This window comes from the organism of the source record quoted next, unplaced genomic scaffold (assembly GCF_019419815.1).
Source record: "Pyrus x bretschneideri cultivar Hongxiangsu unplaced genomic scaffold, Pyrus_bretschneideri_v1 Contig21, whole genome shotgun sequence".
Classification (NCBI taxonomy): domain Eukaryota; kingdom Viridiplantae; phylum Streptophyta; class Magnoliopsida; order Rosales; family Rosaceae; genus Pyrus; species Pyrus x bretschneideri.
This window is the reverse complement of record NW_025999513.1, coordinates 3,085,185-3,364,696: the sequence shown is the minus strand read 5'-3', so window position 1 is coordinate 3,364,696 and position 279,512 is coordinate 3,085,185. Positions and strand designations below refer to the sequence as shown.

The 279,512-nt window shown below is 37.9% G+C and overlaps 27 protein-coding genes and 4 long non-coding RNA genes across 37 annotated transcripts; 13 read left to right on the top strand and 18 right to left on the bottom strand.

Annotated features, from left to right (window-relative positions):
• Positions 1-7,919: 7,919 nt before the first annotated feature.
• On the bottom strand, positions 7,920-11,289 carry LOC103956630. Its single transcript, XM_009368654.3, has 7 exons — positions 10,953-11,289; positions 10,658-10,775; positions 10,264-10,352; positions 10,125-10,171; positions 9,912-10,000; positions 9,290-9,423; positions 7,920-8,859 (listed from the first exon to the last, which is right to left on the bottom strand). The coding sequence occupies exons 1-7, from the start codon at positions 11,058-11,060 to the stop codon at positions 8,149-8,151; spliced, it is 1,296 nt and encodes a 431-aa protein (XP_009366929.1). The 5' UTR covers positions 11,061-11,289; the 3' UTR covers positions 7,920-8,148.
• Positions 11,290-31,936: 20,647 nt separating this feature from the next.
• LOC125477362 lies at positions 31,937-32,884 on the top strand. The gene is made up of 2 exons (XR_007258479.1): positions 31,937-32,293; positions 32,537-32,884. It is a non-coding gene; the product is annotated as an uncharacterized LOC125477362 (long non-coding RNA).
• An 8,576-nt stretch (positions 32,885-41,460) lies between these two features.
• LOC103956631 (5'-nucleotidase SurE-like) lies at positions 41,461-45,764 on the bottom strand. 2 transcript variants are annotated; one of them, XM_048584382.1, is made up of 10 exons: positions 45,526-45,764; positions 45,304-45,398; positions 45,117-45,181; positions 44,968-45,011; positions 44,437-44,514; positions 44,037-44,190; positions 43,346-43,513; positions 42,189-42,248; positions 41,965-42,105; positions 41,461-41,688 (listed from the first exon to the last, which is right to left on the bottom strand). In XM_048584382.1, the coding sequence occupies exons 1-10, from the start codon at positions 45,669-45,671 to the stop codon at positions 41,662-41,664; spliced, it is 978 nt and encodes a 325-aa protein (XP_048440339.1). In that variant the 5' UTR covers positions 45,672-45,764; the 3' UTR covers positions 41,461-41,661. The 2 variants fall into 2 exon arrangements, with proteins under 2 accessions (XP_048440339.1, XP_048440340.1); XM_048584383.1 differs by having other exon boundaries at positions 41,977-42,105.
• A 16,467-nt stretch (positions 45,765-62,231) lies between these two features.
• LOC103956633 (probable serine/threonine-protein kinase WNK9) lies at positions 62,232-65,761 on the top strand. The gene is made up of 7 exons (XM_009368661.3): positions 62,232-62,611; positions 62,732-62,769; positions 63,020-63,247; positions 63,345-63,565; positions 63,720-63,877; positions 63,961-64,399; positions 64,497-65,761. The coding sequence occupies exons 1-7, from the start codon at positions 62,537-62,539 to the stop codon at positions 65,552-65,554; spliced, it is 2,217 nt and encodes a 738-aa protein (XP_009366936.2). The 5' UTR covers positions 62,232-62,536; the 3' UTR covers positions 65,555-65,761.
• Positions 65,762-69,875: 4,114 nt separating this feature from the next.
• On the bottom strand, positions 69,876-71,076 carry LOC125477363. The gene is made up of 2 exons (XR_007258480.1): positions 70,529-71,076; positions 69,876-70,127 (listed from the first exon to the last, which is right to left on the bottom strand). It is a non-coding gene; the product is annotated as an uncharacterized LOC125477363 (long non-coding RNA).
• Positions 71,077-84,434: 13,358 nt separating this feature from the next.
• LOC125477364 lies at positions 84,435-85,702 on the top strand. Its single transcript, XR_007258481.1, has 3 exons — positions 84,435-84,697; positions 85,191-85,247; positions 85,361-85,702. It is a non-coding gene; the product is annotated as an uncharacterized LOC125477364 (long non-coding RNA).
• Positions 85,703-94,683: 8,981 nt separating this feature from the next.
• On the top strand, positions 94,684-103,935 carry LOC103959219. Its single transcript, XM_009371562.3, has 8 exons — positions 94,684-97,254; positions 97,970-98,102; positions 98,217-98,305; positions 99,541-99,764; positions 100,092-100,178; positions 101,058-101,157; positions 101,299-101,509; positions 101,612-103,935. The coding sequence occupies exons 1-8, from the start codon at positions 95,092-95,094 to the stop codon at positions 102,997-102,999; spliced, it is 4,395 nt and encodes a 1,464-aa protein (XP_009369837.2). The 5' UTR covers positions 94,684-95,091; the 3' UTR covers positions 103,000-103,935.
• A 9,427-nt stretch (positions 103,936-113,362) lies between these two features.
• On the top strand, positions 113,363-115,930 carry LOC103959220 (imidazoleglycerol-phosphate dehydratase 1, chloroplastic). Its single transcript, XM_009371564.3, has 8 exons — positions 113,363-113,669; positions 113,758-113,882; positions 114,004-114,108; positions 114,240-114,332; positions 114,745-114,819; positions 115,009-115,071; positions 115,363-115,472; positions 115,675-115,930. Exons 1-8 carry the CDS (start codon positions 113,405-113,407, stop codon positions 115,700-115,702), a joined length of 864 nt encoding a protein of 287 aa, XP_009369839.2. The 5' UTR covers positions 113,363-113,404; the 3' UTR covers positions 115,703-115,930.
• Positions 115,931-117,077: 1,147 nt separating this feature from the next.
• Positions 117,078-120,654, bottom strand: LOC103959256 (pentatricopeptide repeat-containing protein At5g65560-like). 2 transcript variants are annotated; one of them, XM_048584379.1, is made up of 3 exons: positions 120,442-120,654; positions 118,487-119,660; positions 117,078-118,278 (listed from the first exon to the last, which is right to left on the bottom strand). In XM_048584379.1, exons 2-3 carry the CDS (start codon positions 119,640-119,642, stop codon positions 117,266-117,268), a joined length of 2,169 nt encoding a protein of 722 aa, XP_048440336.1. In that variant the 5' UTR covers positions 119,643-119,660; positions 120,442-120,654; the 3' UTR covers positions 117,078-117,265. The 2 variants fall into 2 exon arrangements, with proteins under 2 accessions (XP_048440336.1, XP_048440337.1); XM_048584380.1 differs by having other exon boundaries at positions 118,487-119,644.
• A 1,487-nt stretch (positions 120,655-122,141) lies between these two features.
• On the bottom strand, positions 122,142-123,519 carry LOC103959221 (photosystem II D1 precursor processing protein PSB27-H2, chloroplastic). The gene is made up of 3 exons (XM_009371566.3): positions 123,307-123,519; positions 122,561-122,964; positions 122,142-122,449 (listed from the first exon to the last, which is right to left on the bottom strand). The coding sequence occupies exons 1-3, from the start codon at positions 123,386-123,388 to the stop codon at positions 122,312-122,314; spliced, it is 624 nt and encodes a 207-aa protein (XP_009369841.2). The 5' UTR covers positions 123,389-123,519; the 3' UTR covers positions 122,142-122,311.
• A 2,507-nt stretch (positions 123,520-126,026) lies between these two features.
• LOC103959222 (40S ribosomal protein S18) lies at positions 126,027-128,225 on the top strand. Its single transcript, XM_009371567.3, has 4 exons — positions 126,027-126,184; positions 126,284-126,444; positions 126,963-127,151; positions 127,908-128,225. Exons 1-4 carry the CDS (start codon positions 126,182-126,184, stop codon positions 128,011-128,013), a joined length of 459 nt encoding a protein of 152 aa, XP_009369842.1. The 5' UTR covers positions 126,027-126,181; the 3' UTR covers positions 128,014-128,225.
• Positions 128,226-133,076: 4,851 nt separating this feature from the next.
• Positions 133,077-137,612, top strand: LOC125477293 (pentatricopeptide repeat-containing protein At1g19720-like). Its single transcript, XM_048584248.1, has 2 exons — positions 133,077-133,174; positions 137,159-137,612. The coding sequence occupies exons 1-2, from the start codon at positions 133,077-133,079 to the stop codon at positions 137,610-137,612; spliced, it is 552 nt and encodes a 183-aa protein (XP_048440205.1).
• A 552-nt stretch (positions 137,613-138,164) lies between these two features.
• Positions 138,165-147,395, top strand: LOC103959257. Its single transcript, XM_009371610.2, has 4 exons — positions 138,165-139,121; positions 143,774-144,081; positions 146,616-146,993; positions 147,087-147,395. The coding sequence occupies exons 1-3, from the start codon at positions 138,199-138,201 to the stop codon at positions 146,972-146,974; spliced, it is 1,590 nt and encodes a 529-aa protein (XP_009369885.2). The 5' UTR covers positions 138,165-138,198; the 3' UTR covers positions 146,975-146,993; positions 147,087-147,395.
• A 2,854-nt stretch (positions 147,396-150,249) lies between these two features.
• Positions 150,250-154,034, top strand: LOC103959223 (FRIGIDA-like protein 4a). Its single transcript, XM_009371569.3, has 3 exons — positions 150,250-151,240; positions 151,993-152,168; positions 153,253-154,034. Exons 1-3 carry the CDS (start codon positions 150,340-150,342, stop codon positions 153,739-153,741), a joined length of 1,566 nt encoding a protein of 521 aa, XP_009369844.2. The 5' UTR covers positions 150,250-150,339; the 3' UTR covers positions 153,742-154,034.
• A 616-nt stretch (positions 154,035-154,650) lies between these two features.
• Positions 154,651-156,270, top strand: LOC125477447. Its single transcript, XM_048584574.1, has one exon. It carries the CDS (start codon positions 155,057-155,059, stop codon positions 156,095-156,097), a length of 1,041 nt encoding a protein of 346 aa, XP_048440531.1. The 5' UTR covers positions 154,651-155,056; the 3' UTR covers positions 156,098-156,270.
• A 10,944-nt stretch (positions 156,271-167,214) lies between these two features.
• LOC103959224 (ferredoxin C 1, chloroplastic) lies at positions 167,215-168,032 on the bottom strand. The gene has a single exon (XM_009371570.3). It carries the CDS (start codon positions 167,960-167,962, stop codon positions 167,393-167,395), a length of 570 nt encoding a protein of 189 aa, XP_009369845.2. The 5' UTR covers positions 167,963-168,032; the 3' UTR covers positions 167,215-167,392.
• A 2,202-nt stretch (positions 168,033-170,234) lies between these two features.
• LOC103959225 (cysteine synthase) lies at positions 170,235-174,228 on the top strand. Of its 2 annotated transcripts, XM_009371571.2 has the most exons (11): positions 170,238-170,379; positions 170,985-171,046; positions 171,149-171,258; positions 171,401-171,458; positions 171,881-172,144; positions 172,247-172,384; positions 172,542-172,593; positions 173,121-173,200; positions 173,501-173,560; positions 173,655-173,735; positions 173,819-174,228. In XM_009371571.2, exons 2-11 carry the CDS (start codon positions 171,005-171,007, stop codon positions 173,909-173,911), a joined length of 978 nt encoding a protein of 325 aa, XP_009369846.1. In that variant the 5' UTR covers positions 170,238-170,379; positions 170,985-171,004; the 3' UTR covers positions 173,912-174,228. The 2 variants fall into 2 exon arrangements, with proteins under 2 accessions (XP_048440594.1, XP_009369846.1); XM_048584637.1 differs by lacking the exons at positions 173,655-173,735; positions 173,819-174,228 and having other exon boundaries at positions 170,235-170,379; positions 173,321-173,544.
• A 63-nt stretch (positions 174,229-174,291) lies between these two features.
• Positions 174,292-182,273, bottom strand: LOC103959226 (SART-1 family protein DOT2). The gene is made up of 14 exons (XM_048584636.1): positions 181,894-182,273; positions 180,761-181,614; positions 179,666-179,807; positions 179,528-179,582; positions 178,922-179,035; positions 178,716-178,812; positions 178,479-178,545; positions 178,293-178,352; positions 177,419-178,043; positions 176,578-177,050; positions 175,963-176,183; positions 175,530-175,614; positions 175,070-175,311; positions 174,292-174,981 (listed from the first exon to the last, which is right to left on the bottom strand). The coding sequence occupies exons 2-13, from the start codon at positions 181,594-181,596 to the stop codon at positions 175,237-175,239; spliced, it is 2,850 nt and encodes a 949-aa protein (XP_048440593.1). The 5' UTR covers positions 181,597-181,614; positions 181,894-182,273; the 3' UTR covers positions 174,292-174,981; positions 175,070-175,236.
• A 4,430-nt stretch (positions 182,274-186,703) lies between these two features.
• Positions 186,704-189,281, top strand: LOC103937659 (probable prefoldin subunit 2). Of its 2 annotated transcripts, XM_018645083.2 has the most exons (3): positions 186,716-186,860; positions 187,122-187,232; positions 188,608-189,281. In XM_018645083.2, exon 3 carries the CDS (start codon positions 188,614-188,616, stop codon positions 189,061-189,063), a length of 450 nt encoding a protein of 149 aa, XP_018500599.2. In that variant the 5' UTR covers positions 186,716-186,860; positions 187,122-187,232; positions 188,608-188,613; the 3' UTR covers positions 189,064-189,281. The 2 variants fall into 2 exon arrangements, with proteins under 2 accessions (XP_009345884.2, XP_018500599.2); XM_009347609.3 differs by lacking the exon at positions 187,122-187,232 and having other exon boundaries at positions 186,704-186,860.
• Positions 189,282-189,569: 288 nt separating this feature from the next.
• Positions 189,570-190,433, bottom strand: LOC103937658 (preprotein translocase subunit SECE1-like). Its single transcript, XM_009347608.3, has one exon. It carries the CDS (start codon positions 190,260-190,262, stop codon positions 189,717-189,719), a length of 546 nt encoding a protein of 181 aa, XP_009345883.2. The 5' UTR covers positions 190,263-190,433; the 3' UTR covers positions 189,570-189,716.
• Positions 190,434-196,339: 5,906 nt separating this feature from the next.
• Positions 196,340-197,437, bottom strand: LOC103959260 (transcription repressor OFP12). The gene is given in 2 exon segments (XM_009371613.3): positions 196,340-196,610; positions 196,612-197,437. Coding segments are annotated over 2 exon segments (807 nt in total). The 5' UTR covers positions 197,334-197,437; the 3' UTR covers positions 196,340-196,525.
• Positions 197,438-213,972: 16,535 nt separating this feature from the next.
• On the bottom strand, positions 213,973-216,123 carry LOC125477278. The gene is made up of 3 exons (XR_007258438.1): positions 215,706-216,123; positions 214,541-214,619; positions 213,973-214,326 (listed from the first exon to the last, which is right to left on the bottom strand). It is a non-coding gene; the product is annotated as an uncharacterized LOC125477278 (long non-coding RNA).
• A 1,006-nt stretch (positions 216,124-217,129) lies between these two features.
• Positions 217,130-221,757, bottom strand: LOC103962781. 2 transcript variants are annotated; one of them, XM_048584547.1, is made up of 9 exons: positions 221,484-221,757; positions 220,258-220,338; positions 219,804-219,853; positions 218,967-219,247; positions 218,500-218,738; positions 218,158-218,373; positions 217,946-218,044; positions 217,778-217,858; positions 217,130-217,676 (listed from the first exon to the last, which is right to left on the bottom strand). In XM_048584547.1, the coding sequence occupies exons 4-9, from the start codon at positions 219,238-219,240 to the stop codon at positions 217,236-217,238; spliced, it is 1,350 nt and encodes a 449-aa protein (XP_048440504.1). In that variant the 5' UTR covers positions 219,241-219,247; positions 219,804-219,853; positions 220,258-220,338; positions 221,484-221,757; the 3' UTR covers positions 217,130-217,235. The 2 variants fall into 2 exon arrangements, with proteins under 2 accessions (XP_048440504.1, XP_048440506.1); XM_048584549.1 differs by having other exon boundaries at positions 218,967-219,240.
• Positions 221,758-224,785: 3,028 nt separating this feature from the next.
• Positions 224,786-229,916, bottom strand: LOC125477292 (probable aldehyde dehydrogenase). The gene is made up of 16 exons (XM_048584247.1): positions 229,559-229,916; positions 229,297-229,394; positions 229,066-229,178; positions 227,831-227,989; positions 227,509-227,591; positions 227,142-227,245; positions 226,983-227,050; positions 226,740-226,797; positions 226,494-226,607; positions 226,199-226,282; positions 225,978-226,082; positions 225,725-225,838; positions 225,435-225,566; positions 225,249-225,338; positions 225,016-225,137; positions 224,786-224,927 (listed from the first exon to the last, which is right to left on the bottom strand). Exons 1-15 carry the CDS (start codon positions 229,914-229,916, stop codon positions 225,096-225,098), a joined length of 1,722 nt encoding a protein of 573 aa, XP_048440204.1. The 3' UTR covers positions 224,786-224,927; positions 225,016-225,095.
• A 734-nt stretch (positions 229,917-230,650) lies between these two features.
• On the bottom strand, positions 230,651-234,032 carry LOC125477291. Its single transcript, XM_048584246.1, has 3 exons — positions 231,994-234,032; positions 231,511-231,907; positions 230,651-231,406 (listed from the first exon to the last, which is right to left on the bottom strand). The coding sequence occupies exons 1-3, from the start codon at positions 234,030-234,032 to the stop codon at positions 230,651-230,653; spliced, it is 3,192 nt and encodes a 1,063-aa protein (XP_048440203.1).
• A 7,699-nt stretch (positions 234,033-241,731) lies between these two features.
• Positions 241,732-243,464, bottom strand: LOC103959229 (pentatricopeptide repeat-containing protein At4g14850). Its single transcript, XM_009371576.2, is given in 6 exon segments — positions 241,732-242,194; positions 242,297-242,349; positions 242,352-242,436; positions 242,438-242,527; positions 242,529-242,584; positions 242,586-243,464. Coding segments are annotated over 6 exon segments (1,626 nt in total).
• A 7,506-nt stretch (positions 243,465-250,970) lies between these two features.
• On the bottom strand, positions 250,971-252,061 carry LOC103959230. Its single transcript, XM_009371577.3, has one exon. The coding sequence runs from the start codon at positions 251,861-251,863 to the stop codon at positions 251,135-251,137; it is 729 nt and encodes a 242-aa protein (XP_009369852.2). The 5' UTR covers positions 251,864-252,061; the 3' UTR covers positions 250,971-251,134.
• A 9,436-nt stretch (positions 252,062-261,497) lies between these two features.
• LOC103937656 lies at positions 261,498-265,255 on the bottom strand. The gene is made up of 6 exons (XM_009347605.3): positions 265,104-265,255; positions 264,854-264,959; positions 263,731-263,775; positions 263,487-263,595; positions 262,665-262,953; positions 261,498-261,958 (listed from the first exon to the last, which is right to left on the bottom strand). Exons 1-6 carry the CDS (start codon positions 265,149-265,151, stop codon positions 261,782-261,784), a joined length of 774 nt encoding a protein of 257 aa, XP_009345880.2. The 5' UTR covers positions 265,152-265,255; the 3' UTR covers positions 261,498-261,781.
• A 930-nt stretch (positions 265,256-266,185) lies between these two features.
• Positions 266,186-268,677, top strand: LOC103959232 (pentatricopeptide repeat-containing protein At4g14820). Its single transcript, XM_009371580.3, is given in 3 exon segments — positions 266,186-266,772; positions 266,950-267,629; positions 267,632-268,677. Coding segments are annotated over 3 exon segments (2,184 nt in total). The 3' UTR covers positions 268,549-268,677.
• Positions 268,678-268,833: 156 nt separating this feature from the next.
• LOC103928042 lies at positions 268,834-270,818 on the bottom strand. 2 transcript variants are annotated; one of them, XR_007258436.1, is made up of 3 exons: positions 269,807-270,818; positions 269,549-269,722; positions 268,834-269,440 (listed from the first exon to the last, which is right to left on the bottom strand). XR_007258436.1 is itself a non-coding variant. In XM_009337051.3 (3 exons), exons 1-3 carry the CDS (start codon positions 269,873-269,875, stop codon positions 269,147-269,149), a joined length of 513 nt encoding a protein of 170 aa, XP_009335326.3. In that variant the 5' UTR covers positions 269,876-270,803; the 3' UTR covers positions 268,834-269,146. The 2 variants fall into 2 exon arrangements, 1 of the variants encoding a protein (XP_009335326.3); XM_009337051.3 differs by having other exon boundaries at positions 269,549-269,698; positions 269,807-270,803.
• Positions 270,819-273,658: 2,840 nt separating this feature from the next.
• On the bottom strand, positions 273,659-274,667 carry LOC103959234. The gene has a single exon (XM_009371582.3). The coding sequence runs from the start codon at positions 274,462-274,464 to the stop codon at positions 273,886-273,888; it is 579 nt and encodes a 192-aa protein (XP_009369857.2). The 5' UTR covers positions 274,465-274,667; the 3' UTR covers positions 273,659-273,885.
• Between the last annotated feature and the right edge of the window lie 4,845 nt (positions 274,668-279,512).

Here is a 279,512-nt window from a genome sequence, read left to right as displayed (position 1 = left end):
AGAACTCTTGTGAAGAGTGTTACAATAGTCAACGATTTCCTACCAAATTGGATTGTCTGATATCCATGAATCAAGGAAGAAATTTACTTACCTATTGTATATTTGATTTGATAGCTCAATTAAAGGAGTGATTGTTTCATTGGCGATGGCAGATACCCAAAGCCCACCAATGACTCCAGCGAGTCAAAGACCGAGCGATCACAAATCTTCCAGTGATCCCTCTAGTCCTTCCTTTGTTCATCATTCCTATCACCCAGGGATGATACCTTTTGCCCTCACCGGTGAGCAGTTTCAACAGCTTCTGACCATGGTGGGAGCTAAAATCCCGACTGAATCCCAAGCTAATGCAGCAGCAGCAGGTGGGATTCGTCGTCATACTCAAGAGTGGATCATCGATAGTGGTGCTACAGATCACATCACTGCCCTTCCACTCTCACAATCAGTTCCAAACAGGTCTTTTCCACCACTAAAATTACCAACTGGTGAAAGGGTTTCAATTAGTAATATTGGCAATTTTAATTTTGATTCCAAGCTTTCCTTAACTAACGTTTTACGGATTGCTTCCTCCTTCGTTAATCTCATTTCCGTTAGCAGATTAACTAAATCACTTCGTTGTTCCATAACCTTTTTCCCTGATTTTTGTATCCTACAAGACCTGGAGACGAGAACGCTGATTGGATAAACAACGCAATGGACTTTACCGCATTACCAACCCCACAACTCCTCCACCCACATGTCCTCGTGCCTTTTCTGTCTTCTGGCATCAACGCCTCGGACATCCATCTCCTCAAAGACTCCATTTGTTAGCTAAGCAATCTTCAGAGGTTAATTTCCATCCCAATAAATCTTGTGATGTTTGTCCATTGGCTAAGCAAACAAGAATGCCTTTTCCTTCTAGTAATATCAGCAGTACGCACAGCTTTGCACTCATTCGTTGTGACATTTAGGGGCCACACAAAATTGCATCTTATACCGGTGCTCGTTACTTCTTGACTATTGTTGATAATTACTCTCGCGCCATACCTCATGAAAAATAAATCAAAAACTCAATTTTTATTACGCTCCTTTTTTGCTTATGTTCAAACACAATTTCACCACAAAGTTCAAAAAATTCGTACTGATAATGGGAGTGAGTTCTTGTTGTTACATGATTTGTATTGAGAGAATGGTGTGGTTTTTCAACGTTCATGCACTTATACTCCACAACAAAATGGAGTTGTAGAGAGAAAACATTGACATATTTTACAAGTAGCTAGAGCGCTTCGCTTTCAAAGCCAAGTGCCTCTACGTTTATGGGGGGATTGTGTTCTTACTGCTGTTTACCTTATTAATAGGTTGCCCACTCCTCTTTTGTCTAATCAAACACCATACGAGAAACTTTTCCATCACCCACCTTCATATCAACACTTACGAACCTTTGGTTGTTTAGTTTATGCCACCAATGTTCATCCCTCACACAAATTTGATATGAGAGCTCGTAGATGTGTGTTTCTCGGTTACCCTTTCAGACAAAAGGCATATAAATTATACGATCTTACCACCAAGAAAATTTTCACTAGTCGAGATGTCGTATCCATGAATCCGTATTTCCCTTTATCACCAATTCTAATGAACCCGCCAACATCACCCCTGATGGTCCACCTGTTCCCATTGCAGCACCACATATTCTCATTGCATCTAGTCAACCCGTTCTTGTCCCTGTACCTTCGCCTGTCACAAACTCATCCTTGCCTTCTGAAACTGACAATCACAACAACCTTTCCGCTGGTTGAGCAACCTATTGATTCTCCTACGGTTGAGCCCATTCCTCCACCTACATCGCAGCCACCTTTGCGAAAATCCACCAGAACCAAACAGCCACCTGCTTATCTACAAGATTATGTTTGCTTGGCTGTTGCGTTACCCCATCCACAAGCTTCATCGTTGTCTTCACCAGGTTCTTCTTCAGGAACTCTACACCCACTATGTAATTATATGTCTTATCGTATCTCTCTCTACCATATCAATCTTTTATTGCGAACCTAACACTTATGCAGAAGCTACCAAAGACCCCAAGAGCAGAATTTGAAGTTATTACCGGATGAGGGTGATTTGCTTCATGATCCTTCAAAGTATCGACGATTGGTAGGCAGACTAATTTATCTCACCATCACTAGGCCTGACATCACCTTTTCTGTGCACACTTTGAGTCGATTTATGCAACAACCACGCAAGCCACATTATGATGCAGCTCTATGTGTTCTACGATATCTAAACAGTACCCCAGGCCAAGGCATTTTATTCTCTTCACACAGTTCTTTACGGTTGAATGCTTATTGTGACTCCTATTGGGCAGGTTGTCCAATAACTCGAAGATCTACAACGGGGTATTGTGTTTTTCTTGGGAATTCATTGATATCATGGAAGAGTAAAAAGTAGAAAACCGTTTCTTTGTCTTCCGCAGAAGACGAATACCGCTCCATGGCAGCTACTTGCTGTGACTTGACTTGGTTGCAAAGCCTTTTTCGAGATTTACATGTAGGTGACATGGGTCCAGCAGTGTTGTATTGTGATAATCAAGCAGCCCTACATATTGCAGCTAACCCAGTGTTTCATGAAAGGACACGGCATATAGAGATAGTGTTACAATGGTCAACGATTTTCTACCAAATTGGATTGTCTGATATCCATGAATCAAGGAATAAATTTACTTACCTATTGTATATTTGATTTGATAGCTCAACTAGAGGAGTGATTGTTTCATTGGTTGTAAATATAAACCCCTGTATAATTTCTTTTCAATACATATAATTATACACTATCATCTTTATTTAGAAAGAGAAATATCATTAGACTGTAATATTAGTTAGTAATCCTTGACATTTATTTGTTAGATAGTGACAGCCCTAAGACTAAAAATTAGTTGTGTATATTTCCTATTTTGGGCCTTTGCAATGACAAATCGATTAATTTGGGAGTAGTGTTATTTGTATCATCTTTCTAATAGAAATAGGGCCCACCAACAATGTGAGTCTCATCTCGATTAGAATGATGATACAAAAATAACATTTATGTTAATTTTGTGTCCTAAAATCCTTGTAACTCATATTTGTTGGAGGATATAAATCAAGAACGCGACCCTTGCCTTTTAGAGATAGAGGCGCAACAAAAAGTCTTCAATAAAAGCGATGATGCACTCCATGTTCATTCACTTATGTAATTGGAATTCTTCATATCTATCTGAAGAAAAAAAAAAGATGAGTATGATTGGAACAAAAGTGCATTTAGATGACCAAATTTTGACACCATTTTTTGGTGTTTTTTGGATTTGAAACGAAAATTTCACCTACAAAATCACCAATGTTTTTCTCGTGAAATCGCATTTAGACATTTACTCTAACATCCCATTTTAAGTATATGCATCACAGAAAACAGAAATTAATTTCAACAACATTGCTTCTCATGGCATTGCATATCCAACTCAATACGAGAGGAATCATCCGCTTCGAAAGATAAAACGCGTACAATTAAGTTGAAACTTTTTAATGTCGAAAGAGTCACATAGCGTAAGTACACTATCAACAGCCATCGAAAGTCTTTGACAACGATCTGCATCGTCTATGTCTATGTTGAGAACACAAGTCCACAAGGTTTTCCATACTAGTAGTTCTGGTTAGCCCACTTGCCCGAGCACACTCTCAACTTGTAAATGCGCCAATCCCGCTTCCCCCACGAGAACTAACTTGACCTCCTGGTTGACCTTTAATTTTCGTCATTGCTGCGTCTATATGTTTTTCTCTTGTTTCCTTCTTGTTTCTGTAAATACCTTACGGTGAATGAAGGCTAGGACCTTAGGGTTTCATCCGGCACTTTGCTTGGCCCATCAACTTAGATATTGGGCTTCTTATCATGCCCACGTTTGACATTTATTGGCCCAAACTCAGGTGTACTCGGTCGAAGTTGTACAATGATGCATACACAACCACTAAAGCACGCCCAATAAATCTACAGTTTTGTTTCGGCTAATACTTTGCTAAGTCTAACTGTATTATAATTTCACTTTATCTCCTAAAACTCAAATTGTGTAACCTTACTCTGTGCGATCCAATTTTCGTTTATAAATCAGTTGAGCACTTTGACATGGCATGATTGGGTCCACTTGCTTTGCCACATCATTGCCACATTATTTAAAACAATTAATATTTTTTAAAAAATCAATTGAAAAAGAAAACTTTTTTTTTTTAACAAATGATATTATCTACACTCAGGGGGTGGAGGAGTAGGCTAAGTCTCACAATGGGCGTACAATAATGTGGTTCAAATTCACCTTTAGCGAGAATTGAATCTGAGACCTCTTAATTATAAGTAAAGAGGAAAACATTTAAACCATAATACTAAGTAGCAAGAAAAAAAACAAAGAACAAGCAGCATTTTGCGAAATGGCAAAGGGGATTGAATATGGATGGAAATGAGCGTCTACTCACGTTTCGTCACTTCCTTCACTTTCACGCAATCAATTGTTTTTTGTAAGCAGAGGAATATTATGAATTACTAACTAATATAAATTGCAGAGAAAGAATTGAACTTGTGTGGATGGGTAGAGTACATCAATCATAAGCCAATATGATTTTTTCGTTTCACTTAGAGTACTTGGTCCTACCGATAGTTTATTTAGGTCGCAAATATTTTACATCAAGTCACACCTTCGTTAAAAATAAGTTCGATGGATTTAGCAAAATTAAATAGCATTGCGCCCTCCCGTTTGCACCTAACTTCGATTCCATCTTCTCGTAATTCAAGCTAGTTAAGAATAGGTTATCGCTTGGATCAAATAATGCCAGCACTTAACATCCAAACTCAAATTGTCCTAAAGAAAGTGAGTGTGACAAACTGCACATGACAAGTATGGCTACATTCATCCAAAATACTCACAAAAACAAATGAAAGGGACACACTCAAACTCCAAAAAAACTGCATAGAATAAACTCCAAACCTGCAAGCAGCAGTACCAATTTGCCTTCACATAATAAATTCAAATATAAAACAATGATTGACAGATGTCAAACTCCTAAAATATATCAGAAAATAATTCACCGAAAACTGAATGAGGATCCTGCTGAAACTTTTTGTGAGATCCGAAAATCCTTTAATTATGTTCATTCATCGTACATACGATCAGAAATCATTTAAAATTTTATTTAAAATTAAACATAAATATTACTTAATGAAAGCTAACCGTACAATTTACGATAAACGGATATAATTAAAGAATCATTTGGTTCCTCACAAAGAGAATCTAAGAGAAGATCCTCATTCAAAACCTAACCCCTTTAGTTTATATTATTCGCATATTGTACTTGTAGCTATAGAAGTAAATCCATATGAAATCAAGTGTGAACCAACCAGCAAATCTCAGTCGTGGGAAACCGATCTCAGCAAAAATACAGAGCACGGATTAGAGGGAACTGTAAAAATCCACAAGTTCCAAACAGATGACTCCGGCTCTCAACGTCAGCTCCTGCGGAGCTGAACCCCAGTACACCCTCAAGACAATTGGTAGGCGACAAAACCGCACCCCCAAACCAAACATACAAATCAAACTAGTTGTAACTTTTTTTATCATATTAATTATTTTAAATACTAAATGATTTTAATATTTGTTTCAAAAGTCATGGCTACTATAGTAATGTTACTTTAATTTAGGGGTATTTTCATCCATATTCAAAAAATTGAGTTGTTGGATTCAATCTAGTGTTCCTATTTTTTCCTTTAATTACATTTCTACATTTATGCATCGTTACTCAAATTTTTTATTTTGAATATTCTTTTTAGTACAATTTGAATATTTAAATACGAAAATCTAACCACTTTTATGGAAAATAACTAAAAGAAAATTTATATGTCATCATATATGATACTTATACCATAGGTTGATAAAATACATCTAACCTAGGATAGAGGTATCTATGAGGAAAAAAAAAAAAGTCTACCTATCGTCCATGAAAATAGTTCAAACAAATTTCATCGTTTATACATTTATGAATCCATACTAGTATATTTGTTGATAGGTATAGTACCTACAACATAGATTAGTTAACACAATACTGACAGAGGTAGAAGAAAAAATTGAGATACAAATCAAGAACATAAAAAATGAGAAACAATATTTAATTTTTATATTTAATCTTAAAATTGCTTAAAAGATAAACCTATAAATAAAGGATGACAAATATCAACTTTAATTCTATCAAAAAAAATTTAATCACAACCTAATAAAAATTAAAAAAAAAAAAAACATGTGAATAATCAATGAATGGACCTAACCCAATAAAATTGACTAAAGCCACGTACAAAGTTGAACTTACATCAAGTTTACTCTTAATTTTATCCCATTTTCTCTGCCCACTCCTACTTTTTCATTTTGTTATTTACTACAATAATTCCTTTTATTGTAACCGAAAAATTAGTAGAAAAAATATATCCTCTTAACAACAGGCATATCATGTGTTAAGAATTTGTACCTCTCTCTAGTATGGAGTCAGTAACAACTTAGTCCCTATTTTAAACTTAAACACTTTACTATCCTAAACTTTCAGATCTCTACACGATTCGCTTCTTTTAAAAAAAAAAAAAAAAAAAGTTATGTACCCTAAATGAAGCCATTCTAGTCAATCCATAACGAATTTCGATCATAATTAAGCTCGAAGTTCTGTGGATAGATCAAAGAGGTATTTTAAGAAAGAGTTCATCCTCAATCCTTAGGAGCCAAGTCTTTCTCTTTAGATTCATATTCTTATGTTTTGGATGTCTCTCAACATAACTGGAAAAGTTGACGGAGTTAGAAAACTGACTACTGATGCAACAAATGACATAATTTGAGGACAGGAGAAATAATTAATGGAGTTTAGTGATGAAACTAAACTCGTGGCATAGATCAGGAACCTTCACTACAATTTAGCATTTTTTTTTAGTTTATTTCATATTTATTTAAAAATACCCTAAATTCAAGCTAAAATTGACATATGACATTTTTTGAATGGAATAATGCACAAATCACATGACATTTCCAATACATCCAAGAATTTCTTCAAAACTTCACTCACTTTCTCTGCACTCACATCACCACTTGTATACAAACATACATGATAAAAAATATAAAAAAATAAAAAAATAAAAAAAAAGGTACGACTTTGCTTGAACAAAAATAAAAAACAAATGTTGGTATGTACCCACACTTTGACTTCTTAAACAACAAAACCCGACACATATTCCTACCAATTCTGCTCACGTTAAATATAAAGAGTTGAGACCCCAAAAACAAAAAAAATATAAATATTAAGACCCAAATCATACAAGAACAAGACTCCAAAATTAATACAAGCTTTCAAAGAGTTGAGACCCCAAAAACAAAACGCATTGAAATATTTAGACCCAAATCATACAAGAACAAGACTCCAAAATTAATACAAGCTTTCAAACCATGGTCCTTTTTAAAAGATTCCACAGCACGAAAAAATACATGTATGTATATCTATATATATATATATATATATATCAAAGTTTAAACTGAAATTAAAAAAGTTTTTTTTTTCCTAATAAAAAAATCATAGCATATACGCATGTGACATGCATCTATGGTATGATTTTCTTCGCTAATACACGTTTCTTATTATCTATGCTATGGTTTTTTTTCTAATATAAAACAAGAATGTCACGTGCATCTATGCTCTGATTTCTCTAAATAAAATATATAAATGTATATTCATATATATGAAAGTTAAATTGAAATTAACAAAGGTGCTTTTTTTCCCTAATCACTTCATGGCTGCTTCCTTTTTTTCCTTCCTTGTTTTACAGCATATGAGTTCCAATGCAATTTTCACCGTGTCGACCACGCTATCTTTTTCCCAAGCTTTGTTGCTCTTCGAAACCCCAAAAACTTAGACTTTGTGAAAAATTAAAATAAAAATTAAAACCCTACACATTTCAAAATTAGACAATGGTGCACAGCCTCTCACACCTTGCCTAGTACGTCGTCGTCTCGGTAATTTAATGCCCGAGGAGAGTTGGACTTTGCAAAATAATTAATCAATTATTACTGCTCTCGTCAAAAGGACTCATTTGTCAATTTAACAATTTCTATGTACTTCTCTTTTTCTTTTTCTGGGTTCAGAACCGTTGCGATACCGACACGTGGCGGCGCCTGAGTTGGGGAGAGACGATGGAGATGAGTCCGCCCAGTGGGGGCCGCATCTTTGACCTGTAGATCATCTCGTCGTACGGCCTCCTGTAGAACTTCAAGAAGGGCGCGAAGGACTCCCGGGACTTCTCCGTCCTGCTAACGTGGCTCTCCCTGCGGAAGAACGTGGCCGGAGATTGGAGGAACGAGGGACGTGGGGTCCGCGGCGGCTGGCGGTGGTGAGGAGTCCGGCTGGCCTCGATGCCTGGGCACCGTTGGGGGAGTGGGGTCGACGGGAACAGGCTCTTTCTCATGGCAGCGGAGTTGCCGTAGCCATGGATTGTTCCACGTGCCGTTCTGGCGGCGGGGGATGCGAAGGAGAAGGACCGGGCGTTTAGCGGAGAGATGAGCGCGGGTCCCAGCGGGGAGGGTGTGGTGGGCCCTACTTTGGATGCTGACGTGTCTGTGAGGCTGAGGTACCAAGGCTTGAGGGAGTCGAACTGATGCTGAGCGACAGTGAAGGAGAAGCGGGAGGATGAGCAGGAGCCGATCTTGGGCGTTGATTTGATTGAGGAGGGGTCGAATCGAAGGGACGAGGCTCGCGGGTAGTTCGAGAAGTCACTGAAATCCAACGACTCCTCAAAGTCTAGCGACGACACCATCATCGTGGCCGTTGAAAGCTCAACGAACGGTCGAACACCCTATAATTTGTATAAAATATTTTCGACAATTAAATATATATATCAATGCGGAAAGAATGTAGGTATTGAATAAGATGAGTGTCTTTTAATGGTTGATAGCTATCTTATATCCAAACAAGCAATAATTGTGGCATAATTTGAACCCAAGCAACCAATCAAGAGCTCATGACCCCCACCAAATATCGACCTGCTATTTTGAACTCTGCGAAACCCAGCACAAGGATGTGACTTAAGCTTGAAAAGTAAGAAATATAGGTGGGTTTTTGGTTTTGTACCCAAAAGCACCACAGATACTGCACAAGTGGTCAAAACAAATACAGTAACACCAGCAGGCAGCAGCAGCAAGATCAACAGTACCCTTGGACTTTTTCACCACCAACCCAATGAGATGGATAATTTTAAAATTTTAAAATTTTAATTAAATTCTTACCTTCCAAAGATACGAGAACATCGTGGGGGGGTCAATTACAAACGCTTTGAAGAGCCGTCCTGGGTAGTACTCTGCCACAATTTTCAGTGCTGCCACCAACAAGTTCATAAAAGCAGAAGCTGACCTGAAAAAGCCTGCAAATTATATATCCCATTAAAAATTTAATTAATTTCCAAATTATGTATATTAATTAGTGATTAGATGAATAAAACTTGATTAGTGTCTGGCAAGCCAGAAAAGTAGAATCCTGGGAACTTCTGCGGCTCTGCCACAGGATCAAAAATATTTAAGGAAGAGAGCTGTGTTGGCATTGACCAATTCAAGGAAGTACTCCAATTCCCTAGAATACCCCTACATTCCTGGATCACTGATGGGGGATTGACCGTGACACGTGAGGGGCACTCCGGACAATTTCTGGTGATATCTCAGTCCCCTGAAAGAAACACAGTGCAGCTTCTCCGACATAGCTGCGTGCCTGGTCTCTCATTAACTAAGCTGTTTCAACTATATCGTGCAGTTTCCAAGTACATTGGTGTTGAATGACTAAATTAACCTTAGAGGTGAGGGTGCGTTTGCTGGTCTTGTGAAGGTTAAGATTGGGAGTTTGGAGTAGGGGGCTTACTTGCGTCGAAAAGGAGGACGAACTGCTCGACGTTTTTGAGCATGGACTCAATCGCCACCTCCAGCGTGAATACCAACAAGCGAGTGAACCTTAAAAATTTACAAAAACCGAAATTTAATTTTAGAAATAAAAAAATGCTTGAAAATTAATAATTGGAGGAAAATAGAAGATGGAAATATTGATTTAAAGGATTTCTGGGTTTTGTTTACTCACAGTTTTTGTGAATGGAACTTCTGGTAATCTTGTTTAATCCGGAAAATCTGTGAAAAAATTAAGAAAAAAAATGTTAGGTTAAATAAAAAACCAAAAAATTAAAAAGGAAAAAAAAAGAGAGGAGTGAAATGGCAAGTACCACAACAGGTCTGGATTCTTCATCATGTCCAGACGTGTAGGCAACGCCTTCAGCGAGTTCAGCTGAGAACTCATCTGCTATCAAGTTCTCTGTGTGATCAACAACATGAAAAATTAAAATAAATAATCAAAACAGATTTGAATTTTATTTTTTTCTCCTTTTTTGTGGTTTGAAAAAAAATAAAGTAAAAAAAAATTGGGAAAGAAGTGAGTTTAATCATTAGTGGGAGTTGGGTTTACACTTTAACGCTTAATTCAAAGTTGTGGAAAAAGCAAGATTCTTTGGCTAACCACAAAACAAAAAAAGAAACCAATATGCACTTAAAAAAAGAATAACTAGCAGAAGGAGAGAGAGAGAGGAACAAAATTGAAAACTTGGATTTTTGTTAGTTTACCAGTTCCAACACTCTGTCGCCATGAAAGGCAAGCCCTAAGTTGCTTGGCTGCCTTCTTAACACTATCTCCTTTTGCTTTCAAAAACCTCTCAACACAAGCAGTGTTGCAGAACTTCTCCTGCAAAAACAAAAATGGCAGCACACAAAAAAAGAGACGTAAATTCCATGAAAAATGATAAAAGACGACCCATTGAAAAGATTATAAATTTAAGAAAACCCAATAAAAATATTGAATATTTAAGAAAACCTATAAGGTTAAAAATGGAGATCTGAAAGTTGGTGTGAGGATCCAAACCTGTTTGACTGTGAGTGGAGCTTGTCTTCTCAGAAGCTGAAGAACTGCTTCCACTCTTGCATTTTCTTTGCACTGTTCATCTCTCTGCTGCTGGTCTTTCTTTCCCATTTCGAGATTTCCAACCAGTGATGAAATAAAAAAACCAAAAAAATTCCAACAAAACACTCAGACGTTTATACCACTCTTCAAATTTACGCAACCATTAAAATGTTTCACTCAGCACAGAGAGAGAGAGAGAGAAATATGAGAGGGAAAAGATCGTTGTTGAAACTTGAAAACTGAGAGGGTTATATATAGCAAAACGACAGCTCATAACGCCGTTACAATGGCAGAGCACACTGGCGCATGCAAATGTAATCCCAAACGTTATTTATTAAACTATGGAGGCTTCTTTAAATTAAACTAAAGTTCTATCTACGTCAACCGCTTGGTTTTTGGTCAATGCCATTGTAATAATATTTATTTTTTTGCAATGATGGAAAGCGATTCGTAACGGAAAGCGTCGGCTGGTCCAAGCCCAAGCCCATCGCGACCAGCTACCTTTTAATTACTTTTATTACTTTCCCATTTTACCCTGATCATCTCTAACCTTTCTCTGTTTTTTTTTTTTTTTTTGGAAACTCTCTATAACCTTTAACCTTTCTCTGTTTGTCCTTGTGTTTCTTTATCAGAAAAGTATTGATTTTCTTATTTGGTGGTTTCCTAGAATACATGGTTGCCTACTTGTTGGCCAAGGCTCAAGAGTTGACTGTTTATAGAGGCAGTTTTAATGGTATATCTCTCATTAATGTGTGTGATTTGGACATTCACATGTTGCTTGATGATCACTCATTTATGAGATGTCATTATATATTCTAATGTTAAGATTAAGAAGTTTGTTTCCATCAGGTATATACGTGGGATCTGTTACTGAACCAACAGTAATAATTGTGTGCTTAGCGTAAACAATCAATGATAACAACGACTGACAATCACTTTTGCGTAATTAGTGTGCATGAGAGACAGATGACAGCATTTTACCTTTCCGTTTAATGTATAATTCAAAATTATTGTTGTTTTGTTTCTAATTTAACTTTTTCCCTTTTTAAAGGGAAACATCACTCACAGCATGTGTTTCAGTATGTGAAATACCAATCAACTAGCAAAATTCATTCATGGAAAGAGGTGGCTTTACCATTCGAGGTCAACAGTAACAATGATTGACAATCACTTTTGTGTACTTAGCGTGTATGAGAGACAAATGTTAGCATTTTACCCTTCCGTTATATATAATTTCAAAATTTTTGTTCTTTTGTTCCTACTTTTAACAATTTCTCCTTTTTAAAAGAAAAAAGCACTTGCATATCACGTGTCTTAGATGTATAGTAACAACCAACTAATAAGATTCATTCTTGAAAAGGGGGAGGATTTAAACCGTAGAGTGTAAACAAATTGAAATTGGTTTTTGATCCAACCAGCTTGTTAGGTTATAAGGAAGAGGATCCTCTCCTAAGCTCAGGATAAGGATCCTCCTGATCAGTTCATCTGGACCGTTCAAATTTAATCCAACGGCTTCAAACAGGGAGTCCTTTAAAAGTTATAATAATTGCAACCGTTTGATTAAATTTGAATGGCCTAAATGGGCTGGTCAGGAGGATCCCCATCCTGAGCTCAGGAGAGGATACTCTTCCAGGATATAATACTTGCACATTCCCTTTTTGGGAGGATGAACTCATTCTCCCACTTGCAACGTATCGTCACCATAGAAATTTTATAATCAGAATGGTTTAATTTCTTAATGTTCATTTGAAGATCATGTTTCCAAGTGGAAGAATAAGCTCATTCCATTCTATTTTAAATGCACATAAACATCCTTGTACAACATTTTTACTTTATATTATATGTTAATACATAGTCCTCTCCGACTTCAACTTAGTTATAGGCTGCATGATTATCTTTACATTTTGTAATCATGATAGGACTTGTATTAGATGTTATACAGTCCTTGTAGGACTCTCTGTAAAGTCAGCATATCTTGTATATTTATACCTGATTATGAGCAGTGGAAAAACATAACTTCCATCAATATTATTATTCTATACTTACTGTGTTCTTCCTCTTATTATATATTTCAACATGGTATCATCTTTTTCCTCTGCTTAACCACCCTCTTTGATCCTGCTTTTCTTCATGTCTTCTTCCTCCTCGTTTCCTGGCCCTGATGTGGCGCAATTTCTTAAACTCAATGATTCTAACTATCTCACCTGGCTTCACCAAATCAAGCCCTTTCACATTGGCCATGACTTATGGAAATTTGTTGATGGCTCCCACCACCTCCGGCGGCTACCCTCACCGTCACTGTCTATCCTACCATTGTTGCTTCTGAATCCGACAGCTCCTCGACTGTCACTGCTTCCACCACTCCCAACCCTGCTTTCGCCCAATGGTCGTCAACTACATCACCGCCACCTTGACGGAGCCTGTTCTTGCTTTCACCATTGGCCATGACTCAGCCCACACTGTCTAGGCATTTCTCCAAAGACGCTTTGCTCACGACTCTGTCACCAACTCCACTACCCTGCGTTATCAACTTCTTGATCTCTCCAAATACTCTAAGCCTGTTAATGAATACCTCTAACATGCCAAATCCCTCGCTGACAAACTTGTAGCCATTGGTCATCCTGTCGACCCCGAGGACTTCATCACTGCCATTCTCCGTGGCCTTGGTTCTGACTACCTTACCCTCACCATTGCCATCATCAACGTCACTCCTCTTCATACCTTTGAAGAGCTGCAATCCAAAATTGAAGCCTTTGATCTTCAAAACCCTTACCTTTCCCTAACTTCTGCCGCTACCCAAACTGCACTCATCACAACCCATCAACCTCGTGCTTCATCTCAGCCTTCTAGTACTTGCAGTGGCACTTGGACCAATTGCTCCCAACGCAACTCCAGTGGTCAGCAACGCGGCTGGCGTCTTGGTCGTAATCAGTAATCCCGCAATTCCCAACCTTGGAATGGACCTCCTCATCATTCTCAGCAATCCTGGCCTGGGCCGCCTGCTCAACACCATTGGCCCGCCCCCCGTGGCCTCTCTAGCCGTCCCACCTCAGGCTTATTGGGCCCCGGCCCGTGGTGCCCTACTTGCTCCACCTCGCAGCACAGCGCTACCCACTGTACACACCGCTATGAAGGCCCAGATTCATTTCCTCATTTTGCAGGCTCTCAGGTGGCTTACTACCAGGATCCCAATACTTGGTTTCCTGACACCGACGCTACCCACCACATGACGGGCCATCCCAACGCTCTTCTCTATCCTCAACTTCATCGTGGTCCTAATTCCGTTCAATTGGGTAATGGTGATTCTCTTAACATTACATCCACTCGTACTATTCCTATTTCTCTTAACTCTATTCCGTTTACTCTTCATCATATTTTTCTTGTTCCGTCTCTCCGTAAAAACCTTTTGTTTGTTGCTCGCTTTACACATGAAAACAATGTTGCTATTTGTTTCTTTCCTTTCTTTTATCATATTTATGATTTACGCACTGGTTCCTTATTGTTTCAGGGCCCATGTAGAGATGGCCTTTATCCATTGTCGCTTCCATCACCCCAAGCCCTTGTTGCGTCATCCTCCATACTCTGGCACCAACGTCTCGGTTATCCTTCGTCCTCGGTTTTGTCTCGTCTTAGCTCTAGTTTAGGTTCTAAGTCGCTTTCTTCTAAGTATTTTTGTACAAGTTGTGCTTTAGGCAAGTCCACACAACTTCCTTTTCCATTGAATAATACAAGGACTACTTCTCCCTTTTTTATTATACATTCTAATGTTTAGATGTCCACTACTACCTCCCCTTCTGGTTTTCGTTACTATGTCTTGTTCACTGACGATTATTCTCGCTATTCTTGGATATATTCCATGAAAAATAAGTCTGAAGTTTTCACCCATTTTCAAACATTTGTTGCAATGGCTCAAAACCTGTTTAACGCTTCCATTAAATATTTTCAAAGTGATGGCGGCACTGAGTATGTTAATCACTCATTCTCTATTTTTCTTCGCCAATTAGGTATCCAACACTATCTTTCTTGCCCACACACACTTCAACAAAATGGACTTGCTAAGCGCAAGCATCGTCATATTGCTGATATGACTCGCACACTGCTTACCGCAGCTTCTGCCCCGCTCACCTTGTGGGTTGAAGCTGCGCTCACCTCTGTCCACCTCATCAATCTTCTTCCCATATTTACCTTTCAATGGTTCACTCCCTACACTCTTTTCCTTGGTCGCCCACCCATCTACTCCCACTTACATACCTTTAGATGTATGTTTTCCATACCTTGGGCTTTATGTTCATGATAAATTAACGCCACGTTTTATTGAGTGTGTTTTTGTGGGTTACAGTGCTTCTCATAAAGGTTACAGGTGCCTTGATCGTGCCACTGGTTGTGTCTATATTTCTCGTTATGTGGTGTTCAACAAAGAGGCTTTCCCCTTTGCCACTCCTCTCGGCCAACACCCAAACGCATATGTGGAGCTTGACATTCATCCCGTCGTTACTCCCTTGCCAAGTAACCCACTGCCCGTTCCTACCATTATTAACCCCGTGGGCTCTCCCATTTCTGCAGGCCCGTCCACGCCCCACGACACTGGGCCTAGTCATCCACCTCCTGCAACCCAGTCTCCAGTGCAGCCTCTCACTGCCCAGTCATAGCCATCGCCACCTATGCTTCCCTCCCATCCCATGGTCACCCGATCCAAAGACGACACGCGGAAACCCAAGACTTGGAATGATGGCTCCATTTGGTATCCTCTCCCTCATGCTCTTTCCGTATCGCTTCTTACTGATGAACTTACATGTTTTACACAGGCTAATCGCAAACCCGAATGACAGGCTGCCATGGCAGAAGAAATTAATGCCCTTCTTAAGAACAACACTTGGGTTCTTGTTCCCTCATCCCCAACCCAAAACAAAGTCGGTTGTAAATGGGTTTAACGCATCAAACGCAACACTGATGGAAGCATCGAACGTTACAAAGCACGCTTGGTGGCCAATGGCTCATCAACAACTGGGAATTAACTATGGTGAAACTTTCAGCCCTGTCGTAAATCTGGCAACTATACGCACTGGTCTTAGTCTTGCTGTTTCCAACCATTGGTTCGTTTGTCAATTTAATGTGAAGAATGTCTTTCTGCATGGTCACTTACAGGAAGAGGTGTATATGTCTCAACCCCGGGGTTTTGTTGATCCCCAACGGCCCAATCATGTTTGTTGTCTCACCAAGGTGCTCTATGATCTTAAGCAGGCTCCCCGAGCTTGGTTCCACCGTTTTAGCTCTTATCTTTTTTAGTATGGCTTTCTTCAAAGTAAAGCAGACAGCTCCCTCTTCATTTATCACAGTGGTTCTTCTCGTATGTGGTTATTACTGTATGTTGATGACATTGTCCTGACTGGTAACAACCCTTCTCTATCGCAACATTTTATCACGGCATTAGGACATGTCTTTGAATTAAAGGATCTCGGACCCCTTCACTATTTCTTGGGTCTTCAAGTCAACACCATTGCACTCGGCATGCACCTCACTCAGGCCAAATATGCTTATGATTTATTAACCAAGGCCAACATGTTGGAGTGCAAGCCGTGTTCCACTCCTGTTGCTGCCAAACTATCCTTATCTGTCCATAATGGTGTCCCCTTATCATCCCAACTGAGTATCGCATGTTAGTGGGCTATCTGCAATACCTTACACTAACACGTCCGGACATCTCCTTTGTTGTCCATAATGTTGCTCAATACATGAATAACCCCCTTTCAACTCACCTGATGGTCGTCAAACACATTTTATGTTATGTCAAAAGCACCATTACTCAAGGCTTATTACTCCGCCCCTAGCCCACCTCCTCTCGCATCTCCTCATTTTCAGACGCGGATTGGGCCGGGTGTACTACTGGTTACCTGATCTATCATGGGGCAAACTTAGTGTCCTGGTGTTCCAAGAAGCAACCAACTGTATCGCGTTCCAACGCCAAATCTAAATATCGGGCCTTGTCTCATGCCTATGTAAAAACCATCTGGCTCACCTACTTGCTCCATGAGCTTGGCGTTACCACTCAATTCCCTGTCTATCTTCATTGTGATAATCTCAGTACGACGTACATGGTTGCCAACCCTGTTTTCCATGCTCGTACCCGTCACATCGAACTTGACTATCATTTCGTATGTGAAAAGGTTGCTCTCAGAAGCCACGAGGTTCGCTTCGTCCCCTCTGTTGATCAACCTGCCGACCTGTTGACGAAAGGGTTGCTCAAAGCACGCCACATCTTGTTACGATCCAAACTTGTTCATCCTGGGATGCCCAGTTTGCGGCGGGGTGTTAATACAGAGTTCTCTCCAACTTCAACTTAGTTATAGGCTACATGATTATCTTTACATTTTGTAATCATGATAGGACTTGTACTAGATGTTATACAGTCCTTGTAGGACTCTCTGTAACGTCATCATATCTTGTATATTTATACCTGATTATGAGCAGTGAAAAAACATAACTTCCATCAATATTATTATTCTATACTTACTGTGTTTTTCCTCTTATTATATATTTCTACATTATATATCCATTTCTCTCGTTATATGTTAGCTTCATCACATTGTGATGGCGAAAAAGCAAGTGCGTAATTTGATGCAATAGATAATATGGAGGATCAGAAGACTCCATCCCTTGTATCATAATACTTATTCTATGGTAGAGAATTTAGGACCATCAACCATGCATGCATGATTCAGATGCAATCACACTGAATGTGATGATTCACACAGTGACTTTGGTGGCTTTGTATGGTGAAAAAAAAGGCTGCATGCAGGTCGTACTGGATGTAATTATTGCCCGACGAAACAAGTTTTGTTCTGGTAAATTGAAGGAGGGTTTGTAATGATGATACTCTCGTTGAGAAATGTGGAATGGGCGGTCTAGGTTTTGATGATGGAAGCAAAAAACTTCAACACGTGAACGGATACTGCGGGATATATAATAAAACAACAATTTACAACAACAATAAAGTTCAAAGGCAAATCTAATTTACTGTGTTTTTCCCAGTTTTACATGCGTGATGAAACATTGAGTTAGCTTTCCTTTTTCTTTACCAAAATCGATCATAGTACGTTTGTTGCTGCTGGATTACACTAATTGGGTAAAAAAGAATATCAGATCTTATCCAATAAAGTGACTCCAACATCATCATGGCAATGGATGGTGGGTTTACGTGCATTTCTGATGTGGGATACTTACTTTTTAACCGCGTTTGCAGGTGGATAGCTTGTTTTAATACCTGCTACGAATTAAAGTAATCAACCAAAAAGGAATGCATGGATGTATGTATGAGAAATGTTCTTTGATTACAAGGTGACGAAGGAATGCATGTTACTCATGATTGGATTTGATATTATCTGTTGAAAATAAATTAATGTATTTTTTGTGTTCTAATATGTTCTAATTCTACTTTGATATCAAATATGTAGAAGGGTGGGTCATGACCATGAATTTTGATCACCAAGAGAACGGGACTTTATTATATTAAATTATATGGATTAGTAATGATCTCTATGTTAAAGAGTTTGACATGCTATGTCATTGACTTATTTGAATAGCTTAAACTCTTAAACCGAAATATTCTATTTTGTACATAAGCACAAATTTTATCATATATTTGGCCTGAATCCATAAAACTGATTACGACTTATAGGCTGATTGGTAATTGTTAACAATATATACATGGAAAAAGAGAGATTATAACTCAAAATCAACAATCATGCATACATATATAATTAAGTAACATAACATATAATACTGTTTAGCAATATATATTTGATTTTGTTGATCACAATTTGTTCTTAATTATGTCTAAATTAATTTATGCTATTGCTACGAGTAGATCGATGCATGGGAACCATGTTCCTTCCATGAACCATGATAGTACATATGCTGGTTTACACCACAATTTCCAGGGACAATGTTTGTGAGCAAACAAAGAACATAAATATGCACATATTAACACAAAACACTTAGTCCCTGGAAGTCAAAACCTTGATACTTGGTGTCAATAAATATCATACAACGCAAGTCACAATCCAAGTCCAAGTCCGTTGTTGTTACGGCGGAGACCTTTTCCCTTCACACTTGGCAAATTGGCAAATGCATTATGCATATATAGAGACCCACATTGTCGCTGACATTCTTCACGTGTCCAAGTCCTTAATCACACTTCATTAAAAACACCATCCCTTAATCACTTTTAATAATTAATTCTTCATTTGTACTCTCCCCTTAGTTTTAAATTGTGTTGTACTTTGTTTCTTTTATGCAGATTTGGCAAGCTTCGATCTCCTCTAGTTAAAGTAGTGGTGAGTGACTACTAAGTTAGCCGCTTGCCCAGTTTCGAATGAAAGAAGTCGAAAGGAGCTTAAAAAATTGTTGCTATATGCCTCCTTATTCCACGTCTAATTATAACTTTTCTCACTAATGTTTTTCACAAGAAATATAGGCTAGGAAACATATTACACTTCTCTTCTTTTTTATATGGCAATCTAATATGTTGTGTTGTTAAATAATAACTGTTTGATTAGGTCAAATACAAATAAAATCATATATCCAACAAAAAATCTAGTATATTATGCATGAAGACGAGGTCTCAATCCAAACCTAATTAGCAATAATGGGGAGAATAAACCCATTCCTTATAAGTCTTGCAAAATTTCTTTAACTTTTCAATGTGAAACATTTCTTCTCGTACTTGCATATTATATTGTCAGAGACTTGAAAAGCATTGCATATTGAGTAGATGATTCTTCTTAATCAACGATCTTTAATCATGATATTAGCAGCATAACATGTCAACTATTTAAAATAGTATCATTTCTTCATGTTCACAAAAGTAAAAATCCATGTAAATTGTAATAATGGACCAAATTTTGGCTAACACGCGCCCAAAGAGAGAAGGTATCCTTGGGCTCCATAAGTAAAACCCACTGCTCGTCGCTTAACTAAAAGAAAGTACAAACTTAGGGTTGGGAAATTACAAATAATAAGTTTAGTTAAAGCTAAATCAAGCGTAGTTTAGGCTGGTAATTTGGGGTTTCTAAAGATAGAGTTGTAAGTTTTATAGTGATAATTAAAATAATGTAACAAAGCTGGTATTTAGTGAAAGATTTGTTTCGTTTGTCCACAATTAAATACGTGAGAGATTATTTTCACACACTTAACTAACTCTCTTTTTCCTTTTTATTTCTAATTTTTTAATTTATTTTCATTTAATCTCTCAAAAAAGATAAACAATATATTGTATACATGCTTATGAGTTATGATGGTGATACTTGTTATAGTTTGGGAATGATATAATGACGGTGGGGATCAAAGGAATATGATGTTGTTGCTTCAAATCCCTCCCACGTTGCCCTAGTTTACTAAAGTGGTTTCCTAGTATATTCTCTATTCCATTTCACCTAACCCTTTTTTGTGATTCAAATTTTGAAACACCACCCTCTCTTATCGACATTATTTCCTCCTAAGAAAAACTAAAAGACTGTACCCAATGTGCAATAGAATGCACTCAAAGTTGAAATATCTCACATTGATCGTGTCTGTGAAAAATGAAGAATTTAAATATCATAAACCTCACTTCAACTAATACTGAGCTTTTTGTGGTAAAACCCCACACTTGTAGGATTGTGCTAATGGTAATTAACAGGTTGGGGACAATATCAGGATTGTTGGAAGTGGACATTTGGCCCGTCTCTCTAATAATTTCGACATGGTATCAAAGCCAGGTTGTCCCATGTGTAAAGTCGAACAAGTACATGTGCTTCATGTCAACTTTCTTCATATTGTAAATTGGTTTTATGATGAAACTTCAACTTTCTTCATCCTCAAGTCCTTAAACCGGAGGTCCAAAACATTATGATATAAATTAATCATCATTACATTTTTAAATTCAAAAAATAAAATAAAATCATATTGCTTTCCTCTCTGGCTCGTACTCTCTCCCTAAACATTCATGTAAAAGAAATGGGTAAAAGGTATAAAGTTTGTTTGCAAGGAAGGAAGAGCATGGGCGGTTTGCCAAACATCGACGGGTGGGGGTAGGACCTTGTTTGTTTGTCCTAACTTTTCTAACTTATTAGGGTAGAAGTTGCAGCAGCTTTTGTCTCGACGAAACTCGACCAAGTCTCCAGTATAGATAGCAATCTGCATGAACAAAACAATTTAATCTTTTTCAGACGGATATCCGGGTACGGATGTCAACTGTTCATTACAAGTATACATACCCAAGCTTGAAAAAAAATTATTGAGTCATCGACCATATATCTGTAGACTGTACTTGCGTATTTTTATGTTTATTATATTCTTGTAATTTGATTTTTTTTTTTTTTCTTCTCAAGTTGGGTTATCGATCTTCCAAATAGCTTACTCAAAGTTGTAAAAGGAAACTCAATGTAATTAGTCTAATAAATATACTTATATATGTTATCGATTTATTGTCTAATAGCTAACTCTTAATTTCACCAACATAAATGGCAAGTGGTGAATTGCTTGGTAGTTTAAAATATATATTCGGATCATCAAATGTAACTTGTCGATCCATATTGGATAAATATCGAATTCAGATCATATCATATTATTATCTTGTCTAATTTAAGACCTAAAAGGATTAAAATAGCAGTAGTCACTTTATCCCTTAATAAGATATTTTAAAGAATTTTTCATGTTGTAAAATAAGAAAATATAATGTGCAATTGTATTTTGAATGCATAATGAACTTAAACTACTGCCACACACAAGAAAAAATATATATAAATTAATATAAAAATAAAATAATATGTTATAGAAAGTCAGGTTAGTTATTATCACATCAGATCAACCTTAATTCATATAGGAATTCATTTATATATAATCGGATTATTATATTCAAATTATCAAATTAGAAATCTTGATCCATATCAAGTTAATTACATCAGATTCAAATTGGATTCGAATCAAAATTCAATCCATTGACAGAACTAGGTGATTGGTACCCAACGGTTGTCAGTTGAAGTTAATTATGCTTCATTTCGCAGAAACACTTTGAGCAGTATTGCGTGTACTAACTATTATCTCATCTTTTTAGTATAATCAATGACACTTGCTTACGCTTGCTAATAATTAGATGAAGATTGTTGCAGTTGTCCAAAATAAAACAAATAAATTGTTACCGTAGCAAATGAGATTAAAAAAGTCGGCCGGGTATGAATTGTCGCTCCTAGGATTGTAAACTTTGTGATTTGTCATCCCCATTAATCAAATAAATCTAATAAACTCTTGGTGAAACCAATATACCAAATCTTACATAAAAGCTGCATGCTAGCTAGCTCCAACAAATTAAAGTAATTATAATTTTTTGAGGCATTACATGGACCACGCATGCTTGCAAGATACTCTGACATCACTTATAATGTTTTCTTCTTTTGTGTTTTTGGCTAAACTTAATTGAACTGTGAGACCTTCTTTATGAATAATGGTAAAGAATTTTCTGAACTTTGCAAGAAACGAGTGGAGAAGAAGATATGTGCATGTGCAGCAAAACCCTGGTTTTAGAGAGTTTAAAAACACAACTACGTAGCTCGCTAGCTTTGGAGTTTCGATATAAGCGTACGTATTATATATATACAGTTTAACTGCATGCATGTGCAAAGTAATCTCCATTTGCCATTTGTGTTGCTAATTTCTCTCTCAAATAGAAACCACGCCGCTCTAACCTGATTAAATTAGGTTGCACAGTTGTGCATACATTAAAGCATGAATGCATAAACAGTTTCACTAATCACTGCATCTGCAGATCTCTCTACAGTATACTGTTTCCAGAAATGTGAACAAGACAGCCTGTCCGTGTCTATGTTCATCTTAGTAGGGTTTCTGGTTTTTTCCCTCACAAATTCAAAACAATTATTATTGTTTACTACTTTTAAGCAAAGTTTAAAAGTTGTTCTAGAGGGTGACTTGTGTTCTTTTATGAACGTTGTAAATTTAAAAGGGAAGATGATGAGGTAAGTGGTATGGCCAATGCAAAGATGATGTATCATATCGGATTAGACTTTGGTGACACAACTTAACGACTTTTTTGACTTGAAATGTTTGAAAGGAACCGTTGCAAAAGAATAATGCACAAAATTTTCTATCATGATTTCTGCAGCCATTGGCGATTTGTGGGTACCTAGCTCAGCTGCTATTTTAATTGTTGACCACAAACACATTCATAGATATCATATCATGGACTCTCTGCAGCAATCTCACATGGTGGTTGGGACCCTTTGTCCTAATTTGTGACTTCATCGAAATGACTCTTCCATTGGAAAACAAAACTTTTTTTGGTAACAATACCGCCTAATTTGTCACGACACCTTTGTTTCTATACAACATCTTTCTGGAGATTTGATCGTACCCAAAAAAATAAATGAATTTAAGAGAAGTCGATCAGAACCCTCTAGTATTAACTGCGAAGATCAATGCTGGGTGCAATAAGCTTCTTCTGTATGTAATTTATAGTGACTATGTAATACTATTTAGGTGACGACTGAAGCATTTATATACAAAATTAGAAATTGTTTATTTCTTTCTAAAAATCCAACTAAGTTTTGGTTTATGTGTGAGTGCAGCTTGCTTGCTGGTATGCATTGTGTTCCATAATAGTCGATATGGTTTTCCGACTCCTAAGGGTTCTAAGAACCTCTTCATCCATTTTTTATGGAGCAAGATTCTAGAGTCATACTATTCAGTGAAGTCTTCACATAACATTCGAATTTAACAATGTTGTAAGTGAACCAATTTACTACTGAATTTTTTATACTATTTAGTGAAGAAATTAATGGCCTGTTTGGTATCGTATTAAAAAAAATTCAGAATTTTAAAAGCATTTCTTAAAAAAATATTTTAAAAACAATTTTCTTTAGCAAAAACTTGTTTGGTATGATATTTAAAATTGTCTTTAAATTTTAATAATTAAAAAGAAAAGAAAAAACACCCTACAACACAACTCCCAATGAATTCGAAAACAACTACCAAATTCAATTGGACAGACAAAAAGATCCAATGAGAGGGTTAGAGGAGAGGCAGAGGAGAGGGAAATAGGAGACAGAGATTCTGAAGGGAGGAGACAGAAAGATAGGATATAGATAGAGAGCTAGGAGGGAAAGATTGAAAGTGAGAGGGGAGGAAAGAAAGTAGTGGTTTGGAGTTTTAAAAACTCTAAAAGCTTACTTCTTGTGTTTTCTAGAAGTTGGCTAATTTTTAGGTTAGTTTTGAGTTTAGTTTTTTCAAACAGTCCAACCAAACAAGTATTCAAGGTGTAACTTAAAAGGGTTTTTTAGTCTAAAAACTTGAATTTAAATAAAGTACCAAACATGCTCTAATTATGTACAATGTCACCTCGAATGTCACATATATATTCGATAGTCTATTCAATATAAGAAGTTTAATACACATATATGAAAAATTTATCTTTTTTCTTTTAGATGGTATATGAACAATTACCTTAAACACACTTTGTATTATAATTGAACAGGCCAATAATTTTTTTTTAATACAACGATTTAATTTATCAAACGACAGAGAATGGGCAACCAAAACAGGTCAACAATAATATTATGGGTTTGAATTCCTTATTCATAAGATTCAAACTTAAAATCTCTCACCTATAAGTGAAAAAGAATATATGTAGAATCCATTGGCTGATGTCTTATTCATGCTGAAAACTCAAATTTTCATTTCAGCAAGCATTCTCTCGCATGGTATCATGTTCTTTAGTATCCATTGGCTAAAGTGTAGTTGAATTGACATGGAGGATAGTAAAGTTACCGTTAAATTCAAATCGTGTAGGGATATGGTTGAATGAGACAACTATATATTTAAGTAAAAGTGAATTTGGTAATGATAGTAAGTTAACTTATTAACCTTGTCATTTGGGCTGGTTAATCGGTGTGATTACAAAAAATGGAACCACTTGTAACATTTAACTGATTTGACCCCAATCTAAATCTCTCTTTTTGTTGTTGTGTGTGCGCCTATTTACAACTGGTGTGAGAAGGAGGGAATGAATACATGCATTTGGTTCAAAGGTAAACTAATAATATTATGACATATTTACTTAACATGAATCAGAAAAGTAAAGGATCGAAAATATTTTGAATAAAAGAAGTGGAGAAAGAAAATCGGATTAACTAGTTCAACTAGTTGTTTTATTCTAGATTTTTAAGTATTAGTGCACAAATTTTAAGAAAAAATCTACAACTTTCCAGATACCATATTTGATAATAAACACATAAAAAGTTAAGAATTAAAATAATTTTAGTAATCTTATTTCAATAAATGCAAAAAACTCAAATGTTATAATCTTTCAATTTTATTCGCATAAGTAAATACACCATTAACTACTTCACCTACAAGCTCTTTTACTTGTGTTTCTATTATTTTTTTTATTTTGCATATTCCATAATGAATCAGGTATGCATTATAGTAAGGCTTAGTTGGATGAATAGTCCCCCTAGTGATTCGTTAGTTGGAAGAATCCGTCTAGTAAAACAAATTAGGATTTAAACTATTGTGGTGACAAGGAGGATCCTCGCCAGATCCTCTTTGTAAGGATTTTGAGGATCCTCCAATCACATATGTTCTTCGTACATCATGTAATAAGAAATTATTGTAAATTTTTTAATTTAAAATTGAATATAAACAGTTGGAAGAGATTTTACCACCTGTAAAAATAGGGATAAAAACACTTTAAAATACTTGCAAGAGAAGCAATATCATTTTCCGCAAGGATTGAATGAATAATTTATGTAAATACCAAATCTTAATTAATTATTTACAAACAAAGGTTGCAAGAGGTTGATTTTACGACCTAAAATATTAAAAACGAATTTAATTAAAAAACAATTAAATAACTTGACAAAGTAAAGAAAACAAAAGAAAATAGTTTTGAAAACCAAATTGTAAAAAACCTAGGGTTCCGTCGTCCCCTTAACAATCCTACGTAGATTTACCAATTACTTATGAATTACCCATGCAACTTTGAAAGTTAGGTTTTCCTTATGCATATTCTACTTGTGGCCTTCAAGCTAGAACGTATATCAAACATGCAATCTGTCTGTGGCATTCAAATCAAATATAAACATGCATGACTCATTACGCTTTGTGAAAACCCTTTGAAAAACCATGCAACCCCTAAGACGTGGCATTCGCCCTAGGTGAAATTACAACTATCAATCACAAGAAGCAATACTCAATTCCTTGGTGACATTCCAACCGAATTGCATCCGATTACTTATCTAAACATCCTAATGGTAGCTAAGCATTAAGATACAGAGACAGTTTAAAACACAGTGATTAATAATTCAAAGTATGCATGCATAATCATAAGCAATTAAATAAAAATTACATTTTCATACTTAGGCTCAAGGCATCGCCCTAGCAAACGAAAATTAGTTACAAACAATCATAAAACACAAGGAATCATATTGAAATAGAAAAAGGATAGAAAACACCTTGAAAATACAAAGCGTGAAAGCCTAGCTAAATTCTCCACGTACGTTCCCCCTCTTCTAATGGCTAAAAAATCTTATTTATACTACTAGAAAATAAAACCCTATCTAGAAAAAGGTCTTAGAATAAAACTAGGAAACATAATAAAATAATAAAACAGAAAATAAAAGGTTTCCTATTTAAACTAAAATTCGGATTTCTTAGAAAATTACACTTTTGATTGACCAAATCAACTCCGATTTAGTCCCAAAAGGTCTATTTTGAAAGCTGAAGACGTCCCCTACAAATCCTCAGAAGGAATCTTCCTCAAAATACGCCATCTTGACCTCCAAAATACCTAAAAACGTCCAGAAACATCGATCTGGGAAAGTTGCGCGCTGGGCCTTAATTTCATCGCCACGGTCAAACGGCCTAGTAGAAAAATCTGGAATTTTGGCACAATCATCTTGAAAGGCACACAAACATCTTCCAATTGGAATCACTCCAAAATTCATCCATTTGATTACTTTTTGCTTCAGAGGAAGTCGAATGACCTACATTGAAAATATAATTCAAAGTATCAAATTTCTATCAAAATAACTAATAAATTAATACTAAGATTAGGGTAAAAATATATGATATAGTATGGACTCATTAACAGTACCTGACAAAAATTAGCCGCACAATGTACGATGAAATGATGTGACTAGAGGATCCCCGGGATCCTCACAAAGAGGATCCGGCGATGATCCTCTCTCTTGTGGTGAAGTATATTATGATTTAGGCCCAAAAAACTAAAGGTTATGTCAAAATTCTGTTAACTTTATCTGTTTAACGTCACATATAATTCTCACATGCTAACAATTAACAGAGAGTTGGCGAACCTTTTAATTTGGGATCTAAATCCTAATGAACTTTACCACAAAGGTTTAGCATTTAGATCTTAATTTTTTTTGTCTCAATGGCTATCTTTACATGAACTAATAATCTAATAGGCTTATATAGTAAATATGGGAGATCATTTCAAGACACATCAAGTGCAATGCACGTGCCTTGCCAATGAGAGACCTGCATCACTAAATGGTAAAAATGAGTTGCATCATCTTGTAACCTGTATGATATATGGAGTGGGGACTGGGCAGGTCAAACTTTCGGAGTGGAGATGGAGATGGATCATCTTTACTTTTGGGCTTGAATGACATCCTTATGTGAAAATCAATAATTATGCGAATTCCTTGTACTGTAGACGATGTCACAGTCACTGAGTCACAGATCGGTTTGATCAGCTGAGCTTCTGGGCCAGAGGATCTCGTTTATTGGACTGATGAGATTTCTAGGACATTATTTGGACGGTAGGTCCGTGTGTAAGTCCAATATTGTGGACAGGTGTCATGGGTCAGACTCCAGATTAGGCAGGGACCTCACGGTGCGTGTTACTGCTGCGCTTGCGCTGTAACTTGTCCTTTACAATTTGTCCTTGTCAATTTGACAAAACAGCAATGGATGGCTGGCCCGCTGGGTGGATCAACTGTACCAGTGGTTCAACTCCGGTCCAGGCAGCCCCGATCTATCCAATACTACTCGGTTTCAAACAACCCCATTGGTAGGTTAGGTTTGGGACCAAGGTCACCAAACTATTTTATTAAGGATTTTTATCGTTGGCAAATGTTATTGGCATTTCAAAAATCTCATTCTAGATTCCTTATAAGTGTAATTTTCTTTCCTAATAAACAAATTTTGAAGTATAGAATGAAATTTTTGAAATGCTAATAACAATCCCCTTATCCCATCAAGATAGTCCTTGAAATTGAAAATCGATCAATATAATATCTGAAATTTACCACCAAACATCAATGTCGTTCTTGCCGTTTAATTCTGTCAATTTTTCTATTAGTGTGCTAACTCGGCACACATGTAAATCTAACATCCAATGAGATGATGCCACGTGGATTTAACAAAAGAAATTTTCCTTTTGTTAAATATTATTATAAGAATTAAAAACAATTTTTCTTTTTGTATACTTTAAAACTAAAAAATGCAAAAAAATAAATAAAGAATATGAACTGTTCATCTTCTTCTTGCCCTCCCACCCCAGTCACTCCCAGCCCAGTTGTTCATCTTCTTGTTCTTTTTTTCCATTTTTTATTTTTCAAGTTTTAATTATATAAAAACAATCGAGATGGACGAATCGATCTCGCGTTTCAGATGTTTTATAGCGACTCGTATATAGAGACAAAAATCAAAACCCGGAAGCTTTATCTCTCGTCTTCGCTCCCGGGTTTGCAGAAATAGGAAGTCAATCGGAAATCATGGAAGCTACGCAAGCTCTGGTGACGAATCTGATTTCAGAATCACCTACCTCTAACCCCAATAATTGTTGTGCCAATACAGGAGAGAAAATCGCAGAGAGAGATGAAAAGAGAATGAAAGATCATGGGCTGGGTTCTTCTTTAGAAGCAAAAGAATAAAGTAAAAGTGAAGATGACAATAAATGATTAGAGGGAAAGTGACGATGACAACGTAAGAAGCGACACGAATGCTTTCAAAGTGTATAAATGGACGGCTGCTTGGGGTTGGGGATGGCGGACATCGCATAGGGAGTGGGGAAATGCGGCTGGGTACATTCTTCTTGGCCCGTTTTTTAATAAATTTTAAAACACTTTTAAAACTTTCTTTTGTTAAATCCACGTGTCTTCATATCATTGGATAGTGAGCTTACACGTGTGTCAAGTCAGCACACTAACAAAAAAATTGAGGCAAGAACGACAGTGATGTTTAGTGACAAATTTCAGAGATTATATTGATCGATTTTCAATTTCAGGGATCATCTTGATGGGATATGTCAATTTTAAAGATCATTTATGATAAAAAAAAAAAAAAAAACCTTTTTATTAATATAAAGAGATTATTAGTATATTAAGGAACCAACATTCTAAGTAAGGTAATGTTGAGAAAATTAAATTTGTAAATTAAATAACATGAAAGTTAATGATTGAATATTATTAAGTTCTTTTTTGTCAAAATATTGTTTAAGTATTGATTAACATACTTATTTCTTATTAATAACACATTATTTATTTTCTAAATTTAATATGTAGATTTAGTCCCCACCTCAAAGTGTGCAACTGAGATTTTAACAAGCACAAATAGTTGCCTGCAAATTAAATAGAAACTGTAAGGTTGGGGGTAAGAATGCATTAAGGAGTGTCGCGCTTTCTGTAACCCTTATTATAGGGCCCAGTTTAGTGACTACCGGCTTCAGACCCAAACTCTGATAATATAAAAAAGCCCAATGAAACAGCTGGGAACTGTTTTGGACTTGTTAGACCATCTCCAAATCTAACGAGCAAACCATGGATTCGTTCAGCTACTTAATACTACGGTGTAGTACTTCTTTTCACTTATAAGTGAAAAGTCTTAGGTTCGATTCTTGTCAAAAACGAATTTGAATAACATTATTGCTAGCCCATTGAGGCTTAGCCCAATCTTCCACCCGTTACTGTAGATAATATCATTTATTAAAAAAAAATAGCCTTGTTCATATTATAACTCTACAATAAATGATGTCAAGTCATATTCATATTCATCTCCGGTCGGATGGACTAAACATTGCCCTTCAATAATCTATTATTACAAAGTTTATTTCTTAAATTTATTGATTAATTTACTTTTTTTTTTTAATAAACGATATTATCTACACTAACAGGGAGGGGTTAGGTTTAAACTCGCAATGGGCTAGCAATAATATGGTTTAAACTCGTCTTTTACGAGAACCAAACTTAAGATCTCTCACTTATAAGTCAAGAGAACTACTATTAGACCATAATATTAAGTGGCTTGATTAATTTGATTAAACTAGCGTATTAAAATAAAGTTATTCGGAAATCAACATCTTATTTATGAGATCTCTAATTTTCTCCTTGTACTGCAATTCTGTTCTCCTTTAATTGTTGTTTCACTCTGATTTGGATCTACGATGCTTATGTGCTTTGAATTTTGTTTGTCTGCTGGGGAAATCCTAGAAAATAAGTGAAAACCTAAATTCAAATACTTGGAATTTAGTTATTGTTTGTATTGCAAAATCATAAATTTGAATGTGATCTCTAATTTTAGCATCTGCGCACAGAATCTGGGGATTGTGTTGTATTGGGATTGATTGATTGATTGATCATAGATTAGCTTCAGACGCTGCAATTTCACCTAGAATTTAAGGTCCCCTTTCAGATTTTTTTCATTCACTTCCAGCCCTCCTCTAGTCACTCCTCGGAGATATCCTAATCCTAGCACACGAAGACTAGGCCCCGGCAAACGGGCTGGGCATCTAGCCAAGGTTGGCCAGCCCGATGCTCCTTTAACCATGCCTTGGCCGGTCCGATGCCCTCTTAAGCTAAGGTCGGCCAGTCATGTTCAAGCCATATTTTGGGAATAATACTTAGGTACCTAAAAGATAAGTAGGAGCTCCTACTTGAAATTTTTAGTGTTTGAATCACAGAGCTTTGTGCTTATAATTAGAACTGTTCATATTATGAATTACATTGTAAAGATCATCTATGCAAAAATTGAATTAAAACTAAGGTCGTTAATTGAGTCAATTTATTCTAGCAAATATATAGACGGCTCGTAATGCTTTAACCAATTCAGTTTATTTGTTTTTATACGGTTGTATGACTAAATGACCTTAGTTTTAATTGATTTTTTGCAAAGGCGATCTTTATAGGGTGATTTATAATATGAACGATTCTGATTATAAAAGCGAAATTATAAATTGGCAACAATTGAGTAGCCAAGTATTGTTCATTTTTTCAGCCCTTTAACCCTCTCCATTAGAAATGGTCTTAATTTTGTGATTGGGACAGACTGTCTAATCATAAACATATGTGATTAAGATGGTAAAAGGGGTTAATCCTCAAAAACCTGGCAGCACAAAAGGCCATTTCTCACATACGAGAGGAGGAGATTGTGTTTTCTTCATCTTATCAATCATACGATGAATGTTCTTTCAATCATGAAGGTCACTTTCCTAATTAGAGAATTAGGACTAATCAAATGCAAATTAAGAATGGTGTGGAACCGAAGGGTTGATGAATCAGCTAGGAAACCATGGTCTGAGACACACTTCTAAGGCAACCAAATTGGAGTATGGGAAAAGGTGGAGGCATTGAAGACACAGGCCTTGTACAAGACTCCAATGAGAAGCTTGGGGATTTACTTAACACAAAAAGTGACCTAAAATGGTAAAAGAAACAAGGGAAGTAATTTCCGCACACTCATTTTCTTTTCTGCATACCTCTATTTAGTTCTAACCTTTAAATTTATTAAATCAGATAAGAATTTCGAGACAATAATAAACAAAGCATTCAGAAAGTGAAAGCAAAAAAAAGTAAGCAGAAATCAGAAAATGTTGCTTGAGGCATAAGGAACACGAGAGAGGGAGACAACGTTTTTTTTTGTTAAGAAGTGTATGAAAAAGCAAATGTGATTGGTGGGGTGGCTCCTTGTGCTATAAGATATAAAAGGGTGTGTGTGTGTGTGACAAGGACATGGCACCAAGAGCAAAATGTGATACATGATAGGCCTGCACTGCAAAGGGAATGGAAGTGAACACATTGTCATAGAAAACAGTGACTTTAAAAACTTCACCCTTTCTCTAAGCAATACCTACATTTCATCTTCCATTCCATTCCTTTCTCTTACTGTTTATTTCTTCTCTCATTTGGTTTCACCTACATGAGCGCCACATCCTCTTCTCCAAATGGGGTGGCTGCACTCCATCTTCTCTCCTCTTAAGAAGATGTGGTTTCGCTTCCATTCCGCTCCGAAGAAAAGTAAGTTCTCATAACTCTCTCCAACCCTTACATTCTCTCCATACTTCTGCACACGCAATTACACATTCTAGTTCCATGTTCATGCATACAACCTGCATTTCCCACCACTTTCGAGCCTTCCGCACAATATCAACCTCTTCTTTCGGAAACTGTGTCGCGCGCGCACACAAACACTCATGTTTAATATCTACAATCTACTGCAACTACTAATATCTAGGATCTTTTTGTGGTTGTTTGTAGCAGGAAGAGGGATTTACATTCTGTATGAGGATGTAAAATCCTGCCCCGATGAGGATGTGCATGTTCTGTGGTCAATACTAGTGGAGGCCCATGCACATACACGTACTACACCTTCTTTGCCTTTGCCACCATCAAAACCATGAATTCATATATGAAGGCTCCAATGTTCTTCATAGCATATGAGTGAGCGAGATTTCCTGCTGCCAAGTATATACACTATTTAAATACACACACACACACACACACACACACATATATATACTTTATTTTGATACTGGGTGTACATGTAAAAAGGTTTTTCCTCAGTTTCCGTTCCAGTAAATTTAATATTGAAATATGCCTTTCTTGTGATTTGGGAGTTTTTTGAATGGCTTCAAAGCTGAATGAATCTTTCTTTTACATATTCAGATACGATTTATGGTTCTTTAAAAAGAATCGCCGACGTATTTCATTCATGAAGGCAGCAAAAGAATACGATCAGACATGTAGTTTATGCACAAATTAATCAGAGGGCAGTTGGTTTTAGTTGTTTTCTGTTTCTTCCATGCGTGTTTCTTTTCGTTGTTTAGTCTATTTGCAGTGGTTGAGGTGGTTCTCTTTGTTTCTTCAGTTTGTGGATCAAAGAATGGATGGGACACCCTCCATGATTTACATGTCTAAAATAAATATAAAAAATCATATCATTAAAGTAGTTTATGATTGCACAAAAATGTCAAGCAATCTAAAATAATGTGATTTATTGACTTTGACTCTAGAAAGAGTAGTGACGAAATTTTTATGTGTAGTTTTATATTTGAAATTTGGGATGCCGTGGACAATCCCTTTACAATGTGATCGACAAGACAAATAATAGAATATAAGAATTAAAGACTTTGATCAATAAAGAAGACATCTTTAGGAATCGTTTTGTTTCATACCATTTTGTTTTTATTTTATTTTTTTAACTGAAAATTAAAAACTAAAACGTAAAATCTACTTTTTGAGTTTTTAAATTCGGTTTTTATAAAAGATAAAACTTGGAAACTGAAAGTATTTCAAAACGAATTATCAATTTTAAAAAAAAAAAAATTAAAACGAAATGACTATTCAAACAACATGTTAGTTAGTACAACAATTATAAAATGCCAAAATGAGTTAGAATTGACTGTTGATAAATATAACAATTCAAATTCTCTGCGTATACAAAAAGAATTTGTAACTCAATTAATTAAAAGTGTTTCACCATCCAAATGAAAAAGAGGGAATGTGTTGTTGATACTTCATTGGAGATTATTCTTCACGACGTATGGTACTTTGCAAACAAATTTTCTCTGATTGATTTTTGTTATGTTTCGCGGGATGGGAACCTTGCTGCTCATGCAAGGGCGGCGCGTGTTGGTTCCTTCTTGTGGGATTCATTAAGGTCTAAGTTTTTGTTTAACATATTAGCTGAGGATGTAAATGTTTCTATTCGATTATGATTTAAATAAAAAGAAAACTAATTAAAAGGGCTTGAAAACTTTGAGTTTTAATGATAAGGACAAAATAAAGGGTAAAGTGAATAGTACTATGATTGATTTTTTAGTGTAAAAATATGATTTTTTTGTTAAAATGAACAGTACCGGGAGCTTTTCGTTAAAGTTCCCTTAAATAAATTCTACCTTTGGAAAAGAAAAAAAAATTAATTAAAAGTGTTTACTTGTATTACAATATTATTTGTGAGAGCATTTTTGCTCACCACCCTATTAATCACCATTAGATGAGTTTGAATTTTAAGATTCGTGTAGTAGATAAGCACAAATCTCAAGATTCAAACTCATCTAAAGGTGATAAATAGGATGATGAGCATACACCACATTAAATGGTGGTGAGCAAAAATGCACTCTATTATTTGTATGGATTTTTCTTTTTTCAAATTTTTATCTTCAGAATGCTGTTATGTATTCCTTTGATGGAAACCAAATTTGTAAACTAATTGATGTGTCACTAATAAAAAATAAACACGTTAATCAACACTTGAGTAATAATCCAATTGTCGATAACCACATTATTTGATTTATAAAATTTTGTTAAAAATTTGACTAATGCTAGGGAGACTAAATTTATAGACTAAATATTGTAAACTAAATGACATGCAAGTTGGTGATTGGATTATTACTTAATTGTTGATAAACTTGCTATTTTTCTATTAGAGACACCTAATTTGATTTGCTAATTTAATCTACAAATTTAATCTTTCTTGCATTACTTTAAATTCCTTTAGCATAGTAGAAAACGTATTGAATCTCGGTGTCCTCCGACCTAGTCCATGGATGAATAAAAAAGCAATAATCAAAAATGTCTTTAGGTCATTACTTTATGTCTTTCAGGAAATGGATCATCTTTGGATCCCTTCCACTAAATCCTTTTCATTAAATAATTCGAATCCTTGAAATTTGATTCAACGACTAAAGTTATTATAACTTTTAAAGTGGATTCCTGTTTATAGCGGTTGGATCAAATTTCAAGGGCTCGAATTAGTTAATGAGCAGAACTTGGTGGATCCCTTCCATATCATTTATGTCATTTTCTTATGTGTGACTCGAAAGTTTGATGACCAATTTTGGATGAAGTGGCATTGAGACGTTATTTTTTTTTATCCTTTTCTTTTGTTGTTTAATTTAAGTATGCGTTGGAAGCAAGACACCTGGGCTTATGTAACTACACCACGTCATAAGTGAGATTTAAGTGAGGTTTACCTTAAGGAATTTTAACGAAAAACTTCCGATACTATTCACTTTAATGAAAAACCATATTGTTACACTAAAAAGTCAATCATGATACTATTCACTTTACCATTTATTTTGTCTTTATCTTTAAAACTCAAAGTTTTTAAATTATTTTCATTAGTTTTTCTTTAATCTTAATATTTTGGGATGTGATATCCACACAACCCATTTTATTTTTCATACATTCTTCTAATTTTCGATTGTCGGATCGGATAAATTGAAGAAAATCAACGGACAAAAATTAACTAAAAGTGTGTAAAATAAAACGGAATGTGTGAATAATTCACCCCAATATTTTTCACTCTATTTTTAGATATTTTATAGGGTATGACAAGTCTCCGAAAGTGCATATCCTCTCCACACCCCAAATATTTTTCACTAGATTTTTAGATATTTTATAGGGTATGACTTCCAAAGGGACAAAAGTTGTCTGGCCTCCCATTTTCGATGCCTTTCCGTGCTCTTCTGTTTATATGGTCACGGTTAAGCTACGTCAACATTTTATATTACTATTCATTTTTGTCGTATTATCTTTATAAAAAAATAATATAAAATGTTGACGTGACTTAACTGTGATTACACAAAACAGGAGGGTACGGGAGGGCATCGGAAATAGGAGGGTAGACAATCCTTGTCCTTCCGAAAGTGCATATCCTCAATATTATTACAACAAAAGAAAAAAAATGGCAAAACTCAGATTTTAATTACCTAGTGCAATTTATGTCACACATATACTATCACGTGGATAAAATAAAGATATTTAGAAGGAAAAAACAAAAACCCTATTTACGAGTTGCCTAGCCGTAGATCTAGGATCTATTCAAACTAGAATTATGGTAAACTTTCACCCTGAAGACTCGCAATATGGAAAGAAATGATTCACGCACTCCTTTTTTCCTTATCAACACCCCTATTTGTTTATAACTGTTAATTTTCTTTTTATTTTATTCAATCAAAATACCAAAAATCGGCAGGAGTGTATGATGAGAAAATGTACGTGCCAAAATCACTTCCCTTCCAAAATGGTGTTAATTAGGTTGCTTATTTCTAGTAATAAACTAACAGTAGGAGTTTCAAGTTTTTGGCACCAATCTCATTTAGTTTCGTTGCTGACTTTGTTCTTAGCAACTTAGTTGAGCTGAGAAAGTTTTGTAAAGTTCTAGTGAATGACAATGAGTGTTTGATATTGCTTGGATAACAAGTAACTTGTTTTACGAGTTATTTGATGTACAAGTGATACAGTTGGTCTCTACTCCATAAGGATTATGGAGTCTTATCCATGCAACTAACTTAAACAAATCCTGATAAGGGTTTAATGCAAAGATGTTGAATCATGATAGGACTCTAATAAGGGTATACAATCGTTGATAGGCCAGTGGTGTAACCCTAACTGATATATATATATATATATATATATATATATATATCAAGTCGTAGTCTCTGCTCCCATACGAGAAAAACCCTAATAGACTATTGAGACCTATTCACACAGAAAGGGAATTATTGAGTAGTGCGAGTAGAAGACTACCTTGCAACTTAGACATGGCATCGAACACAGGTAAGTGTTCATATGATTACTTTATGGTAAACACTGTATTATACTTGGGGAAGGAATTGTCATGTAATCCTAGTACCTAGTTGATAGTTCTGGCTTATAGGTTTTGTTAAATAGCTTACAAGTTTCAGAGGCAATTTTAACAAAAGCTAAAATGTCCCCATTCCTTACAAAAATTAAATTAAAGGGCGGTCATGAGGAGACTTGCTACCAAATTAATTCACAGAATGGCATTAATTTTGTATAAAATGGGGGTTCCCAACTGTCAATATAATAACAAGTTCATATAATCATTATTGACATTTTGAAAACAACTAGTGCTTAATACCTGCGCGTTGCCACAGGTTTGAAGTTAAAAAGTTAAAAATGAAAAAATTCGGTTACAAAATAGGAACAACGATAGCAACAATGAATTTGGAATAACGTTAACTGGAAAAGGTTAAATTTAGATAATATAAAGATACAAATTATAGTTATCCATTATATTGTAGCAGTTATATGTATTTCTAGATTAGGAGGATTACATTCAGTTACAAAAAATAGAAATTCCCGGTATAAAGATACAAAAAACATTATAATAACTGAATTTCCTCTAATAACCCCATCTAATATAGTGTATTCCAGCTTTTGCATACAAAAAATGAGGAGATGTTGTATGGGGATGCAAAAAATATTGTTGAGTTTTGGGCAAACAAAGATATGTACAGGTTTTTAAACATGTTAAACATGATTTAATATAGATAAACAAAACACGGTAAACATTCTTGATCAGAGTAGTGAAAGGTGTCTTCAGCCCTTGTTGTCATGGATAAAACAACTTGAACAAAGAGGAATAGAACAGAACATATTTAGATAGGATTTAGTATCACATTTAAATGGTAATGGAGGAAAAGATAAAACAACTTGAAAGCATACTAACCTAATCATTGTTTCCAGTGCTGCTTGCTGTGTGGCTTTGCCTGAGTAGGAGGTGATTTTTTTTTTTTTTTTAATAACTTGATCGGAACCTCATCATATTCTCTTGGATCAACTTTTGAAATTTCTTCAGATTCACTGAGTTGAATGATTATGCAACATTGATATAGTTTTTCACAGAAAGAAGAAAAGATGATTTTTTTTTTTTTTATAATTATTGAAAATGTTTGATATGTAAATTTTAAGAAAGTTGAAGTGAACACATGGAAATTTTTTAAAACATGATGTAAAAATATAAACATCATATTTGAGAATAGTATGAAATTAGATATCAAACCTTTGTTCACCAGGAATGAAAAGCGCTCTTCTCACAGATTCTCTTTTTCGTTTATAAGATTGATCACTTGATTCAAGTGTTGAGAACGATTCAAAAACAAAAGAACAGGACTGGCAAGAGCGGGAGAAGCAAACAAAGACAACGAAGAAAGCAAACGATTGCCAAAAGCAGGAGAAGCAAAGAAAAACAACAAAGAAAAATTCAAAAGAAAACGGAAGAAAGAAGAACAAAGGTAGAGATACTACCTTGTGGTGATGATTGACACGTGAACGGGTATAAATTTTTATTGTTTGTTGTGCCACAAATCATGTGGCCCAATTTTAATCACATTTTTTTAATATTTTTTTTCTTCCCATCAGAAATACATGAGTTTAAAAAATTAAGAAGGTATAAAAATGTTATTGTTTGTTATCATAGAAAAATTTTAAAAAATGTACAATGATAAATTATACATATATTAAAACTCAGTTAGGTAGCACAATAAAGACCAAAGAAAAAGTCACTTATTATAAATCACCTACTTTGCTTTTGTTTGAGCAGCTCTGGGAATCGATGGTTTTCATATCCTGTAAATTTGGACTCTTAACTTCGCTAGCTTTATATACGATTGTAATTTATTGATAGGAGTTGGAGCTATATTTTTCATTTTCCCTGGTCAAACAAAGCATAAATTTTTTAATTTCTCTTTCGTTCTTTATTTATTATTTCCTATTTTCTCTACTCTAATTTAAACATCAAATTCATCCAAAAACGGAATTTTTTAATAATTATTTTGTGACATCCCACATCGCCCAGGGATGATCCTTATATGTATATCCTATCCCTACCTAGCACGAGGCCTTTTGGGAGCTCACTGGCTTCGGGTTCCGTAGGAACTCCGAAGTTAAGCGAGTAGCGCGCGAGAGCATTCCCAGGATGGGTGACCCATCGGGAAGTTCTCGTGTGAGTTCCCAGAAACAAAACCGTGAGGGCGTGGTCGGGGCCCAAAGCGGACAATATCGTGCTACGGTAGTGGATCGGGCCCGGGTTGTGGTGGGGGCCCGGGCCGGGATGTGACAATTTGGTATCAGAGCTTGGTGGCTACGAGGAATCCAACGGTGTTCTGACAGAATGGACAAAAATTAGGACTCACTTTTGGGTGTTTCATCTTAGAAATTGTATCTTTAAAGCTTCCGTACTGTGTAAATGGTTACGTCACTCTCACGTGACGGCCAGCATGCCCTCCTTCGGGACGGGGTGTGTCAATTGGTATCAGAGCTTAGTTTCAATCTTGGACATCTTGAGAAGTTCTAGTGAATTCTGTCAGAAAACTGACACACCCCGTCCCGAAGGAGGGCATGCTGGCCGTCACGTGAGAGTGATGTAACCATTTACACAGTACGGAAGCTTTAAAGATACAATTTCTAAGATGAAACACCCAAAAGTGAGTCCTAATTTTTGTCCATTCTGTCAGAACACCGTTGGATTCCTCGTAGCCACCAAGCTCTGATATCTTAAACCTGGAGGGGCGGGGTGTGACAATTTGGTATCAGAGCCTAACCCTGGCCGCGTGTGTGCCGACGAAGACGTCGGGCCCCTAAGGGGGGTGGATTGTGACATCCCACATCGCCCAGGGGTGATCCTTATATGTATATCCTATCCCTACCTAGCACGAGGCCTTTTGGGAGCTCACTGGCTTCGGGTTCCGTAGGAACTCCGAAGTTAAGCGAGTAGCGCGCGAGAGCATTCCTAGGATGGGTGACCCATCGGGAAGTTCTCGTGTGAGTTCCCAGAAACAAAACCATGAGGGCGTGGTCGGGGCCCAAAGCGGACAATATCGTGCTACGGTAGTGGATCGGGGCCGGGTTGTGGTGGGGGCCCGGGCCGGGATGTGACATATTTCCTATTTTTGTGCTCTAAATTAAACACCAAATTTACCCAAGAACATAAAATAAGCAAAAATAAGTGGGAAAAAAAAATAAAAAGAAAAGAAGAACAACATACCTGAAGTAGAACCCGCGCGAAAATGGCAACACAACACCTGGGAAAAATGAACAACATCGTTTCCTGAAAATACAAAATAGAACCAAATCATGCACCCATAATAACAATGACGACACACAAACAAAAAAAAGACGAAGCACCGTTTGCTAAAACGCAAAAGAAAGAAGCAGAAAAAGCAAAGGAAAAATTAAGGAAAGAAAGAGATAAAAATGAAAGATAAAGGGAGAAGCCCTCTCAGCAGAAAATCCCTGATGATCAACACGTGGAAGACAAAAACAGAGCAAAACCAAATAATAAAATAACCAAAAGTGTTGATGCACAAAATCGGCAAAGACTTTGGTACAACAGAAAGTGTCAAGTTTGTGACCTTCGCTAGATTGCTCTGGTCATTAGTGTGGATAAGTATGTAAATGAATAGAGACAGGGAAGCAAACAACACAAGATGTACGTGATTCACCCAGATTGGTTACGTCCACGGAGTAGAGGAGTTCTTATTAGTTGTGAAGGGTTTACACAAATACATAGGTTCAAACTCTCTTTTAGTGAGTTCTAGTGAATAGTTTAGTACAAATGACATTAAAGATTATTGTGGGAGAATGATCCCCTTTTATAGAAGAGAGTTTCTAGCTTTGTTCTGACATTGACACGTGTCGTGTTGTGATTGGCCTCTGATATCGACACGTGTCGCGCTGTGATTAACTTCTGATACTGACATGTGTCGTGTTGTGATTGGCCTCCTGGTTGGAGGAAAAGTCTTGTGGGTCCTTGACGGTATGTTGTTGACTGGTGCTTAATAGTTTCAGGATTGGTCAAGTATGGTACAAACAAAAGGCAAGGTGGAAGACAGCGGGGCTTCTCACAATTTTTAATATTTGGTTTCCATGCATTCAAAATTTTTTATAATTTTTTGTTGTGTTATGTGCCATAAACCTGTATTAACTCATTTTTTTAAATATTTGTTGTCAGTTTTTTTTGTTATTATTTTATCTTTCTTTGTGCCCACACTCTACAGGGGACTTTGCATTCAAATGTTTTTATAATATTTTATTATGTTCTGTGCCACAAATCGTGTTCCGTGCCACCTACTGCAGGAGACTCAGTGTGGAAGGCAAAAAGCCGAGCAAAATCAAAAAATAAAATAATCAAAAGGCAAAGCAATGGGGACAGGTGGGTTTCTCACATTTTTTAATAATTATTTTGTCCATGCATTCAATATTTTTATAATTTTTTATTGTGTTGTGCGCCACAAACCATGTGGCCTGATTTAAGTCATATTTTTAAAATAATTTTTTGTCAATTTTTAATTAATTATTTTATCTTTCTTTGTGCCACAACTCAACGATCATAGACACGCAACCTGGGAGGACAAAGGATGATCAACACGTGGCAATCATGGGCAATACAGGTATTTTATTGTGTGAAGTAGGCAGCATAATGGTAATGGACCCAAAAAATCAGGAGCATTTCCGCTCTTTTACTATTGCTGAAGAGTGCTAAAACTCAACTGAGTTTTAGTATATATAATGTCAAGAGTCAAACTGAAAACCCTGTTCAGAGTAGCACTCATCCAGAAATTTGCTGGATCCGTACGTTAGCGTGAAAATTCCCTCCAGAAATCCTGCACATACGAGTATTTCCTTTCAATAACAGTAAAATACTACGTCGCAATGACTCTCGTGATCACTAAAACGAAACCTGTGGAACTTTGCAAGCGTTTTAGTGACAGGAAGGCTTAATTGGCAACGAATTAAGTTCAAGTACTCAATGTATAGAACGCTTTCATACTAATTAGTAAAACGGTTGCAAGACCGCGTGTGATCACACAAATACATAAGATTTCAAGGTTGTTCAAAATTAACAATACATAAACGAAAAACAACTTAGGAAGACTTACTGTTATACTAACCAGGTGCTTTAATAGCTTTATAAAGCTGATGGAGAGGGAACGCTCCACCACTTTTGGAAGCCACTCTTTTAAGTAGGTGTGGCAGTCTATCTCAGCATTTGTTATGGCACCAAGAGGAGTGACAGTAATCTGATGAATCGTGAGTACTGTGTTAGTGTATGGTCATGCAAACTACAAAGATACATTTGCAGAAACTAAAACGACACACGCACATATCCTTCTTGAAGAAAGCAGTGGTCATTATCATCCTCATCAACTTGGGCACCCCTTACCTACAAAATTGGAAACAAGAGTTACCCCGAAATGACGCAAGCAAACCAGGAAAATATTCCTTTTAATTTTGGCTGTTCTAAACAGCTCAGATTTGTACTACTCATTCACCCAAGTCAACCACAATCAAAAGAACGAGAAAGAAAGGAAACCAACACATGAAAATATCTCAGAAAGTATTGCACGTTGCTGAATGCAGAATATTAAAGAAAGCAAGTTTTATCATCCTTACTTCCATCATCTAAAATATTAGTTAACCTTAAACTGAATGTTGTTTGAACCTTATACATGATTACCATCATTTCCCTCCCTACTATCCTTGTGGCAACAACTGCAACTAATATCGGTATCGCCACCATCGTTACCACCTCATGTTCAGACATAACCAAATTGAGTCAGTTCTCAATTTACAGCACTTTAAACTTCGGCATGGATAACCCGGCATTTAGCGCTAACCAGTTTTAAAGATACAACTTTAGCACTACAAATTTATCATTCAATGCTTAAATATGAGTTTTGTAAATAAGGCCCCTGACCACCCTTCTCCCCCTAAATTTGCTGGTATTTGAAGATACCTCGATTCAAGAATTGCAACTCGTTTCAAAGGAAGAACAGAAGAATCGAACGTGTCCCTCAACAACCCCATGTTGATGTACTCCAAAAAGGATCAGATTAAAAGAAAGTTGTTTCAACCAGATGCACAGTTAGAAGAGCCCCTTGGGCAATTTTTAAAACTCTCAGCTGCTAAAGTGCAAGGTAACTTTTTCAGAGAAATGTTAGTGACGGAGTAAACTCAGAAATTCTAGGTGGAGTGTTTCTAGACCAGTTTCTAAAGAACTTAGACTAGCACCAACAGAGAGACACCAAAGACTGCACCCTTTGGTTACCTGATTCCTTCATCAGTTTGGATTCAAGATTTCTCAATCAATTACCTAACCAAGAGAACTAACAACAAGCCAATTATTGTGCTTATACGGAAGAAATGACAAGGAGGTAAATAACTAATCCAGTTTTATTTAAAACAAAACAACAAAAAATGGAAAAGGGGAGCAGCCTAGAATACAGTATATAAAGCAGAAAGATAGAGAAAAGGACCCACTTCTCTGGCGAAGTAAAGATTTTCAGCTGGCGTGGTTGATGTATCACTTTCAGCTGATGCAGTTGAATTTACCATTGTTGACAACATTTTTCCGCCTTCCGTGTCCGAAGTAACTTGCCTCCACCCCATTTTTATCATACTTTTGCCTTGCTTAGTCAGCTTATACCCCTATGAAGGCACAAGAGAAGAACAGAACAATATTGCAACGCCACATGTTAATATCAATGCTTAATAGAAAGACTAATTCTCTTGTCATAAAACTGGAAGCGGGATCCATTTCACTATAAGAAAACCAAAGTTAATGTGCAATTGAGTAATGCTCATTAAAGCATATAACATTAAACAAACTGCCTACTGTACAAATCTTGCATTGAAAGGAAGTCGGAGGAAAAGAAAACGAAAGCCGAATAAGGAAAGGAAAGAAAGAAAAGCTAGTGATACAAATTACTTCTGCAGTGCAATAGCCTGGATGAAACACATTCGAAAAGAGATATCACTTTGCCTATCGTTGAGCTTTGTCTAGTGCAGTATAGTCAGTTTTAAATTGACTCGCTACAAGCACATTAGAAAAGAGATATGACAGAGAAGTAGGCGTGCAAGTTGGCAAATGTAGATGTTAAGGAGAAACTGCATTGGACGAAGGTCGCTAACCTGAATAATACAGAACACAGCATGTATCCCCGGAATTTACCTTATGATTAGCAACGTTACATGGAAGATCTACATTCAAGAAACATCTTTGAGGATAGGTTTTGTTTCTTAATTCCACCAGTACTCCATTTATGATCGGTAAGCAAGCCTCCGCAGCAAGTGTGAAGTCATTAATGTTGCTCTTACCTCTAACCCTGTACGGCCAGTACTCAATGTAGTCATATAGGAGATTAAAAATAGGTAAAGAAAACAAGAATTTACTTTTTCTCATGGTAAAAAAAAAAAAAAAGAAAAGAAAGGAAAAATAAAATTACAAGAGGAACTAAATACTGACCCTAACAATTTGAAATGTTCATAATTCCATAAGATCCATTAGTCATACATGGGCAGAGGAAATATTGTTCATCAAGCAAATGTAATCATCAAACCTGTATACTTACCAATCATATGATATAGAGATAGCAGGTACACCGTTAAGAAAGGCCTCACGGGCACCAGCCACCGTTCCAGAGTAAACGCTACAGTTGCAATAAAGAACTCTGTCAATATTGTTACGGGCTGAAAGAAGCAAGAGTAGTAAAACTAGCACTTTGAATTTTTAGGAACAACTGGATTCGTAAGCGACTCTTGAGAACAAAACTTAGTAGCTGTGTTTTCTAGATTTCATGAAAATGTTAGATCTTCTCAAAATTTTGGGAAAAGATTGCCTCTTTGTGAGGAGTTGTGTTTGGAATAAAAATCATTCTAGTTTCCTCACCCTACCATCTTTTGGAAACCTAAACCTTTTCAAAAGCAAATAGTTAGTGTAAAACTATATTGGGTTTCAACAATTAAAAGATAATCATTTCAGTTTCACTGGTCAAAGCTGGTGCAAATACACATCTTTATGTTTTATTGTGAGAATTTTGAGGCAAAATCTTAAATCAAGATAACAAATTATGTAAGGAAACAGAAAGCAGAAGATTACTAACATGTGATAACCGCAGTTGCTGCCCTGGTTTATGCCACTGATTACCTGTATGTATAAACAGTAAAACATGTAATTACTAATTACCAATCAGCAAAACCCCAGATAAGAAATGTGATCAAAGGAAAGAGTGCAGAAGTCAGAAATATCTACCAGGTCAGGAATTGAAGGAAAAAGCGTTTTGGAAACACCCAAAGAAGCACAATCAGCTGGAGATCCTGCAAACAAAGTTGATCAAGAACAAAGCTTTTTTACTTTTTAACTTTCTGGGGGAACATGGTAGTAATGATTTTGTATAAAAATTGGAAAAAAACATTCTGGGGTTTTGAAACTTCCATACCAGAAACAGCAAACACTGTTGCCCCATTGATACGCACTTTCTTGGCAGCAATCGGATGGAGCCATGTGATGCAGTGACTCACTGCCGACTTCTCCCTGCAAATGCATACGAATTATGTATTAGAAAAAAAATAAAGGATTGTATTTTGTATGGGGGAAGTGAAGAGTATTTAAATGTTTAATTTTCTTCTTCTTCTTCTTCTGTTTTTTTTTTTTTACGTACGAGTCGGGCGCACAGACGAGGACATTGTAGCGATGGGTGGATACGAGGACTTGGACGAGAGCGAGAATGCCAGGGCCTTCGATTCCGTCGTCGTTTGTGACCATCACGGTGGGCTTGTCGCCGGAGATGACAGTGGTGTTTTCCATTTCCTTGTCTGTCTGTATTTTGGTTTCGTTAAGTTCGGAATTTTGGAGGAGAAGACAGAGAGGGAGTAAGAGTTAAAAATGAACTACGAAATTGTCACGGCGTCAGGCACATCATATATAAGTTCTTGTTTTTTACTTTTAATTTTATCCTTTGACGAAGAGTAAATAAAATTCCAACTTGAATATTTCAATAATGATGTTTTAAGATACTGTAATTTAGAATTCATTTGTAATTTAAAATGATTAAAAACATTTTTAGTAAAAACATTTTTGGATTCCTCTGCAATTTTTTACGTTGGGAGGAAATATTTCTTACATGCATATAGAAAAATGACAGACCAAATGTAAACATGCCACGATTATTTTATAATTTATTTTGTGTGTGACATTCATTGGGATAATTTATAAGATAAGGAAAAATTAGTATTCGGTTTCTAGTTATTAATGTTCATTGACTGAAATCTTATTAGTTTTGAAATTTTGATCAAAATTCATAGCATTAATGTAATAATAAATTTACATGCTAGTTACATAATTTTTTTTTTAAAATAAAAATTAATAATTGATTTAGGATTCTAATACTCATACCTTTATTAAACTCCTAACTTGTCACATCCTAACTCGGGCCCCCACCACATTCCGGGCTCAACTCCACCATAGCAAGATATTGTCCGCTTTGGGCCTCGACCACGCCCTCACGGTTTTGTTTATGGGAACTCACACGAGAACATCCCAGTAACCAAAATCAAGACGTGCTGGCCGTCACGCCTTGATTTTGATCAAGGTGTGTCATAACTAATTTTTAATTCAAAACATTTTCAAAATAAATAAAAAAATTATTTTTATCGTATATGCACCCATTCATGTAATTTTTTTCAATTTTTAATCTTAAAATGTACTCATTCTTAAATATACCAATTTGTTATATGTTAAATGTATCCTTTTTTTTTATAAATATAATCTATTCATTTTTTTTTTCTAACCATTTTTAAAATTATATGGGTACATTCTTTTCTTTTCATTTGAGAATGCATTCATATCAAGTTTAATCGAAAAAATTACTAATGTTATTAAGCCTAATATTTATTACTTTTTCTGTGTGGTTTTGAAGAATGTACCCATGTTTTGGTACAATAATTTTTTTGTTAATTTTGATGAATGTACCCATGTTTATATATACATGCACACAATAGTTTAATTTATATTTTAATATTTTTAATCCCATAAATTATGGGTTTTTATTTAAAATCTCATAATATAAACAACTATAAATTTCAAATTTTAATTTACAAAATAAAGTAAGATACATAGAAATAAAGTATTACATTAATTTCGAGAATTTTGATCAAAATTTCAAAACTAACAAGGCTTAGGTCAAAGAATATTAATAGTTAGAGACTGCATTCAAAGTCTATTTAAAATAAAATATTGAAAAGAGAAATGTTAGGAGACTCTTCCAAAAGTAAAACTCTCCACGAACTTTCTATCACTGGATAATTTTTGTACAATATTTTATGTTGACATAAAATGTGACATCCCACATCGCCCAGGGGAGTGATCCTTAAATGTATATTCCATCCCTACTTAGCACGAGGCCTTTTGGGAGCTCACTGGCTTCGGGTTCCATGGGAACTCTGAAGTTAAGCGAGTAGCGCACAAAAGCACTCCCAGGATGGGTGACCCTCTGGGAAGTTGCTCGTGAGTTCTCAAAAACAAAACCGTGAGGGAATGGTAAGCCCAAAGCGGACAATATCGTGCTACGGTGGTGGAGCGGGCCCGGGAAGTGGCCCATCCCCGGCCAGGATGTGACAATTTGGTATCAGAGCCTAACCCTGGTCGCGTGTGTGCTGACGAGGGCGTCGGGCCCCTAAGGGGGGTGGATTGTGACATCCACATCGCCCAGGGGAGTGATCCTTAAATGTATATTCCCATCCCTACTTAGTACGAGGCCTTTTGGGAGCTCACTGGCTTCGGGTTCCATGGGAACTCTGAAGTTAAGCAAGTAGCGCACAAGAGCACTCCTAGGATGGGTGACCCTCTGGGAAGTTGCTCGTGAGTTCCCAAAAACAAAACCGTGAGGGAATGGTAAGCCCAAAGCGGACAATATCGTGCTACGGTGGTGGAGCGTGCCCGGGAAGTGGCCCATCCTGGACCGGGATGTGATATAAAAATTAATATTAAATTGTAAAGTAACATAGAATCTCTATAAAAGCACTTAAGATAATCACATCAGCATTTCTTCACTAAAAAAGCAGAAAAAGAAAAAGACAAAAGAGTCGCTCGCGGCTGCGTCCTGTGCAAGCGGACCAGTCAACGTAAATGCCGGTTTGGTATATTGCATCCGCTTCCCACCGTAATCACATGCATGCATTACCTAAATTCTATTTTTGGAGCCATTTTTCTTACACATTTTTTAACTTTTCATACTCTTTTTAATTTTTAGATAAATAAATAAAAACAACTGAATACAATATGTTAGAAGTTATAAGTGATGGGGAGGCTGAAATGCCTCTATAAGTTTGATAACCGTGGATTGCCATCAATTGTCCTTATTTTAAAAAAATACATATTTATCATAACGTTACGTTTATTTTTATATTATTTTTTCTTCAATTATTATTACTAATTATTATTTTTTTGAGTATATCGATATTTTTATACTAAGGGAGGGGAGTTCAGCTAAGTCACACAATGGGCAGCCTAATTTGGTATCAAATTCGTCATCCACGAGATTTGAACCTAAGATCTCTCATTTCCAAGTAAAGAGGAATACTATCAAACTGTAGTACTAAGTGACTACTAATAATAAGTATTATTAAAAGAACTGTTATTACTTATTAGTACTAAAATCGATCATGTCCACTTTAAATTATACAAATACAAGAAAAGAGTGCATGTGAAAGATTATTACTATGTAGTACCATACTGATTGCACCATAAGGGCTATGCCAAACTTACTCTCTTATTAACTTTCACCGTCTAAAAGTATTCATTTTCACTTGTAAATTAAAGATTTTTAATTCTAATAATTTGAACGACGAGTTTAATACTTAAATATTCTCGATACACTTTGTAGTTCAGCCTAATTTCCCTACTCTCAATATGAAAAATAAATACTTCTAGATTTGTCATACACTCAAAGATTTATTTTTATTTTTTGGACCAGCTCCCACAACAACGGCGTACGCCTCCTTTTTTGGGTTGTTTGATAAATTATTGTAGCTCGGCTGACCAATGACCACTGACTGCTACTTCAAAAAAGGCTGCTTAGGGCGGCTTGTGGCCCAATTTATTTATGGATATAAATAAATGTATCCAACTTGTTTCATTTTTTTTAATTGTTTAGAATTTAACTAGTTGATTAAAATAAATAAATGAAAAAGTTAACTAGTTGATGGTATGTACTTCAAAATTTCTTTAATAGATTAGACTACTTGTCGAGAAATAAATAATCATGATTGAATTGAGAAAATATTATTTTTACTTATTTGTTAATCTAATGAAAATAAAATCGGACAACTTTAAGACTATTGAAGACTTACCCTAATTACTCTCAACATCCAATCATCTAAAGGAGTGGTGGTTGTGTGTTAAATTAAAAGTTGGAATAAATTATGAAATTAGGGTATTAATATGATTAAATTAATGGTATTTTTGTTGATCCATTATTTCATATTGTTGAACAACTTAACATGGACCTTGTTTTTTTATGGGCTCACATTGTACTATAATATGTATGGGCCCAAGGCCTTTACAATTTCTTGTTGAGGAATTGACTTGTTTAAAATTGTGAGCCAGGTATTTAAGCCCAGCTTTTCCCTAAACTCCATGGGTTAAATATGGATGACTACACAACTTTTAAGAGTGATTTTTGTTCCTAACTTTTCACAATATTTCAAATAACAATTTAACGTTTTAAAAACTAAACATACGTTAGATCACTAGCGTTAAGTGATTTAGAGCTTCATAAATGACGAATCAATGAAAATCAATTTTTAGCATTTGTCCACGTCATCAGTTAACATTATTGACTTCATCACTTAATGATGGCAACCTAAAGAATGTCCAATTTTCAAAACATAATGTTTTGAAAGATTGTGAATAATTTAGAATCACTTCTAGAGGTTGGGTAATTATCCATACTTCTTTTTATTTTTTTTGTCAAAAACTAAGCTTATGACTTGAGTCACACCTCTTGTTGAACGATATTAAGCTGCTACATTAGCATGTAGTATCTACCTGTATTAGAAAGGGTATCAACACCACTTAGCACTACTGACTATCAAGTGGTATTCCTCTTTTTACATAAAATGTTTTAAGTTTGATTTTTGCTGTGCAAGTTTGAAAATGAATTGTTATGCGAACCCATTGTGTAACTTAGCTTAAGTCTCTCGTCCATTAGTGTAAATCTATAAAAAAGTGTATCAACTAGTGTCAAGTTTGTGTGAATAAATAGTTTATTGCTTTCATTCTAAGTGAGATAATAACCATATTCCTTTTAACATGTGAGATAATATGAGGAACCATAACTTATAAAGAATGATATTGTAAAATACTATGTACTTGTTTGGATCCAAAATTACATCATCAGCCCGTGCAATCAAGGTCGTTGGGTGGGCATAGCTCCCAACCGTCAGATGAAAAGTTAATTATAGATATTTTTAATAAATTTCACGATAATTATTCTGATATCAAGATGTTATCCATCAAAGTGATTATCTTGGAGTTTATGTTAAAATATTTTTACATCAACAAATAGACTTTTTCTCCAACATGATTATAGTTATATTTCATCTTATCATGTGGTCTACTGCAGTTAGAGGTCTAATTTCACTAATGATGGACTCGATGGGTTTCAACTTGAGGATGCATCTGTAATATTTTCACTTGGCCGGTCAAATGGGAATATGCCACGTGAGTTATATCATGCATGGGATGAGCAGGAGATAAGGATGGCATACCATGAATTATTGGAATTGTTTCCTAGAGTCATTATCATGCATGCACGTGGTCAAGTATTTGAAAGTTGAGCCTGGCTATCACCGATTCAGGTTGTGATAATTATTAGTAAGGGATTGGCTTATCAAGAGTTAAAATGTGGCATTGATATCGCGTATTAGCATGGGGAAGAGGTGGTAGAGTTGCAATTGGAGTCCACAAAATTATCAACCGCGTACTTATCCCTATAAATACAGGTCACTGTGCAACATTTCGGATCCCCTCCAATTCAACACACAAAACTACCCTGCGCTAACCCTCGCTCTACATGAAACCTCTCAAACACCTTGAGATTTTTAGTTTCTTTTTCCGCCAGCACATCTTTAGTTTGGATAAACATCATTGTGAAGGCAATCGACGACATCTTCAGTTTGGATAAATAACATTGGAGTCGTAGAATCAACCGACCGATGAGCACCTTCAGTTTGGATAAACAGCACTGCTTCGAGACCGACTGGTTATTTATCCAAGTCTCGGTCGACAAGGATTTTCGAGTCCTTGTTGGTAGAGGTCATCTCATTAGTTTTCTCGGTGACGTGAGATGTTATTAAGTTACTATATTCGGCACATTGAAAGTTGAATTTGTTATTGAACTTCGCAAAACTAGCAGCCTTGTCTTTAGGCTCAGAAGCCGAAGGCTAAGATGTATTCCTTCCTCGGTCGCAGTCACAAGATCAAGAAGTCAGCAACGCGCTTAACACACACCAACATATTTTACTCCCCGACTGAGCTCAGCCGACGAGTTGGCACGCCCCGCACACAACCAAAGGATGTAGTTAGCTTATTAATTACTCGGCCTGCATGCCATGTAGGCTTGATAGTTTTTAGGGTCAAAAGTACCCTAAAAAGAAAAGTATAACTATAATTAGCTACCATTAATAACACAACACCAAGATGACATCTTAAGACGGAGAAGATCTTATGCATCACCAATGTATATCTTATTGATTGACCAAAAAAAAGAAGAATATTTTATTATGTTTACAAACTTGTATTACATGAAGGTAAATTGACATGTTTCATGTCACACGATGGGCTGTTGTAGACATGCAGGATATAACCTTATCATTGCGTAGGTTCCCACCCAAAGGTGACTTACCCAGTTGTGGTGTCCCTTGGTTCTACAACATCAGCAAAGATGGCAAACTACAGGCCTTAATTTGTTTAATTAGTGACGAGTCTTATATATGACATAGCCAGAATGATTCGTTTCCACCAAAAAACCAAAACAAAAACCAGCATGACTCACGATTGTTTTGGTAGTTAATCAATTAAGAATTATACTCTCTACTCAATCTAGTGATGAAAGAAGACAAAACATCTCTAGGTCCAAGGTTTTATATAATTTAATCACAAATCACTATCCTCGTTGAGAATCAAAACAAAGCTAATCATAAAGGGAGTAGAAAACCCTAATTTTTTTCATATATCACTGTCCTTGGCTGATCTTGTCGCGGTCTCATTTGATCCATCGTATGAGGTTATTCTAGATTATGATAGTGTTCTTGAAAAGACACAGTCGCCTCCCGAGAATTAAGATTGCGGTCCATTATGCTAACTTGGATGCGGTTTGGAATCAGAATGATGTATTTGCATTTGCAGTAGCTACTTCGATTCTGATCAGCGATGACATCGAATATTGTTCCGTTGATGAATGTCAACATAGAACTGATTGGCCAAAATGGAAGGATGCAATCTAGGTTGAACTTGTTTCCTCAATGAAATGTAAAGTGTTTGGACCTGCATTTCCAACGCCACTTAATGTGAAGCATGTTGGCTGCAAGTGATTGTTCGTAATGAGAAGAATAAAAGAATGCATTACAAAGCACACCTAGTGGCGCAAGACTTATCTCAATGCCCTGGAATTGACTACGAGGAGAGTTATTCCCTTGTAATAGACATCATAATGTTCCGCTACCTTATCAGTTTAGTGGCTTTCGAAAGAATGAATATGCAGCTCGTGGACGTGGCCATAAAATATCTTTGTAGAGACCTAGATACATATATCTATATGAAAATTCCTGAATGACTTGCAATACTAGTTCAAATAGTTCCCAACTATGTAACACTCTCTACCAGATAGAGACATTCACTTTATAGATTAAAGTAATACGGACATATGTGGTACAATTGCCTTAGCGAATATCTAATCAATCTAGGATATGTGAATAACAAGTTATTCCATTTCCTGTTCATTAAGAAGCCATATTTTGGATTTGCAATTTTTACAATCTATGTTGATGACATGAATCTTATTTGGACTTCGGAGGAGCTTGAGAAAACTGCCTCGCACCTAAAGTCGGAATTTGATGTGAAAGATCTTGGGAAAAATCAATACTGCATTGGCCTGGAGATAGAGCATTGTTCAAATGGTATTATGGTTCACCAATTGAACTACATCCACGACATGTTACGCCCCCTTTAACGAGGATAAAGCGAAGCCTTCGAGTATTCCCATGGTCGTCTGAACTCTGGATGCAAAACAAGATCGATTTCATTCTAAAGATAAGGATGAAGAGGTTTTGGAACCTGAAGTTCCTCACCTAATTGCAATCATTACTTTATTGTACTTGGCTCAATGCACTAGATCAGACATCTCATTCCTTGTGAATCTTTTGGCAAGATATAACAATGCGCTTACAAGCAGACACTAGACAGGTGTTACCTTAAAGGTACAGTAGATGTGGGCTTATTCTATCCTACACATTTTCAAGCGGATCCAATCCCCATAATCCTTAGAATGATGTTTGCCTTGTTGGTTATGCTGTCGCTGGTTAAATATCTAAACCGCACAAGGTGTGGTCTCATTATATCTTTATCGTTAGAGATATTGCAATATCTTGGAGATGAACCAAACAAGAGTTGGTTGTTACATCTTCAAATCACGCTAAGATTCTAGCTCTACACGAAGCATCGCCTGAATGCTTCTGGTTGAGGGCATGATTAATCACATAAACCTCATGTGGATTTTCTTCCATTGCTGATGTTCCAACAACAATTCATAAAGATAACTTAGAGTCTTTGTATTACTTGTAAGGCAACAAAACTCATCATAATTAATATAAATAAAGATACAAAATCAAGAGATGAACACACAATTTCTCATGCACTTGAGCACTTCTCTCTCTCATTCCCTCTCTTTCACCCACTTTCATAATTAATATAAATATAGATAGCAGTACCCCACGTTTGGAGGTTCCTATCGTTTCTAACCAAATTTTCATGGACTGTTTTCAACACTGCCGGTCTTGAGGAGTGGAGAAGGATCTCTAATATATCTAGTACCAAGAAGGGTCAAGAGGTTTCTTTTTTAATTACTTAAAATTTGGAACAAGTTTGCAGATATTTTGTTACATTTGATCTCGAAATATTTATCCAATTCACTAAAGTAGGAAAGAAAACAAATTTCTCAAAATACTGAACTCGAGTCCAAATATGTATGCAAATCGAATATGGAAAAAGCAGAAATCAAAGATTGTGTGGATATTTAAATGCATGCAAAGTAGATTTGGGTTTGGATTGCGTTTAGAATTTTTTAGTATATATCGTGTATTATATGCTAAAATTCATATTTATTCGATACATACAATGCACCAGAGTCTATATAGTGGAGTTTTCGTTGCGTCCAAATCTACCTGACAATTTGTTTTAGTTGCTATAGATCATAGTGCAGTTGGCCGGTGGAAATTGGATATATTCCAAGCCATAAGATGTGGCTCCAATTTATTTTTTCTGGTTTGTGTTGTGGGATATTTGGACCATTTGGTTCCAGTTCGTCCTGCAATGTTCAAATGGAGGGGACCGGCCGAATGGAAAAACCCAAAAATATGCAAACCAAAATATTTTAGGCCTTCCCGTCCTCATAATTTTATATGCTTCTTTTTCACTTATTCATGTTTATATAATGAGGGAAGAAAAAAACTTATATAGCACCAAGTACATCGTGGAATGATCATTTTTGTTAATAAAATAAGGATATGCATGTGTACATCTTTATTTCATTAGAATGGATGTCATCATAATGATGTATCTGTGTCAAATAAGTTATTTTTCATGGCGAGGGACCGCAGAATCTCAACACAAAAACAGTTTTAAGCCATAGATTTTTGCTAGCATGTTCTCAGAAGGGTAATACAAGGGAAACCAACTATTAGACTAAATTTGTAAACCATATGACGTAATTGTTAATAATTGAATTATTACTTATATATTAATTAATATGTTTATCTTCTATTAATGACACATCACAGATTGTTTAGTGGAAAACTAAGAAGGGTTTGACAACTATTATGACCTATATCGTCCCTATCCAAATATCAAATTTAACGTGAACTTTAGTAATATATATTGATAAAATAAATTAATAAATAATAAGATCGTATTAGCAACATAATGCAGACTCGATCGATTGAAAAAAACCACAAATTAGCGTATAACCCTAACACAAAAAGCTCAAATATTAGGTTAAGTCTCTAGTAATACACAATCTCCTAACTCAGATTTCACTTTTCAATTTCATATTTGAAAATAATTTGAGCTTTTTCTTTGTACAAACGATATTAGACTAGGAGTAAACATACTATTCTAACCAACTTAGCTAAACTAATTTAGGAGAGTATGCATAATTTCTGAGTTGAAAACTTCACAATCTACCAAACGATAATAATATGAAAACCCAAATTCCAAATTCATTGACAGGCTAAAACACCAAAACCAAATATGATTACAAGTTTACAACACAAAAGCAAAGCCATAATTAAACCTAACTTATAGCCTTGAACTTGGTTGAACATGTAGCATGACTCTTTAGTCTGAAAGCCATTAAACTTAACTTATAGCCTTGAACTTGGTTAAACATGTGGTATGCCTCTTAAGTCCTTGCTCTCTTGCCGGCAGCAGCTCATGCATGGCATGTATACTCAATTACATGCATTCTGTGGTTAGGTTTTAGTTTAGACGTATTTCTTGCGAACTCGCTACCGCTAGATGGTATCACGCACCTAACAGTATTGGGCATTGCATGGGGACCATATTCACTGCAGGCTTTCACACAAAAGTAGACGCATCGACTTTTGATCATAAATCACAGGCTATGCAATCTATTCATTTTGAGATTTTCTACGCGCTTCTCGAGAATGAACTTTAATTGTTAAATTTTTAATTCGATACTAAATTAGATTGCTTATTGTGTGGTTTAGTCGAATTTTTTTTTCTTAATATAAAATATATCATTGTACTAAAAACAAAGTAAAAGATACAAAAATAAAGATATAACTGTAAGATCCCACATTAACCAACAAAGAGGAGGTGATGTTCCTTATATGTACATGCTCCCCTCCCTATAGCACAAGGCTTTTTAGGAACTCACTGGCTTCGGGTTCCATCGGAACTCCGAAGTTAAGCGAGTTTGGGCTAGAGCAATCCCAAGATGGGTGACCCACTAGGAAGTTGCTCCTGAGTTCCCAAAAACAAAACTGTGAGGGCGTGGTCGGGACCCAAAGCAGACAATATCGTGCTACGGCGGAGTCGAGCCTAGGATGTGACAAAATGGTATCAGAGCCACTCTGCCGTTTGGTACGGATGTGCCGGTGAGGACGCTTGGTTTCCCTTAAGTAGGGTGGATTGTAAGATCCACATCGACCAACAGAGAGGGGATGATGTGCCTTATATGTACATGTTCTCCTCCCTATAGCACGAGGCCTTATATGTACATGCTCCCCTTCCTATAGCACAAGGCATTTTGGAAACTCATTGGCTTTGGATTCCATCGGAACTTAGAAGTTAAGCGAGTTTGGGTTAGAGCAATCCCATGATGAGTGACCCACTAAGAAGTTACTCGTGAGTTTCCAGAAACAAAATTGTGAGGGCGTGGTCGGGGGCCAAAACAGACAATATCGTGTTACAATGGAGTCGAGTCTGGGATATGACAATAACACTTGAAAAGTCCAAAATATTTATATTCCACAGAAACAGTTTTTTTTTTTTTTTACTTAGTTGTTAATTTGATTCTTTTAGAGCACCATCAATATGTTCTTTGCACCTTCTATAATATTATAATTTTTTTATCTTCACAAAACTTCAGTTTGGACAGCTGCCCCCAGTGGGCTTTAGCTGTCTCTGTTGGTGGTTCGAACCTATTCAAATTTAACAACCAATATGATGGACAAGTTGGAAAGAGCTCTACAATTAACCGTAGATAGAATCCATATCCTTACAAAAGAAAAGGAAAATAAATACATCACGATTACACGAAAGATACAACAACTTCAAGAGATAAGAGAGGCGACTGTTTTTTCATTCCATGCCTAACCTTTGATTTCCAAATCGAGCCTAATATACATGGCCTGTTTGACAATACTTTTGTAAGAAATACTTTTGTTTTTAAGTGTTTTTTCATAAGCGGTATTAAAATTACAACAAAATCATTATGAGAAATCAACATGATTTCTAAAAGTACTTTAAATCACAGATATTTTTATTATTCTTAAATATTGTCAAGTAAAACAACAATCAAATAGAACAAGCTACTATCTGGACAAGAAAAAGGAAGAAAGCATAGTATGAAGTTTCATGTAGGCCCAGAGTCGAGTCCTCACCACACCACCATTTTCCAACTCCGAAGTCTTCACAAGATTTGCGTGATTTAAATATAAAATTTTACCCCAAATGAAAAGGTTCCACAGTCTCATTTTTACCACAAAATCATAAAATATCACATTTACATAATTATGAATTAAATGTATAAATAATAATGCTAGAAAAACCACATTAATATACTATATTAGTGTATTCACATGATGTGACAAGTGATTTATTTAATTAACAGAGTGCATTTTTACTCATCACCCTCAAGTAGTGGTAAGGATCACCTGTATGTATCATTGTTAGATAAGCTTTAATTTGAAGATTTGTGTCTATCTACAACATGAATTTTAGTGGTAAGGATCACCTGTATGTATCATTGTTAGATAAGCGTTAATTTGAAGATTTGTGTCTATCTACAACATGAATTTCGAAATTCAAACTCATCTGACGATGATAAATTGCGTGGCGAGCATACACCATAATTTACAGTGGTGAGCGAAAATACTCCCAAATCAATAATTAATCAGATAAATCATTAAGTGCCTTGGAGACTACATAGTATTTTGTATTCTAGAGGGGATGAAGATTATGAAGAACTGAGTTGAAAATTGAGTATAGTTTGCCAGAGTTTTCCCATTCTTGTTCTTGTTCTATCAACTTGAATATTCCAACGAAATTAACGAGGTATAGACACCCTGTCATCATTAGCCATTCTCATGCAAAGAATTAACAACGTTCGTGTGTTAAATTTCTTGGCATTCTTGGTGAGTCCACAAGAGGTTTAGGACTTGTGAAATTCGGTATTGTCATTGACAATCAACAAATTTGCAAGGAAAAGTTATGAAGTTCGTTTGTTTTTGTTCTACTATCCATTCTTCATTGAAGATTAGTATCCGGATTTATTAATCAATCTATTCACGTTTTGTTCGCTGCATCAATTAGTATCAAAGCGTCAGCTCGATCCAAGGTGACGCTATATCAAGAAAAGAAACACCAACATGTCGCAACTCTCAATAAATGGAGGTTTTTCAATCTAAATCTTCCTCCAATATTTGATCATTGTTGTGCGAGAGATGTGAAATCTGTGATGCAATTCCAAGTTGATGTGACCTTGGAAAAGGTGAAGGCTACAGTTTCAAGTTTTTCTATGAAAATATGGAATTCGAGTCCCATGGCTTTTTTCCCACATTGGATGGTTCTGAATTTGTCGATTTGATTGGGGTTGAAAGTTTCAAATTTATTCCAAGCATTTGGTTGATATTGTAAGCAAGATGAAGACAAATATGAAGAAATTATGCATTGCAAGATTGACCATGTAGTGTGAGCTTTGCGGTTCAAGAATATTCAGGATTTCTGAATAGGATAATGCTAGGTAGATTAAATATGAAAACTAAATGATGTGTCATCAATAGAAATAAACACGTTAATCAACGCTTAAGTAATAATCAAATCATCAACTTCCATTTCATTTGGTTTACAAGATCTAGTTTACAAATTTAGTCTCCTTAGCATTACCCTTCTGAATATTTGTTTGATTGGAGCAGAAAACCTCAGTTTTAACGAGGATAATGGAAGTTGAAACATTATTCTTGGAAGATTTCACCAGTGAGAAAGATGCAGGATGACTCAATACTCTAGTAGTGATGCATGTATTATTCTTGGCATTCTTGGTGAATCAATAAGAGGTTTAGGACTTGTGAAATTAGATATTGTCCTTGACAATTAGCGAATTCACAATAAAAGTTACAAAGTTCGTGTGTTTTTTATTTAACTTCCACTCATCATTCGAGAATCGGTGTTCGGACTTATTAATCATCCAACTTGTGTTTTGTCCACTGCATTAGAGACTTTCACACACTATTTATCTCTTCTTGTACACTTTTATTTATTTTTGGCCAAAAAGGTTATTTAAAAACAAAATCGACACTTATTAATGCAGGTAAAATCAATACACAATGATGAAGCTCAACTTTATAGTGTGTCAATTTTGTGGTGAGTAACTACTCACCATATTTTGTCGCTGCATTAAGTATTAACTATCGTTGGATGAGTATTACTTTTGAGATTTGTGTAGCACATAGATTAAATCACACTCATCAAAACAATACATATACTCTCAATTTTGTATGTCCAAATAGTTTCATTGATTTCTAGCTTTTACATTTAATAAAAAAAGGGTGTGTCTTCAACAATATGTGACATTCCCTCGAAATTAGTGGATAACCGTAGCTTACAACCAGTTGTCCCCTTTTAAAAAAAGTAATAATATGTAACATTCAGTGCTATAGATTTTAACTGTTAGATTTAAATTTCATAAACATCTTTTATTTTCAATCTCAGCCATTCATTTTTCATACCATTTAATACTACCTATTATTAAAGGAAAAAAAGAGACAAAAATAAATAGAGGTAAGCAAAATAAGAATGTGTTGACATCGCTTCCATAACAAATGTTAAAAAAATATATTAATTTGTAGGTTCGCCCCAAAAAACTCAATTTCAATCTCACTTGACTCTTTGTAACTCAAAAGTCGTGACTTTACTCCATGAGACACAAGGTTTGCTTCTCCTTATTGCCTAGAACCCGATTTAAACTCATTTTGCTCTAAAACTTGAAAGTAAAGTCGTCTTTATAAAACTCAAAATTCACCTCACCGTGCCTTAGATATGTTAATTTCTTATGTGAGTTTGATTTGGGTGTGCCAAGCTAATCAATTTATATTTTAATTTTTTCATCTCTTCAATTTTTGTTAAACTTAATATTATCTGATTATTGAATGTTATCACATAATAAAGATTTGTAATCAAATTTAGTACACGTATGACATAATCTTATTGGATGTTGGATCTCACATTTGTTTTAGAAGGTGACCTATAAATTTCAAAGGGAGAAGAGAATCCATGAGTCAATGTGGAACAAATTTTGACTTTTAAAAAGTAAGGTGATAAATTTTAAGTTACATGAACAAATAAGGTTAAAATAAAGTGTAAAAACGTAGCAAAAAATAAGCCTAAAATATATAAACAAAAGGTTGCGAAGTTTGGTTGGTTGGTCCATGTCCTGCGAGTAGTTAGTTTAAAAGTTTTAACAACAGCTCGTGAAGAGAGAGAGAGAGAGAGAGAGGAAGGTGAAAGCGATGGGGATTTGTTTTCTTTTGTAAGGTTTTGTTTTTATTTTTGGTGTATGTGCTCACCATCTTTTAAGTGTTGTTTACTTATTCTTATGAAATAAGCCTAAATTTTAAAATTTATGTTTATTCTCTGCACAAATTTTAAAATTTAAAATTATTTTACAGAAATAAATAAGATAATGAACATCCCTCTTCATTTGAGTCGGTGATACAAACGTTACCCTTCTTGGGAAGTCGAATTGAACGGTGAAAATATTTGCCTTATTGTTTGTGGAGGGTAGGGGTGCAATTCGTGCGGATTAGAAGGTCAACCCAATTCTAACCTAACTTTTATAATTCGGGCAGGTTGGGTTGCATTTGGGTTCATTTGGGCTCAGGTTTACTTGGGTTGGGTTCAAATTATTCAACTTTTTCAAGTATAATCTTGTAACAACTTAGTTTCTAAGAATTCCTAAAAAAATTAAGCCAAGTAGCATCAAAGCTAGATAACTTTAATTTCACAAATCAATCTGCTATAAAGTTTTAGGATTTAGAGACTACAAATATGAGGTGATTAATCAAATCATCTTATTCCCTAAAAGCTTAAGTAATTATAACGGGTAATTTATTAAAAAATATTAGAAGGGGCGTTGGTTTTGGACTTGGCTCATTGGGTTTTGTATGAGCATTAATTGATATGGGCTACAATTTGGTTAGATTGGGTTTGGTTAGTTGGGTTGGATTGGGTTGGGATGGACGAGAGAAAATTAGAATTAGATGCCTTATTTTATACTTTTGTAGACTAAACATTTATGATTTTTAAGTTTTTGATTAAGCTTTTGAAACATTTGATTAAGATACTCAGACTTGAACTACTTCAAATTAATTGAAATTAATTTACATTTAAATATCTGCTATATATTTTAAATAAATTCAACTATATTTAACTCTAAAAATTTAAAATTTTCAAATCTAAATGTACATCCATGCCAAATGGAAACATACCAACATTAAATGAAAACGTACCAACGTCAAACGAAAATGTACTAACCCCAAATTAAAATGTACCCAATTATAAACTACATACACAATGCTCTAGATAGTCTTGTTTTTTGGTAGATAAGTCTCTCGAACAACTTTTAGTTGATCGGAGATAAATCCTTATTATTGTAGATAATGCTAAATAATAACGATAAATCATATAACTTTGAATTAACAAAAAGGCTATTGTCCGTTGATTAATGACTCTTTCTATAAAAAAAAAAAAATTAATTGAAGTAATTTAAACTTTTACATTGTTAACGACTCTTTCTATATATATAAAAAAAAAATAATTAAAGTAATTCCTTATTGTTAGGACAAAAAACAATAAAACTTATGTTTTGAAAACAAACGTACCAAAAATTCAAATGTATCAAAAACTAAATGTACCAAAATTCAAATGTATCAAGTAACTAAATATACCATTATAATCAAATGTACTGATATAACCAAACGTAGCTAACAACGAGTTTTGTTGCATTCTATTTAATTTACTAAAATAAATATTTTAATAAAAAATCTTAAATCATCATAATAAGAGATGCATAAAAATAGGAAGAAAAAATGGAATGCTAAAGTGAATAGATTTCTAATAAAATAAAATTAAAGTACCAAAATTGTAGAGAAAATGTTTAATCAAATTTGCAAAAGAAATAAATATTTAGTCAATGACATTTAAAAACGAGACGTCTATATCAAAACATCCCTACAAAAGACTTACTTATTCGGGTTTAAAATTGAATTAAATATGAACGGGTTCGGATTGGCCTGGCTCAAATTGCACCCTAATGAAGGGTAGTTGCTGTTGTCGATTAACTTTGTCCTCCTCCTGATGGACTCTCCAAGGCTCTTTGCTTTCCTCTTTTTCCCTCCACAATAAACAACAACAATTATTCCAATTTCTTTCCTCCATCATTTTATTATTAATATTCATCACCATTTCAGTCTCCATTAGCATTGGATGACTCATCTTCTTCTCCTCTCTCTCTCTCTCTCTCTCTCTCTCTCTCTCTCTATGTATGTATATCTGTGACTCTGTGTTGATTGAGATAACAAGAAACATTTGATATGCATGGTGTGAAGAAGTAATTTAACATAGAGAAATTAATAGCTAAAAGTAGAAAAAGGGGAATGAATAGTGTTACTGCTTCTGAAGAGGATCTCTCTGAGTTTGTAGAGGTTGATCCTACTGGAAGATATGGAAGAGTAAGCTCCTGTTCTCATTTCCACTCATTTATTTTCATTTTTGTTTAGAAATTAGAATTTTGTTATTTGGGTACGTTTAGAGTTCAGTTTTTGACTCCAAGTTTGCTGCTTTTTCTGCAGTACAATGAAGTTCTAGGCAAAGGAGCTTCAAAAACAGTGTATGGTTTCAATACCCTTTTCATATTACTGCACAACATTGAATTTTTAAGTGGTTTAATCAAAACCCTTTTCAGATTAATGCCCAACTTGTGTTTTTATGTGGTTTAATCTGAAAGTCTTCACAATATATTTCCCAAATTTGAATTTTTATGTGGTTAAACTCAAAACCCTTTTCAAATTAATGCCCAGGTTTGAATTTTTATGCAGAAATATGTTTTTCTGTTCATGTTTATGTGTTGGTTTTTGCAGTTACAGGGCCTTTGATGAGTATGAAGGGATTGAAGTGGCATGGAATCAAGTAAAGCTTTATGATTTTCTGAGAAACCCTGAGGATCTCGAAAGGCTATACCGCGAAATTCATCTGCTCAAAACCTTGAAACACAGCAATATCATGAAATTTTACTCTTCCTGGGTTGATACTGCCAATAGAAACATTAACTTTGTTACTGAGATGTTTACTTCTGGTACTCTCAGACAGTAAGTTTCAATTTTAGCCTTCTTTTTTGTCTGAGTCTATAAATTTTTTGTTGATTATTCCATGTGGGTAATTTTTTTGGATTGTTTTTGTGTGTAGGTATAGGTTAAAACACAAGAGAGTTAACATAAGAGCAGTGAAGCATTGGTGTAAGCAGATTTTGAAAGGGCTTCTCTATCTTCACAGCCATGACCCTCCTGTGATTCACAGAGATCTCAAGTGTGACAACATTTTCATCAATGGGAACCAAGGTGAGGTCAAGATTGGCGATCTTGGCCTCGCCGCTGTCCTTCGTAAATCCCACGCTGATCGTTGTGTTGGTAAGTTATTTCTATTTGGCTTAAAGTCTTTTTAGTGATTAGAATATATAGAATTGCTTGACAATTTGAGGTGGTTGGGAGTTTTTACACTTTCAGATCAACTCATCTTTGTTTTGTTTCTCTCTTTTTCTTTGCTTTCTTTCCGCATGCTCAGGAACACCGGAGTTCATGGCTCCAGAGGTTTACGAAGAGGAATACAATGAGTTAGTTGACATTTATTCTCTTGGGATGTGCATCTTGGAGATGGTTACCTTTGAATATCCATACAGTGAATGCACTCATCCTGCTCAAATCTATAAGAAAGTTATCACTGTAGGACTCAAAACTCTCAAGTTACTTTTCCAGATTGGTTTTTGTTTCTTTCAAGTGATTTATGTATTTAATTTTCGATATAGGGGAAAAAACCAGAAGCCCTATTCAAAGTAAAGGATCCTGAGGTGCGGTGTTTTGTTGAGAAATGCCTAGTGACCGTGTCTCGTAGGCTTTCTGCGAGGGAGCTTTTGAGAGATCCTTTTCTCCAGGTTGATGAGTACGGATACGATTTAAGGCCAATAGAGTATCAAAGGGATATGTATGAAATAGGGCCTCTCTTAAGGCAACCTCACTCTGCACTTCACCAAAGTAACAGCTCTTTGAGCAACGGGTATGGAAATTATCTTGGTTACGAAACTGAAAATGATTTGGATTACAATCCGGTTGATTACAGATTGAGCGAAATTGATCTCTTAGCTTGTCAAGAGGACGAGCATTTGGGAGATGTTGACCTCACAATCAAAGGGAGGCGGAGAGAAGACGATGGCATCTTTTTAAGGCTCAGAATTGCAGATAAAGAAGGTGAAAGTTTCAGTCTAACTTCTCAATTATTCTAAATATCATCTCTGTGGTTTGCTGTAAATTTTGAAATGAAACTAAAGGTTCCTTTTCTCTGCAGGCCGCATCCGAAACATCTACTTCCCTTTTGATACTGAGAATGACACGGCATTGAGTGTTGCTAGAGAGATGGTTTCTGAGCTTGATATCACAGACCAAGATGTTACAAAAATAGCAGAGATGATTGATGGTGAAATTGCTAGCTTGGTACCGGAATGGATTGGGGGACATGGCATGGAAGAAATTCCCCATTGCAATAATGCAAGTTTTTGCCAAAATTGTGCTTCATATGGTTCCATTTTGGATTATGCATCATCAGATATTCCAGGCGTCAATCACCTCCAAGTTCTTCAGTGCTCAAAACATGGATCAGCTGCTGTCCATGGACGTTTCGAAGAAATCACCTACCAAGTTGAAGGCTCAGAGCAAAGTCTTACAGAAGGTGCACCTAGAACATCAAACCATTCTGATGGCTTGCACTATGCCGATATCTGGGCTCAAAGAGAAGGACCGGAATTAAGCTCACAAGGTTCAGGAGATTCGAGAGACATCCCATGCGATGAAAATCATGAAACATTGGATGCAACAAACTTTGGAAAGGAAGAGAGAATCATAACCATGGACAATCAGAGCAGTTCGAAAGCAAGAAATTCTATCTCAGAGAAACTTTCAGCCACTAATGATCCGTTAGATGATTATGAGAATGAGCTTCGTCAAGAACTAAGATGGCTCAAAGCAACGTATCAAATGCAGTTGAGGGAGATTAGGGATCAACAGCTTGGAGCTAAACCGAAAGCTTCAAGCCTAAGTCCAAATTCAGACCACTCAGAGCACAGGGAAACAAATGGAGCTTCAATCTCCTTGGCATCGCCCCAGCGGACCAAAGAAAACAAAAAACCTTCCTTGAAACCGTTTTGCTCCGGGAAGCATTTTACATATTTTCCAGTGGATGCCGAAAAGAAACATTTAGCAAACCCTGGTGCCCAAAATCATGAGGCATTTGATGGGGCTTATAGTCCTGAACAAATCGTCACTGCAAAGAGTTTCTACGCTAGTGCGTTGCTTCCGCACTCTCTTCACCGTGCAACTTCTCTGCCGGTTGATGCTACAGATGTTTAAGCCCTGCCAACTTCTCTAATTCTGTCATCAGGTTCACACCACAACCTCAAATAATACCAGCAGCTGTCTCTTTTCACCGATACGAAAAAACGCGTTGTGATTGATATTATTTGTACAAGCAGAGATGTAATTTACAGCTTGTAGGTTTTGTTCTCAGATGGAAACAATGCTCAGATAAAAATAAATAAAAAAAGTTGAATTTATGTACAGTACTCTCTAACATGAAAGTAACAAAGCTAGATTCCATGAATTTCTGTCTCATGTCTCTCAGAAGGAAGGAGATAAAGAGTTAAAGGAGGAGGATTCTGTGATTTATGATGACTGCAGATGGCAGTGCATCAATGATGGTGTGTTATAATGACTTGCCAGCCAAAATTATTCTTTCCATGATGTATTTGCATATGTGATGGGAGTAAACTACTTGATACATTTCTTTCTGGTCCATAGAATGCCTTTAAAATGAATATGCCTCGTAACATGCAAGTTCTTCTCGTCAATAAGGCAAGCTTCCTAATAATTATTCCTAATACTTACTCCAAGTACCCACAAGAGCTTAAGCTGTTTGGGGAGGTGTCAACAATGTATATAGATCACAAGGGCTTGAACCGTCTGAGAATGTACCAACAACGTATACAGATCACAAAAGCTTAAAACTTAAGGGAATGGTCCGGCAATGTAAATAGTTTACTTAGCACCTTGACAAATTGTAATCTGCTTCTCACTCATTATGATGGTATTGGATTACAAAAGCTTAAGCCGCTTGAGAATGAGTTAGCAATGTATATGTAACTTAGAATACTAGGTCAGTGTACCAACAGGCAACAACTACAATTTGGTGTGTTATTCATGATCTACTTCCTTTTTCTCAACCCAGCCTCCCTTTTCTTTTTCTTCTTTACATAAGGTAAAAGCTCCTAAAAAATACCACTTTGAGCGGCTTTGGGGGATTTGGATCCTATCCGGATCCAAATTGTGGGGATCTTATCCGGGAATATCTTAGCCATTTATTGTGTATCATGCGGTCAGAAATCATTTGATTTTTTTATTTAAAATTAAACATAAATAGTACCTGACGAAAATTATCTATAAGATATACGATGAACAGCTAAGATGCCCTACGAACCCCACAAAGTGGATCTATAGAGTATCCTCTTCCGGCTTTGGGATGGTTGGTGGTTTTACAGAACAAAAGTAGAATGGTCCAGCTGAGAGTCTACTATAGCTCGCCTGGTTTAAATACCATGGACGTCACTGCAGTGCCATGTGAATTTTGGCCTCACCAAGTTGTCAACTTCTACTATGATAATTGACAACAAGGATTTCCTTCAAATCGGGTATCATTACACCAAATGATTATTGGTTGTAAGTATATTCAAGGACCATTTCAAAGTTACGTTGAGGTTGAATATAAAAAATAATAACAACTCTCTATGTGCGATTCTAGTATTCAGTGGCGGATGTAGACTAGGTTAGGACAAGTGAAAGCTATTGCCCATTGATAGGTGCATTATTTATCACATTTTCATATCATTTATCCCTTTGTCTTGTTAAGGAATTGATTATGAAAGAGCCTTATTACTTTCCTTTTCTCAGTTTCAGCTAATCTGCGCATGCTGGACGTTTTTGGTGATAGTTCGACTTTCAGGAGGAGTTTTGATGCAAGGCCAAGTGGAGAAGGAAGCTAAGAGGCTGAACATCGTTGCGTCCAAATTTCATAATTTTCCATGAAGCCAAATGTTCCAGTTTTCAAAGTTAATCCCACAGAAGTAGTTTTCCCGTCAGAACTGCGCAGCTGTAGGAGAATGAAGATTTGGAGGCTTTCCCGATTTTTTCTAGTGGTGTGCAATATATGCTTGGAAAGATAAGAGACAAAGCTATGTTTCTCATATTTTTACAGAATTTTCCAGAAGATAAATTGACCCCAAAATGGGCGTGCAAGACAGAAGACGTGTTTCCCAAGTCGAGAAGGATTCTTTCCTAGTTTGTGTCATTAACTATTTAGGAGTTTGTTTTCTTTTAGGATAGTTTTTATCAGACTTTTGAGGGTTTTACTAGAATAAATAGAGGGCCTTAGGCTATCTAAAGGGAGAACAGGAATACAAAGGAATCTTCGAAAGTGAAGGAGAAAAGCTTATCGTGGTCTTACTATTCTTTTCTGGGTTTTATCTTTTCCATGACTTCTTTTGTGATTTTTATTATGACTATGTGTAACTAAACTACTTTTCTAAGGTTTATGATGAAGCCATGACATTATTATTCCCGAAGTATCTTGTTGATTATTATCTGATTACATGCCATGTTTAGTTCTTAATCTTTGTGCTTAATCTATTCTAGTTTCGAATGTTCTTGTGACTGGCCATCATTGGGAACTTGTTTCTAGATAATTAGGAAAACTAATGAAAATAACTTGAAAATAGATGACCAATCAATTAGGTTTATTGGAACTAAGATTAAGAAGAGTAGACAAACTAGTGAGGATGACCAATATCAAACTAGTCCTACTTGGTTGATATAATTCTTCAGTGCAGAATGGGTTTTTATGTGTTTAACTGTATGCCTAACCAATAGGATATAGTTGTCACGTATAGACACACGAGTTGATGTCTGACCACAAATTAATTTATACCTTAGAAAGAACAACCTTAAATATTGGCATGGTAATTGGATAGTAATAGGCTTGAAGAAAAGGGAATAGGATTGTTATTGGTGGATTGATGACCTTAGGCTTTCATCACATTAATTCTTTTTAGACTATCATTCGTTGTGTGTTTTTGTTATTCACATTCCTGGTTTAATTTTAAGTTGAAGTTCTAATTATTTTTTGTAATCAATTAGTTGAATTGGTATTAAAAGCAATCTTTGTGGGATCGACCTCGTATTTGCATTTATTTCTACAATTGATTCGTGCGCTTGTGAGTTTAATTTGGTTTAAGTTAATATATTATTTAGGTTAGTTTAAATAAACATCAAGTTTTTAGCGCCGTTGCCTGTGATCGAACCCGGGTCACCCGCGTGTCAGGCGGGAATACTTACCACTATACTACAACGACTATGTCAAGACAAGTGAAAGCTATTGCCCATGTTGGCCATTTTTTAGTATCCCTATCCTTAAAGTTGTGTCACATTACATTAATGTACTCTGTGAGGATATGTCATTAGGGCAAGGTGTTCGACAAAATACCTATTGGGCTAGAATTATTTTAGAGGTTAGATATTATGGTAGTAAAAAACTTACGGCCTTGTCTTGAAAATCAATGTTTGAACGTCTCTAATCTTGTCTCAATACGAAAAAATCCTGAATTTGCCATTGCCAACACAAATGGAAGATCTATATAAGCAAACAATAATTTACATCATAATATGCATTATGCAAAATCAAGTGCATCAACCTTTCTTTTCAGTTTGGTAACCAATGTATGCATGGTTGCATCCATCCGGACCATCCCCTCGCGTGCAAGATGAAAACGGCTTTTTGTCTTACGAGTTATAGAAAAAGTGCTTGTACAGTCAGCACTTTCACACGTAGACAGATTCCATTTCTGATCAGTCTCTTTTAAAAGTGCTTCACATAGCAAGCTTTCCCATGTTGAGTGGGTCAAGTATCATCAGTTCAGCCGATCAGAAAAATCATGAAAAGTATAGGTAACCGTACAGAAAGGAAAGAGCAACGCATGATCATTAAGACCATCTTCAATCCAGGATCAAAGTAAAGGACTCGTGGGCCTCAATGGACAAAAAAAGGTCCAAGGGTCAACCAGTCGGCCCAAAACAGCCAGCTAGCTGTTATTTTTGAATATTTTTTTTACAAAATTTTTAAATTCTATTTTTTTTCTTTAACTTCCTAAGCCTTTAAACAACACAAGCATTTCTGCATGCGCTCAGGCACCTGTGAAAGGTATTTTTTCAATCACAGAGCGTTACGCGCGACTTACACATTTTAGATGCATTTATATGTGATGATTAGTTCAATGTATAAAAACATAAAATAAAGGCGATTATCATCTTTAATAATACAAGTAGGAATTAAAAGTATTTTACATAGAATATGTAAAAAAAAAAAAGTAATAAATAACAGAGAAGATCCTTATAATGTAGTTGCAACTAAAAGCTAAATAAAAAGTGTAAAAACAATCCAAGAACTTCAATTGACCTTGATTACTTGACAGCAAAACATATTATGAACTCATATCGTTTCGTCCTGTTGAAAATTTAATGTTTTTGGTTAAAATCAAATATTAGCATTATTTGTATATTATTTAGACATGCAAATTGTGCAGTTTTATTTTATTTTTTTATGAACGTACGTTGGAAGTTTTCGAAATTGGTCATAGAACTTTTTGCCATATAAGGCTATTGAATCTTTTCCAACTTACACGAATTCAAAATAATTTTTCACCCTCCTAAGGATACACATCTACTATGCTGCATATGTTACCGAAGTCATGATACTAGCTTATTTATTTACACTGTAGTCTGTACCCCAAAAGCTAGTGCGTGATCGTTTTTCAACTATTTGCAAGCAAAACCCCATATATGGTTCCGCAAAATCTTGTCGTGATTGATGTCCAACGTTCTGCAAAAGAAGAAAAAGATTTTCAAATGGATTATGGAACTAAAACAACGCACCATTCCACCAATTTTGATTCAAAACTTTGAGCAACTCATTGGGAGAAATATGATGAAAACAATATACTATTGAGAAATCTTTTTGGGACGATTCAAAAGTGAATAGCATAAAAAAGATAATTTAATTTTTAATCTTATACCATAATATTTTAGAGGTGAATCCATGTAGTCAATCCGTCTATCATAATCCTCTTTCTCCTTTACATTTGGCAGTAGTGTAGATTTGCATCTCTAATCAATTTTTTCTTCTGTTGTACTTTGTTTGTTGACAAAGTATTTTGCAAAAAGAAAATAAGCATTGGTGACAAAGAGTAAATGAAATACATACTATCAAACTGAAATACATACCTTAGAACGATTATTCCCACCACCACAGCCTTGTTGGTTCGATATATGTTTAGAAATTTTATCATCACAATAGAACACTCAAACATGGTAAACCTCATCTTACTATTTACAGCAGAATAAGTAAATCCTTTCCTTGAAGTTGAATGCTCTCCAAATGGAGAAGAGCTTGTTCTTGGTCTTTTAGAATTCCTCTGGACTCATGTAGAAAATCTCAGCTTAAGCCCTTCAACCATCCTTAGAATTAGTTAGTCTCTTCCTAATTTCTTCCTTCATCCCAGACATATGCTTTCTAAAAACTACAAACTCAATGAACACACCTTCCTCATGAATACGATTTCTCGCAATATGCTCCTTAAACAAATAATATTGAACACTCAAAAATGTCAGGATAGTTCTATAGTATGCAAGGAGTAATATTTCTAGTCTTACCTATTGGGAGAATAATGTAAATTCGTGAGGACAAATCATAGAGACAAAAGATCGAGACAAATGGCTTACTGATTGAGTCGATTCCCATCTGAAACAAGGGAAGCATGCCAACAGGCAACATACCTGAAAAAGCAAACGTTAAATAAGAAGAAATATTGGAGAATCTATATACACGAAATATTCAGGATTTAAAAAACATAATCTTCAAAAGCGAACAAAGACAAAATCTATAGAAATTATAGCTTTAATTTGTGATGTATATTTCATGAATTGCAATGTACAATGGTTCGGGTATATATAGGAAGAAGACTAAGAAAAAACAAAAAAACATTCCCCTTAAAACAAGGAATAAAACATTCCTTAAAACATGGAATAAAACATTCCTTAAAACATTCCTTAAAACAAGGAATAAAACATTCCTTAAAACAAGGAACTCATTATTTTCAACACTCCCCCTCAAGCTGGATCGAGGAGGTTCACTGAGCCAAGCTTGCCCAATAACCGATGAAACTGAGATGATGCTAGTGCCTTTGTAAAAAGATCTGCTAGTTGATCATGGCTTCGTGTGAACATGGTCCGGATGATTTGCGTTTGAACTTGAGCTCTGATGAAATGACAATCCACTTCAATATGTTTGGTTCTTTCATGGAACACAGGATTGGCAGCAATGTGCATGGCTGCCTGATTATCACACATAAGCGTCATAGGAGTAGAACTAGGAAACCCTAAGTCTGAAAGAAGCCCTTTAAGCCAAATGAGTTCACAAGCAGTGGCTGCCATGGCTCGATACTCAGCCTCTGCGCTGGAACGAGCAATTACCTGTTGCTTCTTACTCTTCCATGTGACAAGGTTTCCACCAACAAATGTGCAATAGCCTGTGATTGATTTCCTATCAATTGCATTACCTGCCCAGTCTGCATCTGTGTAGCCACTAATGACAGTGGACTGATTGTTATGCATTGTAATTCCTTGCCCAATTGAACCCTTAAGATAACGAAGGATTCTCTTAACAAGGTTAAGGTGATCAACAGTGGGAGAGTGCATGAACTGACTAGCCAAGCTCACTGCATATGTGATATCTGGACGAGTGATAGTGAGGTATATGAGCTTACCTACTAATCGTTGATAGTAGCTTACATCATGCATGGCTTCTCCATCTATGCTGAGCTTCAGTTTACAATCAACAGGAGTGATAGCAGGCTTGCAGTCAAGCATTTTTGCTTCTTGAAGGAGGTCCAATACATATTTCCGTTGATGTAGAAACAGTCCTTTTGAAGATGTTGCCATTTCGATCCCCAAAAAATACTTTAACCTTCCCAAATCCTTGATAGCGAAAACTTGATGTAGTGAGAGTTTTAGTGCCTCAATCTCCACGGTATTATCTCCAGTGATGATAAGATCATCAACATAGATGAGGACCACCAACTTCCCTTTGGTGCCAGTTCTTACAAATAGCGAAGAATCAGCATTACTTCGCATGAATCCAGCCTTTTCCAGAACAGAACTGAGCTTGGCATACCAAGCTCTTGGTGATTGTTTCAATCCGTATATTGCCTTGTGCAATTTACAAACCATGTTGCCTTTAATACCATCATAGCCTGGAGGAGGTTGCATATACACTTCTTCCTGCAGCTCGCCGTGAAGGAAAGCATTCTTCACGTCCATTTGGTAGAGTGACCACCCACAATTGATTGCAACTGACAGTAAAACCCTGACTGAGTTCATCTTGGCCACCGGTGCAAATGTTTCCTTATAATCTACACCAAAGGTTTGGGTGAAACCTCGAGCAACAAGTCTAGCCTTGTGTCTCTCGATAGATCCATCAGCTTTGAATTTAGTCTTGTAAATCCAACGACTTCCAACAGCCTTCTTTCCTGGTGGTAGTTGAACTAGGCTCCAGGTGCAATTCTCTTCCAGTGCACGAAGCTCTTCTTTCATGGCTTGGTTCCATTGTGGGAGAAGAAAAGCTTCTTGAAAGCTTCTTGGTTCATAGTGCTTATCAATTTCACTGAGAAATGTAGCATGAGATGTTGAGAACTTACTAAAGCTGATACATTCATTGATTGGATGTCGTGAGGCATATGTAACATAGTCCTGCAACCTAACTGGAGGTTTTCTGATTCGAGGAGGATTTCTTTTAATCACCTGAGACTCTGTAGAGGGCGGAGAATGATCAGAGTAGGGCTCGTCTTCACTCTCACCGGCAGTAATTTGGTCAGTTTGAACTTCTTCACAATCTGGACTTACACTGACTGATCTATTTTCCAACATCGGATAATTAAAGTTTTGAGGAAGTGGGAACATGTCAACTAAATCCTCCCCCTGACTTGTAAAATAGGGATAGTCTTCTTCGAACTTCACATCTCTTGAAACTATGCACTTCTTAGTGACTGGATTGAAGCACTTGTATCCCTTTTGAGTGGTCGAGTATCCCATAAACACACACTTGGCTGCCCTGGCATCTAGTTTGTCACGGTTCAAGGTTTGGATGTGAACAAAACACACACAACCAAACACCTTGAGATGTGTCAAATCTATTTTCCTCCCCTTAAGAACTTCATATGGAGATTTAAACCCTAGCACACGACTTGGAAGTCGATTGATGAGATAAGTGGCAGTAAGGATGGCAAACGACCAAAATTTCTTTGGAACGTGCATGTGAACCATGAGAGCACGAGTTTTTTCCAAGAGATCTCTATTTTTCCTCTCGGCTACTCCATTTTGTTGGGGAGTCCCCACACAGCTGGTTTGATGTATGATACCCTGAGAACTTATGTATTGAAGCATATTGTTGGATAGAAATTCAGTGCCATTATCTGACCTTAAAACCTTAATGTTTGATTGAAATTGCGTTTTAACATGCATGTGAAAGTCTTTGAAAATGGTAGGGACTTCACTTTTTGATTTCATAAGATATAGAAAACTTGTTCGAGAGAAATCATCAACAAATAGAACAAAATATTTAAAACCTTCCATTGATTCAGTTGCAGGTCCCCATACATCGGTGTGTACCATTTCAAAAGGTTTACTTGTCCTAGACATTGAATTACCAAAAGGTAGCCTAGTAAACTTAGAAAATTGACAAGTATCACAAGTAGGATAAGGGTTACAAAAATTTGGAAACAGTTTCGACAAGACAAGTTCAGAGGGATGAGCTAATCTCCTATGCCAAAGTTGGTTTTCATCTATGGACTTTGATTGAGCTTGAAGAGCCTGAGTGAAACATGCATTCTTGCACAGGTAGTAAAGGCCATTTATGAAGACCCCTTCACCAATCATCTTCATGGTGAGAACATCCTGAAACATCACTTTATTTGGTGAGAAAATAGCACGGCAGTTTAGGGTGTTGGTGATCTTTCCAATTGACAAAAGTTGAAAAGGAAAGGTTGGTACATAGAGGGCAGTGGAAGGTGTTTTTTGAGAGAGTAAGTTTATTTCTCCTTTTCCCAAAACTAAGACATTTTTTCCATTTGCAACAGACACATGTGAGGGGCTTGAAAATTTTTTAAAATGATGTAAATTTGTAACTTTGTTTGTCATATGATCTGTGGCGCCTGAATCAATTATCCAACAATCAGTTTCAGTACTAGTTAATAGGGCAGTAGTAAAGGCTTTGAGTATACCTGATGCTTCTCCCTTTGGAACTTTCTCATTTCCAGCAAGAAATCCGGCAAATTGTCCCAACATAGCTGTGTGACTACCCTCTTCATTGCCTTGACCATGTGAGCCTCCTCCGTGCCCCTTACTTTGTAGGTAAGCTGCAAATTCATTGATCAATGACAATGGATTGGCAGTGAACTCCATGGATCCTTGTGAGATAGTAGGAGCTTGAGCATTAGCAAGTTTTGCCTTGAAATGAGGTTGAAATTGTTGTGAGGACCTTGGTATCATCCTTCCATCTTTGCTGAACTTAGGCTTGAGTTCAGGATGAAGTTCCCAACACTTGTCTTCCTCATGACCAACACCATTGCAATATTTGCATTTTAGATGTGTGTTTCTTCCCTTGTATACCTTGGCTTCTGAGTTCTTGTAATTTGATGCATATGCCCGAGTCTCCGTTAATCTAGGATTGTGATCAACATTCATAACCTTCTTCCTTGCTTCTTCTCGTTGGATAGTTGCACAAACATTGTTGAAGGTAGGTAGATCTTGACTCATCAAGATGTGACTCCTTAGGTCCTCGTACTCAGAGCTCAGACTCCCTAACAGCTGATAAATTTTGTCTTCCTCAGCTCGTTTTAGGAGAATGGTAGGATCTGTGGTATGAGGGAGATATACATCCAACTCATTCCACATGGCTTTGAGACTCCCAAGGTGTTGAACAAATGCTTTCCCTTCTTGTTGAGCACTGGCAATGTCCTTCTTTAATTGGAAGACCCGTGCATAGTTGTTTTGATTTCCATACATATCCTGCAAAGCTTTCCAAAGATCATGGGCGGAATTGGAGTAGCTAAAAATTTCAGCAACATGTTTCTCCATGGTGTTGAGCAGCAAGGACATGACAAGTTGATCTTTGCAGAGCCATGCATTGTATGTAGAGGAAGAACGATCTGGAGCTTCCACGCTTCCATTTACAAACCCTAACTTCCCTTTGCCTCCGAGAGCTAGTGAAACAGCTCGGGACCAAGGAAGATAATTGAACTCATTCAAGAGAACTGAACATAAACGTTGATTGGTGTTAACCTCAACGTCTGAGGAGTTTGGAGAGAGATTGTGCCGGGTTTCCTTATCATGGTTGACAGAACTTTCTTCAGTCATGGCTTAGACTTTGAAAGAAAGAAAAAATCGCAGCAGCAAGAATTGTAGAGACAGGTTACAAATGAACCTGCTCTGATACCATATAGAAATTATAGCTTTAATTTGTGATGTATATTTCATGAATTGCAATGTACAATGGTTCGGGTATATATAGGAAGAAGACTAAGAAAAAACAAAAAAACATTCCCCTTAAAACAAGGAATAAAACATTCCTTAAAACATGGAATAAAACATTCCTTAAAACATTCCTTAAAACAAGGAATAAAACATTCCTTAAAACAAGGAACTCATTATTTTCAACAAAATCACATACAATGATTCAGAAGAACCTGAATCACGTGATGTACCTTGTCCTTTCTGATGAGGCTGCATCCTGAAAGAGGACCAACACTGATGGCTTGAGCAAGAAGCTTATCACCCATTCAAAATTAATTAGAAACAAAATGAAATTTGAGCAATTGATCGTTTGCAAGGCTGACATGCATACAATTCAGAGACGATGGTTTACCTTTTTGTTTATAGAAGTGGAAAACATAATCTTGAGAGACGATAGGATATTTTTGCAAGTATTTTTCCATTAATTAGAAACATAACCTTTTTGTTTATCACCCATCATATATTTTTGCACAAGCCCTTCTTAACCTATTTGGATCCTCTTGGTCGTCATCAAACTCTCCATCAATATACACATCTCGCTCATCCTCCACAATCATGTTGTGTAATATGATGTAAGACATCATGACGGAGTCCAAATTTTCTCGACTCCACCCTCTTGTTGGTTCCTTGATGATCTTCTACCGTGCTTGTAGAATACCAAAAGCTCTCTCAACATCTTTTCGGTATGCCTCTTAGTGTAAGGTAAAACACTTTTCGGCGCCATTTTTAGGGTTTGGAATTGCTTGGACAAGTGTTGCCCGCTTTGGGGAGATACCGTTGCCAAGTAATACCCCATATTGTATTGACGACTGTTGATGTAGTAGTCAAGTTAAGGTGATTTACCTTCCGTCAGGTTATTGAAGAGGGTGAGTGCCCAAGAATTGTAATGTCATTTTGGGATCCAGGGACTCCAAAGAAAGCATGCCAGATCCATGTGTCATACGAGGCAACCGCCTCTAACACAATATTTGGCTTTCTCGACCTTCCGCTAAAGCCTCATTGCCATCATGTGGGATAGTTCTTCCAATTCCAATGCATGCAATCTAATGACCCTATCATGCCAGTAAACCCACGGTCTTCAGCTTTTCGAAGAAGCTGATCCAGATCTTTTTGATTTGGCTCGCCAAGGTACTCCTCTTTGTAAAGCTAAACAATTGTGTTATAGAATTCAGCAAGAGTATCAAGGCATGTAGACTCAGACATACCATGGGTTTCATCCATCAAATTTGCTGGGGAGCCATAGGCCATCATTCATAGTGTAATAGTAACCTTCTAATGAGATGAGAAACCAGGGTGGCTTGCTTTGTCCAGCTTCTGTTGAAAGTATGGATTGACCTGCTGGACATCATAAAGTAAACACTCGAAGACATGACGCCTCATCGAGAAACGACGTTTGAAATCATCTTCTGTGTACACCGAGTTGGGGTTGAAGTAGTTGTTTATTAGATTGGCATGTGTCATCGCTCTGTCTCTTGGTTTGTAAGAGTGACTAACAACAGAGTCATGATAGGAGCATATTTAGGCGACTTACTTAGCTTGTTTTCGTGCATCTATGTTGTTAATTCATAGTTATTTTAGTAGTTTAAGCCATTTTCGTGTGTTTTTAGGTTCATATGGCTAAGGAAGCAAAAAGATGCATTTTGGAGCATTTTGGAGCAAAATTGGGCTTGGAATGGATAGCATATGATTGGAGCCAAAGTGTTGGACGAATTTGAAGGCCTTGTATTCATTTTGGACATAAAACAAAGGGCCTAGCCCATTCTCTCTTAAACCAACCCCAAGGCCATGCATTTCCTTCTAATTCCAAAGCCCACAATCACTTCAAAAGCCATGCAAAGAACCATCCATTCCATCAAAAACAATCCATCAATTCACATGCAAAACCACCATTAACACACATGCATTCTTTATGCAACTCTTCATCATTCCACCATTCATTCTTCATTCCACAAACATCTCACATGCATTTCCACCTTCCTACTTCATCATTTCACCACATTCTCCCTCTTTAACTCACATGCACCCAAACAAAGCCAACCTAGCTAACCCTACATGCATTATTTATTCACTCTTCATCATTGCATTCATCACCAAAGAACTCCCCATCATTGCCATGCATTCCCCCTAATTCCATCCATCTTCCACACTTTTCCAACCTAGCCACATCCTTTAATCATCCCCCCTTTAAGTTATGATTTTATTTCCTAACCCTACATGCATTATTTATTAACTTTTCATCATGCATCCACATTCATTCCAACACAAAACACACACATGCACTTATTCTTTCATCATTGCACCACCAATTCACCCACATGCATTTCCAACCATTCACACCCCTTTAATCATTCTCCTAGCTATCATTCACATGCTATCCCATCCATTCTCTCCCTATATGTTCCCTCCACTACTCCTATAAATACCCTTGCATTCATTCATTCATGCATCATCTCATTTCATACACAACACACCACAAACACTTCCATCTTCTCCCTAGCCGTGAGTTTTTCTTCCATTTTTCCTCCATTTCTTCCATTTCCATAATCCCCCAATCCATTCAACACACCTACAACATCCCTTAGTTCTTGTGCCACAATAAAGAGGAAGATAAGAGGGCCTAAACGTTCATACAATTCACGTTTGAGTTGTTGGAATGTTTACGCGTTTCTTTGATTTCAAAGTTTAAATTCAATTCTCTTTGTTTTGTAATATGAGGAATGGAAGATAAGAGGGCCTAAACGTTCATACAATTCACGTTTGAGTTGTTGGAATGTTTAGGTGTTTCTTTGATTTCAAAGTTATGAGGAACTAAACCCTTTTTAGCTAGGGGTGATTTCAATACCATGATTATTTATGTAATATGAATTGATGAATTCCGGTTATGAACTCTTGATTCGTGAATGCAATTGGCTTAACTATTTGATGATTAACTTATTTGTGTTTGTTGATTGAGGGTCAACACTTAATTAGCATGCATGAATATGTGGCTAAAGTTTAAGAAGGTTTCACATAATCGTTACTAACTTATACTTGAAAGTAGTGAAGGTCGCTTGTCACGATCGCGTTAAGTTTAATTCTTAGCATGAGTAACATGATGTCATAGTTGCAAGTGCTTTGTCAATGCTTATGGTTTTCATTATTCTTAATGATCTTCGATTGTATCTCTATTATGATGACATGTAGGGAACTTTTGAGAATGTTTTGGGTTGTCGAATGATGCCATCCAATCCAATAATATAAGGAAAATCTGAGGGTTAACTAGTGATGTCACGGTTAATTTGGGGCATTGTCGTTCATAATTCAATGAAGGAATAACTGGAAATTGATTCATATGCATAAATATCATGTGTGGAGAAAGAACCTCTAGCTAATTCACCAACCATCTTATTTCATCAATTACATTCAGTCTAGTTATTAACTTGTTTCGTTATTTCAATTTTCGTCAAACCTCAATCCCCCTTTTGCTTTAATGTTCAATATAGTTAGGAATCAATTTAGTTTGTGTTTTTAAAGCATTTTGATTCTTTTGGTTTGTCTTAGTGTTTTAACGTTTAGTTTCACATTCTTTGAGTCTAGTTTAGTGTTTTATATTGTTTTTACGTTTTTAAGTCATTTTAGAAGGTTTTAGCAAGCCCTCCTAATCCCCGGTCTAGAACGATCCCGCACTTATCCATTCTACTACAATTGTCAAACGAGGGTTTAATTTGAGTGTCAAGTAATTCTCGCATCAAGTCACCCCATTGAGGTTGTTCCTCAGTTGGCTAACACACCATGGCCGCCGCCATGGCTGCCACATATTGTGTGTTGTGCCATGCTTCATCTTCTTCATTAGACTCCTCATCTTTTCGTCTCATCTGCGCCCATTTTTCTTCCAATTCAGAATTGGATAAGGACTCCTAATTGGAATTTGAAGAGGATCCAAAGTTGTAATTCATTGTAAACTTGAATTGAAAGAGAATGAATTCAAAGGTGTTGAATTATAGCTCAATATCCATCATATTTATAGCAAAAAAAAAAAAAAAATTTTAAATCCAATGGCTAGTTGAAGTCAATTAGGCGTTGGATTTAAATTTGAATTTTTTTCAGCCAAATTTATATAAAAAAAATTATTAAAAAATTCTCATTTTTCCCTATAAATTTAAGTTGTTGTAGTTTTTAAATTTAATTTGTAGTTTTTAAATTTGAATAATAAATTATGTTTGGCCCTCGGTTGCAGACAGTTTTTTGGCCCTTGGTTGGAGATGGTAAGAAATATGGCCTTACACTGTTCATTAAAATATTAATTTCTTGGATGGCCAAAAGGCTAAAACGAGCCCGCCCTCATTCGGTTGGAGATGGTCTAATAATCTTTCATTGAATATTGTACATATCTTGTCATACTCATTAGCCCCTAAGGCCATCTCCAAGAAATTAATATTTTAATGAACATTGCCAGACCGTATTTCTTATCATCAACCGAGGGGTCAGAGGACCATAGGCCAAACATAGCCTTATGACAAAAAACATCTTCAACCGAGGCAACCAAAGGGCCATAGTGTGATAACCCGTCCCTAATTTTACGATTTTATTAATTTAAAAGAATGAATTGATGAGAATGCCCTAGAGGCGAAGATTTTGACTTCCGTTGATCGTATTTTCATGATGCATACGAGTTACTATTTTGTCATATTCTCAAAGAGGCGCAATCAGAATAAAAATTGGAGTACAGTTAAAATTTTACAAAACATCAAATACCGAAGGTAAATTGGTAATTTCATGTTTAGGGATACTTTGTATTGTTTGTGAGACATGTGGGGTCCACGCCCCATAACTTCACCACTCATGTGACTCCCTCTCTCTTGGGACATCTATCTTTTATTTTCAAATCTCCCCATCTTATTTCTTCCACTAAATGGCTACCACATCACTTTTTCCCTCTAGCTCTCTCTTATTCTCTTTCTTTCATTCTTGCCATGTATTTTCTCTCTTGTATTTCACTCCTCATTTCTCCCTCTTGCCTCCGTTTCACAGAGACCAGCAAACCCAGCTGCTTCGGCGAGACCCCTTGTCACAGTGCCACCACTCCAAGGGCCGGGCCGAACCGGGGATAGCAGATTCTTATATAGGAACCGGACATTACTCGGCTCGGTTGAAACGGGCCAGTTCGGGCCGGGTCCACGGGTCTTTTTTTTTTGTGTTATATATATTATAAATTAAATGAAGAAGGACAAGTTGCTAAAAATCTTGAAGGGAAAGAGTCGAGTATGTCTGAGTCAGTCTCTGAATGTTTCGATTATACTCGGAAGATAATACTTGCCTCACCTGTCCAACTGTCTAAAGATTGTTGTCCTAAAGAAAAACAGAATTCCAAAGCCAAATTAAGAAGGTTGAAGAATTCAAGTCAGAGAATCGTAGGTTATAGAGAAATCATGTTGCATCCACTTTTCCTTTGACACCAAGGATACGACATGAATAAAGGCAAAACAACGGGATGAAAACATTATAAGAACCCACATTTTCATACTTTTTCCTGTGTCTGTCAACCATTGCCTCCAAATGCACAATTTTTCCGCTGACATAGCAATGCGCCAATTCAATGTAGGGTTGCTCGAAAGGGAGTTAAAAAAACCAAATAAAGTCATCGGAGCTGGTAAGTTCAAATGCTGGACTACTATGAAATGCCTGATTATATCAAGATTCAAATAAAGCAATCCATTAAAGAAAATACATGCAGCAAAGAGCAGCACTCAACTTTGCATTACCTAACAATAGTTCTTTAGATTCCTCTGACATACTAAGGAGTTGTATTTAGGGAGACTGGTATAGAACTATCACCATGAAAAGAACAATCATCAAATTATCCTCAAATAAATTTACAGCACAAAAACGCTTTCCTTAGCAATGATGTCAAAAGTGAAATAGCGTCAGAAATTTCCTTAACAACACAAAACCCCCAAAGATTAAAGAATTAAGAAGTGAAGCACGTCAAATGTGTCAAGGTGTTGTGCATTTGTAGATTTGGACAATAAATAAATTCCCATTCAATGCTATACAACAAGTCTGCAAGTTTAAACAATACATTAATTTTCAATTCAAATTTCAAACATTATGGAATACCCAGTAGGTACGGTATGAACATTTGAACCCTAAATCCCTAAATTCCAAATCCCAAATTTCTACGAAGGAAAATTTATGGATTGTGTTTAGGGTGTGAAGAACTGCTCAATAGACTGAGAGATTGTAGAAAACCCTAACTCTCAAATCTAAAAATTGATCAGAGAGAACCAAAGATTGCAGATAACCATAAACCCCTAAATCCAGAAAATTAACCAGCGAGTTAAAATTAAGAGTTTAGAAATTATATTACCTTAATTTGAAAGGAGATGAGATGACGGTGGTGGTCTCAATTCGGAGAAATGATGGTGATGGTGGTTGTTGAAGGTTACAGCCACTGACATTTTGCCAAAAAGAGGGAGATGAGGACGGAATTGAGGGCTGTGGAGTCTGAGATGGCTACTGTCGAGGACACTCATGGTGGTTGTCAAGGGCTGTGAAGTCTGATAGTGGTTGTTGATGGATGGTTACTGTCGATGACTCGACTCGAGCTCGAGTCGTGAATGAATGGAGAACAGGAAACTGAGTCAGTCAGTGAGATGAAAATATGGCAATCAACGGTGGAGAATGGGATTTGACATACATTAAACCATATTCAAGTTTCTAAAGCTAGAAACAGGCCGGGTCGAGGGCTCGTTCCTTCCTATGTTTGAACCCGCCCCGCCCTGCCCCACTAATTTTGGTTACCCGCCCCGTTTTGGTGTTTTGAAATTTTATACCCGCCCCAAACTACGGGTACCCACCCCGACCCGCGGGTACAGAACCCGTTTGCCCACCCCTAATCTCTGGAAGTGCAGAGAAACTATATCACCATCATCCATGCTATTTTGATGAGCGTATCACCATGAACTTGGACTTATCGCGACCACTAACCAAGGATCAACACCATCGAGCATGGAATGTGCACTGTACAGTGGCCGTACCACTATTCACTCATCTCTCCGACCATGGTAAGCTTCAAGACCCTCAAACCTTCCTTATTTCGAAGCTCTTATGTTGTTCTAACCTTAAAAATGGTGATTAGTGACAATTTAATACAGAAAATGACCTGGGAAAAATTTCCTAGATTTCTGGAAATACTAGGACCCATGTCATTTGATAAAATTGGGAATGAGCTTTTTTTCCCAAGAAATCTCGCTTCCTCTCCGTCATCATTAGTCACAACTACCTCCTGAGTCACGGCCTTTGCCTTCCACTTGCAAGCCATTCTGCGTATGGCTCGGGGCTAGTTGGCAGGCTCCTTTGGGCCAGCCGGTTGGCCTGATTCCTTTTTTTTGGCTTGGTAGGGCACACGAGCCCTTTGGCCTAGCCTTCCGTTGGAGACGGTTTTTGTGTCATTTCGGACTATTTTCGGCCATTTGGCCCTCTGGCCGGATAGGTTGGAGATGGCCTAACCTCCCAACTTATTCCTATTTACACTTCTCTTACTTTACCATTTCAACGTGTGATCAAGAAAACACCATCAAAGTTTCAATATTGGTGTATCAATTCATTACTAATTAAATATTAATATTGTTTTGAAAAAAATTGAGATTTCATCGTAAAATTAATTATCAATGCATAGAGTAGTCTAATTAGTTATAAGCACATGCAAAATTCATTGTTCTTCAGATCTGAGATTTAATGAGATTTATGCTCTGAACACAGCCCCTCACGTGGGGTAGGGGGGGGGATTTTAAGTCTAATATGTGGACAATGCAAATCAGGTGATGTGAAACACGTGTGATTATTGAGTTTCACACATGGGTTAACTATTTATAAGCACATGTAATATCCTTTCTTTTCCCAATGTTAAATTCATACTTACAACAATTCTTCTTAACTTAACCATATTTGCAATCCAGTAGAGGTGAGTTTTATACATAATTTTCTGGTGCAATTTGTAGTGGAACCATTAAGTAAGGTTTCAGACGTGAGATTGACATGCTTCAACGAACATTACATTATTTTTTGACATGAGAATTGGTACCTTGATTTCATTTTTCTAGAAACATTAGGTACCATTTCTTCTTATGAGCAAACTACAGTTTGTCATCAAAGCATATAGTTTCTTTCTACTTTTAATGAATTATTTCTAATCTATTAGCCCCTATCACTTGCACGTAAGAATGAATGGTTCCTTCCATTGTTTCATACTAATTAAGATTTATACAGCCGACTTCACTTAATATGATAAGGCTCGATTGTTATTGTTTTGTGCCATTATCTCTTACATTAGGCATGAAATTTTAACAAATTGAGTGTGACATTTGATTTTTATAATTACATAAAGAAAAAGGAAAAGAAGGAAGCAACAGAGACCACACAAAACAAGCCCACTATTAGAACCTTTGTTATATGTTCCAACTTGTAATTGTTTAATGTTACTTAGAAAACAAGGTAAAACTCATCGGTCTGTCAGGAGAAAGCTGAGTGCTATGCCTTTTGTTTTACTGTTCTTGGCAACAGTATATTGGGCTTCTAATTGCTGATCTGATATGTTCCCTTCCAGATGGATTAGGGTTCCAACTTCTGATCCGATATGTTCCCTTCCAGATGGATTGGGCCAGTTAGTTTCCTTCATACGTGGCCTTTGGGACTTGACTAGATAATGTCGTAAAAAACAGTAAAAAATAAAAAATAAAACGCGCCAACAGCAGAAAGAAATCCTTTCGTTTCTGAGTCTTCAGTCGGAGTCGTCTCATCCACCTCCCAATCTCATCCACTCCGCTGTTACTTTACAGTGTTCCAAAGGTACCTTCATTATCTTCCCTATTTTCTGTATCTTTGAATTTGCCTTGGAAATGCATTACTATATAATTTTCTAACGATTTATGCACTGAAATTTACAATCTCCCTTTACAATTTTAGTACAATTCCATTATATGGAGCTCAATTACCAAAAAATATGAATTTATCTGGATTTTTAGACTGATCCTGTTAATTATGCTTGTAAAATTATTTGTATTCATTACTATTTTGCTAGATATTCTTTTTCTAACATTGAAGTTTAATGTTTGCCATATATATGTGTGTATATATGTCAAGGGTCGGGAAACACACATTCTGTACACTCTTCTTCATAATGTATGTCAAAAAGAAATAGATTTTGACACATATTGTTGAAATACATAACGAAGTGACCTTACAAAATCCTTGAAATATATATATATATATATATATATATATATATTTGAAAACATAGAAAAAAGAAATTGAGATTAACTTGTGTTTTTGTTGGACTCAGTAGCAAGATGCAGAACAAGGAGACAGTTATCACTGAGCTTTACATTCCCAGAAAATGGTATTCAATCTCTATTTTTTTATTAAAAAAAATCATGCCCGCTGTTTGTTTGTCTATGTTTGTGATTTTAATTTGAGGGTTTGTGTTGAAATTGTGTGGTTTGTGTGTGGAAGTGCATCTCGGCCACCCACAGGCTGATCACTTTGAAGAACGATGCGTCCGTTCAGATTTGATAAGCCCAGTCCAGTTCAATCTGCAAACGCAAATCCACAGTCCCCATCAGCAACAATTCAAAGTTCTCACTCCCGCTCAAATCCACAGCAACTTGTTTGAGTAAAGATCAATCTGATTAGCAGACGTCTTTCAAGCACAGTCCATCCTCATCACAACTCCATCTATCTGTTCAACAATTCGTTTGACAGATTTTGTATACATTTAAACTACTTGTATTTATCTCAAAGTGTTACAACCTAATCATTGTAAAGTCTATACAATGAATGAGAAAGCTGGCTCATAATTATTGAGCTAAGCTTACAACAATTCTGAGTTTATATTTATCATAGAGCATTTTTATGGTCTCCAAGAGCTAAAGTCTTACGACCTAAAGCTTCATTTTTTTTCCTCCAAAAATGGCGTCCTCTTCCAACCCAAACTATGAAGCCTGGATGCAACAAGATGCTTTGGTCATTTCTTGGATCAATAGCTTTATCCATCCCATTGTTATTGATGCACTCATTGGTAAGACAAGTTCTCATTCTGCTTGGACTTGCCTCCGTGAAAGGTACGCTTCTCAGTTAACTGAACGTCTTCTCCAATTGCGTAGTGAACTTATGAATATACATCGTGGCGATTCTTCAATCGTTGAGTTTCTTGATCAAATCAACTGTCTTTATTTTTCCTCTCTGGAGCTCTTGTTGTTGATTCTGACCTTGTGGCAATTATTTTAAATAATGTTGGGCCCGTGTATGAGGGTACTGTTGCTTCTGCTCAAGCACGGGAAGAAGCTATTTCCTATAGTGCACTAGAAGCTCACCCTTTTGGTGCAGAAAGACGCCAAAAAAATGCACACCGTTTTCTCCCATGACGATGGCCCTACTGTACTTGCTGCTGGACGTGGTCGTTTATGAAATTTTTGAGGCCATGGTTTTGGTGGTGCACGCAGAGGTCGTGGTCACTACAATGGTGGACGTGGATCATCGTATCGTCTAAATGGTTCAGGTTCGTCCTCAAATACATTCTTCAATTCTAAGCCTTCTAATGATGGTGCTTTGGGCGCTGCACCTTCACAGAATCATCATGGTTTTTCTACCATGGGGAGAGTTCAATGTCAAATCTTCCATCGTCATGGCCATGCAGCCATTGACTATTTTAACAGGCTAAATATAGCATACAAATGGCGTTTGCTAGTACCACGTCTCCAAGCCTATGTTGCAACTGCACCTACTCATTCTTCTAATCACCCATCGGCATTACAGACTTGGTTGTTCGACTCTAGAGCCAATGCTCACATCACCAATGACGTAAATCAAGTCACCAACCCACGTTCTTACAATGGTACATACAACGTCAATGGTGTTGTTGATGGTTCAGGTTTGCAAATCTTTCACATTGGCAACTCTTCTATTCACACCACCACTCACTCCTTCACTCTCCCTAACATTCTCCATTGCCCTATGCCTCCACAAATGTCATTTTCATACACCAATTTAACAATGATAATAATTGCTCACTAACCTTATATGCCAATTCATATCGTGTTCAAGACCTCACCACGGGGATCATCCCTTTACAAGGCTGGAGTAGGAATGGCTTTTACCCTTTCTCAAGTGCATCAGTGTTAAATAAAGGCGTTTATGCCTTTGTAGGTGTTAGAGTGTCAAATGCCATTTGGCATTCTAGGCTAGGTCATCCATATATTTCCCTTTTAAAGTCTTTAATTTCAAAATATAAATTATCACTGTCTGGTAATGCAATATATGATTTTTGTTCCTCATGCCCTTTGGGCAAAAGTCATAAGTTGCCTTTTGCTTTGTCAAGTTCTATGGTGTTTGTTTCTTTAGAATTAATTCACCTTGATGTATGGACTTCACCTACATATTCAATTAATGGATTCAAGTATTATGTTATTTTTGTTGATGATTACTCAATATATACATGGATCTATCCATTAAACTTAAAATCCGATGTTTTTCAAACATTTGTTACATTCATGAACTTTGTGGAAAAGATGTGGGCACCAAAATAAAATCATTTCAATCCGATGGTTTTTTTTGGGGGGGGGGGGGGGGGGGGGGGGGTGGTTGGTTGGGGGGTGGAATATGTAAACACATCCTTTAAATAATTTTTTAATCATCATGTCATTCATCATCATCTTTCTTGCCCCCGCCATCCCGAACAAATTGGTCTTGCAGAATGTAAACATAGACATCTTTTTGAAACGGGACTTACACTTCTTGCCCATGCATCGTTACCTACATCTTTCTAGGGTGATGCTTTTCATACCACAAATTACCTTATTAATCGTCTTCCAACCAAAGTTTTTGGTGGTAACTCCCAATTTCAAAAACTCTTTTCCAAGCCACCACAATATGAATTTCTCAAAGTTTTTTGCTGTGCTTGTTTCCCATACACATGTCCATACACGGCACACAAGTTGGAATTTCGTTCAAAGTTATGCATATTTTTGGGTTAATCTTTAAATTATGAAGTTTAAACATGTTTAGGTCCCTCAACAGGAAAAAATTTCATGTCACATCATGTCATTTTTAATGAGCATAGTTTTCCATACAAAGATGTTATTTCTACTCCAATCTTGTCGTCCACTAACACCCCAGAGATTATCCTAAGCATTGGCCCCTACAACCCATCGTTCTATCTTCCCAATCCTAATCCTAATACAACACCACCTCTACCCATTATTTCAGCCATCACACCACAACCTAATCTAATCCCAAATTCACATCTTAATCCTAATTCCCAAACAATTATAAGCCAAACCACACCGCCACACCTTTTACCCCAGCCCAACCCTTCCAATCCCACCAATACATCTTTCTCCCTTATCCCATGACCATGGAAGTTGCCAATGTATCTACTGGTCAGATCAATTCAATAATCCTCTCATGGAATGGTTACAAAAGCTCCTGATGGCATTCGAAAACCAAACCCAAAGTATTCTTGTCTTAATGTTGCTACTAATATTTTGGTTGAGCCAAAATGTTTTTCTCAGGCAAATAAATTTCCTAAGTGGCGACATGTTATGGCTGATGAGTTTATTTCACTCCAGCGCACAGGCACATGGGTCTTTGTCCTCTTTCATCCTTCCATGAACGTCATTCCTAACAAGTGGGTTTATTGTATTAAATGCAAGTCTGATGGTTCTATTGAAAGATTCAAGGCTAGACTCATTGCCAATGATTTTCATCAACAAGAAGGAATTGATTTTGGGGAGAGTCCAGTGGTCGCTCATGCCACTATACGTCTTGTTCTGTCTATTGCCCTTCACTTCCAATGGCCGATTCAACAACTGGATGTGCACAATGTCTTTCTCCATGGCAATTTGACTGAGGAGGTTTACATGAGATAACCTGCTGGTTTTATTGATCAACAATTTCAGTCACATGTTTGTCGACTTTGCCGATCCCTATATGGTTTGAAACAAGCATCTTGTGCTTGGTTTCAATGTTTTTCTCATCATCTTGAAGACCTTGGGTTTACTGCTTCTCAGACCGACCCCTCCTTATTCACATATTTTAATAGATCAACGATGATTTACCTATTAATCTATGTTGATGATATATTGATCACATGTAACAATAATGCTCAACTTGCTCAGTTCATCCAACAACTTAGACAAAAGTTCTCCATGAAAGATCTTAGGCCCTTACACTATTTTTTGGGAATGGATGTTCAACGCATTGCTTCTTATATGTATCTTACTCAGTCTAAATACATTCTAGATCGTCTCAAGAAAATGAATATGATTGATGTTAAACCCCTCTCCACACCAGTATCTAGTGGGAAACGTTTAAGTTTGTATGAAAGGGAATCTCTCTCTAATGGCACGACATTTCATAGTGTTGTGGGAGCACTCAAATACCTGTTGTTCACACACCCAGACATCGCTTTTGCCATAAATCAAGTTTGCCAGTGCATGCACTCTCCAACCATTGCTCACTAGGCTGCAGTGAAATGAATACTCCGTTATTTAAAGGGAACACATGATCATGGCATTGTTTATACACCGAGTTCTCTTCATCTCATTGCTTTTATGGATGCTGATTATGTCGGTGATCATGATGATTGATGGTTTATGATCTTGATGATTGCCCGTTTATTGGTGGTCACTACACCTTTCTTGGTAACAACTTTAGTTTCATGGAGTTCGAAAAAGCAGTGTGGAGTCTCGCGATCCAGTACTGAAGCAAAGTATCGTCAATTTGCATATACTTCAGTGCACTTGTCATGGTTTCACAACATTTTCAGAGACCTGCATCTTTATCTTCCTTTTCCTTGTCTCTAGTGCGATAACATTATAGTGCAATTGATGTTGCCTCCAATCTTGTTTATCAGGCACCCATGAGAAATGTTGGAGTGGATTATCACTACATTCGAGAAAAAGTCATTAGACAAGAACTTGAAGTTGGATATGTTGCAGTCTGTGAGAACCCGAAATTTTTTTGAATTAGTTAGTAGTGCAAGTGTTTGATTTAACTCTCTAATCTATATAATTAGACTAATATGTAAATTGGTTCATATTTTTTTAGATTCATTATATATATATATATATATATATATATATTATACCTATATAAATCTAAAAAAAAAAAAAAAAGGGGACAAATACAATATTTTGTTATTACTTTATTTTTTTATTTTTCTTTCTTCTGGACGACAACCCCAATAAGGAGTTCACAATCTCCTTATCTTTAGTCTGGAAAGGGGAAAAAGAAGCCCTAGCTTTTTCTCTCTTCGAATTTCATAAGCAAGAAATAAGTTTTTGTCTTTTGAGTCTTTAATTCCATACTTTTCTAGAGTCAAATTGGAGTAGCCAACAAGCAGTTCATGAGGTAAGTTTGTTTTTGTTTCCTTATGACTATACATTGAGTTGTGTTTTACATGCATCTCTCTCTTACCACCACGTAGGAATTTGAAATTAGGAGGTGTGTTATTTTCATTTGCTAGGATTTTCATCTCAATCTAGCTACCATGTGAGTAGTCAGGTAAATCCTCCTCTTACTGCTAGCAAGCAGGAGGTGTTCAATTTCTGTGGCTTGGTGGCTTGTGTCACCTGAGTGTTAGTCCCATGAGAACTTGTGGAGTCTATGGAAGTAGGAGGTGGAGGTCTAAGAAGCAGGTGGTGAAGAGTCTAGAGTAAGGTATCATGATTGTTAAGGATAAGTGCGAGTTTTTAGCCACTTAAAAAGAAACAAAAACCTGTATAAATAGGGAGTCAATAGTTTTCTCGAGAATCAACAGTAATAGAAATGTCAGACAAAAAGCTTTATAGTTTCAGAAGGCTAGTGAAGGAGAATGGGTGCTAAGAGTTGAAGTATTTTTCTTTTGGTTAGACTTCTCATTCCTTTTATTTGTTTCATTTTTATTTTAGGGGGGCTTTGAAGAGCTTGGTTAATCAATAGTCAATCTCTTTCAGCCAAAAACCCTTATAATTTTATTATAGAATGTTCAGTTCCTCTTTGATTTCAAAATATACTTATGTTCTGTTACTGTTTAAAACAGAAAGCTTTCATAAACTCGAAAGAAAGAGTCTTTTATGTTGAGGTTTTGGTTATGGATTGGTACGAAGGAAGGGATTTCAAGGTGAATTTTTGAAACATGAAACTTTTGAATTAGTCATCCAAGTCAATAAACAAATTTTGGTGTTGGAAACGAGTTCTGATTGTAATAATATATTTAGATATTATTGGTGGATTCGTACAGATATCCAATATTAATTTTGCATAACTAATTTCCACCATACGAAAACTCTTAGTTTTAAAACTATTTTTACTAGAAAACTGAAGTACGTTTTGTTTGGGATATTATTATACATACTTATTAAAGTATGTATTCTACAAAGTCTATTTATAATACGAGTTATATTGCATGCTTAAGTACTGATAGTTTATACTTTGAATAGGAACTCACAAGTTGGATCAAGATACTTGATCAGTTTGGCAGTTACGTGGACTTACGTTGTAGCTTTGGAACCAGGTAGGGGGTGCTTGGGAAACCTCATAAATATTTATTCTTTTATTATCTGATTATTACGTATTGATTGATATTTATCTATGTGGTTGGATTCATAAACTCATTGCCTATACGATTACTTGGATGGATTGAGATACATGTTTTTCATTCATTTAAACAATGAACTGATTACCTTGAGTTGAGATTCTTGTGAAGGAGATAAGGAAATGGGCATTGAGGAAGGCTTTTGTGTAGTTGAGCCTAATTCTTGGCAGGTACCAGGTCTCAGGCTAGCCCCAAAGTGCATAATAATTTAAAGGTAATACGGGACTGGCGAAAGGGAATTAGGCAAGAGCACTGACAAAAGGAAAATATGGTGTTTGGGTTCAAGTTAATAAGGTTTGAAGAGAAACTTTGTGCATTCATACATATCATTTTTCTAATGTGTTTTAACTATATAAAAATAATATACTCATGGTTATATATATATATTGAGGTATTATGTCACTACTGAGTTTTATGCTCACCTTAATTAAATTTGTGCTGGTTCAGAACCAGAGAATTAAGTCATGTGCTAGAGATGTTACTTCTTGTATGATATGTGTAAATAGAAATAAAATAAAGGGCTTGGGGGTGTTAGCTCTTTTGTTTGAATAAGGAACAAGAAGCTTTATGTTAATTTATGTAAAGTGTACTTTGTAAAACTTGAGAATTATCTCTTCGTGAATAAATGTGAATTATGTTTGAACAGATTTATATCTTCTAAATAATTTTTTTTTCTTTTCTTTCTTCACTATTTAACTATGGATTAATCTGTTCTTAAAGATTTTATTCCATATTAAATTGTGAATCATGCCTTAATTAGAGTTTTAAGTTAATACTCCGATTAGGGTGTGACAAATCACTGATCAAGTAGCAAATTTTCTAACCAAAGGGTTATCTTCTTAGCGTTTCAACTATCTCATCTCCAAACTTTACTTCTTTTCCACTTGTTATTTCTGCTCATTAGAGTTCGTCTGTATAGCAGGAACACATTAATTCTTAAGAAAATGTTCACATGGCAATCAAATTCCTAGTTCCATCCATAGAATTTCGCTTGATTGTAATGTGCCGGTGTTATATGCTTATCTATTCTATACGTACACTTTCTCGTTATACCTTGAAGACATTTGCAATTTTGGAGTACATTACTATTAGGTCTGTTTCTGATTGTTTTTGTCATCTTTGTTAGGGCATTCGACGAACTATGGCAGAAGAAAACTAAAGTGAAGCAACATCTGAGCGATATCATCTCTTAGTCAAACTGTTAAGTTTTCCATTAACTGATGATGTGACATCTACGTGGATAATGATCGGACGTCACATGTTAATAAGAATCCCATGTGGATATTAAAAAAATTAAAAAATTACAAAAAAAAAAAAAAAACAATGTTCTTCCTCAACCTCGAGCATCCCTTCCTTCTCGACCTCCGCCCATGTGCAAATCCAACCCTCTCCCTCCTTCAACCCCCGAGCAACCCAGCCATCCCAAAAATGTTCTTCATCCCACAAGCTTCGCTCCCTTACCCTCCGCCTCTCTCTGCACCGCGTTCACTTTCTCCCTGGAAATGAAATCGAAAGCCCAGAAAATGCAAGAAAACTAGCGGGACTTCGAGAGGTAAAGTTGAATTTCTCCTTACTCAAAATCGAAAATCTTCAAATGCGAAACGATTGATAAGTTTTTGGGAAAAAATTGGGTTTTTAAATTGGCTCTGACTCGGAGCCGCTGAAAAAACAAATTTGGAAGGTTGGAGAGAGAAGAAGATGAGAGAGAGGGAAGAAGAAGGAGGAGGAACTTACACGGTGAGACGACGATGGATCGGTTGGGAGAGGTCGGGCGGTTGAATGAGAATCGTACGGACTGGGCAGTGGGGGCCGCGGTCGCGACGTTGAGGCGAGGGGGGAGGTGGGAAGCGGCGCGATTGAAGAAGGTGGAGGAGCGGGAGGAGAAGCTGGAAGTGGAGGAGGCGAGGGTGCGTGGGATATGGGTTGGGTGGTTCTGCTTTGATTTTTGATGTTGCTTCAGCTGGGATTTAGAGAAGGGAGGGAGAAGGAGAAGAACAGCGCTTTTTTTTCTTTTTTTTTTTTTTTTGTAATTTTTAATTTTTTTTAATATCCACGTGGGGTTTTTATTGACACGTAGTGTCTAATCATTGTTCACGTAGATGTCATATCATCAGTTAACAGAAAACTTAACAGTTTGAGTAACGAATATATAAGATTGTTCCAAAATTTACACTTTAGCTATAACTCTGGACAAAAAAAATTTAATATACTAAATGTTAAAAACCACAAAACAGTAGTAAAGAATCTAACCCAAAAATCAAACTAAAGCAGCCTTGCAAATTCTTTGTTCTTACCAAAACAGGGTTACAAAGGTCCAGAAAATAAAAAAAAAAAAATAAATGAGAAAAGCTGTAGAGCACTTTCACCCATTCCGGATGCAACTTAAGAGGGCAAGTGGTGAGGCAATCCATGCCCGCTCAAATGCTCATGCAATTTAAGCTCAGTCTTACGTTAGTAAACATGTTTGATATCGGCATGACGTTAGCCATTGTTTTTTTTTTTTTTTTTTTTTTCTATCTGACAGGTGTATTTATTTAGTTAATATTTTTGCCCAATAGCATAATTCATGTAAAGATCTCCAGCGCTCGTGGATGGCACGTTAATTTTTTACTTTTTGATATAAGACTGCACATATCATACTTTAGTTCTCGAGTTACACGGTATGTTAAAACAGTGTTAATGGATCCAACAAAATAAATCAGTAAGAATTTGAACTCGAGTTAGAGTTCCGATTTTGACTAGTAGGACCCAAAACAACGGAAGGGGATCATTTTCAATGATTAAAGTTATTATAATTTTTATTATCTGTTGAATCAAATTTCAATGATTCGGATTCTCTGACTTAATAGATCAGGAGAAAGTCCGTTTCCGAAAACAACAAAGTGAAGTCCGAATCACACTCTGTAAAAACAGTTTCCAATCCCGTGTACCTCTCCCACCGGAATGCCGCCTCGTCATCTACCCGACCCAGTGACGCTATAGACTCATCTGACGTGGATGCATCATACACCGTTCATGCAGTAGCGCCTGAGACTTGTGTGAAGATTTGGAGGGAAATCTGGGAAAATTAATGTAGACGCATAAATGCAAAATCTGCAGAAAAAAAAAAGGGCAAAAAAAAAAAGGAGAAAAAATGGAAATTATAAAATAAATACAGAGAAGAAAGTCTCTGATTTTGGAATTTACAAAGTGGCAATTGCATATATTTACAATCCAAACCCAGCCCCCCTCTCTCTCTATCTCTCTCCGTCTGACCCTACCTATCTTTCTGTGATTGGGAGAATTGCGACGGCGATCGGACGTCTTCAATCGGCGGAGTTCCGGTGACGGAGTTCCAGGGCTTTCCGGCGAGGTAAGATTTTCGTGAAATCTTCCTTTGCCCTTTCAATTGAACGGTGTCGTATTTGGGTTCCGTGAGATTAAAGTAGAAGCATTTAGGATATTTTGGTTCAGATCTGGTGTGCTTTGATTAGGGGATTTTTGCTGTGACAGAATTAAGGATTCTGTATCGGATTTTGCTGAATTTGGGATGAATTGAAGGGCGGGGTTTTGGAATTAGGGGTTTTTTTTTTTTTTTTTTTTTTTTTTTTGTTTCGGGAGGTTGATGTAGATGGACGAAGGTGTGAGATCTGTTGGCCCTTCTGGGGTTTTGGTGAAGAAAAATTCTTCAGGTTGCTTAATTGTTAGGAAGAAACCGGAGAAATTGAGTGGCGCTGTTGGTCCTTCGAGTGCTCGTAAGGTTTTCGAGCCGAAAGAGAAGAAGAGGTCGAGGTTGGTATTGAGCGAATCGGGGTCTAGTGATGAGATATTGGCTCCTCCTCGTAGAAAGGTTGGACCTGAAACTATACGGGTTTGCAATAGTTTAAGAGCTGTAGATAAGGGCATTGCTGAAAATAGTGAGTTTGGTCAAAAGCGGGAGAGATTGGATCCGGTTAGGCGTAGTGAGGATGGCATGCTTGGTAAAAGTTATTTGGATGAGAGTGGTGGAAAGAGAAGTAAGTTGGAGGTGTATGAATTTGATGAGTATGATGAGGAGATTTCAAGAAGGAAACGGTTCAGTGATGGGGTAGGTGAGTTTGGGGGAAGAAGGTTTTCAGGAGCGATTCCTGTGCCACTAAGTGGCATTAAGAGGGAATGCGAAACTGGTTCAAGTAGACATGTAGTTGACAAGAGGAAGAATTCGTACTTTGACAGGATGAGTAGCTTGAACCGAGGAGGTCATACTGACAGGGGAAGGTTTGAGATGAATAGGGATGGAGCTCAGCTACCCTTATTGAGAGACAAGTTCACGGGTCAATCAGAGGAATCCATTAGGCTACAGGGTAAAAATGGTGTTTTGAAGGTCATGGTGAAGAAGAAAAAGAATGCGGGTGGGCCACTGGAGAATTTTCGCAAATCTGAAGAAAATAGAAAGGCTCTGAGGAGTGTAAATATTGTGAAAAATGCTATTATCCCTCCTTTTTACTCGGAACCAAAGCTTCCTGAGAAACCAGTTTCAGTTGTTAGGCCATTGAAAAACCATCCGAATGTACGAAAATCATTGCCGTCTTTGAACAGTAAGGGCTCCGATTGGGATTCAGAGGATAGTGATACATCACTGAAACAAGGACCAAAGAGTGTCGAAGCCTCTAAACCTAGGAAGAGGGTGGTTTGCAAAGATGAAGGTGGTCCTTCATGTGAAAAGACTCCTCCAACCAGAATCAAAGAAGGTAAAATTAAACGTGGTAGTGGCACGGAGAAGCAAAAACTACGTGAACGAATACGGGAGATGCTGCTGAGTGCAGGTTGGACAATAGATTATAGGCCTAGAAGGAACAGAGACTATCTAGATGCTGTGTACATTAACCCAGCAGGTACAGCTTACTGGTCCATCATTAAGGCTTATGATGCGCTTCAAAAGCAGTTGGATGAGGAGGAAAATGAGGCTAAACCTAGTGGGGCTTTGCCTATAACTGATGATGTACTTAGCCAATTAACAAGGAAAACTCGAAAGAGGATTGAGAACGAAATGAAAAGGAAACAAAGGGTTGATGATGAGGATGAGAATGCAAGAGGAGTCCGTATGAAAAGATCTACAAGTATCAAGCGTGATCAAGGGAGCATGGATAGTGTTAGTTATGAGGATAAACTAAGCACCTACTTAAAGCATGGTGGTAAGACGTTTAAGAGTGAAAATGGTTTGGCCAGTGTGAACTCAAATCAACTACATGAAGGTATTGAAAAGCCGTCTTCAGGATCCAGTTCGCATATGCCACATGGAAGGAAAAGTAGAAAGCTTGGAAGGTGTACTTTGTTGGTTCGTGGTTCAAAATATGGGGTTAACTCCGAAAGTGATGGCTTTGTTCCATATACTGGGAAACGGACTTTGCTTTCCTGGCTGGTTGACTCTGGAACTGTGCAGTTGAGCCAAAAGGTGCAGTATATGAATCGCCGAAGGACTAAAGTAATGCTGGAGGGATGGATTACAAGAGATGGCATTCACTGTGGTTGCTGTAGTAAAATCCTCACAACTTCAAAATTTGAGATTCACGCAGGAAGCAAGTTGCGCCAGCCATTTCAAAATATATGTTTGGACTCGGGCGTTTCCCTTCTGCAGTGTCAGTTAGATGCATGGAATAGACAAAAGGATATTGAACGCATTGGTTTCCACTCTGTAGAAGTCGATGGTGACGATCCAGATGATGATACTTGTGGCATCTGTGGGGATGGCGGGGATTTGATCTGTTGCGATGGCTGTCCATCAACATTTCATCAGAGCTGCTTGAATATACAGGTATGTTGCATTATTTCTCTGCAGAGTGCAGCATATATTGGCGCTTTCTGTATTTTCACCAGTCCATGTTCTGTAAATCTTTTCTTTTGTGATATATTTTGGGCCATTGGGTTATTTTTTTCCTTCTACATATTAAGTCCGATGAAGTGAGGTTTACTTTTGAAAGAAAAGGTTAGAGATTGTAGTAACATCTTTAAGTTTGTATATGCATTGTGGCATTGGTTGTATGTTTTTGTGGCATGGGAAATGCTTATTTGTAAGTCTTGACACTAGTGGGAGATTAATAAATGAATTTTATGGATCAATGGAGGGAGAGATTGAATTATCTGAGTTAGCTCCAAACACTTCTGATGCTCTTTATCAGGATTGTAACTCATATATGTTTGGAGAGGGAGACTGCCTTTGTGCAGTCACGCTTAAGCTACTTTGCTCTTATGGTTGAGCTTTTGTGTTTCAATTGTAATTTTGGTTGTTCTGAGTACTACATCATCAGTTCAATGACATTGCATGTAAATTTTGGAAAGGAAAATCTTGTTTAGATGTGTTCTGCGTCACCAAGTTGTGGATACATTGATCCAGTTTACTATAGACGTGAGCTAAAACACAGTGTTAGTGTTTGTCAACTTATTTTTTTGTAGTTTTGTGAATTTGCAAAATGATTTCATTCTGATTGTATACTCATAATCAGGTATTAATACTTTTGTTCTCATTGCAGATGCTTCCTCCTGGTGATTGGCACTGTCCAAATTGTACATGCAAGTTTTGTGGGGTAGCAAATGCGAATGTTGTGGAAGAGGATGATATAACTGTTGATGCACTGCTCACTTGCAGCCTCTGTGGGAAAAAATGTACTCATCATTTGTTTCCTTGCTTCTGAAATTTTTAGCATCTGCTTATATAATTTCTTTTCTTTCCACTGCTTTCAGATTCACTGCTTGAAAAATGATTTTCTGCTTTTGCAGGTCACATATCATGCTGTCAGGAGATGGATGGTAGTCCTGCTGCTTCTCCTAGTTTAGGCTCTTCCTTCTGTGGGCAGAAATGCAGAGAGGTATCACTTCTTTGCGGTTCCTGAAATTTTATTGACTTGATAATTGATATGTATGCATGTGAGGTGTTACTGTAAATGCCGAGGTTCGTAGGATATGAAATTATAAACTAATAATGCCCACTTGGGGGGTAATATCTAAATTTTCTAATAAATTCCGGCTTCCCATTTATTTAGGTCAATCACGTAAGTTGACCACGATGCATGTGGTTTGTCACCTTATCAAGCATTATTAGTCATAGTAATTGTCATTGCCATTGGCCAAACCCTCTCCTGCTTATCCCTGGTCAGCATTAATTGCCCCCTGGGAGATTCCTTTTCATCTCTATAGCAGCCGCTGTTCTTACTCTCGAGAATTAAATGGATGTAAAATATAACCTCTGTGCAAACATCAACAGTCACAAGATAAGATGTCGTCCTGCCAAAGATGGTAAAATTGATATATCAGGATTTCAGGGTTGATTTCTTTTCCCTAGAGGGCTGTCCAAGTTCCGGGAATTAGGGAACATGTATAATCTAATTTTCATTTCGAGCTCAAAACGTGTGAGTAAGATGGATGTGTTTTTGTGATGTCAATGATATTTCCATCGGATATAGCCAAAATTGCAGAAGGATCAAGGGCAGCTTTTTCTTTGCCCCTAGAAACCCAACTACCACATCCAGTGTGAACAAAAGTAGAGGAAGAAGTACTAAAGTAGAAAACAGAGGAAGAAAATGAATGCCTTCTTGATGTCTGGTTACCGAGTGAAGATTTAAAATGCTCTTGCTTTTCAGTAACTGGGGATTTGATTACCACGGAATTGATGCAACATTGAACTTAAAGTTTATTCACAATTTTCATAATTAAAGAAATTTCTCCTTGTTTTGTCACTAATGTTTCCATCAATGCTGATATTTCTACAAGTACGAATGAGCAGTATTTCCATAAATATTGACATTTTATCGTTGTCAGCCGTGAAGGTGTTTTTTAAATTAAGCAAAGGTTTAAGTTTTTCTTTATGAATTACCTAAATGTCAATTTATGAAGTGTTACAAAAATGTAGAGGTCGGTAAACTGTTTGTGAAATAATCGTGTTTTTTTTTTTTTCCTGTTATGACCTTGTTCCAACTTCCTTGACAAAATTTCATATGTTTTAGATTGATGTACAAATGGCATTTTTCTTCCCATGCAACCTCCTATAACTTTTGTGCTGTCCCTTTTAGGCACTGACTTTAACTTTAATTTTGTTGTTCTTTAGCTCTTTGAGAATTTGAAGAAGTATCTTGGGGTTAAACATGAACTAGAATCAGGATTTTCATGGACACTCGTTCATAGAACTGATGAAGATGAAGGGTTCCCTCAAAGGATCGAATGCAATTCTAAGCTAGCTGTTGCTTTGACTGTTATGGATGAATGCTTTTTGCCTATTGTTGACAGGAGGAGCGGCATCAATTTAATTCATAATGTTCTTTATAATTGTGGGTAAGTGCTGATCTCCATTGTTGATTTAGTTGACAGCTGAGAAAGTTTGCTTTTCAACTATTTGATTTTCATGAATAAGACCTGGTTACCTTATCTGGACCTTGACACACCAGATTGAAGGTGGGGATCTTAAATTTTTGAAGTTCTAGATAAATGTCTGTATATGTTGTGTTGTGTTACATTTACAAATGATAATGTGCTTGGCTTTCCAAGGTTAATTGAAAATTGCAAACTCGGTACCAAGCATGCTGTTATATGATTTTTATTTTTTTTTTAAGGCTGTTGGTTTTTTGACTAATGAATTGTTTTGGCCCATTTTCTTCTTAGATCAAACTTCAATCGACTGAACTACAGTGGCTTCTACACCGCTATTTTAGAGAGAGGCGATGAAATAATTTCTGCTGCATCAATCAGGTACATTCTCATATTTGATAGCTATTTATATCTTAGTTGTTAACTTGTTATGCATGCAGTTTTTCATTCTTAGGCTGCGTGTTTGCTTTTTTACGTCCGTTTTATGGATTGCCCCGGTCTATCCTTTTTTTTCCGTTTCTCCAAAGAGTCATGGGCCATGGGTTATTTTTACATTTTATCAGAAGGATTATTAGACATATGAGTTAGTGTATGAAGAGGTGTAAAAGTAGGAAATAATGGAAATTGAAGTAATTGACAGTTACGTCAGCCTTTTGGAATCTCTTTTTAGTACTTTTTTTTCAAATGTTACTGGTATATGTTTGATTTTTGGTATATTTGATTGACAAACAGGGTGCTCTTTACAATAGCATATGCGTGTTGGTGTGTGTGTGTGTGTGTGTGTGTATGCGAACCCCTTCTTGAGCGCAATCTCACTCAAGGGTAGCGATAGCGGGATCCATGTCAATAACATATCAGTAACACGTCGACAGCTGATTGAAAGAATATCAACGGCTGTATAAATATCAATAATATGTTGTTGATATTGTTGTCAATAATTCTATATTGGATCCCACTCCAATTACAGTTGAGTTTGATAGCCCTTAAGAAAGTCCTTGTGTATATAATTATATACCGTTCCATTGAGGGATCCCTCGAATTACCTTAGTTGAGGGATACATTGTGGGGCCCGCTTCAGAGTTTATTTTAAAGAACCATATATTTTATGCATGCGTGACAATGGATTCAGACCATTACACTGTTTGCTATCTATAACTATACGAGGGAAGACCTCTCAAATTGGTAATGGCAATCTATGGTTTGCTTTTCAATTATCATGAAAACAAATTCTTATAAATTATGAAATCTGCTTCTGGTTAGGTTTCATGGTACAAAGTTAGCAGAGATGCCATACATCGGAACTCGCCACATATATAGGCGACAAGGGATGTGCCGTCGGCTTTTTTGTGCCATTGAATCGGTAAGCTATGTGAGCTGTGCCGTTTTGGTAGTTTTAATTGCATGAAAAAGATATTCAAAATAATTCCAGCTCTCCGTTGTGGTGTTACCTGCTGTGTTTTCTAAAAGGCTTTTGATTGGTCTTGTTCTTTCCATTTTGAAGGCTCTATGTTCTCTCAAGGTTGAGAAATTGGTTATCCCTGCAATTGCTGAACTCATGCATACATGGACAGAAGTTTTTGGTTTTATTCCTGTTGAGGAATCATTCAAGCAAGAAATGAGGTCAATGAATATGCTTGTATTCCCTGGTATAGACATGCTACAGAAGTTGCTAGTGGATCAAGAAAATGAGGGGAACGGGACAGCAGACCTAGGTTATCTTTTAAACTTGTTATTTGCTCTTCCTTAATCACAATATTAGCCTGTTCTCTGACATTGATTTATTTGTCGATCCTTGTTTTTTTCCTTTGCAACAGGCATAAAGCAATTAGAATGCAAAGGCAAGGATTTAATAAAGCATGGGAGCGGAAGCAAATCAGATAGTGGTTCACCTGCTACTATTGATCATCATGGATCTGATGAAACCAGTTTTCCTCATATTAATGAAACAGTTGATGAAGCTGCTGCTATGGTTTCTGGTTCTCGATGTCTCAGTGTCTCCTTAAATGATAGTCCTGTGATGAGTGGTTCTTTAGATGGTTCTGATGAACATAAAAATTTAGATTCCACTGAGAGGAGTGTATCTTCCGACTCTCTTTTGGGGGCCGAATTACCTCGATCTACTTTGAACAAGGAATACCCTGTTGATACAAGCCACAAGGCTGTTGCAACAGAAGATAAGCCAGTGCTGGATTCTCCTGGTGAAAATAAAATTCAGTCTACCTCTCAGGGTCCTGGTGAGGCTCCAGCGATAGAAGATGAGCCAGCGCTGGATTCTCATGTTAAAGATAAAATGCAGTCTACCTGCCAGGGTCCTGGTGAGGCTTCAGTGATAGAAGATGAGCCAGCGCTGGATTCTCCTGTTGAAGATAAAATGCAGTCTGCCTCTCAGGGTCCTGGTGAGGCTCTAGCAACAGAAGATGAGCAGGTGCTGGATTCTCCTGATAAAGATAAAATGCAGTCTATCTCTCAGGGAACTGGTGAGGCTCTAGCGACGGAAGATGAGCCAGTGCTGGATTCTCCTCTTGAAGATAAAATGCAGTCTACCTCTCAGGGTCCTGGTGAGGTTCTAGCAGCAGAAGATGAGCCAGTGCTGGATTCTCCTGTTGAAGATAAAATGCAGTTTACCTCTCAAGATGCTGCTGTTTCTTTGAATGACACTTCCATGATGAGTAGTAGGTCGTCGGATAATTCGAATGAACGTAACATCCAGGTTTCAACCAAGGGGGCCACATCTTCGGACTCCGGTCCAGGTACCAAGTCAGTGGAGTATGCTTCTGATGTCAACTACCAGTCTTGCCCTTACATAAGCCATGATGAAAAGGTGGAAATAGAACCAGTTTCAGATTCTTCTCTGAAAGAGAATTCTTCAAAATCTTTGGAAGAAAGTGCTTTGGATGATTCCCATGAAGAGAATGTTGATGCTTCCTGTCCTCAGCCTATTCCTTGTTCAGGAGAAACTTTCGCCAAGAACCATGCTGAGGAGGTTAATGGAAATCAAGACTCCAGTTTCTGTGGTGCTAATGAGAGTTCCTTGCTCAACAATTGTGATTTAAATATTCAACTTGATAGCAAGGCTAAAGACGAATCATATGTGGCTTTAGAAGTCGCGTCTGATGCAATGCAGTGTGAAAATAGCATTCCTCATGCATCTAGTGATGGTTCCAAGGCTGATTCTGGGAAAGCTGAATCTGGTTCTGTTTGATATATCTACGAAATCTTTACTGAGTTCAGTATGGCGATCCACAAATATCTCTCAATGCGGGAACCTCTCATTTCTTCACAATTCTGCAGGGCATTGGAGGTATGGGCAATGCCTGACTCAGATCCTAATTGATTACAACTACAAGGAATTTGAAACCCTTTGCCTTGTTTTAGTATGGTTTTAAGGTTATAGTTCAAATTAAGTGGACTTGAAGATTATTTTTTATCCTTGGAAGTTTCAAGATGTGCGATGTTGCATCTAGGACGGTGTCATGTACTATTAAGTCAAAATGGATGGTACTGCTGTCGAACGCCACATTGAATGTCTTGTAATATACCGATGCTGCTTCATTGTGTGCGCCTCTGGATCTGCTTGATGAGAGAGGTTTGGGCTTTCTCCGATGTCAGCTCATGACATGGCGTAGGTGGTTTCAGAAGATTATTCAGCGGATTCTGTCACGTCATTTTAAGCTTTGTTCCCAGTGCCGCTGCAGCAGACGACACACCTCAGCTGCAGTTTTGATTGCCCACCTGTTTGGAAGCATCGAGTTTATGTATTGTCAGCTTCTTAGCTTAGATGAGCTTCTCATTCAAAATTTGAATGAAGAGGAGAAAGGTGATCTGCTATCGAACAGAGTTGTTCCCGTGCATTTGATGACGAGTTTCCATAAAATGTCTGAAGCACTCATTGGATCTGTAGATTTATTGGACGGAGTATTCGCATTGCTCGTAGGTTCATAGGAGCACTTATTTCTGTGCATACAGGGTTGTTTCTTTTTTACTTTAAACTGTTCAAGTTTTGTTCATTTAGCTACTCTTGTCAAGGCAGTGATAATTGTTGTTGTCAAACTAAGTCATTCATGTTATATTGTTACCTCAAACTACCTGCTTTAGTTAGGCATGTTGTGGAATTATTATATGAGTTGTCCTTTTATCATCTTTTGCAATTTGATTCGGAGTTGTGCTAGCGATGGCCTCCCATGCTCTCATGGATGGCTATCAACCGTTGATGAACTGCATTGCCTGACCCTGCTCGTGGTCAAGCGCACAATTTGGGGTCATTTGTCCGGCTGTGTGGATATGTATAATTAGATGTCTCCTGCAACCCAACAGGCAACAGCCGGCTGCTTGTCCATTAGTTTTATTTAAGTAAAGCGACGTTGGTGCATGTAACGAAAAATTATTTCTCTATTTGGATTTGAGTAAGAGTTAGAAATGCGGAGGGAGGCAATGGACATGTACACCGGCGTAGTCCCTTACCTCTATGGGGTATTTTGCCGCCGGCTCCAGTGTTGACGGAGATATCAAAAGGCGGAGGTTCAAGAAGAGAAGCGGTGCGGTTTAATTAACGGAAAGGCTCAGAGATGTGGAAGAAGAGCAAGTTTTGATAAGGCGAAGGTTGAGAGTTGTGGGAATTGCAGTCATAATTTCGAGGTGGTGGAAGAACAGTATGTCTGGTGATATGGTTTGAATTTGGAAGTGTAATATAATACGTGATATGATAGTTTCAGTTCATATGTGGATCGTATTATTTAAATTTTGCAAAGTAGAGGGTAAAATTCTATCAAAATGCTCACTTGTCAAATTATTGTGGTTGATGAAATTTATTTTCTTTTCCTTTGAACCGTGGAACTTGACAATTTCCCTTATTCGTAAACCGTTTTATTTGAGCTTGTTTTTTTAAAGGATAATATAAGAATTGTGCTCGATGATGAGCTTGTATTGATTTAACGTTTATATAGAACTTTACAAGTAGAGTTTGAGTGAAGAACAAACTCTTCAAAACAAACCAAAAGATAAATTACAGAAAATACTAATTCAAAATATTAACGTACAATCTGTTTGAATTCAAAATATTCAAACAGCTAAAGATTAGATTGAGGCAAGCCTTCCTATTGACTGATTCCATTGTTATCTCCTTTGATTGTTGTGGCGGGAACTGAGCTTTTCAAACTTGGTTTATCTCACCCCGCAAGCTGAGCGTTCACTAGCAAACGGGAAGCTTGGAGAGATTGAAACAATCCGTTTGTCAAGAAATCTGCAAGTTGATCTGCTTGGCAACATAACCAACCTGCAGCTCATGGCGTGTGACCTTTTCTCGAATATAATGATAATCAACTTTGACATGTCGTGTTCGGGCATAGAAGACTGGGTTGGAAGTCAAGGAGATCGATGAAATATTTTCACACCATACTTTTGGAGGAGAAAGCTGAAGATGCGAATCTTTGAATAGCTTGTGAAACCATGAAATGGTGGCTGCAGTGATGGCGAGTTGCCTGTATTCAGACTTCGTGCTTAAGCGCGAGGCACTCCCTTTTGTTTCTTGGAACTCCAGGACACAAGGTTTGGACCAAGAAAAATGCAATACCCTCCAGTTGATTTGCGATCGTCGGGATCACCAGCATAGTCAGAATCGGCAAAGGTAGTGAAAATAGTGAAGAATTCTTTTAACAACAATCCAGTGTGTAGTGGTGGGTTTATGCATAAACTGGCAAACCTGATTAATGGAGAATGCAATATCAGGACATGTGAAGGTGAGATAGTGTAGGGCACCCACTACACTCCTGAATTCGGTGATGTCCTATAATTGCTCTCCATCATACAAACTGAGGCATTTGCCACTGATGGCAGGAGTTGAAACTGGTTTCCAATCCACCATATTTGTACGTTTGAGCAAATCCAAAATATATTTGGACCGAGAGAGATGAATACCATTGCTGGAGCGATTACCCTCCATGCACAGAAAATAATTCAAAGGACCAAGGTCTTTCATGGAAGAGCGTTGAATTCATCAGCCATGTCTGTTCTCCATTCCTGAAATTTGTTAGCTTAACTGTAGCATGTAGGTTCAGACAATGCACTGATGGTGGAAGTACGGCATACTTAGGATTAGGTTTGTAAGTTCCAGCTTTTGCACGTATAACCATGGTATGGGTAGATGTGGAACCGGGAAAGACTAAGAGCACTCCCACCGTTGCATTTAGCACGGGGGACGGGCTCCAGAACAAAGGCCCGAGGGCCGGTGGACGGCGTCCAGCGTGACGCAGGCCGGGGGACGGGGGAGGCCCGAGGGCCAGGCCCGTGAGGGATTGCCAGCCCTTGAGCCCGAGGTGGGAGTGACGCAAGGCTGACGCCAGGATGGCGTCAGCGTAATATTTTATTTTTTTTGTGTCAGGCGCGTGCACCCCACCCGCGCGTGGGGGCGCGTCCTGACACGTTAATCAGAAAAAAAAAAAAGTTTGTCTGTTACCGTTGGGAAGCCACGTGGCTTCCCACGGTACGTTAGATCCTAACGGTCACTTAATGTGGACCGTTAGATCTCAACGGTAAAAAAAATTCAAACTGTCAGATTTAATATCCACCGTTCGATCTGAGATCAACGGTGGATATTAAAATGCTTTAAAAATTAAAAAATAAATGAAAAAATAGTTTTAAAAATCTGAAAAGTTACCGTTGTGACACGTGGCACAATCTGGAGCGTTGGAATTCAAATTTTTTTATATCCAACGGCAGAGATTAATTAATTGAATAAAAATTTAAAAAAAATTGTAAAAAATTCAAAAAAATTCAAAAAATATCTGAAAAATCTGAAAAAAAATTGTAAAAAAAATTGTTTTTACTTTTCTATAAATACCTTCTCATTATCATCTACCTTCACAACAATTTCATATTTTCTCAACTACTTTCAATCACATTCCTTTCTTTGTCTCAAAGTTTGAATCCATTTTTTTTCAACAAAATGACCACTGGTGCAGGTACGAATTGGTCGCTTATTGAAGATGTTGCGTTGTGTACTAGCTGGGTTGAAGTTACTCATAGTTCGCTTACGGGTAATGAGATGCAGTTGCGAGAAATGTGGAGTCTTATTCATACAAATTTTCTTGAGGTTCTGCATAATGCCACGTGGCATGCCGTCATTCGTTAAAAATCTGATGGAAATCTATCATCCAAGATTGTTAACAGATTATGACACGTGGCATGCCGTCATTCGTTTAAAATCTGATGGAAATCTATCCTCAAAGATTGTGAACCGATTATGACACGTGGCGCGACGTGATTGGTTAATAATCTTATCAGAAATCCATATTATAATTATTTATTTGTATTATTTAATAATACTTAGGATAATGACACGTGGCGCACCGACAACGATTAAAAATCTTATCCGATATTACATTTAAAATTATTTTGTATTAATTTTATAAATAAAAAAAAAACTAATATTTTATTGCCTATTGCCAGGGCTATAGAAGTGTAACGGTGGAGATGCAAAATCTATTGCCAGGGCTACTTACTGTTCATTAAGGGCAATTACTGTTCATTAGGTGGATTGAATAGTGAATTGCCAGGGGGGAGGGCTCCAACGCTGGAGTTGCTCTAAGGGTGTCAAAGAAGGGGAGGGTAGCGGGTTAGGATGTGATGGTTTTAAAGGCAAACTAATGGGAGAGTAAATAGGGGGTAAAGGTTGTGTGGTAGAGGCTAAAGAGGTTAGGTGTGTTTCTGAGATAGAGTTAGAGTGGATGAAGGAAGTTTGAGATGAAGTAGGGATAAGGACTGGCGAAGTTGGTGGTGAATTAAAAATTAATGCAGGTGTCCCAAGTGTAACAGGACTACTATCATGCAGAGAGGACGTTGCGGGAGTAACACTGGATTTTTCATGAAATGGAAAACAATTTTCATCAAAAACAACATGCTTAGACATGAAAACACAACCTGTGGATGGATCAAGACACCTATACCCTAATTGATTTTCTGAATAACCTAAGAAAATGTATTTCTTGGAATGAAAATGCAATTTATTTGGCATGTATGGACGTAAATAAGGAAAGCAAGCACACCCAAAAACCTTTAAAAAAAAAATCATATGATGGTTCTCAGTGAAACAACTTTGTGTATGGAGAAATTAATTTCAAAACTTTAGTTGGCAGTCGATTAATCAAAAAATTAGCAGTATGTAGAGCCTCAGTCCAATAAGTTTGAGGCATGGACGCATGAACAAGAAGAGTGAGGCCGGTTTCAACCAAATGACAGTGTTTTCGTTCTACCATACCGTTTTGTTCAGGATGGTGAGGGCATGTATATTGATGATGAATGCCATGTGTTTTTAAATAATGTTTGAAATTTTTGTTTATATATTCTCCTCCACCATCTGTTTGAAAAGTTTGGATTTTTCATTCAAATTATTCTCCATTTCAGTTTTAAATTTAATAAATGTCAAGAAAACATTGGATTTTAATTTTAAAAGATATAACCATGTATATCGCGAATAATCATCAATGAAAATTACATAATGTCGAAATCCAGAAATTGACAAAGTTGGGGATGTCCATATATCAGAATGAATAAGTTGTAAAGGAAAATGTGAAATTGAATTTCATACTGAAAATGGCAATTTCTTGCTTTTACCTAGAGGGCATGAATGGCATACATACAGAATTGAGATGGTGCCTAGTAAGAGGCACTTTACTAGTTGATACTAAATGCTTCAAGATAAATGACGATGGATGACCAAGTCTGGAGTGCCAAACATGATCATCAACTCTAACTCCCATGCACGAAAACATTCCATGTCTTTTATTAGAATTGAAACATGCATATGGATAAAACCCATTGTTACTCCGACCTGATAAAAGAGTCATCCCCGATCGGATATCCTAAACACGAAAAAAATTAGGGTAAAGTACAAAAAAACAGTCATTGTCATAGGAAAATTGGTTGATAGATAAGATATTTTGAGAGGTATCAAGACAATATAAGGTATTATAGAGAGTATAAGAGTGAGTGGGAAAGTGAATGTAGGAAGTTCCTATTTTGGAAATTTGCAAACATTGGCCACCATTAACGTCATTGACTTGATTTGTGCCTGTGCACTCATGTGCATTTGTAAGTTAGCCAAGATCATTTGTTATGTGAGTGTTGCCTCGAGAGTCCAGAAGCCAGCTTGTGGGAACATTGGGTGCTTGGGGTACACGATTAGACTGAGCAGCAAGTGTCGTGAGGTGAGCATTAGGAACACGTCCTTCATAGGAAGTATTCATGTTGTTGTTGCATTCAATAGCAGAGTGCCTATTTATGCGACAAATCTAGCATTTGAGTAGTGGTCTGTAAACAAAAGAATGACCTGCACCGAGAAGAAAACCATTGGAACGTCCTTGATGAAGACCAACATGAGCATTGGGGCGAGCCTGATGGGGCACAAAACTATCGCAAGGAGGGACAACAGCACGTCCTTCTCCGCGCGCAAAATCTGCAGGTGCAGTGACCCTGCGTCCAAGATTAGCAGCCATGGCTGGAACTAGAGTATCGCTAGACAAAGTGAAGGTGAGATGGCATGACATGTCCCGATCCCAATATTCCCCGAATACCAAGATAAGCATGTGTTGGCCGACACTCAAGGGTGACGAAAGTCATTTATTAAGTGCAAATATTGAAAACAAAGGGTAGATAAGACTTATAAATATAAAAAGAATAATGAATATGCATTTAAGGAACGTGTTCAGAGCATACAACTAACTAGAACACTAAAAGAAATAATAGAAAATTGAATAAATAAAAGAATGGATCCTCCGCCGAGAGGACTCGAAGATGCCGATACGGAAATACCTTGATGCCGGGATTGTATGCCTCGATTCTAAGTCCTGAAAGGGGCGCAAGACAAACATGAGTGGACCAAGTTGATATATATATATATAATAAAACAGTTATCAACATACTAACCCCCAGGTTTTATGAAAACACATATATCATGATAAACATAGGTTTTCCGAAACCTAGCATGCCGTGCAATGTCTCAAATCATAACTTGTATATATAATAATCACTAGTGAATGTCCGATAACCCCCAGGCCCCATGCCGGCTCCCTTTCTCTGAGCAGACAGTCAGAGGAAAATACACTTCAGGCCTCATGCCGGTTCCCCATCCCTGTGCTAATAGCCAGAGGAAACACACTCCCTATGCCAACACCAAACCATCGCCCGAGACGGACCGGAATCTATCCCTACGTCCCGTAGCGAAAAGGATCACTAGGTAAGTACAAAACCATTGAACATACATATATTGAAAAGCAACTTCATAGTATAAAGTCATCCATCATCTATACTATAAAGAGGTGTTCTAAACATGTTCTAAATATCATATCGTCATCCATCGGATATTCTATAAGAACACGGGTTATAGGAAAAATAGTAATAATTTAAACTAGCCTCAGTAAGCATGTTATCTCATAAAATATTTCATAAAACATAGTCATCAAATCATGTTTTTCATGTATGCATTTCTACTATCAAAACATGCATTTTTAAAAGGGATCCACTCACATATACTTAGCCGTTGAAGAGCCACGCAATTAGCGGAGACATAACGCCACAATAAATTACCCCTAAGCACATAAAGGGTACATTTAGTCAAACTCTACTCAAACAACATATTTTGGGAAAACGGACATCGAAAACGAGTTCAGGACGTCAAAATTAGCCTAGAAGGGGTCTCGAACGAAAACCTAAAAAGTCAACCCTAAAAGTCAACCCTAAAAGTCAACGTTGACCCTTGACCGATCAAAGCCAAAGTCATGGTCAGTCAAAGTCAATGGATTCGAGTCGGTCAACGGGTCAGGTCAACTGGGTTTGGGCTTAGACTTTTAGGTGGGTTAGGTTTAGGTTAAGGGGTTGGGCCCTAGGATCATTGGTTAATGGGTTTAGGTTATGGGCTAAGGGGTTTGGGTTTGAAATTGGGCTGGGATCATAGGCCGGCCCAAAGGCCCCTAGGAAATTAAAATGGGAAATTGGGTTTGGGTTTAGGGCCTTCGCAGAAAAAGCCCAAGGCATTCAATTTAACACACCAAGGATAAAAACAAAAGAAAAAATAAGGGTTGGGTTAGTTTTTCAAGGGGCCGAAGGCCCTAATTTGTTCGGCCCAAAGGCCTGGTTCGAAGGGGTTTTGGGGCTTGAAAACCCGACCTAAGTTCCAATTGTGGGTCGCCGGACCCATTTGAAAGAGAATGCCGGAATTCGGCCAGAAACTAGACAAATTTTAAATGCTCATAACTTTGCCAATACTCAACGAAATCAAGTAATTCAAAAACGAAAATCATAGCTCTCGACGATACAAAGAGAATGGTACCTCACACGAGGTCTAAATCACCGTGGTTTGGCCGAAAAATACCTCGAAAGCCGCAGAGGTCGTCGAAAATTGGGTAAGATTCAAATGGATATAACTTCTTCAATAGTCAACGAAATTGGGTGAAACAAAAAGGAAAGTTGTACTTAGTGAGACGAAGAGATTGATACCTTGCACGCCGGCCAACTCGCCATGGTTTGGCAGAAAATTGCCCCGAAAAAGGTGGTGCTCATCGGAAAACTGGGGAAGTTTTCCCTCGTGAGGTTCCTACGTCCAAACATCGACAACACTTCTTAAAACCACTTCCCAACATACAATAAGACATGATCTACAACTTTTGGATGAGGTTCAAGGCTTACCTTTGCCGGAAGAGGAGGAAACTCGCCGGAGAACTTCGGTGAACAGTGTAGGGTGAGATAAAATGAGGGGTTCGGGGTGTTCTCTTTCGATTCTAAGCTCACTAGGGTGTTAATGGAGATATTGATGTTGTTGTTGTGGTGTTGAATAGCTCAATTGTGAGATAAGGGTGCATACCTTTCCAGGCCTCGGCAGCATTGATGCATTTTACGACAACATGCATAACAGAGAGAGAAAGAGAATTGGTGAGCCAAGAAAGTACCATCTGGTCTTGCTGGATCCATGATTCGAAGAGAGGGTTGATGGTGTCAGTGAGTTGACCTTCATCATCTAGTAGGAAAGTAGGTGGACATTGAGAGGTGCCATCAACAAATGGCATCAAACTTCGACTTTTAAGTAACGAAACAAATTGTGCACGCCACAAAGGATAATTGTGACGATCAAGTTTCAGAGGAAGAAAGGTAGAAACATCAGTAAGGGCAACGAAAGAAGCCATTGTATTTGAGAAATAAATTTGTCATGAGACTGTAAAAAGGTTGATACCATATAAGAATTGTGCTCGATGATGAGCTTATATTGATTTAACATTTATATGGAACTTTACAAGTAGAGTTTGAGTGAAGAACACAATCTTCAAAACAAACCAAAAGATAAATTATAGAAAATACAAATTCAAAATATTAACACACTTTGAATTCAAAATATTCAAACAACTAAAGGATTGGATTGAGGCGAGCCTTCCTGTTGACTGATTCCATTGTTATCTCCTTTGATTGTTGTGGTGGGAACTGAGCTTTTTAAACTTGGTTTATTAGATAAAAGTATTTATCACAACTAAAAATGTTTCTGATTAGGTTTTTATCACAATTGATCTTCAAAATTAGACCAAAATGGTCCTGAAATAGAGAATCCATCAATTTGGTCATTGAAAATAAATTTTGCTAATCAATTTGGTGTTTTCGTTGAACTTTTTGTTAGTGTGCTAAAGTGGCACACAATGGATTTCACCTGTCCAATCTTATGGTGTCACGTAGACTAATCATAAAACCAATTTTTTTTAAGAAAATTAAAAATTAATTCCTATGGCGCTATATGATTAGATAGGTGGGATTCATCGTATGCCACATCAACACACTAATAGAAAGTTTAAGAGAAAGGCAACGGAATGACCAAATTGATTTGCGAGATTTATTTTCAAGTACCAAATTGATTTGCGAGATTCATTTTCAAGGACCATATTTATGAATTATGTATTTCACGGACCATTTTGATTAAAATGTTCAATTTCAAGAACCAATTGTGATAAGAATCCTTCTGATTACGTTTGACAAAAAAACTTATACAAAAAATAGTTGTAAGCATAAGTGCTTCTTACATAAGCACTCTTAAATGAGCCAGCTTTCTATTAAATTCAAGTGTGTTTTAATGACACACTTAAAGCACTTCTTTATAAAGCGCCTCATTACCTAAAAGTGCTTTTAGAGAATCCCAAAGTGCTTTTAATGAGTCTTAGGGATAGTTTGGGTTGCTGTGCTGTGAAAAAAAAAAATCATTGCTTTCAATAGTAAGGGTAGAACTGCTTATGCTGTTTTGGATCCTTAATTTTGACCAAGAACACTTTTTTTTTGTTTTCTTTTGTTTTTTTCATTTACCAAACACAATTTTAACCCAACTTTTTTAAAAGCTACTTTTAAAATAATTTCAATAATGTCAAACAAACAACTTTTTTGTTCAAACCAAAAATACATTATTAGCCATGAAAGATAGAAAGCACACAGGAATAAAATAACCATTAAACCGCGTCTATTTTCTTATTCTTTTGTTTTTATTTTATAATTATTTTTATTTTTATTTTTTTCTACTTCAAAACATTTCAATTTCACTACAAAAGTCTCCTAACAAAAAGGAGTGAGGATCCGATCCGTTTCACAAAATGGAGCTATCACTCTCCGCGCCACCCAGTATTCCAACCTCTTCACCTACGCCACTAAAACGGCGGGTTACCTTCGCGGTTTCTCGTCCGAATCTCACACCCGCTCCGCCGTCTCACCGGCCATCACTTTCTTCACTAAAACCAAACCACCTCCACCGCTTAAAGCTCAAAGCCATGGACTCTCAGAGAGCAGCTCCGCCGCGCGCCTCCCTGGCCGAAAACAACGGCTCCACTCTCACCGATACCCCAACCCCAATTAACTCAGGTAAACCTTAACCCCAATCCTAATCTCAATCGCTAAACTGGGTATAGGAATTTAATGGGATTCCTAATTGCTGGTGCAATTTTTGCAGGGGCTCGAATTGGGGAGGTTAAGAGGGTGACTAAAGAGACCAATGTCTCGGTCAAGATCAACCTGGACGGCACTGGAATCGCTGAATCCAGTACTAGGATTCCGTTTCTTGATCATATGTTGGATGTCAGTATTCTTTTTCTCTTAGCTCTCATAATTATAGCTCAAAATTCAATCTTTGGTGAAAGGCATTGATGTATTAATCGTGTTTGGTTTGTTTTGGATTGATTTTACTTGTTTATTTCAGCAACTTGCTTCGCACGGGTTGCTGGATGTGCATGTAAAGGCTACTGGTGACATCCACATTGATGATCATCACACAAATGAAGATGTTGCTCTTGCTATAGGAACGGTACGGTAGAAAGCAGGCATCTTGATGTTTCCTTTGGAAAATTCAGAATCTATTGTCTGCCAGCTTGACTTTTTGGATTCCTCTGTGTCTCATAGTAGGCAGCTGATTAAGCTATTTTGCTTGGTCTGCAGGCTTTGCTTCAAGCACTTGGCGATAGAAAAGGAATCAACAGGTTTGGTGACTTCTCTGCTCCACTTGATGAAGCACTCATACATGTTTCACTGGTATGCTCTACGTCATCATTTCTGTAAGATTAGTTAGTGATGTTAAAATCTTAAGAGAAACATTTATACTCATTTGAATGTTTAAGAACAAATTAAATGCTATCAGTTGGTATGACAGGTTGATTAAAAACAACTTATGCATTACAAAATATAAACTTACGGCTCATAGGCCATAAATGACCCCTTCGGAGATTTTGGTTATTTCCGGATAAGGTTTGACGCCAAACAATATGATGAAACTGAGTAGATTATCCTTAGGGTTGAGCTTCATCATGATAACTTGATTTCACATACTAGAGTTGACTCTTGCGCCAGTTAACAGGAGTATCAGAGTGCTATATATATAAGATTCAACTGTCCTTGTTTATTCAAAAAGTGAGAAATATTTACCTAACTGGAAGTTTTTATTCAGGATTTATCTGGCCGGCCACATTTGAGTTATGATCTCCAGATACCCACCGAGAGGGTTGGCACATATGACACTCAGGTAGTTTACTTTAAGACTTAGGCTTCAAATTCCTGCTGCATATGTTATCCATCTGTAAAGCATTGCTGGAGATATTGATTTAATATATGTTACTCTATGGAGCTACATGAGATCTTTTCTTTCTATTTATTTTTGGAAATATTAGGCATTCCAATTTACTAATTGTTGTTGGAACTGTCCTTTTCATAGCTGGTGGAACATTTTTTCCAGTCTTTGGTGAATACTTCTGGTATGACACTCCACATCCGGCAGGTAACATACAGAGCTGCTTAAAAATCTTGAATCATCCAAATATTTGTGTGTTCACGGACTAGAAGTGAACTTCAACGACCGAATTGCCATCTCATTGTGCATGATTTGATATCTGTACTTTGAGCATAGACTCTGCGTGATTTATTGAGTTTTTATACTTGTAATTCTATACTTGTCAGTGACTACACCATTTATGGTTTTTATTTTGATTTCATCAACTAGCAGGGTGTAAGTTTTCAAATAGCTCCAGTTTCTTGTTTCTGACAGTTTTCTTCTTTTGGTTGGGCACAGCTTGCTGGAAGAAATTCTCACCATATTATTGAGGCAACCTTCAAAGCATTTGCAAGGGCTCTCAGACAAGCAACAGAATCTGACCCACGTCGCCTGGGGACCGTGCCAAGGTTTGAAATGAACTTATCTCAATTGAAAATGAGTAATAGTCTTTGAATGGATGGTTTATTGCATTAATTAATTTGTTTTTTTTGGACAAAATTCCATTAATTCTTTTAAATGCACTTTGGTTAATCAACCATGTTGGTCAACGTTGTTTACTCTTTGGCATATGAAACTCAATCTTAACTTTGTGGAGCCTATTCTGCGCAGTTCGAAAGGTGTCTTGTCACGCTCTTGATGCTTCATATCCCGTCTTCCATGTTAAGCCGCAAGCAAAAAGATCATCAGATTTACCAGAGTGTCAATGGTTCCGGTGACGGATGCCACGTTGTTGGTCTATGTCTACATGGCAGATCGTTGTTGTATATGTAACATTATAATTGGAATAAACTTTTCCGTGTTGTTGATTCTATGTAGGAACAAAACCAAAGATTTTGATTTATTAAGAGTTTAGTTTGTTCCGAAACTGAAAGCAAACACTTTGTTTTCTATGAAAATGTGAAGGGAAAGGAGCAGCATAACAAATAAGGAAACGACGGATGATTTGTTTTCTATGGTATAGCTTATGTTAACAGATCAGTCTTCCGACTTCCAATACTCCGATTTTCCGAAGGATATAGCTTATGTAGGTGCCAGGAGTTGGCTGCAATCCCTTGTCCAACGTTTCCACAAAGTACATCTTTATAGTCTTATTGTTCCAAAACGTCACGGTTACATCGTACTTGTTAAATGCAACTTTACCCCCACATGTAAGGCATTATGAGTCAACAATACAAACACGCACAGAGTAGAGCAATGGTGGGTGGTATGGTGCTAGCCTGCCAGGGTTTGAATTCATGGAGCAGCGGATGTTGTTGTCATTGTAGTGCGTGTAAATGAATTGATATCCATTTTGGTTTGGAATGTGATACAAACGATTAGGGGAGGCATTCCAACATCAAAACTCGATAACAACAGTAAACGCGATATTATATACATTAAACTTTCCGTTAAATGATGATGTGACATAAGCAATCGGGCTATTATTTGTCATATTAGCTCATGCTAGTGCATACACATACAATTATTAAAATATTTTTGCTAGCTTCACACAAATGGTACGAATAGGAAATTGGAGCGTCAGTCTATCAATTTTAATCAAGCTTTGCTCTCAGAATCAAAAGTCCAAGAGTATTGGTCCAGAACTTGTCATAATGTGAAACAATGATCCTTTTGAGGTTACAACTTTTGTCTCTTATTTCTCTTTAAAATGTTTTATTTTGTAAGACAAAAAATGTTTTATTTTGAATGAAAGTTGTAACGGTTGCTATCCAAAATAATGATTACTACACCTTTTAATAAATTTAGGATACAAACAGAATCACTTTGCATCCAAAGTCTCCACATACAATCCAAAATAATGATTACTACACCTTTTAATAAATTTAGGATACAAACAGAATCACTTTGCATCGAATGTCTCCACATACATTCAATAATTCACACATGAAAACTTGGAATCAAAACTCTCCATTAGAACTGAAAGTAACTCCTTGGCGTAACGCGGTTATCTCTTGCTCGACTAAACAGAACGAAGATCAGAATTAAAATTCTACAAGCCTGAACATGAGTAATGAAAGAGAACAGGAATATGGTTTTGATTAGAGAACACTAAACTTGTTCGTTACAGCATAATTAAGCGATTAGTTGCAACAGTCAATACGAAAGCATATCTGGAATTACTAATCTTAATGGTACCAGCAGCAATTACACTAAACTTTCTGCATCAGACAACATAACAACAACAGCAGGCCAACCATATTCACTGCATGATGTTCTGAAACCTGTTTGTCAAAGAAGAAACACAAGGCAGGTGAGACTTGTCAAACAGAATTTCCATGACCCCTTCGACCACTTCACCTTTTCTTCCTCTCAGCACCTCCCTCACAGCGCCCTCGTTAGGCTCAAATCCATTGCCCTTCATCTCATTCAGAAACTCCCTTCCCTCCTCCACTCCCTTGTCCCCCTGCCGAGCAAAGCCCTCAAACACTGCTGTGTAGGTACCCGCGTTAGGATGCATTTTCTTCTTCATCATATCCAGCAAGTTAACCTTGGCAGACTTAAACAAGTTAGGATCAGCAGAGAGTGCCTTGATGAGGACACTATAAGTGTAGAAGTTGGGAGTGATCTTAGCCGCTAACATGCGAAGGTAGGCCTCGAAAGCTCCCTTCATCTTGCCAGCATCAACATAGGCCTGGATGATAGCTGTGTGCAGGACAATGGGGGGATATATGCCTGTTTCAAAGACCGGCTCGAAAAGCTCAAGGGCCTCATCCCCATAGCCGTCATCTACCAGACCACTGAGCATATCAAATCCAAATTTCATGACTGCCTCTCGATTGGTGCGCCACTTCAAGAAGATTTCTTTCATCTCCTCGTCATCGGTTCTGGTGGCATATTCGAACATCCTGAATGTATCAACTGCATCTTCAAGGTGGTCGTGGAACTCAAAATAACTCGGATTGTCAAGCAAAAGACCCTTATCTTTAATTTGCTTCATAAACTCTCTGGCCTCCTCTATCACCTTCGCCTTGCTGTCCGATTGGCAGGCAATGGCCTCCATCACGAGGGTATAGGTACCGGAATCAGGCTGCATTCCCTTCTCAAGCATTTGTAGAAAGTACTTCTTGGCATACTGAACAGCAGAGGGGCAAGGATTATGGAAGGCGAGCATCCTGATGATCATATTGTACGATTCAGCCTTACATGGGATCCCACATTCTAACATGAGCAAGATTGTTCCCAAGTCTTCTCGGTCGCCTTCTTTGCCTGATACTGCAAAAATGGGTGCAATTAGATATTGCAATGGCATGTTAAACAATGACAGCAAGTAAGTTAGATAATCTGGAACGAAATCTGGAATTGAGTGAAGGACTAAACCAGCTACATTAGGCAGACTCCCTTTTTTATATGGATCGAAATCGGTTGCTAACTACATAGCATAGCGATCAATCAGTACACAACAGAACTTGGCTGTACTCACCATCTTTCTCCTTTAAGACTTTTATCCCCTTAGCTAGCACAGCCTCAGCAAACTCCATGTACTCCCTGTCCTCTGCCTTAGCTCCCTTGGACACGGCTTCATAGATATCACTATTGGGTATTATTCCCTTGTCCAACATCTCCAGAAAGTATTTCCTGGCAGTCAGAACGAAATCCAGGTCAGCAGTCAGTGCCTTGATCAGTATACTGTAAGTGTACAAATTGGGGTCGACCCCATTGGCCAACATGTGCTTGTAAGCCTTGAGAGCACCCTTAGCCTTCCCGGCATTGGCGTAGGCCTCAATCACGACAGTGTGGATGGCCACGTCGGGAATTATTCCCCTCTTGTTCTGTTTATAGAACTCATTGGCTTGATCAACTTGGCTGTCCTTTAACAAACCATGATACATTCTCCATGCTTCTTCCACAATCCAATTGGTGCGCATCTTTTCAAATGTTTGTTGCATTTCCTTATCATTAGTGTCTTTGGTTGCATCTTCAAACACCTTCCTTTGACGAAAAGCAGCTTCAACTAGGCCTTCAGTGATAAATGGAATTTCCTGATCCCTCTCAGCCGTATGAAAATCATCTGGAGGAAGCACAAACCCCTTAGCTTTAATCAGCTCTCCAAACTCCTTTCTGTCTCTGCCCTCGTCAAGTTTCTCAGACAAGGCAATGTAGGTGCCAGGAGTTGGCTGCAATCCCTTGTCCAACATTTCCACAAAGTACATCTTTGCAAACTTAACGAAATGTGGAAAATTAGGGTCCCTGGGGGAGCAAGAAGCAAGTGCCTTGATGATCACGGTATAGGTGTACGCATTGGGGGTTATCCCGTTTGCTAACATCTTCAGAAACACTTTGAAAGCATCACTGGTTCTTCCGGCACTGGCATAGTAGTCCATGACGGCGGTGAGGGGGACAACCTTGGGAACAATACCACTGTTGCCGGCCTGGGACCCGATCTCAGCGGCCACGTCAAGGTTGAGGCCATATCTGGTCGATTCGACAATCATCTTGATTGTCTGTGCACACATGCTTTCTTGGGTCAACATGTTCTGGAGGATTTGGTCGTAGTCTTTGGGGGCGTATTTCATATCGTCCAACTGCTCCAAGTCGCTCAGAGAGAGGTTGCTGGTGGTCTTGGAGGAAGACGCCATTACTGAAAAGGAGAGGAACTTGTGACCGAAAACAAGGAAAAGGAGAAGTTTGTCAGCCAAAAACTAGTGAAAGAAGAGAGCTTTGTCACCAGAAACTAAGAAAAGTAGACAACTTGTATGCAAAAACAAAGAAAAGGAGAGAGCTTTATGTCAGCACTGTAAATCCATATAAACCCTAACTCATTGAACAAACGGGATAATCTCAAATCTTTTAGCAAGATCTGGAAACTAAATGTATAACCAAACAAGATGATGAAAATACACACCTGATGCTTGTGAGGAAAAAAAAGCAGAGAACTTTGGAGAAAAAACAGAGAAAATGAAAGCTTTTGAGCAAAAACTAAGAAAATGAGAGAATTAGTGACTAAAAACTAAGAAAATGAGAACTCTTTTGGGCAAAATCAACGAGAAAATGAGAACATTCTTGGGAAAAACCAAAGGAGAGAATTAGTGACAAAAAAAACTAAGAAAATGAGAGGACTTTTGAGCAAAAACCAAGAAAAGGAGAGAATTAGTGACAAAAAACTAAGAAATGAGAGAGCTTTTGAGCAAAAACTAAGAAAAGGAGAGAATTTGTGACAAAAAAAACTAAGAAAATGAGAGAGGCTTAGAGCAAAGACACAGGAAAGGCGACAACTTTGGTGCAAAAACATAAAAAATGGAAAGCTTTTGAGCAAAAACTTTAGAAAAGGAGAGAGCTTTTGATTTTATTCAACAAAACATAAATCCCAAACAAAACGCTACAAAATAAGTAAATCATTAACCAAACCAACAAGAAGAGAAGAGAAAAGAAACAAACCTGAAAACGCTTCCGGTGGAATGGATTCGTAGCTGCTGCGAGTGGAGCTTTTAGTATTTGGAGGAAACAAAGGAGAGAGCTTGAGAGGAATTTTTCAGTTTTTTTTCAGTGAAAAAAAAAATGACGCCTGAAAGATGAATTAAAAGGAAGGATATGTGATTTTGGTTCCAGCTGGTTCAAATGAGGAAAATGACTTATGTGCAACGGGTATTCCAACACGGTGATTTTCCGGATCAATAACGCAATGCCATGTATAAGTTTATATTCACATAGCATTATATGATTGAGTCAGAATATAACAGTCGCAATATAGTGCTCCCGTTTGAATTAAATGATTGCCTGTGTGTACGATTGAATCAGCCATACTGACCAAAAATTAAAATCAAAGGAGTGGTCTGGCTTCCCAATAATATCGTGCCATGGAGCTTAATTAGTTGTAATTATAAGTAAAATTTTGTTATATCTAGTTTGGTTTGAAACGTGATATGAGCGATATTAAGAGGAAATCTGAACACTAAATCTCAAAATTCTTTCAATATTAAAGAGTAAGTGCTGATTTAGTTCTTAAATTGCTATCTGAGGAAAAATTAAGTTTCTAAATAATGATTTTTGGGCTATTATATCCAACTAATTTTCCATCAAGTTAAGTTACGTGACTTGCTTGTAATACAAAATGAATTTAAGAACTCAAATTCTCTATCCCAATTGGGAGTAAAACAACAAACAAAGAAAAGATTAGAAAGACCATTCTAGCAGTTAGTTAGCAACAATTTACCAAAAATAAACCAATTTTAATTCAATGAATCTCCCAAAAACAAGAAAAAACGATAGAGCCAACGCCAATGGCGCGCGAGGCCTACCGTTCCAAAAGCCGTCCATGCCGAGGTAGATGCTTAGAGCGAGTGTAACAAGCGCTCATCTTCCCATCAATATAGTCAGTTATTTCCTGGTTTGAAATGTTACTTCAATTTTAACCTAATGCCAAATGCACTATTCTTTTCGGCACCAATTTTGAACAGCACTCAAATTTGAACAAAATCAGAACCAAATGTGCTGGTGTCCGTGATCATGAATCATCAGTGGTAAGTCTACAGAATGTATCATCCTGCAACTTTCTTTCTGTTTCGTAGCAGCGAACATCAACCAAAACTGCAAACAAACACGGCTTATTTGATCCTTTACGTGTGTTTGTAGATTCTTTTATGGCCAAGATATATGAAAAATGAATGATATTGATAATTTACAGACATTGACTACATTGAGCCTGTTGCATAAACATTCTCTGCCTATATATTGAGCCTGTTGCAAAACCAACCCAAAATATTGACGCGAGCTTCGTAGTTCAGCATTTCACTACACCAATTCCAAGAACGATGAAAGCATTTTACCGACGCCACACCATTGTTTTCTCCGCAAGTAATGGCCATTGTTTGTGATAAGATATAACGCAGCTTCAAGGGGACTCTTTTTCTGGACATCCTGTATGGAGGAGGAAGTGGATAAATAAATCAAACACCCACAACTACAACAGATTTGAGGCAAAGTTTGAGCTTCCCACAAATAATAGTTCTTGAGCTGCACGTATTCGTAAAAGTTGGAAGCATTCCGACAAGGTTTGAAACAAACCATGAAGGTAACTTGAAGTTAAAACAAGATGAAACATATTCCGCCAAGCTACGGAAAACTGGAAAATCAGCAAAGAAAGAAAAGAGGAATATGATTTACACACCATTCACATAAAACTGGAGAAAACAATGGTACAAATTAAACAATGCCAACATTCCTTCTAGGCTTCCACCATATATTACCCAATTATACATAAGAGAGGAAGCAATATCGATCTCTGATGCCCCCAATAAAGGCAATGCCGTCACAAAAACTCTTCGGCTGTGTTCAAGTCATTCAATATTTCAGACTTGACTTGTTCAGGCAGTGGAGCAGATGGCCCTGCCTTGGAGTAAAATCCGGCCAACGATCTTATTGCTTTCTCTATCTCAACGTAAGATTCCTGCAATAGTGAACCGAAAAGACTTAGATTATTCTTAGCGATCAATCAACTAACACGACAATTCCATTCCATTTCCTCGAACATACACACAAACTAATTAGCTATATACACCTCTTGAGCCACCTCTTGTTGTCCTCTCCAAGTGCTCAAATACTCTCGAATCGATTCCTTTGCTGCATCTGCAGTTCGTCGAAATTTAGCATTATCCTTGGTGTCTTCGTTCAGCGATTCACGCAGTGTCTTCACAACCTCTTTTGCCGACTTCAAGTAAGCCTTTGGCAACACTTTTCCGGACTTTGTTTTCTCATTGGGATCGAACAGCGTTTTAAGAGCACCTATAACTCCATCATTTTCCTCTTCGCCATTTGACTTGTCATCAGCCCAAACCGGCGATGGTGCTAAGACATTGCTGATGGTTAAAGCCGTTGTAATCGAAGCACCAGCACCGGTTACAAAATGCCGGCGACTTGATAAAGCTTCTTGAGAGGGTAGCTCACACCTGTACTGCACTTTATCTGTGATGTTGCAAAACAATAGTCAAAAGAGAGAAAGCTGGCTATTGAGTTTAACTCGGGCCTTGCACAAGGAAGCATTATGCAGTCGTATATCAACAAAAAAAATGACGTGAGGAGTTTTTGGGTAACCATTTCTGTAAGAAGAACTAAGGTCTCCATTTCAACCCTATCTTCCACATCAGGATGTGTGGAATACGAGGATGGAATTCGTCCGCAACCACTGGGCTACCCCGTGGCGGTTAAAGTTTGTAACCAGTCTCATTCGCGTATATTTCCCAGAGAACTGCAGCCTAACTACAATTCAATTGGTACAGAAACAGCAGATATATGAAACAAACTTACACAGTTTGGCAGGTTTGAAGGTATTATGTTCCCTCGTCCTGAAAATTACAGGGAGGCAGATCTTTTCTGCGAGAAGAGCCATATTCTTCTTCTTCAACTAATCTCAACCAAATGCGAGAAGAGCCATATCCGCACAGAATTTCACCTTCAGTGGGAGCAGCTTGTGGAGTTTCTGCCTCAGCTTCTTGCTTCCAAACTGCGCGTCTCCTGGTTTATCTTATTGCCGGTGGATTTTTATCCAATAGGACACGTCAAGATATTTTGATAAACGTGAAGGGTACAATGGTAATTTGATTGCTCCCATTGATGCTTTTATATTTGCACCCCTAAACTTTTGCAAAATTGGCTATAGAGCCTAAAACACTAAACACTATCAAAAATTCATAATTACTACTTGATGTCTGGTTATTTTAACAAGTCTGCTATTATCAAGAGAATCGTATTTGTCTCCCATTTTAGTACAAGTTTAATAATTAAGCGAGAGCGACAACATTAGCTAAACTGAATCTTTAAAATCCTTTACACTCTGTTTTGATGAGGCAATATAAAAAATCATGTTGGCAAAAAATTTTTTTTGTTTCAGTCGATCATTAGGAGAAAATTTTGTGTTGGGGTGTTATGACCACACCATTTGAAAAACCACTCTTTATAAAAGGATATAATCTTCATATATTTTAGTTTGACAATCAAATATAGCCTTGTATGTGAAAATTACTCTAATAAGACAACCATACCAAATATTTTGTCTTGAATTGCAATAGGCCAAAGATTTGCTACAAAGTCTACATGCCATTGTAATTGACAATAAAAATTTGGGGTACCAAAGAATAATTAAAAAACTATGGGGTGAAATTGTAGTACTTTAGAGTAACTCCAGCACAATTTTTTAGGCTGGCCTAAAGTCCAAAAAAGAGGCCGCCACCCCCAAAAATCACTCCAGCCGAGCTTAATAGGCTAGCACCCAGCCCAAGCCAGCTTCTAGACTAGCCCAAGACATGCTGAGCAAAGGCCCTACCTATGTGATGTCACGCTAGCGTCAACATGACGTCGCATAAGCCCACCGATTTTTTTTTACATCAAGTGTGTGGGATACGCGTGTGAGTGGGCGCGCATTGGCGACAGGAAAAGTACAGCAGGGAGAAGCCACGTGGCTCATTCTTGGCCGTTGGATTTCCAACAGCTTGTTTTTTGGATTGTTGGATTGCCAACGGTAAAAAAAAAAATTAAAACCCAACGGCTAGTGACATGACGCGTTCTAGACCATCCGATCTTAAGATCAACGGTCCACTGTTTTGGCCCAAAAAAAGAAAAAAAAATACAAAACGATTAGAACTATGAGCGTTGCCCACATGTCCACATCTGGGGTATTGGATTTGAATCTTTTTCAAATCCAACGGTCCAGATTAATTAGCTTATTAAAAATTGTTTAAAAATACATTAAAAAAATTATTATTTTTTTCTATAAATACCTAACCATCATTTTCCACCTTACACCACATTTCAATATTTTCAACACTTTCAACCAAAGCTTTCATATACTTTTTTTTGTGAAAAAAATGGCTACGTGGAAGCTCATCGAAGATGTTACGTTGTGTCAATGCTAGGTTCAAATTACTCACAAAAGAGCACGTTCGAATAATGACACGTGGCATGACAAGATTGGTTGAAAATCTGATCGAAATCTTGGGAGTAGGATTCTCTCCCCTCTTTTTTTCCTTCCCCTTCCCTCCTCTTCTATTTGAACGGTCACGGTTAAGCCATGTCAACATCTTATACTAATTTTTTATAGCAAGAGAAAGACAAAATAAGAGAATGTGAGAGGAAGAGATGGAAAGAGGAGGAAAAAGAATCCTAATCCGAAATCTTGTCTAAATTATTGTAAACAGATAGTGACACGTGGCGGGTCGGGATTGTTTGAAAATCTTATCGAAAATCTATCCACAACATAGTGCTTTCGGATAATGACACGTGGCATGACAAGATTGATTAAAAATTATATACAAAATTAAAACTAAAATTTTTAATTATTATTTTATAAAAAAAATTAATAATATTTTAAATGAACTAAGTGCCAGCATATTTTTTAGGTGTGGAGATGCATTTGTGCCAGTGCATTTTTTAGGGGTGGAGTTGCATTTGGCCAATTACTGTTTATTAGGGTCAATCATTATTCATTTGAGTGAATTAAATAAGTTGGGTGCCAGTGCATTAGACCATCTTCAATGGTTGGGCTAAAAGCCAAATATTTTAGCCCAGAAAATTTAGCTTTTAGCCCAGAAACTGTTTTTCTGCTCCAACCGTTCTAGCCTAAAATTTTAGTCCGGGATTATTAAAGAATGAACTTAGGCTATTTTTTTTTGTTAAATTAAATTTTTAAAAAAAAATAAATATGTAAACTATTGTAAATTAATTTTATGAACATTTTAATCTAAAAATATTTAAATTCCGATAACTATTGGGTGGAGTCCACTCCGATTTCTGGGCTAAATTTTGGGAGGAATTTGGCCTTGGTTTAGCATTTAGCATTTAGCCCAAACTTTCCCCTTGGGTTGGAGTCGGTTTGGAGGGAAATTTTGGAGGGTAATTTGACTTTTAGCCCACCATTGGAGTTGATTTTATTAGGGCCAAATGTTCATTGAGCAAAGTATGATAAATCGACGGCTAGAAAATCATCACTAAGTAATGCACGTAGGGGTTCGCCGCAGCATATAATTACCATCTAGGGTTTTAGGCATTACGAACTCGCTTAAATCTGATGCTTTAAAAACCATCTTCTTCTTCACAAGCACCCTCTCACCCGGCGCGCCCGCACTCTCGCACACACGCACGCAGAGTTACAGAGAGCAAAGAGCCGCCAACCCCTAAGGTCGCAGCCATGGTTAGTTACTCGCTCCGATTCGATCCACTCGCTTCGACGTCTCCCTTCGTCTTCAATCTTCAACCCTAAATCTTAATCGGATTTTCCTTTGTTTTGCAGTCTCTCGTCGCAAATGAGGAGTTCCAGCATATTCTGCGTGTGCTGAACACCAACGTGGATGGAAAGCAGAAGATCATGTTTGCCCTTACCTCCATCAAGGGTATCGGCAGACGTTTCGCCAACATCGTCTGCAAGAAGGCCGATGTCGACATGAACAAAAGGTTCGTTTTTTCTTAGTTAGTTTTATCTATTTTCTGAAAAAAAATTCATAGATCTATTTATTCGATTTGATTAATCATTTCGGAGGTCTTTTTTTTTGTATGCAAATGCAGTCAATTTAGTTGGGATTTGTTTGTTGCTCTAATTTATGATCGTAGAAATTATCTAACTTGTGTACCGCCATTTGATTTAGCATGAATTTAGTTTGTTTTGACAAAAAAATTACATCATTTTATAGCTGGAATGTATGATTTATTTCCAGTTCTAAAAATCGGGTTGAATATTTGTTTGCAATTGTAATATTTGAGCTGATTTTATTTGCAAATGTAATATTTGGATTCACCCAATATTGTCCCTTATGCCACTAATCAGTGATGTGGGTTCGCAAAAAGCGTTCCTCTGTTTTATTTTTTTCATGTTTCTATTACTGTATGATTTATGCTTATGACAATCTAGTTCATTGTTTTGTGCACACAAAATTATAATTTGTGTATATGGGTCTAATTGGGAAACACTGCAGGGCTGGTGAGCTATCTGCTGCCGAGCTTGACAATCTGATGACTATTGTGGCAAACCCCCGCCAGTTCAAGATCCCTGACTGGTTCTTGAACAGAAAGAAGGACTACAAGGATGGTAAATACTCCCAGGTGGTCTCCAATGCTTTGGACATGAAGCTCAGGGATGACCTTGAGCGCTTGAAGAAGATCAGGTCTGGTTTCTAGTCAATTCTCTTGTTGTTCGGTACCAGTTGTATTCTTGTTTTGAGTTTATGATATTGTTATTGTTTGGTAAGTTGGTATGCTCATTGTTTCGATAGTTGAAGTTCTATACCAGTTCTATTGTTATGCATTTTTGTCGATTGAGAACTGTTCGTCATCTTAATTGTTCTGAGTCATGTATGTTTGTGGTGCTAAAGTTTTTATCATACCATATGATTGGTTGGCGGTATTGTTCAGTAGTTGACATTTTTTCTACGTTGTGCTGGCCATTTCTCCTAAATCATAGAAGGCTAACAACATCATCTTAAATCCTGCCATTTAAGAAGACTATTGCATACTCTTTCAAGAATTACAATTGTAAGCTTTGACTTTTGTTCAGTTATTAGTTAGTTGAGTATCACAAAGGCTTAGAGGTTACATGTACATTGTGGCTGTACTGTGATCGACGCAAATCGGTTTGACACAGTTTGTTTGGCAGTGGCTTACAGCCACTCCCTCTACCCAATCTCATTCTGTGGTAGTCAACTATATCTGGCTTTTCAGCTTTATAGAATCTTCTGCCCCTTTGTTGAAGCTCAAGACAAGGATATTCCTCTAATATAAGTATTTATCTATCGGATTTTTACTTGATGCTTGTTTCTAATGTCTTTGAGTATATATATATGTATTACATATTGAGATCATTTTAAAGATTGTTGTGATTGGAGAGTGACTGATGTTTGTTTCTTGATGTTCTTGATGTGCAGGAATCACCGTGGTCTTCGACACTACTGGGGCCTTCGTGTGCGTGGACAGCACACTAAGACCACTGGCCGCAGGGGAAAGACTGTTGGTGTCTCCAAGAAGCGTTGAAGAATTTTACCACCTGTCCCGGATGTCATGATGCGAAAGTTGTGTTACTTTTTAAAATACCCTCTAGTGTTTAGCCTCGATCGACTTCAGTTTTGATGGATTAATGCAGTACGTCTAGCTGTCTTTTATTTATATTCCTTGATTGAGACTCTGCTTCATCTTTGTGTTTGAGGACGGTATGCTGTGCAATGGAATTCGATTCTCCATGTTAAGTTGATATTCTCAGTTATCTGTTCTATCAAAAGTATTTCGTTTGAGTCCTCAACCCGATTTGATATTCGGACCTTCCGACCTTGTTCCGAAACTCAAACTTTAGACTTGGATATCAAGTCTTGAATCAACTATCAATTTTGGGACTTGAATGTCAAGTGTAGACCACCAGAAAAAGATTTGATGTTTGAGGTGGGATTTGAAGTTCGATGTCAAAATCTGCTTCTTTCCAACCAGAATGTTAGATTACTAGTTCATCGTGCGCGAGACTCAGAAGTGGAAGAAATTTGCTTACAACTATTTTGGAACTCGCATTAAACTTTACGCGCTTTCTAAAAGGTCTAAAAAAAGTCATCACCAATATCGGTCGTACATATTGTAATAATCTCTCTCTCTTCGGTCTGAATTAGTAAGGCTTGTTTGCTATTGTTTGTCTTCATCAAAAAAAAAAAACAAAAAACAAAAAAAAAGTGCTTTATGTTAAATTTCAACAATAAAAATGTTTAGTAAAAGTAAAATATTTTATTTATTTTAAAAGTCATGGCTTATAGGCTGCTTCTGCTTTAATAAAAAGCGGAATTAAACTTTTAATTAATATTTTAATTCTTGTAATACCATCATTATTTTGTAAAAATCGTTTTGTTTAATTTTTTAACTCATTTTATCTCTTAGAGAACAAAGGAACCGCCACCACCTACCATTACAAATACTAACCTTACAACACCACTACCACTACTACCATTACCACCACCATCACAATTGCCACTAGTCTCGTTGTCCCCGTCGCCACCCCGCCACCATTGCCACCACTGCGACCACATGTCACGCCTTTATCCTGACATACGTCCATGATCTACGCGTGATGTCATCAAGTATCCATATATCCAACCGACCCTTTCCGAGATATGTACAAAGCATAATTCAAGATTCGAATTGTGTAGTAATTTTCATATACTTTATGGCTAACGTTCGACCACATAACAAGCATGCAGCATCACGACTAACATTCGACGATGCGCAACATAAGTCTCTAGCCATATTGGTCAACGAGTCTAATCATAATGACAACAATCACAACCAACATCATTCCACAATCACATCAATCAATAACACATACCATATACCGAAATTCAGGGCTAAAGCAACACAGTTCGGCCGAATCTTACATCTCTGAAGCTGAAATCAAATCCAAGAAACCAACAAGACAAATGATGCGATTTCGGACTACTCAACCAAATCCATCAACATCAGGTTCCGGATCACTCAACGGAACCAAGACACCAAAGGGGATTCCGAACCACTCAACAAAATCCAAACCAGGACACGATTTCGGACCACTCAACGAAATCGCGAAGTAGAAGGGATTCCAGACCTCTCAACGGAATCCGAATGGATACGATTTTGGACCACTCAACAGAATCGCAGAGTACAATAAATATTAGACCACTTAATGAAATCCAAGCTGGATACGATCCCAGACCACTCAATAGAATCCAGACGGAGCAGGGAACCGGACCACTCAACGGAACCCTAGCGGAAACCCAATTCCAGATCATTCAACGGAACCGAGCGAAAGTCCAAGGAATATAGCAACGCTCAAAGAACAAGACATGAAACACGTACTTAAAATACAAAAGCTCAACGAAACAAGAAATGGAACAAAACACAAGGTACACAATTAGAACGACTCAACGAAACGAGAAATGAAATAATAATACAATATGTGAAACAAGTCTCGAAGCAACAAACCCTATGACAATAGGTTCATGGTCCATTACTAGCCTCACATTTTATTACATTTGGCCAAACATACAGATCAACCACACTCCACAATAAGTTCAATACACAAGTCAAATCACATAAATAAACAAGCATAACACAATGTGATGCCATCAGTACGTAAAGCGAGGTGCACGTCAATCGAGGAAGATACATCATCATTCTGAGCCAAATAAGCTCCATGGAATCTCAACAACACTTTAAGATCAGCAACACGCTAGAAGAATTTGTGCTAGCTGACTAAAAAGTCAATCGTCGACCAAGGTCAAGAGTAGGGTCCACAACCTTAGAAATCTAAACCGGAAGATCCGCCTATCAGATTTTTGATCTGTAACTTCCCAAGAGTCTCACTACTCTTCTAGAACAACATACTAAAATTTTGATTACGATCCATCGATTAGATCTCTGCCAATCGCTAAGATTAAGTGAAGGTCAACGTTTGATTTTACAAACTTAGAAATCCAATTTGGGAAGATCCGTATGTCGGATTCCCGATCCGTTAGTTCCTAAGGTCCTTAAATAGTATGTACAATAATCTTTTAAAGTTTGGTGACAATCCAACGGTAGATCGTTAATTCATATTATGATCAATTGGCATAATATTCAATACTAAGTTCAAACTATACAATCACATTAAAAGGATATCAAATCTAAAATTAGAACATCAAATTTAACTTAAAAAGGCAGTGTCGGCCCACTGGCCACATGCCGCCACGGGTGGCGATTTCCAGCGAACGAAAACTCCAAATTCCGATCAACACTAAAATTCACCAAATTTGCAAAAATGTACAACTCAAAGAGAGGAAAATTTTTAATACCTAGGCCAAAGCCTACTTCGGCCGAGAAGTGGCCAGAAAATCCCTTGAAGCGTCTAAAACCCCGAAAGATGTGAGCTTCGATTCGTCACCAAAACAAACTCCTCCAATGCTTGGGCCTTGCTCCTGGGGCTAAGAGGAGTCGTTTAGTGGTGGTTATCGACAATGAAGCTTGCCAAAGCAGCGGATCTCCGCCGTGGGTGTCAGAGATTGTTCGTCATGAAATCGTGTCCAATTGCCTGTCGAGTTTAGGTGGAAATAGAAGCTTAGACGATGTTGGGTAGATTACAGGTGGTGGTGAGCCTTGGATCACCGAAAAAATGCTAGAATCATCGTCGTAAATTATGGAGGAACTGGGTCATTGGGTCAAGGGTTTTGAGATTCAGTTCCTATTCTTCTCTCTTCCCTCATTTCCCCTATTTTCCTTCTTTTCTATAATTGGGCAATTTTTCCCCTCATTTCTCTCATCTTCATTCCATCCTAGCCACACACATGGCACCAGATCAAAGTTCCAACAAATCTAGAGCCTTCCAGATTAATAATTAAATGACCATTATGCCCCTAACTTCGTTTGTTTATAACTTATTCGTTATAGCTCCAAATTACGCCCCGTTTGCGCCCATGCATTTGTATCGACACATACTATCCAAATTTGTAAAGAAATCAGAAAAATCATGAAAGGATCAAATACATCCACGAAGAATCCCGTCTAGCCCACTAAGGGCATTTTCGTCATTTTACTTATCGAAAAAAAATTATACACCGCAAATACAAATATGTTGGAACTACGAATAAAAATACTAAATATGACATACATAATTTTAAACAGCGGGGATTTCACATTACATCTACACCCACAACCATAACCGCACTATTGACTCTGTTGCTACCCTTACAACCCTTGTTACTTCTACACCCTATCTGCCACACCCCGTAATACCACCACCATTGCCACTACCATCACCATTTCCTAAACCCTAAACCCTTGAATGAGTCCTCATAATTAGTTGTGTTAGCATTGGAAATGCTCTAACAACTGACTAACGCTATCGTTCCTCTTAAAATACTGTTAGTTTGTAATGTCATTAAAAAAAGAAAAAAGAAATAGAGTAATGCTATTCATCCATGCTTTTGTACCATATTTATATACCACCTTATGTGGCATCTGATGTGGACAACCATATCATTTAAATCAATCATAATTTTATTTAAATTAAAAACATTTAACAAACCAATAATTAAAAAAAGCTGGAATTAAATGATGATTGTGGTATACAAGAAGTCTTTTTCGTCCTTCCTCAGTTCAATCTTGCTAATTATTCTATTTCTTTCTTCATGCCAGTTCTTTCACGCCTTTTTTTTTTTCACACCAGTTTTTTTCACTTTAGTGTGGACTACGACTTGTGGAGCCAAAAATAATCAAGAAGAATATGGAGGTGATACATGAATTTTTGGGTTAAAAAGACAAGATTACCCTCGAGGCACACCGGGATTTCTAAGCACAAATAATGGGCAATCATCCCTCAATCAAGTCAAAAGTGCCAAATAGGTATTTATTTATAACCTATTTCATCCATCCCTTATCATATTTTCTCCACAAAGTAACCCCTAAATGATTCCTTTTTTATTATATTAATTAGCTAATTAACTGATTAATTATTTTGCTAATTAAACACAAATCATGAACTTCACCCACAAAACCATCCAAGTGGCCGATCCATCTCCTCCCAAGGTGGCCGACCACACCCCTATACAAACACCCTCATTTTCTCCAAAACTCAATTCCAACTCCTTGCAAAATTCTCTAAATTCTCCAAACACTTTTCCCTCAAAATTCTAACTTTGGCATTGGAGGTTATTTGGCCAAAGCTCCCCCTCCCAAAATTCATCGTGGGTGCATGAGGCTCTTGGCCTTGACCTAAGGTGTTATTTGTTTTGTAGGTGCAATTTTGTCCAAAAAGAAGAAGGCGAGAATTTGCATCCACAAATTGATGCTTTCATTGAGAGTTTGATTCACACACTCGAAAAAGACTCTCGCATTCAAAGTTTCTCGTTTCTCGTTCACTCGTAAATTTTTCATACTTTTTTATTCCTAGAATTTTTTAATTCTTTGAATAGAGGTGAGGAAAAAAATAGAATGATGGGAAATTTGAAAACCATGACGAACGAAACTTCCTACGTTCAAAGATCCAAATCAAATGATGGAGGACAAGACATAGCCCTACCAGGACAATCCACGAGGCTCAAAGAGATGGCAAAATGATCAACTTTGCCACCACAGAGCACCACCACCATGGTAGCCACAGGGACCACCATGGTAGTGAGGAGTACGCCAACTCCATAGCAACAAGCCCATGGTAAGAAGCGAGGCAATGACAAGCCTAGGCCCACACCACTTTGCAGCAACAAACCTAGGCGCTAGAAGCAGCCCACGCCTCGTTTACTTGATGCACAACCCAATCTGCAGCCCACGTTGTAAGGCAGTCGTGCTAGGCCTAACACAAACAGGCCCACGCCATTACCTCAGCAACGCAAGCCCAAACAGTTAAGGCAGGAGAATTAGCTTAGAGCTCGTAGGCCCAAGGCCAGCGCAGTCTCGAGCAGAGCCCAAGCCCAGCACCCACACGCATAACACGCGGGGCAATCCACACTAACTGCCCTGCTCTACCTGCACCGATGATCCCATCCTGCTCCCATGGTCCAATCCGAGGCCCAACCCACTCTCGTGGCCTTTCAAGCAGCCCAAATTGGTCCAAGATTTCTTCAACCATCTCGGCTTCAAATTTCTAGGCCTATGATTGAACCAGGGGCATTTTCACCGCATTTCTTCGCAAATTTGACATCCCAGCTTAAATCTCGCGCCTAGGAGTCCATTACACTTCCACTACTCAAGGAGATGTATTTTGTCCAAGTTCTTATAACTCGAATGCTGAACAACACTTGTCTCGACAAGTCATAAAGTTGACAAGCGTCCTCGCACATCAGACAACCTTAGTGAATCATCTCTTATAGCGTACCAAAATGCAACGTGCCCTAGACGAGGTTTCTCAAAGTAGGACAAGGGCAGACGATAAACCTCTCTAGCAGTGTCCCAATAAGCAGCCACTTGACCAGTCACGAACTCAGCGTTCTGACGGAGTACACTCTGACTAGGCCCCTGAGATAGCGTATACTCTTGTTTTAGCGTGCGGAGGAGCATGCACTCTCAGTTAGGCCCACAGATGAACATACACTCATGATTGGGGCCATACTTCGATAATCAACATAAGCAACCTTCCAGGCGACGTGTTCATTTGCGGCAAGGCCCGCAAATAGCATCCTCCACCTCACATTGGAGTAGGCAGCACAACGGACGAAAAGAAGCAATCACTCAATCCTGTTCAAGTTTAACCAGCAGCTTGCGAGTTACCCTGCTCATCTGCTAGAAACATACCATATGCAACTACGACATAAACGAGCTGAACATATGGAAGAGCATCCTAGACCAGCAGGTCATGACTGGGGGTAGTCGAGAGCTCCACTACCCCCAACAAAGGTAAATTCAGGAAGAAGTAGAAAGGCTCCCGACCGAGTGATTGCGCGATTTCCAATGCAACGAAGCTATTGACAAGGCGCTTTGATGAAACATAACTAACATAAGCGGGTCATCTTTCAATGACAAGATCAAGCAGATGAGATTATCCCGCATAGATTGTCGAATTTTGACAAAGATCGAGCAGCTCAGCTTAATGGCGTACTTGTGGTAAACGAGTACTAGAATGACACACCAGCCTAACTACCGAGAACCGGGGGCAGACCTTGTTCACAACACTTCAGACGATTCAATACTGAAGCATCACATCACATGCCTAGTGGTCTAATTCCTTTTGTTGTGCATAACCTGGCCCAAGCCAGCCCCAGCTATGCTTTCAAAGTACTGTTTACCTGTTCCACAACTTTCGGCAGCCATTGATCTATCATCATGGCTCATAACTGTGCCAATCTTGCACTATGACTCCTAGCCATGCCGATCTTACCCTGTGGCTTGCACCAACCAAGCCTCAAAAGGGCACATGACGAAACGACTAATAATGGCCCAATAATTCTGGTAGTAGCTCACTGCGCTTGCACCCTTACGCAAGTTCCAGTGCGAGAGGGTAAACTAATTGCTCTCCAGTGCGATAGGGTAAACCAATTCCCCGACACCCATATGGGTAAACTTTCAAGTGTGAGAGGTTAAACTAATTGCTCTCTAGTGCGAGAGGGTAAACCAATTTCCCGACACCTATATGGGTAAGCTCTCTAGTGCGAGAGGGTAAACTAATTGCTCTCCAGTGCCGGAGGGTAAACCACTTCTTCGACACCCATATGGGTAAGCTCTCCAGTGCAAGAGGGTAAACTAATTGCTCTCTAGTGCAAGAGGGTAAACTAATTCTCCGACACCCATATGGGTAAGCTCTCCAATGCGAGAAGGCCACATAACTCAAAAGATCGAATGCTTGAAGACCAACTAAGCAGCAAATAATCAGGGGGCAACAACCACTTTGCACTCAACAATTCGCTCAGCTGACACTTCATCTTCAGCAGCTTCATCCTTGATTGCTCCATCTACAACAGCTGAGAAATCAAACTCAAGCATGTTTCCTCATTTTTGGCAAGCAACCTAAACCTTAGCCTATGCTGAGCCAATCATTGGCTTCAGTCAAGCTGAGCAGCATAAGTAGTGGGCCCTGCCACACCACCTCCTTGGCCAATGCCAAGCTGACTCCTGGCCCTTGCTAGCCATCGTGCCGCATCATCCCGACGGCTGTTCCTTGGTAGCACTACCCAAGAAGAAGACAAGGAGAATTAAGTTTTTCATACACCAGTGCGGCATGGAAAAGACAAATAAATCAATGGAAGACAGTTATTTGCACGGGAAAGCAAAGAAGAATGCTAGGGGAAGGGGAACAAATATCTCTAGTTTTTTCTCTTTCTTGTAAGGACAAATAATTGCCCTCCGAAGTTGATTTAATCCCTTACTTAAGGTAGGCTTATATAGGCTTTGGAGGCAATTTATTTCCCTTTCCTAGAAGAATCTAATTCCAAGTCCAAGTAAGAATTTGCATCAAAGCTGAAGATCTCTACACCTGCTACCCTATCCTATGAATAGCCCAGCAGGTATAGAGACATTTATAGAGCCAATTATAATCAAGAAAAATATGGAGGCAACACGTGGATTTTTGGGTAAAAAGACAAGATTACCCTCGAGGCACATCGGGATTTCTACGCGTAAGCAGTGGGCAATCATCCCTGTCACATCCCGGCCCGGGGCGGAACACTTCCCAGGCCCGCTTCACCACCGTAACACGATATTGTCCGCTTTGGGCTTACCATTCCTTCACGGTTTTGTTTTTGGGAACTCACGAGCAACTTCCCAGTGGGTCACCCATCATGGGATTGCTCTGACCCCCTTCTCGCTTAACTTCGGAGTTCCCATAGAACCCGAAGCCAGTGAGCTCCCAAAAGGCCTCGTGCTAGGTAGAGATGGGAATATACATATAAGGATCACTCCCCTGGGCGATGTGGGATGTCACAATCCACCCCCCTTAGGGGCCCGACGTCCTCGTCGGCACATACGCGACCAGGGTTAGGCTCTGATACCAAATGTCACATCTCGGCCCGGGACGGAACACTTCCCGGGCCCGCTCCACCACCGTAACACGATATTGTCCGCTTTGGGCTTACCATTCCCTCACGGTTTTGTTTTTGGGAACTCACGAGCAACTTCCCAGTGGGTCACCCATCATGGGATTGCTCTGGCCCCCTTTTCGCTTAACTTCGGAGTTCCCATGGAACCCGAAGCCAGTGAGCTCCCAAAAGGCCTCGTGCTAGGTAGAGATGAGAATATACATATAAGGATCACTCCCCTGGGCGATGTGGGATGTCACAATCCCTCAATCAAGTCAAAAGTGCCCAAATAGGTATTTATTTATAACCTATTTCATCCATCCCTCGTCATATCTTCTTCACAAGGTAACCCCTAAATCATTCCTTTTTATTATATTAATTAGCTAATTAATTGATTAATTATTTTGCTAATTAAACACAAATCATGAACTTCACCCGCAAAACCATCTAAGTGGCTGGTCCATCTCCTCCCAAGGTGGCCGACCACACCCCTATATAAACACCCTCATTTTCTCCAAAACTCAATTCCAACTCCCTTACAAAATTCTCTAAATTCTCCAAACATTTTTCCCTCAAAATTCTAACTTTGGCATCGAAGGTTCTTCGGCCAAAGCCCTCCCCCCCCCCCCCCCAAAATCATCGTGGGTGCGTGAGGCGCTTGGCGTTGACCTAAGGTGTTATTTGTTTTGTAGGTGCAATTTTGTCCAAGAAGGAGTCCAGAAAAACCCTCCAAATTCACACTACTCTCACTTGAATTACCTCCGCATGAATGGTAAGTTCACGGAGGCCGTCACCATTCTTGACTCCATTGCCAAAAGTGGGTTGAAGGTAACTTCCACTACTTACATGAATTTACTTCAATCTTGCATTGACACCAATTATATTCAATTGGGTCAGAAGATCTATGAGCGTATTGATGTAGTTGAGGAATTGAACTCGTTTGTTGAGACAAAGTTGGTGAGCATGTATGCGAAATGCGGGTTTTTGGATGATGCGCCTAAGGTGTTCTACGCAATGCTTGAGAGAAATTTGTACTCTTGGTTGATCATGATTGGTGAGACCAAAGGTGGTGGAGCTTTTTTACTCAATGATGAGAGATGGCGTTTTGTACTATGGGGTGAAAAAAATGGCTTCTGGTGTGAGTAGTGTGAAGTGGATACAAAAGTATTGGCGTGGGTGGTAGTCCACACTAACGTGAAAAAAATTGAGGTGAAAAAAATTGGCGGGAAAGAACTGGGGTGGAAGAAGAAACAGGAGAAGAAGCAGAATTGAACGGGGAAGAAAGAGAAGATTCCTAGTATACCACAATCATCCTTTAATTCCAGCTTTGTTTTTTTAATTATTGGTTTATTAAATGTTTTTAATTTAAATTAAATTATGATTAATTTAAATGATGTAACTCTCAAATGTATATAAATGTACTATAAAAATATGGTAATAATGGCATTACTGAAACAAGTAGGGAGAAAAATCTGTCCTATAAGTTCAAAGGCTTTTCCGAGTATGGAAGATTCGAAACAAAAGGCCCGATTGCGCATCCTTACAAACAAAACTTATAAAATAAACTCCCACCAACAGGAAGCATCGTCTTCCTCATCCCTCTCCCACTTTCACATTCTCAATTCTATCTCTCTCTCTCTCTCTCTCTCTCTCTCTCTCTCTCCCCCCTTCTTCTCCTATTTAATTTCATTAATTTTATTCATTTATTTTCCTCCAAATCCCTATTCCCAGGATGGCCGGAGGTCCCCATCCCAAGGGCCCACCACTCCACAAGCCATCTTCTTCCTCCGCCCCCAGCCGCAAATCGCGCTGGGAATCCTCCGCCAACGCCGCCGCCCCCACCGCCAACCCCAGCAACACCACCATCACCAACAACAAAAACCCACCCGATCCCAAATCCTCCAAGACCAAAACCGGCCCATCCCCAAAACCCAGCCCCGCCCATCCCAAGCACCCGCCTGGCCCCTCTCCCGGAACCGCTCCATTCCCTTTCTCCGACCCGGCTGCTTTCGGCCCACCACCTCCCCCGGTATACGATTTCCACATGCTCGAGCGCCGGACTTTTGTTCTTGCCGATGGTAGTGTTCGATCATACTTCGCTCTCCCACCCGATTATCAAGACTTCCCCCCGCCCGTGAACCCGCCTGGTCGGTTCATGCCATTTGGTCCCGATGGATCGGGCGGGCCGGGTCCGGATTACTGGAATTCGCTCGGGCTCGACGGGCGTGGGCCTGCAGAAGGTCCCGCTAAGAGGAAGTACAGCGGAGAAAAGGAGCAGAGGGATAAGGCAGAAGAATTGGCAATGCGTCGGCAGCAACTTATGCAGTATGGTAATCCAAATGGGTTTTCAGGGGGTCCCGGAGGAGGTCGGGCAACGAGTAGTCCCTTTCGGCGGGAAGTGGGCGGCGATGAGGGGAGGGCTAACAAATACATGAGGGTTGGTGGTGGTGGTGGAGGTCATGAGAGTGTGGGGTTTAGGCAAGGCGGTGGTGGCGGAGGTGAGAATGTGGGTCTGAAGCATCTTCAAGTTGATCAGACTGCGTTGAAGAAGGCGTTTCTTAACTTTGTGAAGCTGATTCATGAGAACACGCAGCAGAGGAAGACTTACTTGGAGGATGGGAAGCAAGGCCGTCTGCATTGTCTTGCTTGTGTCAGGTCTTGTGCAAATTAATTGCTTTAACTATATTCTGTTCTTCGATTATGTTCGTTATTAGTATTGGTATTCTTTCGTTGAGTTGGGTATCGTTAGTTTATACTTGGGACACGAACTATTCTAGCTGTTAACCTTTTTCATTTTTGTTCTTCCCTTTGCCATAAGAAGCCATCAGTATTCAACTAGCAGTATTTATGCGTTATTGTTATCGAATGGGAGCAAGAAACCTTTTTGGAGCTTTAGGAAACTTTTCGTTCATAAGTTTTCGGCGCTTACAATGCATTCAATTTGAAGGAGTATAGTGAGTTCAAATACGGTCTAGTTAGACTTAAGAGCGAGAATTTGTCTTAAGAGATGTAAGTTGTATATACATATAGAGTTCGTTTTCAAATGCAAGTAGGGGTTATTGATTATGGTGTTTTTGTTGTTGTTCTTGGCACTCTGTATTTGGTATTAGCAATTTGGTGAAGTTGAAGGATAGCCATGTTGACTTCTCATAAATGTTTTTTTTACTCTGCTTTTGCGCGAAATTATCTTCTTCTAGGATATAGTACCTCCCACCTAATGTTTAAGACATGCTTGCACGAGGATATGCGCTTTGTGCTATGTGCTGTGGTAGGCTTCAAGGAAAAGTCATTTCACATTTGGTGGATAATGAAGACTGGTTATATCCTTGAAAGCGAGAATTGTATTCCCTTTTGTAATTACAAGGGTTGCACTTGTTTTGTACAAGACTATAGGTTTCTGAAATCTTGCGTATTGCTTTAGTCGCTAAGCAACAGCTTGTTGCATGGTGCTTCTGTTTATAGTGTATCTTCAAGGAGGTTTTTTCATGTCTTGGTATTTTAGCCCCTATATGGAACTGAAAGTTAGTTGTAGAATCTATTCTATCATCTCTGAACTTTACCGACCTAACTTTTTTGATACTGATGGTCTGAGTTGTTTGATAAGCTAGACAATTCTTTGAGGTCTGCAATTCTATATATCAACTATCAAGTGAAAATTGTAGCAAAGTGTGCTTATTTGGCTTTGAAGGCTGCAAGGCCATGTCAAAGAGTTCAATGGATGTAATGTCAACAGGTTAGAAGCTTTAATGCGTTTCTGATGTGAATTTCTAGTTCATTGGTTATCATTAGTGATAATTATAAGTTAAGACTTGTGTGCGTACCAATGTTTTAAAAGGCTTGCCTCAGGGTGCACCTAGGCATCCTCTGAGGCTGGGTGTGAGGGTTGCCGCCTCTGTTTTGAGGGAGTGGGCGGAAGGCTTCGACGGAGCCGCCTAGGCGGCGGAAGGCGTCACGGGAACCGCCTAGGAGTGCCTTATGGGCTTTTTTTTTTTTTTTTTTCTCAAACTCCCAAACCCAAATTTTGGGTTGGGTTTTAACTGCCTCATACCTCTTCCTTGCTCTATCGTCTCTCTGCCTTTCTTTCTTATTTTTATTTTTTTATATAATGGATGTGTGTTCTGTCTACGTGCATTGTTATATGTGTGCTCATTGTGCTTTTCATCCTCTATTATATATATATTTATAATATATGTGTGTGCTCAGGGTAATTATTGATTAATAATCTTCTTCTTTTTTAATATAATATATGTGTACACTCAATGTATGTATTAAAAAATTTAGGTCCCATGAGGCTTTGCCTCATGCCTAGGCCGGGCTATCCCTCGGACGCCTCGCCCACGCCTCACGCTTTTAATACATTGGTGCGTACACACATATGATGTTTCTTTTCTATGTAAATTCGTATAGAGTTGGTAAGTATATTGTTGTGTGGGCATCTGATGGTGACCTGATGCAAGCCATTCAATGCAAAGTCAAAAAGTTTGTTTGATATCCTTTAAAATGATAAGTAGGTTTGTGAGAATATTAGGAAGTTGCTTGCATATGTGAAAAATTCATGAATGATTCGTAGGAACACTATATATTTGTCATTACTGTGCTGTGGGCATTGTGAATGTTTGCTTAGGATTAGGAAGAGTCTTAGTACTTTAGGCTTTTCCCAGATTTCTTTTAGAGATCTATGCTCCAACGAAGTTTGGAGTATCATTGGGTCCTTTAATTGCTGCATAAGGGGATGTATATTTTCTATTTATAGATTAAATAGTCGCCAACAGAGAGGAGAGAACGAGTGGCTCCCAAAGTTCGTTTTCTTTGCATGTTATGCTTTTTGTAGATTTCCCTTTAGAAATCTAGACTCCGACGGTGTTTGGAGAATCATCAGTCCTTTACTTATTGTTTAAGAATGACTTGTTATTTATGTATGACCTTACTATCAGTATATGCCCATATTATCTTATCATCGTTTATAGTGAAGGTGGTTGCTGAGTATTCCTAAAGGTTTGGACATATTTGGCTGTGATGATTTGTAGGTTTTAGGACTATTAGTTGGATGGTAGCTCAAGCGACCTGGTTGGTTTAGCCTAAAGCTGATTGAGATGAGCTTTTGTTTTGGTGTTACCGACTTTGTCAGCTCAGGCTAAGATTTAGATGGGCTGAGCTGGCTCTTATTTGACTCGGGCAAGTCTCAGTCCATCCCAGCTTAGATCCCTGATTATTCAGTGTAACTGAATGGAAGTAGGGTGTGTCCATTTGATTTGATCCATGCTCTGTTCCCATAAGAGCGTTGGTTGTGTTTTGTGCAGTTGTTTTAGATTGTTACGAGTGCTGCCTAACTTGTTGCAAAATGGGCACTAGCTCATTCTTTATGAGCTGTTGAAATCTAGAGGCTGAATTTGTTCGATTGGATCTTTGTTTTGGTGTTTTGGAATCATTCGAATCCAATTTGTTCCTTGTGAGAAGATGACAATATGTATACAAGGAAGCTAATGCACATGTGCAAGTTTGTTACTTAGCAGGATTTCGGTAGTTAATAAGAGCTTATACTTTGAATTGTATTCATGGTGCATCAGTGTACAAACTGGTATGCTTGCTATTTCAGGATGAATCCATATGCTAATATCCGATACTATCTTCTTCTTTTTTCCTCTGGTCTCAGATGATGCAGAGTAATACCTAGGATATTATCATTTGGTGTCCTATTTGTTATGGAATTAAGATTATTCTGCATCATTACTGAGGAGGAATGGGTAACCTTGTTCCTATAATATTTAGTTTCCTACATTATCAGGCCTCTAAGTACTGGTAACTGTTTTGCCTGCAAGTATATATTTGCTTGCTCATTTTGAGAAGAACTTGTTGCTTTTTAATTACCTTGTATTGTGAGGAATGTGAGGCTGTATTACAATTGCTACTTAATACTTGTTTGTGACGTGGTTTACTAGATGTCACTTGGTTCCATATTCTGTTCTTGTTTGCTCAGCTTTTGTTCTTTTGTTGGGTAGTGGATATAGTTGAATGGCATTGGTTACGCAGCATACACCATAACTTCCCTTTCAAACTTCATGCTTTCTATCCTGTCATTGGCAGAAATAAATATGGAAATGTGCAAGGCATGGATCATGTAGAAAATGCTTTTGAGCTTATTTTATTGATAAGGATTCCATATGCATACATCTCCTTTCTGTTTCCCCACTCTAAAGAATCAGAGACCTCTCGACATTCTGTTACTAACTGGTTCAGATTGGTTGATGCCCTTGTTGACATCCAAGTTCTATCTTGAAAGTAAGTTGTAAAGGACTTTGTTGGGTGACATCTTTTTTACTATTTTCTTCTTTACAAATGTTTTTGTCCCATTTCAATAAGTTGGGTTTTCTTGCGGTTAGCTTTGCATTCATGTGGTTGGACTTATATTCAGTGGTATGTTTCTTGTGTGAACCGTACAAGAACCTCTTCTAATTGATTCTCTTCAAGTACTACTACCTCTATCTTTTTTGTTCTGTATAATTTTTAAACCTAGACCACATGCTATTACATCACATGGATTATTCCACATGATTCATTTACTAGAACACAAGGACTTTCTTTGTGTATGAGTCAAACAGACAATTTTGTAGGTTGAAATAATATGAATGCAAGGACTTAAACTATTACTTTGCATTGGTTGAATTTTATACCAGTTAATGGTGTGTGTGGCTCAGTTGACCTAGTCTGTTTGATAGAGTTTACTGTAGCCTAAGTTTTGTGCAAGGTTAGAGGCCAATTTTGCTTACATAAGGATTACATGAGAATTTAAAGTTGCTATTTTGATGTTGATGTCGATATTTGTTGTTTTCTTTTCCCCCCTCTGAAATTTTTGCATTAGTAGTGGAAATTAAATGCCACTGGCGTGCTAGAGAATCTAGTTTTCATTAGTTACAATAGGTGCATTTTTCGGCTTCTTATGTGCAGTAATTACTCCTTTGTTATATAGTGCTACAGTTCCCCGTCTAATTATATTGTTATCTATCAGCCTTGTGTTTACAAATTTATTGTGTATACTCAAGCTTACCAAATTATCCTTTTTCGTTATAAATTATTTACCTTGTGTCAAGGTCTTACATTAAGTGAAAATACCTAAGTATTATCATCTGATGGAACTAAGAAAATGAATGTTTATATATCGTGATATAATTATATCAGCTCACTAGGATATCCTTGGTAAATGCATCTTCTTCGTTGCCCTGTTGAGTTTGAAGTTGTAGGGTCGTAATGCTATCTAAGAGGTAAACCTGAAATATATTGTTCAATTCCCTTGATATGCATTATTTCAGGTCCTCTAAAGATTTTCCGGATATGCATAGTCTCATCATGCACAGTTACAACTCTGATAGTGCTGACATGCGTGTGGATCACTTGGGGTTACACAAGGCTTTGTGTGTTCTAATGGGGTGGGACTACTTGAAGCCCCCGGATAACTCAAAAGCGTATCAGTTTCTTTCTGCTGAAGCAGCAGCAGCAAATGTGGATGATCTGATTATGTGGCCACCTGTGGTGATAATTCATAATACAGTTACAGGAAAGAGTAAAGATGGCCGCATGGAGGGTTTGGGCAATAAAGCAATGGATAGTAATATTAGAGGTATAGTACTCCTTCATAGTTCATATTTGCTAATTCTTTATGCTTTTTCTATCAGAATGTTCATTGGAGAGGTTGGTCCCAGGTCAAGTACGTGCTCTGCGTGTCCTATTTTAGCTGTGAGCCCTTCCTTTGAATCTGTAAATGCATATAGTAGATTTGGAAGCCAATTTAATAGATTGAACATCTATATTGGATGGAGTGAACAACCTTTCTTAGATACAGCATACAGCGGGTGTATTTCATAGAATATTACTGCTAGGTTGCCCTCCTCCTGGGTAGTTAAGTTAAATAGTTTGGCATAGAATACCAATGTTTACAAAAAGCTTAAGCCATAGTATCTTGCAATGATATTCAAAGGGTTTACGGGGAGGTGAGATGAAAAGAAAAGCCACAGTCATGCTAGTACCTCTAGTTTTACCGTCACCCTTTACAGTTGATTTGATTGAGTGTGGAAGGGGAGGATCTAGCTGGTTCATGTGAATTAGTATTAGTGCCTCCCTTCATAATAGATATATTTATCTGGAACTTTTTTTTTATCATACTGGAATGGCTTTATATCGAGCTTAGTGGCATATATAGAATGCATTTGCAACTGTAGTTTGCAGGGATTATATGATGTGGAGATTAGTCGTTCCATATAATCTTCTTTTATGTGCGATAGTTGTGTTCTCCATGTGGCAATTGAAGTATGGTTGAGATGAGCATCTCATAAACGGAGCCTAATGCAGGGTTCCTAGTTTATGGACTTTATTATTATTGCATTGCTTTCTGATCACCTGGGAGGAGTTTTGATTGGATGAATGTCATTCTTTATTTTAAAATGGTTCTACCTATGGTTTGTTCTCTTGTTTGGGATGGTAGGCACCATGTACTCTTTTTGTTGTTGATGTCTAAGTCAAGTCATGATCATCCTTTTTCAATCTGCTGCGACACCCTGCCTTCTCCTGGATCAGTTTGACATTGTTAATCATTTTCTTACTTTTACTTTGGACCGAAAAATTCCTAATTTTCGTGATCTAGTGACTTTGGACATGCAATAACTAACCTCTGGGATCCAGTTCAGTCAAAATTTAATTAATTTATCTCAGTTGAGCCAGACTGTTGTACTAACTTTTAATCGTTTCATTTTCTTTACAGCCCTTCCTGTTCGATTTGATTTATTCATTTTAAATTTTGTGTGGTGAATGAAATAATCTTATGCATAAGCTTGGCTTTTCCTCATACCTGTACAACCGCTCGTAGTGTTGGTTAAGAATGAGGGAATCTGGTTAGGATTACCAGTGTTTCTTATCCACTATTTTGCTAGATTTGCTTGAGAGGTCTTAGCTAGTTTTGCTAGATGGTGGATTTCTTATCCACCATTTTTATTTTGTGTTTTTGTTTTAATAAATTGTCATCGTTTCTTCCCAAAAAAAAAAAAAAAAAAAAAAATTACCAGGATCTTGGGGCTTCCAATGTTAAAGATCATCAAGCACAAAGAATTCTAAAGGCTAAGTAGCTAGTTGTAGTTTGCTAATGTCTTGGTTGCATCTGAATTACAACTCTTTCAATTTGAATTATTTTTCTACTGTCTGCTGACTGTCACAAGTTTTCATGCCTCACCTAAACCTGTAACCTAATTGAAAACCATTGTTTTTAAGTGGTTTGGACCTGTTATCACATCTTTTGTCCCTCATTATTGGCAAATTTTGTCATCCTACATGATAAACTTCAGATCCTTCAAGTCCATGTACTAGAACGTTAAGCTAGTTCAGCCAAAAGTGGCAAATTGGATAAACCTCTTACTGAACTGAGACAACCAAGAAGGGGCACTGTTTGGCATAACGAGCAATGTTCTCTCAGATCTCCCATAATATAAGATTTCGGTTTGTACATGTGCTTAGCTTTTTTATTTCAAGTTCAACATGACGCCAGTTGTATAATTAGGATGGTGACCTTAGCCTTGGTTGGAGAGTTCCTTGTTGCGTGCTGCATTATACTAGGAATTTCAGGTGATACGTTGGGATTTGGAACCCAGTCAAGGAAAGTATGGGTGAAAAAGCAGGTGTTGCCGTTAACATATGATACTAACTTTTTTCTTGTTTGGTTATTGATAGTTTATCCTCGTTTTACTGGATCTTTTATGCTTATGCATGTTACAATTGATATTTGCAGTCTGTCATATTGTAATTACTTTGGTATATAAGCGTTTGAGACTCTACGCTTCTCTTTTATATATGTTTGGTAACTTCAGTTCATTGAGTCACACTTCCATATGGTATATTAGCCTTGAACCATGTTGGAGCATTTTGACATTGGTCTGGTGGTCATCGAACGGATAGGGCCATAGGGGGTTCTTTATGTCACTTTGGATTTTGTATTCTGAAGCTGTGTCTTCTATGGCTGTTGGCAGCCATTATCATGACATTTCACGTGGATTGATTATGGAGATTCCATTCTTACCTTTGATAATTGTAAGGGCTTCAATGTATTTATAACAAAAGTAGATCCTTTTGACAAGTTACATTTTTTCTCATGGAATTTCTTGCAAACAGATCTTGGATTTGGAAGTGGGAAGTCGAAATCCTTGTACGGTAGAGATGGTCATTTAGGTATGACTCTGGTTAAGTTTTCCGGTGACGAAGCAGGCCTTAAGGACGCCATTCGAATGGCAGAGTTCTTTGAGAAGGAAAATCATGGACGCAGGGGCTGGGCTCGTGTACAGCCCCCAATGCTCGGCAGTAAGGATGATGAAATGAATTCAAACCTTGTGAAGTTTGACGAAAAGACGCGGGAGAAGAAGAGGATCCTATATGCCTATCTCGGAACTGCTTATGATCTTGACAAAGTGGATTTTGACACAAGAAAGAAGGTCGTGATTGAAAGCCTTCGGGAACACAAATCATCCAAGTAGATTCCTGATCGCATTCAAGGTATTGTAGTTTGCTTCAATACATGTGCCATTTATTCACTTGAAGACCATATGATCCTCCTCATGGCCTTTTCTTTTCCTTTTTCGGGTTCAGGCATCTCATGGCGTCGTAGGTGATGGAAGCAGGTGTGTGCAATGCTAATATATGGGCAGCATTCTCTAATGTCGCAAGGCATGAAGACTGTCTGAATGCCCGCCCGATCATTCTTGGACGGAGTTTTTGCCGCTACAGGTTTGCTGTATGGGGACATAAAAGAAGAGAATTCAGTGTAGCAAAAGGATTTAGAGTGTTGTGCTTGTATGGTTTCTGGACTGAACAAATTGTATGACAGACAGAGAGTCACAGCAAGCAAATGATTGTTAACTAACTTTTTTGGGTGAATAGTAATTGTCTTATTACTAAGTTGTCGTTGAGTCTCTTTTTTTTAACTTGTTTGGTTGTTAATGGCAAAGATGTTGGTTGAATTATTGCTCAGAACATTTGCCATGGACTTCACCGTCACGTGCTCAATGCACGCTTTTACAAGTTAATCACGTGACACGTGACGCACAAGGGTTGCAGTGAACGCGTCACGGGGAAGTTCTCGTTACCGCTACTCAAGCTTGAGAACTTTTTTTCATTTGGGTGAAACACGGCCTGATACACAAATATTTAGAGTTGGTTTGGTATTACTGTGTTTTGAAAAAAAAATTGCTTTTATCAGTTGTGAAATAAAGCAGCAAAATGTTTGATAAATCTTTTTGTAAAAATGCTTTTGAAAAGAAAAAAAAAAGCAGTATTATAGTGTTTGATAAACTTTTATGTAAAACAGATGTGAATAAAAGTTGGTTTTTTAAAGCTGGGTTTTGCAGCTTTGTGTTTTTGGCTTTTTTGTCATCTAAAATTGTGAAAAAATGCTGAAGCTGAATGTTTACCAAACATAACCAAATATAAAAATGCTCCCAGCTTCTTTTGATAACTAATTTTTTCAGAATCATCTTTGTACCAAACTAGAGGTTAGTGTTATAATACAAGTAGTTGGAAATTTTATTTTTTTAAATATTCAGTTACTTGTGTTTCAACATTTTATGTATCGGATTGTATTTTCTATGTACGAAAAATCTTTCCTCAATCTTGATTCATTGAGTCCTTCGTCTGCTTGTTCATTATACAACGAATTTACACACAATTTATTGATATTTTATTCTAAAATATAAACCCTATAAAGTAGTAATAATATGCGACGGAGAAGGAATCTTCCCTCCCATACCTTAACATCACGAGTACAATCATATTCATATTTGGATTGTTGCACTTTACTATGTCACGCACTGATTGTCACTTAGTATTAGTATTAGAGTTTAGTAGTATATCACTTCACTTGTAAGTGAGAGGTTTTAGGTTCGATTCTCGTCAAAGACGAATTTGAACTATATTATTACTAGCTCATTATGAGGCCAAGCCCACTCCCTTTAGTGTAGATAATATTGTTTGTTAAAAAAAAATGTGATGCACTGATATACATGTACTTTATTGATCTTTTGAATGGTCTAAATTAAAACGAGGGGATGAGAGGAGAGAAATGTGAGATAAGAGAATTCAAATCCCTATGTGACGGTGTTACTATCACTAATAAGAAATATTAACTTACATAATATGAGTACACTGCTACAGTAGTGTTTTGTGTCAATGATGTTATAACGGTGCTTTATATCATAAATTGATGTATTCTAGAGTTTTTTTGTTCAACTTAATGTACATTGAGAGAGAATATTTGGGAACTTGTTATTAAACATTCACCTTAATTTACAATTATGAACTAAAAGTCTGCTAATTGAGGTCTTTAAAATTAAAAAAAAAAATGTGCATTATTGGTCTCTACTGCTTACTTCCACAATTTTTTGTTAATGCTAAGCACACATGGGTCTCGTATCCAATTTAAATATATGTCCATGAAGTTAAAAATTCTAAAATAATTTATGAATCAAAGCTAAGTTATGATTTAAGTTTTGCGGGGCTCATTGTATGTTCTTCCACGTAATCAAGTTAACGAACTTTTTTAATGCAGGAATCAAGATTTGGAGCACATTTTGTTATACTTAACAACTTTAATTAACAAATTATTTACTCATAACTAATTATAAACCACGATGGAAATGCATAAACCAACTTGATATTATCTATACTAAGCGGAGGGGATGAGTTTAGCCTCACAATGAACTAGCAATAATATAGTTCAAATTTGCTTTTGGCGAGAATCAAACATAAGATCTTTCACTTATAAATGAAGAAAAATATTACTAAATTGTAGTAAGTGACAATGCATAGACCAACTTTAAATTTAGGAAGCGGTTATGGAACATGATTTTACTTTATATAGGTATTATCTAGGGGTTTTTTGAAATGGGTCCAAAGTAACTAAAAACTGGACCTATTTCAAAAGTTAAAAGTCACTAAAAATTGAACCTATTTCAAAAGGTAGTCTATAAAATTGGATCTATTTCAAATTTTTCCTATTATATTATTATTATCTAATGGGTCAAATGTTCAATAAAAAAAAGAAATTATAAATTATTATATATCTCACTATATTTAACCGATTAAGCGGTGAATGTATGAAATAAATGATGTATAAAAAAAAAATGTTAGATAAATTAAGTTTGTAAATTAAATTTATAAATTATATGATGTGCTATCACACAATAATTAATACTTAAATAATACTCGTATTGTAAACCGTAGATAGTGAATGTGCGACTGATGACTGACTGATGAGGATCAGAACGCGCATGCGGTCATTGTTTGTTCACATGCAGGACTACATAACCCGGCATATGTCTTTCACTTTATCTGACTCATCCTCGCTATCCAATCCCATTCCTATTCCTCTATTCCCATCCCCATGTGTTGCTCTCAGTGGGCCTGCCCCACCCCCACCTTCTCCCCCAGCTTTTTCTCCCTTGATCCAACTTCGGTTTCCGAGAAAGCACAATCCCATCATCCAAACACCCCCTCATCCTACGTCAGCATCACCCCCTACTCCGACTTTACCAACCCCTAATCCTGCGCACCCTCCCCCTCCCGCTCACTCTAGCGCCTTCTCCCGCCCGCCAGCGCATTCTAGCCACCTTTTTGTGACGCCTCTACACGTGTCGATCCCTTCCCCCACCCACGTCAGCTCAATGTCTTCTTCTTTCTCCTGTCCACCGGCTGCCTAGCTTTAGCTTAAGCTCACAGCTCAAGCTTTTGCTTTTGCTTTCTCTCTCTCTCTCTCCCTCTCTCTACCCACCGAATTCTAGGGTTTCTCCTTTCTCTCTCTACCATATCTTCTTCCCCTTTGGCCGCTGTGCTGCACCGTACGACGATCATGGGGTCGATCCCCGATCCCGGCGAGTTGACTGAGTTGACTCCGCCGAGCTTCGACGAGTTCCAGCGGCAGACCTCTCTCATGACCAGCTGCACTCTCCTCTGGAAGGAGCTCTCCGACCACTTCTCGTCCCTCGAGCAGAACCTCCTGAAGAAATCCGAGGCCATCAAGCTCAAAATCCAGACTCTGGAGCAAGAGACCAAGGCGTCGCTCGACGAGCTCGAGCAGCGCGAGGTCACGATCAGGGACAGCTTCGAGATCGCGCTCGGGAAGGTCGAGAAGACCAAGGAGTCGGCGCTCAAGGTGTTGAAGAGAGGCCGCAGCGACGATGAGTACGGGGAGGTGGACGACGGCGAGGGATTGCTGATGAATCTCAAGTCGTTGTGCTTGAAGATGGATTCTGGAGGGCTCTGGAGGTTCGTGACGGCGAGGAAGAAGGAATTGGAGGGTCTGAGGTCGCAGATGCCTGTGGCTTTGGGCGATTGTGTCGATCCGGCGAAGTTCGTGCTGGAGGCGGTATCGGAGGTGTTTCCTGTGGACAAGAGACTGGAGAGGAGCGATAGGGGAAACGATTTGGGCTGGGCCTGCGTTCTGTTGCTGGAGTCGCTGATTCCGGTGGTGGTGGACCCGAAGATCGGGAGAAAAAGGCTTCTGGTGACGCGGAGCGTGAAGCAACGCGCCACTGAGATGGCCGAGACTTGGAAAGCCAGCTTGGAGGAGAGAGGCGGCATAGAGAACGTGAAGACTCCTGATGTGCACACGTTCCTGCAGCATTTGGTGACTTTCGGGATTGTGAAGGAGGAGGATGTTGATTTGTACAGAAAGCTTGTGGTTAGCTCAGCCTGGCGCAAGCAGATGCCAAAGCTCGCCGTTTCGCTTGGCCTCGCCAAGCAAATGCCCGGTGAGTTCCCTAATGCTCTAACTTGTTGCTTTTCTTTGATCGTGTATTTGCTACATTTTCTATGCAGTTCTCTTGCCATTGCTTGGTGTTGCTTATAGTTTATTGAAAATGTGTCAAGGCTGTATAATCTCTATATATATAGGATGAGGAAGTGGTGATTTTTCTACGTGGTTAGTAAATTTTGAATGAGACAAATGTGATTGATAACGTCATTTTATTTCTCGACAGCGGCTTCTATGTCGAAATTTCCACTCTTTCCAAATTTGTAGAATTTTTAACTAGATTCTTGTTGTCAACATTAGTCTTCAGGTTTTCCCAGGGTAATGTTTACCTTATACAAGAGATTTGACTGGTGTATGTTTTTTATATTATATTTTTCAGTAAGAAACAAAACCCACACATGACTGTATCTATATCCCAAATAATTTTTAATTCGAAACTCTGACCTATCTTTAAAATCAGAACATGTGGACGGTAGAAACTGTAGATAACCGGTGTTGTATGTGTACATGTTTTGTGAACAATCCAGAGCTAAATCATCTAGTTAACTTTGAATCGTTAATATTCTTTTTCCAATGATTTTAACCATATGATGGCATATTCATTGACCTTGTAGTAGTTTCGTAAAGATATTTTTCTGTTCCATCTTGCTATCTGTGTTACTTGGGACTGTTTTGGTATGGTACGTTATGTGTACAATAAGAGTGCAGCATTCTCCAATTTTTAACGTTTGGGGTTGTTACTATGTGCAGATATGATTGAAGAATTGATCAGCAGGGGACAACAGCTTGATGCGGTGCATTTCACCTATGAAGTTGGACTTGTGCACAAATTTCCTCCTGTTCCTCTACTGAAAGCTTTTCTGAAAGATGCTAAGAAGGCTGCAGCCTCTATTTTGGAAGATCCCAATAATGCTGGGCGAGCTGCGGTATTATTTTAATCACTGCATCCTATTCTTGTGCTTGATCTCTTATGTCGTTGCTTTGAGTCCTGAATATGTATCGCAAAGTGGTGTCCAGTTCTTTCATGTTTTTGGTTTTCTCTTCACTTTCTTTCTGCATGGAGAGTTTTTGTGCATGTGTTGTGTGCGTGTGTCACCTTCTGTTTTCCACAACTCCCTTGTCATTTCCTTCAAAGTTCCTTTTTCCCATTCCCCACTTCTCAAATGATTGGGAGGAGAGAAAGAGAAAGAAAGAAAAGGAATGTCAGAGGAACTTATACCTTTTTGTTTGCGTATAAAGTAGGAGCGGGAACTCCCCCGCCCTCACAAAAACACTCTCCCCTATAATGGAGAGAATGACAGCCATCAAAAAGATATATGCAGGATGTTAACCTCTTAACGCTTTACTAATTATGTGTGAACAAAATGTCAATGTATATATATTAAGCCTGGAAAAAGAGTATAATTATATGTTTTCACCATATTTCTCTCTTATATATCAAGCCTAAAGACAAAAGAGCTGAATTATATATTTTCACGGTATTTCTTTCTTTCCACTCACCGTTTTGAACATGATCAAATATCTTCCCCACAATTCTTAATAGTTATTTCATCAGGTTTGCTCCCATAGTGTGTATCCATGTCGGTTTTATTTTATTGTTGGAACATCTATATAGTTTGACAAGTTTTGGGACAATAAACTCTTCTGTTTGGTTGGAATATGAGTCCTTTATGCATCAATTAAGTGGTCAAGATGCAATAAGAATTTGTTTTGTCACCAATAATGCAGGCAGTTCATATAGAAATAAATGTAAGGTATTTTGAGTATTTGGTGCGCCCTTATCTTCAAATTGTTAATAATTTTTCTAATTAGGCATGATGGTATTTACGATGGATGTCTACATGATAAGGCGTTGTGCAATTATAAACATCCTTGTGGGCTTTCTGAATTTTTTTTGAAAAATGCCCCTAGAAGTGCATGAACTTAAGTTTGCTTCCCTCATTATTTGTAGAAACAACTAAACCTGTAAAAACCTGCACTTTCTTTGATCAGTAATCTTTTGTTATGCAGAACCTAGCTGGACGCAAAGAGCTGTCAGCGCTTCGGGCTGTCGTCAAGTGCATTGAAGATTATAACTTAGAGACAGAATTTCCTCCAGAAAACCTCAAGAAGCGCCTTGAACAGCTAGAGAAGGTGAAACCAGAGAAGAAAAGGCCAGTTGTAGTCCCAGCCAACAAGCGAACACGAGCTAACAACGGTGGTCCCATGCCTCCAGCCAAGGCCGGACGCTTGACGAATGCATATGTGTCTTCTTTCCCTACAACTCCTCCTACATTTGTCATGTCTCCGTCCCATGGCCAGTATCCTGCTGGGTTCTCACCGTACCATTCCCCACCCACCATGTATGGCAGCAGAAGCCCACCAACCCCTTATGCATACTCGCCTGAAGCAGCCCCTCCTCCAGCCGGATCATACCCTGGAGCTCCGATGAACTATCCTGCCTATGGGGCTTATGGCAACGGTATGGTACCAGCTTATCAGCAGGCTTACTACCGATAGACATGACAAAACTCGTTTGAAGACGGTAACCACTGATATGATGACTCCAGATCTCATCAACTTTTATAATGGCTTGTTTGTAATCACTAACCGTTTAAATGGTAGCGATGTGTGTGTTAATCATGATATTTCGTCGTGCTTCTTGCTTTGTCATGGTGGGAAGTTGTATTTCTAATGTTGATCAAACTGTAGTAGTAGGTCATTGTGAAAAAGTTGTTAGGATGACTTAAAACATCGACCCACCGTACCGCCACTGCTCTCAGTTTAGTTGTAGAAAGACTATTTACTGCTTCTCTGTGGTGGTCTTTATGGCTCTCTCTCTTTCTCCCTCTCTTTGGTGTTCTCTTCGATTCTCTATGGCGCTCTCTAAGCTTCTTGTTTGGAGGGCCTTGCATCTTTTGTGACCGTGCATATCACCGCTGTTATACAGGTGGCGAGGTTAGTGATGGGATGCGCTTGTTTCCCGTTAAAACCTGAATGAGGAGAAAGCATTCTGGTTTTGCTGATATTGCAGTTTCTCTGCTTTTATTCTGTTTTGCAAAATCGATTTCATTCTGGTTCTTCGAAATCATCCGCGCCAGGTTTATTTGCCTATTTTCTTTTGCATTCTTATTCCTTGAATCCATTTGGTTTTCTCACCCGCATTCTATGTTTCTTGATTGTGTCGTGTCTCGGAGTCCGGTAATGCGGTCACCGTTGGTCCGTTAAGAAAGCTCCCTATGTGTGTTCAATGAGTGTGCACGGTGCACCGAGCTGCTGCGAGTGTTTCCCCTTGAGCGTCCTTGTACGGTGGTGTGGGCATGGTCTTGATTGGACCAGTTTCCATCTAAAACCATTACCAAATCAATTACAATATCAAACCAAACTAAACCAGTGTAAAATAAAATCGTATAAATGAGAGCTCAAAATCATAACAAAACAATTCATTACAATTTAAATCGTTCAACTTTTTATTTCGACAAAATCAAATAAATCAGGCACCATAATTCAAATCGGCATTAGGTCGGGTTTACAAAAGCTCAAGATGATAACTAAACAATCCAAATCGGCGGGTTTGGTTGGATTGATGCCCGTTGCTGGTAGTAACGGATGCCACCTTTCCTTCTAAATGGCATTCGTCTGAAGGTTTGAACATCTAATGGCGTATCCCTTCCTCCATAAGACCTGGGTCCTAGGACTGACCAGTTGACCAGTTGATGATTTGCCGAAACGAGGTATAGCAGTAAATGCCTGCCAACTGTTTGATGATTTGCTCCTTAAAGAACTCTCTTGCTTAAATCGAGATACAATACTAGACCCAAGTTACTCTCTTACTATGATGTTCTTAAGGAGAGGAATCAAATTTGCTTCAGCACTATCTCCGCATTTCCTTTCAAGGGCTGCTCCCAACTTTTGCTGCAAGCCAACCACCACCACCATTATTCCCGTACCTGATCATTGGAGAAAGGCTTCCAATTACTTTAGTAGCTTTCATCTCTCTCCGTTGTTACCCTCGGATGATTCTAAACCTCATTCAGACAGTTATGGTGTTCAGCTTGTTGATGATGATGCGTGGCAGGTTTCGTCCGGGTTGGCATTGGCAGGGGGAGGAATGCAGGGGTCTGCATTGGACTCAAATGCGTTATCGGATGAAGTGGTTGATGAGCCAATTGACAGTTGCAGAGCAGCTGTTGAAGGTGATCCGGATTTTGATGACATTGACAACATGAGAATTCGCGGCAGTCTCTTCTTTAAGCTTGACCGAGATTCCAAGGAGTTTGAAGAGTACAATTTCGACTTCCATCGTAGGAAGAAGTCTTCTAAGCAAAAGGATGACCCAAAGGAAAGTCAAAGGAAGGGAAATGAGTTAAATGATAGCAAAAGAGACAACCCAAGTTGTGAATTGCTCTCCAGAAGCAAGAAGCAAACTAGAACTGTGGACGATTCTCCACTTGATGAATTGGACACTCCTGTTGGGAAGAAGAAGCTGAGGACTCTGACTTATAATCAGCTGACGGGTCCTTTCCATGAGCCGTTTTGCCTGGACATTTTTATATCAAAGGCTTCTGTTCGTGCGTGCATCATTCATCGAGTCACCAGTAAGGTTGTCGTTGTGGCACATTCCATATCAAAGGACATGAAATTTGACCTTGGTTCGACTAGGAATGCAGCTGCTTGTGCTGCTGTGGGGGAAATTCTCGCGCAGAGGGCATTAGATGATGATATCCATGATGTGATTTACACACCAAGGAAAGGGGAGAGATTGGAGGGTAAGCTTCAAATTGTGCTTCAGTCTATCATTGACAGTGGGATTCATGTGAAGGTGAAATTAAAGCAAATAAACAGGAAGAAACCTAGTTCCTCGTATGCAGCTTAGGAGCAGGTGGTTTCTTTTCTGATCAAGCCCTCCTAGTTGCAATCAGCGCCTTGATCATAATTTTTTGCTTGAAATTACCATGTTCTGATAGCTATCCTGGTGGTGAATTTGATTCATGGTATGAGTCAAAGAAGCTGGCTGAGACAATTTCAACAACGAAAACTCTCAGCTTGGGAATTGTAGACATCAAAATTTCGGTGAAATGAATGTTGATCAATAATTAAAATTTCAACGTTCACGTGTCACATAAATTTTACATGTAGCGTGTGATTCAACAAAAAATCGAAATAAATTGGAAAAGTCATCAAATATGACACGTGTCAATACCTGGCAGAAACGATTTATTTCATCTGATTATTTAAATCCAAAAATCAAGTTTTTGAATTCTATAAATATGAGGCCAAAGGCATTCATTTGAAGGGAGAAGGAAGGAAGGAAGGAAGGAGAAGGAGAAAGGAAAAGAAGAAAAGAAGGAAGGAAGGAAGAGAGGAAGGAAGGAAGGAAGAAAGGAAGGGAAATTGATATCACACCAAAACCTTCAAGCTTCGGAACTCTAAAGCTCTCAAGCAAATCCCGAAGGATCAAGAAAGCACTCTTCGTTCTTCGTCAAATCAACCTTCAAGATCAAGCCCCAACGGCCCTTGAAGAACTTCCACCAACTCAAGATCAAGCCCCGACGGCCCTTGAGGAAAGTGTTCATCGTTCATCATCCATCAACCTTCAAGATCAAGCCCCAACGGCCCTTGAAGAACTTCCACCAACTCAAGATCAAGCCCCGACGGCCCTTGAGGAAAGTGTTCATCATCCACACATCCGTTCATCCTTCAAGATTAAGCCCAGAAGCCCTTGAAGATCCGTTCATCCTAAGATCAAGCCCCAACGGCCCCTTTGGATCAACAACCTCAACAAATCCACACATCCGTTCATCCTTCAAGATTAAGCCCAGAAGCCCTTGAAGATCCGTTCATCCTAAGATCAAGCCCCAACGGCCCCTTTGGATCAACAACCTCAACAAATCCACACATCCGTTCATCCTTCAAGATTAAGCCCAAAAGTCCTTGAAGATCCGTTCATCCTTCAAGATCAAGCCCAACGCCCCTTGAAGATTCATTCATCAACTGTGCATCCTTAGATCAAGCCCCAACGGCCCTTTGGATCAACAACTCATCCACAAACCCACATCGTACGAAGATAGAATCAGAGGATCAAATTACAAAGAGATTGTAACCCCAAAATCATTAATACCAAAAAAATATATTTTGTACACGTATTCTTGTCGCTTGTTTCAGGAATTATTCGTGTTTACAAATTTGGCACGCCCGGTGGGATAATCTCTACCTCTCATCTCTATCCTCAAATCATCAAAAAACGCAAATGGCATCAAGAAAGGATCAAGCTGTTCCTGCAGTCAAAGCGAAGAACAAGAACATTATCGCCGCAACTGGTGATATTTTGGGCATCACAACCCGAAGTGAAGCAAGAGCTCTTTTTGCCGCGGCTTCCGCCCCTGCATTAACTCTGTCAAAGGAACAAGAGCACCTGAGGCACGATCCTGTGATCACCCTAGCCTCGCTAAGGGCATCAAGAGGGGAAAGCCTGAGGAAATACTCAGAGTCCCTACCCTCCGACGCTGATTCGAGCGGCAGTACAACCATGCAAGTCATGACCACTGGAGCAACTTCAATCGAGGAGCAACTAGCTCAGATGAATGAAGCAATCACAAAGCTCACACGGACTGCAGAGGAGAAAAACTTGCAAACCGCCGGACTCATCAACCGTCTGGAGGCACAGCATGGCGTCAAAATGAAACCAAGCTCTCTTCCAACTAAGAAGACCGAAGAAGGCTTTAACCCAAATGCCTACGAACCCATGTCAAAGGCTAGGCATGACTTTGCTTCCTCTTCAAATCTTGGAAAGAAGGTTTCAAACACCGTCGATGACAAAGAACTTAACCTCACCAAAACTCAAAAGAAGTTGAAGGAGCATGGTTACGGAGTTGACAACAACAAAGCCGGACTTGGCTTCACACCAAATGCACCCGTGAAGATTTCAAGCAAAGTGAAGAAAGCTAGCGCTCAACACATCAGCGTGAGCATTGAACAAGACCAAAAGGAGCCTAAACCCGCCCCTCGGCCGTCGGTCTTCGATAGGATGAGCCATTCAAGCTCCAGAATTTCAGCGCTTAATCGCATTGGTAGTCAAGGCCGAACCTCTGTCTTCAAGAGGCTTAGCGTGCCAACATCCCAAAGCTCTGTTTTTGAAAGGTTGTTAAAGCCTAAGAAACAAAGCAACACAGCTATCTCTCCTCTGCGACCATCAGCTTCGGAAAGATTTGAAGATAATGAGAAGCCTTTTGGAAAGAGGAAGACAACACCAAAGGAAGAAAAGCTCGATGGGTTAGCAGAAAAAGGCGACGTTCAAAGCTTAATTCCTTCAAGGATGAAGCGCCAAGCAATCCTAGAGGTCGACACAAAAGGACCACTGAAGGTAAGGAGGCGCATCGTCGTCCACACTGGCAAATCTTCATGCCAACAAACCCAAGAGGACGGCACTGAAGATGAAATCCCTAAGAAAGATGTCACTTCTGGCTCTTTCGACTCAAAGTCTTCACCTCGACTGTTGGGGGCATGCTCCAAGTCAAGTGAAATTGAAGGATGGACTCATGTCGCTTCGAAGAAACTGCACGAGAAACATATGTCTTCTCCACAAGTGCACCAATCAGAAAGGGGGGAAAGCAGCTTTTGCCAACCTCCAAAGCAATGTGAAAATGTTGAAGATAAGAAAATTTCAACACAAAGATCGTTCATGCGGGATCTTTTCTTCCTCGAAGACTTATTCAATTTCTCGATCAAGACTCCTTGCTATGAAGATTGTGAGGAATGTCTTTCGAAGATCGCTGCGAAGAAATTGGACAAGCAGCAACCATCTTGTCCACAAGTTTATCAGTCGAAAAGGGGGCAAAACAGCTCTTGTCAACCTCCAGAACAATGTGAAAGTGTTGGAGATAATGAAATTTCGACACAAAGATCGTCCATCCCCATCACAATGTGCGACCTCTTCCCAGAAGACTTCTTCAATTACTCGGTCAAGGCTCCTTCCTATGAAGATTGCGAGGAACGCCTCTCCCAGATCACTTGACAAATCCACAACAACAACCAAAGCTCCTCGTTCGCACGAGCCTAAAAGGCGACAACCAAAGCTCCTCGTTCGCACGAGCCTAAAAGGCGACAACCAAAGCTCCTCGTTCGCACGAGCCTAAAAGGCGACAACCAAAGCTCCTTGTCCGCACGAGCATAAAAGGCGACAACAAACGCTCCTTGCCTACACGAGCTGAAACTGCAAACGCACCACGCTCCTGGCCCGCAAGAGCATAAACTGTGTACGGCAAAATCATCATCAAAATCATCATCAAAATCATCATCAAAACCATCGCTCATTTGAACTACGTTATGACTTGATCTCTTCTTTGGAAGAGTACGTAGGCAACTTGAAATTTCAAAACTTCAAGTACAGTCACATCAAAATAAATAAATAAATGTTTCATTAAAGAAAGTCAATTTTATTACAAAAGAAAAGAAAAGAAAAAAAAATACATATGTTACTATATATTCTCTACTCAAAAAAAAAAAAAAAAAATACATATGTTACTATATATATATATTCTCTACTAAAAAATAAAAAAATAAAAAAAAATAAAAGAATAAAAAATAAAAAATAAAAAAAAATTATACATGTTAAAGTGGGCCTACAAGACCCATGGCAATTCAAAGAAACGGAAGTTGAAGTCCACAAACAAAGGAGCAGCCCAAATCCAGGCCCAGTGCCATCATCATCCCCAGCTCGCTCGAGCAGCCGGATTACACTAGCCCACCATATAGCAGAAGCCCAGTAAAAGTTCAAAGAAGCATAAGCAGAAGTCCAGTCATAGTTTCTCGAAGGAGAGCAATCAGAAGCCCTGCAAGGGTCTCTAGAAGCAGAAGCCCAGTTAGATCTTCTCGAAAGAGTGCAAGTAGAAGTTCAGGTAGGGTTCCTTCTAGGAAAACTGCTAGCCGCAGTCTATTGAGGGTCGCTAGCAGGAATAACCATCAAAACTTACGGTATCTGGACGATCATGGGATCGGCTTGCTGTGTTGCTGCAAAGAAAAGAACCCACCCAAATCGAAGTGAAGAATGCCATTCATTCACCATCATGGAGTTTTCAGTGGGATAATCGTCGGCGTGTCGCTGGTGAAATTGATACACCATATCAAGTCTCTGATGGAATCAGTACTAATGATAGCATGAAGTTAAAAGGTGCATTAAGTTCTGAAAGGGGTAATTTCTCAGATCTGGGAAGCCCGCTGGAGAATTTTGGAACATCCATATCTCAAAAGTCCTCTGTTCATGGAGGAACAGGTAAAAAATCTGAGGAGTCCATCTCCAGATCTAACCATTACAAGAAATTATTCTCCAGACCCGGATTTTTCCCCGAATTCCCAAATCGTCTCCCAACTTCCATTCCGCCTCTGACTCCGCCTTCCTTTGCTCCCGCTGCGATGCCCGCGTCCACCAGGCCGACATCCACGTGCACCACTGCAAGCCCGCCGGCAACACCAACATCGCCTCCAGCCCCACCCACGTTGGCTGGCGCGGCAAATCGGACGGCGACGGCATTTCCCTCTTCGGCGCTCGCAAAATCTGGATCGACCACTGCTTCCTCTCGTTCTGCAACGGCCGGACCGATAACGCCATAAAGAACCACTGGAACTCCACGCTCAAAAGCTCCTCCATGTCGGAAGATTTGAGCTCCGACGTCCAGGCCCACCTCCGCCCTCTACAAATCTTCGCCGCCGCGGCCAACTGTAGCAACTGCTAGTTCTGAAACCGCTGCAGCCAATCTCGCCGCCACGTGCCTCACTCCCTCCGACGCCCAGAGCGCCCGATCCCAGCTCCCCGGCCTGTTCCTCGACCCCACCGCATGACACCGTCCACTACAACCCGTCGGATCTCTCCGGGTGGGTCCAGAGCATGCTCTCTGAGCTCAACACAGGCGACGATATACCTCAATCGACGACCCTCTTCTCTTTCTGTTATTTCCACATCAATACCGACAAGGACAAAGAGGTATAAGTCCCCTGCTCTAAGTACTCGTCGCAATCTTCAGGGTTATGAAATCAATGGCCGGCAATTACGAGTTGATTTTGCTGAAAATGACAAAGGCACTGACAGAAGTCGAGAACAGGGTCGTGACGGGACCAGGACTGACTGCTAATGTTGACCCCCATAAGCAAGTAGGGGGACCATCTGTTCATGCAGAATCTCTTCGACATCAGCCAATTGGTCTCCATATTGCTATTACTGCTGCTACGGTCACGGCAGGAGCTCTAGGTGGTGCTCAGGCTGGTTTGCAGTCAGCTCAAAGTGGCTTGCAGAATCAATTGGCACCACCAAATGATCCCTTGACACTTCATCTGGCCAAAATGTCTAGGGGTCAGTTGAATCAAATTATGGCGGAACTCAGGGTAATGGCTATACAAAACAAAGAACTAGCTTGTCAACTATTGCTTGCAAGGCCGCAGTTGCCAAAAGCCCTCTTCCAGGCACAAATAATGCTTGGAATGGTGAGCCCACAGATGTTGCAGATGCCAAATATCAGGCAAGCTTCAGGTCATACCTCACAGCCTCCATTCAACGAGGCCTTGCAGTCTGGGTTGGTGCCCAATGTGCAAGAAGGCCAATTTTCTGCTGTACCTCAAAATCCATTGGTTAGAAACCAGTTTTCTGCACTCAACAGCAGCACCACCAGCAGCAGGGGAAGCACACCATCTTCCATGATTTTCTGGGCATGAAGCCTGGAGATTCCCCTGTGGTTTTAGCCCCAAAAGCCTCCACCGATTGTAGGCTCTCTGAGCCTTCTTCTCTGCTGCAATCTCTCCCGCTGTATCCCCACCAAACTCTACCTTCAAGCAAGCTCCATATCTCTGCCAATACGACGTGACTTATGGCGACGGAAGTGCGACGGCGGGATACTTTTTGAAGGACACTATTCAATTTGACAAGGGGACTAATGGCAGTGTTGTGTTTGGTTGCGGAGCTAAGCAATCAGGGCAGCTGGGCAAGTCATCCGAGGCGCTTGATGGGATTCTAGGATTCGGGCAGGCGAATTCGTCTGTGTTTTCCCAGCTGGCTGCTTTCCGTTCCAAAAGAGCTATCAGCCTTCCGTGAAGGTGGAGGAGCACAACTTCTTTAGCAGTGAGGAGGCTTGTAGCTTCTTCTCCGATGAGCAAGCACCTTCACTTCAGTGGTACTGTCCTGATCAATGGTCTAAACCACCCTGTGAATTTCCAATCAAATCCAAGAGCTCTGCCCCCTTTTTCTGCAACAAAAGAACATGAAGTCAGAGAAAGTAACAGAACACGACAAGGCACTTCTTCCTCTCCATCCATGCAGCTCCTCGCCTGCAAGACCCTCAGCTTCACTCTGGCCACCGTTGTCAAAATCGGCGAAGAACTTCAGTGACCGCTGTCAAACGACTAGCCGATCGTGAAGCTCGACGTTTTGCACTACTGCAAGCTCTGGTTGCTTCTGCACCTCCATGGCTGCTGCCTTCGAATGTGATTGACAAAAACAAAGTTTGTCAACTCACACCCAAAGACCTCCTCCGTCTTCTCTCGAACTCGGCCTGGGTTTTCACCCACGAACTCAGCCTTGAAGATGGCCATATAAAGAAAAAAAAAAAAAAAAAAAAAAAAAAAAAAAAAAAAAAAAAGAGGGTAATGATGATGCTGGGAAGCATCTTTCAAAAGAATAATAAAAAAAAAAAGCAAATGATGATGTTTCTGAAATCATGTGAAAAATATATATATATATATATATATATATATATATATATATATAATAAAAAGAAAGAAAAAAAAACGATGGTGGTGCTTCTGGCACCATCTGAAATATATATATATATATATATATATATATATATATATATATATATAAATGAATGGTGGATCAGTGCCACCGAAAGCAAACAAATGAATAAAAAAAAATTGATGATGGACAGTGATGTATATGTTTTATCAGTATTTAGCATAATACACTAAATAAAACGAAGCATGTTCATTGATTTTCGAGAAGTTACAAGTGCGAAAAAAAAAAAAAAAAAAAAAAAAGAAGAAGAAATGTATCTAACAAAGAAAGAGGAAGATGGAGCCTTCACAAAGGTCGTTCACGTGAAGCCCCACTACTCGGCCAAACTCCAGGAGCGGGAAGCACCGAAGATAGATCATTCGAGGCCCCAATACTTGGTGGAACGCTTGATGACGCCGGAAAAATGTGTCTCTGGAAGAAAGACGCAAGCCTTTGACGGTCACTTTGAACGCGACCTTGAGATTCTTGCATCTCATCAAGCTTCCTCTTCATGCCCGACGAATAGTTATTTGCAAGCACATGCAAACTTCTATTCTCGTACTTAAGCTGTTTAATCTCCTGCTTAAGATCTTCCACCTCTGCCATCAATGATTCCACCTGACGGGACCGAGCAAGCAGGCGTTGGCCCATGTTGGACACAGAGCCCGCACACTGAACACTAAGAGCGAGGGACTCTTGAACGGCCAACTCATCGGACCGTCCTGACAGCAGCCTACTATCTTTTGGAGTAAGGAGGTTCCTAGCTACTATTGTAGCTGTTGTGGCGTCCTGCATCACGGAGTCTTCACCTGTAAGAGGACCGTTAGAAGATAAGAAAGAAGGACACCATACATTACCTTGAAGCGGCGCAACCGGATCACTGCTGAGACTCAATTCTAAGCTAAGGTTCGATGGGTTAGCCATTTTTCAAAGGTGTTAAAAGAGATGGGTGGATGAAGTTAAAACTCAAAAGGCCGGAGATGATTTTCAGGAATGAGCAACCTTCGAAGTGTGCATGTTAGAGGTGATCAATACCTCTATAAAAACGAAGAGGCGCTTGCTCAGAAATCGAAGGGCCGCTTGTTCAAAAGTGAAGAGACATCGCTCTGCAAATCTCAAAAGCTGGATTTTCCGGCGTAAGTTAGGCGACGCTTTCTCGGCTTTCCAGAAAACGCGTTCAACTTTGTCAAAAGATCTCCGACAAAGTTGAAAACACGTGGAGGCTGGCGACGCTTTCGCGGCTTTTCAGAGCACGGGTGCCACTTTGTCAAAAGATCACGTGGAGGTCATCATAGCAGCTACACATCTTTAGCTGACAAGCGCAAAGTTCGGCGACGCTTTCTCTGCTTTTCAGAAAACGCGTGCCACTTTGTCAAAAGAGACGCTCGTTCAGAAATCGAAGAGGCGTCGTTCAAAAATCAAAGAGGCGTATTCAAAGATCGAAGAGTCGTCACTATTTCAAAAAGCCGAATTTGCGAGATCAAAACGTTTGTCGACAAGGGTAAAAGAACAGTACCACCACTTGCTATTGGGAAATCCCTATATATGTCGACCTTCATCTTTTATGGCAAGGCAAACCTGCAAACAAGAAAAAATGCCCAACTCTTCCTCACCTCCGAGAGTACACTCCCAGCAAAGCATCTCAAAATGCTCAGTCTTCTTCCTCTCCGGGAATACCCTTGCAAACAAATGATACCAAGGCAAAAGTATCTCATATCATCAAGGGCGAAAGCAAAGGTATCTCATATCATGTTTTTCCCCTATCTTTTCCTTTGCCCTTGTTCTCACCTGCCAGGACAAGGACAGAGAAAGCAATATGTCGGAACCTCCACTCAAACTTGCGCTGCCACCAAGAAGTGATGGTCCATTCAAATGCAAGGTTTGCATTCAACTCCTGCATCAGGAACAAATAGTACAAGAGAAGATGCTAAACCTGCATAAGGAAATACCACTTCTGCAAAGGGGAGCAAGTAAGGCAAGTGAAAATGATGCATTGAAGCATGTGGAGACAAGCTACGACTGCATATGCTGAGCTATCCTCTAACCCTCTTCAATACGAATTGGAGAGATTGAACAAAGAAACAGAAGAAAAGGAGTAAGCTCAGACCTTCGGGGAAGACCAAAAGAATCCTGCTACCCAGTTCAAGGGTAGCACAAAGGAAAATCAACGATAGGGGGAGACCAAAAGAATCCTCCAGCCCAGTTCAAGATCAAGCCTCGATGGCCCTTGAAGAAATCACAAGTCCGATTCAAAATCAAGTGTTCACCACCCTTGAATCAAATTCAACTCCAGATCAAAGGAGTAAGTTCAGACCTTTGGAGGAGACCAAAAGAATCCTCCAGCCCAGTTCAAGATTAAGCCTGCGGAAAATCAATGATTGGAGGAAACCAGAAAATCTTCCAGTCAAGCTCAAGATCAAGCCTCGATGGCCCTTGAAGAAATTTCCAGCCCAATTCAAGATCAAGCCTCGACGGCCCTTGGGTTGACATCTACATTAAGGGACTTCAAAACGCATCTTCTACATGTGACAAGCACATGTCTACGACGCGCCTTGAAGTGGGGGCATTTGTAGACATCAAAATTTCGGTGAAATGAATGTTGATCAATAATTAAAATTTCAACGTTCACGTGTCACATAAATTTTACATGTAGCGTGTGATTCAACAAAAAATCGAAATAAATTGGAAAAGTCATCAAATATGACACGTGTCAATACCTGGCAGAAACGATTTATTTCATCTGATTATTTAAATCCAAAAATCAAGTTTTTGAATTCTATAAATATGAGGCCAAAGGCATTCATTTGAAGGGAGAAGGAAGGAAGGAAGGAAGGAGAAGGAGAAAGGAAAAGAAGAAAAGAAGGAAGGAAGGAAGAGAGGAAGGAAGGAAGGAAGAAAGGAAGGGAAATTGATATCACACCAAAACCTTCAAGCTTCGGAACTCTAAAGCTCTCAAGCAAATCCCGAAGGATCAAGAAAGCACTCTTCGTTCTTCGTCAAATCAACCTTCAAGATCAAGCCCCAACGGCCCTTGAAGAACTTCCACCAACTCAAGATCAAGCCCCGACGGCCCTTGAGGAAAGTGTTCATCGTTCATCATCCATCAACCTTCAAGATCAAGCCCCAACGGCCCTTGAAGAACTTCCACCAACTCAAGATCAAGCCCCGACGGCCCTTGAGGAAAGTGTTCATCATCCACACATCCGTTCATCCTTCAAGATTAAGCCCAGAAGCCCTTGAAGATCCGTTCATCCTAAGATCAAGCCCCAACGGCCCCTTTGGATCAACAACCTCAACAAATCCACACATCCGTTCATCCTTCAAGATTAAGCCCAGAAGCCCTTGAAGATCCGTTCATCCTAAGATCAAGCCCCAACGGCCCCTTTGGATCAACAACCTCAACAAATCCACACATCCGTTCATCCTTCAAGATTAAGCCCAAAAGTCCTTGAAGATCCGTTCATCCTTCAAGATCAAGCCCAACGCCCCTTGAAGATTCATTCATCAACTGTGCATCCTTAGATCAAGCCCCAACGGCCCTTTGGATCAACAACTCATCCACAAACCCACATCGTACGAAGATAGAATCAGAGGATCAAATTACAAAGAGATTGTAACCCCAAAATCATTAATACAAAAAAAATATATTTTGTACACGTATTCTTGTCGCTTGTTTCAGGAATTATTCGTGTTTACAGGAATTACTTTCTTTCGAGCTAGGAGAGGGGACTGCCCTGCTCTCCTGTGCTGACAATTGAGGACTTGCAGCAACTGCCCTGACTATGTAAGTTACTTGGTAGCCTTTCCCTCCTCTTTTTCCCCAGCCAACACCGCACGAGAGAAGTTCAAAGAGTGGACTGCGGCCACTTGAGCCCCTACCATCGTTTAAACAAACTTTTGGTCTCTTGCATAACTATTAGTGTAACTTTCTCTTCATCGTAATATAATCACCAGTTTTTTCTCTCTCTTTCTGCACTGTCTATGCAATGTTTCGTAATCAAAGTTTTGCATTGGAGCCGGAGAAATTTAGTGTATTTATCATCTCTTATTCTAGGATGCCGTCTAACGCACATGTGGGTTATGCCAGTTACAATTAGTCAGGTTAGTGTGATCCGTTCGGATCTCCCTCCCTATATATTAGAGTAGTTTAGACCAATTTCGCAGGCAGTGTGTTCAACCCTTGCATCCATGTTCAAGTCTCCTCCCCGTAGTTTAGAATAATTTAGAATATCGTCTTGTCAACAGTCAAAATCACTGGCTATTCGATCTACAGGCTTAAAACAAAAACATTAGCAGCACACAACACACATCATGAGTGACAAAACAAAACAGAAATCACCCGTATTCAACAACCCACAACTCAACTCAATACAAACATGTGCCAATTCCCCAGTTGCCAAAATCCAAAAAATTTCAGTCATTAGCAGTTGCTAATTGCAGCGACAGCAGCTCATCTTCCGGGATTGTCCGAATGTGACAATCCGATTTCGGGTACGACACGCACAGCAATGTGTACCCGCCTTCCACCACATCGTCGCTCAGCATTCCTTCGCTCTGGTCGACCGTGCCGTTGAGAAGCCTGGCAGGGCAAGTCATGCACACGCCGAGCCTGCAGTCATGCGGCACAGAGAGGCCAGAGTCCAATGCCTTCTCTAGTATTGTCTCATCAGGTTCTACTTCAAGGTCGGTAGACTGGCCCTCGTGCTCCACCACCACCTTGTAGGATCGGACGGCGGAAGAGTAGGACCGCCGTGAGCTGTGGCGAGGCCGGAGATTGAGCCGGAACGAAGCGGAGAGTTTGGTGGAGTGAACATGTTTTGGGAGGGTGAAAGAAGGGGATGGCGTGGCGTGAAGAGTTGCCATGGTGTGTTGGGTTTTGTCTTTTGGGGTGGGAAATGAGGGGCAGTTTTTGTGTTGTTTATGGTGTGGAAGGAGGATAAGGTTTTTGATGTTTTTGTGGTTTATTTTTTTATTATGAGGCATGGGCAGATGGGCTAATGGGTTTGTAAACTTTTATTTTTATTTTTATTTTTAATTTAGATGTGTAATTATTTTATTTTTAATTTTAAACTCTTTATGTATTTTTAAATTGAAATTCATTTAATAATTACTTTTAGTTTTATGTTTTTACTAAAAATTAAAAGTTAAAAGCCAAATTTTAAAAAGAACAGTTTTCATAAAAATAAAGATTAAAAAAAAAAAGTCAGCAAATCAGTTTTTGATTTTCAACGAATATAAAAATAAAATGGTTATCAAATAGATACATCGAATGTGATTTTTGCATATTTTTTTTAATAGTGTATAATCATGTGTTTAAAACTTTGTCATTTAATCTAGGGTAAATTACATTGTACCCCCTCATGTTTGAGGTCTATTACAATCGCATACAACATCTTCAAAACATTTCATTTTCATACCTCACCTACTATTTTATTTCAATATAGTACCTCCATTACATTTTCCATCCATTGATCCGTTAAGAGCTGATGTGGCGGGCACAGTTATGCCACGTGGCTGCCAAATGTGTGTTACATGGCAAAATTTTTTTTTATTCATTTAAAAATATTATAATAATTTACCCTTAAAAAAAAAGAAAAAAAACCCAATTTGAAACCCACCTCCGTGGCGCGCAACCCCCATCCCTGCAAACAAACAAACAAAAAAACCTTCCCCCGACCTACCTCCATCTCTTCCCATCACCACCACATCCCCTCCCCATCACCATCGCAGCCCCCCAAATCACTCCTCCCTCTTCACCTTCCCGACCCACCTTCTCCCTTCTCCACTCTTTCCTCCACTATTTAAATTTAAAAAAAAAAAAAAAAAAACCAAACAAACCTAGAAACTCATCTTCTCTCTCCCCTCCCGACCCCCATCACCTTCACCGAGCCCAAACCCCTCCACCTTCGATGCTCTTGCCACCATGTCCAACCCTCTCCTCCTTACCACCCTCCTCCACTTACTCGCTGCAACTGGGCCCACTCCGACCACCCTTCCTTCTCTCTCCCTAGAGACCCACTCTCTTCACCGCTTGTTTGGGCCTAATCGGGACTCCCAAATCCCAACCCTTCACATCAAATATGAAACAAACCCACCAACCCATAAACCAAATTAGAAAGAATCACAAAAAAAAAAATGCAAGTAAATGCAAAATAACGAGAGAGAGAGAGAGAGATGTCGGAGACAGCGAAGGAGAGGGAGGCGAGGGGTTGAGAGTGGTGGTGGGGGGAGGGGGCTGAGGAAGGGAAGGAGTTGGAAGCGGGGCTCTATAAATGGTTCAGACAGAAGGATTTGGGTTTTGGTTCGGTGGTGGGTCTCGGCTAGGGAAGGGGAGATGAAGAGAGTGGAGGAGGGAGAAGGTGGGTTGGGAAGGGGAAGAGGGAGGAGTGGTCTAGGGGCTGCAATGGTGATGGGAGAAAAGGGAGGTAGGTCGGGGGGGGGGGGGGGGGGGGGTGTTTAAGGGGCGGAGAGGGAGGAAGGTTTCTGGGTTTGTTTGTGGGGTGGGTTTCAATTTTTTTTTAAAGGGTAAATTATTATAATATTTTAAATGAATGAAAAATTATTTTTTTTGTCATGTGGCACAAATGTGTCAGCCACTTCAGCTTTTAACGGATCAATGAATGTAAAATGTAACAGAGGTACTATATTGAAATAAAGTAGTAGTTGAGGTATGAAAGTGAAATGTTTTGAAGATGTTGTATGCGATTATAATAGACCCTAAACCTGAGGGGGTACAATGTAATTTACCCTTTAATCTATCTCTACTAATTAATAAAGCACTCATTGTCAACCAAAATCCTATGAAATTACCAGTTTAACCCTCTAATTAAAACAAAACATGAATAAGAAATATGGGGCAGAAATGTAATTTCACAAATCAAATTTTGCTTTTTTTTTTTCAAAATCTCACTTACATGTAATTTTAACATATCTTTAATTTAAAAGAAAAAAAAAATTTCTCACTTCCACATTCTCTATCAATCTCTTTCTCTCTCATTCCATTTAAAAAAAAATAATAATAATTTTCTCACATACTTTGTGTGTGCCTATATGCTAATTTAATTTAACCACAAAAAAAAGCTGATTGGGAGATGTCATAAATCGGATGTGCAAATTTTTTGTAGGGACATAAATTGGTCAGATCGAATCTCAAATTGTACTTTGGAAGCTTGCTGGCTAATACGATACCATGTTAAGTAGGAATACCTAAAAGCAGGCTAGATTCAACATAGAACCATAAGAAAACGATAATAGTATTTATGACGTCATATTTCTAAGCCAATATATATATATATATATATATAAATAAATGATTTCTGGCAGCTTCATTGCATCTTGATCTTCTTCTTCACAAGGCGTGTTCATCGGATGTGAGGTGGTGATTATCTGTCATTCTCCTGGTGAAATTCTCAATCTTTCTCTCTCAATTAAGTGTTAATCATAGCTTTTAAACTGTTTTTCTTTCGCTCATCACATCCACACTCAGCTCATCATTCTCCAAATTAAACTCATTTTCTGGGTTTTTTTTTTCTTTCAAAACCAGCGACAAAACGCACTCACCCTGATCATAATCAGATTACGAAAATCATTAGAAAAAGTAATTGAAATTTGAAACATTTCAAGAATATACTCTTTAATCCTTTAGTTGATAACGTAGCAGTCGTTTCCTTATTTTTGCTAAATGATTGTGTTAGATTTTTCTGACTTTATTTTTTAATGAATATTTTTTTTTAATTCCATGAAGAATTAAAATTTATTGTAATTGTGGTTAGGAACAAATTTTAAGTATCAGGTGTGTTTTTGGTTGCAGTAATTGAAATTTGAAACATATTCAAGAAAATATTCTTTAATCTTTTTGTTGATAGCTTAGCGGTCCTTTCCTTATTTTTGCAAATGATTGTGTTAAATTTTTCTGACTTATTTTTTTTATTCCATGAAGAATTAAAATTTATTGTAATTGTGGTTAGGAATAAATTTTAAGTACCGGGTGTGTTTTTGGTTGCAGTAATCTGTAAAAGAAGCAAAATGGCAGTCGAGAAGGCCGGCATTGCCAAAGATGTTACTGAAGTAAGTTGTCGAATATCCGAGTTTTATGTGTACTAGAGTATGGTGTTTTCAATGGTTTGTTTATGTTCATGATGCCGGAAACATCTGTTTTGTTGTGTATAGTTAATTGGGAAAACCCCGTTGGTGTATCTGAACCAAATCGTGGAAGGTTGTGTTGCTCGAATCGCTGCCAAATTGGAAATGATGGAGCCCTGCTCCAGTGTAAAAGACAGGTATGTAGGCGTTTTAGTTGTATAGCTTACTACTTGATCATTTTCTTGTACAATTGCTGATTTCACGGAAGCTATACCTGAAAGTGTTGCAGTTTTGCTCCGATTTCTGTTGTGGTTCCTAATTATTGAAAAAACAATGCAGGATTGGCTATAGTATGATTGCAGATGCTGAGGCGAAGGGCCTTATCACGCCTGGGCAGGTTAGTTATTTAATAGGGAAACTTGCTGGGTAGGAGTGTAATGTTTTGAAGAATTTGTGCATGAAAGAGAGGACGCAACCACCTTCCTCGTTTACTGTTCTTGGTTTCTCCACTAGCAGGCATTTTATGTCTATTTCTAATGATGAAAAAGATGCAACTACACTTTCTCACGGAAGTTTTAGCTGAAAACATGAGTGAACTGTGATTGGAGAGGATTTTTTGCATTAGAAATGTTAGCAAAAATTTGATAATAGTCTACATTTAGTAAAACTACTAAAATTTTTGCTTTCACCAATATTACAAGCTTCCTATGCGATGTTGGTACAATGAAAGAAAGATGATATGGGATTTTTATTTGATGGGAACTATGATCTGACTGATTTTCATTGAATCTGACTTTGGTTGGATGGTGTTTTCTGAAGAGTGTCCTCATCGAGCCAACAAGTGGTAATACTGGGATAGGATTAGCTTTCATGGCAGCAGCTAAGCATTACAAACTTATCATTACAATGCCTGCTTCAATGAGTCTTGAAAGAAGAATCATCCTCCGGGCTTTTGGAGCTGAGTTGGTTCTCACAGATCCTGCAAAGGGCATGAAAGGGGCTGTTCAAAAGGCTGAAGAGATATTGGCAAAGACACCTAATGCCTACATTCTTCAGCAGTTTGAAAATCCGGCCAACCCTAAGGTATCTACTCAATCATCTATATCATATAAAGCTGACGCAACTTGAAGAAAAACAAAAGGTATATTGTGCTCGGAAAAAGTGATTTGATTTTTTTTATTGCAGATACATTATGAAACCACTGGACCAGAGATATGGGAAGGTTCAGGAGGGAAAGTAGATGCTTTTGTTTCTGGGATAGGTACAGGTGGAACTATAACAGGTGCAGGGAAGTTTCTAAAGGAGAAGAATCCTGACCTAAAGGTTAGCTCGCATCTTAAAGTTTAATCTAAATGGTTCTTAAGTATATTTATTTATGAGCTTCTTTTGAAGAAGACCTGAACAATAGTCTGTACTTTCTTCATATTTTGATGCTCTTTTACTTTGTCTTATTGTGTTCATTTTTATTTCTTAATGTTAGCTGTATGGTGTGGAACCGGTTGAAAGTCCTGTCCTAACTGGAGGAAAGCCTGGTGAGTTATACTGCAATGCTGCTCTGAGATTATTTGAATGCCTTGCATAATCCACGCCTGCAATCTATTTACTGGCCTTTTCACTAGTTTAGAGAAAAATTTGTTCGTAAGTTCATTTAAGATTTTCGGCCTTGCAAATGTAATTGGGTTTCTGATGGAGATAGGGCCGTAATAAACAGTTAGAGTACTGATCTCAGATGTGACTGGTAGCATAGAGAGGAGTTTCGTTGTGGGATACTCAGTTACTACTTCGGTGGAATGAGTCTTTTGCTTCTGTTACTGACAGAATGTTTTAAGACTCTATTTTCTGTAGCTTCTGGCTTGCAACTTTCAGTTGACTTCTGATTTATTAACTAGAAAGTTTGTTTGAGTGAAAATTGTTCCTAAACCCTAATTCTATCGTACATGGCGTACAAAATTTAGGTTTCCCTCATAAAGCACACTTATCTTATATGTTTATGATGGGCAATTCTAGTTTTTGCTTGCACGTTGTTGATGCTAATTATTATGCTCCTTCTAATGTAAAGGTCCACACAAGATCCAAGGAATAGGAGCTGGTTTTATCCCGGGTGTTTTGGAAGTCAATATCATCGATGAAGTCATTCAAGTAAGGCTCAAGGGTTTTTTTTTTTTTTTTTTTCTTAATTGATATAAATCGTTATATTGTTATTTGTGATACACTCATTTTTGGAAATGGAACTCAAGCCGGTTATTTTGTCTTTGGTAGTGTTTTGATGGACGAATGTATGAATGGCCAGCACTTCTGTGAGCTGGTGTAAACACGGCCATTGATTTTTCATATGGAATGCCTTTAACTCTGCAAAGAACTTTGGAAAAAACACAGCTTGTTAGTTTGTTTCTAACAGCTATTACTGCTTCCGGTTTATAAATCTGTGATGTGTTGCAGATATCAAGTGATGAAGCAATTGAAACTGCAAAGCGTCTCGCACATAAAGAGGGTTTGCTTGTAAGTTCTTAACCTAAAAAAAAAATCAGTAGTTAGTCAATCACCGTATTACAGCTTTTGCATTGAATTACAAGCGTCTGATTATCTGCTCCAGGTGGGAATATCATCTGGAGCTGCTGCCGCGGCTGCAATTAAAATTGCAAAGAGACCAGAAAATGCTGGAAAGCTCATTGTTGTAAGTTGGATCACTCCCTTTCAGTTACATAGACCTTGTATTAGCATTTTGTCCAACTCCTAGTATACGTCTATGCATTGCAGGTGATATTTCCAAGCTTTGGGGAGAGGTATCTCTCCTCTGTGTTGTTTGAGTCGGTGAGACGGGAAGCTGAAAGCATGACTTTCGAGCCCTGAGCTGATTCCTCGATTTCTGGCTGCTTCAAGTGTCGGCCAGTGGTTCGGAGTTGTTTCGCTTCTTGAGTTAAAACTAGGATAATCTGGTTGTGTTTTGAGCCCTGGTCCTGTTCTCTGGGGTTTGGCAGTTACAAATCCATTTTCTCATACCTTTTGTCTTTGCATCTGCAACGACTAAATTAACTTCTTAGTCGTATCATCACTTGTTTGTTCCTTCACAAAATAATTCTAAAGGCCTCCTTCTCGGCCTTCAATAAAATTAATTTCTTAGTAACAAAGGATATAAGGAATTTATTTAGTAAAGTGATTTCTGCACATGCTTAATTTTGCCCCTTAATAATTATTCGTTCGTGTTATTCAATCTAATGGCTAAGAGAATGTAGAGGTGAAAAAAGCGTGTACGATGTGGTGTTTAGTTGGCTTGACAATTCTCCCTCGCACTTTTTTTCATGTGTGAACGGTTAAAATTTAACTAAATCTTAGATCTCAACCGTTCATATGTACAACAACAAAACTTTATCCCAACCAAGTGGAGTTGATAGCACGAGGAATTGCATATCATCCGTTATGAGACTGGCTCTAGCTTGTCCTGCAGAAATACCAGGTGAGGATTAGCATGCAAGATGCTCTGGAAACACTCAATAAAATCATGATCAAGGATTGTGGATGATTCGAGTCTTAATTTTTCTTCTGTCTAGAAGTTTTCATCTCCACCATGTACAGTCACCAACGAGCTACTAGCCTGCAAGCAAGTAGAAATGGTTTTATCTCCGATACCTGACGGTATTGCTACCGGAGTTGCAGTTTCCCCTCGCACTTTAACGAGTGGTGTGGCCACATTCTATTTATAAACCTATTGAGAACAATGCAGTCACCACCCCTGCACTGTGGGATCCTTTAGACCGTCATATACGATAATTTCATCTAAATCTAGCTCTTCAATTGAACAATGTATCGCATACATTGATGCATACTAGAGAAACTCCAAACCACGATTCTATTCTCGTCTGACTCCAAGGTCCAGTCACGCCTCAGATCAAATGAAATCCTTGGACACCAAACAGAACACCCTGTTCAAGGAAGAAATAGTTTTACGTATATATTCTCAGAGCAGAAAATAACATCTCTTTTAATACTGTCGAAACCATCAGAGCCTACCTTTAAATTCTCTCCACAGCTCTGTCAAAAATAAGTTTATGTACGGTCTGTAGTAGCGGAACAATACCAACACATGGCAGCCACTTGCCCGTTAGGATACAGTACGTACAGGGGCTAAGGAACTGAAAATGTTGAAGGTCAACTCCAAAATTCAACCAACGTCAACTTCAAGTTTTAGGCCTCTTTGGTGTGTCTGAACTTTCAGGCTCAGCTTTGCGCTTTATTCCTAAGAAATGTTCAACCTGAGAAAAAAAGATAAGAATTATTGTTTCTATGGAAATGAATGAAAAAAAAGGGGAGAGAAAAGAACGGCAAAAATGAATGAACAGAGATATTCTACTACAAACTATCAGCACCTGCTACACGTAAGACAGTACTACTACATAATATATCATCTAGAAGAATTTTATATAGATCAACATCAAGAAACCAGGGCAAAGAACTGTACAAGTTCACTCACCTTTCTGTCACCAAGCATTGGGGTCAAGCTTCCCGGGAGATCCCTCTCAACTGTTGCAAAACCACTTCTGGGATCGCTAGTTTGCCTGGAAACATGAGAACAAAGGGGGGAAAAGGGTAAATCAATTGGGAATTCTAATGTTGAATAAGGACAGAAAGGATAAAGCAGGGAAGCATATACCACAGCTCATGTTTCTTATTCAATTCTTTAAGATATTCAGATAAGTGTTTAAAATTTCGAGAATTAATTGAGTCATTTCTTAAAAGTTGTTAATCACCATTTGAACATATGAATATCTCACATATACCAACTCCAAGCCTACTTTACTGATTTTCTTGTTTAAAGCTGTAGTAGTCGAATCCTACTGAAACTAGCAATAATTGATCCAAAACCAAAAACAAAATGAGTTGAATGAAATGATTGAAAAGCATACCCTGGTTTAACATGGCCACTGAGGACAAGATATGGTGTCTGCAAGCGAGCTTGAGTGTCCCTCATCCTCTCTGCAGACAGTGATGGCGTATCTGAACTCTTCATCTGCTTCAACTTTAGTTCTTCCTGGTATTGCTTCATGCGCTTTTCTTGCTTCATCTTTCCAGGTCCCTTCCCATGGAACTTATGAGAAAGTATCCTAAAGGCTTCCTTGGAAGTCAACTGGTGAAAACAAGGAATGCGTTAGCAGCACATAATAATAATACTACATGATCACCGATGAAGCAAAGATAAAAACATACAAAATAATGCATGCACCAAAGCTTCCCAAACCCAAAACTTCTTCGTGGAATAAGCACAAGAATATTCAAATTGAATGTAGCTAATATACTATCACTAATGAAACAAAGATCAGAACATACATATTCTTGCCTACTACTCAGCTTTTAAAGAGCAACACATCCAACCCTATAATTGAGCCCATGTAAAAGGCATAAGAAATTATCAAATGACCAAGGCTAATATAATATAACTCTATGACCAGATTCACCACAATGTAACCATGTCAAACCATAAAAACAAATTAACTGTAAAAGAACTGAACAGAAGTACTTACAGTTCGGCCAAATTCATCGATTCTCTCAATGCGAATATCCTTTTCCTGATAGACTTTAGGTGCACGAGTATCCTTTTGATGGCTGGAAGAGGATGAACGAGTATCCCTTTGTTCTTCCTTTTTTTGACGTGATGTATGGGTCTCCTTTAGCTGCTCCTCATAATCATCATCGACAATACCAAACAGTTTGCTCTTTTTCTTGTCCATGTTTCTACCACCCCAGTCAATACCTTCTTTAAGGGTTCCTCGATCTTTAAGTAGCTTCAGTACACCTGATAAGCCCTTCCCAACTGCAACTTCATGGATTGTTTCATCAGGAACTATCTCCTCCTTATCCTCATTCGCAGGTTGTTTGTCTTCACCCATATCGTTAACTTCAGTCCATCCACCAGGTTCATCCATTTTTTCTTCATGAGTTACTTCAGGTTCATCTTCTTGCATAAAAACATCTTCACTTTCAGGCTTGTGGGATTCTGAAAAGGTACAACAAAGGATAAAAGTCATTTCATTTTCTATAATCAAAACCTCCTTGAGAATAACATTGTAAAGCTTGCAGAAGGCTCACAACTTGACACACCATTAAACAAATTTAAAGCAGAAAAACAAAGATCTAATTGGCATGTAAAAAGTCGCAACATCATACCCCTCAACAGGACATTCATAATTAACGATCTGGAATTTGGTGGAATAGGAAGATGGCCACCTGCTAACTATAAGATGATGACCAGTATGACATGATGTCTAAGATGGGAAGGGAAGGACTCCCCATCCTCAGCCAATAGAAAATCAATTACACATTACCCCAAGGTTGAAAAAGCGAAAACACAATGATAGAAGATACCTTCATCAAGCTGGAGGCCCCAGACAAACTCTTCCATCTCGGTGAAGACAACCTTGTTATCCTGTGCCTCTCCAGTTGAGGGGATTTGCTCATCTGCAGTCTGACTGCTGGCAGTGGTGGTGGCAAGGAGAGCAACTGCTTGTGGACCAGATACAGCTTTTTCCTCCTCTTTCTTTTTAAGAGCCAATTTCCTTGCTTTCTCTAAGGATTTATACAGATCATCATTATCATCATCTGCGAAGACAGGAGTTTCATCTTCCTCTCGTTTAACAGAAAGAGTTTGTTCCAGTCGCAATGATTTAGATGCCTCATCTGCTCTAGCATAAGCCAACTGGTATGCACTATTTCTCCTTTCAGCTTCCAATCTTTCTTGCTCCTCTTTACTGGCACGCCTCTTTGCATCATTCCTAGAACCAAGGTCTTCAACACCCAACCCTGCAGATACTGCTTCTGCTTCAAGGGCATCTAAGTCTAGCTTCTCCCTCTTCCGCAAGGATTTCTTTTTCTTAGGTTTTTTAAACTGAAGCATTTCATCTTGAGTATAGAAATCAGATGTAATCTTCCCAGACATGTTGAGATCTTCAACGCGGTTCTTCGTGCGAGTACCCTGTATCCTCTTACGTAGCTAGCAGAAAGAAAAAAGGCAACTGTTATTCTTTTCATTTTCTTTTTTGTTTCTTTGCCTTTATCTAAAAGCAGTAAGATCACACCATAAACTTCAAAGGATCATAGCTCAAAAGATAGGGAACAAACCAAAAAGCAGAAAGCACCACCTATGAGAACACCAATTCAATTCACTGCACCAAATGCCCTGAAATCCTATTCTCTTTTTTTATTACCGCTCACAAAATTATGAAGAGAAAGAAAATAGTACCTCTTCAAGTTTCTTTTCTGCTTCGCCAGTAAAGCGTCCTCTTTCATCTAGAGTTAACCCCTGAAAATAAACATAAATTCACATATCACAATCATGTTCCAAGCTCAATGTTTCAAACTTATGTACATGAACAAGGGAAAACACTGGGTATAAACTGAACAGTAGGGGAAACCATGATATATTCACCTCATCTGGGGTTGTATCATCGTATTGCGGAAGCATTTTCTTCTCTGCAGCAGGGTCGTCATTAAACCTGATACACCATAACACATACATATAGTTAATACCAACCAGTGTGGGCAATGAGATATGTGGAAAAATTCCAGGTTATACTAGATGGCTAGAATAGACAATGTCACCCAACAATTAAGTTGCTTTTGGCAAATCAAAATTTTTATCACTTTATAATTATGGTTAACATACTTATCAACATAAACCACCGTTTTCTTCTTTGCTGCCTTGTAAGCCTCGTCTCGCTGCTTCTGCTCTCCAATTTCCACATTCTCAAGCATATCAATGTCTGTTACATTGAAACAAAAACCTCTATTAAACAATATAAAATTAAAACATCCATGCCTACAAGAGGCAATGGGCCCTGAGGGAAACAAAGTAACTCAAAATTTCTTTACCTTCATTAATGTCACCATCGGCCAGAATATTCTGATCTTTGAGTGTTAAAACAACTGCCCCGCCTTCCATTACTTTGTCAAGGCCATGAAGAACTTTAACACCAGCTAGATCATCTGTAAGCAGGTATTCAGAGTAAGGTGATATCAATCAACCAAGAAACACAGAAAAAGCGTCATAGATTCTAACTAAGTCATTCTGACATTATTGACAAGTCAACTGAAAAAGTGAACCAAACTCTAAAAAGTACTATCAACAATATTAGAGCCCACAACTTGCAACTGTTGGCTCATAGTTACAGATATAGAAACCATGTATCAAGAGCTGGTGCTATTGTCAGAATACTGAATCAACCCTCTAGAGGCATACAAACACAAGTCCTCAAGGTTGGTGTACTTTTTATTTTGTGCTCAGGTGTCAAACAAATTCTGTAACTCTACAAGTTCTACATAAAATATACATTCTACCTTAACCATAGCCCCACATATTATATGTGCTCAAATATAAAATGAAAAAACAACTAAATTCAAATTCCTGTTGATGTCCCAGAGACCCTTAGCTTCTATTCCGAATATTAAAAACATATCTCAAGTGAGAAGGAATCTTACGAGTGGGATCCTGGGCTGTCTCCTCATCTTCACTTTCTCCTTGACCAATATTGTCCTGAGAATAATCAAAATTATATGAATGGTAATTATAAAATCAACAAGCGTAAACACAAACAACAGGAACACTGTCAAACTGACCTGTTCCTCGAAAATCTTAGAAAGCTGTATAGCTTTCCGCTTTTCTGCATTCCTTTTCTCCTCGATCTTACGACTCCTACTAACCCATGCTAAAACCTCAGGAACATCTTCTGTTTTCTTCTTTAATCTCTCTTCCTTGGTCCTGAGAATAAAGCAAACCCAATATAACTCATTTGTAGCCAAAGCAAAGAAATATACACATGTTACATGGCAATGTCCTTAAAATAAGTGTTTAAATACATCTATGTATAGAAATCAATATAATTATATTGCCACCATCTGCAAGAATGTTACAATCTTTGATTGTTCAAATTAGATTCAAGTAGAACCCATGTAGTTGCAAAATTCAGAAAGAACAGACCCACTCTCCCATAACATCCATCATTCGGCTACATTCAAAATAAAAGGCAGCAAGTCCAGAAAAAAAGAATGCAAAAAATATAAAAAGGAACCATCATAAGTTGTAACCACAATTGTGTCAAGCACAAATAACTCCTAAGCAAACTGAACGACCATATTTATAACTGAAGTTGTGTGAAGGACAAAGTGACTCCAGAGAAAATTGCAGGCAATATCAGGATATAACTAGAATACCTACCAAAATCACAAGATACAATATACCAAGCAAAGTTGTCAATAAGTAATTGATAGTTGGTTCAAACTTCAAATAGAACACTGCTAACATACTACAATCACATTTCTCTTCAAGTGATGTCATTTACTTTGACACAATAAACCAAATGGATAACAATGAATTGTTTTCATCCTTTAGGAGATGTTGATTCTATTTTTTTTTTAATAAACAGCCAGTATGCTTTTGCATATTTAATTCTGCTTATTATTAACTTCGAAGCACATAGCCCAAGAATATTATGCATATTGTACGTCACAGACAAGTTCAGGTTGCCCATAAGATCACTTTATATGCTTGAATACTCCAACATCCAACTTCTTCGGTTCCCAACAAAGAGCAACGACATGCAATAATGCTTAATGCAAAATGGGAGATGGAGCGGAAATAATTCAAACAATGAAAAAGGTTGACAACATAAATAAAATATGGCATAAAGAGAACATAAATGAAGATGTACTTACTTCAAGATGCGTTCCTCAAGCTCCGATGCTGATAGATGTGTTCTGCTTGATAAGCTGTCAGTATGCCGTTCGTCCTCGGCATTATGGGAAACCTTCCCCTGCTTAAGAATGTCTTTATCCCTGTTGTCATCACCATTTAGCTTCGCTTTATCATCTCTTTCAAGGCTTCTCCTGCTTCCTCTGTCTCTTGATTTATCCTTATCTTGATCCAACTCCCTCTCTTTTTCCCTATACTTGTCTTTCACCCTCTCCCTATCGGTATCTTTATAGCTGTCCCTTCCTTTCTCTCGATCTTTAAGTTTTTCTCTCTCTTTTTCTCTTTCCTTTTCTTTTGCCTTGTCCCTTTCCTTTTCCCTTTCCCTGTCCTTATCCCTATTCCCCCTCTCTTTCTCTCGTCCTCGATCACTATCCTTCTCTACCTCTCTCTCCTTCTCCCATTCTTTTTCCTTCGCTCTATCCTTTCTATTTCTATCTTTCCCCCTATCATGCTCTTTTTCTCTATGACTCTCTTGATCATAATCTTTCTCCTTCACCTTATTATCTCTACTCTTATCCTTATACCGGTCATCTCTATCATCCTTACTCCTTTCCTTGCTATATACTCGATCCTTTTCCAACTCTTTAGATTCTTTCTCTCTTTCCTTTACAACATCACTCCTTGATCGTTCTCGGTCTATACTTCTATCATCCTTCTCTTCCCCTCGGCTACTCTTCTTCCTATCCTTGCTCCGGTGCCTGCTTGACTTATCATTCCTGTTCTCCTCTAAATCATCATATGTCCCTTCATCCCGGTGCTCTCTGGTCGGAGAGTCATCTCGATTGTACTCCACTTCCATAACCACGAAACTCCACCCCTGAAATTACAGAAAATCAAAGAAATCAAACCACATAAACAACCCAAATAACTTTGAAAACCAAACTACATTATAAATTCCAAAATATCAGGCGTCTTTGGTAAACTGATAATATAACGATGAAAAAGCATCAAACTTCGTCAACTTTACTTAAATTTTCGGGAAAAAAAAACACAATACGATATTCACATGAACATATGAAGATTCAAAAAACCTAATCAGCCAAATTAACTTATAGAATTTAACGAAAAAAATCAATGCTTAGAAAGAAACTGATACCTTATGAATGGTATTGGGGTTTGTTTGGCGGCAAGTATCGGCCGAGCTTCCGTCGCAATCTCAAATATCTCTAAGCTCCGTTTTGTGAACTTCGACTTGAATTTGTTTGATTTGGTGAATCGTTCAGAAATTTAACAACAATTGAGTTGCGAAATCCGGATTTGGATGGCGTCGACGGCGATTTCAGCGCTTGAATTTCCTGAATTTCAAAGCTATTTGGGAGCACGACAGTTGAGTGAGAATAACGGTGAAGTGGGAGGTCAGAGGTGTGGCGGATTTGGGTGGGTTCGAAAGCGGGGAAGTGCAACGAGTTGAACGTAGGAAGCATTCCCCTTTTAAACCGAAGGAGAATTCTCTACCTCTTAAGTCTTTCTGCCCTTCCTTCATGCTTCAACGATTAAATTATATTGACATTGATTTTTTTATAAAGATAATAAAACAAAAAATAATATGTAAGAGAAAAAAAATGGAAAGGAATAGGAATAGGAGGTTAACCTTCTCCTTTAAACCCAGCCTTTTCTCTTCCATTCTTTTTATTTTCGAGGAAAAAAGCTTGTTAAACTTTATTCAGACATGTCAAAATTTTTATTAATTATATTCAATCAATTCGACGGATAACAATTTAAAAAAAAAATATATATATATATATATATATATATATAAACAGTAAAATGCGTGGGCAGTGTCACCCTTTTTATAGGTCATTCAAATGGAAAAGGATCCTCTCTGAATTACTTCCTAATAATCCATCAAATCAGGAAATCTGTGTTATTGAAATTTGATCTAATGGTTGAAGTTATTATAATTTTTAAAGTGACCCCCTGTTTGTAGCCGTTGGATCAAATTTAAATGACACGGATTTCCTGATTTGGTGGATTAGGAGGAAGGGATCTGGAGAGGTGGGCTGGGTAAGTGTGCGTGTGCTGGGCCGTGGGTGCGTCTGGACTGGGTAAGTCCAGTTCACTCCATTTGTTCCACTGTCACATGTGGGCTTTACCACTAATTTTGGGCTAAATCTTGGCTGGTATTTGAGTTTTTTTTAGGTTCTAAAACTCAACCCAATTTTAGAACAAGGGTTGGAAAGAAGGGGGGAATAAAAGGGAAAATTTAGGACTTGCTCCAAGGGTTGGAGTTGGTCTCACATGTGGGCTTCACTACTAATTTTGGGCTAAATATTGGCTGGTATTTAAGTTTTTTTTAGGTTCTAACACAACCCAATTTTAGAACAAGGGTTGGAAAGATTTTTTTTTTTTTTTGGGGGGGGGGGGGGGGGGGGGTGTGTGTGTGGTAAATAAAAAGGAAAATTTAGGACTTGCTCCAAGGGTTGGAGTTGATCTCACAATGGGATTTGGGCTAAATCTTGGCTGGTATTTGAGTTTTTTTTGGGATTCTAACATTTAACCTAATTTTAGAACAAGGGTTGGAAAGAAATTTGGGGGGGGGGGGGGGGGAGGGGGGGGATGTTTGGGGTGGGGGGGGAATAGAAGGAAAAATTTAGGACTTACTCCAAGGGTTGGAATTCGTCTAAATAGTCGAGTTACTCTCCATGCCCACCAACTACTTAATAAAATGCCCCAAAGCGACGTTGCTCTTTTTATTGCATAACCAAATGGGAGATCAATGGTTGAATAATAGCATGATAGCTTACATTGAGAGTAATGTCTTTTTTTCCATTGAGAATGAAGTCATAATGTAGCGTTTGTGGACAATTATAACTTGTATTGTTATTTGTTCTATAAATTATGAATGATGGAACTATGATTTAAATCATATGTCTAGTTTGTGAACTTTTATATGTGATCCTCCGAATAACTGATTGAGAGAGTGTTTGGAAAATATAAAAGGGGAATGGTTTTATTTACTTAGAGATTTTATCTTATATTATTTTATTAAGATTTAAGGGTTTTTTATTTTTTGAACAATTGACATTATTTACACTAATGGGCTACCAATAATATAGTTCAAATTACCTTTCACTTAAAAGTTACACGTGAAGAAGAATACCACATACCGTAGTACTTAAGTTTGTTTATATTCAACAAATTTTAGGTTAAGGTTAACTATTCAGTTAGACTTGTAGGTTGTTCTCTATTAATACCTATATATAGGGAAGAATAAAGTGTGGAATTATGAAATATTTTGTTTAGCTTATATTTCTATTCCAGAACAGAAATAGAATGAGAAAAACAAGATAATACAAGCAGCATGGATACAAAATCAATACATCAAACTGCAGGAGCTGAAGACAGAATTAGTGATTTACCAGATGCATTTGTTTGGGCCTCTACATTGTCTAAAAGATGGAGAGATGTATGGACTTATGGAGATTTTTTTGAACCTCAATCGAAAATCTGAAGCGTATACTTTCGTTACGCAACTCATCTGTCATAAAAAAATTTCATCTTCATTGTAACTGTTTGTATTTTAGAGATGAAGTTCTCTTTATGCATGGTTGGATTTGCACTGCCATCAGGAGCAATGTTGTTCAACTTGATCTCTGTTTTTATGTTTTTGAACTTTATAACATCGGGAAGTTAGAGTTCACAATGCCTCAAAGCATTTTCACAAGCAAAACACGGTGGTTCTAAAGGTGGACTCAAATTGTATTACCCATGATTCCCCTGCATCAGTTTGTTTCCCAAGTCTCAAGTGCCTTTATGTTATAGCTCATACTTCTGCAAGTATTGCCTCACGCAGAAAGCTTGTCTCTAACTACCCCGTGTTTGGATTAATATTTAACATTGGGATTGGGCTTTATAATGATGAAGCCTAAGAATGCAAAAGCAATAGCCTTCAACCTAATAATAAAATAACAAGTAATTAAATAAATGAAGCCAATGTTAATAGCATACCTAAATTGTAACGAATGTGCTAAGACCATGTTAAATTCCACTTTTAACAATAAGCATCCTAATCTTTAAAAATTACAAAACTAAAGTAATTTACTCACAATAGTCTGAATGAGACACTAACAAATATAAATAATAGGGTAACAATTGTAATAAATACGTGTCTATCATAAAACCTATGTACTTTTCATTCCCCAAAGCCTACAAACCCTTGTAAACATAAAGAGAAGTGGTTGCAAGAAGTTCAACCTTGTCCGGGTCTCTTTTGTTTGTGTTAATATAAAGTAAATCTGTTGTTTAATGCATGTTTCATTGTGTTTTCAAATCATTTTCAACGATCTTTTGTTCAAACTTCACTTATGATCAATCTAGCTAAAGTATTGAACTTTAACTCCTTTAAAGTTAATTGTAATGGTTGGAATGGCCCTGAATCCCCCTCATCTTGAACATACAATATCATGAGTTAAAAGTCATTGTTTACAAGGCAAGAAAAAGAACTTTATACAGACTTAATTCATCTATGACAATCCATTGATAATCAAGAAGTCTAAGTAACTTGTGGCGCAAGTAATAAACTTAATTCACACTTATACAACAATCTGTTATACAAAGATAATAGTGGCATGATCAAATCTATGTTAGTCTTGATTGTGAGCCTCAAGGCCTAACAAATGCCCCACAAAAGACACTTTTTAAACTAACAGCAAACTCATATTATAGCACACCAAGTAACAAACCTTGCCTGACAGGCAAGAGCCCCGGGGAGCTATGTGAGGGACAGATCCGGCCCGAACACCCCATCCTTGAAGATTTGGAACTAAGGGGATATTTCCCAAAAGACGGCCAGGATTTGAACATCTCTACTCCTCAAATAACTCAGAGGTAGCGTTGGGCTATTCACTTCATTAGTAAAGAGAGTTTTCCAATGCTGAATACTTGTCTCTTGTAGCTCCTGATGAATATGATGATTGCAATTTGCCTGCATTTAATAATTTCTAATAAATGTGTTTGATTGCAAATTTCTAATAAACGTGTTCCACAGAGCACCTAATCTACAACATATTCGTCTCGACCTTAGTCTTGCAAATTGGAACAAAGAAGCGGGCAGTTCAATCCACCGGCTTTTGTGCATGTTTGTTTGTCTTTGCACCTCAAGACCATCATCTTGGAGGGATTCAAGGGACTTCCATATGCGATGGAACTGGCAAAGTATTTCTTGGCCAGAGATGCACAAGGTACTTTCCATGTTCAAAATTGGTTTAAAAATGACTTGTCATGGGGAATTTTGTTAGGTTTCAGGAATGACGAGTTCAAAATATCATCATCAATGGAGGTTTCATTTATTTTTGTGAGTATTTTCAATGGATATAATGTGGCGAAAGGTTATGCTAGTTGTATGCATATGAGTTTTTACATGTTAATTTTTTATGCAGCAACACTTGACTAATTATAGTTTGACATGTGTATAGACTTATCCTTCGTGTTTTTATTGAGTTACTGAATTTGAACATCACTTTGATTTCTTTTTGTGAACCTTTTAGATGGATATAATGCAATAAATAATCTATTTCATGTCCATGATCTTTTATGGTCATGACTTGGTTTTCTAACTACACTATTATATGATATGACCTAGGATATATCATTGGAGACGCTTAAATTCTTGATGAGCGCTATAAGAACATGAAAATATATTTGTAAATCTGAAACACGGTCACGTGACGTTATTATTTCTTTCAAATTTTAACACGTTGGTTTATTAATACACCCATAAGTATAACATATCGACTATATCATTTTCTCTCTTATTACAACACGTGAATGGTACACCGGGGTGACTCACGTCACCGTACTCATAAAACGTCCTATGAGTAACGGTGCTAATTGGAGTTGAAGATAGAAGAATGAAAATACAACAAATGTAAGTATGAAAGTGATAATTGAGTAAACTACACGGGGTATTTGTGCAATTAAGCCAAACAAACTAGTAAAATACTCGCTGTGCCGAACCGCATTTGAGCAGCTTTGCTTCGTCATTCGCTTCCTCCTTCTCTGCCACTCTCCCTGAAGTCTACAGAGCAACCGTCTTCTCAACAGTTTCTCCGCGCCACCACTCAGGTACGCTTTCTTCGCCATGGATGTTTATTTCGCCTTCTTCTCATTTGAAGTAGGATCATAAGGTTTCGAAACCTCTGATTTCTGTTAAATTTAATCAAAATTAATAACTGATTGGGTTTAACTGCGCCAAGAACACGGATTTTGTTTGGTGAACGTTTGTGTTGCCGTGATCTGAATAAGGAGAAAAGGGAGTGTTTGGGTAGCTACGATTTTGTGTTTAAGTTGGAATATTAGATGGTTATGACTTTTCAGTATCTGCAGGAATAGCCCTAAGTTTTATTGTTGTATTCGATTCGAACTCTGGTTCTGGATTCGGCCTTCTGAAACTGCATAAAGTAGACAAAGAAACAACATTTTTCGCATTAAACATTGGTAAGTATCACATTATATGTGAATTTATGAAAAACTATACAATCGACATCATAAAATTTCTTCAAGTTCTTGAAAAATTTAAAGATATTGAAAAACCAATGCGCGGTTATTGCATATATATGTTTTCTGAGCTTGTATAGAATTTGAAAATGGAATTCATACACCATTGTGGTGATATTTCGATCTACTTGTGATAGATTCCAGATTGCTAGTGGATTTTAGCTTATGTTTTTTTTGTTGGATTTCCCTGTTTATATATTGCACTGTGTCAATTTCAGTATGCATAGTTGGGCTTGGTATGTTCAGAAAAATCGTAGGACAGGGAGGGGAAATTTACTCTTCAAGAACAAAGTGCAGTTGTAACCTGCTTCTTTATTCCGGCTTCATTTTGATCTAGGTAGAGATATAGGAACAGCTAAGTAATTTCGATGCTTTTAGGTTTAGTAAAGAACTGTTTGTTAATAAATTGGTTGAACCAATTATTTTTGAAACATTTTTTATTCTGGTTATTATGTACAGCTTCAAATTCCAGTTCAAGATACTTTAGGGTTAAAGATAGACTCGACTAAAATTCCTAGTTAAGTTATTACCGGCAAACAAGTTCAAAGATCCAAAGTGTGTAACTCAATGTATCAAACATAGTAGTCATGCTCATCCAGGGCCATTGTTTGCCTTGATATGTAACATTTGGAAAAAATCATGTGGTCGAGGAGTTGCTAACAGCAGATTCTATGTATGTGCATATGTAGTGGAAGCATACTATAGAAGATTCACGGAATACATTGATTACTTAGATGTTTTCTCTTCAATAACTGCTGCCACATATTGTTTCCGTGAGATAACAACATTTGATCAAGGAGTTTATGATAAGTTGACAGCAGATTTTACGTATGTGTATATGTAGTGCAAGTGTGCTGGATATAGATTAGTCAACAATATAAAATTTGCCGTGGAGGGTTGCTGTCATTTTGCATCCTTAGTTGGGGATAGTCACACCAATTATAGTTGCAACTGGAACAAGACTCATATTAAATAAACTCACCGGTGGTCTATCATGTTAAAAAATTGTTACCCAGTTGTAACATTCTGTTTTAGCTTTGAGGTTAATTTTTCTCCCTTAACTAAATGCAGTCGGTTTTCATTACCCAAGGAGCATATGAACGTTGTGTATGACTAATGTAGATGCAGCTGCAATTTTAATGTGTGTTTCTTTTAATAAATTGTGTACATTACAATAACCAAGAAGCAGAAGCTATGGGGTTTCTGCTAAATGCGATATACTGTATGCCCTTTTGTTTTGATCTATCTTAGCTAGTGAAATTGTGTTTGCGTCTATTCTTCCTACTCTTGAATTTCGTTGCTCCATCATTTGTAGGGAATCATGGCCACTAGTAGAGCTGAAAGGGATCAAAAGGAATATGTAAATGAACAAGCTGTCGCAAATAAGTTTGCTGATATGAGGTCTGAGCTCAACCAAATCTACTCGAAAATTACTGAGCTAGAGATGGAAGCGAGCGAGCACTCACTGGTCATCAATGCCATCCAGCCACTTGATCCGTCCAGGCGATGCTACCGGATGATTGGAGGTGTTCTGGTGGAGAGAACTATCAAGGAGGTCCTGCCAGCTGTGCAGCGCAACAAAGAAGGTATTGAGGAGGTTATTGCCAGGTTGAATGAGGCATTGGAGAAGAAGAAAAAGGAAATCTCTGATTTTGAGGCTAAGTACAAGATCAGGATACGGAAGGAGCAGGGTGAGGAGAAGGATGATAGCGCTCGGAAAGAAGGGACTGCTCAGGGAGTCCTGGTTGGCCCTGCCGGTGGAAGCGGATGAATGATGAGGATTGTACTTTTAATGGTCTTCCACCACCCTTGTTTTGTTGTCTCGAACTTCTTAGATGTGTTTTTCAAGCGTATCAGGTGGTAGAATGGTTAGCAAATTACAATTATGGCACTGAATTATTGAGAGTATGTACATTGTACCCTATTTAACTATGCTTCTCTTTCTTTCGTAAGAATTTAAGGGCGAAAGCACAAAATTTTAAGGCGAAAGTATGAGTTTTTTATGTCGGTAATTTTAGTGAAGTTCTACTTTGGTTCATGTAGTTTCAATTATTGCAATTTAATCCATGTTAATTTGTTAATTGTTGCGGTGCAAGGACAGTAAGTAAATTCCGTCAATCTATGAATGAAACTAGCACTGCACGTTTAAATTATGCCGGAATAAAATTAAGCTTGTCCTCGAATTGCAACAATTAGTTAATTACACGAGTTAAATTATAACAATTAGTAAACTACACGAGTTAAATTGCGACGATTTGAACAAAAAAGCGCAAGGCAGACAAATCATGATTTAGTCAATTTTGAATAATCCAAATTATACAATGAATGCTATTGAGTATTTGATTCTCTCTTTCCATAAACACACCATATGGGCCGGGTCGGGTCTGCGGGCCCTTGAACCTAACATTCTCACATCTCTCACTCTCAGCTGAAAAAATCCTGAACCCCTCTCCCCGCGAAAACCTGATCGGAAAACTCAGCCAAAATGGCATTGACAGTGAGTAACACGACGCTGGAACCGGCAATGACCGCAAGAACCACCCCGGTGGTCCCCAACACCTTAGCGAAAGCCGGCCACTCGATCTCCCTTACTTCCTCCACCACTCCGCTCAAAAAGTCCCCATCTTTCTCCTCCTTCCTCTTCTGCATCGCCGCCTTGATCTCCTTCCCCAACTCGCTCAACTCGACGGGTTGACTCGCCGCCAATTCTCCTTCCGCGGCCGATTCTTTGTCTTGGGTGCTCACCGATTCGGCGCCGGACTCGGAATTCGCCTGGCCTTCGTCGACGGCTTTGAGAAATGATTGCCTTCTGTTCTTCTGTGTTACGGGCCGTCTGGGTTGGGATAGGGGAGTTGAGTGGCTACCGGCACATGGAGGTTTCAACCGTACGGATGAGTTCAGGTGACCGGATTTTGTGGGTGGCGGGAAAGGTGAGGTAACCGGGAACTGTACGAACATGCGTAGAGCCATGTTTTGGTGTTTCTGGGTGGTGGTACTGGTACCTGGTCAGACTGAATTTGGATGATGGTGGATTTTAGGGTTTTTTGGTTTTCTCATTTTTTTCACTAGGAATTTTAGGTTTGTGGGGTCCATAATGGGTACCTGTTTACTGGGTCGGGTCGTACTTGGGCTCTGTTTTGGAGCCCAGAGTTCAGTTTTTCTGTTCTATCCTGTTAAGCTGAGCCTTTCAGGCCCAAACTTTGGTCGCACGTCACACATTTTTTTGTGCATTACATGGAAGTTGAGCTTCAAAGGACTTGTGTTTACATTAACTTGATATCTTAACAGGTCACATTGTGTTAATTTGTAATTCAAGTCTGAATTCGATTAAAAGTAACCGGTGACACCACTCGATATGTGTTAATCATCAAGAAACATTTTATTTTAAAGATAAAACACCGAACAACAATCAACAAGAACAAAAAAAAAAAAAAAACAAAAAAAAATATCATGCACTATTGAAATTATTCGTATTTTCGAGATTCAAAAGTCAATAATAGTAGTTGCCGGGGTTGTGGGATTTGAATGGTAAAGTCTCACATAGAAGAAGGGTCAAACTGTGGAAGGACTTGTAAGAAATCGTATCACTTTTCACGAGTTGAAAGAGGCACCGCCCTTCAAGTTTTATCACCCTGCAACCTTTTCTGAACATTTATACGAGCCATGCATAACTCACTTCACAAACGCTTGTGCCGGCTTCGATTTGACGTGATACTGTAGCATATGCAACGTGAGAAGTGTCTTGATGCATGCAAACAAGATGCATGGCCTACAGGAGAAGCGACAGAAGATTTCCCATGCCATTTCCGACGAAAACCAAACGTACAATTATAGCCACGATTCATGAAACTGCAGGACATGTAAATAGCTTCCATCAGAGTCAGACAACAAAAAAAAAAAGTAAAGGATATTGAAGCAAATTCAAGTTTTGTCAGATACGTTGCTGTATTTGAATGGAAGTGCATCCTCCATTGGCATAGCCTCCAACAGTCCCTCTCTCCTCTCTCTCCGTGTGGCAGTGCTAGATGTTTAAATAAGAGTAATACAAACTACTTTACTATACAGTTAATGAGTCTACCTTTAACTGCATTGGGGGTTTTCTGTACAACTGTAGATATATTGTACCTCCTTTTGAAGGGACATGCTCCACGTTCATGGATTGGGATCAGTTATTACCCGTAAATCGCGGATATATATAATACGTATATTCATCAAATATCGCCTATCACCTATAGGTTTTTAGGCTCATTTTGAGTTACAAGTGGATAAAACATAAAAAAAACTAATGAAAAGAATTTGAAAACTTTGAATTTTAACGATAAAAACGAAATAAAAAATACTAAGATTGACTTTTTAGTGTAAAAATGTGATTTTTCGTTAAAATGAATAGTACTGAGAGTTTTTCGTTAAAGTTCTCTAAAACATATGTAGGATATGTGTGGTATATATGCGAGTAATAACATGTCTCGCTTGATGACCAGTGGAGCGGAATACTTGCTAAAAGCTAATGATATATACGTATGTGTACTATACATATACAGGTATATTGCATGTGTGGAGTTTAGACATTTAATCCAAATCATGGGGTCCATGGGAAAGATCCCTAAGAAAATCATCGAGTCGAGTTGATTGAGATGTGATGTGATCATCCATAACATTGAGTCGAGTTGATTGAGATGTGATGTGATCCATAACCCGACAATCCTCACAACACTATTCCTGCTCTCCTGCTATTGCATTCTTTTTTTATTATTTGATTGTCAAAATGTACAATACTATCATCTTCTACATTTAGTGTTTGGTTGTTTCTCCAAGTTTGTAGTCTTCCGTTTTGTTTTTTTTTTTGTTTTGATTGACTAACGATAGAGATACCATATATTTAGAGGGATGGGTACGGTTTGGTGCGGTTTAATTTTGGAGTAAATTGAAATCAAAATCAAAATTTATTGTGGTAGTTCAGTTTGGTACAACAATAGAAACCAAAGTGAAACCGAACTATTCGATTTTGATTTGGTTCGATTTCAAACGGTTTTAATTTCGATTTGGAGTTCCCAACCTTTTTTTTTTTAAATTTTATTTTCATAGTTTTTTCAGTTTGATTTGGCTTCCAAATAGGATAGAAGCATAAGTTACAGTAAGTAAAACCAAAATTGATAACTACTATACTAAAATTCAAGGAAATTCCTTTAGAGTTTGCTTTAAATCAAAAGCAAAAGATAATCCCAGCAACCAATATCCACTATACTAAAATTCAAGTATCCAAATCCAAATTCATGTATGGACTCCACCAAATAAACAATTAAATCCCAACACCTAATGTTCTAATTAAATTAAATATTTTTTATATCATGCGGTTTGGTTCCAAATATTAGGAACTGAAAACAAATTGATATTTTAGTTTTCGGTTCGGTTTCAAACCAAAATGTTTCAAAATTGCAAAAACTAAATTGTTTGGTGCAGTCCGGTTTTGTCTGTGTTTACATTTTAGTTTTTAGTCTCAAGTGCACTCTAATATAGACCACATTCATATATCATCTTATGTGTGATGAATATAACTAACATCCAATGAGATAAGTTCATTAATTGACCTAGAATGCAACAGACTTATTTTGAAGTTCATGCATACACCATTTGAAGCTAACATGCAACCACATATACTTTACGTCACTTAATTAAAATTTGAGTTTATGTTAGACTCAATAATTCATCAAACACGAAAGTTTGTGAAAATGTGAAGAAAATTGAGGTTAGTTCCTTCAATCTTGCAAGGACTTCACTCTCTCATTAGCAATTGATTTTAAAGTAATACCTCTCCTTCCTTCAATTTTATCCATCATGAAATTATGAAATTTTCATTTTGGACGTGATATGAAGTTGTTTTGAATGCTAAAACATGCAAACTTTGACTTAATAATATTCTATGTGTGTATGCATATGGTTCTTAACTTTTTATCATATCTAAGCACACACATAGATTCTAATGTCTACCATATTCCCCAATTGTTAATTACAAGCATGACTAATTAAAATTGTCACAAAGAATCTTGATCTTGTCCCTCTTTTTGTATTTTTGTCCAAATAATTAAACAAACCTTTTTCTGAAAAGTAAAATTAAGAACAGCATATATAGCTAATTAGCTAGGCAGTGTCATGAAGATTCTCCTACATGGTTGTGTGTGTGTGTGTGTGTATTAATTTGGCCTAGTCGTTTGTGCCTCTCTCTCTCCAACTTGGCCTTATTCAGTTTACATTTTATTATTTTTCAGTTCTGCTCATCTCCACCTACAACCTAATGCACATGCTGGAAATCGTGAAATTAAAGTATCGAACAAATCGACTATTTTAGTAACAAATTATTAACTCGAGACATATGGTCTGGTGTTAACTTTTGTATTCTGTTAATTCTCTTTATTATTATTTATTAAACATACTTATAAAAAAAGCATATTTATTGATTTTTCATTTGAACTTGTATAGAGCTGTCAATCCCCTCATGAACTTTAATTTTAACCAATTACCCATTTGAATTTTTAAAATTAAAGTTTGAGGGGAAAATTGGCTAATTATAAAGCTTCAAGGGAGTAATCGACTAAAATTAAAGTTCTGGGGGAAGGGAATTGGCACCTTCATACAAGTTCAGGAAACAAATCAACAAATACCTCTTATAAAAATTTATGCAATTTAAAAATTGTTTGATTAATCATATGTGTCGAACAAATCGACTATTTTAGTAACAAATTATATCTTCACAATGAACCATAATTTTTTTTTCTATTCATATTAAAATGAATGGTGCTGATTAGAAAGAAAATAATGTCATATCGTTTTTAAAAGATGAATTACTATTACATGTAAGGAGCGGAATAATTTCCGTCTTAAAATGATGCAGATCATACACTTAAGACAAATGGTCTGGTGTTAACCTTACCTAAACCAACCAACTTTAGGAATAAGTGTATAGTATAAAATAATAAGAAAGCAATATTTCCTTCTTTTCTTGTAGTTGTTGGGGTATACTTTCTTTGGATCCTCTTTACTTTGTTCCCCCATCTCTCGATTATGCTTAAAAAACAGTACAACCACACTGATCAAAATTAACCTTGTTGTACCACTTGTAAGCTTTGGGTTGCTCAATGCTTCTGCTAAATATTTGTACACAGCTTACAGAGTGGACCTTATTTTTTATGATTTAATTCTTGTGGATTTAGCTATAATATATGTATCATTGTCAAGCATGATCGATCCGTCCAAATGTCCAATCAAAGCATGCAATTTTTCTTGGCTGCATCCATAACTCTTATCTTCATTTTAATAAAGCTTTGAGAAAGCCCCATATGTAACTGACGTTCCAAGCCGACTAAAGTTTCGTTACCTTCTTTTCCGAAAAGTAGTCTTGTCATGTGGCCTATGCAAACGAGTCGAATTCAAATCGGCCCATTTATAATCGGATTAACAAATTCAGATCTGACACGTTAATTCATATCCGATTAGTATTGGATTTGTATCGAATCAAATCCCTATCGAATTTAATTTAAAATTAGTAAAAATTAAAATATCATTAGTATTAGATTTTATTTATTTATTTTATATATTTATCTAAAACTTTCATTTTTTTTTATTATAAAAATATTCATCATTCTTTATAGTAAAAGGTGGGGGAATGAGCTATACCTCGCATGGTCTAATTTGGTTCGACTTTCGGTTTTGCAAGAAATTTTAGATTTCTCAGTTACTAGTGAAGATGAATATCAATAGACCGTAGTACTAAGTAACAAAACTTTCACGTTGCATAATAAGAAAAAGGATATAAATGTATTTTTATTGCATAAAAAACTTAAATTACCATTACACAAAAGTATAAATAATACAAAAATCAAGTATTTAGTAGAATACCATAAAAAAAGAGAGTATACTGTAGAATAATGACTCCTTAGATTAATTGTGTGTAAAGATTACAATGTATATACAGGTTTGATTACACCCTTATGTAGAAATAATCCTAATATAATTACAAAATATAGTAATGATAATAAATCCTTGTCATTTAGGGATTCTAATTAAGTCAGATCAAAATTATATTATAGGATCGGATCAGCCAGAACAGATTTTATAATCTATATCCTATTAGATACATCATGACTTGTAATCTTCAGCACCTTAGTTTGGAGTAAGAGTTTGTTAAAACTACGGTTGATAAAACTTTTATTGATGTGTCCAATGGTTGGCTACAAGGGCGAGAAATGAGTGGTGTGATGCTTATTGTATCATTTCTTGTTTTTCACTAGCCTGTGTTAGCAAACCACGTCTTCATTGTTTCATGCTAAGATGTGGTCAATTCCTACACGCAAATGTTTTTTTGTTTTTGTTTTCTTACGCTTTAACTCGTTAATAATTAATTTAGTGTTCAATTCACGCATGCTACTAGACGTTCTGTGTTGAATAAAATATACATAATCACCCTTAATTGGCTACACATGTATCACTCTCCTTGGGCAGCATTGTTCCGTATTTCATCCCATTCATGCATGTTTTAGGGGTGGCAGAAGATAACAACTTCTTTCTTTAGAAATTAAACTTTATTTTTGATTGTTTGATGTGATATATATTTTTAATTTAAAAAGATGTTTTATTCCCTCATCAAGATTATATAGATAGCATAGTATAAAAATTATCCATACTTAAACGTGAAAATAAAAAAACTATAGCTGTGTCTTTTAAAAAAGGACATACGGCCTAATTACATAATGACGGAGCATAAAGTACAAATAAGAACACTAACAATATTTCTATCTAAAATACAAAACTTTTAAAAGCAACAAATCAACAGGAAGGCCTTACACAGTAACGATGTGGGCCGATAAATAACTTTTTCAAAGAAAACAAAGTGGGATAAAATTTCGAGATAAAAGAAAAACTTTGATGTGGTTAATTATTCAAATCCTTTATACCTTTAATTAAGAAATACTTAAGTCTCGTTGTTACTTGTGGATAGCTCCCCTTACATGCAGGGACTTAATTTTAGAAGGACCACCACAGGGCCAATAATGTAAGCCATACTTTTCTTGTCACCACTTACCATTGCCCCAGTGACGAACATTCAACCACAAAAAAGTACATTGTTAACCTAAAAACGTTTTTTTACATAACATAATCAACAAATACTACAAGAAAAATATATAAACATACATTTTGAGACTTCAACATATCCCACGCCTTCCTTGGTTTTGTGATCATCAAAATACGTAATTTCCTTTGTCCTCATACATAAAACATGAAACGCCGCCGCTAATGAGTTTCTGGTTGTTCTTGACGGTCATCGGCCACCAAAGCTGGTGGTGATGAATCTTCAGCACACAGTAGGCAGATGAGAAGGTCGGTGAAGGCATTAATAATGTCCTTGTGGGCGTGTTTCGGATTGAGCGAAAGGTAGCAAAAGAGAAGCTCATGTAAATACTCCATGTCATCGCTTGTACTATGATGAACATGATCACCTGATTCACCTGCCGGTATATGATCTCGATTCGCTTCGAGCATTTCCTCCATTGAAAGCCGAAAATCCATGTAAGGGTTTGAGGAATACTTGGAAACGCGCACGCCTTTGGTGACCAACATTCTTTTCTGAGACGACTTGGGTTTTGTGGTGGTGTCTGGAGACTCGACGATGGAGTTGGATTGTCCCGGGGAGGAGAAGAAGAATCGTTGAGAGGCGAAGATGGTGGCAAAGTCGGGAGGGGAGTACTGGTCAGAGTCTGAGTCGGAGGAGGAGTAGAAATGATCATCATCGGCGGAGGAGGAGGCTGTGGGGGATTTGGAGGTTGAGTTGTCTGATGATGAGTTGATCAAGTTGAAGTCATTATAGAGGGAGTTGAAGTTCTTGATGATCAGCGATGTACATGAGGTGTTGGTGGTGGAGCAACGTGGTGGCTGGTTTTCGTGGTCTAATTCGTTTGAGGCGTGATCTGGCGGAGCTTGGATTGTAGGTAGGCATTTGATGAAATTGGGGAAGCAGAGGGGGAAGCTCTTGCCTATGATTTTTGACATTGTTTAAGAGATAGGAGAGGAAGATGAGCGAGAGGAGGGTGTGTTGTTTATTGTTGAGACTTATGGGATATGGGTTAGCTGAATGAGAGTTGGAGATGAAATAAACGGTGGAATCCTTATAAGTTGGCTTTCATTTGGTGAGAGAGAGAGAGAGAGCACGCTACAAAAGTCCTTAAAGACAGGGAGGGAAGGGAGGTGAGAATCGTGAGATTTTCTTGTGTTTTGTTCTCTCTTTGTTGGTCCTACCAAACAACAAAGGTTCTCTCTTTGTTTTGTTCTATTTCTTCATTTAATATCATATTGACAACAATAATGCTACAAGAAGTATAAAACTCATCACTTTATTCATCGTCTCTCTCTATTAAAAAATAAGCCCTGTATAATGTTGTATATGAATTCATCTGTACTAGAAAGATGGTCAACAACGTGATTAGTTTGTGTGATTATCATTATATTACTCATCATAATAATTCTACTTTTAGAATGGCAAGAAAAACTTCGCTCTTTTTTGTTGGGTGAAAGCCTTGGATATAAGCAGTGCTATAGTGCACACGAACGAGTATATATAGGTTAACCATATAGAAGCTTTCATGTAAAATTGTATGGACTAGTTTGGATGTGCTTTTATAATAACTAAAAACGTTTTTTGGAGAAAATATTTTTGGATTCCAAAAGCTCTTAAAGTGCTTTTTGCAAGAAGCACCAATTATGTGCTTCTTCTAGGAAGCACTTTAAGTGCTTTTCTAGGGCTTGGTTCTAAAAACATTTTCACCAAAAGCACTTTCAGTCATCTTAAAAGCATATCCAAACGAGTTATTAATTAACTTAGATTATATATGTTAATTAATTTATTAGTACATGATTTATATGATACAAAACAATCTTATCTCAGCGAGCTATACATATACACGCACACTATTGCAAATTTCTCGTATACTTGCAACTACTTTGGGGAAGTCTAATCTACATCCACAACATCCACAACATGAAATGTCCGTGACCTCATTCAATCTTTATGCTAACTTGATTGACCATCAACAAGATTCATCTTTTTATTTATTGTTTTACATACAAAGTGGCCACTTAGAATTTAGCTTGAAATGGCAACACCTACTTGATGTTACAAATTTACATTAAAACTCAAATTCTAGTAAAGGATTCACATATCCTTCTACCGCGCTAAAGTGGGATACACAGAGATTTCATTTATTCCAGTTGCAATAAATACTATATGTTTGGAGACTACGTACTATTCGCTACTATGTGCTTTGTCTCAAGGAGTGTTCGGTGTGGGATGGCGATGCCAAGCAATTTATAACAAGAAAAGAAAGGTTTACTAAGAGAGAGTTATGATAGTTAATTAATCAATTTCAATTTTAGCTTAATTTCAAGGTCTTACAACCACCCTTAATTGGAAATTTTACATTACTTGAAGAAACATTAAACTTTTATCAATAACAATAAGATTACTTGTATACAATTAGATTTACTAATGATCATAATGATATGGGTGGGACCGTTTGTCACATCCCAATCCGCATAGTAAGACATTGTCCGCTTTGGGCCACGTCCTCACACATTTGTTCTTGGATTTCCACCCAAAACACGTCTTACTATAAGGAGGTGGGTTTGTACATATAAGGCACATCATTTCCCCTCTCCCAGGCGATGTGGGATCTTGCAATCCACCCCCCTTAGGGGCCCGATGTCCTCGTCGGCACACTTCTGGCCGGGGAGTGGCTTTGATACCAAATTGTCACATCCTAGTCCGCATAGCAAGATATTGTCTACTTTGGGCCACTCCCTCACGGATTTGTTCTTGGGTTTCCACCAAAAACATGTCTTACTATAAGGAGGTAGACATGTACATGTAAGGCACATCACCTTCTCTATCCCGGACGACGTGGGATCTTACACTGTTGAGAATTCCAATATTTATGCAAAAAAAATTCTAGAAGCAATACTTTGAGCTGTTTCATTGAGCAATTTTTCAGTAACACATCCACATGAGGTTATTATTCAATTCAAATTATAATATTAGAATTTATTTATGATTAATATACCATAAAAGTAGGACAATATCAATCAATTTGTCCACTCTTATTATGATACATAAAATAAAACACCATTTGACTTGTATTCCCTATATTATTAAGAAAATTCCTTTTCATAGATCGATTTCAAACTTTAATTGCAAGAAAACTAAATATTAATTCTTGGTATGAATAGTGAGAGTGGAACCAATCATTTATGTGACTTTTAGTCAAACATAGAAGGTCCTTTTATCCTTGCAAAGTTGCAGACCTAACATGGGTTTAACCCCTGTTCGAAGATGGAATACTTTTTCTTGCTTTTGGCCAACTTTCTATGCTCACTTTGAAAAGGTCACTTCCGGTCTAGCATATTTGAGTAACTGTCAACAAAAGTTGCAATGGCGCTCCTCACTACTAGTCCCTTTGCTGATTGACGCTCAGGACTGCATGGTTCAATATCTACAGCTCAAAGCATCATTCATTTATTAAAAACATAATAAAATAAAATTTTAAGCAGCTAAAATGGAAGACCTGGAGTTGCATGTAGTTAATCATCATCCCAATTGTGGCATTCAGGAAAAAATCGATTTGATCAAGTGTTCACTCAATTCAAACTTATTTCGTACAGAGAGGGAGAGAGAGAAATGTTACGCCATCCTATGGTTTTGGCCCTTGTACCGAGTGAGAGTTATGTGTGTGTCAATATGGTCAATTACTGTTTCGGGTTCAAGCGAGGCATAAGCACTCTTTGCTTTTACATTTCAGCATCATATATTCAATATTAATGTAAGTAACTGAGTGGCCTTGCTACTATAGTACATTGGGACCTAGCTTTGTTTTGGTTCCCTCTTCTCAAAAGAAAATTTCAAATAAGAAAATCACACATGATTCCTAGAAGGTACATGAATAATGCATAGGTACACGCATAATGCATATACCAACTATAAAATTACATATATGAAGCAAAATGCGTGAATGATACCAAATATTACATCTCCACCATGCAATGATAAAACCAATTCCATGAATGATTTGATTGATTTATTGTGAAGAAACAAAGCCATCATGAGATGCCAATTGGAGACTATGGAGCAACGCAAACAACGCTGCAGGGAAGCATATGCACGCAACCGGCCGGGTACACTAGTACTGCATTACACCCACTTCCGTCACCTGCATGTTATTATTCGCTTACGGCCATGCATGATGCATGGGACTTGCGGACGATTGTGGGTCTCAGTCATGTAAATGCATGCTTTTCCTCTTCCAGGAAACCAACCAACTCCCACATTCCCACACTTACTTTTATCCTTTTGGATTATTCTTTACTCATGGAAATATAACGGCGTCGCTTCCCCCTCCCTACATCCATGTGAATTATTGTCCTTTCTTGGGAGAGGGTCAATGTGCAGTCAATTATTAAGAGGGTGATTAATAAAGAGACTAATGCATAAACATATATATTAATTGGGGCTACTGTCACATCCTGGCCCAGGGCGGATCACTTCCCGAACCCGCTCCACCACCTTAGCACGATATTGTTTGCTTTGGGCTTAATATTCCCTCACGGTTTTGTCACTTCCCGAACCCGCTCCACCACCGTAGCACGATATTTTCTGCTTTGGGCTTACCATTCCCTCACGGTTTTGTTTTTGGGAACTCACGAGCAACTTCCCAGTGGGTCACCCATCATGGGATTGCTCTGGCGCGCTACTCACTTAACTTCGGAGTTCCCATGGAACCCGAAGCCAGTGAGCTCCCAAAAGGCCTCGTGCTAGGTAGGGATGAGAATATACATATAAGGATCACTCCCCCTGGACGATGTGGGATGTCACAGCTACTTAGTTGGTGCAAATTATAATGAAAATATGTCTTTAGCCCCTGAAACTTAATTTTCCCCACATAAAATCCGACATAAGATTTTTACTTAAACAAAACCCATTAACTAGATTCCACATCAGCAAATTCATTAATTATGCTTGACTTTACACATTTGAAAATTTTTAGATGCCTAAAATAACCCTATTTTAATGTTTTTTTTTGAACAAAAATGTTAGGTATTTATTATATTTTTTTTTGTTTGTCAAACAATAGATTAATTTGTTAGATTAGATATTAGATTAGGGAGTCGGTGGGGTTTGAACCCACCTTGTAGTGCAAGGGTGGGCTAATTGCTACCCCTATTTTAATGTGATATATATACACAATTAATTTGATGCAGATTGTTAGGGAGAATTAATTATTTTGCAAAAAAAAAAATGTTATAAATTCATTGCCTAATATATAATAACAATAAAACATGCATAATATATGTAATAATACGTGCATAACAAGGTCAATAAAAAAATATTATACTAATTAATTTACCTATATGTAAATTTATGATTAGCAAATAACTTATATTTTGTAGGTAAATTAATATTGAATCAAATAACATTCCTTCATTTGTAGGCAACTTATTTTCCATATACTATTATATATATTTGACACATTTAATATTGAATTTAATATTATTTTATTCTTTAACATTAGAAAATTATGAAAATGCCCTTGTTGGACTATATTCGTGGACGTTTGAAGCCCTATCACTTTTTATAACATTTCACATATTTCTAGGTGGTACGTGTTCTTACAAACACGTGAGCGTGAATGGGCGTAAATCAGATGATTTATGCATGTTTCCCAATGAAGGGCAAAATGGTAAGTTTGCACTCTTGGGAATTTATTACTTGTTTATTGAGACAATAGTGAGTTGTCGGTAGTGCAGGCTGCATACTGTAATATTGATTGCTTATTCGTTGGGTTCGTTAAGCAAGTGGGCAAGTAGGCTCATTGATGTTAGTATTTTATTAGTTAGGTATCGTACCTAATTAATAATTATTTAGGCTTGACCCAAAGACACACATATATTTTTGAAGTACTTGATGATATGAACGTGTGGGCATAAGCGGTATTGAATTTGGAGCTACGACGAGGATATCACGAATTACGGAGCATGAAGGGCGTTTTGCTCACGCATGGGAGATATTTTTTGGGTTGTCTTTTGTAGCTTTGGGGTATGTGCTAAGTGGGGCCAACCGCTCATTCCCCTCACTCTTGTGTCCCCTCTCCATGTTTCCCTTTCACGTCTCAAGCTCTCACTCCTCTCTACCTCTCTCAGTTTCCCTCATCTCACTTCCCTATTATCTTCCTAACTTTCTCATTCCTTTGCAAACTCAGAGATCAAACCACCATTAGCTCGCCCCTCCTACGAGCTCACTCACCTCACACTTTCTCATCCCTCTCCTTCCCATCTCAAATCCTATGCTCATTTCACATATTGCACAACAACAAATTGGGCGATGGTTCACCATTATTTTCTCCAATGAGTTTCATCATCGCCGACGTTGGTAAGCCTCGAAAACCCTAAGATTCTCCTTTTAAACATGATCTGGTACTGTTTGTGACCTTTATATTGGATTTGGAGGAGAGTTTATGCAGAAAATGCGAAGGAGGAGACCTCCCTAGATTTTTGGAAATACAGAAACGTGGCCGTTGAGCCACTTTTAGACCCCTTTTCTTGCCAACTCCAACCATGACATGACCTCAAATGGGTATAGGTCTATTCTCTACATTTCTAACTTCACTTAGGAAGTTATATTTTTGAATCATCGATTTTGGTTGAAAAAACTTGCAACAATCTAGAAATCGCAATGAAGGCGCGTAGGCGGGGGTGATGACCAGTGCATGGTGACCGACCTCGTGCAACGCGTGGCCGCCAATGCAACCACCTTGTGGCAGTGTGTGCAGCGGCGTATGGAGGAACCCGAAGTCCTTCCTTAGGTTTCTTTATGTGCCGAATCCAAATCCGCTATCCGTTTTCCAAAATTCGATCATTTTAAAACATTTTCTTTATTAGTCGTGCTTTGTACGAATACTTGAATTTACGTTAGTTCATCATATAGTTATGTAAATGGTTTTGTTTCTAGGTGAAACGCATTGCAAGGATCTTCGATGCTCGCGAGGTGGGTTCAACCCGTCTTTGCTTTTAAATATTATATATTTATTTAGTTTGCATTTATATATTTAATAAAGAATTTGTAGACATAAATTTCGTTGCGTACAAATAATGCATCACAAAGCTCAACGTGGCATATGACTCATCGCAAATGGACAAGTCATTAATGACATGTGGCATAAATCAAGCAAATGAAGTGTAAAACATTCCTAAAACTCGGCAAAAGGGAGAAAATCCCCCTTAAAATCGAAAAGGGCCCAAAATCTCTCAAAACCGGAAAGAAAGCCAAAACATCTTCACAAAATAAGAAAGAATTGAAGATTGCTCACAAATAGGCAACAAGGCTTATAAATTTCGGCCAATACGAGGAAAGTGGCTGAATAAGACACAAATTTTGCCTAAATTCTCCCATGGACGAATCAAGACACAAATCAAGGCCAAATCCATCCAAAGGCATGGCTTTGGAAATCTATAAATACAAGGACCCAAGACACACAAAGGGGCCGAAAATCCTACATTCAGAAGAACCTCTGCACAAATCTTTGAAGACTAATACGATGCCAAAGCTCTCTTTGAAGAACTCACAACCAAAGCCGAAGCTTTCCTTCGACCAAAAGCCGAAGCATTCCCTTGAAGAATCAACAAGCACATGTGCCAAATTTTTCAAGACTTTGTTGCAAGCTCAAAACTTGTAACGACGTTGGATTCAAGATCAAGTCATCAAGGTCCTTGAATCAAAGAAATTCTACATCAACACCCCCTTTGCCACATCCCTAAACCTGAGGTGAAGACTATCCACGCATTGTTTTAAGCTCAAAACTTGAAGCAATCGTTCAATCGTTCGTTCAAGATCAAGTTATTGCGACCTTTAGATCAACAACCTATGCATCTACATGAAATTTGAAGACTGAATCAGAGGAAAATTATAAACAAAGATTGTAACCCTACAAATTCATCATTACAAATCTACTTTGTACATGTGTTCTTGTTTCATTTGATACAAAATTTTCGTGTTTACAAATTTGGCATGCCCGATAGGACATCTCTGCCTCTTATCTTTGTCTCCAAATCCGCAAGAAGCACCAAATGGCATTAAGAAAGGATCAAGCTGTTCTGCTACCAATGCGAAGAACAAGAACATCATTGCCACAAGTAGTGGTACTTTAGGCGTCACAACCCGAAGTAAAGTAAGAGCTCTCTCTGCCATGCCTTCCACCCCTACATTAACTTTGCCAAAGAAGCAAAAGCACTTGAGGCACGAGCTTATGTTCACCTTGGCCTTGCTAAGGGAAGAAAGCCCGAGGAGTTACTCTGAGTCGTTGACTTCCGATGCCGACTCAAGCATCAACTTGTATCCCATAGCCATGCAAGTCATGACTACTGATGTGACTTTAATTGAAGAATAGCTGGCATAAATAAGTGAAGCAATCGTAAGGCTGATAAAGATCGTGGAGGAAAATGATTTGCAGATTGCTACACTCGTCAACCGTCTAAAGGCGCAGTATGGCGAAAAAGTTGACCGTGACCTAAAGGTTGATTTACAAAAGAAGGAAACTGATGAAGATGATGAGCCTCCGATAGAAAAAGCTGAGGAGAAGTTGGACCAAGCAATGTCGCTTATGGGACCTCTCTCTATACATCAGTTGTATGAGATAATCACTAGCACTATCAAGACGCAATACAAAGGGAGCTCACATGACTTCGTACTGTACCCAAAGCCTTACTTCAAGAAGATTGACGCCTTAAGGATGCCAAGGGGTTATTAGCCACCAAAATTCATGCAATTTGATGGAAAGGGCAATCCCAAACATCATATTACCCATTTCATTGAAACTTGCAACAACATTAGGACGGAGGGAGACTACTTCATCAAGCAGTTCGTGTGCTTGCTAAAAGGTAACGGCTTTGACTGGTAAACCGACCTCGAGCTCGAGTCTATCAACAGCTGGGACCAACTTGAAAGGGAATTCCTTAACCGCTTCTACAGCACCTGCTGCACTGTAAGCATGCTGGAGTTGACAAGTACGAAGCAATAGAAGGATGAACCTGTCATCGACTACATGAATAGATAGCGTTCATTAAGCTGGATTGCAAAGATCGGCTTTCTGAAACCTCTGTCATTGAGATGTATGTTCAAGGTATGCACTAGGGGTTACATTACTTCTTCCAAGGCATAAAGTCGAAAACATTTGAGGAGTTAGCAACTTGTTCCCACAACATAGAGTTGAGTATTGCCAATTATAGGAAGAAGAAACTGATCATCGACTTCAAGAAGAAGAAGGTGTTTGCACTAAAGGTAGACAAAACTGGTAAGAAGCACGCCAATGATGCCTTTACCATCAACATTACCCCTATCAAGACCTCATCCTCGCCCATCAAGATCTCATCCAAGAACAAAGCAAAGGAAATTAAGAAAGGTGAGCCTTCTCGCACCCAAGATAGGAACAAAAATACCTTGAGGGAACTGGAGCAGAAGACGTACCCTTTTTCGGACTCTGACGTGGCCGCAATTCTAGATGACCTGTTGGAGAAGAAAGTAATCGAGCTGCCTGAATGCAAGCACCCTGAAGAGATAAATCGCGTTAACGATCCTAGGTACTATAAATACCATCTTATGGTGAGTCATCCAGTTAGCAAATGCTTCATCCTCAAGGAGCTCATCATGAAGCTAGCACAACAAGGGAAAATCGAACTTGACCTTAAAGACACGACCATAACAGATATTACTACGATTGAGTTTGGATTCTTCGATCTCGTGCCTCTCTAAGTGATGCTTGACCACTCTCGTCTATGTTCAAGCAACACAGCACTTTCTACGCAACCATCGTTGGGGGTAAGCGATCAAAATGCACTTACCAACAATGAAGAATGGTGGACACTGGTGACCTACAAAAGGACAAGGAAGCCAAGACCATGAGCCACACGGCCAAAAGTGGAACAAGGGAGAAAACACCACCGCTGTAACAATATAATGCCCAAAAGAGACGTAAGAGCTGCTAAGCTAACGTATATTGGGGAACCTATAGAGCAAGAGCCATGCATTCTCGTCTCCTTGCATGAGTACTTCCTGAAGGATTTTTTCCAACAGTGCATTACCGCTGCTGTCACATGGTTGAAATAGGTGATAGAAGAGTCTTCAAAAGGCAAAGTTATCGCCATCGAGGAAGAAAATACCCTTACGCCCAAAAAAAGGCTTGCCGGTACACTTTACCATCGATGAGGCACTATAATTGCCCAAGGAGATGCAAAGAGCACTAATAGCGGTCTTGGCGAGTCCTGACGACCACGAGGTACAAGAAAGCAAGAACGAAGGCTTAAAGCTTCGATCACATGAATATGCCATATGTTGTGCCGCTCATGACGCAATTAACTTGACTGATGAAGACTTGTTGTTAGGGTCAAAGCCTCATAACCATCATCTCTTCGTCTCTGGGTACGTAAGAGAAAACAAAATCAACCGCATGCTTGTAGATGGTGGATTGGCCATAAACATCATGCCAAAGTCAACAATGACCACAATTGGCATCAAGGTAGATGAACTATCCCGAAGCTGCCTTCTAATTCAAGGTTTTAACCAAGGAAGACAAAGAGCAATAGGTATAATCTGAGTTGAGATGACCATTGGCGAACTCAAGTCAAGCACGCGATTCCATGTGATTGACGCAAGAACTTCATACAACTTTCTTTTAGGAATGCCTTGGATCCATGAGAATAAAGTAGTGTTGTCCACCCTCCACCAATGCTTAAAGTTTTACCGAGAAGGGGTAAAGGTGATACAAGGCAACACCAAGCTATTCACCGAAGCCGAATCACACTTCACGGATGCCAAGTTTTACATGGATGAAGACATGGTACCCGAAGCTCTTCCTAATGAGATTAAATCCATATGCAAAGTCGCACCTAAAAAGAAGGAGTGGCAAGTTATGCCCAAGAAACAAGAAGGGGGAAGTCATGCCATCTTCAAGGAAAGACAATGATGAGCCTGCTAAACTGACAACAACCAAAGGGAGTGTGACACCCTCAAAAATACCAAACACAATCGTCTTCTGATACATTTCCATGTCAAGAAGAAAGAATGGGCAATCCCTATTCGAAACCAGAACAAGCAAAGCCAACATACAGCTGCACAATGATGATGTAAATCTACTTAAGACAAATGCAGTTTTACCTCTAACATGGCTTGGCAACACTAAAATTCCAAAACCACTGCAAGGTTTCATAAAACCCTTGCTAAAGAGGGCAGAACCAACCTCTCTTCCAACCAAGAGGACCGAAGAAGGTTTTGACCTAAACGCCTACAAACTCATGTCAAAGGCTGGGTACGATTTCACCTCCTCTTCAAATCTTGGAAACAAGAATGCAAACGCTATCAACGACAAAGAACATGACCTCACTGAAACTCAAAAGATGTTGAAGGAGCATGGTTACGGAGTTGACAACAACAAAGCTGGATTTAGCTTCACACAAAACATGCCCGTGAAGATTTCACGAAAAGCAAAAAACGCTAGTGCTTAACACATTAGCGTGAACGTTGAACGAAATCAAGAGGAGCCTAAACCCACCCCTCGAACGTCAGTCTTTGATAGACTGAATCACTCAAAATCTAGAATTTCGACACTTGATGCATTAATAGTCAAGACCAAACTTCCATCTTCAAATGGCTTAACGTGCGAACACCCCAAATCTTTGTTTTCGAAAGGTTGTCAAAACCTAAGAAACAAAACAACATGGCTAGCTTTCCTCCATGACGGTCAGCCTTGGAAAGACTTGAAGAAACCAAGAAGCTTTCTAGAAAGAGGAAGATAATGCCAAAGAAAGAAAAGCTCGACGGTCTAGCAGAAAAAGATGACGTTCGAAGCTCGATTCCTTTAAGGATGAATTGCCAAGCAACCTTGGAAGTTGACACAAAAAAACAACTGAAGGTAAGGAGGTGCACCATCATCCACATTGGCTAATCTTCACGCCAAGAAGCCCAAGAGGATGACACTAAAGAAGAGGTCCAAGACGTGTTCCACATCACAATCCAAGAAAACAAAGAAGACCAAATCCTCAAGGAAAACGTCATTGTAGCACCACCACAACTCGAGGATGGGGGGTAAACCATGGTTGATGATCTCAAAGAGCTCAACTTAGGCGACCACCAGACCCTAAAAAGAATAATAACAATGTTCAACAAGCTGAAGCCTGAGATCATCAATGTAAATAAGCACCACAAGTTTACCCAATGTGCTTGAACGCACAAATAAGGAAAAATCCGCATTGCTCTGACAAAAACCAACTCTTTTTAGAACATGATTGAGCTTGGCGTACCATGCATGTGGACTTTGCTTGAGACCATATATGGATTTATGAAGTTTGCATACTATTTCTGGATTGTTTGATTGAGGATGACCTGGGAGCAGTTTCATGAAATCTTTTTCTTCAAGTTCATCATACAGAAAAGCATTTTTAACATTCATTTGAAAGAAAGGCCATGCATTGTTAATAGCAACAGATAATAGCACCCTCACAATGTTCATCTTTGCCACGGGAGCAAATGTCTCCTTGTAATCCACTCCATAGGTTTGTGTAAATCCTTGAGCAACTAATTAAGCCTTGTTCCTTTCAATCGTGCCATCTGAATGGAACTTAGTCTTGATACCCAACGACTTCCCACAACCTTCTTCCTTTTGGGAAGTTTCACTATAGTCCAGATGTTGTTTTCATGAAGAGCTTGAAGCTCTTCTGCCATAGCAGCTTTTCACTCACTATGTAGATTAGCTTCTTGAAAGCTTTGTGGTTCACTAGTTTCAGTAATTGCACTGAGGAATGTAGCAAAAGAGGATGAAACTTTACTATAATCAATAGCAGAAGTTAGGGGGTGCATGGCATTGTAAGTTACATAATCATGTAACTTGGATGGAAGTTTCCTTTCACGGGGAGGATTTCGACGAACTGTAGGAGATTGAATTGCTGGAACATGAGCAGTTTCTTGGTTGGAGGGACTACTTGAGGGTTCTGGTGAGATATGTTCTTCAGATACCACATGTGGAGAATTCTGTAGGTTGCTAACATTTTCCTCATTCAATATCTGGTCCCTTGAAATATCTGTTGTATCCTCTTCACTGGGATATGGTATTGGGAACAAATCAAGCAAATTATCCCCCTCTTTAGAATAGTCCAGAGGTTGAGTAAAGTAAGGCATGGTTTCTTCAAATTTCACATCTCTTGAAACAACTATTTTCCTAGTTGTTGGATTGTAACATTTGTAACCCTTTTGAGTGGATGAATAGCTTAGGAAAACACATTTGGGAGCCCTTGGATCTAGCTTTCCACGATTTGGTGCTTGAATGTGAACAAAGCATGTACATCCAAACACTTTCAAATGGGATAAATTGATCTGTCTATCTTTTAATACCTCATAAGGTGATTTGAAGTTCAATATCTTGCTAGTAATCTATTGATGAGATATGCAACAGTAAGAACACCTTGTGACCAGAATTTTTTAGGCACATTCGAGTGAAACATAAGAGCTCTAGTTTTTTCAAGTAGATCTCTATTCTTCCTTTTTGCTACCCCGTTTTGTTGAGGTGTTCTAACACAACTAGTTTGATTGTAATATACCATGTGTGCTTAGATAGTGAGACATGTTTTGAGACATATATTCGGAGCCATTATCTGATTGTAAGACATGAATGTTTGAAGAAAATTGTGTGTTTACAAGTCTATGAAAATCTTGAAAAACTTCCAGCACTTCACTTTTAAATTTTAAAAGATACAACCAAGTGATCCTTGTGAAATCATCCACAAAAGTTACAAAATATTTGTATCCATTAAAGGGCTCTAGGACTGGTCCCTAAACATCGGAATGCACAATTTCAAAAGGATTACTAGCCCTAGACAAGGAGGAAATGAAAGGTAATCTAGTGAACTTAGAGAAGTGACAAACATCACAGGAACTTGTAACTTTGCACAGGTTTGGAAACAAAAAGGATAGAACTTTATCAGAAGGATGTGCAAGTCGTTGGTGCCAAAGTTGTTGTTCTTGAACCAAGCTTGAAGTGACTTGAAAAACCTTAGGAGTTTGGACATGCTTGGAAAGGTAGTAGAGACCATTTAGGAAAAAACCTTCACCAATCGCCTTCTTAGTGGTGATATCCTGAAAAACCACAGCTTTTTAGGAGAAAATAGCGAGACATTTTAGTGAGTTTGTGATTTTTCCAACAGATAAGAGTTGAAAAGGGAAAGAGAGAACATAAAGAGCCTCAGACTCGGCATCACTAGAAATCAAATGTGTTTTCCCTCTCCCCACAACCATAGCACCCTTGCCATTGGCAACTGACACTTGAGATGGACATGAGAGTTTTTCAAAATTATGTAGATTTGTAAACTTGTTAGTCATATGATCAGTAGCTCCTGAATCTATAATCCAATAATCATGCACATTACCGACTTTGAGAGCAATTGAGAAGGATTGTAAGATACTTGGAATATCTTGTTGTGTCACACCTTCATTTTCAACCAAAAAACCAGTAAATTGCCCGAGTTGAGCAGGTTTTTTGTTGTCACCTTGATTAGTTGATCCTTCATTATCTCCATAACCTTGTTTCTTGTGGAGGAAGGCAGCAAATTCATTTATTAGGTTGGTTGGATTGGAGGTAAACTTATATGCTCCCTCGGAATGAGTGGTGACGATATGATTTGCCTTGTAGGGTGAGTTGTGTGAACTCTTAGGGAAACCCTTGTTGTTGTCCCTTGAAGACTTAGGCCTTAGCTTAGGGTGGAGAATCTAGCAATGATCTCGTGTATGTCCACCAGTATCACAGTAGCTACATTTTACAATAGATTTCTTTCCTTTGTAGCCCATCTCGTCACCAGTTATGTGGTTAGAGAGATATACCCTAGCTTCTGGTATATTTGCCTTTAATTCCACAGTCATGATTTTTCTACGAGTTTCTTTCTTTTAATCTTGGCACACACACTTGAGAATGAGGGAAGATTAGGATTCATGAGGACATGACTCCTGGGATCTTCGTATTCAGGACTTAAACTCACAAGAAGTTGAAATATTTTGTCCTTCTCAGCTCTCTTGGTCAATACGACAGCGTCAATGGTGTGTGGCCGATAGACATTCAACTCGTTCCACATGGTGGTTAACTTCCCAAGATGCTGCACAAATGAGTTTCCTTCCTGTTGAAGACCCGCAATGTCCTTTTTTAACTGGAACACTCGAGCTGCATTATTCTGATTCCCATACATTTCTTTGAGATTTTTCCAAATGATGTATAAGGATTCAGTATAGTTGAAAATTTCTGCAATCTTTCGATCCATAGAATTTAGTAGCCATGACATGACCAACTAGTCTTTGCACAACCAGTCATTGTAATCTGGTGAGGACATATCAGGCGCTGGAATAACACCATTAACAAAACCAAGTTTCGATCGTCCTCTCAAGGCAAGAGTGATTGCTCTCTCCCAAGGAAGATAATTGAACTCATTTAGTAAGACAGAACTCAGACGTTGATTTGGGTTGACATCAACATCTAAATGAAATAAAGATGGCACAACATGCGAGCTAACTTCTTCGCCATGCACTGAACTCTCTTCAGCCATGATAGAGAATCAGGAAAAAACTCACAAATCTCTTAAGAAACTACTCAGAAGCAGGTTGATTAGGATCACTGCTCTAATACCATATTGAGTTTTGAAGGTATATTTTGTATTATATTGAAACAAAGTACAAAGATAGCTCATATATATGAGCGTGGGAAGAAAAGAAAAACAAGGAACAAGAAACAATCTTCCTTCCTTGATTTACGCCTAATCACATAACAACTAAAGCAAGATCAGCAAATCCCTTGAATTAGTGAGAATGATAGCCATACTTCAAGTTGTTAGACAACACCCCATGCACACACCCATGTTACCTATCGGCTAGGGTAAATGATAGCACCCCATACACACAGCCATGCTGATTAAGGTAACTGACAGAAAGTAGATCTTCTTCCTAATCTTCTTCCAATAGTTTGCCCAAAAATCAGGGTCTCGGCGGTCTGCATCATGTTAGCATCTTGCAGTGTAACGGGCTTGTCAGCTAGTTGCCCTGAGATGGAGAAAACACCGCCGTATTTGATTTGTTCCGGCTTGTCCTCCTGATGCCTCCGTGGCTATTCCTGGCTCATTATTTTTATCAGTATTTTGTGATAAAACAACGTTTTTTCAACAGTTTTGGTGGTTCTGACTAGTTCTATACATACTTACAGCAGCAAGGGAACAACGAGAGATTTTTATATCGGTGATATATAGTTATGGAATGTTATTGACACGTAGGGCTTTTTGGAGACGTGTCGAGATAGAGGCCGGGACAGTTCGACTTGTAACGCTATATAAATCACTTGTGCTTGCAGTTTGGTAGATTGCTAGCCCTTATCAGCTTAGGACACTCATCAGTTCAAGTTTTTATTATTTCCTGGTATAACCGAGAATTGGTGTTCGATTACCTACCCTATGAAGTTACCATTTTAAAGTAAATAAATTATAGTTCAAATTATTAAGAGCATTTACTCAAATAATCTATATTGGAGTTCTCTCGTCTCACTCTCTCGCACTCCTTCCTCACTCTTTATCTCTCACTCACTCTCAAGCTTGTCAAAATATATTTTCTCCCTAAATTTTTAATTTTTTTCATAAATATGTGATTTTGGAGTTAATTTTGGGTTTGGGATAGGGGATAGGGTGAGGGGTGGAGTTTTGGGTCGGATTTGGGGCATGCCGATTTTGGGGAGGAGCAATTTTTTTGGTATCATTTTATGTTGTTTTTTTGTTATTTGACCATATTTGTTTTTTCAAATTGTCAGGACTTTGACAGTTGAAGTTGAGGAGTTGAGGATTAGGAAACTATCGGACCATATCCCCCGCCACCACCACCACAATAGACTTGTATAGGATTTTATTATTGTACTTTGTTAATTTATAGGTACATTTTAATATAATATATACTATGGATAATTTGATCATTATTGTTCACGTGTAATTTTGTTTTGAATATGTCAATTTAAATTAAAGTAATTAAAAAATAAAGCCATATAATTAAATTAAATTAAAAAAGAAAAATTCCAAAAATCTTGCTCTGTCAAATATTTCGTCGCTAAACAATTAATATAATTAAATTAAAATAAGAGAAATAATAAAACAAAAGTCAAAGACCTTGCGCGACAAAATATTTCGTTGCACAAACAATTAATTTCGTCACGCAAAATATTAAATTAAATAATCAAATAAAAATAAAAACAAAAAACTTTGCGCGACGAAATATGTCGTTGCGCAAAGTACCTTCGCACGACGAAATATTTCGTTGCGCAAAGTACCTTCGCATGATGAAGACTAATTTTTGTCACGCAAACCTTATCTTCATGAGCTTTGCACGATGAATCTTGCGCAAGAAAAATTTCGTCGTGCAAGGTTTTGAGCAACATAATCATGCTTTGCGCGACAAATCTTATTTTGTCTCGCAAAATGTTTTTTTCTAGTAGTGAGGGTAGTGTGTCGGATGGCTCCTTGAGCTCATATAACAAGTATACCTCTTAGATTCTTTCCTAGCTTATGGTTTACATGCCATTAGATTACCATGTGTCACAACCTCATGGAATTCTACATTAGGTTTGGATCTGTGCATCATTGTCAAATTCCAAGGAATATAGCCGTTTGGAATCAAATCATCATTTTACAAAGAAATGAAATAGTTCTTTTGAAGCTTTCATCATCTCCATTTTGTTCCTTTACATTTCTGGAAATACAAAGACCAAAAGCTGAAATTAGCTATTCAACATTAACACTGCATACGTTGCAAGTTTGCAACTTATTATATATATGTAATTAAAATTTATTGATCGTCTAGTTCATATCTATCCCACTCGACCATTCGAAAACTGCCTTCGGTGGTGCTGTGGAATTCATTGAGGTGCTGCAACCTCCAGCCCATTCCCTGCACGAGTAAAGACTGATTCAGAAAACGAAAGGAAAGCGTCGAAGAATATACTTGAATCCCACATCCAACAGTTGAACAATAAAAAATAAAAATCTTGACTGAAAGGAATTACAAAGACTCATAGTATGATAATGGGGAAACTTATTGAAATTCATAGTCATAAAAATCTGTTTATGTGTATATAAAAATATTTGTGATACAAAAATCTTACCATCTATATCAAAGAAGAAGACTTGCCGCAGGAGCGTACCATCATCTAGGCACCTCTCAGAAGTTTGAATTCCCTTCTCCTGCAAGACCAAATTTGTTCAGATAAATCGCGATCGTGTCAAATAGAGGAAGAAAAATATAAGCAAATAAAACGAGAACAAACAAGCATGCTAGCTTTGAAACATGCAAGATAAACAACCATATTTATGTGTGTGCTTTAGATCCGCCACAGCTGAGCAGTGGCGGATTCACATAAGGACCAGGATAGGCACAAGCCCCTTCTGCATGCAGCTCCCACCATAGCATTAGCATGTTGGTTTACAAGACTTTTATAACCCACCGTTTTACTGCATGAAGGTGGTGAAAGAAATTTTTTTTATCTTAAAAGAAGGTCTACTATATGCTGTGTTGCCTTGGTAGCAGTTCTAAGCCATGACGTTTTCAATAATTAGTTCATCGTTTATGATATACATATATATATATATATATATATATATATATATAATCGTGTAATACTTGTTGTCCCATGAAATCTAAAGCTTCATCATTTCTCTTTAGTTTACAATTATTTGTGATAATGTCACTCACATTTATGTGTATTTTTCTCCCCTTGTAAATGAGTGATTTTAGGTTCAACTCTCATTAATAGCTAGTGGTTACGATATTAAATTATTGCTGCTCAATCATTATGTAGCTTAGCTCAATATTTACTCTTAGTGTAAAATATCGTTGTATCAAAATATTTATACATGCCAACACAACGAAACCTCATAATTTTTTTACATTACTTATATTGTACTTAATTCCTTTAATAAAGTCTACATAGTCTAGCCTAAAGGCCCCTAGCCTCGACACTTCTGGCTCCGTCACTACCGCTGAGTGCAGATCTCCGCTATCCGTGGACCATAAAGTCCCATAGAGAGAGTTCTCAGACAAGCAGATCTTAAATATCCCGCAAGAAACACCGGTAAAAGCTCCAGGATAAATTGTGAGTGGATGTGTAGAAATGATCCATGTCGGAAGTTTATCAAACGTTGCATTTGCTTATAACTCATAAGGAGCAAAAGAGGAACAAGCCCTAGCACCAAAGGCTAGTCCATATAAAAGGTTTTCACTATCAAAAATCAACCAGCAACAATAAAATACATAATGCATTGCATATATACCTTGAGGGTTTGGACTAATGACGGGAGATTGGAGACAGTGAAGCAGATATGTTGGCCTCTGCCGAGATGGACCGGATCAGCTTCAGGTAACTTAGCGGCAAATGGCCCTTCTGGAAGGTTAAAACTAGGGTTTCTCACAATGAAGTGAAAAGCTTAATTTCCAGGGAACATGAGCCATAACACCTTCACTCCCGCAAAGGTTGGGGCTTCAACCTCCTCGAATCCAAATATTTACCAACCATGTACCATAGCAAATTCAACTCAATCACGTTAATAATGAAGTTACCACATATTAGCTTGTTAAAATTGAAGTACTTAGTTTTTGAAAAGTTAAGGAACCTCTTTGTAGAAATCGGCGAGGCGCCTGATATCGGGGGATTCTCTGGCAATGTGGCTCAGACACACTCCGGCCTGCTGCTGCCATTTCTTTCCTTTTCGTATGCTGTTTGAAGCTACGTTTCATGTCTGCCTTTATAGGTGGATTTTAACGACCACTAGTAAAAAAAACACTTTGCGCGACGTAGGTACTTTCGTCGCGCAAAGTAAAAAATCGTTGCCTAAGGGTTTGCGCGACGCAATCTTCGTCGCGCGTTAATCGTCGCGCAAAGTCTGAGACGCTAGGGTTTGCGCGACGGCCCACGGGGCGTGCGTCGCGCAAAGTGGGTTTGCGCGACGGCCACGGTGTGCGTCGCGCAAAGTGGGTTTGCGCGACCAACGGTGTGCGTCGCGCAAACCAACTTTGCGCGACTATGGACTGCGTCGCGCAAACCCACTTTGCGCGACGCACTTAGTTGGTCGTCACGCAAATCCACTTTGCGTGACTAACGGAGTGCGTCGCGCAAACCCAGTTTGCACTACCGACTTTGTGCGTCACGCAAACCCACTTTGCGTGACTAACGGTGTGCGTCGCGCAAACCCACTTTGCACTACCCACTTTGTGCGTCACGCAAACCCACTTTGCGTGACTAATCGAGTGCGTCGCGCAAACCCACTTTGCACTACCCACTTTGTGCGTCACGCAAACCCACTTTGCGTGACTAACCGAGTGCGTCGCGCAAACCCACTTTGCACTACCCACTTTGTGCGTCACGCAAACCCACTTTGCGTGACTAACGGTGTGCGTCGCGCAAACCCACTTTGCACTACCCACTCTGGGCGTCGCGCAAACCCACTTAGCACTACCCACTTTGTGCGTCACGCAAACGCACTTTGCGTGACTAACGGATAGCGTCGCGCAAACCCACTTTGCGTGACTCATGCGTACGTCGCGCCAAGTAGGTTTGCGTGACGTACGCATGAGTCACGCAAAGTGGGTTTGCGCGACGGAGCCATGCGTCGTGCAAAGTGGGGAGTAGTTTTGGTCAAACAATTTTTTTTTTTTAATTTTTGATAAATATTGTAATTAAATTCGAAAGAATAATTAATTAACCAAGCAAAAGTATTTAATTATTAAATATATGAAAATGTACATACAAGATCCAAACAAAAAAGAAAAAACTAAAAGTGAACTAGGTTTAATACATCAAGCTACTAGGTATCAGCAGGGCGAGGTGGCTCTGAGGTCGAAGGTCGACCAAGATGAAGTGCTGGTAGTGAGATTTGAAGGCCGGACATCTGTATGGCTTGTACAAGGTCTCTCCACGCCCCGGCATATGACCTCATCTCCTCGCCCTGGACCCTCAGCTGCTCCTTCATCTGCTCGCCCTGGGCCTTTAGGGTTGTCACTTCCTCCTTCAATGCATCTACCTCTGCGTTTGATCTGGAAGAAGAGGCACCCGTTTCACGAATTTGTGCTTTCCCCATACACCGAACAACCTTGCCACGACGACGACCTAAGTTCTGATCCAGGACATCAGTCATGATCTGAAAACCTACATCCTCAGGTATCGTGACGTCCTCGATCGGGGTCTCCGGGGGAAGCTGCGATGTTGCTTCTTGAAGAACAGAAGTGCTCTTTTCCACCATAGTAGCCTATAATAATAAAGAAAAAACATATAATGTTTAATAACAAAATATAAATAATATTTGAATGATTCATACATATAAGAATAATAATAATTACATATACTTACATGAAACTGCTCAGTAATCTCCTGACCAGGTCGAACGTAAACGTCCTTAAACATGTCGATTGCTGGGAACTTAGAACCCTCCTGAAGAAAAAAAACAGTAAGAAAATTTTATTAATCAATAATAATAATAATAAATTGTATAAAATTTCAAAGTTAATATACTTTTACCTGACGTCGTGTCTGAAGCCTATACGAAAAGGGCTTCGAACCGGAATGGTGGAGAAGTGTCTTTGACTCACGAGCTTTTTGGCCAGCAACAGATTTCTTCTGTTAAACACACAATATACATGTTAGTGCAACTATTTGAAATAAATTAATAAAAAAAGCGTAAAAAATAACTAAAACAATAATAAATTATTAATAAAATATTAACTACATACCACAAATTTTGGGTCCGTAAAATGTTTGCAGAGCCACTCCCAATCATCTGGTCGGTCCTTTAACTCGCTTGGAACATGTAGGCGAGCAATCTCTGGATCATCCCATCGCTTAAAAAACGTGTGAAAAGTGCTCTTCCAATTTTTGTACCGATTTGCTAAGGTCTCCTCTAAGTAGTTCATGACCTCAAGGGATATGTCCTCAAGATCATAAATGACCTACGAATATGAAAAACAATAAAATAGTAGTAAGAAATTTAATAATATTAAGATAATATATTTTGGTTTTTAATATTTGTAAACAAAATTAAAAAAATGATAAAGGCTAAAAATTAATATACTAACCGACAACTCGTGTCGCACCATTCTCTTCGTCTCCTCGGGAATTTCTGCCCAACACTCCCACTGAAAAGGACAATAGTCTCGAATAACAACACCACAGCTACTAGCAATGAAGCTATGTTGCTGTGAGGTAGCTGCTCCACGATGTTGCGCATCATACACAATCTTGATCTTGGAGGCGGCCTGTCGTGCGCTCTGTGACTGCTTCAGCATTCGACTAGGCCCTCTGGTGTTTTTTTTAGCTGGCCAAAAATACTTAAATGGTGAAATCCCGAAGCTTAAATTTGTAAAAAAAATTCGACACAACCTTCCGTAATAGTATAACATTTTCCAAAACCTTAAAATAATAAAATAACATTAATTCACAACCAGCAACAGATTTTCACAATCCAACAAATTTTCACCATCATAAAAATAATAGTTTTAAAATGAAAAAAAAATATAGCGTAGTGAGAATTAGAAAAAACTACCTGGATGGGAGGCCTCACACTCGACTCTGGATTCCGAAGAAGTGTGATCAGAAGGTTCCGGCTCACGGCGCCGCCGATGAGGCCGCCGTGCACTGAGGTGCTCAACTGACACTGATGATGTCGATGATACGGGCACCTGGGACGCCGTAGGAGTGGCCTCAGCAAAGGGTGTAGGCTCGCTAATCAATGGAGCACTCACGGCTGGAGCCATAGATGCTGATAATGCAGGAGGTGCATTGGTCACACTCCGACGACGAGTGATCAACTGCGACATCTATACACTTATTCAACCATAAAAATATAACATTAGAAACTAATCCTACAACATTTTCTTAAATGCAACAGATAATGTTGTGGGTTTCATGACAAGGTAAATGCAACAGAAAAACTCACATCAAGCTTTCAAGAAGGATTATAACCCTGGAGTATCAATATTTCTCTTACAGTTTTCAACCTTATCATATTTCTCAAATGCAATTGTGATCCTAGAAAAGGAAAATGCGATTGTAACTATACAACGTATTAACTAAGCACAATGTAGGAAACCAGGAATATGTACCCCATCGTATTAACTATACAACCTTATCATATTTCTCAAATTTATTCTCTCTCTCATATAGATCTACTTGAAAGGTCTTAGCTAGTTTTGCTAGATGGTGGATTTCTTATCCATATTTTGTAATTCATGTTATTGTTTTAATAAATTGTTACTTTTTTTCTCAAAAAAAAAAATAGAAAAGAAAGAAAAAGCTGACACCATCATCCCGTAGGCCATAGTTCTTTTATTTGAGTAATAACAGGAAGCAAAACATATTGCACAAGATCAAGAGAACGTACCCTGGTTCTGTCACATATACAAGGCCACAAGGGAAACGAAAATTTCTAGCCTGCATGAAAAGCAGAGTAATGTCATAACATTAAGTGAAAGGCGTGCATAAAGAAGAGTAATGTCATAATTTCTAGGCTGCATGAAAAGCAGGGTCAACATAATTCAAAAAAGGGTAAAGCTCTCAGAATAGAATATATATATATATATATATATATATATGGAGAGAGAGAGAGAGAGAGAGAGAGAGAGAGAGAGAGAGAGAGAGAGAGAGAGAGAGAGTATACGACAAGCTACACATGTAATATGCAAAAGAAATGCACTTGACTTGGTTAAAAGCATGCCAAAATTGGAATAACAAAATTCAGTTCAAGCAAATGCAGACTTCTATATGAGGACAATAGCCCAGCAACAACTTGTAAGATCACTCTCGAATACTAAGTACAAACGGCAAAATCAACCAACCTGTTGGTACGATAGAGGTTGAATCACTCCACCACTTACTTCCAAGAAGTAATTAGGGGTTATTGAGTGTAAATCTTGCACCTGAAATAAATAGGATAACAAATTTACTGATGGCACCTTAATGAAACAATGCTACAAACTAAAGGAATACCACCAAACTGCATCCAGGTATATAACACAGTTGAATAAATTATGGGGTAAAGACCTCAATAAGTTCATACCTAGCCCAGTGAAGAAATAACTTAATTATGCATTGTGATAAAGGCCTTAGTCTCTCTTTCATCAGGATGCATAATGAGGAATGGGCAGGGACAATTTCAGAACGAAAAACAAAAGTTTCAATTTACCAAGCTGACATTAATGCAAGCAAAGTAACTATATCTAAATATTTTCAGACAAAGGCTAATGCAGTGAAAGTTGACTTGTGACATAAAATATTATCAGAGAAAACACCTCTAACCTAGCCATGTCTAAAGGGCAATCAGAGCATCCCTAACAGGTAATGGCTTAAACCTCTACATGTGCGGTTCAACCATTTCAATAAATTCACTGTTATTGGTTTTCCTCTCCTATCCTTTTCTCTACCCTTTTTTCAGTCCATTAAAGATGCCCCTCATGTTATACTGAGGTTCCATAAGTCCCAACTCCTAGTTAAATCACCAAACAGATACCATTTACTAATGGCGTTACAAACCAACCAAAAGAAAAAGGAAAAACGGTTTTGGGACAGTTGAAACGACCCCTTTCCTTACAAACCAACCAAAATGCTTCAAACACAACCAATTTGCCCAGATTTATGGGTTGACAAAGTCTGACCTTGGGGTTCACACCTCATTTTAACTTGGTGGATGAACTTTAGCATTTGAAGCTCGCGCAGGAAATCAAGGAAGAAAATGGAGAAGGTAGCCAAAGATGGAGCGGGATTTGGTGCAAGCAAAGGGAAATTTGGGCAAAATGATAAACTTAGCCTTCACAAGGCTACGAACTCTCTACAATACTATCCCAAAGAGGCATGATGGAAAAAGAGAAATATACAATAATTTAGCACAAACAAGTTAATAAAAATCCATGGAGGAATAATCCAACTTAATCAAAGCTGTTGAGGCATTTCGTCAAACAGGTTAGGGACAACAATTTAGCACAAACAAGTCCATGGAGGAATATACAATATACTCTATCTTCCAAGTGCTAAATTTCATAAACCCTATATTAATTCCAAAATTTACCTGATTTGGGGGAGAACCGATGAACAGTGAGATCGAAAAAGAAATCAGCGATGTGGGAGGAAGTGAGGGATGAGAGGTGGAGGAACAGAACTAACAGCTTGGAGAACAGAACTAACATCAGAAGTGGAGGAGCTGCGATGTTGCTCCTTGGAGAACAGAAGTGAGTTAAAAAATTCTTGGAGGGTGAGGTTGAGAGAGAGAGTGAGTTCGAGGAGGGTGAGGAGGGTTTGAGATTTGAGGGATGAGAGGTGAGCGTCCAAACTTGGACAAAGTGAGGGATGAAAGATGAGCATCCAAACTTAAAAGGGAAATAAAACTAGAAATTTGAAAAAAAAAAAAAAAAAAGCGCCATTTTTTTACTATTAAACCGCCAAAATTTTCACAACTGGCGCGACGTACGTATACAATTTGACGTCACGCAAAGTGGTTTTGCGCGACGATCACATTAAGGCGTCGCGCAAAGTTTTTTTTTTTTTTAATTATTATAAAAATTACTGAAAATGTGACATATTTTAAATTGAAGATCGAATTCATTCATTGTATTCATATAGGGTCAAGGAGTGTAGTTATAAAAAATTATCAAAATCGGAGCTAAAATAACCGTTAAATCGTGATTTTTCGTTTATAACCGTTGAAAAGCTTTGTCCCGTTACTTGATCTCTGAATGTTTTTTTTTTTTTGATTTTTTGCTGATGTGATCTCCAAGCATATACAAACCATTTTGACGGTTTGGATCGTTGAAATTAGTTTTGGAGAATTGGTAAAACGATAGATTGACTAACACTTAGAGATTATTCATACTTTCATTAAGTATAACATAATATTTTGTGGTATCCACTTGTGTACATATTTTAAATTGAAGATCGAATTCATTCATTGTATTCATATAGGGTCAAGGAGTGTAGTTATAAAAAATCATCAAAATCGGAGCTAAAATAACCGTTAAATCGTGATTTTTCGTTTATAACCGTTGAAAAGCTTTGTCCCGTTACTTGATCTCTGAATGTTTTTTTTTTGTGATTTTTTGCTGATGTGATCTCCAAGCATATACAAACCATTTTGACGGTTTGGATCGTTGAAATTAGTTTTGGAGAATTGGTAAAACGATAGATTGACTAACACTTAGAGATTATTCATACTTTCATTAAGTATAACATAATATTTTGTGGTATCCACTTGTGTACATATTTTAAATTGAAGATCGAATTCATTCATTGTATTCATATAGGGTCAAGGAGTGTAGTTATAAAAAATCATCAAAATCGGAGCTAAAATAACCGTTAAATCGTGATTTTTCGTTTATAACCGTTGAAAAGCTTTGTCCCGTTACTTGATCTCTGAATGTTTTTTTTTTGTGATTTTTTGCTGATGTGATCTCCAAGCATATACAAACCATTTTGACGGTTTGGATCGTTGAAATTAGTTTTGGAGAATTGGTAAAACGATAGATTGACTAACACTTAGAGATTATTCATACTTTCATTAAGTATAACATAATATTTTGTGGTATCCACTTGTGTACATATTTTAAATTGAAGATCGAATTCATTCATTGTATTCATATAGGGTCAAGGAGTGTAGTTATAAAAAATCATCAAAATCGGAGCTAAAATAACCGTTAAATCGTGATTTTTCGTTTATAACCGTTGAAAAGCTTTGTCCCGTTACTTGATCTCTGAATGTTTTTTTTTTGTGATTTTTTGCTGATGTGATCTCCAAGCATATACAAACCATTTTGACGGTTTGGATCGTTGAAATTAGTTTTGGAGAATTGGTAAAACGATAGATTGACTAACACTTAGAGATTATTCATACTTTCATTAAGTATAACATAATATTTTGTGGTATCCACTTGTGTACATATTTTAAATTGAAGATCGAATTCATTCATTGTATTCATATAGGGTCAAGGAGTGTAGTTATAAAAAATCATCAAAATCGGAGCTAAAATAACCGTTAAATCGTGATTTTTCGTTTATAACCGTTGAAAAGCTTTGTCCCGTTACTTGATCTCTGAATGTTTTTTTTTTGTGATTTTTTGCTGATGTGATCTCCAAGCATATACAAACCATTTTGACGGTTTGGATCGTTGAAATTAGTTTTGGAGAATTGGTAAAACGATAGATTGACTAACACTTAGAGATTATTCATACTTTCATTAAGTATAACATAATATTTTGTGGTATCCACTTGTGTACATATTTTAAATTGAAGATCGAATTCATTCATTGTATTCATATAGGGTCAAGGAGTGTAGTTATAAAAAATCATCAAAATCGGAGCTAAAATAACCGTTAAATCGTGATTTTTCGTTTATAACCGTTGAAAAGCTTTGTCCCGTTACTTGATCTCTGAATGTTTTTTTTTTTTGATTTTTTGCTGATGTGATCTCCAAGCATATACAAACCATTTTGACGGTTTGGATCGTTGAAATTAGTTTTGGAGAATTCGTATGCCATCAATCAAGTTCTCTGTGTGTGTGTGTATATATATATTTATTAAGTACATTTAAATCTATTTATTTTGTATGTATAAATTATAATTGACTGGTTCACAGAATCGTACATACATCACGTGTCACGTGTGTCATTATAAAAATAGTGAGATATTTCATGACAGTCATGTGTGTGATAAAAAGTTAATAACTTAAAAAAAAAAAAATTTCTCACCACTTCTATTAATAACTTAAAAAGTTAATATCTTAAAAATAGTGAGATATGTCATGACAGTCATGTGTGAGATATGTCATAGAGAAACAAAAAAACAGAAATTTGCCGCACCCATCATATTCCGTCTTAATTTTCTATTTAAAAGTTGTAAAGGTACCCTAAACTCCCGCACTGGTAACACGAATATTGAGCAAGGTCAATAACATCATCACTTAAAATTTTGATGATTTTTCTACTAGTGCTACAGTTTACCCTCCGTACAAAATTAGCAAGGTCAATAAGTAAAATCTTGAGTATAACCAAAAGTATATTCTCTCTATCAGATATGCCCTTGTTACGCGGTAGAGAGTCAATGACTGGGTCAACGAAATTTCCTGCCTATTTGCGGCTTAGTTACAGTAAGATCTGTGTATAATGTTTGGCCGCAATATATCTTCATGTCACACTGCATATCTCTCTCTCATTCAAGTAAGAATAAAAGTTCTACAAATCAATGACATGAAAAGTTATGGATTTTTAAACAAGGTATATCAAACTATACACCCAAAGCAAATCATTTACACAGTTGCAATTCGTAGTTCCTAATCGTTCTTCAATCCATCGGAAGCACGAAATTAGTATTCAAACGACCAACTTTCTTTCTTCAATCCCACACTTTTGCTCCTTAGAATTTATCCTTACCAATGAGCCACAACCAGTCAAGGCAAACCCCTGCAAATATGCCTCCCAAACGAAACAGAACAAGTATATTTCCCAAGGCATTTTGCTCAGGTCCCTGCAAATCAAACAACCAGAAATTAATTTTGATTTCATTTCATTAGAAACCGTGAAAACATATGTTATATTCGGAACAGGTTACGTACGTTGTAGCCTTTGGGTGCCATTGTCATGACACAGATAGTGAGATAACCATTTGTTAATCCTAAGATTGATGTCAGCAAGATCATCCACCCTTGGTCAGCGTACTTTCCTGTGAAGTAGTACGCTGGAACAAAGAGGAAACGCAATAGGATTGCAATCAGGATGCCCTTTCTGGACTCGATCTTTAGGCATTTGATGAGGGGTATGTATCGCGATATCAAATCGAGAGTCTTACCTCATGGATGAAGAGCATCGATTGTGCAGAGCACTTCTGACCACTACAAGCATATGCATCCTGATCACAGACCCATGCAACATAGTCTTCCTGCGATAAGAAATGGAAACGGATAAATCAATAACAGACGTGACTCTACAAAGAAAGAGTTGTATACTCTAGAAACATAAAATTGTCGTAAGAAACCTCATGAACGTCAGTCCCTAAAATCTTCCAGTCAAATCCTGGATCTTCCAACTTAACACGACCCTTCAGGTCACCAGCCAACTTATCTGCCACTCTTGAGCTACCAGTGAAAAGGGTCATTAGTGGATTTCCCTGTTGACATAATAGAAGTAAAATGTTCATTCAATCAACACGTCATAAGTTAGTAGTGTAACCTCTAGGAACGCAAATATGTGGATGAAAGCTATGAGCGGTCTCTTCCAGAGATTATTGCACAGTTTCAAAATAATTTATTTGCACATTGAACCAACCTCTAATAGTAGCTTGTTCATTGTCTGCCCATCAGAATTTATGAAGTCAACATCCTCTGTCGGTAGCCCACAGTAATGAAGCAGCCTCAGCATTTGCTCCATAACAATGCTTACCTACAAAAAAAATGTTGCTCACCAGTTAAATTATAACGAGCAGAGATCGCAAAGAGAAAAAAGTATCTAAAAGCTAACTATAAAGGGTTTCAAATAGATCAAACAATGGATTTAGACTCACAATGTTAGCCTAGCATACCTTACTATCAACTTTGAGGACTGGTTTGTTACCCATATAAAGTGCACCCATCAACTGAAGTACAGGAATTTGTAGTGGAAAATTTAAGGGAGTAATGATTGCAACCTGCAAAACGAGTCGTTTATCATATCCAACTATGAAAATAACAAAATTTGTTCTAAGAGCTTAAGGTTTTGGGGGTACAAACAAAAAAACCAAGTATGTTCAAAGATGATGCTTACAGGACCATAAGGCCAACGGAAACCATGACTTTGCTGTCCAAGATGATTTCCAGGCACCCCAAAAGATCTTGCAAGGAAGCGGACCTGCCACATATGTGTTAACCAAGATAGTAACGAAACTTGAAAGAGGATTTTATGTGAATTTGATTACAGCAGTGGAATTGTACTGTGCTTAAACCGAGAGTATATAAATGAAATGTTATTCTACGCCTATACCATGTGGGACAAGGTATACGAGTACAGTAACATTTCATATATACACCGAAAACATAAAGGTCAACTGCGCTGAATGTACCTGATCGCTGGAGAAATTCTCAAGAAATTTTTGAGTGACATAAACTTCACCAGAAGCCTGATGGTAACTCTTTGGAGCAACCCTTTGTATTAATCTTGTGAAGAAATCAGAAACCTGACAGCCATACAATCATAAAATTATTAACGAAACTACCATATATGTCAGAAGGTTGAACTGCATAAGTCTCAATTCAAATACAGGAAAAAGGTAAAAGAACAAGAATACTGTCTGCTGTACAATTGTTACCTTTGGCAAGGAAAGCATGTGACCTGCCTTTGCAGATATGTCCCCAAGCATAAGATACCTGAAAAAAATGGACTATCGGTTTCATTTTGCTTTCAAATTTTAAAGAATATCACTATCAAACTCTAACAGAAAAGTTGTTGAAATTATATGCCTTGATATGATATCTATTTGTGAAATCCAAGGAAACACATGATGCCTACAAATGAATGAGAATAAAGGAACAGAATGATAATAAACACAAACCTCTCTGGTGCTTTGAACGGATTGTGAAGACCATGTTTCGGGCACCTGGACAAGCTCTCCACAAACGGCTGCAATACCAGTTCAACAATTAAAAATAAAATAGTTGCGGTCATAAATAGCAAAAGATATATTTGCGGTCACTACAATCTGCAGGCATACCTGTATTCCCGTTTCATCAACTTCACAAACTCTAATGAATGGCTCCCCATTTAAAGGATCCCAAATTGTGTTCCATCTATTAGTGTTCTTCCATTTACCCTGCACTGAAAAAATACGACATTTCTTTTTTAATAGATTTCATTCCTTAAGTTTTTTTTCCCAGTCAGTTTAAATGAAGAGGTCCACACACCATTGTATTAAAAGTTAACAAAGGAAATACTATCAAAAAAGTTGATGCAAGGAAATTGTTCATGTTTTTAGTCTTCAGTTATAACTCCAAGACCAATGACTGTTCTGAGTGCAGAGCACTTCATGGGAACCAATTTCAGCTGCAAATGACACATACTGCTAAAATGTGTGAACATACCCAAGTTGAGAACTTCAGCAGGCTGTGAACCCGATATCTCTTCCACTTCTTCGGTTGCAAAGGGTACCCCATGAATAGATCTGCCATAAAATGGGGAAACCGAAACTGTAAAGATTATCGCTAGAAACGCCATTACAAGTAAGACATACAAAAATTGTCAAATTCTTCAATTATACGGCAGGAATATGGCCGCCTAAAACCAATCCCCCACCATTTTTGTTCAATCATAACAAATGCTACTACAGAAACATCATCAGATACAGATATTCCACTCTTATCATCGACAATTACACAAATTTACAAGTACAGTATGTCTTTCATGTTGTGCAGAAGCTTCAAATATGAAACCAAAGCTAATACAGCAAAATATGACAAGACAAATAATCCAAAAAGACACAAGGATTTATACTGGTTCGGCGTAAGCCTACATCCAGTTTCGAGACGGCGAGGAAATTCCACTAATATCAAAAGGAGATTACAAATAGAGTTTTAACTCTCAAACCCAAATCCCACATACAACCAATAGCTCTCACTCTCTCAAAGAAACAAATGGAGAAGAAGAAACACATATCAAAATCCTTCTCTCCCAAAAGCTACACAAGTAGCACCAACATCTTTGATTGAGTGATTACTAACAAAATGAGATTATTACAAATGGTGGGAAGGAGCAGCTCATATTCAAATGGGAGAGCCGAATGCTCTCCCTGGTTTCTCTCATCTGCCGCTCCCCCACAACCAAAGGCATAACCAAAGCCTTAATATAAAATGTTCAACTTTTTCCCATGGGAGAGCCGAATGCTCTCCCCTTGGATGCTTGTTTATGCTTTCTGCCCACTGCTCTCTGCCAAAGCACATGGGGTGCCAAGTTTCAAAGAGAAGCCGAAAGCACCACCTATAGCCAAACAAAGGAACAAACATTCAACAAACAACATGATGCTTCCTCATCATGATGTTCCTTCATTATTTTCTTCTTTCTTGCTTTCGGCTACTTTAACAAATGCAGCAGTTGCTGCCAATTAAAACAATAGGAAAACCACCCCGTGGCTTTCACATGGACCAAATAAACAAAACAACTTAAAGGGCAATTGGGTCAATAAGTGGACCACCACAATTTGGCCACCAATCCTACATTTCAGTTAAAAGCCAAATGCAAAACATTTTACAGAGGTTGATGACATGGGAACATCGATCCAATTAAAGACAAAACAAGGACGGAAATTTTCATAACTGCAGACCAAAACAAACCATCCACGATGATTAAAAAAACACACATATTTCCAGTTATCCGAGTCTACAAAAATCATCGGCATCGATGAATCAGCCTAAACAAATCAAGTTCATCATCATCCAAAAACAAACCAAAACATTCGATCACACAGAGCAAAAGATTGCGACTTTTTTGAACCACAAAGGCAGATATCAACAAAACAAGAAAACCCAAAATCCAAAATTGCATATAATCCTCAAAGCAACACCAACCCAAATATTTTTTAAACATTTACAACAAAACCCAGGAAGCAAAATCCAGTAATTCATCCAGGAAACAGAGAATCACACCTGGAGATGTTGAGTGAAGTGAACCAGCTCAAGGCTGTTTGCGGGGCTCTGGTTCTGAGTAAAACAACCATTTGTTTTGCGGGGCTCTCGTCAAGGAAAACTGGAATACATCTCTGCAAGGAACAAAACAACCATTTTAAAATTTCATGAACATTTACACCGAAAGTTGTATACATCATCAATCAGTGAAAATGAGCTGAATCCATGTCTATGAATGACAAAATTTTGAACCTTGTCAGCAAGAGCTCTAGTAAGCGCCTTCTGTCCAATTTCATCCGGCACATTTACCTCGGCCCAACCAATCCACCTTGCCTCAAACTCCTTTACACCTTTGGAAAAAATCATGCAGTACAAATTAGGTTCATAATCTTAAAATGAAAAGGATATCAACACAACTAAAAATCTTGTCCCCTGTATTAAAATGATACACACAGGAACAGACACTTCGAAAAAGGATTATCAGTATTTAAAGAAGAGTTAAAACACCACATACCCAAAAGTGCACTGACCAGACCCCCTGCACTCATCTCCAGAGACCATGAATCTTCACCTCTTCTAATTGCAGAGACAGGTAACCTGTTCGCCACAACCAACAGTCGTTGTCTGCTAGGCCTCCGGTCTTGGTTTTCGTATCCCTCATTAAGCGCCCTTGCAGCTGCAGCCCCTTCCAAGAATCGTTCAACATGGGCAGCATTTGAGTTTTCATCTTCTCTTAACTGCAACTCAGGTTCAAATGTTTCATTCAAGTTCAAGGCCTTGTTATTTTTCCTTAGCTCCCTTTCTCTCAAGAGCCGTTCAACTCGAGTTGGTGGGATGTGGGCTGAATTACCGTTGTACTTGTTCCCAGGCATATGCTCTCTCTAGTAATGAACCCTGCCTTCTAACTTTACTAACACAAGCGATCCTTGAACAACTGTGTCCTACATTTCGTTTAAAGCAAACTAAGTCATCAAACATCACCAAGAACAAAAATCTTGTCAATTTTGGATGCCAAGAGCAAAATGCATAACACACTTGGTCATAATAACATAAGAACATCTCTACAGCAGTTCATGATAATCTTGTCACAGAAACAAAAATGACAAGCAGATATACAGAAAAATTTAATAAAAATCATCCCAAGAACATGATCCGCAGTAAGAAAAATGGGGTCGACCGTTATCCCCTGGTTTTTTTAAAGTAGCAATTTAAAAACTCACATTCATAAAATCAACAGGAAAAAGGTTAAAATCAGGGGACGAGTATTTAAAATCAGAAAGCTCCTCGTTTGATAAGGTAACAAATCTTTATGTTCTTAAAATTAGAAAGCTCCTTCCCTAATGTGTTTGAACTAATATGGACGGTAATTACCTTGGAAGCGGAAGCAATGTGAGGTACCACAACAACATTTTTCAACTCGGTAAGGCCAGGCTTCATGTAAGGCTCATCCTAATGCAACTTCATTCACAAACCACTCAAATATCAGAGATAGCGTTCGAAAAAGGTTGAATACAACAAGGAATTAGGTGTGGTTTTTTTACCTCGAAGACATCCAAGCCAACTCGAAACATGCGTGTATCCTCTCGCTATCCTTTACAAGTTTATATTAATCCTCATCCGAACTACAATAATAACTCCCGCTATCCTCACTACTATCATTTTCGGATTCCCATTCGTCTTCATCTTCGTTTGCCTCTTCCAGTGCATTGTATTGAGGCAGATCACCAAGGTCAATTGATATTTCGAATTCGGGAACTCCAGGTACGTCAAACGGTTCTTGGACAATATTAGTATCCCGGAGTGTTTCTTCACCAATTTCTATCGAAGATGATAACTGTTGGTCAGCAACGTTGTCGTCATTGTCATCATGATCTACTTCTGGAATATCATATAGCCCTCTTCGATCAATCTTCTGAACAACTTTCCAACCATTGCCGGCTTTAGGGTCGTCTACATAGAATATTTGTTTCGCCATTGTTGCCAAAATGTATGGGTCTTCATCGTACCAATGTCTCGTAGTGTTTACTGATAGTAGACCATGGTCTCGCTTAACACTTGTTCGGTTATGTGGGTTTGTATCAAACCAAAGACACTTAAATAGTATCACTTGACACCTGTCTTTGTAAAGCAATTGTACTACAGTAGTTAGTTTGCCATAAAAATCAATGTCTTCACTGTCGCCCGCACCCGGGACATGAACACCACTATTTTGAGTGGACAACTTGTCATCACGTGTTGCCCCCAAGAACTTGATCCCGTTGACATGACAACCTGAGAACAATTCAACGTGAAGCGGTCCTCTCGCCAAGTTATATAATTCTTCATCGTAAGAGGGTGAATTCAAGGCCTTCAATTTGTTCATCTAATATAACATATACAAAAAGTTAACCTGTTACTGTAACCAAATTTAAAGACGGGCATGAACAAGTTGGAAAATATGCTCAATTCAAACCACATACAACTTACATGTGTGTGAAACCAGGAAGGAAACAAGTCACGGTGCTTCTTGGCATATAAATGTGAAGGATGTTCCCGCTTCATCAATTGTTCATGCTCTTCAAGGTATGGCAAAGCATCATCACAATTGTTAAGTATGAACCAATGTGCTATCTCCATGTCCTTTTTGGTAAATGATTCACCTTTTACAGGATCGCCGAATGGTCGTGCAATTTGGGCAAAAACAGACAGTTTCTCTTTTCTGATACCACCGTCATTATTGCGTTGAGGACGATTGAAAGTTGTCTCAACATCTTCAAGATACATTGCACAAAAAGTAAGTGACTCATATGCGACCCATGCCTCCACAAGTGATCCTTCGGGCTTTGCCCTGTTTCGAACACACTTTTTCAACTCACCAAGATATCTGCACAAATAAAAGGTATGCTACAAATAATTCAAAGTGTTCGTTGATCATGAATATGTTATATATATAGACGCTTAATTAAGTACCTTTCTATTGGATACATCCATCGATAGTTCACTGGTCCGGCAAGCAATGCCTCATCTGGCAAGTGAATCATCACGTGAATCATACTTGTGAAGAAAGCTGGGGGAAATATCTGTTCGAACTTGCATAAAACGTTCACAATGTCGTCCTGCAATTGTTTAACATCCGACTTCCTCAAACACCTTGCAGTCAATTGCGAAAAAAATCTCGACAACAACACGATTGGTTTCACCACATCAAGAGGCAATAAGTGTCGAATACCAACCGGAAGAAGGCGTTGTAGTATCACATGACAGTCATGACTCTTCATGTTTGAAAATTTACACCCCCTCATGTTCACGCAACGTGAGATATTAGAAGCATACCCATCTGGAAACTTTACAGAAGAAATAAAGTTGAAAAACTCTTTTTTCCCATTCGGCTTAACTGTAAAAAAAGGATGGCCTTTCTTCAATGTACCACCAACTTTCTTCATCCACAAGGATGACCTAATGCCCATTCGTTCCAAATCGAGGCGAGCTTCGATCGTGTCCTTCGTTTTTCCTTCAATGTCTAGAATTGTCCCGACCAAAGTATCAAACACATTTTTCTCAATATGCATAACATCGAGGTTGTGTCTCATTTTTAACTTTGACCAGTACGGGAGCTCAAATAACATACTCTTGTGCGTCCAGTTGAGATGTGTAGTTGGTCTAGGCTTACTGACCCCTTTGCCGAAATGACCAAATTCCAAACAGTTTAATTGATCCAAAATCTCATCTCCGGACCATTCTCTTGGTCTTGGCCGAGTCTCTTTTGTGCCATGGAAAGCTTTATCATTCTGACGCCACTCGTTGTCCCAAGGAAGCCATCTACGATGACCAAGATAACAAACTTTTCTTGCATGCCAAGAAGATGTTACGTTCTCCTTGCATATTGGACATGCCAAATAACCCTTAGTCATCCACCCAGAAACCATTGCATATGCGGGAAAATCGTTTACTGTCCACATCACTGCCGCTCGCATGGTAAACATCTGCCCAGTATACTTATCGTACGTACAAACACCGTTTTCCCATAAATCTTTTAGCTCATCAACCAACGGCCGCAAATAAACATCAATGGACTTTCCTGGATCTTCAGTAATTAATAGAGTCAACATCATGTATTCTTTTTTCATGCACTTCCAAGGCGGCAGATTATAAGGAAATACGACAACCGGCCAAGTGCTGTGGGTTTGATTTAAAACCCCGAACGGATTAAATCCGTCAGTGGCAAGTCCTAATCTGACGTTGCGCGGGTCAGCTGCAAAATCAGGGTACATCCGATCGAATGCTTTCCATGCCTCTCCATCTGCAGGATGCCTCATAACATCATCATTTACTCGTCCTTCTTTATGCCATCTCATGTCGGTTGCGGTATGCATCGACATGTACAATCGCTGTAACCTAGGCTTCAATGGAAGATAACGCATTACTTTTTGTGGAATCTTGGTCTTTCTATTCTGTGATGTCATTTTAAACCTCGGCTCATTGCAGACAGGGCATTTATCCAATTGTTTGTTCTCTTTATAAAACAATATACAATTATTTACACATGCGTGAATTTTTTCATACCCCAATCCGAGACCCTTCAACACTTTTTGGGCACTTTTATGATCTTCAGGTAAACAATTCTCCTTTGGAAGCATCCTCTTCATAACTCCCAAAAAATAATCAAAACACTTGTTTGACAAACGAAACTTGATCTTGCCATGCATCAACTCCACAATTGCTGTGAGCACCGAAAAGTTCTCGCAACCCGGATATAATTCTTGCTTCGCATTTTTCAATAGTTTTTCATAGTTTTTGAATGCCTCACTATCCATGGTTGGACAACCGTCATCTCCCCCTTCCTGATTGGTGTTACTCGAGGCATATGGATAAACGTCATTTAGAATATTCATAACTTGTTCATTAGGATCCACATTAGATTCAACAGTTTCCACTCGTGTCACGTATGAAGACGAAGCTTGGTCTAATCGTTCTCCATGATGATACCAAGTAGTATACGTCTCTATCATCCCATTTCTTACTAAATGAAATCGAACATTCGAGAATGTCTCCCACATTGAGTTGTTACACCTCCTACACGGACATCGGATATGAGTTGAACCTATGTTATGAGTAGTTGCGAATTCAATGAACTTTTCTATTCCATCCAAGTACTCAACATCACATCTATTATGATTATGTATCCACTGTCTGTCCATTTTGTCTGCAATCCCAATAAAAGGACAAGAATTACAACAAATTCAACTATTGTCTTGTCACCTTATTCCTCCGGTAAGGTCTCTATCCCATTCAAGAATGCACAGTTATGTGCCGTAATTTACGATTCCAATGGATTAAATTTCGACATGGGTTAATTTTGGCAGCATCTCCTTATAGTTCTTCAAGTGCACGCCGTAGATACATAATATCCACCGTGTACTCGAAGAACATCAGGAAATGTTACCAAAATTTCCATTATCGAAACCTAATCCATGAACCGCAAATTACAACACATAACTATGCATTCCCAAACTGTCCAAAAAATGGGACAATTCAAGAATTAATTGGACCGCAGTCATGCTTTCGCATCCATGCACGAAATCCAACTAATTCTCAAACGGGAAACTAAGCTTTTCTTGAAAAAAAAAATTGTACGAAGTTAAGTAATATTAACTTCGTACAACACAAAACAATTTTGCAGGTGATGTACAAAAATATGTGCATACAAATAAACTAAATCACAATAATTACTAAAACTAAATAAAATAAAATAAAATAATAAAAATTAATATAGCGAAGAAAATAAAGTGATTTACGTACACTGTGACATCTCAAATCTGAATTGCGGCCAAACCTACAACTCCTTCACCACCCACAACTAACAGTCGTTGGCTGTAGAGATAAGATGCAATAACAAAAGGATGCAAAATTGTTAATGACAGCTTCCACCGAGATAAGATACAATAATCAAATCCCTACACCAAAATAATATAAAGCTTCAGCTGCCTCTCAATCCATGTTTCGTAAAGACACATCATCAAAAATAAATGTCATACTTTCTTTTATACCTTTTACCTAAAAAATGCTGGGAAGATGGTAGCGGGGTTTGGACACAAAAGTTCAACATCTCTAGTATAGTGAAACAAATTTCATTACTGAAAGAAACATTTACCCCCATGTGAAAACGATAACAGCTTTTGCAATCGAAAAAAAGAAAGAAAATGACAATGGCTTCCTGATGACAACATCTTTAACAAAAGATTCATGATACATCAAAGGAAGGAAGTTAATATCCGAGATAACATACCCCTTAGCTTTCCTAGCAGTACTTACGAGGGCTCGCCAAGCAGTTAGAGAAGCAAAAGGAATGGCACTAGCTTCCTAGAATCACATAGTAAGATAAAGCCAAATTGAGTTGCCACACAGCAATAACAGGAATGAGAAGTTAAAAACTCTCATCTACATAACATCTCACCATGAATTCCTAACATCTCACCATTGTTCTCAATTCTTTCATGAATTCCTAATAATAGAAATCATGAAAGAATTGATAATAATGGGTGTAGAAACAGAAAAAAAAAAAATCAACAAAGGATTCGATATTTCCTCTTATTGCTATATGTCCATTTCCACAAAGCAACGTGCTGCTTAATAATTGTAGCTTGATTAGCTCTAAGTTCCATTTCATATCAAGTAGTTTTTACTCCAGTTCATCCAACCAATCTAAGCTAAAAAAAACTGTTTTTTCTTCTTTTTCAGCTAAGCAAGGTGGAAAATTCAAATTACAAATGAATTAATAAAAAATTTAAGCTCCAAATGTACATTATTCAGACAAATGAACACAATCATACCACTAACACACTCAGAAGCATCATTACATTATAAAAGCAGCTAAATAACTAGAAAAGTATGCGTGCGCGTGTGTGTGTGTGTGTGATTTCAGATGATGATGTTTATGTGTCCGATTGCGGACTGCAAGACTTTTCATTAATGCCATTGTTGGATGCCCTGCATGCCAATAAAACATTTGCAATGGTAGACCTTTCTCACAATGAGTTAGGTACTACTAATAGCATGTGATTTCTAGCCTACGCTTATTTAGATTCAAAAGTGTTGCTTCTGGACTAGAAAGTATTTAGCAGCCTTTCTGTTAAACATTCTTCACTTACTAAAACATTTACTAAAACATTTTCCCAGGAATTGTGGGCAGTATTAACTGTTTAGTGGCCTCATTGTTTCCCAGGAAATGGTACAATGAACAAACTGCAACAAGAATCACTTCATCATGCCAAAAATATGCTGGAATTGACGTTGGATCTCCGCTTCAACCGAGTTGGTGCAACTTATTTGGTTCAGGTATCTAACTAACATTGCAAAAAATTTCATGTTAAAGCTTAAGCTGACTTCTTTGAATGATTCATATACATGTTTTCCCATGTATTAAGTTTATGCAAGAAAGACTGTAAGCAAGGGTGAACTTTGACTCTCTCCGCCGAATGTTTGTTGCCAGATGGCTTTATACAATTATACACAAATTTACAAATGAATGGTAGTGTACCTTAAGAGCTAGAGTAATTACTACAAGCTCCTATATGGAAACAAACTCAACAAAGCCCAAAGACTGGGATTGGTTACATGACTGTTTCACAAACACCTTGGGGTACTCAAGAGTCAAAATGAACTTTCTTTCATATAAGCCTCTAATATAAATCCTCGCCCACAATATAAATTTCAATCAATTCATTTGGAATTTTTTCTTCTTCTCTCGGTTGTGAACCCCTTGAGAACCATTAGGACACATGGTATTACATGGGACTATTGAACTTTTCAGATGAATAAAATAATTCTTAAATATTTTAAAATCATAGCAAGATATCATAAACCATGTAAATTGTGATGACGATGATAGTAAATAATTGCAGCAGTTTATAAAAGTGAAGGGAAACTTGAATTGAACTAAAATGTGCATTGTGACCAATTACTATCCTTAAGGTTCTTAATGACAATTACTTAATGCGAAAATTAAAGGGCCTAGAAACACAGTGTTTAACTCAAGCCCTCTAGCATTGACTCTATTAAGTCTGAGAAACAAGCTGGTTCTGGTTTGGAAAACTACTAATCATGAACATTTCAAATAAGGATGATTCTAGAGAATAATACTAGGAAAACTGGTGTATTGCTGTCTATTTAAACACCTATGTACTCTACTGATGAACTATGAAAAGATGATATTCCTCTTATTTTCTGGAATTTATTTTTAATATGTTGATCCTAAGTATACTCTCCACACGGACCACACCCTACAACAAAACCTACAACTTCATCATGTGGAAATGCATTTTGAAATTTCTGTTTCAAAACTATGAGAATATTAGCAGGCAGCAGCCACCACCCACTCCGCCCACCACCACCCCCCCCCCCCCCCCCCCAAAAAAAAAAGAAAGAAACACACAAAACCCCCAACAAAGAGGATACAACATGAAAAATGGATCCTACATACAATATTTTGCAACACTTACTTGTAGCGCTTATATGCTAAACCCTTAAAAGCTGCTCGAGCATCAGCAGGTTCAAGAAAAACAACCTGAACATTAATAATTCAAGAAAAGAATTAGTAGAGAATCACTCTTTAACAACACAACATCATAGTAGACTAATATGATCAGTAATCTAGAAGTTTCTTCCTCTCTGCAGTATCAAAAGAGTGGGAGAATAAAAGTACATAATATGGCAAGTTGTCAATCAAAATTATTAGACTGCAATAATAAATGAAACAGAGCATTAAAAGCAATGTGAGCTAATTACTGACAGGTGTTTATAATCATCCCAGAGACCTCCCTAACAGCATATAATACCAACAAGATTTGTCACCACCATGTCCTTCCAAGTTCCAACCAAAGAAAAAAGCAGTATGTAAATGAGTTTTTACAGTTCTAGAGAAATATAACTAATTGTGCAAACCACATGTGTGTGTGTGTGTGTGTATTGCTACAAATTTTCAAGTTATATTGCTACAAATGAACACAATCATTACATTATATTGCTATAAATTTTTAAGTTTTGTTGGAATTGGAGGAACAAAACAGAGAGAGGAGCAAGCAATAAAATCATCATTTCCCTCATTTTCTCCGCAAACAAATAGAACTTAGAAATGGGATCAATCTAAAAACAAGGTGAAATTTGACTCACTTTGATATCAACGGGATTGATTGGAGAAGGTTTTGAAGAGAGATGGAGGAGGGAGGTAGCTGCTGCAACTGGGTTTGCAGTTTCTGCCTCCCAAACTGATTAAGTGGAGTAAGAAAAGTCGTTGACTTTGCGCGACGCACTTGCACATGCGTCGCGCAAAACACCTTTGCGCGACGCACTTGCACATGCGTCGCGCAAAACACCTTTGCGCGACGCATGTTTGAGCGACGCACTTGCATATGCGTCGCGCAAAACACCTTTGCGCGACACATGTTCACATGCGTCGCGCAAAGTTGGCAAAAAAGCGGCAAAACATTCTTTGTTTGGCGCCAAGATATTGCGCGACGTTTTGTACGTCGCGCAAACGGCATTTGCGCGACGGTACTTTGCGCGACGAAGGCTGGCGTCGTGCAAAGTGTTTTGCGTGACCCACAAGTTCCTGAGTCGCGCAAAGGCTGTTTGCGCGACGCTTTGTCTTTTAGGTCGCGCAAACATGCTTTGCGCGACGAAATTTGGTGCGTCGCGCAAGATTCCGTCGCGCAAACATTTTTTTTTACTAGTGACGACGTCGTGGGTCTTGGTTGTTAAAGGACCTTTTTTTTTCTCACTCAAGTTACATAACATTATTTGTTTACTCTTGGCAAGTTACATAAAATAATTTGTTCACTCTTGACTTGAATTATTTGTTTACCTCTTGGCATGTTACATAAAATGAAAAAATTCTTTGTTTACTTTTGGCAATTGCATAAAGTTATTCGTTTACTCTTGGCATATTTCATACAATTATCCCTTTACTCTTAACATAAAATTATTTGTTTACTTTGGCATATTACATATAAATATTCGTTTACTCTTGGCATGTTACATTTTTTTTTTTTACTCTTGGCACGTGACATAAAATTATTTGTTTACTCTTGGGCATGTTATATAAAATGACAAAATTATTTATTTACTCTTGCAAGTTACATAAAATTATTTGTTTACTCTTGGCATATTACATACAATTATTCATTTACTCTTGGCAAGTTACATTAAATTATTCTTTTACTCTTGGCAAGTTACATTAAATTATTCGTTTACTCTTGGCAAGTTACATACAATTATTCGGTTACTCTTGGCATGTTACATAAAGTTATTTGTTTACTCTTGGCATGTTACTAAAAAATTTTGTTAATTCTTGGCAAGTTAAATTAAATTGAAGAACATTATTTGTTTACTCTTGACAAATTAAACAACATTGTTTACGTTTGGCAAATTAATACGTAGCTACCAATCAAGCACATAAAATTATTACAATATGTATTTAGTGTCTCAGCAAAATATGATAGGGTTTTTTTTTTTTTTTTTTTTTTTTTTTTATAAATAAGAAAACAACCATATATATTGATTACACAAGGAAGAAGCTAGGCCCGCCCGTCCTTCCTACGATCACGAACTAAGAAAACATAATTAATAATTGTGTAGATTTTTCGATGTACAAAGAAAAACAAAACTCTAGAAAGAGAAACCCTAAAATAACCGTGGCTTAATTGATCAACTCTAAGAGCAGGGATAACAAACGGGGAAATAGTTTGATCCACACATGAGCTTCATTCGATGACCTAGGTAGGTTGAAGCATCCACAGGACAAAGTTAGCTTCACCAAAAGTATGAGACGAGAGAAGCGTATACGGTTGAAATGATAAGCTAAAAACTCGACATCCTGAATAATGGTATTAATTCCCAAGGAAGTGTGCATTTTCCTTTAACACAAATAACCAGTTAAGAGTCACCTTCCACCAATTTGAATGTCTTATGGCCAGCCAGAGACGAGCCTGAATATATAAGACCATCACGGAGCGAAATAGTACTATCATTAGCTTGGTGGTGATGAGTGCTTGCAATTACAGGAAGGTGAATTAGCATGAAGGGGGGAAGGACAAGAACTACTCCGAATAGCTTTGGCAAAGGAGCAATGCAAAAACAAAATTAATGATCTACATCTTCGTCATGCAAAAAGATACACAAGGGAATTGAATTTTCAATTACGGTCTTTAGTTCTAAGTCTTCCTCTAGCAAATAATTGTGCAATTACAATCATCAAGTAAAGAATCTAAAAGAAAATCTTGAGGTTATTTGAACCAAAGTTGCTCTGCATCAAGAGACATTCCCAACTAAACCAAATCGTGAGAATTTTTTTAAATGGGAGTGATTTTCGATCACTCTTTTTAGCTTCCCAAATACTCCTCTTTATTTTATGATCATCGCATTGAATAAATCAAACAGAATCAATGACCAAGATTAAACTGGGGTGTGCAAGAGGTGAAAAAAAGTGTATGAAAATCACTTCCCACTTTTAAAAAATTGAATCGCCAACTTTTATCATAACAAGGTTCCACACCTGAGAGTGCTCTTGATTAGTCAATATGTCAAATCATGCTATGTTCATGTAAATCTATATTAAAAAGTTGAGATAAAGTTAGTGGTCGTAGTAGCATTACTGTTATCTACAAGATATCATAGTAGCATTACTGCTAGTGTTCTAAAAATCGGCCTAGGCGGCCGCCTAGGCGCTAGGCATTGTTATGTTGATGCGATTAGGCATGAAGCGTTGAGGAAAATTGGGGAGCTGTTAGGCTCCAACCTAGGCGCTTCTAGGTGGTTTGGGCGGTCTAGGCGTAGTGAAATGGTTTCCTGGAAAGAAAGTCCAAAAAGAACCCAGAATCACAAAAACTTTCCCATCGCTTCAACTGCCTTTCTATGAACTCCATCTCCAAGAGGAACTTACAATGTAAAACAAAAGAAGAGGAGAAAAAAAAAAAAATATAACAAGAATTTATAGAGGGAAAACGGAAAAAAAAGAAGAAAAGAAGGGAATGTAAAGAAGATAAGAAGACGGGGAAAAGAAAAGAACTTAAAAGAAATCAAGATTTTCCAATTTTCAAGGAGTTAAAGTGGTCTCCTTCGTTTGGAAATCTCTTGGGTGATGTGAGGGCTTGATCCTAATAGAGGCCCCTTTTAAAAATTATAATAATTTTAGCCGTTAGATCAAATTTCAAGAGTCCGGATCACTTGATCCGCGAACTTTGGTGAAAGGGAGGGGCCACACTCGGGCTTTATGAAATGGGAAAGGAGAAGAATTTTATCGTTTTTATGAACCACTAACCCACTACGTGGATATTTACTTTATTATTTTTAAATTAAATACTAATCATTCAAAATGTCTTAAATTATTACTTTATTTCTAATTTTTTTTTTTTTTGCCAAAAGGTAGATTTTGTTTAATTAGTCACCGATGAAATTTGAACACACGCGCCTTTCCACCACTGTGGTAAAGAGCCGTGTGCTTATTACTTTATTTCTATAACTTAAATTAACTTTTTATAATACAGATTAAATTTTCTTAAAACCGCCTAAACGCCTAGGCGCTAGGTCCCAACTAGCGCCTAACGTTTTTTACAATCTTATTGTTATCTACCAGATATGCGGCATATGCTGTATGCGTACCGCAATAATTTTTTAGTAATTTTTTTTAAATGGTTAGAAAAATTTTTATTTATATCACCAATAATCTCTACACGAGCAATGACCATCTCTAAAGCGATGAAAGCAATTGTTATCTCTCACAATAATTTCTCTACCTACAATGCCAGAAACGAACTTAATTGCACCATGGAAATCCCCACAGATCCTAAGGTTCTTTGTGATCCTTATAGGCACCCTGGGAGGGATGGATATGAGTCCAAACGCAAGCGCAATCTTCTCTCTGTGGTACCAAACTTCTGATACTTTTTCTTTCTCTAAATCAAACAGCGCAAAATTGGTGTCGGCGATGTACCCAGCTTCGTCCATTTTCCTCCACAACTTGGTTAGCATTGCCTGAATCTCCAAATTCCTTTCGTGGGAGGTGTCCTTTGCTTGGAAGACATAGACTGCATTCTTGACTGCGATCCAACTGTAGCCTGCACCCTTTTTTATCCCCACATCCTTCATTTTTTTTCTCACAAGCGTTGCTTCTTCCCACCTGCTTTGATTCATTGCCAAATACAAATCAATTTGTCTAAAGAAAAAGGGCAATAAACGCCACAAAGTGTGTAGGATTCTATTGCAATGGAAGTTTTAGTACCTTCCAGCAGCTGCAAACATGTTAGAAATCACCGCATTGTTGCCAGAGTGACAGAGTCTTTAGGATCGAGTTCAAATAACTTGTCAGCTGCAATCTTCCCCAATTCTGGCTTCCTATACATTTTACAACCCCCTAGGAGCCCCGTAAATGGAAACCGTTGGACAAATTGGCATCTTTGGAATAAACTCATAAGCTCGCTCTACCACACCAGCTCGGCCTTGCAAGTCCACAACAAGTATAATGCTCTGCCCCTGGTTCAATTCCATACTTAGCTTTCATTGACTCAAAAAATCTGCATCCCCATTTGCACGGTCCCTGCTCTGCTACATGCTGATAATACACAGACCAATGAAACATAATTTGGTTTAACCTCATGACTTCAGGCGCACATTTCCTCGAACAATGCCAAAGCCATGTCAGCATGTCCTTGATGCGCATATGCACCTACCATTGCATTCCAAGTGATCAAGTTCCACAAAGGCATCTCATCAAAGGCACGCTCGGCATCTTCTATGCTCTCATATTTTCCATACATGTCAACAAGTGCGCTCCCAACAAATACATTTCCCTCCACACACGCTTTCACTGCAACTGCGTGAACTGACCTACCCTGTTCAATCCACGCAACCCCAGCACAAGCGCTTAGAACACTCGAAACCATGAAGTCAGTTGGCTTAACGCCTTATTCCCTTGCCCGCGAAAATAACTCGCATGCCTTCTCCTCCTCATCATTCTGCACACAAGCAGCCACCATAGAGCACCAAGAAACAACGTTCCGCTGACCAATTCGATCAAAAACCATCATTGAACACCCAAACTCCTGTCACTTCCCGTAAAAGTCAACAAGCCCATTTAAAATTGACACATCTTTTCCAAAACCACATCGCATAACAAAACCATGAAACTGTCTCCCGAGCTCCAAATTCAACATATCTGAGCATGCATTGAGAAACGCACAGAACATAATCGAATTAGACTCCCCGTCCGCCCACAGAAACTCAATAAACTTGTAAACTGCACTTAGGGGCTGCCTATCAAGCACAGCATTCTGATCATGCGGGCATGCGCCACCCGACTGAGCAGAGGTGAATGAGTCGACACAGCGGATTCGACCAGGGAGGCGACCGAGTTGGGAGTGAGGGATGGCATTATTGGTATTTACGGTCATGGTTGAGGGGTAGGTAGGGAAATTAGGAGAGCATGAAGTGCGTTTGTGAAATTTTTTCACTGGGTTTTTTGAACGAAGTGAATTGTTGCCGCGGCTGTGCGTTCAGTTCAGTTAAGTCAGTGAGTTTGGGTTTGGTGGCAGCGCGGCGGGAGAAGTTACGAACTAGTTACGTTTAAAAGCATGTGGGTCTGCCATGTCTATTGGTATTTTTTTTTTTTTCGTAAGCAAGGGGTTTTAGATTCAAACCACATTATTACTTGCTCATTGTAATGTTAAACCCACCTCTCACCTTTAGTGTTAATAATACAATTTATTAGGGAAAAAAAAAACCATGTGGGTTTGGATTTTCTAAGAACATCTCCAATGTGTCCAACTACCACATGAGGATTCATTTAGGCAAGGGTGGAGCCAAGTACAAGGCTCCCTTAGGCTATAGCATAGGGAGAGTTTGGTTCTTTAAGTTTAAAAATATTAATTTTTAGGTTAGTTTATAATTTTTAATTGTCATATTTCACTTAACAAGTGAAATTTTTTATTAGTAAGATTGTTTTTAAGAATAATAAAAACTAATAAATGTTAAATAAACTCATCACTTTAACCAATATTATATTTAATAGTAATAAATTAAAACTTCCATATCACAAATGGTTCATTGTTTTATTCACTTGAAAGCTTTGAAGGCTAGAAACCTAGAAAACATAATATAAAATTCTCGCTTCAAATTACTACATTCAAGTTTTTACTACGAACTATTATTAGCACTCCAAAAATTTCATTTTACACTCCACGCAAGTATATTTTTCTTTCTAATTATAGAAAGTTTGGAGTGCCAAATGAGATTTTAGGAGTGCTAATGACAATTCTCTTTACCATTATATAACTTTATGTAGGCAACATAGAATTAAAAATTTGATTTCGTAGTAATAATTTTAGTTTAGCACACTCACCGAATAATTTCTAGCTACACCGTTGCATTTAGGGACTTGAAGAAATGTTGCCTCTAATAGATGAGTCTATAGAGCATCCCCAGCAACTCTCAACCGAAAAAAATCATCTCCACCGGTCCCAAAATGAGAGGGTGATTGGGCCAAGGGCATCGGCCCTTTCACTTGCCTCCGCAACTTCCACCTAGGCATTGCACCCGTTTGCTCACAATGGGGCCAACCAATGTACATAGTCCAGTGCCCTTGCAGACGCTTAGATTTCCAACTGTTCTTTCATATGGACTATTGAATTTCCAACATTAAAAAGATTGAAATATAAATAGAGATAAGGAAATCTCAACATTTCAACCAAAATCATAGAGTATTTAAACCGGAATTTCAAAAAATCCAATGAGATTCGAAAGAATCTTGGTCAAAAATTTGTCGGGGGACGATGACCCATGGGCAAGGTTTAGCTGCATGCCAACCTGCAAAGGTGGAGACGCCATAAAAGGCGTCGGGGTTCTGGGGTTTAAACTTGGAGCCCTTGGCTTTGGCTTGTGGTCTCTCGATATGGTGCAGCCACGTAGGTTGCAGGCCTAGTGCTAGTGGCTCGACGCGATGTGGCTAGAAAGCAGAAAGCAGAAAGCAGTTGCTAGCAGTATGGTAGCGATAGGATGGGTTTCTTGGAATCCTAATTTTTATTTTATTTTTTCAATTTCCAGATTATAGATTAATATAATTTCATGCATATTCAACATATAATTCAATGCTTGCACAAGAATTTGATACAATTCATGGCAATATCAATTGACATAATTCAATAATTATGGATATAATACATACACAATTTATGTAGAATCTAAAATTCGAAAAATATAAAGTTGGGTCATGCATTATAGTGAATGTTTACACTATCAAAGCTGCAAAAATATCAAGATAAAAACCTTTGTTTTTGAAGAACTTGATTGCGTGATGATATTGATGAATTGGTTTGATGCAGAAAACTTTCACGTCAGATTCCCAAGCGCAGCAGTAGGAGGATGTGTTATTCCGCCTACACAGTGCCTTTATTTATAGTAATAAGGGAGGGAAGAATCCTTCTTCTCTAAAGAATATAAGTCCTACTAGGGAAGAATAATTAATATCAAATCTAATCTAGGGTTTACACAGTCACACTTTAAAACAATGTTTATAACAATTTAGCCTTTCTAGATGGAATTCCAAACAAACCCTTAAAGTTATAAATATTTTTTTTATCAAGGGTAACATACATTACCAACAACAAATTTTACAACACAGAGGACCAAATTTTACAACAAAAAGGACCAAACACAAAAAACACAAACCAACAACAGTGGTCCGACCAAAAGTTAAGACCGAAAGAAATGAAAACTCAAAACAGCTTGTTCCGCTGCATCCTCCGCCATAACCACCGCTGCAATCACCAAAACAGCAGCCATGCATGTCGATCTACACAAATTCTTGCCCCTAATTAAGTCTCGCCTCATCGATACCAACATCCAATCCCAAGCTTTACTCCTGGTATAGCTACATACAACTTCATTGGCCACTTCATCAACCTAATTGTTTACATCATTGTGAATTAACTTTTGTTTTCTAATGTAGCACATAATTGATCCGTTTTTTGCTAAAATATATGCTAGTTTGATGACACGTCAACTACCATATGCCCTATGGGCGAAAAATAAGAATTTTACTTGAGAACACCCTAACCTTGGGGTGCCGTTACAATGTCCTATGGTAGTAGATGCCTCAGAATTATAACAATGTGATTTATCTTTTATGTAGCAGTTAGATAATTTTACATATAAAACTTTACATTATATATATATAGCGAGGGCAGTCTTACTTTATAATCACAACTCCTTTGCCCGGGGGTCGGAGTGGAGGCTCACCAAGCCATCGAGTCTGCAGTCTGTTTGCGCAACAGATTCACTGAGGAGCCAAAGAAGTTGGTTTTTTATTTTTAAATGAGTGTATAGATAAGGTTTGTGAACATAGTTTAGGTAATAAATTTGGGTTTAAAAAGACATTGATAGTTTAATTAAAAATATATAGGTGAAAGTTGGGTGTAGAAAGAAACTTTTGTGGGTACAAATAAAAGTTTGCTTATTTCTATGCACTATTTTATGCTTTACATGGCATACACTAATATGGTGACTTAATTCATATGATATAACTGGAGTTTAATTAGAGTCCAAATATTGATAACTGCTCACATGTTATAATTTGAATAAATGATGTGAGTGTCATTTTAAATTGTTAAAGTGTATAAGTGACAACACGTAATAAATTTGACAAACAAGAAGGTTTTCGAAAAATGAATAGAGTTAGTCAATCTTGTCATTTTCTCTTTATAAATTGTTGAATAATATTTAAATACTCGTTAGTGAATACTTTATATACTTAATTTTTAAATTTGGCCCGATGATATACTAACATATAATGTTTTATTGTTGTAAAATGATATTGCATATGTTATTTAATTTTTCTTCAACGTTGAAAATAAGAAACACGTGTCATCATTTAATTTTTCAACACTAAATTGTTGTCACATCTCTTAAACTTTCACAAAGGAGATCATACAGAGTTTCGGTTTGGCCTAATTGAAAAGAAAAGCTAATTAGTTAGCATAATACAACGCACATATCATCAGATTTGGACATATCAATTAATTAATTAACCAGGCTGGTTAAGGCCAACTCATGCTCACAAACAAATTTCCTTATTTAAATAAAAATCGACTTAATAAGCTCTGTATTATTATAAAGCTTCACACATGAAAAAACCATGTGGGTAATATGCTCACTAAGGCCTCAGACAAAAAAATGCCAAACTATGTATAAGTTGTTCCGTTTCCGACATCTCACACTTTTTCCGGGTCTCTCTTTTCACTCCACGCATTTCGCTCTCTCTCTCTCACTTTCTCTCTCAAAACTCCATTACAAGCCTCTTCCTTTTTTTCTCTCTTTGCACTCCTCGATCATCGTCCACATAAAGAGAGAAAGTTTTGTTAGGTTATTTTGATCGAGCAGGGTGGAGACGACCTAGTACTTAAGCCATGGGATCCATCAACGGTGGACGTGTGATAACAACTTCATCATCATCTATCGTAGAAAGGTCCCATGACCTTGATCGTTTGAGAGAAGGCGTGTCGATGGTTTTGTCACAATGGAATGGCCTAGAAATGGCCGTCCAGAACCAATGGGGTGGCCGGGACTCCACCCACAAAGCTCAACAACTCTCTGCCGATATTCTCTCTTGGTTCTCTCAATCTAAAGGTTCTTTCTTTTTGTCCGATGCATCACTTGCGTATAACTTTTAAAATCTTTATGGTTATTATCGCTGTAAAGTTAGATTGTCTGATAAAGAGAATATTTCCACAATATACGTGTTCATGTGCAGCGCCACGGTACGTGGAAGATCTAGAAAATTTGCTCCATGAACGTATGCTTCTCTCTTTCAACACAGATATTGAGGATGGCAGCGTCGAGGAGGTATATATGAATCATTTATATCTACTACAATCCTACTATCTCATATGATTTGTAAATAATTCCACTACTTAATTAGAATAGATAGGCTTTGATTAATGTTGAGATAGCATTACATAAGTAATAGATGTTCCTGTATATGATCATGATCATCGGTAGGGAAGTGATTTCCTTTTAATATATATTTCCATTTATATCTAACTAGACTCAAATCTTATCAGATAATACTTAGGTGCTCACTAATGAGTACCTTATATACTCACTTTTTATTATGACTCAATCAAAAGATGTCACGTGTTTTCTGTTTTTTAAAGTCCAAGAAAATTGGGTGCACTTTTGCTCACCACCCTCATTTTATTTATCATTGTTGTATGAATATAAAATTTGAGATTTAAATCTATCTATTACATATATTTTAAAATTTAAACTTATCTAACGTAATGAATAGGATGGTGAGCATCACCATCACTTGAGAGTGGTGAGCAGAAATATTCACAAAAAAATTTAAATACCATGTCTATTATTTTTAAAACAGTAAAACATAAGTTAAACTATCGTTGGGCTAAAATCAAAAGTAAGATATGCATTCACTAGTAAATACTTAAGTATTATAATTATTTTAATTATCATTTTTTGGAGTTAATTTGATCTAGCAGGTGGCAGAACAATTGATGATTGTACATGACGAATACTTGGATGGGAACCATTAGGCCATCCCCAATGGAAATGTCAAATTATGACAATCAATTACAATTGATGGCTGATGTAGCCATCTGAAGTTTTATGTCAAATTTTGTGTTTTTCCAATTAAATTGTCAAATATTATTTTCTTATAAATGTAAGCTTTAATTTATAGGAAAACTAATGAAAATGACTTGAAAACTTTGAGTTTTAACAAAAATGACAAAATCAAAGGTAATGTGAATAGTACCATGATTGACTTTTTAATGTAAAAATGTGGTTTTTCATTAAAGTGAACAGTACCGGAAATTTTTCGTTAAAGTTTCCTTAAATTATTGTATTTATTTAAAAAAATATTGAAACAAATTTTTATTCACTTAAATACTAGCGGAACAAGCGACTCACCATTAAAATTAATATAAAAAAAATTTGGCGTTGGAGTCAAATTTGACTCTAACCACAAAAGCATTACAATTCAGTTAACAAACTGCACACAAATAATTAATTATTAGCCATAATTAGCCTGCAAATAATCTATCATAATTATCATATGATCTCACAAGGATGAAGGCAGAAGGATCAATTTATTTATCTTTCAAGAAAAAATTGCACAAATGGCATCCCATAACTTTCCTCTTTACAGTTAACTACCCAAGCTTCATTTTCATTTCCTCTATAATGTATGCAAAATGCAGGAAAATAGTTTCTTTGGAATGCCTTGGGTTACCATATTCTTTAACCTCATCTCTCTTTCCAATTTACTTGTTTTTTTTTTTGGGTGAACATTTGTGGGGGAATACAACACAATGACTTTTTAGAAGGTCACCCTTCCTAATACTATTCTCGTCCAAACTTGCTTAACTTTGGAATTGTGATAGGATCCAGTGCATGTGAGTTGATATGATCCCATCCCCAATTTACTTGTTTATTCCCAGCTACTTAACGACAAGATGCATTAGATTTGGCCCGAGTTTTGAATAACTAGGTCTGCAAATACCATCCAAACTAAAATTGTTTTCATTAGACGGACCCAGTTTTTTCGTTAAAATTTAGTCGAAACATACCATATGCAACATTGAGCCTTTTTCCTTGGGTATTTTTGCTACTTAAATGACCCCTAGATGATGACTTGGGTATACATTCAGTTGATTAATACTCGTAGGACATATCTTCGACTTTTAAAAAAATTTGATTTACATTAATCATTAATGATGTATAAACCAACCAAGAAAATGAAAAAGGTAATTTCCCAATTACCGTTTTCCGGCGTTTCAAACACGGGATCCAATCACCATCTCCGGCGAATGAGGACGATTGTTTAATTCTGCGAACCAGAAAGGACGATAGTATTCGCCGTGAGGAGGGCATTCAACTTCTGTGAGGTTATGAAGTTCCATGTAAACACTGTGCTAGTATATTGATAAATTAACAGCTGCATATTTACTTGAGGACATAGTAAAAGGGTGATTCTGCATCCACATATTACTTCAAATCCTTACTTTTTTCATCATTTTTATTTTACTGACCGGGAGTAAAAAGTTAACGGATAACATATAGTGGAACAAATGGGCAAACATATCACACAATGCCGAAGCCATGCAACTCTTAGAAGGAGACTAAAACAACAACCCAGTTTTCAATCTCCGACCGAGACATCACCGCTGTCCCACAATCAGGGAAGACCTCAGCCAGGAAATCTGACATTGCCAAATCCATACTAGCTGAGGCTCAGCATGGAGGGGATAAAAAAAGCATGAAAGAAAGGGGCGGAGCATATCAAGCGGGAGAATCAGATGAAATAAAATTCGACTTAAAAAATCTTCGAGGCAACTCATCAATAGTACTCAGCCGATGATCATCACGAAAATGAGAGACATCGTCACAAAAGAAACATCAGAGAAGAACTAAGAAAAGCAGAGAGATTTTCATTTTATAACCATCAAGGAATTGCCTGGCTCTTGGTGTTGGAATAAAGGCAGATAACTTCCATCAAAATTTCCAAAATTGGTTTTCACAAGCAGTTGAAATTGAACAAAAGAATCTCCAGAACTAAGGTCGACTAGCTAAACCCCGCTTAAGAGAACTACAGAACAATTCCGGCTAAACAACGGATATGGTTGAATTTTTAAGTTGAAAGAGTATAGACAACGTACAACCATAATTTAGAATTAAAAATTCAATCGTACAACCAACATGATCAGCAGAAAAAGGGAAGTGAGTTCCGTACTCCCCTTTTCGCTCCTGCGCTCCTCTTGCATTAAATGAAACGAGAATCAAGGAACAGAAACAAGGAGAGCGGTGTCAAACGAAGAAAACAGGAGTGTGAAAATCACAACGGGCGTAAAACCACATGCCAAAAACATACCAATAAGAACACCATTGCATCATCGTCGCCAAAACCAACATTTCTTTCATTCAACAAGCAGCATATAACAACTAGTTCCACCAACAACAGCCTCAAAAGGGTTGCAAGCTAAATCCAATTTAATTGGAACAACTAAAATTATAGCCCAAAGAAGTAAAAAGGTTAAAAAAAAAACAGAGATAATTACTGTACAAGCACAAGGCGGTTACCCATACCTCCTCTGAAACCCCCGCCCCCATTCCCGTCGCCACCGCCCCAAACCTCTCCGCCACCATCACCACCGTCCGAATTCCCCACCCCCTTGGCCTTCGGCACCGTCACGATAAGCTCCCCGTCAACAAAAACCGCGCTGGCCAGCTCGGGCCGAGTCGATTCCGGCAGCCTAAACCTCCACATATCGAGTTCCAGCTCGTCCAACGTTAATTCCACCGACCCACTTTCCCGAACGACGATTTTGGTCACCCCGGGATAGATTTCGACGGTATGGGCCCTGACGTCGTCGCCGATATTATCGGCTTCGGCGACAAATCGGAAGCAATCGGGGTTCTCCTGGACCAGAACGTCGGCGTCGGATCGAAAGGGGAGCTCCAGGACCCGGCTGAAGACATGGGGGAGACGGCGGAGCTTCTTGTGGTTCGGACCCAAAAGTGCCTGCGCTTCAGAAACTGAGTTTCTTGAGCTGTATTGGACGGTGATGTTGCGCTTCCTGGGCATGGGGTGGACCTTCATGGTTTGGGCGGTTTCAGTGGCAGTTACGGCGGCGGTGGCGGTGGTTGTGCAGAAGAAATAGAGGGATTGGGACAAGATTAATAGAAAGATGAAAGATGCCCTTCTTCTGGAAAAGGCAGTCCAACCTTGGGTGGGAATCAGAATCCTGATTGGGTGGTTGTTTTTATCAAACGGAGGAATCATAAAGGATTGGTGGGAAATTTGATTTGGGAATTTCTTGGGTTTTGCTTGGTGAGAAATACTCTAACCCTAGAAATTGGATAGGATTGAAATTGAATTGGATTGGATTGAATTGAATTGAATTTTTCCCAATTTCTCTCTGATAATGAGATAATGGGGATTGAAATTGCAAAAGGGAGTTATGGAAATCTCCCTTTCTGGGTAAGCAAAGTGGCTGCAGAGCCCATTGGAATTTGGGGGGAATCACAGCAAAATATATAAAAGGCAAGATGGTTTCGGTTTCATCCTTGGAGTTTTACTGTAATCCCAATTTTGGTCTTCTTTTTTTTCAATTATTTTGGACCATTCAAACTATTTATAGCTTTTTTGGTGTGATTTGACAAAAGTAAAAAAAACAAATTATTCTTTCTGTAATTATATAATAATACAGATGCATAGGGTGTAATTTCTTAGTAATTGTAAGTCGCCCTCTAAGCTCATGACTCCTGACCCAATTTGTGAAATCCTTTGGTTTGCATGTTTTCGTTTTTATTATGTCATAACTTCGTAAACATGTTTGTTTGTTTGTGTTTTTTTTTTTTTTTTTTTTTCAGAACCAACTTTGTGAACATTTTTTGGGATTTCTTATGATTTATTTTTAGTGGAGCACGAGTGATTTATGCGTACCAACATGTCCTTGTGAGAAGAACAATTGGAAATGACTGCTTACTATTATTTTCTAGATTGAGGAGCAAAAGAAGGGAAAGTAACACACATGCAACCATTATAATGTGATTATAACATTCCGTGTTAATGATACAACGGTATACAAAGAAAAATTATACATGACACTATGATGGTTGTATGCCTATGACATAAAAGTCTTTCTGATTAAAGTTTGTTGTATCTAATGCTCTAGCGATCAGTCATTTATCTTCTTCCTTTTAAGAAAAAGAATAAATAATGTTAACCACATGAGTTACAAATTCTTTGCTACTACTTTTTTATTTATTAAAAAAAATCATGATATTCAATATAATAATCTCCCATCATAATATTCAACCTAATATTTAACACAATTTCCACCATAATTTAAAAATGTCATGACTAGTCTTATCCTTCAAGACACGGAATGTGACATCCCACATCACCTAGAGGAGTGATCCTTATACGTATATTCCCATCTCTACCTAGCACGAGGCCTTTTGAGAGCTCACTGGCTTCGGGTTCCGTAGGAACTCTGAAGTTAAGCAAGAAGGGGGCTAGAGCAATCCCATGATGGGTGACCCATTGGGAAGTTGCTCGTGAGTTCCCAAAAACAAAACCGTGAGGGAATGGTAAGCCCACAATATCGTGCTACGGTGGTAGAGCTTGCCCAGGAAGTGGTCCCCCCCGGGCGGGACATCCCACATCACGCAGGGGAGTGATCCTTATATGTATATTCTCATCCCTACCTAGCACGAGGCCTTTTGGGAGCTCATTGACTTCGGGTTCCGTAGGAACTCCAGGGCCGGGAAGTGATCTGCCTCGGGCCGGGATGTGACACGGAATACCTCAAATTTCAAGTTTCGACAAAAATGAAAATACAACAATCTCCCATCATTATCTTTTTTTGTTCGAGCTCGTAGATAAGATCTCTAATTCCTCACTCCAAATCCTAAACCTAGGATCTATTATAATTTATAATTATAACAACAACAATACAATATATGATTGAGAAAACCAAATGTTGGAACTGTGTTTTCTGTGGGACTTGGAGTCCCACATCGCCCAAACATGTTTCTCATTTAGTCTTTATAAGTGAGTTCACTCACTTATAGTTTGAAAAGAATTGGGCCAAAGCCATGGACCTTGGGCCTTAGAATTGGAGAGTTTGGGTGTATATATTAAATGTCAAAGATGGGCCTTGGGCCTTGGGGCTCTTGGGCTCGGATGGACGAAAAACACAAGTTACGTTTTTGATTTTTTGGATTCGGTTTTTGACAGTTATGATCAGTTTTTGTGAAAGGTTGCATTCAGTTTTCTTTTTACAAAAACTTGATAAGAATGAACGGTTGGAGAAGTTCAACTGATGCCATTATATATATGGCAATAAAACTCAGAAACAAATATCAAGTTTTCCAGATTTATTCCTTCATATTCCGCTGAGAACCACACAACCAATTCGCCAAGAATCCAAGTTCGAGTGCAAGAACTTGGATTAGATAGTTGTATCCTGCAAGATAGACGTCCATCGAACTGCTGCACAAGTGTAGGGACGAGTTTCTGTCTTAGGAGATTGCTCTGCAAGCCTCTATCGTCTAAGAACAAGTCAGTGATTTGTGTTTCTATATATAATTACACTAAGTGTTTATGTTTTAATATATTGTGTTTGTTGTTGCGTTTTACCATTTGTAATAAAACTGTGCAAATTTGTTGTATAATACATACTTAACATTTGATTGTTTCTAACAATCTAAGACAGAAACTATGGATCAATCAAATGTTGGTGTTGTCAAGCAACATGTTGAGAAACCTGAGAAGTTCAAGGGAGTTGATTTCAAACGTTGGCAACAGAAGATGTTGTTCTACTTAACAACTCTGAACTTGAGTCATGTGATTACTTCTGAGTCCCCCAAAGCACCAGAAGAGGGAGACATTCCTGCCGAAATTCTGCAGGCTATAGAAGCCTGGACTCACAGTGAATTTCTATGCAGGAACTACATTCTGAATGCTCTAGATGACTCTCTGTATGATGTTTATTCATCATATAAGACAGCGAAAGATCTGTGGGAGTCTCTGGATAAGAAGTACAAGTCTGAAGTGGCAAGTTCCAAGAAGTTTGTAATTGGAAAATTTCTGAATTACAAGATGAGTGACAACAAGTCTGTTGTCAAGCAAGTTGAAGAACTCCAAGTGATTGTTCATGAGTTAGATGAAGAAAATCTTGGTCTGAAAGAAGGCTTTGTGGTTGGCTCTATCATAGAGAAACTGCCTTCGAATTGGAAGGACTTCAAGATTTATCTGAAGCATCTAACTGAAGACATGAACATGGATCAGTTGATTCTCAAACTGCGTGTGGAGGAGGATCATCGAAAAAATGAGAAGTATGATGTCTCATCGCTGGAGGCAAAGGCCAATGTTGTGGAAGGAGGTGACTCACACAAGGCAAGGCACCATCAGAAAAACAAAGGCAAGGATGCTGCAAAGAAAGCAATGACTGCTGTGAAAGGGAAAACCTTCAAGAAAATCAAAGGAGGTTGCTGGGTTTGTGGAAAGACAGGTCATAGGGCAAAGGATTGCCGCCATAAGAAGGATCAGAATTCTGGAAGTTCCAATCAAGCAAATGTTGCAGAAGACACATTTGTTGCTGTTGTCTCTGAAGTCAATTTATTGACTAATTCAAATGACTGGTTTGTTGATACAGGAGCAACAAGGCATGTGTGTGCTGATCGAAATTTATTTGTTACTTACCAATCTGTTGATGGTGGAGAAAATCTGTACATGGGAAATGCAACTGCGTCTGCCGTTGCAGGGAAGGGAAAAGTGACGCTCAAACTCACTTCCGGAAAAGAGCTTTCACTTACCAATGTTCTGCATGTTCCAGATATTCGTAAGAACCTGATTTCTGGATCACTTCTGAGTAACAAAGGTTTCAAAATTGTGTTTGAATCTGATAAGTTTGTAATCACCAAAGGTGGGATGTATGTGGGAAAGGGCTACCTGGCTGAGGGGCTCTTCAAAATGAATGTACTTTCTGTTAATGCTATGAATAACAATAACAAGCCAAGTGCTTCTTCTGCTTACTTGATTGAGTCCTCTACATTATGGCATGCAAGATTAGGTCATGTTAATTTTCGTTCTCTTCAAAGAATGGTTAACTTAGGCCTATTGCCAAAATGTTTCATGAACAAAGTATCTAAATGTGAGATATGCACAGAATCTAAATATGCAAGACACTCATATAAATCTGTGGAAAAATCCAACGAAATTCTTGGTTCAATCCATAGTGATCTTTGTGATTTCAAATCCACACCAACTCGTGGAGGAAAGAACTATTATATTTCCTTCATTGATGATTGCAGCAAGTATTGTTATGTCTATTTGATTCATAGTAAAGATGAAGCTTTAAACATGTTTAAGACATTTAAAGCCGAAGTCGAAAATCAACTAGACAAAAGAATAAAGGTCTTAAGATCGGATAGAGGTGGTGAATACGAATCTAAAGACTTTGAAGAATTTTGTTCAACACATGGAATAATACATCAAACAACGGCACCATATACTCCTCAACAAAATGGAGTGGCTGAACGGAAAAATCGTACATTGAAGGATATGATTAATTCCATGTTGAACAGTTCTGGTGCACCACATAATTTATGGGGTGAGGCACTCCTTGCTGCAAATACGATTTTGAACCGAATTCCACATAAGAAGACTAATCAATCTCCTTATGAAATCTGGAAAGGTAGGTTACCTACATATAAAACCTTGAAGGTGTGGGGTTGTCTTGCAAAAGTTCAAGTGCCTCTTCCGAAGAGACAAAAACTTGGACCAAAAACAGTGGATTGTATCTTTATTGGTCATGCCTATAATAGTTCGGCATATAGATTTTTGGTTCATAAATCTGAAATTGCAGACATTCATATAAACACTATACTTGAATCTGCAGAAGTTGAGTTCTTTGAGGAAATTTTTCCTTACAAAGATAGGTCATATGTTTTGAACAAAAGAGTACATGAGGTTACTACAAGAAATGATGACGATAATCATGCCTCAACTTCGAGAGTTCAAATCCAAGATTTGGAACCACGAAAGAGTAAAAGAGCAAAAATTGCAAAGGATTTTGGTCCTGATTTCCTCACTTTTGTGACTGAAGAAGAGCCTCAAACTTATAAGGCTGCATTAGAATCGTCTGAAGCACCTTATTGGAAAGAAGCTATTCAAAGTGAAATAGAATCCATCATGCAAAATAATACATGGGAATTGGTTAATTTGCCTCCTGGAAATAAACCAATAGGACACAAATGGATTTTCAAGAGGAAATTGAGACCGGATGGTACCATAGACAAGTATAAGGCTCGTTTAGTTGCCAAAGGGTATCGTCAAAAAGAAGGACTTGACTATTTTGACACTTATTCACCAGTAGCTAGAATAACATCTATAAGGTTATTAATAGCTATAGCGTCTGTGTACAATCTTGAGATACATCAAATGGATGTCAAGACTGCATTTCTAAATGGTGAATTAGACGAAGAAATATATATGGATCAACCTGAAGGTTTCATTGTCAAGGGTCAAGAAAAGAAAGTTTGTAAGTTGATTAAATCATTATATGGACTCAAACAAGCGCCTAAGCAATGGCATGAAAAATTTGATCATAATATGATTACGAATGGATTTGTAATCAATGAAAGTGATAAATGCATTTATGTTAAGAAAACGAAAAATGCTTGTGTTATTGTATGTCTATATGTTGATGACATGCTTATAATGGGAACAAACAAAGATGTGATTAACTCCACGAAGAAAATGCTAAATTCCAGTTTTGACATGAAAGATATGGGATTAGCTGATGTGATTCTTGGAGTTCGAATTCTAAGGAATCCAGATGGATATGTCCTAACTCAATCACATTATGTGGAAAAGGTTCTAAGAAGGTTTGGACATTATGATTGTAAACCTGCAGTAACTCCTTTTGATCCCATTCATAAACTTACTAAAAACGAAGAAGATAGCGTATCTCAATTGGAGTATACCCAAGTTATAGGTTGCTTGATGTACATTATGAATTGTACAAGACCTGATCTTGCTTATTCAATAAGCCGACTAAGTAGGTATTCAAGTAATCCTGGAAGAGATCATTGGAATGCTTTAATAAGGGTATTAAGATATTTAAAGCATACACTAAACTATGGTTTGCATTACACTCAATATCCCCCAGTATTAGAAGGATATAGTGATGCAAATTGGATTTCAGGGAGCACAGACAGTAAATCCACAAGTGGATATGTATTTACACTTGGTGGAGCAGCTGTGTCATGGAAATCATCCAAGCAAACATGTATAGCACGTTCGACAATGGAATCAGAGTTTATAGCTTTAGATACAGCTGCTGATGAAGCTGAATGGCTTAAACATTTTCTGGAAGATATTCCATTCTGGCCCAAGCCTGTGACTGCAATATGTATACATTGTGACAGCATGGCTGCACAAGGTCGAGCCAAAAACGCTGAATATAATGGGAAGTCGAGACATATAAGGCGACGACATAAAACCATTAGACAATTACTCAAGAATGGAACTATTTCCATTGATTATATTAAATCTAAGGAGAATATTGCCGATCCTTTGACAAAAGGCCTATCCAAGGATCAAGTGGCATTTACATCGAGGGGAATGGGTTTAAAGCCAACTCAATGAGTTATAACTTGACGGAAACCTAACCTAGCTAATTGGAGATCCCATGGTCTAGGTTCAATAGGCAAACTAGTTGAGGAAAACTCAAAGTAAACAACACAATCTTTACTCATTCTTATGATGGAAAACAGTGTGTTGCCTGTTAGACGAAAAGGGTGAATAACTATTCTTAATAATGCTAATATCTTATGATTAAGATGAATAGAACAGAATATTCTTCATTAGCATTACCTATATGAGATTGATGTGGGGTCGCATCTTTGAGAATTGGTATGGCTACAATTCTCTAAAGGTCTCATGAAACCAGGATATGTTCAGGACCAAAATGAACACAACCGTATGAATTGACGTGTGTCAAGATGTGATATGTGTGATACTTATTGTTTCGATTTTACTACAAAGAATGATCAGTTCAAGATAGAAAATTCACTGCTTCATTATGTAAAACCGGTAAGTACTCACTAGAGAAGGTTCAAGTCCAAAAGACACCTATCCCGATGCGTATCATATCTAAGTTCTCTGGAAGTACATTACTAATGTCACTAGTATCTTATTTTCAATTCAAATGTGGGGTATTGCTAAAGTTTGAATAGAAAATGTGGGGTATTGTTGGAACTGTGTTTTCTGTGGGACTTGGAGTCCCACATCGCCCAAACATGTTTCTCATTTAGTCTTTATAAGTGAGTTCACTCACTTATAGTTTGAAAAGAATTGGGCCAAAGCCATGGACCTTGGGCCTTAGAATTGGAGAGTTTGGGTGTATATATTAAATGTCAAAGATGGGCCTTGGGCCTTGGGGCTCTTGGGCTCGGATGGACGAAAAACACAAGTTACGTTTTTGATTTTTTTGGATTCGGTTTTTGACAGTTATGATCAGTTTTTGTGAAAGGTTGCATTCAGTTTTCTTTTTACAAAAACTTGATAAGAATGAACGGTTGGAGAAGTTCAACTGATGCCATTATATATATGGCAATAAAACTCAGAAACAAATATCAAGTTTTCCAGATTTATTCCTTCATATTCCGCTGAGAACCACACAACCAATTCGCCAAGAATCCAAGTTCGAGTGCAAGAACTTGGATTAGATAGTTGTATCCTGCAAGATAGACGTCCATCGAACTGCTGCACAAGTGTAGGGACGAGTTTCTGTCTTAGGAGATTGCTCTGCAAGCCTCTATCGTCTAAGAACAAGTCAGTGATTTGTGTTTCTATATATAATTACACTAAGTGTTTATGTTTTAATATATTGTGTTTGTTGTTGCGTTTTACCATTTGTAATAAAACTGTGCAAATTTGTTGTATAATACATACTTAACATTTGATTGTTTCTAACACCAAATTGACAAAAAACAAGTGATTCCATATATCATGCAATCTTCTTATTTATAAGACCAAGGAAGAAAGGGACATTCCCTCTCCAATATTCGTTGGCAATTTCTTAGAAGTTACCTTCCCTCCTCCACCCTTGTCTAATATGGCTTTATACAAATTTAAAATCGATCAACTTTGCATGAGCTCTTTTATCAAAGAAATTAGAAAATACAAGACATTTTTTATGTGTGCATATTCTATGTAATTATATAAGGGTGTATATTTGCTCATCGACTTAAAGCAGTTTTGAGCATCACCACTGCAATAATTGTTGTTAGATGAATATGATTTAATTAATCTACTGAATAATTCTCGAAACTTAAACTCAATTAAAAGATAAGATGGTGAGCAAAACTATTCGTATTGTATAAAGACAGAATGAAGGTTCCTCGATCCTTCGCAGAAGAGGTGGCCAACTAAAACAAAACAATCTTAATTTATTGTCCCTATGAAGTTTTGGATCAAATGCAGACAGAGACATGGTGCTCGGTGAGAAACAAAACCACCATTGGCTATTGAAACTCAAAACCAGCACGTATGGATTTGTTTTTTTTTTTTTCCTTGTTTTTTTTTTTTTTTTTATTATCTTTGAAATTACTCCAGAGATTAGAGAGTATTTTTGGGGACATTTGTTGACCATAAAATTCAAGATCTGCTTACCAGCAATCCACTTAAAGATGGTTGATGCACACTAGGAATGGACAATGGTTATGGCGGGCGAGTAATCGCGATTATTTACCCATAACCATTTATGTTACCATAACCGTTTATAAACGATTCATACCCATAACCGTGTACTCATTTAACCATAACCATTTACCCATTTAACCATAACCATTTACTCGTTTATCCTTTTTTTACCCATTTACCCCTTTTTTCACCCGTCTACATGTTTTTTTTTAACAACTTAAAAATTACAAAAGAAAAATTTGTCATAATTTTCATTTTCTAACAATTAAACACCGTTATAGGTATATTTTTGCATGCATTTCCCTATTTTAATCATTTAAGTCCCCATACAATTCCAATAATTGAAATAATAGTTTACGAATGATATTTTTCTGCTACACCCGAGCAAGTCTTTAATTATAATCCATATAATTACAAAGTAAAACTTTTTAAAAACAAAAAGTAGTCATTATCTTGAATATTTGATGATTCAAATACTTTCATAATATCCCTCTTAATAGTAATTCTAGAAATAGCCTTAAATAAGGGTGGTCCACCGTAGATAAAAGATACTCACGTAAGATAATCATATAAGCTAGCTCTTTCCTAGCATTACCTTCATCAAAACTATATGCACCATGTTTAACAGGCCCATCACCAGTTTTAACTGGACTCTTTTTCTTTGTCGTCAATATAAGACATGTTCTAACATGTAAACGTAAAGATGAAAAGGGTCTGGACTAGAGGGGGAAGAGAGAGAGAGAGAGAGAGAGAGAGAGAGAGAGAGAGAGAGAGAGAGAGTTCTTTGTCGTCAGTATAAGACATGTTCTAACATGTAAACGGAAAGATGAAGAGGGTCCGGACTAGAGGAGAGAGAGAGAGAGAGAGAGCCCGCTTCTAAAACCCTCAAAATCCCTGATAGATACCCGTTATAACCATGGGTAAAACTAATAACCGTCTATTTAAATTTCACAGATAAACGGTTATACCTATAACCGTTTATTCGTCTAAACGGTTACCCATAACCGTAACCGTGAACTTTAAATGGACGGGTAACCGCGGTTACCCAAACCCATGAGTATTTTGCCCATCCATAATGCACACAACAATTCTCCCTGACTATGCGTTGTGTGATCTTGTGGCGCTTCTTTCGCTTGTGAATAAAACGTCTTTCCAACCAAATGATAAAACTAACCAGGTATTTTAATATCGCTTGTACTAAAAAAACAAAAACTCGCCACTTATTTATTGTTATTCAAGTGCATAAGGAGCCCAAATGGAACTTAACTAATGATTCATCGATAATTAAACAGCGGTGAAAAGTAGATCACAGTAAACTTGCCTGATACCGTTGTAAATTCAGACAGATACGCTCTCTTCCTGAAGAAGTTTGACAAACACTAAACAACTAAAAGAGCAATTAAGCTCTCACCGTTCACCTTTCACCTTTCATCTTCTCCGCTGCTCAACCACATTAAACTTACTGTTACATGTGTTGCATTTTTAGTACTTCTTCCTCATGGTGCATACGACGCGTACGGTGAGATCTTCTATGTTTATGAGTATGTACTTTTGGGGGACTGTCAGTGCTAGAGGTACTCGGAAGAAGAATCTCCTCCCTTGTTGTATTACCAAACACGCAATCAAAGGGTCGACCATTGAATCAACATTAGAGTTCATCTACAAAAAGAGATGGCGTCAGAATGGAAGAGTTGCCATGAAAGTATAGAGTAACGTCCTCATCATTATTAAGGTATCTACATAGACAACGGGTAAGAGCGAGAATCCTGTCGGGAAGTGCAGAGTACAAATGATCCCCTACAATAGTACCATTCACTGTTGATTTCATCATGTAACTTTTCTGAAGACAAGCCTGCAAAAGAGATCTAAATCTATATCACCTAAGAAGTAAGGTTTGCCACCGGTATAGGCACAGGGCATGATACTTTCTTTGGCACGCAAATTTGATCTGGGTAGGATAGGTTTTCTGTACCATTACCATGTAATGGTTCACATGCATTTGGTGGGTATAATGTTCAACTATATGAACAGTAAAGTTTATAATTTACAAACTATTTTACGTAGACATTCCTCAACAGTGACCAAGTTTCTGCTATATCTAAATTCCAAAATCTTCTCCTGCACTACTATGGCTACTTATAAAATTGGGGTGGTGCTATCCACACATCCATTTTTACCTCTCACACACCCCTCCTAATTTCTTACCGTCAGATCGAATGAATTGAAGAAGATCAATGGACAAAAATTAACAAGGGTGTATGGGAGGTAAAAGGGGTGTGTGAATAGCACTACCCTAAAACTAAACTCATCAGTAATTTAATGCAACCATTTCTAAGAAAAGAAATTACTAGATAAGTATTCTTACAGGAACTTGTTTAGGAGCAAAACGTTTTTTGTCAGAGTCATTCTGGATGTTCTGGGAATCACTGTCAGAAGCACTCTGATGGTCGCCATGCGAAGCCTGTTCTGAATCACCTTGAGGGTCGCTGTAATCTGTTCTTCGACCATGGGTAATGTTATCACTAAAATAATTCCGATAACGCCACCTCAGTGCTGGTTGATCTGAGTTCGCATCATCAAAAACTTTCTCAGAGTAGAACTGTTTAGAGATAAGCCGCATCATAGAAGGATCATTCTGATACTTTTTCACCATTCTGTTATTTGAATCACAGTTCATAGTTCAATAATTCAAGAATTCCAATTAAAGTTAGTTGAAAACAAGATATCGGTCATATACTAAAGTGCATATATTTTCCTGGATAAATAGATGTACAGTACATGTCCCAAATATATTCAGATAATTACATACAAAATCCAACTATCCAAGTAAACAAAGGCATGCCAGAGATGTGAAGAAAGGGCAGACACTAGTCATATACAGAAGTGAAGTTTTCGTGAATGGATAAATGTACTCTGACATCTGACTTCAATTCGATAAGTGTAAGAAAGAAATTTTTTTTTGGTCGGACGAAAGACAATGAACCTAAAATTTCAAATTAATAACTCCTAATTACAACTCATGAAGAATAGATCCACACCAAGATGGCTAAAGATCTTTGGATATCTGACATCACCAACCATGGGCAGCTAACATGTTCTACTCATGCATACCAGAAGAAAATCAGTGTTTCTAGAAAATTGCAGAGTGAATTCATCAAAAATCATAAAAAGAAGTAAGGTGACATACATAGTTGCTAACTCTGCCTGCAATCGACTTCCATCCTGAGAAAGAATATGGTCAACACATGAGTTTAAGGACCTCGAGAAGATCCATAGTCCAAATGTAGCAGCAGCTCCTGCAGAAACATAAAACTTGTTCATAGGAGAATTTGATAGGTAGCTATGATTCATATATATATATATATATATATATATATATATAGAGAGAGAGAGAGAGAGAGAGAGAGAGAGAGAGAGAGAGTTTAACTCACCTCCTGAAAGGTTAAGTCGAACAAACTTATTCAGCTTCTTTGATGCTGGATAAAACATTGAGATTGTTAAAAGAATGAAACATATAAATAAACGACAATGAGAAACGAAGTAATAACCATCCAAACTTACAATAAACAAAACTTGAATCGTTATTGGACCCCAAAAGAAGAACGTCTAAATGTAAATTAAATGGAACAAAAAAATTACGATAACTGTTTATTAAAGATCCTACAACTTTTCACCAGCCTGCTCACTCGAATGATTATAAATGAGTATAAAGGTGATTTGCAGACGGTAAATATTCATAAAAGCTCCAGGAAACGTGTAAGATTACAATTCTGTGAATCATATAATATCAATTGCACAGCTGATATCCTCTCCCTTGTACTGTTTCAAAAAGTGCATAATTAAGAAAAGAAGAAAAAAGAACAGGATGGAAAAATGTATTAACTAGAATGCTATGGATTGTTATTTTCCAAGCAGGGAAAGCCAACATATTTGTACAGTGTACGCAGTACATATCTTTTTCATTTGAACATACGTGCGGCAATCTGTGAACGCCTAATGATAACTACCTTAAAACCATGGAACAACGAAAACTCGAAATACCAGAGAACCAATGTTTCTCTATCCAAAACCAATCCACATTGTTGTAACTGAAAATGACCCAATGTAAACTCTCAATCCAAATAATGAGAAACCCACGTTTCTCTATCCGAAACCAATACAAACTCTCGTAACATAAAATCACCAAATCAAAAGTGGGGTTTGCAGCTTTTACTGAATGTGAATCCGAAATGTGAGTGGAGTTGGATAATATCGAAAAAGCCTTGACTGTACCATTATCACTATCATACAATTGAAAATTAAAAAGTGGGGGTTTGCAGCTTTTGCTGAATGTGAATCCAAAATGTGTGTGGAATTGGATAAAGTATCGAAAAAGTCTTGACTGTACCATTATCACTATCATACAATTGAAAATTCCGACCTCCCAATGAATTGAAATATACAGAAAACATAGTTGGAAGATAAAAATTCACAAAAAAAAAAAAAAAAAAAAAAAAAAAAAAACAAGGACAAGAACCCAGAACAAGAAAATTGACAAATTAGATAGAGACAGACCTGTCCAGGCAACGGTAGCAGCAGCAAGACCTCCGAACGTAAACTCCCTGACAGCTTTGGACTTGCACGTAAAAAGAAGCTTAATTTCTTCAGGGGTCAATTTGACCTGCAACGCACAGTTGGTGCATCAAGGTTAGCAATTGATGTAATTTTGGGTACCATTTCGGTAATCCTGAATTGGGATTAGGGTATCGAGGATTTTGGCGCCTGAAATTTGCGAAATTTGTGAAATGGGAGTGAAAATTTTTACCTGTTTGTACCTGAGATGTTGCTCCAGCTCGAACAAAGCTTCTCCCATTTTGTTGTTTTGGGCTTTCAGATCATTAAGTTTCCTCCGTTATATACCAGAAATGGTATTGGCGTTACTGTGCATTCCTCACTTCGCGTGTATTTTTCACAATTCCACACACACACACACACACACACACACACACACACATATATATATAGATATATATAATATATATATCTTAAAATTTTCATTCTACATATTAAACTTTCTATATTATATATATATAACACACACACACATACATATATATCTATCTTAAAATTTTCATTCTATATTTTAAACTTTCTATATTTTTAAACTTTATATATATATATATGTATGTATGTATGTATGTATAAAAGCATCGGATTTACAAAGACGCACATGAATAGAAACGACTTGTCGTTTGGTACTGTAGTCGTATGATTAATTTTTGAGAAAATTAATGAAAAAGATTTGAAAATTTTGAGTTTTAACGATAAGGATAAATGTGAATAGTATCACGATTGACTTTTTTAGTGTAAAAATATAGTTTTTTTTGTTAAAGTGAACAGTATCAAGAGTTTTTCGTTAAAGTTTTCTTACTCCCGCTCCATTTTCTTTACATGTTATCCATCATCAAAATTTTTGTACCATTTAAAACTTGTTATAAACTTTGAGAACTAGCTTTGTTTCTCAAAATGTAGTTTTCTTGAGCCAAAACTACACCCAAACATCATGGCATTGGCACAAAAACTGAAATTTTCTACGATTATGAAGTCGTTACCTTATTCAACGGATTAGACTAATGGTGTTAACTGAATGCTATTGTGATGAAAATGAAAAACAAATAAGCTACATGATCTAGAGTTAAAATTCGAGCGAATACAGGGACGTTAATGAAATTTCCCTATATTTAATTTGAACAGAAAAGTGCCTCTGCGGCTGTGTTTCCCTCCATTTCTTTCATCCCCACCTCCAAACCCAGAACTTTCAACAAATTTCAATGGTGAAGAAGTCCTGAGAAGTGAGAAACCACTCAAACCAACCATTTTCCTTCATTTTCTCACCTCCCAAACACAATGTCCAGCCTTCCCCACACCACCCTAGCCCTCCCTCCCCACCCGAACCCGTACCCTAACACACCCGCAACCCTCTCCACCGCCGTATCCTCCGCCAGAAGCCTCACCCACCTCAAACAAGTCCACGCTCAAATCCTAAAATCCAACCTCGACCGCCCCGACTCCCTCCTTTACAATCTCCTCCTCTCCTCCTGCACCCTCTCGCCGAGCCTCCACTACCCTCTTTCCATCTTCAACCAAATCCCCAAACCCCAAATCCATATGTGCAACAAGCTCCTGCGCGAGTTCTCACGATGCGCTGAGCCCGATAAGGCCCTTTTGGTGTATGAGAGGATGAGGAGGGAGGATGTGGGGGTGGACAGGTTCAGCATTCCGCCGCTGCTGAAGGCGGTGGCCAGAGCTTCGGCTTTGAGTGAAGGGATGGAGATTCACGGTGTAGCTTGGAAGTTGGGTTTTCATTCGGACCCGTTTGTGGAGACCGGGTTGGTCAGAATGTATGCCGCTTGTGGGAGGATCATGGATGCACGGTTGATGTTTGATAAAATGTCTCGCAGAGATGTGGTTGCCTGGAGTATTATGATTAACGGGTATGATTTGGTCTGATGTTTTCAAGTTAAACAATGTGATTATCTTATTAATGGTTTCGAGAATCCCAAGAATTAAGGCTTTAATTTACTCAGGAAAACAATTTTTTTGAAGGATTTTCAGCTGTATATTATTTCAACAATTTGCTAAAATTGTAACCCGGGAAATTTCGCAAACAGGTACTGTCAGAGTGGCCATTTCGACACCGCATTCCGCCTGTTTGAAGAGATGAAGAACTCTAATGCGGAGCCAGATCCAGATGAGATGATACTTTCTGCCATTCTTTCAGCTTGTGGTCATGCTGGAAAGTTGGCTTATGGGAAAGCAATCCATGACTTCATTATGGAGAATGATATTGTGGTTGACTCTCATTTACAGAGTGCACTTATCGCCATGTATGCAGGTAGTGGCTCTATGGACTTGGCTCAGCAGTTGTTTGACAAGACATCACAAAAAAATTTTGTAGTTGCAACCGCAATGGTTTCTGGGTATTCAAAACTGGGACGGGTTGAAGATGCACGTTTGATTTTTGACCAAATTGTTGAGAAGGACTTGGTCTGCTGGAGCGCCATGATATCTGGTTATGCAGAAAGTGATCAACCTCAAGAGGCTCTTAGATTGTTTGCTGAAATGGAAGCTTCGGGGTTAAGACCTGATCCAGTGACCATGTTGAGTGTCATTTCAGCTTGCGGTCATCTTGGTGCACTGGATCAAGCTAAGTGGGTTCATTTATATGTTGACAAGAATGGATTTGGCAGAGTTTTGTCTGTCAACAATGCGCTGATTGATATGTATGCCAAATGCGGGAACCTGGAAAAAGCAACAGAGGTGTTTGAGAACATGAGAAGAAGAAATGTGATATCTGGACCACTATGATTAGCGCCTTTGCGATACATGGGGAGGCTAGTAATGCACTAAACTTCTTCAATCAAATGAAAGATGAAAATTTTGAGCCAAATGGGGTTACATTTGTGGGCGTGCTTTATGCTTGTAGCCATATGGGGTTAGTTGAGGAGGGTAGAAGAGTCTTTGAATCGATGATTGATGAATACAACATCACTCCGAAACATGAGCACTATGGATGCATGGTTGACCTCTTTGGTCGTGCCGGTCTTTTGAGAGAAGCTCTTGAGGTTATAGAGGCAATGCCCTTTGCACCGAATGTTGTCATTTGGGGATCTTTGATGGCTGCTTGTCAGATTCATGGTGAGACTGAATTAGGAGAATATGCTGCAAGACAGCTTCTTGAGCTGGAACCAGACCATGATGGAGCCCTTGTGGCGTTATCAAACATTTACGCAAAACAAGGAAGATGGGAAGATGTTGGCATTGTGAGGAAAACAATGAAAAGCAGTGGTATATCTAAGGAGAGGGGGTATAGCAGGATAGAACTAAACAACGAGGTACACGAGTTTTTAATGGCAGATAGAAATCATAAACAAGCAGATCAGATCTATGAAAAATTAGACGAGGTAGTTAGTGAGGTGAAGCGGGTTGGTTATACTCCCAACACGAGTTGCGTTTTGTTTGATTTAGAAGAGGAAGAAAAGAAGGAAGCGATTCTCTTGCACAGTGAGAAGTTGGCTCTTTCTTACGGTTTGATAAGTAAGAAGCAAGGTTCAAGCATTCACATAGTTAAGAATCTCCGGATTTGCGAAGACTGCCATACTTTCATGAAGTTGGCTTCAAAGGTGTATGAGAGAGAGATTATTGTCAGAGATAGGACTAGGTTTCATCACTACAAACATGGTTTATGCTCTTGTAACGACTATTGGTAACTGTATTCTGTCTGAGATTAAATATCATTGTACAACTATTTATTAAAATGTGGATACGAAATTATTCGCTGAAACAAATCAATATAGGTATTAGAAAATAAATAATATGATTACTTTTCAGTTGATTAACAGTGTTTATGGCCTCTAATATTTACAAACACTTCCCGGGAATTGTATATTCTGGAAATTTGCAGGTCGAACAGAGAAAAACTCAAATGCAGTATTTCAAGAGGAAGGACGTAGTAAGGTAAAAACTCTTCAGCTGCAATGTCATTTGGAGCCATGTTGAAAAAGAGATTTTGTTTGCCGAAACACGAAAGAAGCTTTTCATTTAGAACAGTTTGAGATGCTATCTATATGGATTCCTATAGCCAAGCAGAACCTAGTTTGTTGTTGCTAGTTAATCAAAATCAGGAAAACAACAATTTCCCTGATTAGTACATATATACAGCTCGAGATCAAATTAACGATTAAGCTCAACAGGTTACGCAACACCACATAATGAAGGGACATTTTTTCGAATCTTCTCACAAGACATGAGATCCGGATATCTGCTGAGAGAAGACAGTGCACCTCCGATGATGTCCCCTTAGTCTCCTTAGGTTGGGATTTTGATGTTGTAGTTTGCAGAACTTTCAACTTGCTGGTTGTTGCCAAAAGTAGATAAGATCCAAAACTTCTGCTGCATCTTTCCAAGCTTTCTGGAGATCATATTCTTAAAGAAGGCTAGTGCTGCTGAAACCAATCTTTGGTTATCAAATGTCGTGCTCCACCAATACTCAAGAATCCATGTATTCGGATCTAGCCGCACAGCTGAGGCACCCCAACTTCTCTGCACCCAGGAAGTGTTTGGCGCCCGAATCACATAGCCGCCAACCTTTCCATCCGACCACTTCTCATCAACAACAAAAAAAGAGGTAAGGAAGTAGCATATGTTTGTACATCATGATAATATGATGCTAACAGAAATTTCATCTAGCTCAAAAGTTTTTAGCATTACCTCTGTGACTCTGCCGGATAAGATTGTGAAAGACCGGGAAGAAAACCCACTCGTGAGCAACCCGGCTGTCTGCAAAGGCCATCCCCATATTCTCACCTCCTCGATTGCAGATTTGTACAACGTGCAATGTGAGCTCAGAAGCAAACCATCCTAACATGTCATCATATAACCAGTCTGTGAGTTTTTAAACAGAAATTTCAAGTTCGTTACCAAATAATGCTGATTGAACTTTTAAAGGAAATGTCTGCTTACTAGTACCTGACTAATATCCCAAATAGAATTAGGACAGCTGCAATTCGAAACTCTGCCCGGAACAAGACCCTGCATCTCTTTCTGCAAGAACCCAGCCTGCCATTCAAATCATCCAGAACCCAAGACTTTTCACCAACATTTCTCACAATCTCCGGCAAGAGAATAGGTTTTAAAGCCCCTGAAACCATATTAGAAAACCCCACATAAACCAAGCTTAAACCCAAAATCAATCTCCAAATTTCACACCCAAAACCCCTTTTTCTCTCCCTATTCTTAACCTTCTCCTTCGATTTCAATCTTGCAGCCGGTTTAAGCTCCGGAGACATAGGAATCGGAGGAGAGCCTGAAGTGGGTGTGGACAAAATCGAAGCTTCGAAAGAGATGGGAGTGCGTTTGACACTCGGGTTGTTCTTGGGCCTTGAAGATGAGAACTTGGTGAGCGAGGTTTTCTGGATGCTGAAAGGCATGAGATCGAGAGTGGCATTGATACTGGCCAAGCACATTTCGCAGTTGCAGTTGGCATCTTTTCGGCATCCTGGGTAGTAGCAGCTGTCGCGGTTTTCAGATCTGTCGTCATCCATGGCGGTGGTGGTGCTCGATTTCACTGAGGATGATGTCGTTGTTGTCGTCGACGGCGACGATGAGAGGGCGGATTTCATGGCTGCTTGAGCGTTTCGGGGTTTAGGAGAAAGGCTTTGTTTCGTTGACATGGTCTTTGAAGCGTTCACAACTATGCTGTGTGGGGACAGATATGGTTTTTAAAATTCGAATCCCCAACGGTCATATATGGCATGATCAGGTGGGAGGTAATTTGTTAAACCCACCCCATGGTCAAGGGTTTGCTGTCTCCAAATTTGATGTCTCCTACATGTGTCTCCTCTCATTTATTGACATGTGTACAACCCCTTAACCTTAACTCAACTCTGTTAACTTTTATTAAATTAACAAATAAATACTACCAAAAAATGAATGGGGAGAGATCATCAGATCTCTCTCACCAAAGTCACACAATCAATTAATTCGGATCCGTAAAATTTGATATAACGGCTAAAATTATTATAACTTTTAAAGGAACTTCCTGTTTGTCACCGTTAGATCAAATTTCAAATGTCCGAATTAATTGATTGTGTGATTTTGGTGGGAGAGATCCGGAGAGGATCTCTTCCCAAAAAGAATAAACAAAGAAATTCGCAGATGCTAAGTCACAACTTCGTCAGCAACCACAGGTGGTAACAGGAGCATTTTTGCTCACTATTATAACTATGATGTATGCTCATCATGTACTTAATTATTTGTTATGTGTCTGTTTAACTAACTTTAGTTAACTTTCACATATTATTTTTTCAATTTTGTAAGAAATTAATCAAAATTAAGTAAAAAAATACATAACAAATGATTAAGTATATAATAAATATACACTAAAATTTATGATGGTGAACAAAAATGTTTCTCGTGATAACCCCTCTTCTACTGGTTGCCACCATTCCTGAACTCCTCGCTCTCTCTTTTTCTCCTGGCTCAAGATTCCGATAGCCATCTTCCATATTTAACAATTGATTTTTATTTGCCAAAATAATTAAATTAATATTATGTGTTTTTTGTCATTTTATACAATCATAGCTATTTCATATAAAAATTTATCAAACACAATGATATTGCTTTTCTTTTTTTTGTTTTTCTTTTTTTTTTTATTTTTTATTTTTTATTTTTTATGCTAAAAACACTTTATTGTTTTATTACACAGTTACTTATTCTCATAACACAGTAAAAGTTTTTTTTTTTTTCAAAACACATCAATACCAAACTAGCCCTAAGAAATGAGATTATTTGTTAACTAGCTTAACAAAATTAGGACGCTGAGGAAATATTATGTTCATGCATCATCATTGCTTCCATTGTGTTAAATGCATTGTATTTATTGTCCTACTAAGCTAGTAGCTCACCCCTTATAAATTATTAACAAGTGAGACTTGAAAAGTAGTCGACTTTCACCGGAAGTCTTAAGGAAATTTTACAATGTAAATTCGAGTGTTCTCTTATGTTGTAAATTAAGGTTTGTTTAAATAAGGAACAAGAGTTCCATACGGTTGCCTTTTGTATTCTGGAAAGACAAAGGATGAATTGTAAAGTAAAAACAAACTCAAGTTTAGTTTGTTTGTTGTTAGTTGCTCTGGGGTCTTTCTTTTATTATTTTATTTTTGTCACATCTGAATTACGAAAATTGTATATTCTATATTTGAGATGCGATTCACACCTTAATTCCAAACTTGGCTTTAGTTTCCGAATTGAGGCGTGCCTTGCATTCATTATTTAAGGCATCAAAGAGCCCTTGACTTGCACTATATTGATGCGACAAGGCGTAATATGTTTGTTGATTTGAACATTAGTAAAACAAAGGCTAGTTGTGGCACGCTTGCTTTGTAATTGCTGGTTAAAAACAAAACAAAAAAACTACAAAAACAAGCCCAATATCAAATCGCAATATCACGAGTAGAACTAAATAATAATTAATTGGTACCATATGTCTACACATGTGTTTTACATACACTGTAATTTGCTCCTGTTTATTGAGAAATGCAGGGTTTCCTGCACGCCGCACAAAAACCTTTGCTATCAGATTCATATGATATATATGCTGCATGCGATGTCGTACCAAGAAACTGACAATTCAGGTCAGACATGGCATCGATCTTTACTAACAAAGGAATACGATATTCAGTTAAGCATACACTGACACTTGAATAAGCCCGGTAACAGATCGCTTCTGGACTGGACCGATCCTAAACCTAATTGTGCCGCAATTAACTATAGTATGTCTCAAGAGACTAGATTAATTAGATCATATGAACTTACGATTCTTTAACTATTAACATGTACATTTTACATATTTATATACCAACTGTTTCATCATATATGTTTAGGGGTGATTTTGGTATGGTTACCGTATCAAAAGCACCGTACCAATTACCATACCAAACTTTTGGTATTATTGAAGTTTGATATATCAAATAGTTCGATTAGCATGGTATAGTAATGATAATTACAACTTTATTTTGAGCCCTTTTTGGGGCCAAAATCTGAAGAAAAAAAATTTCATCAACCCAATTCAAGGCCCACTTTTTTCAATTTTTATGCCCTTATCTCATATTTTACATGCACAATCATATAACTCTATAATTAATTCATACCCTTCAGATGATTTAACCATACTTGAAGCAAGCAGGTAGCAAGCACTGACAGTAAAAAACTACAGGCAACAAGCACATGCGGTTACACACCAACACAAATCCCATCATGTTTCATGTAATTGACACTCATTAAATATATACTATTTTATATATATTTCATGTACTAATCACTACATATATATATATTTTTTTTTCCGATACGATACGGTAATACCACGGTAATAGTATTGAATACCAATACTGTACCAGAAAACTTTGGTTCGGTACATTACTGTGCCATTACCAATTGGTACAAGATCAATATGATACGGTTGACAATTCGGTTGACACGGTAATTTGGCAAAAAAATCCACCTCTATATATGTTACATATATATATGGCATCATCGTTCATATAATATTTGCGATCTTAATCAGCTTACTGTCCCACACAATTCTTCTTCATGCGAAACTGGGGGAATATGTATAAGAGAAGAGTTAAACATAATGTTATAGAAGACAAATTATGTTCAATCTAAAAATGGATGATCTAGGACGGTTAATTAGATTGATGCTCGTGAATAACTGATCCTAGTATGTTTTTGAGATGGCTTCCTTGTATTTTCAATCAAGGAAGGACTCTAATGGTATTCATACGTGCCAAGTGTAGCTTAAGCAACATTATGGTACTCTTGATGATAAAAGATTGTTGAAATTTTATTCCCTATTCGCTGAATATTATAGTGGGAAAGGTCATGCAGTAGGTAATACATGTTGAGTCTTATTTAGTGGGAAAAGTCAAAAGGTTAAGATTTTCCCTGACCATTTGTCTTTCCAACCATGGAAAGAAGAGTAAGACATATCCCACATCAAATGGACCATAATAAATCAAAATTCCACTACCTTCATATTATATTAATTATTCCAACCCAGCAAGAAGTATGGTTGCAATTAGTTCATGAGAAGATGATGAATCGCCCACTTGGGATGTGCTTGCTGATCTTGTGTACTTTTTTGGCGATGAAGAAGAAGATGACATGTCTGACCTTCTCCTAAGCATCTGCCTCATCCCATCTGCCACTCTCACTGCAGGGTTGGATTTGAATTTACCACAAAATGACATGTGTGCCCTCACAGCTTCCTCCATGCCAAATGGCTGCTTGCTGCCCTTGCCAACCTCATCTCTCACTGCTTCTGAGCACAACCCACACAGCCATTTCCCATCAAACTTTGCCTTCACTTGTGTGATGTAGTCTTGCGTGCAATCCTCTTTTAGTCCACAACACTCACACCTCACCATCTCAATCTCCATTCTTTTTCTTTTTTCCTTTGTTTTCTGCTTAGCTGAGTAGCAAAGCTCTGATGAATTGTCAAGGGATTCAAGAGAAAAGTGAGATGTTTTTATTTGTTGGATTGGATTGCAATGATGGGGTAGAAAGTGGGGTTTCTTTTCATTTGTTTTCTCTATTGAGATGTGTTGCTCGCTTGGTTGCTTCATAAACTGTGAAGTGTTTGATTTACGAGAGCTTTTATGGTTAGGATTTTCCTTTTCTATTGGTTATTAGGAATTCAGGAGATGAGAGGACGGAGAGAGGAAAGAGAGGGGAAAGAGGGGGGCCGGTGGGGGGCGGGGGAGAGAGCTCTTATAAGACCAGGGTAAGGAAAAGTGCCATAATTTCCTCCATGTTCTAAGGAACATGGGGCAGTGGGAAATAAGACAAGAGTGGTCGGAGGGGTCCTCAAACCTGGCCCTTTCTATCATATTCAAATACTTATTCTTATCCCCCTAGAAATAAACAATGTTAATTTGTAGGTTTTGGGGTTGTGTATATAACTTATGTTTGTAGCTTTTTGGTAGTTTGACAGTTACTTTCGGTTGAAATGGGTTGAAATATTTGCCTTGTATTAGATGTGGCTTCACTTAGCTCCCTAAACTTTTGGCTGACGAGTCAGGCTTGGAATTATTAATTTTGGTAGTTTGTTTGGTTACCTTGGTTCCATGAACATGTTGACTGCTGACCATCTGACTTTCATGTGTGAATTTAGAGCTTACTATAGTAATAAGGCCAACATCAGCATCATGCTTTGTTGACCAAGAGGCCATGGGTTGTTCAACGGCCAATGATTTGATGAAGATGTGCATTATTGGGGTTTATGATTGTGCGTGTGCTCACTGTGCATGTGTACATCCTTCCTCCTCTCAACTGGTGGTGACGAGAGATTCTTAAAAAGACTATCGCATACATAAGTTCTTTCACGATGACTCTCTCCACTACAATAATATAAGACAACTTTTTTATTGGAAGAATTTTACCATCAAGAGTTATGTGAAAGCCTCTCACCAACAATTTTGAGCCAAAAGATTAGAAATTTCTTCTCTTTGTACTAGGGGAGATTCACAAGTTTTAAGCAATTTGTTAAAAACAAATGATCCACCTAGTTGGAGGCTGCTTACAACAATATTTAACATTTGCATATTGCTAGGAAATTTATTGTTCAACAGTTACAAAATGTGTTTCGTGAAGCTAACATGGCAGTAGATGAGATGTTGCGAATTTAGGTTATTAACTACATTCAAAATTCATATATTTGGTTTTGTAATATCCTACGTAATGTGGGCACCAATAAGTGTGACATCCCACATCGTCCACGGGAGTGATCCTTATATATATATTTTCATCCCTACCTAGCACAAGGCATTTTGGGAGCTCACTGGCTTCGGGTTCCGTAGGAACTCCGAAGTTAAGCAAGAAGGGGGCTAGAGCAATCTCATGATAGGTGACCCACTAAGAAGTTGCTCTTGAGTTCCCAAAAACAAAACCGTGAGGGAATGGTAAGCCCAAAGCGAACAATATTGTGCTACGGTGGTGGAGCGAGCCCAGGAAGTGATCCGCCCCGAGCCGAGATGTGACAGTAAGTACCTGACATGTGATAGGTTGTATCATACTTCATGAAAAGGGTACATGTCACACAGCAAATTACTCAAAAAATTTAAAGTACTATGTCATATGATTTAAATCTTCAATATAAGGTTATAATGGATCTTGCAACAGCTGGAATTTGCATAAAATTCGTATCACTAAGTGAGACATAGTATTGTAACCAGACCTCTCTTTCTAACCCGTTCCTAATGATTTCCAGTATTCATGGCAAAAATTTACCTTTCATCCTTCGGCCGTCAGAATTGAATGTGATCATACATGAAACTTGATCATTCTTGATCACTATTCAGCCATTATTGCAATAATTCAAACAACCTTTTCCTCCTTTTTTTTGTGTTTCCTCCAACAAATCCCACCTAAAGAAATTTATATACTTATTTATTTATGTTGTAAAATGTATAACATTTGTGATGCATTGTTGACATGCTCATTGGCCAATCTGCGCTGCAAATCTTTGTCAACAATTTGTTTTTATTTTTTCTGGGGTTGGTGATCCCATGCAACTGTGTCATGGCATCATTGAGAAGGAAGCAATGTCTATGATCAAGATTTGTTAACGTCGTATGCTGGTGGTTCTGAAGGTACGTTCTTGGCATGCTCCAAAGCTGCCATCACTTCTGTTGTAGTAGATGATTTTTTCACGTCGTGTAACGTGGACTTGATTTGGCTTTACGGTTCACTAACTTATAGCCACGTACGTAGTGGATAATAATTGGTCTATTTTACACTAGCATGTATTATTAATTTGCAGAGTTTAATTACAAAAGGAAAGTGATGTTAACATTATTTTAACTGGAGAGTATATAGTAATATGAAAACAAATCTGTAGATGCGTATTGCATACCTCATATGTTCAAACATTTATTTATTTATTGGATAAAAGTTTTTCAGTATCGAAAGTCGCATAATTTGTAATTTGTAATTGTCATAAGCCTTTGAGACTGAAAATTTATCAAAACGAAGATTTTATAAATTAAATTTGAGCTTGAACATTATGAGTTGGATACGATCAAATTTGTTGCAACTTAAAAATTAGAGAAATATGATGGCCTTCATTTATGAAAGTCAAGATACAATTTAAACCTACGTCACCAATAGAATAAAACTACGAAATAATAATGCAATAACAAATTAAGGTTTAAGTGCATTTTGCACTCTTTTTGGTCATTTTCTCGAAAGAAAAAAGCAACCACAAAGTTACAAATCGTTAATATAATAGTGTTCATCTGTTTGTTAAACTGTAGAGGCAAATACTCTTGTTTTTTTGTGTGGTTCTCGGTGGGTACGTAATTTACTATATGAACGTCATATCAATGTAACGTGGAACCACAAAATCAAATAATATATTTTTGACCTTTTTTAATGTCAAATTCTTTAAGGGTATAAAAATGAACACTACAAGCTTCCATGCCAAATTTTTTTTGTTCATCATGTAATCTGCAACTTTAAGATGGTTTTTATTAATTTCATAAACTATAACCATCAAAAGTTATGAATCCCAAACCATACAAGGGTGAGAAAAGTGAGTGACCTTAGAGGGAAATACTCAGCCAACTTAGGTGCTAGTTTCATTTGCCCTCCTTCTACGCACATGAGAGATTCTCTATGTCACCATCTCACCACATGACATTCATTCAATTGATAGTCAGTGTATTTTTAAATATATGGCAAACGTCTTTGTAAATATATAGTAACATCAATAAAACTGAAACTCGGTTCCATGACGTGATTAACCTCCAAAACAGCTCATCCTTGCAAGTTTGCAAATTCTGGCAGCCATCTTTGTCCATACTAATTACAAAGACCGTTACTTTCATCATTCCGTCCAATGAAGTTAAGAAAAACTTTTCAAAAGGGTTTTCTTTCGTTATTCTCGCACACCAAAATTTTCATTTGTGCATAAATGATCAAATCAGATCCTTACTGACCATCTTTTTTATTATCATATTTTGATTAATTTGAGTTGTTGTAAGGTAATGATATATAATTAAGTACTGAAACATGACCCTATTTATATGACAATGCAAAGCAGATCAGTAATAATTTCTAATCTTAATCGCATATGATCGTCTTATCCTCTAATAATTTGTCATATAAAGATATATTATCAAGTGGTATGGACCACATACAACTAATCAATTGGAGTTAGAACGTAATAATAGTCCACAAGAAAAAAAACCATATCAATAATTGGAATCATTGAATAAAAACACTTACTTACGTGCAAGTGTCTGCCCAGAAATCTTACGACTTAATCATGGACTAGTGCATCTTAAGCAATGTTAGCAATAAGCACACTGAACCGCCACGCAACTGAAGATTTCACTGGTGAGCCAGATGGGTTTTCATATATCCTTTAATTTTGATTGGTACATTACTACAGTACAATGATTGCAACCTCGGTGACATGTATGTACGTACGTATATGTCTTGTCCTTCAACTGATAGATACATAGTACATAACCTGCATCTGAACTTTTATAATACATTTTTCACTAAAAGTATCGTAGGAGTATCTATTCTTCATATGGGACGTACCATGTTATGACCCCATGATTTAGATATGTAGCTTTACGTCAATTTCATCCATCAATCATTATTGACTTACAACATATACTTAACTCTGTATGAGGGAAAACTTACATATGTACCTTAGAGAAATGGAACAATATGATCTTGATGAGTGTTGTTGTAAATAAAGTTATCCCATGACTCAGTGGTATCTAACTTTATGGCAAGAGAAGTCTTTATCTACACTTAGTGTTGATTTCATCCAATTAATCTATTTCTTTCATCGGATGAAATCCATCTGCATATGTGTTCACACGCTAATCTCGCTGAATTAATCCAGATATTTCAATTTCTTTCCAAATATATGAATTTCACATCTCGTCCTTGACAATGCATCTTCACAATACATCCATGAGAGGCTTGAGAGAGCCCACATTGCTCACAATAGTTTTGGAACGTTCTATTCTTGAAACAAGAGAAAATTAGAGCAATGGTTCTTGAATTTTGGCTCAATTTTAGTTCTAAAATTCATGAGTCTTGGTCTCTGAACTTGTCACAACAATGATAATACCGTTAGAAATTTCATCCAAAATAAAGAGTTTAAAAGGACAAAAACAGAAGAAAATTTTAAAGGAGTTAGCCAAATTGACCATTACTCTACATTAAGTTCAATGACCATCACTCACAGGATTTTAGTTCAAGGACCAAAACAAAGCTCCAATTGAATTAAAATTCTATGGTTGTTGCTCCAATTATCTCTTGAGGAAGTAGGATTTTTTTCCCTAAGAAAAATACAAAAATTAGGGTTTGCAATATCTCTCAAACCCTCGAGAGAATTTTTCTCACATAGTAAAAAACACATTTAATCATTAAAAAGAGACTGGAATAAGATGACTGCATTCAATATAGAGCCAAGAATTCTCGGTCTATAACTATCACGGGGTAACCCAATAATTGGGAACAAATTTTAGGCAGGCCCATATCCTAGACGGGCGACGTGCCTGTTTCGTGGCACTGATAAATCATACAATGGAGACCAGAGAAAGGCTGAAATGCCTTTGTGTTTCTTGGCACCGAAAAAGTGGATTGTTGT

What these genes read in the sequence shown, in the direction of transcription:
- LOC125477292 (XM_048584247.1), bottom strand. Translation starts at nt 229,916, where the DNA reads ATGCCTGGGAACAAGTACAACGGTAATTCAGCCCACATCCCACCAACT. An exon ending in TCTGGTCAGTGCACTTTTGG is followed by an intron (nt 229,395 to 229,558) that starts GTATGTGGTGTT and finishes TTTTTTCCAAAG; the next exon opens with GTGTAAAGGAGTTTGAGGCA. An exon ending in TTGATGAAACGGGAATACAG is followed by an intron (nt 227,051 to 227,141) that starts GTATGCCTGCAG and finishes CTGGTATTGCAG; the next exon opens with CCGTTTGTGGAGAGCTTGTC.
- LOC103959220 (XM_009371564.3), top strand. Translation starts at nt 113,405, where the DNA reads ATGGAGCTATCACTCTCCGCGCCACCCAGTATTCCAACCTCTTCACCT. An exon ending in CACTCATACATGTTTCACTG is followed by an intron (nt 114,333 to 114,744) that starts GTATGCTCTACG and finishes GTTTTTATTCAG; the next exon opens with GATTTATCTGGCCGGCCACA. An exon ending in CGCCTGGGGACCGTGCCAAG is followed by an intron (nt 115,473 to 115,674) that starts GTTTGAAATGAA and finishes TATTCTGCGCAG; the next exon opens with TTCGAAAGGTGTCTTGTCAC.
- LOC103956630 (XM_009368654.3), bottom strand. Translation starts at nt 11,060, where the DNA reads ATGGGAAAGAAAGACCAGCAGCAGAGAGATGAACAGTGCAAAGAAAAT. An exon ending in CTCCACTCACAGTCAAACAG is followed by an intron (nt 10,776 to 10,952) that starts GTTTGGATCCTC and finishes TTGTTTTTGCAG; the next exon opens with GAGAAGTTCTGCAACACTGC. An exon ending in CGTCCTCCTTTTCGACGCAA is followed by an intron (nt 9,424 to 9,911) that starts GTAAGCCCCCTA and finishes TATAATTTGCAG; the next exon opens with GCTTTTTCAGGTCAGCTTCT.
- LOC103959221 (XM_009371566.3), bottom strand. Translation starts at nt 123,388, where the DNA reads ATGGCTCTTCTCGCAGAAAAGATCTGCCTCCCTGTAATTTTCAGGACG. An exon ending in CTTCAAACCTGCCAAACTGT is followed by an intron (nt 122,965 to 123,306) that starts GTAAGTTTGTTT and finishes GCAACATCACAG; the next exon opens with ATAAAGTGCAGTACAGGTGT. An exon ending in AACAAGAGGTGGCTCAAGAG is followed by an intron (nt 122,450 to 122,560) that starts GTGTATATAGCT and finishes TCACTATTGCAG; the next exon opens with GAATCTTACGTTGAGATAGA.
- LOC103937658 (XM_009347608.3), bottom strand. Translation starts at nt 190,262, where the DNA reads ATGGCTCTACGCATGTTCGTACAGTTCCCGGTTACCTCACCTTTCCCG.
- LOC103959234 (XM_009371582.3), bottom strand. Translation starts at nt 274,464, where the DNA reads ATGAAGCAACCAAGCGAGCAACACATCTCAATAGAGAAAACAAATGAA.
- LOC103959222 (XM_009371567.3), top strand. An exon ending in GATGTCGACATGAACAAAAG is followed by an intron (nt 126,445 to 126,962) that starts GTTCGTTTTTTC and finishes GAAACACTGCAG; the next exon opens with GGCTGGTGAGCTATCTGCTG. An exon ending in GAGCGCTTGAAGAAGATCAG is followed by an intron (nt 127,152 to 127,907) that starts GTCTGGTTTCTA and finishes CTTGATGTGCAG; the next exon opens with GAATCACCGTGGTCTTCGAC.
- LOC103959256 (XM_048584379.1), bottom strand. Translation starts at nt 119,642, where the DNA reads ATGGCGTCTTCCTCCAAGACCACCAGCAACCTCTCTCTGAGCGACTTG. An exon ending in AGTCTTAAAGGAGAAAGATG is followed by an intron (nt 118,279 to 118,486) that starts GTGAGTACAGCC and finishes CCATTTTTGCAG; the next exon opens with TATCAGGCAAAGAAGGCGAC.
- LOC125477291 (XM_048584246.1), bottom strand. Translation starts at nt 234,032, where the DNA reads ATGATAGAGACGTATACTACTTGGTATCATCATGGAGAACGATTAGAC. An exon ending in TGGATGTATCCAATAGAAAG is followed by an intron (nt 231,908 to 231,993) that starts GTACTTAATTAA and finishes TTATTTGTGCAG; the next exon opens with ATATCTTGGTGAGTTGAAAA. An exon ending in CTTCCTGGTTTCACACACAT is followed by an intron (nt 231,407 to 231,510) that starts GTAAGTTGTATG and finishes ATGTTATATTAG; the next exon opens with ATGAACAAATTGAAGGCCTT.
- LOC103959223 (XM_009371569.3), top strand. Translation starts at nt 150,340, where the DNA reads ATGGGGTCGATCCCCGATCCCGGCGAGTTGACTGAGTTGACTCCGCCG. An exon ending in CCTCGCCAAGCAAATGCCCG is followed by an intron (nt 151,241 to 151,992) that starts GTGAGTTCCCTA and finishes TACTATGTGCAG; the next exon opens with ATATGATTGAAGAATTGATC. An exon ending in ATAATGCTGGGCGAGCTGCG is followed by an intron (nt 152,169 to 153,252) that starts GTATTATTTTAA and finishes TTTGTTATGCAG; the next exon opens with AACCTAGCTGGACGCAAAGA.
- LOC103962781 (XM_048584547.1), bottom strand. Translation starts at nt 219,240, where the DNA reads ATGTCGCAGTTGATCACTCGTCGTCGGAGTGTGACCAATGCACCTCCT. An exon ending in GTGTGAGGCCTCCCATCCAG is followed by an intron (nt 218,739 to 218,966) that starts GTAGTTTTTTCT and finishes ATTTTTGGCCAG; the next exon opens with CTAAAAAAAACACCAGAGGG. An exon ending in GGCTTCAGACACGACGTCAG is followed by an intron (nt 217,859 to 217,945) that starts GTAAAAGTATAT and finishes TTTTTTCTTCAG; the next exon opens with GAGGGTTCTAAGTTCCCAGC.
- LOC125477447 (XM_048584574.1), top strand. Translation starts at nt 155,057, where the DNA reads ATGATGTTCTTAAGGAGAGGAATCAAATTTGCTTCAGCACTATCTCCG.
- LOC103959225 (XM_009371571.2), top strand. Translation starts at nt 171,005, where the DNA reads ATGGCAGTCGAGAAGGCCGGCATTGCCAAAGATGTTACTGAA. An exon ending in TGCTCCAGTGTAAAAGACAG is followed by an intron (nt 171,259 to 171,400) that starts GTATGTAGGCGT and finishes AAAACAATGCAG; the next exon opens with GATTGGCTATAGTATGATTG. An exon ending in CCTAACTGGAGGAAAGCCTG is followed by an intron (nt 172,594 to 173,120) that starts GTGAGTTATACT and finishes TCTAATGTAAAG; the next exon opens with GTCCACACAAGATCCAAGGA.
- LOC103959230 (XM_009371577.3), bottom strand. Translation starts at nt 251,863, where the DNA reads ATGATTCCTCCGTTTGATAAAAACAACCACCCAATCAGGATTCTGATT.
- LOC103937656 (XM_009347605.3), bottom strand. Translation starts at nt 265,151, where the DNA reads ATGGGAGAAGCTTTGTTCGAGCTGGAGCAACATCTCAGGTACAAACAG. An exon ending in AACATCTCAGGTACAAACAG is followed by an intron (nt 264,960 to 265,103) that starts GTAAAAATTTTC and finishes TGTGCGTTGCAG; the next exon opens with GTCAAATTGACCCCTGAAGA. An exon ending in TTGCTCCTAAACAAGTTCCT is followed by an intron (nt 261,959 to 262,664) that starts GTAAGAATACTT and finishes CTCTTTTTGTAG; the next exon opens with ATGAACTCTAATGTTGATTC.
- LOC125477293 (XM_048584248.1), top strand. Translation starts at nt 133,077, where the DNA reads ATGATCAACTTTGCCACCACAGAGCACCACCACCATGGTAGCCACAGG. An exon ending in TCCATAGCAACAAGCCCATG is followed by an intron (nt 133,175 to 137,158) that starts GTAAGAAGCGAG and finishes TTTGTTTTGTAG; the next exon opens with GTGCAATTTTGTCCAAGAAG.
- LOC103928042 (XM_009337051.3), bottom strand. Translation starts at nt 269,875, where the DNA reads ATGCAGGGTCTTGTTCCGGGCAGAGTTTCGAATTGCAGCTGTCCTAAT. An exon ending in CTATTTGGGATATTAGTCAG is followed by an intron (nt 269,699 to 269,806) that starts GTACTAGTAAGC and finishes ATGACATGTTAG; the next exon opens with GATGGTTTGCTTCTGAGCTC. An exon ending in TATCCGGCAGAGTCACAGAG is followed by an intron (nt 269,441 to 269,548) that starts GTAATGCTAAAA and finishes GTTGATGAGAAG; the next exon opens with TGGTCGGATGGAAAGGTTGG.
- LOC103959226 (XM_048584636.1), bottom strand. Translation starts at nt 181,596, where the DNA reads ATGGAAGTGGAGTACAATCGAGATGACTCTCCGACCAGAGAGCACCGG. An exon ending in CAGAAAAGAAACTTGAAGAG is followed by an intron (nt 178,044 to 178,292) that starts GTACTATTTTCT and finishes TCTTTCTGCTAG; the next exon opens with CTACGTAAGAGGATACAGGG. An exon ending in AGTGGCCATGTTAAACCAGG is followed by an intron (nt 175,615 to 175,962) that starts GTATGCTTTTCA and finishes TCATGTTTCCAG; the next exon opens with GCAAACTAGCGATCCCAGAA.
- LOC103956631 (XM_048584382.1), bottom strand. Translation starts at nt 45,671, where the DNA reads ATGGAAAACACCACTGTCATCTCCGGCGACAAGCCCACCGTGATGGTC. An exon ending in AACAGTGTTTGCTGTTTCTG is followed by an intron (nt 45,182 to 45,303) that starts GTATGGAAGTTT and finishes CTTTGTTTGCAG; the next exon opens with GATCTCCAGCTGATTGTGCT. An exon ending in AGCACCTGGTTAGTATAACA is followed by an intron (nt 41,689 to 41,964) that starts GTAAGTCTTCCT and finishes TCGTATGTGCAG; the next exon opens with GATTTCTGGAGGGAATTTTC.
- LOC103959257 (XM_009371610.2), top strand. Translation starts at nt 138,199, where the DNA reads ATGGCCGGAGGTCCCCATCCCAAGGGCCCACCACTCCACAAGCCATCT. An exon ending in CATTGTCTTGCTTGTGTCAG is followed by an intron (nt 139,122 to 143,773) that starts GTCTTGTGCAAA and finishes GCATTATTTCAG; the next exon opens with GTCCTCTAAAGATTTTCCGG. An exon ending in AATGGATAGTAATATTAGAG is followed by an intron (nt 144,082 to 146,615) that starts GTATAGTACTCC and finishes TCTTGCAAACAG; the next exon opens with ATCTTGGATTTGGAAGTGGG.
- LOC103956633 (XM_009368661.3), top strand. Translation starts at nt 62,537, where the DNA reads ATGAATAGTGTTACTGCTTCTGAAGAGGATCTCTCTGAGTTTGTAGAG. An exon ending in AAAGGAGCTTCAAAAACAGT is followed by an intron (nt 62,770 to 63,019) that starts GTATGGTTTCAA and finishes TGGTTTTTGCAG; the next exon opens with TTACAGGGCCTTTGATGAGT. An exon ending in CAGAATTGCAGATAAAGAAG is followed by an intron (nt 64,400 to 64,496) that starts GTGAAAGTTTCA and finishes TTTTCTCTGCAG; the next exon opens with GCCGCATCCGAAACATCTAC.
- LOC103959219 (XM_009371562.3), top strand. Translation starts at nt 95,092, where the DNA reads ATGGACGAAGGTGTGAGATCTGTTGGCCCTTCTGGGGTTTTGGTGAAG. An exon ending in GTGGGCAGAAATGCAGAGAG is followed by an intron (nt 98,306 to 99,540) that starts GTATCACTTCTT and finishes GTTGTTCTTTAG; the next exon opens with CTCTTTGAGAATTTGAAGAA. An exon ending in GAACGGGACAGCAGACCTAG is followed by an intron (nt 101,510 to 101,611) that starts GTTATCTTTTAA and finishes CCTTTGCAACAG; the next exon opens with GCATAAAGCAATTAGAATGC.
- LOC103937659 (XM_009347609.3), top strand. Translation starts at nt 188,614, where the DNA reads ATGGCCACTAGTAGAGCTGAAAGGGATCAAAAGGAATATGTAAATGAA.
- LOC103959224 (XM_009371570.3), bottom strand. Translation starts at nt 167,962, where the DNA reads ATGCCTCATAATAAAAAAATAAACCACAAAAACATCAAAAACCTTATC.